A 288,358-nucleotide genomic window follows, 5' to 3' on the forward strand; every position below is an offset into this window, starting at 1 on the left:
CCTCCTGCTTTCTATCAGCAGGCTCCTTCAAGACGGCCGTCTCCTGAGACGGCAGTGCCACCTTTTTTGACAAGCGTGTGAGCGCCTTATCCACCCTAGGAGATATCTCCCAACGTGACCTATCCTCTGGCGGGAAAGGGTACGCCAGCAGTAATTTTTTTAGAAATTACCAGTTTCTTATCGGGGGAACCCCACGCTTCTTCACACACTTCATTCAACTCATCTGATGGGGGAAAAAACACAGGCTGCTTTTTCTCCCCAAACATAATACCCTTTTTAGTGGTACCTGGGTTAATGTCAGAAATGTGTAACACATTTTTCATTGCCGTAATCATGCAACGGATGCCCCTTGTGGATTGTGTATATGTCTCATCCTCGTCGACACTGGAGTCAGACTCCGTGTCGACATCTGTGTCTGCCATCTGAGGTAGCGGGCGTTTGTGAGCCCCTGATGGTCTTTGAGACGCCTGGGCAGGCACGGGCTGAGAAGCCGGCTGTCCCACGGCTGTTACGTCATCCAGCCTTTTATGTAAGTAGTTGACACTGTCGGTTAATACCTTCCACATATCCATCCACTCTGGTGTCGACCCCGCAGGGGGTGACATCACATTTATCGGCACCTGCTCCGCCTCCACATAAGCCTCCTCATCCAACATGTCGACACAGCCGTACCGACACACCGCACACACACAGGGAATGCTCTGACTGAGGACAGGACCCCACCAAGTCCTTTGGGGAGACAGAGAGAGAGTATGCCAGCACACACCACAGCGCTATATAAACAGGGATTTACACTATTACAGAAAGTGATTTTCCCTATAGCAGCTATACAATACAGTTTTGCACCTACATTTAGTGCCCCCCCTCTCTATTTTACCCTTTGAGCCTGGAAACTGCAGGGGAGAGCCTGGGGAGCTGTCTTCCAGCGGAGCTGTGAAGAGGAAATGGCGCCAGTGTGCTGAGGGAGATAGCCCCGCCCCCTTCTCGGCGGGCTTATCCCGCTCTTTTATTAATATTATGGCAGGGGATTTTTGCACATATATAGTTTATTAGACTATATTATGTGCTATTTGCCAATTTAAGGTACTCTAATTGCAGCCCAGGGCCCCCCCCCCCCCAGCGCCCTGCACCCATCAGTGACTGGAGTATGTGGTGTGCATAGGGAGCAATGGCGCACAGCTGCAGTGCTGTGCGCTACCTTAATGAAGACCGGAGTCTTCAGCCGCCGATTTCCAGGACGTTCTTCTTGCTTCTGGCTCTGCAAGGGGGACGGCGGCGCGGCTCCGGGACCGGACGACCGAGGCTGGGCCTGTGTTCGATCCCTCTGGAGCTAATGGTGTCCAGTAGCCTAGAAGCCCAAGCTAGCTGCAAGCAGGTAGGTTCGCTTCTCTCCCCTAAGTCCCTCGTAGCAGTGAGTCTGTTGCCAGCAGATCTCACTGAAAATAAAAAACCTAACAAATACTTTCTTTACTAGAAGCTCAGGAGAGCCCCTAGTGTGCAACCAGCTCGAGCCGGGCACAGATTCTAACTGAGGTCTGGAGGAGGGGCATAGAGGGAGGAGCCAGTGCACACCAGATAGTACCTAATCTTTCTTTTGGAGTGCCCAGTCTCCTGCGGAGCCCGTCTATTCCCCATGGTCCTTACGGAGTACCCAGCATCCACTAGGACGTCAGAGAAAAGTATTTTTTTCAATTAGATGGCACATGTATTGGGAGCATGCATAGCCATGTTAATTAGAAATTAGGCTTGATGGGCGTGTTATTTTTAGCTGTAAAAGTATTGTGGCTAATTGGATAATACACTGAGAATGTGGTTAGGAATTTGGTTTAATGACAATAACATCTAGCATTGCTTCTGTGAATACTGTACAGTGGAATAATGAACAGTGGAATATTGCTTGGCTCCCTAGTTACTTCTAGCCTTTATTTTTCTATGACGCTACTTGAATTTATGGGAATCTACTCAGCTCAAAATTCCCAACATATGTTTTGTTAAATCTAAACATTAACTAACTGTGCAACACTTCCTAAACACCACATTCTTTACATAATGGGGCTGCAATTACATGATAAAGGTTAAGTAAACTGAACTCTTTTACTTTACAAATATATCATATAGTAAGTAACTCTATGAAACCATTGTCTAGGATATGCTGAGAACTCTGTTAAAATCAAATAATACAGGTTTACATTTCTAATGACATTATAAGATTATAAGACATATCTTAAAATAATTATTTTAACTTAAAATAATGTTTTTAGCTTCTAATTACGCTTTGTCTTTCTACCATAGTTTACTTTAAATATATAGTTGTTATTCTTACATGTTACTGACTTTTGACGTTGTTCTAAAGTTACTACTCTTTAATTATAACTTATGGCCTGATTCAGAGAGGGATAGAATGTCAATGTTGTATTGTATGCAGTGGAGCAATCTAAGTCACACTGCGCATATACCACAATGGTCTTGCAATGACAGTTGCAGTGAGCATTTATTTGCAAAGTGAGTAACAGTCAGGGAACGTTTGTGGGAGGTAAAGGGGAAGTGTCAATGATCCAGAGGTGGGGCTACAGTGCAGTCCAAAATTCAAATAGGGGATGTTCACCAACTGCCACCCAAAACACTGTTAAGCATCGCTGTACATGACTCACTGGCAGTTGGTGTGGCTCCCCTATTTGAATTTGGACTGCGCTGAAGCCCCACTTCTGGAGCCAACCGATCACAACCGTTTCATGCGTGTACCACAGCTTGTGCCTGTGAACTCATATGCTATAATGTCAGAGGCTTAACTAGGGTTTTCGGAGCCCAGGGCAAGATAAAGAGTGGCACCCCCCCAAAAAAAAATAATCAGCTATCTGTGCGTGCCTTCCCTATCACCTCCCCCTGCACCGTCTCTCTGCACACCAGGGCCGTAACTAGGTGTGTGCGAGAGGGGCCTCGCACACAGCGCAGAGCCCTGGGGAGCGCACAGCCACGGCCCTGTTTAACACTGTACGGAGCATCAGAGCTCCGTACAGCTCCATTGCCCAGCTTCACCCCGCCCCAGCACAGCAAGCTGCCTCACAGCGCCGGTTCTATCATTAGGCAGAGTACGAGGGCGCTGCTTCTATCATCAGTGGGATCCACCGTCTATGTGTTCCTGCAAGGACCTTTGTCGCCTCCTCTCACCTGACCATGTAATCGGACATTCACCCTGCTGCATCCCGCCACTGCCAGGGACCGAGCTCCGCGTCATCTGTGACCCGGCACAAGAGTGTTACCCCGGCCCCTAACGCACCTCGTAACCAGTGACCCCATCACCAGAGCCCTCTAGCTGGCTGTTTAGCGCTGCATCACCGCGGGCTATACGACGACCGCAGCAGCACCGCAGCCCCAGTGGAGAAGGCTGAGACCATCGTCCTGTAGGAGCAGCTACAGAGCAACAGCCTCAGTAAGTGCAGTCTGCAACAGACCTCTGACAGGCCCATGCTGATACTCCTCAAACCCTGAACTTTATTTTATCATGGTTCTGATTTTCTTCCACGACTAAAAGGGGGCATATTCACTTTTAATTCCTGTTAACTATATATCTCTGCACATAGGACATATTGGGGATATGGACATATGGTCCAAAAAGGGGCTTCTAGATTGACTTTTTGCATTCCCTGTTATATGCTGACTGCTTTGAATCCAGACCACTTCCACTGTCTATGTTGTATGCTAATTGTTTTTTACTTTAATCCATACTAACACAATGACAACTGCTGATTCAGTTGGCCTTGCTCTCTCCATTATTCCGTGGCCATGCCCCTTCCCCATGAAGAAACACCCCTAGATATTCACTACGGGGCGTCAAAATATATATTCGCTTACCAAATAATTTAGGCTCAGGCCGGCCCTGCCGCCTCAGCTCGACTGTATGGACTCCGTACAGTGGAGCTGAGGCGGCTTGCGGCTGGGGCATGTTGGCGGGTCCTCCCCGCTCCCATACTCCGTACTACAGAGAATGGGAGCAGGGACGACCCACCAACATGCCCCAGCCGCAAACCTCAGCTCCACTGTATGGAGCTTCAGAGCGGGGAGGACCCGCCAACATGCCCCAGCCGCAGGCGCCGCTCAGCTCCATTGCCCAGCCACAGCCCGCCCCAGCACAGCAGCACCAGCCAGTGTCACAGAGGACAGCGGTGAGAGATGGTAAGTGTCTGTCTGTCTCTCTCTCTCTCTCTCTCTACGCTGTCTGCCGTAAAGTATAAAAAGGGGGACTGGCTGGCGTAATGTGTAAAAAGGGGGACTGGCTGTCGTAATGTGTAAAAAGGGGGACGCTGTCTGCCGTAATGTGTAAGAAGGGGGACGCTGTCTGCGTAATGTGTAAAAAGGGGGACGCCGTCTGCCGTAATGTGTAAGAAGGGGACGCTGTCTGCGGTAATGTGTAAGAAGGGGACGCTGTCTGCCGTAATGTGTAAGAAGGGGACGCTGTCTGCCGTAATGTGTAAGAAGGGGGACGCTGTCTGCCGTAAAGTGTAAGAAAGGGGACGCTGTCTGCCGTAATGTGTAAGAAAGGGGACGCTGTCTGCCGTAATGTGTAAGAAAGGGAATGCTGTCTGCCGTAATGTGTAAGAAGGGGGACGCCATCTGCCTTAATGTATAAGAAGGGGGACGCCGTCTGCCGTAATGTGTAAGAAGGGGACACTGTCTGCCGTAATGTGTAAAAAGGGGGACGCTGTCTGCCGTAATGTGTAAAAAGGGGGACACTGTCTGCCGTAATGTGTAAAAAGGGGGACGCTGTCTGCCGAAATGTGTAAAGGGGGATGCTGTCTGCCGTAATGTGTAAAAGGGTCTCTACCTGGTGTAGTGGCGCTACTATGCGGTTTAATTTGAATAATGGAGACTACTGTGCACCGTAGTATGAATTGGTATTATTTTGTGGCCACACCCTTTCCCCATGAAGCCACATCCCTAATTTTTTGCGCGCACCTAAGGCGCGCACTGCCCATATTTTACATAGAGAGGGGGGGCGCCAATGCCGTTTCTTGCACACAGCGCTAAAATGTCTAGTTACGGCACTGCTGCACACTATCACCTACTCCTTGTGTCATCTCTCAGCACACTATCACCTACCCCTTGTGTTGTCTCTCATCACACCTTAATTCAATTTTTGCACATTACGACAGTAGAGTCCCCTTTTTACACAGTACACAGGCAGAGTCCCCTTTTTACACAATACACAGGCAGAGTCACCTTTTTACACAGTACACACAGTGCTGGATACATTACCCCACAGTGCCAGGTACACATTGCCCCACAGTGCCAGATACATATTGCCCAACAGTGCCAGATACATATTGCCCTACAGTGCCAGATGCATATTGCTCTACAGTGCCAGATACACAAATGCCCCACAGTGCCAGATACACATTACTCCACAATGCCAGGTACATATTACCCCCGGTGCCAGATAAATATTGCCCCACAGTGCCAGATACATATTGCTCCACAGTGCCAGATACATATTACCCCACAGTTCCAGATACACATTGCCCCACAGTGCCAGGTACACATTTCCCCACAGTGCCAGATACATATTGCCCTACAGTGCCAGATACACAAATGCCCCACAGTGCCAGATACATATTACCCCACAGTGCCAGACACATATTGCCCCACAGTGCCAGACACGTATTGCCCCACAGTGCCAGACACGTATTGCCCCACAGTGCCAGATGCACAAATGCCCCACAGTGCCAGATACATATTAAACCATACAAAGGGAAAAGGTAGCAGGTGCACTATCTCACACTAGCTCAACCTGTAGTAACCAGAGGCACTTAGCATATTCCTGGCCAGGGCTATGAGCTTACCCACGGCATCAAGGTAGCCTCTCATTGGGTAAGTCCCTAACACTAACTATAGGGGTTCAGGTCCGGGAGGCAGGACACCCAGCCAGACAACCCCAGGGCATCGCAGGAGTGATAAAAATATAGGGTTAAAGAGGTAGGAGCAGCTGTAGCTGCATGTGTGAATAATGTGAGGAGTAAAAGAAAATTATGTGAAGGTGTTACATATATATAAAACAAACTATAAGTGCCATGGAGTGATGAAATAGTGTTAAATTGCGATGCCCCAGGGACACCCAGCCACGGCAGGCACAGGGAGCCCCGCACCCCAGAGAATTCCTACATATTAAACCACAATGCCAGATACACATTGCACCACAGTGCCAGGTACACATTGCCCCACAGTGCCAGATACACGTTGCCCCACAGTTCCAGAAACATGACCCCCTCTCCCGCTCCTGCACACCGCTCACTAGTCACCGCTGCCTCTGGCCTCTGCTATGTGAGGTGAAGAGAGCGCAGCGCAGTACCTCTCCTGTCACTCAATGCTCCATGAAGTCCGGTCTCTGGTGGCGGCTATCTTAAATGAGGTGCCGGTTTGTTAGCAAGAGCTCGCAGACCGGCAGCAAATCAGGAGCCGGTCCGCGAGCTCTGATTGGCTAACAAACCAATAAGACTCGCCCCGCCAACGCCGGAGACCAGACTGACACTGAGCACATTGGGGGGCAGGAGAGGCACTGCACACTCCTCCCCTAACATTGCAGCGGGACGGGGGATGGGGGCAGAGCAATAGCGGGGGTGGGTGGGCATGATGCCCTGGCCACCAGCGGCACCCCCCTCTGCTGGGCCTGCCAAGGCACCTAGGGAACGTACCCTGCTTGACCCCCCTTAGTTACGTCTCTATATGACGTCTTACTTCCGAAAGCCATGCAGCGCAACTATAGGGTAATTCAGAAGGTTGATTATCGACCGATGTGCGTCCACACAAGCAACATATTCTTCCAGCTGTCATCCCAATACAAATCCCAGTGTCTGTGACACGATTTTTTGCATATTTTTGTGCAATTGCTGCATACTTAATCACAGCTGCAAAGGCATTTACGTCTCTAAATCAGGACCTTGATGCTTATTGTATCAATTTGATATCGACTGTGACTTCTGTAAACCTGAAGCTATGGAGACAATAAAAATGTTTTAAAGAGTTATAATTCTCATTTATACACGCATCTGGAAAAAAAAAACATTTAAAAATAATTTGTAAAGCCACAATTTGTAATGAAAGTTCTAACAAAAAAAATATTTACATAGCTAGATTCTTCAGCAAAAACTATGCTTAAAGAGCGTTTTACTAGTGGGAAAGCAATAAAATTATCCCTAATTTAAATGAAAAACATAAAACTGCATTTGTTGTATAGAGTCATCTGTAATTTGAAATGGTAAATGTGTTCACTTGGTGTTACACGGTATTTTGCATAGCTAATATCACACTATAATTAGTCATAGTTCTTCTAATTTATTGGAAAAGATGCTCATACCCTCTAGTGTACAGCAATGATGGATGTTGGGAACACTACTTCAAAATTAGGAATCAAGAAAATTAGTAACAGTTGGAAAATTAGCATGTAAATCAATAATACCTGTCCCTTTAGCCTTTTAATTTTTGCATTCTCTATGTTTGCACGAAAGCATCATTTTCAGCTATTTTCTCATAAATCTCTGACAAATACGCTGGTTTTTAAGTTTGTTTTTATTTCATTTCTATCATTTTTGTTTGTTTGTTGTCTTGTGTTTTCATTCCCAATCCTCAATACTCGGCATTATATACATTTCGCTATCAGTTCCATCAGCTGTTTTGCATCGTTAATAATGTTATACTGTCATCATTGTTTTTACATGCACTGTTAATCATTTCAAAGCACTCTATCGTATGGAATGAAAATGATAATCTAAATACAATGGGAAAAAATATATATTTAGTGTAAATAAACATCATAATATATTTACTGTCTGGATAAAGAGTTATAAGCAAATTAATATTTTATGTTTCTAGTAGTATCTAATTAAAGGGCATGACGTCTGATGAAACATGATTCATTAAGTTAAGAAAAAAACAGTTGGTATGTTATTATCACTTTTCTGCATAAACCAACATAATTTGTCATAAACTCCCTCATTTGCTGTTTCCTCACAAAGGAGATTATGCTTATTTTTCATTTGGACAGTGGAAAATCAAGCCAGGTGTTTGGCATCACCAGAGTGTTCAGGTGTAACTGTGCCAGTGATGGTACATTACTAGCAGCGTGGATGAAGAATGAGGCATGCAGAATCTAGGGACATAGGCGCCTGGAGGCCCTTGCCTCGGAGTGGTCCTGCTGACGAGACAGGTGTTGTATGAGACTGAAACCAGCAAACTTTTTATTTCTTCCTAAGTCATCACTTTACTGAAAGCAAGGCAAATATTTTTTTTATACATCTTTAGTGCAGCTTTAAATGAATTTAAATAAAGAAAATAAGAGGATGTTAATACAGGTTTTTGGACCTCTTTAAGGGGTTTTAAGTGGCAACACCTCAAGTAACACAGACATAATTATTATTATTACCTTGTGCAATGATTGGTTATGGTAAGTTAGTTAGGAAAATAAGGAGCATAAATCATGACCACTCTTTAATTAATGGGAGAATTACTTTTTATGTGCTCTGTTTAAGACTTGTCAGGAGATTTATTAAGTGGAAACTTGTCCAGAGGATTTGAGTAAACCTGTTTTTTTTTTTGGACAAATTTCTTGACCAATCTAAACCCTTAAAAATGTTTCTTGGTTTGAAAATTAGAAACACTGAGACAATTGCAAATTCCTCAACAGTAAGCTGTATTTTATTTTACTCAGCAGAATACAAAGAGCCTTCAATAATGAGTATGTGTTGTTTATGTCATTAATAACCACTTAAATGTCACATAAACTCATTGCAGAGATATCTGGTATAACTTATTACACCCATGACTTTATACCCAAAACAACTAACACATTATATAAGGCAATGCTTAACACATTACACACACTGATCATATATTGGGCCTGATTCACATGCTAGTGATTATTTGCAACTTGTGAACGCGACGCTACATGCATTCGCACCTTGATGGAGGCTGCGATTTTGTCTGGCTCTTGGCATCTGTGAAATGGGCATTTCTTGCTGTCAAATGGGTGGCTACTTTGTAGACTTTTACAGTCCTGTGGGAGTATCATAGTAGTATTGCCAGAGTGTGTTTCCAGAGTTCCTTGCTATAAGGAGCGTGCATGGCTAGGGACACTTGTTTCCGACGGATTTCTTACACCCATCATGGGGTAGGTGTAAGTGCAGTGGACAGTGCAGCCATAGGCTTGACACAGTCTGGATTGATGGTACTAAATTTGGCTGCAGCAGCCATTCGGGTTGCGGAAGCTTCATGTGCAGAATCAGGAAATTATATCCCGCAATCATCCATATATTATACCAATGAATGACCAACTTGATTGTACGCAATTAGTGACTAGCCTATTATACCTAACAAAAATAATTATATTATGCCCAACAGGGGTCAGTATATTATGCCCAACAGTAACCATTAATTTCTTTCTCGACGCGGCTACCACTAGATGGCGCCCAATGGAGCAATTCAATTGTTGCTCCGTTCAGGCGTACTGAGCTGCAGGGAGACACATTTCAGCTCGCAGCACCCCATGATATGCGGAATGTGTATATTATGTGTATGACTACAGCTGTATCTGTATACAAAATGCTGCCTTGCAGTGGAAAATTGGCCCTGATATTGTAAAGTAGCATTTCATATACAGATACAAATATACAATAGCTGTAGTCACATACAGAATATACATATGCTGCATATCATTTTAATCAGTGTAGTCTGCTTGCACGTCTTATTTGCATAGCAATGCAAATTAGACACATTTTCTAGGAAAAAAAACTCTTGGCATTAGTAAACTTGCTCAGGACTAGGCGCGACTAGAACTGCTGTTTAACTTGACTGCAGCAACAGTGACAGCGGACACATCTGTACATTTTGGAAGTGTCTAAAGAAAGAAAGGTGACACGCAGGTTAAAAGTAATAAAATCTAAATAATTTCAATAGAAATTTATTTTGGCAAATAAAATGACAGTATACAGAATGACAAATTCAAATGGCTAATACTACAATTAAATAATACTGCAATTTTCTTTGTCTTCTTTTTTTTATTATTATTATTATTAATTCTTATAATCATCATCATCAGTATTTTTGGTCCTCTATAATAATAGTACATTGTTATATTACTTTCATAGCATTTCCACGCCTGGGCTGTGCAAAGTATACTAATAAAATTCTCCAAAATTCATAGTACAAAATATATTTACATTTGTGATTAATACTACTAGTATAGTAGGCATAGTTCAGAACACATTACTGGCTAATTGTACATAAAGTATATTTATTTCTCTTTATATTTAACGTTACCTTTCGCCAACATGTTATGGTATAAACATGGAAATAAGCTAAACATATTTAAAATGGATGAAAATAAAAAACTCTATAGCTAGGTACACACTACGCGATATTTTAAACAATATCGTTAATTTTCATCCTTTTGAGCGATATCGATTGTAATATCGCCCAGTGTGTACGCACAATCTCATTAAGGATGCGCGGTCCCACAGGTCATTAATGAGGTCCTCTGTCGCCTGTACATGCAAGTCAATTTTGACTATGTCGCTGACGATACATGTACAGCACGGAGGTAGAACGACATCACTGAACAATGGGGCAGATGTATTAAGCCTGGAGACGGCATAAGGAAATGATAAACCAGTGATATGTGCAAAGTGATAAACACACCAGCCAATCAGCTTCTTACTGTTAATTTACATATTGGACCTGATTGGCTGGTGTGTTATCGCCTTGCACTTATCACCGGTTTATCACTTCTCCAGGGTTAATACATCTGCCCCCATATTGTTTGCAATATCTTTCAGTATGTATGCCCTACCTCGTTCGGCCGAGAGTTAAATGGGAAACATTGACAATATCGCTCATTAAGTGTGTACCCAGCTTATGTCTTTGTTACGGAAACATTTTATTGGACGTTCTATAGGGATTACATCATATATGTGAAATAGAAAAGCAAACTATTATCTAGTGAAACACAATAACAATAAAGTAATTTAGAAATGATGGATAATATGCTAATTGTGTTTGTATTTATAGATAGAATTTTCACACATTAGATTCAGAAAGTTATGTATTCTGACTCAGTGGACAGTGTGTAGAAACTACATTTGACATATAGAAATATATTCTAATTTTATGGACCCAAGCAAATACTATTCTTTACATTATTATTAAAGTTGTAATGAGATCTAAGAATTTGCAATAACTATTTTATATACTGAATTTCTAAATTTGATACTAACATTTCTCATAATAGGTCCAAAATTCACGTTATGATATTACATTATCTATGTCACATTGGTTAACATTTATATGGAAAGAAACCTGATCTGTTCTACCTGTTCTTAAAATGTGTGCTAACAAAGCTTGCAACAAAGAAGACATTGCTTCAAGCACCATTTAACTTATAAAGCACTGAAGAAATTAACATAAATTTACTTATCACGTCTCATCAAAAGATGAGCATCTCCTGCTTTGGTATAATATTCCAGAAAAGTAATATATATTTAAATGACATAGAAACATGTCTATATATGCTTTCTATCCTTATCTACCATATTTTTGAATACTTGATAAGTTAACAAAATCAATAGAAGACATTCTATAAACCAGAAAGATGTGGCAGCACAGCGCTTAGTTTTTGCACAAATATATACTAGAGATGAGCGGGTTCGGTTTCTCTGAATCCGAACCCGCACGAACTTCATGTTTTTTTTCACGGGTCCGAGCGACTCGGATCTTCCCGCCTTGCTCGGTTAACCCGAGCGCGCCCGAACATCATCATGACGCTGTCGGATTCTCGCGAGACTCGGATTCTATATAAGGAGCCGCGCGTCGCCGCCATTTTCACACGTGCATTGAGATTGATAGGGAGAAGACGTGGCTGGCGTCCTCTCCATTTAGATTAGGAGAGAGAGAGAGAGATTGACCTGAGGCTGATACTGTAGAAGAGAGTGCAGAGTTTAGTGACTGACCACAGTGACCACCAGCAGTGCAGTTGTTTTATTTAATATATCCGTTCTCTGCCTGAAAAAAACGGTACACACAGTGACTCAGTCACATACCATATCTGTGTGCACTGCTCAGCCCAGTGTGCTGCATGCCTGCATCATCTATGTATATATTATATATCTGACTGTGCTCAGCTCACACAGCTTATAATTGTGGGGGAGACTGGGGAGCACTGCAGTGCCAGTTATAGGTTATAGCAGGAGCCAGGAGTACAAGACAGTCACATACCATATCTGTGTGCACTGCTCAGCCCAGTGTGCTGCATCATCTATGTATATATTATATATCTGACTGTGCTCAGCTCACACAGCTTATAATTGTGGGGGAGACTGGGGAGCACTGCAGTGCCAGTTATAGGTTATAGCAGGAGCCAGGAGTACATATTATATTAAAATTAAACAGTGCACACTTTTGCTGCAGGAGTGCCACTGCCAGTGTGACTGACCAGTGACCTGACCACACTGACCACCAGTATAGTTAGTAGTATACTATATTGTGATTGCCTGAAAAAGTTAAACACTCGTCGTGTGACTTCACTTGTGTGGTGTTTTTTTTTTTATTCTATAAAAAACTCATTCTGCTGACAGACAGTGTCCAGCAGGTCCGTCATTATATAATATATATACCTGTCCGGCTGCAGTAGTGATATATATATATTTTTTATATCATTATTTATCATCCAGTCGCAGCAGACACAGTACGGTAGTTCACGGCTGTAGCTACCTCTGTGTCGGCACTCGGCAGTCCATCCATAATTGTATACCACCTACCCGTGGTTTTTTTTTCTTTCTTCTTTATACATACATACTACTACATCTCTTTATCAACCAGTCTATATTAGCAGCAGACACAGTACAGTACGGTAGTTCACGGCTGTGGCTACCTCTGTGTCGGCACTCGGCAGTCCGTCCATAATTGTATACCACCTAACCGTGGTTTTTTTTTCTTTCTTCTTTATACATACATACTACGACATCTCTTTATCAACCAGTCTATATTAGCAGCAGACACAGTACAGTACGGTAGTTCACGGCTGTGGCTACCTCTGTGTCGGCACTCGGCAGTCCGTCCATAATTGTATACCACCTAACCGTGGTTTTTTTTTCTTTCTTCTTCATACATACATACTACGACATCTCTTTATCAACCAGTCTATATTAGCAGCAGACACAGTACAGTACGGTAGTTCACGGCTGTGGCTACCTCTGTGTCGGCACTCGGCAGTCCGTCCATAATTGTATACCACCTAACCGTGGTTTTTTTTTCTTTCTTCTTTATACATACATACTACGACATCTCTTTATCAACCAGTCTATATTAGCAGCAGACACAGTACAGTACGGTAGTTCACAGCTGTGGCTACCTCTGTGTCGGCACTCGGCAGTCCGTCCATAATTGTATACCACCTACCCGTGGTTTTTTTTTCTTTCTTCTTTATACATACATACTACTACATCTCTTTATCAACCAGTCTATATTAGCAGCAGACACAGTACAGTACGGTAGTTCACGGCTGTGGCTACCTCTGTGTCGGCACTCGGCAGTCCGTCCATAATTGTATACCACCTACCCGTGGTTTTTTTTTCTTTCTTCTTCATACATACATACTACGACATCTCTTTATCAACCAGTCTATATTAGCAGCAGACACAGTACAGTACGGTAGTTCACGGCTGTGGCTACCTCTGTGTCGGCACTCGGCAGTCCGTCCATAATTGTATACCACCTAACCGTGGTTTTTTTTTCTTTCTTCTTCATACATACTTACTACGACATCTCTTTATCAACCAGTCTATATTAGCAGCAGACACAGTACGGTAGTTCACGGCTGTAGCTACCTCTGTGTCGGCACTCGGCAGTCCGTCCATAATTGTATACTAGTATCCATCCATCTCCATTGTTTACCTGAGGTGCCTTTTAGTTGTGCCTATTAAAATATGGAGAACAAAAATGTTGAGGTTCCAAAATTAGGGAAAGATCAAGATCCACTTCCACCTCGTGCTGAAGCTGCTGCCACTAGTCATGGCCGAGACGATGAAATGCCAGCAACGTCGTCTGCCAAGGCCGATGCCCAATGTCATAGTACAGAGCATGTCAAATCCAAAACACCAAATATCAGTAAAAAAAGGACTCCAAAACCTAAAATAAAATTGTCGGAGGAGAAGCGTAAACTTGCCAATATGCCATTTACCACACGGAGTGGCAAGGAACAGCTGAGGCCCTGGCCTATGTTCATGGCTAGTGGTTCAGCTTCACATGAGGATGGAGGCACTCAGCCTCTCGCTAGAAAAATGAAAAGACTCAAGCTGGCAAAAGCAGTAGCACCGCAAAGAACTGTGCGTTCTTCGAAATCCCAAATCCACAAGGAGAGTCCAATTGTGTCGGTTGCGATGCCTGACCTTCCCAACACTGGACGTGAAGAGCATGCGCCTTCCACCATTTGCACGCCCCCTGCAAGTGCTGGAAGGAGCACCCGCAGTCCAGTTCCTGATAGTCAGATTGAAGATGTCAGTGTTGAAGTACACCAGGATGAGGAGGATATGGGTGTTGCTGGCGCTGGGGAGGAAATTGACCAGGAGGATTCTGATGGTGAGGTGGTTTGTTTAAGTCAGGCACCCGGGGAGACACCTGTTGTCCGTGGGAGGAATATGGCCGTTGACATGCCTGGTGAAAATACCAAAAAAATCAGCTCTTCGGTGTGGAACTATTTCAACAGAAATGCGGACAACAGGTGTCAAGCCGTGTGTTCCCTTTGTCAAGCTGTAATAAGTAGGGGTAAGGACGTTAACCACCTCGGAACATCCTCCCTTATACGTCACCTGCAGCGCATTCATAATAAGTCAGTGACAAGTTCAAAAACTTTGGGTGACAGCGGAAGCAGTCCACTGACCAGTAAATCCCTTCCTCTTGTAACCAAGCTCACGCAAACCACCCCACCAACTCCCTCAGTGTCAATTTCCTCCTTCCCCAGGAATGCCAATAGTCCTGCAGGCAATGTCACTGGCAATTCTGACGAGTCCTCTCCTGCCTGGGATTCCTCCGATGCATCCTTGCGTGTAACGCCTACTGCTGCTGGCGCTGCTGTTGTTGCTGCTGGGAGTCGATGGTCATCCCAGAGGGGAAGTCGTAAGCCCACTTGTACTACTTCCAGTAAGCAATTGACTGTTCAACAGTCCTTTGCGAGGAAGATGAAATATCACAGCAGTCATCCTGCTGCAAAGCGGATAACTGAGGCCTTGACAACTATGTTGGTGTTAGACGTGCGTCCGGTATCCGCCGTTAGTTCACAGGGAACTAGACAATTTATTGAGGCAGTGTGCCCCCGTTACCAAATACCATCTAGGTTCCACTTCTCTAGGCAGGCGATACCGAGAATGTACACGGACGTCAGAAAAAGACTCACCAGTGTCCTAAAAAATGCAGTTGTACCCAATGTCCACTTAACCACGGACATGTGGACAAGTGGAGCAGGGCAGGGTCAGGACTATATGACTGTGACAGCCCACTGGGTAGATGTATGGACTCCCGCCGCAAGAACAGCAGCGGCGGCACCAGTAGCAGCATCTCGCAAACGCCAACTCTTTCCTAGGCAGGCTACGCTTTGTATCACCGCTTTCCAGAATACGCACACAGCTGAAAACCTCTTACGGCAACTGAGGAAGATCATCGCGGAATGGCTTACCCCAATTGGACTCTCCTGTGGATTTGTGGCATCGGACAACGCCAGCAATATTGTGTGTGCATTAAATATGGGCAAATTCCAGCACGTCCCATGTTTTGCACATACCTTGAATTTGTTGGTGCAGAATTATTTAAAAAACGACAGGGGCGTGCAAGAGATGCTGTCGGTGGCCAGAAAAATTGCGGGACACTTTCGGCGTACAGGCACCACGTACAGAAGACTGGAGCACCACCAAAAACTACTGAACCTGCCCTGCCATCATCTGAAGCAAGAAGTGGTAACGAGGTGGAATTCAACCCTCTATATGCTTCAGAGGTTGGAGGAGCAGCAAAAGGCCATTCAAGCCTATACAATTGAGCACGATATAGGAGGTGGAATGCACCTGTCTCAAGCGCAGTGGAGAATGATTTCAACGTTGTGCAAGGTTCTGATGCCCTTTGAACTTGCCACACGTGAAGTCAGTTCAGACACTGCCAGCCTGAGTCAGGTCATTCCCCTCATCAGGCTTTTGCAGAAGAAGCTGGAGACATTGAAGGAGGAGCTAACACGGAGCGATTCCGCTAGGCATGTGGGACTTGTGGATGGAGCCCTTAATTCGCTTAACAAGGATTCACGGGTGGTCAATCTGTTGAAATCAGAGCACTACATTTTGGCCACCGTGCTCGATCCTAGATTTAAAGCCTACCTTGGATCTCTCTTTCCGGCAGACACAAGTCTGCTGGGGTTGAAAGACCTGCTGGTGAGAAAATTGTCAAGTCAAGCGGAACGCGACCTGTCAACATCTCCTCCTTCACATTCTCCCGCAACTGGGGGTGCGAGGAAAAGGCTCAGAATTCCGAGCCCACCCGCTGGCGGTGATGCAGGGCAGTCTGGAGCGACTGCTGATGCTGACATCTGGTCCGGACTGAAGGACCTGACAACGATTACGGACATGTCGTCTACTGTCACTGCATATGATTCTCTCACCATTGAAAGAATGGTGGAGGATTATATGAGTGACCGCATCCAAGTAGGCACGTCACACAGTCCATACTTATACTGGCAGGAAAAAGAGGCAATTTGGAGGCCATTGCACAAACTGGCTTTATTCTACCTAAGTTGCCCTCCCACAAGTGTGTACTCCGAAAGAGTGTTTAGTGCCGCCGCTCATCTTGTCAGCAATCGGCGTACGAGGTTACATCCAGAAAATGTGGAGAAGATGATGTTCATTAAAATGAATTATAATCAATTCCTCCGCGGAGACATTGACCAGCAGCAATTGCCTCCACAAAGTACACAGGGAGCTGAGATGGTGGATTCCAGTGGGGACGAATTGATAATCTGTGAGGAGGGGGATGTACACGGTGATATATCGGAGGGTGATGATGAGGTGGACATCTTGCCTCTGTAGAGCCAGTTTGTGCAAGGAGAGATTAATTGCTTCTTTTTTGGGGGGGGTCCAAACCAACCCGTCATATCAGTCACAGTCGTGTGGCAGACCCTCTCACTGAAATGATGGGTTGGTTAAAGTGTGCATGTCCTGTTTTGTTTATACAACATAAGGGTGGGTGGGAGGGCCCAAGGACAATTCCATCTTGCACCTCTTTTTTCTTTTATTTTTCTTTGCGTCATGTGCTGTTTGGGGAGGGTTTTTTGGAAGGGACATCCTGCGTGACACTGCAGTGCCACTCCTAAATGGGCCCGGTGTTTGTGTCGGCCACTAGGGTCGCTAATCTTACTCACACAGTCAGCTACCTCATTGCGCCTCTTTTTTTCTTTGCGTCATGTGCTGATTGGGGAGGGTTTTTTGGAAGGGACATCCTGCGTGACACTGCAGTGCCACTCCTAAATGGGCCCGGTGTTTGTGTCTGCCACTAGGGTCGCTAATCTTACTCACACAGTCAGCTACCTCATTGCGCCTCTTTTTTTCTTTGCGTCATGTGCTGATTGGGGAGGGTTTTTTGGAAGGGACATCCTGCGTGACACTGCAGTGCCACTCCTAAATGGGCCCGGTGTTTGTGTCGGCCACTAGGGTCGCTAATCTTACTCACACAGTCAGCTACCTCATTGCGCCTCTTTTTTTCTTTGCGTCATGTGCTGATTGGTGAGGGTTTTTTGGAAGGGACATCCTGCGTGACACTGCAGTGCCACTCCTAAATGGGCCCGGTGTTTGTGTCGGCCACTAGGGTCGCTAATCTTACTCACACAGTCAGCTACCTCATTGCGCCTCTTTTTTTCTTTGCGTCATGTGCTGATTGGGGAGGGTTTTTTGGAAGGGACATCCTGCGTGACACTGCAGTGCCACTCCTAAATGGGCCCGGTGTTTGTGTCGGCCACTAGGGTCGCTAATCTTACTCACACAGTCAGCTACCTCATTGCGCCTCTTTTTTTCTTTGCGTCATGTGCTGATTGTGGAGGGTTTTTTGGAAGGGACATCCTGCGTGACACTGCAGTGCCACTCCTAAATGGGCCCGGTGTTTGTGTCGGCCACTAGGGTCGCTAATCTTACTCACACAGTCAGCTACCTCATTGCGCCTCTTTTTTTCTTTGCGTCATGTGCTGATTGGGGAGGGTTTTTTGGAAGGGACATCCTGCGTGACACTGCAGTGCCACTCCTAAATGGGCCCGGTGTTTGTGTCGGCCACTAGGGTCGCTTATCTTACTCACACAGTCAGCTACCTCATTGCGCCTCTTTTTTTCTTTGCGTCATGTGCTGATTGGGGAGGGTTTTTTGGAAGGGACATCCTGCGTGACACTGCAGTGCCACTCCTAGATGGGCCAGGTGTTTGTGTCGGCCACTAGTGTCGCTTAGCTTAGTCATCCAGCGACCTTGGTGCAAATTTTAGGACTAAAAATAATATTGTGAGGTGTGAGGTATTCAGAATAGACTGAAAATGAGTGGAAATTATGGTTTTTGAGGTTAATAATAATATGGGATCAAAATGACCCCCAAATTCTATGATTTAAGCTGTTTTTTAGTGTTTTTTTAAAAAAACACCCGAATCCAAAACACACCCGAATCCGACAAAAAAAATTCGGTGAGGTTTTGCCAAAACGCGGTCGAACCCAAAACACGGCCGCGGAACCGAACCCAAAACCAAAACACAAAACCCGAAAAATTTCAGGCGCTCATCTCTAATATATACACAGCTTCTTGCGCCAATCCCAATTGCTTCTTTTAAAACGCATCTTTGTAGGTGCTCTGGGTGACAATCTGTAGGTATAGATACTATAGAGGCAAGTGTCAATAAAAGTTAAAGCATCACCTCAAAACAATTCCAAGGATCACCAACTTGAGGAATTTATTTATTATTTAGTACCCATTATTTATATAGCGTATCGTTTAACCGGAGTACCTGGTAGACATCCACGCAAACACAGGGAGAATATTCAAATTCCACACAGCTAGGGCACTGGTGGGAATTTAACCCAAAGCCTCAGTGCTGTGCGGCAGCAATGCTATCCTTTACACCAACCGTGGTACCTGTACTAACTTTTTTTTCTCCTAAAATACTGTTTGCTCTATGAACACTCATTTATGTCATATATAAGCAATGATGGTAATGGAATTAGCGCAGAGGTCCTCAAATACGGTCCTCAAGGCACCCAAACACTCCAGGTTTTAAGCATATCCATGCTTGGCTACAGCTGACTTAATTAGTACTTCAGTCAATTTGATTTAACAATCTGTGCTGAGCCATGGATATACCTAAACCCTGGACCATTGGGGTGCCTTGAGGATCGTGTTTGAGAACCTCTGAATTAGAGTCTCTAAGGATGGCTGCCTAATCACATATAAAAGTTGAGTTCGCGTTTTCAGAAGGGCTCACTGGACTTTTTCTAAACCAGAAATGCCATCTTAATGGGCATCATATTTTTTTATGGTACAGTAGGAGATTTTTAAGATAAATATTTTGTCCAGTGACTGTATGAAAGCATCTAGTGACTGGCTCACTTGTTACCCTGAGGCTACTTCTATTGCCAGTTATGTCCCACTGCTGTTTAGCATTATGATTCTATGGTGAGAGCCTTGCGATCCAGTAAAGAGTTTACTTCCTTTTTAATTATACATCTACAGCAAGAGACAACAAAACCCCACTCTTTACTGCAGGTGGTTGCAATCAAACAATCCCGAACTCTAGGGCAGGGATGGGGAACCTTCGGCCCTCCAGCTGTTGTTGAACTACACATCGCAGCATGCCCTTCAACCGTTTTTGCATGGCCAAATAGCAAAACTGTAGCAAGGCATGCTGGTATGTGTAGTTCAACAACAGCTGGAGGGCCGAAGGTTCCCCACCCCCGCTCTAGGGTATAAACAGGTTGAAAAACTTACACTAATTAGCTTGCAGTTGTTGTCAGGGGATGTAGTTATGTGACCGCTGCTCAGGAAACCACCGGTCACAATACCAACCGCTGCATTCCACCCACTCGAAATCTTGACAGTCGGCATGCTGACTAGCAGGGACTGTTCCCTCTCATGGGGCTTCGTTGCGCTCGCACCCCCGCCAGCATTCTGCTGCCGGGATCCCGCGGTCAGTATACTGACCGCCAGGATCCCCAGCGCCGGTAAGGCATACCCAACCCATTGTCAGGTATTGTACACAAGATGAAGTGAATAGGACTTGAATGACAAGATGGAAATTAATTTACTTTCATATAGAATGATCACTACTACATATGCTGCTATATTCTGCAAAGTAAGGAACAGAAGTGAAGGTTAGCAATTGCATTCAATTAAATGCAATGTATAATACCCTGGTTATCACATCCAAAAGTATCAAAATGGAATTTAATGGTATATTGAAGAAGTTCAACCATTTAGGTGCTCGGGAGGGGGGTGAGGGGGTATTGAGTTTTCTTAAATCAAGGGTCACAGGAATTTGAAAGCTGAAATAATGGAGAAAGTGGCTATTTATAATTAATTACTGTGTTGTTTTTTTAATCCATTTATTTTACAGTGAAATATATATTACTGTTCAAGTCACAAGATTTACATGATGTGATTATGTTGTAGCGCTGCTTTATCTATAAAGTTCATGGGGACATTATTATTTTGCTTTTTATATTGCTGTCAGCCTTATTTTTACTCTTTCTATAAAGAACCTCATTAGCTGCTAATTAAGGGACCAGTTGTACATAATAAAATGTGTGTCCAGTGTTCCTACACAGTGTACCAGTGAACAAGCTTTCCCATGCTCTGCAATAAGTGGAATTATTTGGATATTCTGTAGTTACTGTATATATCTTTTAAAATGCAGTGTTCTTATTTTTTTTCGTTGCAGGATACAGTGATTGATAGTATACCCCAAAGTAATAACTCCAAACCATTTTTGGATATACAAGTGTTTTATTGAACAATAACAGTAGTTGGCTATCTCTGCCACATTCACGCAGGTGCATGATTCCATCACTCCTCATCTGGAGGAATCATTTATGCTCCTCCAACACTGGGACACGATGCATGAGCAGCTCTCCTCCTCCCAATGCACAAGGAGAAAGGACTGCCTTCTTATACAGGAAGAATATTTACATGGACACATCTGCCTGTCAGTCTTTTCTACCTTGTCACTTATCTGGACTAATCTCTCTGCCCTTTCCCTTTCTGTGGCAACCACTCTCCTTTTCCTAGTCTCTGTCAGCTTCTTACTGTATTCCCTGTCTGTGCCAGCTTTTCTGCCCTTCATATCTTTACCAGTCTCTCTACCCTTCTATTGTCTATCAGTTTTTCTACCATTCCCCAGTCTGCACCAGCTTTTTTGCCCTTTCCCTGTCACTACCAGTCTCATTATCCTGTCTGTGAGAGTCTCTGTGCCAATCGCTCTGCTTATCTATACCAACTTCTCTTCCTGTCTGCTCTATCTCTCCCTTTCTATACCAAACTTCTGCCATGCTCCTCTCTGTGCCAGTCTCTATATCTGTGCCATTCTATCTCGCTTTCCACTCTCTTTGTCAGGTTCTCTTCCCCCTTCAGTCTCTATACCAGACTTTCTTACTTTGTCTGCCAGTCTCTCTCACTTTTGCCAGCTTCTCTCACTCTCCTCTTTCTGTGTCAATGTTTTATTGTCTGAATCAAGAATTTTGTAATGGATCAATGAATCTATACATCAAGCCCTACTAGTACTTAGAGAGAGTTAATTTAATTGCTATCTGAGTGCTATTATTTATTGATTGTTTGTTAGGATTTTACTATGCCAGTATAACCCTGTCTATAGGAGTCCAATCCCTGAATCCTGGTCATTTTTGAGTCCCAAAAATACCCAGAATTATAATAATTAAATCCCAGATATTTGGGGATTTAAAATACACTATTGATTGAACCGGGGGTCAGTAGGATAAGACCTTCTCATTGCGGTCACAGTAACTGGTGCTCACAGTATCTGTTGTCCCGGCTGCCTGTAGAATAGATGGAGTCCCATGATGAAACGCTCTCTTAGACACTGATAGGTTTGGAGCACACTGTATGGTGACATCACTGTGAAGTGTGCTGCCAGCTCTTATCAGTGACTGAGAGCAGCTGCATCACAGGACTCTAGCTCTTCTACAGCTCTGAACCTGGGAGAGGATTGGTCAATGAACCCACAGGTAATGGAATTACTTTTTGAGCGCCTCTATGTGAATGCAGTAAAAGGGGAGGGGGGAAAAGATGGTGGGGTGTGAGTGAGGGTGAAGGAAATTGGGGAACGGGATCTCTCATGGCACACGGGGAAGGATAAAATGGAGGAGACGAGAGGGGAGGATGGAAGGCAGAGATGGCAGGAGGGGGAGATGGATGGCAAAGAGGACAGGTGGGGAGAGATGGATGGCAGAGGGAGATTAATTGTAGAGAGGACAGGAAGGCATAGGGAGATGGATGGTAGAGATGACAGGAGGGGGGAGATGGATGGCAAAGAGGACAGGTAGGGAGAGATGGATGGCTTAGGGAGATTCATTGTAGAGAGGACAGGAAGGCATAGGGAGATGGATGGTAGAGATGACAGGAGGGGGGAGATGGATGGCAAAGAGGACAGGTAGGGAGAGATGGATGGCAGAGGGAGATTCATTGTAGAGAGGACAGGAAGGCATAGGGAGATGGATGGTAGAGATGACAGGAGGGGGGAGATGGATGGCAAATAGGACAGGTAGGGAGAGATGGATAGAGAGGACAAGACCAGGGCAGATAGATGACAGTAAGTACAAGAGAGGGAAGATGGATGATAGAGAGGACAGTGGTAGTGGAGAATAAAAAAAATATTTTTTTTACAATCCAATACCTTTATTATTCTTTTTCCTCCTTAATCCCAATTCCCAAGATTAATCACAAAATCCCAAGATTAGAGCCCAATAATCCCAAAAATCTAGTATTACAAAATGATTTTGGGATTGGTATCCTTACTTGTCTGTCACATTACTTGCTTATACTTTCTAAAACAGAAAGTGGGCCATCACCTGTAATGCACAGTAATACCCACATACAGGCCTCCCCCCCACCCACATCAATAGATGGTGCGGGCGGTGCTAGTTTCACTGTAAGGTTATTGCTGCCTCCCCCTTCTCAGATACGAATGGGCTCCATGGTCTCCCCACCCTGTCCGCCACCCCTCCTGTGACTCTCACTGTGTCAGCCAGCCTGCATGCTTTCCCATTTGGCTTCTTTTACAGCATAGGGATGTGAAATCATGCAGGCACCACAGATGCAGTAAGGAGACATAAAGAAGACCAGGCACTGTGTGTGCAGAAGATAGGAAGAAGGCTAGAGAGAGCTGGGTGAACACAGGGAGTGGATCTGCTGTAGGACACAAATGCAAGGAGCTGATGTAGGGATATAGGGGCAGGGAGATGCTGCAGGGACACAGAAGCAGGGAGCTGCAGGAGGAACATAGAGTCAGGGAGCTGCAGGAGGGACACAAGGGTAGAAAGCTGCTGCAGGGACAAGGCAGGGAGCTGCAAAAGGGACATGGGTAGGGAGCTACTGCAGGGACACAGGGGCAAGGAGCTGCAGGAAGGAAACAGGCAGTGAGCTTGGGGGACACGGCACATAAGATGGCCACAGAAAGGCTGAAGCACTGAGCAAGAATATGCATGCAGATGGATAAATTGGATCAAATAAGGTTAGGTAAGGGCCCTGCTGACCTCAGCCCCCAAACAAGTAATGTCACAATGAGGAGGCAGGGCTGCTGAGACAAAATTGGCATTATATGTAAGGGGCACTGCTACTGCGGACATTATGTGTGTAGGAGGCACTACTGCTATGGGCATTATATGTATATGGGGCACTACTACTGTGGGCATTATGTGTATAGGGGCACAACAGTGGTATGTAACATGAATAGGGGACACTACTATGTGACATAACGTGTTTAAGGGACACTACTATGTGGTGTAATATGAATCAGGGGCACCTTGTGAAATGTAATGTGAATAAGATTGTGCTACTGTTTGGAAAAATTTTAATTGGGGGTACTATTGTGTGGCCATGCCCCTTCCTTGTGAAACTAAACCCCTTGTTGTAGCATGCACCTTTGGCACGCACTGTTCATTTACAAAGTATGGGACGCAGGGCACAAATTTATAGTTAGCAGGGGCATGCAGAATACCCTAGCACCAGCCCTGGAAAATTAGTTCTACCACCTCTCCAGGACCACTTTGGGCCCTGTGTATAAGTGAATTTAATTTTTTAAACAATTCCTACTATTATTTTAAAAGTCCATTGTAAAAATATTAACATAATAAAATAATATTATTAAAGTAGGAATAAAGACCAGATAAACTTCAAGATAGATGTCTCACAATACTTTATCAAATCTTAAACTTGCATAGCATGTTTTTGTATTTGTTTGGCAATGCAAGGGTTAACTACTTAGGGTAAAATACTTAATACACTACATTTTCACTTAGAATAAAAAAAAATCTTGCCATAATGAGGTCATGCACATTAACATTTTTTTGGCCGCTGTTCAAGAATTTGCAAAATGTGAGCACCTCTATTAAACAAACTCATGAAAAAGTCATGTGGGAATCCAAGATAGAAATTAATGTTTTTATTGTAGGAAAGTATTTAAACTGTGTTGATGTTTACAGTCACTTTGTTTGATTTATGACATGCTTTTAATTCAGTCTTTCTTACTAATATATATATTTTTTTAAATGATATCCTGGTTTTGAATATGAGATTGTCAACCTTCTTTAAGGTTGTATTTCTTTGCTCCCAAGCAGCAGTTTATGCATCCTCATTAAATTAGGAAAATAATTTAGACAGAGGTGTTAAATATCCGTCACATTTAAATTACGCAAATGCAATTTCAGTATCAGATATTATTACTGAACTCCCAAATGCCCAGATTAAAAGTGTTTTTTTCCTTGTTTATGAAAACTTTTACTCTCTGTGTTACTTTACTATTCAATCTGAATATATACAGATAAATATATAGAAAACTAGTTATCTCATACAGTATATACCTTTTCAGACCATCTAGGACAGTTTGCTCAAGAAATGTTTGGTGAATAGTTTCAAATTAGATGGCTGAAATGCCGGCTTTCAGGATGCCAGGGTTCAGAATACCAACCGCGGCGTCCTGATGGTTAGAATCCCGACAGGGGTCAAGTCAGTATGCTAACCTACCCCCTCTAGTCCTCCAGAACCCATGCAGCCTAACCTTTCCCGGTGGTGGCTCAACCTAAACCTGCCTTCGTGCAGCCTAAACCTAACCAGCCCCCTGCAGCCAAACCTTCCCCGTGGGTGCCTAAACCTAGCCCCCCTCCCCGCAGCCTAAACCTAGCCCCCTCCCCACAGCCTAACCCTAAACCCCCCCCCCCACAGCCTAAACCTAACACCCCCCTCACCAACACCACCCTCCCCCCACAATGCGGCTTACCTCTCTGGCTGTTGGGATGCTGATGGTGGGATTTTGATCTCATGTGGGATGCCAGCATTCCGAGCAGTGTCGGGGGATTCTGGAATCAGTATTGACCAGGATATCCGGTTTCTAGGTTGACAGTAACTAGGTCGACCACTATTGGTCGACAGCAACTAGGTCGACAGGGTCTGTATGTCATCATGTTCTAGGTCGACAGGTCAAAAGGTCGACATACGGTTTTCCTTTTTTCCCATTTTTTTTGAACTTTTTCATACTTATCGATCCACGCGGACTACGATTGGGAATAGTAACCTGTGCCAAGTGCAGCGGTAGCGGAGTTAGGCACTTGCCCGAAGTACGCTCTCGATGCGAGGGGACATGGTGCACTAATCGGGGTTCCTGGTCACTGTACTGAGAACAGGACACCCAAAAAAATAAAAAACTCATGTCGACCTTTTGACCTGTCGACCTACAGACTCTGTCGACCTAGCATCCCTGTCGACCTAGTTACTGTAGACCAATAATGGTCAACCTAGACACTGTCGACCTAGTTACTGTTGACCCTCCATACCACACCCATTGACCAGATCCCTAATGAAGACGTAAGAATAAACTGAAATGATTTGGGAAAAAATGTTCTACAGTATGTGCATGCCTGAAATACAGTATGAAACTAATTTTCAGTAGGTGCTGTTTCCTCTATTTCAGTATCATTTGCGTCTAATAAAAGCATCAAAGATTTTCAACATGCATTTCATGAATACTGTATATCCATTTTGATAAAGAGAAATATATTTACAGATGCTCTCTGATGCAAAATTGTTGAACACTCTATATACTCTCTACTTCAATAAATGTAACTCAAAGAAAAGTTGCATGATTGCATAGCAATGAAAATATACAGTACCATTACAATGTTCTTATTCAATTGCAATGTGCTTTATTCTTCAGTGTCCTTAAATTAAGCTGTATTTGTAACGATGTAAAGGTCAATCTGACATTGGTAACATTTGTTACAGCTTAAATGTAACAGGTGAAGGCCTCTTACTAATGGCTAATAATTGCTGCAATGCTATTTTGTAGTGGTGTAGTTCATACAAGTTTTTGAATTTAGTAAATTATTACTTACATTTAGAAATTGCCCATCATATAAAATGACAGATTGCTTTTTTTATTCTTTCTTTGTGACCATGAACAGCTGCATATTTTTATTGCTCTGTGAGTCTTGCTTTCATTCTCAGCTACAATTAACAGTAGATTATCAGCAGGGGCTTTTCCAATAGCCCTGCAGGTATCCTGCCATTGAATCTAGATGGGAATGTGTATTCAATGTATTTATTTTTTTGCTATAAACAATGTTTTATGTTGTTCTGTGAATCTCAAAAATTATATACATCCAGAATATATAGTTACACTACGGGATGGTCCTAGTTTGTTGTGTATGATTTATAGCAAAATGTTCACGTCTATTATTATGTGCATTTATTCTTTGTCATTAATCGCTGGATACAAGGCAACATTAAAAGCTAGTAATGGCTGGTTTGTGCAAATAGGTAGAGTCCTTGAATAGATTGTAAGGGTCATTCTGTAATATAGTTCAGTCATTTCATGTAATATTTTAATTTATTTATTATGAGTTACAGAATTTATATAGCACACATATGTTCTGCAGCGAGTTACATAGAATATTTGGCCATTCACATCAGTCCCTGCCCAGTGGCGTTTTGCAATCTACTTTCCCTATCACACATATACACACAAGGGTTTGTTTGGTTTTTTGATGGGTGCCAAATAACCTACCAGTATACATTTTTTGTTGGAGGCAATCGGAGTACACAGAGAAAACCCACGCAAGCACAGGGATAATGGCCCTCATTCCGAGTTGATCGCTCGCTGCCGATTTTCGCAGCACAGCGATCAGGTAAAAAAATGGCAAAACTGCGCATGCGTATGGGCCGCAGTGCGTACGCGCGATGTACTTTCACACAAAAGTATGTAGTTTTACACAAGGTCTAGCGACTCTTTTCCGTCGCTCTGTTGATCGTTGAGTGATTGACAGGAAGTGTGAGTTTCTGGGTGGTAACTGACCGTTTTCTGGGAGTGTGCTAAAAAACGCAGGCATGTCAGTGAAAACGCAGGCATGTCTGGGGAAACGGGGGAGTGGCTGGCCGAACGCAAAGCAGGAACTAAACAGACTGAAGTGATTGCAAGGAAGGAGTAGGTCTGCAGCCACTCAAACTGCATGAAAAAACTTCAGCACTGTTCTGCTAACCTTTCGGTCGCAATTCTGCTAAGCTTATATACACTCCCAGAGGGCGGCGGCTTAGCGTTTGCACTGCTGCTAAAAGCAGCTAGCGAGCGATAAACTCGGAATAAGGGCCAATATACAAACTCCACAGAGGTAGGGCTGTGGTGGGAATAAAACCCATAACCTCAGCGGAGAGGAGCAGGGCTGAAACTGGTTGTGTGCGAAGGGGGCACCACTGCAGGGTAGGGGGGCACTGTTGGCAACACTTTTCAATTATCTGTTTCAATTACTTTCACTTGCAGCTTCCCCACTTTTTGAAGACCAGCATCTCCTGACTGCCCCTGTCCCCTACCCTGACCCCTTCTGTTGCTAATACCTATACAACATTCATGAACTCAACTTGAGATTTCTTTGTTATTCAGTCACACTGTCCTTTATTAAATTTCAAGATGCTGACATACGCAGGATTCAAACCCATTGCCTGTGGCATTGCAGTCAGACAATCTACTCATTGAGCTATCTCCTCTGGCATAGAAAGGTAGATAATTCTAAACTAGAGAATTCTAACTATTTGAAGCTTACCTTGTACTTTGTGAAAAAAGTATCAGTATTGCGGCTGATCAGATCTATGTAGTGTGTGGCTGCAAGAGATTGGATGTGTGGCTGCACACAACATATCTCTGTTCAATTGCAATGCAGATTTTTTTTTTACAAAGTACCAGTAGCTTCATATAGCATTCATAGTTTTTGTGCAGGATCAAATAGCTCAATGAGTAAGATGTTTGACTGGAATGCAAAAGGTTATAGGTTTGAATCCAGGGTATGGCAGTATATTTAAATGTGTTATTTAATAAAGGGTGTTGTAACTAATTAACAACAAGCTCTCAAGTTAAGTGCATGATTGTGGTATAAAAAGGATATGTGTCCAAATCCATATTCTTGCAGTGGTCTATAAATGGTTGTGTTTTATTTACACACACACACACACGCACGCACGCACGCACGCACACACACACATATAATGTTGGAAGGAGCATCATAGCATGGACTTTCTCTGGGATCAATCTTCTCATGCCTCTTCCCGACGAGGCACCTTATGTCCCTAGTGAAACATTGGGGGGGGGGGAGAGCGATAATTCTCTCTCTGGCACAGGGCACCAGAATGTATAGTTACAGAAGAGGAGGGGCAAGGTAAGTCCAAATTCACTCCATGGTCTGGTGCACTGACTCTCAGGAGGAAAGCTACATGATTAGGCAATAAACAAGTCCAGATAAACAGAGCCGGGTTGGTACACAGAGACTACACAAGTTGGTGGTATGCAGAGAATCCACAAGTTAGCACAACAGAAGTCCAGAAAATGGTGCCAAATCAGTACACAGGGAATCCGCAAGATTAGCACAGCAGAAGTACAGATATCAGTGCTGGGTTTGTACAACAGGCAATGCACAAGTTAACATAGCAAACAGAAGACTAGACATTGAAAGTCAAGAATCTGTAACAGGTGTCAAAGGGGTAAACAAGGTTCACACAGTTCCAAAGCATGGAAGGTAATCACCGAGTGCCAGGTCACTTTCAAATTTATAGGGGGTGTGGCCGCAAGTCCGGACAGCTGTCAGTTCCCTGTGCATATGTACACTGTAGACTATGATTCCCAGAGCTGCCTCTCCATCTGCAGCACCAAGCGATGATGCTTAATACCCAAGACACTTAGGGGTATAGTAACTAAAGTGTGGATTTTCAGAATTGGAGATGTTGTCCAGAGCAACCAATCAGATTCAAGCTATTATCTTCTAGGAAGGTGCTAGAGAAATGATAAGTAGAATCTGATTGATTGTTATGTGCAATATCTCTACCTCTAAAAACCTGCACCTTAGTAAATACAGTATACCCCATAGCATCTGAGCAACTACATAAAATACACTTAAGGAAGCATAGAGGCACAGCTGAACATATTGCAGAATGTGACAAAATGGTTAGATAATGTCCACTGGGTTTAACAGAGCTTACTAGTTGACTTGACTGCTTTGCTATATTTAATATAATACTGAATCCAATACACTGTATAGGTAAGCTAAGGTAGCACTCTAACATACTTGGTTTCTATTTAATTGCCAAAAAAGAAGAGGAAAAGACTCTCGTTTTTTTGGGGGCACTCATTGAAAAATATTGCATAAAATCTAACTTTTATTAATTACCATTAAAAGCTGTTGCCACCAACCAGGACTGGGACAAAAACATACACACATAAATACAAAAATGACAAAACAATAGAAAACAACAAAAAAATGACAAAAAAAACCACACCTAGGTTTGCGTGTGGTATGAACACGCCATGGGGAGATATGCCTGACGCAGTCAGGGCCAATATGATAAATACTGACACTAGTTCCTGCAACAGTTAGCCTTAACAGTCCCCTAACAGAAGGAGACAAATAGTGGGCTGGTATAGTCGGCTAACACAGGAAACAGAAACACTGTAGATAGATTTACCAACAATACTTCAGTCTCTTGTAATAAATGCTACTGGCGTAGAGTAAATAAGTAACAATGATGGTTTAGTGTGTGTTCAAACTTCATAGTAAGTGCAGTCTCCCCATAGATTGCATGTCATTGGTTCCTATAAAGAGGTAGTAGCGAAATAATCATAGTATTTATTCAGGATCTAGGATATAAATATCCATAATATAAACAAAAAATAATAATAATAATCTTGTAAATGTTACAGTGCAAATACTGTTAATTTTCTCAGTGCAGTAAACCGGTAAGCCTTATATTAGTAAATAATTTCTTGGTATCGAGTATCCACTATAAAAAACACCCTGATCCGTATCTCAGGTACAGGCAGGCTATTACTAATTGAAGTTGTCTGGGCAGACGTATCTAGTATGCCTCAAAAACAAGCTGTAGCAAAAAAAAAAATAAAAAAAAAATATATATATATATATATATATATATATATATATATATATATATATCACTATTGCTCTTCATATATATCCATCATTTCAATATGCAGGAATCAATGTAACCAGGGTAAATATCCAATCTATCCTCTGACACATGTGTCATATTGGTGAATTAGAGAGGTGAAGAGCAAATGAGCTGCTGCAGATTGCAGAAAAGGGGAAGAAAAAGGCACTCCTATCATAGATGTAGTGGGGTGGTTACTGTTCACTGTGTGACATGCATTAATACAGTGAATGAGCGTGTCCCATCTGCACCTAAGGGTTAGAAACAGGTAGAATGCTTCTGCTTTTGAAAAGATCACCCACGGGCACCCATGTAACAGCGCAGAATGTCCTCTGAGTTCTCCTTGCGACAATGAGAGAGCATTGAAAAAAGGGAGATTTAAAGATACATGTTATCAGTAAGATGAAATAAAGAGCACCAATCCCCTTATGAGTGTATGCTGCTTCCTTGCATGTGTAAATACATTGATGCAAGGTGAGCGGTACCTCTTTTTTGTCTATAGTGCCTGGAAGAAAGTAGTTTGGTAACAGTGCTGGGACCCTAATGGTAGTAACGGTCCTGATGCCGCAGGGTATTGCAGGATCCGTTACCCACCATGTGGATCCGCCGGCTGTCACTCGAATGGAAAGGTACCTAACATTGCGCGTGGATATCAGGGTGTGTGGTACCGCTCACCTTGCATCAATGTATTTACACATGCAAGGAAGCAGCATACACTCATAAGGGGATTGGTGCTCTTTATTTCATCTTACTGATAACATGTATCTTTAAATCTCCCTTTTTTCAATGCTCTCTCATTGTCGCAAGGAGAACTCAGAGGACATCCTGCGCTGTTACATCAGGGTGCCCGTGGGTGATCTTTTCAAAAGCAGAAGCATTCTACCTGTTTCTAACCCTTAGGTGCAGATGGGACACGCTCATTCACTGTATTAATGCATGTCACACAGTGAACAGTAGCCACCCCACTACATCTATGATAGGAGAGCCTTTTTCTTCCCCTTTTCTGCAATCTGCAGCAGCTCATTTGCTCTTCACCTCTCTAATTCACCAATATGACACATGTGTCAGAGAATAGATTGGATATTTACCCTGGTTACATTGATTCCTTCATATTGAAATGATGGATATATATGAAGAGCAATAGTGATATATATATATATATATATTTTTTTTTTTGCTACAGCTTGTTTTTGAGGCATACTAGATACGTCTGCCCAGACAACTTCAATTAGTAATAGCCTGCCTGTACCTGAGATACGGATCAGGGTGTTTTTTATAGTGGATACTTGATACCAAGAAATTATTTACTAATATAAGGCTTACCGGTTTACTGCACTGAGAAAATTAACAGTATTTGCACTGTAACATTTACAAGATTATTATTATTATTTTTTGTTTATATTATGGATATTTATATCCTAGATCCTGAATAAATACTATGATTATTTCGCTACTACCTCTTTATAGGAACCAATGACATGCAATCTATGGGGAGACTGCACTTACTATGAAGTTTGAACACACACTAAACCATCATTGTTACTTATTTACTCTACGCCAGTAGCATTTATTACAAGAGACTGAAGTATTGTTGGTAAATCTATCTACAGTGTTTCTGTTTCCTGTGTTAGCCGACTATACCAGCCCACTATTTGTCTCCTTCTGTTAGGGGACTGTTAAGGCTAACTGTTGCAGGAACTAGTGTCAGTATTTATCATATTGGCCCTGACTGCGTCAGGCATATCTCCCCATGGCGTGTTCATACCACACGCAAACCTAGGTGTGGTTTTTTTGTCATTTTTTTTGTTGTTTTCTATTGTTTTGTCATTTTTGTATTTATGTGTGTATGTTTTTGTCCCAGTCCTGTTTGGTGGCAACAGCTTTTAATGGTAATTAATAAAAGTTAGATTTTATGCAATATTTTTCAATGAGTGCCCCCCAAAAAACGAGAGTCTTTTCCTCTTCTTTTTTGGTATACTAGTGTTCACTCTCAGGGGTGCACCTCCACATGAGTTACTGCTATAGTATCCTTCAATGAAGGATTACATTCTAAACTACTGTGGTTTTTTCCAATTCATTCAGTGTCATATCATATTTCACCACCTGTGCTCAAGTTTCCCATATCCCCTTTCTCCCTATACATTAAAATTTCTATTTAATTGCCACAGATATTTTTTGGATTCACCTGGAAGTTATACTGTTTCATTGAGAATAGGCTGCAAGCTCTTTATATACTGTATGAAAAGAAGGAGACTGAAGACTGTTGTAATTGCCGCCACAGCCACAGCGACACATAATACTCCTCCTAATGATTATAGGAGCAATTCACATCACATTTGAAATCATGCACAGGGCCGTCTTAACAGCAGTGAAGGCCCCTGGGCACAGCAATCCATTGGTCCCCCTACCCATCCTCCAGCAGTAGGGGTGGGGGGTGCTGTCAGCGGCAGCTTTGATGTCCCGCGGGCGGTAGGGGGTGTTCTATCTCCGCTCAGCATGTAGGACCTAGAGCAGTAATTTCTGCTAATTACTCCTTTACTGCACAGATGGGGCTAAACTGTAGAAGGGGCATTGGGCTGAATGAATGGGCTCTAGTACATGACTTCCAGGGTGGTAGGGGGTGTTTAATACGTAGGGGAGTGGTGGATACCGGAGTGGGCTTAATATTTATAATTTTCGAGTGGGAGGGCAGCTTGCTTGACTGCAGATATCTCAAGTTCCTGAAAATATATTTCTTAGCTTTGCATGGGATAAAAATCCTAGAGAGTACTTTAGAGGACTTCAGGATCAGAGTTCAGGAGCCAGAGCAATCCACCTATGAAAATATTAAACTGCATATTAGGCGTGTGGAGCTGGAGCAGGGACCAGCTGCTAGAAGGCTGATATCTCTGGATCTCGGCATAGTAGAGACAAGTACTTGTACTCTATCCTTTAAGTTGCCACTTGACTAGAGTCGGGTGCTGCCATCTGCTGTAGAGGAGCTATTGTGTATAATGAAACTATTGTCAATGTGGAATGTGCCTTAAAAGCAACATTGGATTGGGCACATTTATACCCCTTTCACATCGCAAAAATAACCGGGTTATTGCCAGGTTGTTGCTGAATCGACCTGGGTCGAGGTGCAGTGTGAAAGCGTATAAGTGAATTATACCCCTTTCACACCGCCAATGCCGGATCCCACCCGGGACTTGGAAACCGGTCCTTCCCAGGTTAGATCCGGCATTGGACGCTGCTGCTGGCTTCCCCAACCTGGCAATATGATGGGCAGGTTGCCATAGCGGCAGGGGGTGGAGCCGGCAGCGAGGTCGGGGTGGAGGCGGCACTGGGAGATGAGCTCATCTCCGCACCGCCTGTCCCTGTTGGAGTGAACGGGTCCCGGGTCGCATCGACCCAGGAGCCCGTTTAAGCTGCCATTGACTCGGTATTCAACCCGGGAATAACACTGCTTTATTCCTGGGTTGAATTGCCGGGTCAGGCGACCCGGGATTTCAGCTATGGCGCTTTCACACCGCATGCTGACCCGTGTTGACCCGGCAATATGCTGGGTCGATACCGGATTATTTGTGCTGTGTGAAAGGGGTATAACTCGGGTCGAGCAACCCTGCATTTCAAACAGGGTTAAAGGAATGGTAAAACACAGGTCGGACCCCTGGTCGTTGTGCAGTGTGAAAGCCTCTGACCTGGGATATTCAACCCGGGTCTCAGAAAAAGGTGCTGATTGGCTATTTATGTGTCTACTCAGAGCACTCCCCAGCCCCTCCTTTTATTTCCTTTGAAACCTCATAAATGTGAGCTAGAAAAGTCAATTTTAAATCACATCACAGTGTTTAACATGGATGACCCGGGTTCAGTGTGACAGGCACCAACCCGGGAATAACCCTGGAATAACCCGGGTCAAAACTGCAATGTGAAAGGGTCTGAGCCTGCTCGGACCTGGGTCGGACCTGGGTTCAAAAGCTGGCTTCGACCCGGGTTTGCGATCTGAAAGCTGTTTAAGTAAAATTAATTGGATTAATTTTACTTAGTAGCTCCATCTCTTTCTTTGTGCAATTGAATGTAAAGTTTGAAAAGAATGTGTCTTCACCCAAACTTTCATTTGTTAGGAAGCCTACAAAGGGGAGAGATTTGATTTTGAGTGCAGTTCTTATGTAAAGAGAGAGCAAGCACTCTATCTTAGAAATATAGAAAGATTTGGAAAAGCGTATAGCGTAGGTTAAATATGAGTAGATTAAAATCATGTTTGATACAGGAAGGTCGCAAGGCAGTATCGAACACATTATCAGTTTGTATTAGAAAAAAAGCCTAAACTAAATTTCCTTTTTTACCTTTTCATTACTGTTAAGCAGTACATTAGTTTCCTTGCTGATAAGGAGTTACTATTTTACACTGGTGGCAGTAATATTATCTACTACTAATAAATCATCTGCAGTGTTTGAGGAGAAACTATTTAAAAAAAATTGTTAATATGTTTTATTGATGTTTATGTGCAACCTTAAATACTATGGAGCAGTTTCCTGTTGGTATAGATAAAAGTATACCAAATAGTCTTTATTATTGCTTTATTTTTTATATTAGACATCTAGTGTGACTACAATTCTTATCATTATAGTTAGTCAACTTCCTTTTTTGAGTACACTATCATAATAAAATTAAATCAGCAATACTTATGATTCACAATATATAATTTCAGAGTAGAATATAAAAGTACATTAAAGGCACGCTTACAGAATACATGAAAAGTTAAAATCTGGAACTTTAATTTGTGTGTGTGTGTGTGTGTGTGTGTGTGTTATTATTTTGGTTATTTAATGATCTGAATCTCCAGGTTGATTATGGAAGATTGCAGGGCACAGTGTATGATAATACTTTGACTTACTGTCTGTGGTGCTTTGGTGATCAGGTTAAAATGCATCTCCCTTTCTCTCAAAGCAACTTGTGCTTGCTGGTACTTAGATTCTTCCATGTCTTAGGGACACGAAAGAGGTGATTACCAAACCTAGGAAACTGCAAGAATAAAACAGGGTCCAAAGGAAGAGACACAGAAGACAACTTCATTACAGAAACAGGCAGATGAAGCACTGAAACATTATTGAGGAGATTAAATTCAGGAGGAGACTAAAGTCGTGGAGGTTTAAATTCAAAGACAAGGACAGGGCAAGATCATGAGTCAGGTAAAGGAAAGTACCAAAGAATATTCATAAGTAACAGTGTGCCCAGGAATCTAATAGAACCTACAGTATCTTCATCATCTCACAGTGTGTGCGCTGAACACCCAATTAGGTGCATACTATCACAAGTGCACCAAGTTAGTATCATGACTTCATAAGCACTAATGCATGACAAAAACTTGCAATGAGTTGAGTGGCCACAGTGAGCTGGAAACCTGGATTAGTGTGGCCTCACAGCTGCCCAATAATATGCATTGGTGCATCTATAACGCCCTGCACCCATAATCAGAGGTGTAGCTAGGTGCCATGGTGCCCGGAGCAAGGGTATGTTTTTGGCGCCTCCTCTTGTATACTGAATTGGGTGCATGTAACATTTGAAAAGAAATAATATTTAAAAATCCTAAATTGGTGACAGGGCCATAACACGATCCTGACTGTAGTTCTTATATTTGGTGACTTACCTCTGCCATCTGTCCTGGATACTGCATCTTTTCTGCTCACTGGGATAAACTGCTTGCCAGTACCATGAGTTTCCTGAGTGCAGAGTTCTCTGCCTGGAAGGTGAGCGTTAACGAGCTGTTGATTAACCTTCTGTGTGAATCTGAATTCAGCAGGTCTCTCTATGCTGTGCCTACACAGCAATCATTGTTGTCATTATACTATATGCCTCTCTGATTCCAGTGGTCACCAGATACATTCTCCACTGTGCTCAGCAATCTGGAGTTTAGGCCGAAAAGTCAGCATCCTCTGTTCATTTGTAGAAGTTCAGGCTTCAGTGTTTTTTTGGCCTGCTCAGCCTCACTCCACATCAGAGCCTAACCTGGAGTACTGATGTGACAGGGTCTGATCACCTGACATGGAGCTATCCAATCCTGTGCCAACCTGAGACTCTCTGAATCATCTGACTCTGTTCACCAATCACCAAGGAACAGGAAGTATAAGTAAAGAGACTTGTGTTACAGAAACTGCCAGTTCCTTGTATCTCACAGCTCTGTGAGTTTAGAAGCTGAGCTACCTAAGAGGTAACACTTTTACCTAGGTTCCGGTAAAACTCTGCTCTTTTGCTACCCAGTCTGGACTACAGTCGTGTTACCAGTTATATCCAGTATCAGTCTCCTTTTAAAGACACAGCCGTAGTATTCTTCAGTCTTGTCTTAAAGACACAGCCACGGTATTCTTCAATCCTGACTTAAGGACAAAGCCACAGTATTCTTCAGTCTCGTCTTAAAGACACAGTCACAGTATTCTTCAGTCTCATCTTAAAGACACAGCTGCAGTATTCTTCAGCTTCATCTTAAAGACACAGCCGCAGTATTCTTCAGCCTTGTCTTAAAGTCACAGCTACAGTCTTCAGTTCTTCTTCAGCCTTGTCTTAAAGTCACAGCCGAAGTCATTGTTCTATATACAGTTGCATTTCCAGTTATATCCGATACCAGCCCGGATTACAGTCATGTTTCAGTTACACCGGTACCCAGCCCGGTTCACAGTGCGGTTCTCAGTTTCATCAGTAATTAGTCCGGTTCAACATCTTCAGCTCTCCTCCCACTTCTGCGCAACTCCAGAGAACCTATTTCTTAGTAACCTTGAGTACACAAACACCTACTCCTGTGACAGTAAATCCAGTTTATTCTCACCAATACATTCACCATTCTTGCTATCAACACCAAGTCCCTGGTGATCCAGTGGTCAGGATACGGCTCCCTCTGCCGAGGCCCAGGTTTGACCTCCTGTCAGGGATTGCTCCTTACTACTTCATCTCACTGATTCTCACAGACCAGCAAAATATACATATAGTCCTCTAGTTACCTGCATGGGCTTCACATACATGCCAGGTTCACAAACACCACAGTCATGACAGGCCAGTTGTAGACCTTGTGGATCTGAGGGTGAAAGCTTCCTTTGCACAACTCCATGTTTAAAATATAGAGGTGTTGCTTCATAGGGAAGGGGCATGGCCACAGAATAGTACCAATTCAAATTACAATGCACAGTATTGTCTGTTATTCACATTACATTACACAGTAGTGTCCGTTATTCATATTGCACCACACAGTAGAGCCCCTTATACACTTTACGCCACACAGTAGAGCCCCTTATACACGTTATGCCACACAGTAGAGTCCCTTATACACGTTATGCCACACAGTAGAGCACCTTATACATGTTACACCATAGTAGAGACATTTATTCACATTATTCCACAGTAGAACCCACAGTAGAACCTTTTATACACATTATGAGGGTCATTCTGAGTTGATCGCTCGCTAGCTGTTTTTAGCAGCCATACAAACACTTTGCCGCCGCCCACTGGGGAGTGTATTTTAGCTTTGCAGGAGTGCGAACGCTCGTGCAGCCGAGCTCTGCAAAAACAGTTTGTGCAGTTTCAGAGTAGCTCATAACTTACTCAGCCCTTGCGATCACTTCAGTCTATTCGTGTCAGGATTTGAAGTCATACACCCACCCAGCGACCGCCCAGACATGCCTGTGTTTTTTCCGACAGGCCTGCATTTTTCCAAACACTCCCTGAAAACGGTCAGTTGACACCCAGAAACGCCCACTTCATTTCAATCTTCTGGCATTCTGCCGTGTGAATGGAATCGTCGCCAGATGCTGTGCAAAACCACAAAGGACTTCGTATCCGTACAATGCGCCTGCGCATTGCGGTGCATACGCATGCGCAGAAAAGACAATTTTTAGCCTGATTGCTATACAGCGAACAAATGCAGCTAGCGATCAACCCAGAATGACCCCCTATGCCACAGTAGAGAGAGGTCCTGTAGCATCCAGAGCAGAGAGGGGTGCTGCAACAGCTGGGGCAGCCATATATTTATTAAAGCATTATATTGAGTAGTTCAAATATATACTAAAAGTGAATAATGAATTTATAACAAAAAAAGAATAAGAAAGGTTTGTCACTGCATCCACTGCAGGTTTTAAGGCTACATTATTGTTGTATAACTTATTACTATGCTAATACATTATGATTAGCTGTCCATTAAAGAGAAAATAATAGAAAAAAAATGTCAGGCTTTAGCAGTCTAATAGTGTAAATGTATGTTATTTATGTATTGCCAGTAACAAAAAGGAGCCTAATCTGATAGATGCTTCTGTCCTATACAAATGTTACTCCATTTTGCACTGATACTTGTGTTTACATGGGAGAGGAAGTGACAAGAGACAAAGGGCCTAATTCAGACCTGATCGGTGCTGTGTGTTTTCGCACAGCAACCGATCAGGTCTGAACTGCACATGCGCCGGCGCCGCAGTGTGTAGGCACATACCAGACAGCTGACGGCCGTCTCAGCCCTGCGTTCGCCTCTGCCTGTCACTGGGCGGGAGGGGGCGGGCTTGAGCATTTGGCCGTCATTTTAGGGACGCAGTCTGGGCAATGCAGGCATGCCCGGACCACGCGGGGGGCGGCCTGCGGCTGCTGCGTGATGTCACATGCAGCCGCTGTGACCCTCACAGTGACGAGCAGCTCCCTGCCAGCATGCAGAAGCTGTGATGGTGAGGAGCTACTCTTCAAGTACAAAAGCATCACCACTGTGCGATGCTTTTGTACATGTGCGGTGGGGCAGGGACCGACATGTGAGCGGACCAGCCCTGTGCTGGGCGTACCCCCCCTCGCTTGTCAGAGAAGCTGATCGGAAATGTGCTAAATATAGCACATCTACGATCAGGTCTGAATTAGGCCCAATGGGCCTAATTCAGACCTGATCACTGCTGTGCATTTTCGCATAGAAGCCGATCAGGTCTGAACTGCGCATGCGCCAGCGCCGCAGTGTGCCGGCGCATGCCAGACAGCTCACAGCTGTCTTAGCCCTGAGATCGCCTCTGCCTGATTGACAGGCAGAGGTGGTCGCTGGGTGGGAGGGGCAGGCACCGTTTAGGGGGAGTGGTCTGGGCAACGCAGGTGTGACCGGACCATTGGGGGGGCAGGACCCTCACAGCTACGAGTAGCTCCCTGCCAGTGCACAGGAGATGTGCTGGTGGGGAGCTACTATTCAAGTACAAAAGCATCACTGCTGTGCGATGCTTCTGTACTTGTGCGGTGGGCCAGGGCCTGAAATGTGGGGCGGACTAGTCCTGTGCTGGGCGTCCCTCCCCCGCATGTCAGAGAAGCTGATCGTAGATGGGATAAATTTAGCACATCTACAATCACGCCTAATTCAGACCTAATTGCTGCCATGCGTTTTCGCACAGCAGCCGATCAGGTCTGAACTGCGCATGCGCCGGCGCCGCAGTGCGCCTGTGCATGCCAGACACCTGACGGCTGTCTCTGCCCTGCGATCGGCTCTGCCTGGAGGTTGCAGCCGCTGTTTAGTGGGCACGGTCTGGGCAACGCAGGTGCGTCCGGTCCCTTTGGGGGCGGGCCGCGGTGGCTGCGTGACATCACATGCAGCCACTGCGACCCTCACAGTGATGAGTAGCTACTCCTAAAGCTACTCCTAAAGCTACTCCTAAAGTACAAAAGCATCACCGGGGGGGGTCGGGCCTGACATGTGGGGCTAGGAAGCACAATATGCACTTGGGTCAAAAACTGGTTAGATAATAGGAAGCAGCGCGTTGTGGTTAATGGATCTTTTTCAACTTGGACTGAAGTGCTAAGTGGTGTGCCGCAAGGCTCAGTATTAGGACCGCTATTGTTCAATATTTTTATTAACGACCTAACAGAAGGTCTAGAGAGCATGGTGTCAATTTTTGCAGATGATACCAAATTGTGTAAGGCTATAAATACAGAGGAGGATGCCGAGTCTCTTCAGAACGACTTAGTTAAATTAGAAGTACGGGCAGCCAAATGGAGAATGCGCTTCAACACAGACAAGTGTAAGGTAATGCACTGTGGTAACAAGAACAAAAATTACACCTACCTACTAAATGGGGTAAAATTAGGGGATTCTGTACTGGAAAAGGACTTAGGTGTCCTCATAGATAGCAAGCTAAGCAGTAGTACCCAAAGTAGGACTGCAGCAAAGAAGGCTAATAAGATATTAGCATGCATAAAACGGGGTATTGATGCTAGGGACGAGAGTATTATACTCCCGTTATATAAATCACTAGTGAGGCCACACCTTGAATACTGTGTACAATTCTGGGCACCGTACTACAAAAAGGATATCCTGGAGCTTGAAAAGGTACAGAGGAGGGCGACCAAACTAATTAAGGGCATGGAGACGATGGAATACAAGGAAAGGCTTGAAAGACTAGGCATGTTTACATTGGAAAAGCGGAGACTAAGAGGGGATATGATCAACATCTACAAATATATAAGGGGACAATACACAGAGCTTGCGCGGGACCTGTTTTTGGTTAGATCAACACAGAGGACTCGTGGACACTCGCTCAGGTTAGAGGAGAGGAGATTCCGCACAATACGGCGTAAAGGCTTTTTCACCGTAAGGACAATACGTGTTTGGAATTCCCTGCCCGAGGGAGTTGTAATGGCGGAATCTGTCAACACCTTTAAGAATGGGTTAGATAAATTCCTATTGGATAAGGATATCCAGGGTTATGGTGCATAGTCATGCATTATAGTTACTATAAATAGGGATAAAATGCAATGGCTGACAGCAGCATCAGTCAGAAATTTTAGTCAAATCATCATGCATAGGACACCACAAATAGGTTGAACTCGATGGACAATTGTCTTTTTTCAACCTCAGATACTATGTTACTATGTTATTATCCCTGTGGCTGATTGTAGATGTGCTAAATATAGCATATCTAGTCTGAATTAGGCCCATAGAGCAGAGAAAGGATGGCATGGAAAAGAGTGTGCAGAGAGATAAAAATAGAGAGGATACAGAGACCCAGAAAAAAAAAAGCACAAGAGACAGAAAGGAGAAAGAATAGAGAGAGGAGAGTCAGAAGTAGAGAGACAATAGAGCAAATAGAATAGAGAATACTGAGAGAAGACTAGACATAGAGCTAGAAAGACAGGAGAGAAAGAGAGAGAGAGAGAGAGAGAGAGAGAGAGAGAGAGAGAGAGAGAGAGCAAATACACAATCCAAATCAGATAGAGAAAAAAAAGCAAACTAAGGAGAGCAAAAAGAGAGGTTATAGAGGTGGGAGAGGACAAACAGAATAGACAGAACAGAAAAGTATAACAGATATAACTGTATGATACTAACACTTATCACAGTCATTCTCAGCACACCTCTCTAGGTGGAGGGGTGCCAAGGCAACAAGTTACCCTGGCTTTCCGATTTGCCTATCCTCTGGCTCCGGTTGTGTCAGTCAGCAGGAGTGGTGCTGCTTTCCTGACCTGTGGTGCTCCTAGTGTGCTGTCTGCCATCTGTTTCTGGCATGTGGTGGGACCCTGCAGCTCTGCTCCTTATCCCCGGTCATTTTAACTTCCTGCCCACTTGTCTCTACTGGAGCGACCTCAGGTATAGTGCCACCACCGGCCGCATTCAAGGACTCTGGGGGAGATGTACTTTGCCTTGAAGATTGATAAGTGGAGAGTGATAAAAGTACCAGCCAATCAGCTCCATCTGCACTTGGTGGGGGGAGCCTTAATTTAGATTTAGACTGTCATTTACATTTTGTACTCCTGACAAAGGTTTTATAAACGAATACATTGGAACAGCGTACGGGAATTTGAGGAGTATTAATTGACATAATGATGATTCCTGTCCTTCCCTTTCAGGGGTAATGTGAAACAAAATAAGCAGTACAGAAACAGATTAAACAATTTATATTAAACATTGAATCAGGTCAAATGGGATGTTCTAGTGTGTCTAATGGTGACATCAAAAGCAGGGCTGTTTCTAGCCAATTTGGCTCCCAGTGCGAGATTTAAAAATGCGTCCCCATGACATAAAAAAATATGCCCCCCCCCCCCACACACACACCTAGATTAAAAAAAAAACTTGCGCGTGCACCCGGCAAGGGGGCGTGGCCTCATATTAATGGGTGTGGCCTCATTTCAATGGGCATGGCCTCATCTGAAAAGACTACCTCACAATCCAGTTTTTGACCCTGCTCCAACAGATCACGACCACCACGGGGAAAAAAAATTCTACCATATTAAGCCCCACACAGTAATGCCCCCTGCACCATATTATGCCACACACCGCAATGCCCTTGATACATTAAATCCCCACACTACAGCAGGCAAGAGTCCCCATTTCACACATTACGGCAGGTGTCCGCATTTTACACATTGAGAGAGAGAGAATACTTACAGAGGCGATTACCGCTCTTCGGCCCGCCTCACCAGTCGCTCCTCGCGCCGGCCTTTCCCTCTTCCTAACTTGGATCCCCCTCTGTACTCCGCTCGGGGGGGGGGGGGGGGAGTTTCGCGGAGTGACGGGGTTGCATCGTGACGTAACGACGCAAACGCGTCATTCCGTGAAACTCCGCCCCCCGAGCGGGTTACTCGGGGAGAAATAGGAGGGGGAAGCAGGGAGCCACAGTTAGTGCCGCGGCGGGCGCCCAGTGCGGTTGCACTGCTCGCCTGCCCCAAAAACGGCCCTGATCAAAAGGTATAGTAATGTGAGACTAATGCTGACATTACCAGTTGCTCAAGACAGACAGTATGTTGTCAAGTCCTGCTCTCCAGATCACAAAGCTGGGCCATAACCTTGCTCAATGAGGAGAGGAACAAATGAATACACTGACCCATAAAGGTAGGTATTCGGTGGGTGTGTCATGTTAGTCATGCTCTTTATTATTGCACTATACAATCAGTCAGAAGTAATAACAAAGGATAATTTAACAATTCTATGTATTTCTGAATTAGAGAATCTAAATCATTTTACAAATACCAGGCCAAATCAGAAAGAATGTTAATCAAATTGTCAATTCAATATCTCTTGAGAGAAGGAATTATTTTGCCTATGTTTTTGTGGAGTGTAGAAAAGTACTTACTGTACAATTTTTTGGAAAAAAAAAGGCTTTGCAAGCTGCCCTGCAGACACACTAGAACATAATTTGCAAGTGTAATAGTCATGTACTGTATATGCAGCACCAACAGTCATTGTTTCAAACAGAGAACATTGTGTGTTCAAAGGCCCAACAAAGCAATATTGTAGCATACTGTACTGGATGTAGAAATTATTTCTTTTCATTTGTTAGAATCTCAGGGATGAATTGAATGAATGATGTGTGCCAAGCATAGTTAGACCATTCACAGACATACTGTAGTTTATTTGTAATTACAATCAGTGGTCGAAGTGGACATTTTGAAGTGAGGTATGGAAAAGTCAAAGACGCAATCCAGAAAAGGGGGCGTGGTCACCCAAAAGGGTACATGTCCAGTGTAATAGAACCCCTTATACTATCTAGTACTGGTGCCCCTTTCACCTTATAGCACACGGTACGAGCTGAAATTCACATTATTGTACACGGTACAAGCCAAAAATCACATTGTAGCACACGGGGGGTCATTCCGAGTTGTTCGCTAGCAGATTTCAGTCGCAGCGCAGCGATCAGGCAAAAAAAGGCACTTCTGCGCATACATATGCGTTGCAATGCGCATGTGCGTCGTACTATTACAGCGAACGATGTCATTTCACACAAGGTCTAGCGAAGCTTTTCAGTCGCACTGCTGACCGCAGAGTGATTGACCGGAAGTGGGCATTTCTGGGTGTCAGCTGACCGTTTTCAGGGAGTGAGCGGAAAAACGCAGGCGTGCCAGATAAAAACGCAGGCGTGGCTTGGGAAACATAGGCATGGCTGGCCAAATGCAGGGCGTGTTCATGACGTCAAAACAGTAACTGAATAGTCTGAAGTGATCGCAAGCTAGGAGTAGGTCTGGAGCTACTCTGAAACTGCACAAAATTATTTTGTAGCCACTCTGCGATCCTTTCGTTCGCACTTCTGCTAACCTAAAATACACTCCAAGAGGGCGGCGGCTTAGCGTTTGCACGGCTGCTAAAAGCAGCTAGCGAGCGAACAACTCGGAATGACCACCACGGCACGAGACGAAATTCACATTATAGCACATGGTATGAGCTGAAATTCACATTATAGCACACTGAATGAGACGAAATTCACATTATAGCACACTGAATGAGCCGAAATTCTCATTATAGCACATTGAATGAACCGAAATTCACATTATAGCACACTGAATGAGCCAAAATTCACATTATAGCATACTGAATGAGCTGAAATTGTGACAGCAGGGACAGGGAGAGAGAGAGTGACGACAGGGAGAGAGAGTAACGACAGGGAGAGAGAGTAACGACAGGGAGAGAGAGTAATGACAGGGAGAGAGAGTAACGACAGGGAGAGAGAGTAACGACAGGGAGAGAGAGTAACGACAGTGACAGCAGGGAGAGAGAGTGACAACAGTGACAGCAGGGAGAGAGAGAGAGTGACAGTAGGGACAGGGACAGTAACGACAGGGAGAGAGGGTGACAGCAGGGGAACATTACCTGACTGTGGTCGGCGGAGGCACCGATGGGCAGCGGCGGTGATAAGGAGGCCTTTGGTCCGGTGAGGTCCCTCTGACCGCCATTTGTTGCGGGTGAGCTGCTGGCGCCGGGCGGCTGGTGGCTGGCGGCAGTGAGCGGCTGGCGGCGGTGAGCGGCAGGCAGTGGTGAGCGGCTGGGAGCTAGTACAGCGCTCTACACAGCCGCCGGCCGCCGAGCAGGGACGGGAGCACCATGTGCAGCAGGATGGCCACTTCCCTCACCTCCTGCTGCACTTTCATTTCCGGATCAGTGGAAGAAGTGGCGGTATACCATACCGCCGTATACCGCCCCACTTCGACCACTGATTATAATTATGTAAAGCAATGTGCTAAATTATATTGTAAGTGTACTGAGAGCCCGAGAGAATACATGGCTATTACAGAAGCTTGAGTCAGTGTTTCTAGAAACCCTATATCATTGACAACCATTTTGTTGTCAGACATACTCTCTACCTGGACTTCCCTCTTAATATATGATTGGCGTCACATGTGTTAAACTATTTATTTGATAAGAAAGGTATTTCAACACAAGTAATGGCAATAATAAATCAAGAGGGACGTCCAGGTAGAGAGCATTTTGTCCCTTCTGGAATGGGTCATGTTGGGATATACTTTAGACTAGAGAGGAGCGGCCCGAATGTCCGGTATCCAAGTCAATCCGAGTTGTGAGTCAGGTCTTCCTGCCAGACTCGGATTCCATTTTGAGGCAAAATGTCATACTCCCAGCGTCAGATCTTTGGAGGTCTTGGATTCTCAGGAGACTGAGCGCTATTACCATCTCAGTCACGCTGCTGAATGCTGCGCTGTACTCTGCTGTATTGGCTGTGCTGAGACTGCATACTCACAAGTGGCTGTGCTCTCTAAAGGTAACTGTGTATGGGGGTATGCTGCATGCTGTTGTATGCTGCACAGTACTCTGCTGTATTGCCTGTGCTGCGTCCAGAGACTCCAGACTCACAAGTGGCTGTGAACTGTATAGTCAATGTATATAGGGGCATGCTGCTGTATGCTGCTCTGTGCTCTGGTGTAAATTATACTGTTTTGTGCACTGTACCCTAGTGCACTTTGTTCATGTGCATATATAAGCCCTGTGACGCTACGCAGTTTGAACCGAGCTACAAGTTCAAAAACAATAAAATTAAAATATACTTTAGTTAAATTCTATTGTTTGTACTGTTTTGTGTGCTTTACCCTAGTGTGCTTTGTTCACTTTGGTGGAAATTCAGACCTGATCGCTAGGGTGCATTTTTTTGCATCCCTGTGATCAAGTAGTCGTCGCCTACAGGGGGTGGGGGAATTCGCAGTACAGGTGTGTGATCACATGTGCAGGAGAGCTGCACAAATAGCAGTCTCTGGATAGCCCAGGACTTAATCAGCTGCTGCGAAGATCGGGGCCGGAGCTGACGTCACAAATCCTCCCACAAAATGCAGAGTCACTCCTGTGTTTTTCTGGACACTACCTAGAAACAGTCAGTTGCTATCCACAAACACTCTCTTCCTGTCAATCTTCTTGTGATCGCCGCTGTGATTGGATTTGTTTGCACCATCCCATCACTGCCCGGTGCTCCCCTATGCTGCGGACCAACACGCCTGCGCATTGTGCTGTATATGCATGCACAGTTTAGACCTGATCACCCACTGTGTGAAAATGCACAGCAGCGATCAGGTCTGAATTACCCCCTCTGTTCAAGGACAATTCCATTTTTTCATTTCTGCCACTGCTGAGTGCCAGTGTTTCTGAAATGTGCTATAAATTGCCGTGTGTTTGTGCCTTTGCTCTGTCACTTAGTAACAATATTGTGAGCTGTGAGGTGGTCAAAAATGACTGGAAATGACTGGAAATTAATGTTATTGAGGGTAATAATATAAAAAGGCTCAAATCATGTGACTTTGTAGTTTATTTTTGTCAAATGTTGAAAAAATACAAATACAAATACAAAACCAGTCACGGCGGTTTGACAAATCCAAGTACAAAACCGGACAATGAATCAGAGCCAAATCCAAATCCAGCAAAATTAGTCTGGTGGACATCTCTAGTTTAAAACAATAGTATATATTAAAATTAAACAAATAGTTTAATAATGCCAGGGTACTGTTTATATTGTAGCTTCACCTAATTGAGAGACAACTATTTTATAAAGTTTTCTTCTAGTGGAACAAAGACAACTTAAACAACCTTAAACTACACATAGAATAATGAAATCTATAATTTAACTTGTCATATGCAATAATAGCAGCAGCCTCTGTACTACTTACACACTGGCACAGGACTCAGGAGGACTCTTTGTGCATGTGTGTGTGTGTTTGTGTGTTTGTGTGTGTCTCTCTCTCTCTCTCTAGAACCAAATGATCTCATTAAATAACAGGTTACACAAGACCCAGACACCCAGGCGGGGAGGAGGAGAAGCTGTGATCCCTGGGTCTCTTACAACTATCTCCCCCCTACCCATCTCTCCTCTGGTTGTGAATCTCCATCGGTAGCTCATGAAACCTAATACACCTGTGTCTCTACCTGCACTACATACTGCCATGCTCACATTCTGCTGCTACACAAGAGGGAGAGTCAGTGTGCTCCAACTGGGGGGGGGGGGGGGCTGACAGAGGGGGCCCTGGGTGCAGTATCCCCTTTGCCCTACCTTAGTCTGGCTATGAGGCCAATTCTTGATCAGAAGGCGTAGTCACTCAAAAGGAAGACATGTTGCTAAATCCATCATACAGCAAGCCCTTCCATGAGTACTTTCTTTCACATTTTTTAGCCCACTGTCAAGGGCACCATAAAGGGGTTCATTGTTAGTTAGTCTGCCATCTTTAATGTATCAGTTTAATAATTTATTTGTCACCACCTAGAGGATGAGTGTAGAGTTGCTTGAGCTGATACTGAATTGGAGAGACATATTTTTTTATTTCCTTAATCCTAACCTCCCCCCATGTTCCTTGTTTAATGTAGAAAAAAACTATGTTTGGGCTAAACTGCAGGCAATTTAGGGGCTTTCAAACCACCACGATTGAAAGCAATTTAGTAAATATTAAATAGAAAGTAAATACTCCAGGTTAAAAATGCTGGGAATGTGTTGCAATGTATGGCAGTTTAAACATTGACAAAATATCATTTTAGTAAATTTCCCCCCTAAGCTTCACGGACTGATGCATTTTCCTACCTCTTCTTTTTCTTTAGCAGATTCTTATCATCTTACTGTTTGCAAATAGAATCTTTCAGCTGACGGGAGTTACCGACAGACATATCAGTATTATTGCTGATATATCCCACTGTAATATTGGGTGAGTGCAAAAAGACCTAATGCTAGTAAAAAAACAACAACAGTTTTTGCCAGCAATAGAGCTTTTTCACCATTTAATAAATAGGCCCTGAACAGAACTCTTCTTTATAGCTCTCCCAAAGAGGCAGCATCAGATCACCATGGTGATCACTGGTAACCATTGATCATTTTGCGTGTGGCATATGCCAACTGAGTAAGCCTAAACTTACTCAGAATGGCCACCTCCTGCTCGTTTACATGGCCAGTACATGGTCGTGATGATCCAAACTACTGTATCAGCATCCGAGTAAGCCTAAACTTACTAAGACTTGCAGACAGAACTCCTCTGCTTGGGCTAGGAAATCTGCATTGGAAGATGCATACCCTGGCCTTAACATGCCAATAAAATGGGGGCAATGTGCTTCCATTTTGTAAAACAGACCCGTTGCGGCGGCTTGGGGACACTGCATGCGATATTGCAGGACCTGGACCAGTTGCAGGTAAACCATGGGGTTTGTGTACAACTCTGAATCAGGTCCTTAATCCATCTATTAGAGCAGGAGTACTGAAATCCATGTAGGAAATGAGAAATAGCATATCAGGCTAATGATTTCCCTTGACCCTTAATAAGATCCTGCAATCACTCAATTGATAATTATAATTCCTATTATTGGGTAATTCTGGTTTAAGACCAGTTTCCTCCCTCACAATCTCAAATTACCTTCAGCTACTTATTTTATGTATTATGTGTTTAACATACTACAGTCCTTGCCCTTCAGCAGTCGTAGTTTTCACTCCTTGGATGCCTGCCAATCTATACAACATAATTAATTCCATTTCTGCTTCATAGGTACAGGGCTAAATTGCTTATTTGTAAGAACAACCTTATTGTTAACACATCATGAAATGTTACATTTTTTCTTTGAAGTTTGTTCAAGGCAGCTAAGAGCTAGATTACACCACGCACATAATAGGGTTTCACTCCCAAGTTTTCATTAATTATTATTTGAGTTCCTCACAATTTTCTATGGTTTTACAGCTGCACCTTTGCGATTGTGGGGCATCTCTTATAGACCTCTGCTGTCACTTTATTTGAGATTTCACAAGAGATTGTGAGCAAAGAACTATAACTCAGATTCTTTAAAATTAAATTCCTTTGAGGGGCAATAACATTGGTTTCCTTCTGAGCTAAATATGTTGTAATGTTTCGTAATGGTCTCATTACACACTCCAGCAATTGTTCGGAGAGGCCAAATCAGATAATCCAGACTACGGGTTCCAGCTTTTTGGTTTTCCATCCTGCAGAAGTATCATTATACTTCAGAAAAATCTTTTACCAAACTAACATGGATGGACGGTTGGATATTAGTTGCTTATAACTGTCAGACGTAAATCTATCACATGAATGTAATTGTATGTGTTAGACGGTATTGTTTTCAGGCAAAAAAGATGTTAATCTTTTACGTTACTTACCTGCCACTAAAGGTTTTCTTTTTTTAAATCTTTCTTTTTTTTTTTGCCTGTAGAGTGTGCGTCATTCATCTTAATGTCAGCAACATCTGCACAGGAATTGTTATGTGGTTCACAGAACATAATCACCAATTAATGGAGTCTTCAAATCATGCTTTGTAAGAAACTCTTCAGGGTGATTCCTAATGCTTTCAACAAACACTTGCATATTTGATAACAGTTATTTAAAGTCATTGCAAGTCTATTTTTCCTGTAGTATATTACCAACCTAAACCATTCTTGTAAGATGAGATCTCAATGATCCCCCAGAGAAGTTATAGTTATTGGGAGTAAAGTTCTCGTGCACTGATTTTAGAATCTTTATCTGTGGGAACAGGAAAGTAATTTCTCCTCTTTACTTTCCCTCATAACACATACATGCACCTCAAGGGAAAGAAATTCAATTGCGGAAGCCAGATGTTCCTTCTTACTGTATCTTATAAAGGCTGGAACACTGTGGAGAGAATCTAGCAACTGTAAAACTTTAAGTAATTTATTTCTCTCATGAATTTTAACGCAAATGCATTTCAAATATGTTAAGATGAAACAACTAAGGTGTGTTCTTTTAACTGAAGGTGAAGATTTTCGGGTAGTGATCTGTATTTTCTGCTTTGTAAGGTGCACAGATATAATGCCTATTTTCAAGGAGTTCTGGAGCAATGCCTCTCTTAGGGGTAAATTTACTAAAGATCAATTTTAATTGTTTTCACATCAATCTACTGTAAATATGTGTTGTGTTTCAGGGGCTAAATCCCACATTTACTAATATTTAAAAAATATTTTTTTTAAATAATATTTACAAAAATTGTTTATTAATTAATGTGCATTTTAGCCCCTGAATCACAACAAATCAACCTTTAATACATTTACCCCTTACTGTTTGTCTTAAGGTGCATGTTCATAAACATGAACAGGCACATATCATTTAGAAATGTGCACTGGACCATTTTTGCTGGTTTTGGTTCTAGTTTGTCATCCAGCTTTGGTTTTGGATTTAGGCCGTGACTTGTTTTGGTTTTTTGTTTTTTCCAAAAATTGGCAAAATAACTAAAATAAAATACAGTAATTTGTGCCTTTTTTTGTTCCTAGAGTTTTATTAACATCAGTAACGTTAATTTCCACTAATTTCCACCAATTTTGACCACTTCACAGCTTACAATATTGTTTTTATCTGCTTTAGGTCAATGGCCACAGCAAGCTTGCTGGTTATTAATCAACAGAGCAGCAGCACAAACACACGGCAGTTTATGGCACAATCAATAAAATATCGCCACACAGCAGTCACAGTACTTACATGTTATGGATACACAGTGTGGGTACAGCCTGCGGAGTCACAGTACTTGTAAGTTATGAATACACAGTGGGATATGACCTACAGAGTCACTGTATTTGTATGTTAGTAAAACACAGTGGGGTACAGCACAAAAATATATATATTTTTTAATGTTTTAAAAAAACATTATTACTTTTTAACTTTTTTCTACTTTTTTACAACTGACAAGTGACAATGACAATACACACTGTAATGCTGCTTATGAACACACAGACACTTTATATGGACACAGCACAGCTAAGTTAACCAGCAGAGTACAGTGTAGCACACAGCAGCGTGCCATATACTATACACAGTACATCCACTTTAAATGGACACAGCTCAGCCAATTTAAACAGTAGAGCACAGCACAGCACACAGCAGCATGCCCCTTGTATACACTGACTACACACACAGCTCAGACAATTTACAACAGAGTACAGTGCAGCACACAGCAACATGACCCTTGTATACACTGACTTATACACACAGCTCAGACAAATTACAACAGAGGGGGTAATTAAGACTTGATCACAGCAGCAAATTTGTTAGCAGTTGGACAAAACCATATGCACTGCAGGTGGGGTAGATGTAACATGTGCAGAGAGAGTTAGATTTGGGTGGGGTGTGTTGAAACTGAAATCTAAATTGCAGTGTAAAAATAAAGCAGCCAATAATTACCCTACACTGAAACAAAATAACCCACCCAAATCTAACTCTCACCTGCAGTGCACATGGTCTTGCCCAACTGCTAACAAATTTACTGCTGCGATCAACTCTGAATTACCCCCAGAGTACAGTGCAGCACTCAGCAACATAGCCCTGTATACACTGACTATATACACAGCTCAGACAATTTACAGCAGAGTGCAGCACAGCACACAGCAGCATGCCTGAACAGAGTGAAATGATGCTGAGTTCCAGCTGTGGCACCTTTATATAGAATCCAAAACACGCGAGAATCCAGTGCCGTGAGAATTATGTTTTGCCTCAATGTGGAATATGAGCCTGGCGGTAAATCCCAAGCCACAGCTAAGATTGACTCGGCTCACAGAAGATCACCTCTACTATACCTACAGTATATACACAGTTCAACAAATACACATGGATGCACATGCAAACACATACAGAAATATTAACCGTTGATATTGAAATACCATCGGTTGGGATCCGGATGGTCATATTCCCAACAATGGAATCCCAATGTTCAGAATTCCGATGGATCTGTCAGGTCTGTGGTTATGTCTGTCCCCGGAGGGGGCACTAGTGGGTCAGTAGTGGTGTGATGGAGAAACCAAGGAGGCTGTAGGATATTCCTGCGCATGTGCGCAATTATGTTTATTAAATGCTCACGAATATATACAGGAATTGAAGTAGATGATAACTTGAGATGGATGGTACAAGAAATGCTGACAGCGATGAAATAAAAAGTCACAGATATTTAGCTGGTCTGGAAACCAGTGCAGTAATTAGGCAATGAAATACAGGCAATGACCTAGTCTGGAAACTAGTATAGCAATCAGATGGTGATCACTCCCACAGTTGGTTTGGAAACCAGCAACGATACTCCACACAGTCAGTTTGTAATGCACAGTCCACAACCAAGCAAGGTTAAGCAGGAGACAACTTAAAACACATATGAAGTGGTTGTATTAAGGGCCAGATGCCATAGCACAATGCTGAATGCAAGTTAACCATACACAGGTGAAGATAATGAATAGCACCTGAAGAAAGTCTCTTACTGCAAAAGGTGGAGGCTGACTGTAGCAGAAGTTGGAGCTGAAGTAAATGCTGGGACCTGTAGTTCCACAGGAATACTGGAACCGGGAGATCACTTGGAGATGCCAGAAATAGGAGATCGCTGGAAACAGGAGATTGAAGTCTGGAGATTGGAACTGGAAACTGGAGATTAGAAACTGGACACTGGAGATTGGAAACTGGAACCAGGAGACGCTATGCAGCAATGCGACGTGTTGTCCAAGGTGATTAGACTAGGCTGATGCTCTGGACTTATACCCCCTGGTCGGCAGTCATTGGATACTTGGATCATGTGAGCAATCACAGCGCAGGATTGGTTTCTCTCCGGTCAGCTGACTGCAAGTGTCATGGCGGCGCCCATGCTGTACAGATGGCAGGTACACAGGAGGGCACCCGCAGAATGGACTTCAGGGATTCCCCACAATAGTGGGTACTGCGCTCCGCAGACAGGATGCTCATACAGCCACAGACTGGGGCCGTGACCTCCGGAGGCCTGCACACCAGCGCGCCGGTAAGTGAGACATCGCTGAATGCTGATTCCTGACAGGATCCCTGTATTTTTACCCTAACCCACCACTCCCACAGTTTAAACCTAACAGTTCCATCCTGCAGATTAACCGTAATACTCCCCCTAGAGCACAAAAATATCTGTAGTCAAGTTAAAGAGCCAATATCATGCACTCATGCAAAAATGGGGTGTGGCCTCACTGGCATAAGGCCACACCTCCATTTTTGTGTGCCTGCCTTCAGTGTGATGTTTGAAGGAGCATGACCATGTGTCACACCCCTGTTTTTAGTCACACTGGAGGCGAGAAACATTGAAACAATATAGATCCACATAAAATATACTGAAACAAATCAGCCTCCCCATCACTCTGTGCCTGTCAGACTCCCACACTGCACACTATGCCTCTCAGCCTACAACCCCTTCCCTCTGTGCCTCCCTGCTTACACCCCCTCAACTCTGTGCCTCTTAGTCTGCTCCCCCTTCACTCTGAGCCTCTCATGCTCCCGCCCTTCACTCTGTGCCTCTCAGCATCCCACCTCTGTGCCTTTCAGCCTGCACCCTTCATTCTCCTCACCCCTTAACTCTGTGCCTCAGAGCCTCCCACCCTTCATTTTGTGTCTCTCAGCCTGCTCCCTCTTCACTCTGTGTCTCTCAGCCTGCTTCCCCTTCACTCTGTGTCTCTCAGCCTGCTCTCCCTTCACAATGTGTCTCTGTTCCTGCTCCCCCTTCACTCTGTGCCTCTCAGCCTCCCCCTTTAATCTGTGCCTCTCAGTCTCCCATCATTCACTCTGTGCCTCTCAACCTCTGCCTCAGTCTGTGCCTCTCAACCACCCCCTTCAGTCTGTGCCTCTGAGCCTCCCATCCTTCACTCTATGTCTCTCTGCCTGCTCCCCCCTCACTTTGCCTCTCAGCCTGCCCCACCCCCTTCACTCTGTGTCTTTCAGAATTCTCCCCATCTCTCTCTCCCCTCTCCTTCCTCTGGCTACTGGTAGCCACCATCACCTGTATGACAGTAAGCCAACAGACAGTGAAGCCAGACATGCCCCGCTTCATCGCGGCACTGGCAGGTGTCAGAAAGGGCAGGGAGCGTGGTCGTGATGTAATGCTGGCATCGCACTCCCACCTCCACTCCCAGCAACCCTGAAAGGTGGGAGGCAGCGGTAAAGGTGGGTCAAAGTGTGCAGACTATTAGGAGCTGTGGGAGCAGCATCGGTGTAAAGAAAGAGCTGCATGCAGCTCGAGAGCCGCTGCCCTAGTGACTAACCCTATAGCTAACCTTGGGCATTGCGAGAGTTGGGATTTCACTGTATGGATTCTGACCATCATGATTCCAACTTCCGGGATCCTGAATACATTCCATTAACAAACATACATGGACATACAAAAATGCATAAATACTAACATAAATATGCACAGTAACACGCAGGCATGAAGACATGCACATGGATTTGCAAATAGGCGAAAACAAACATTCAAACACATTTAAATGTACACACCTGTACACATACATACTAATATTAAAATTAACTGACACACAAAAATAAGGACACAGATATACACATGTACTATATGTGTATGCTCACACAATTATACATAAATACAGTATGAACAAACAGACATGGAAAAAAACTCAATAAACATGCACAGTTGCAATCATGAACATGCACACAGACATGCACACATGCACATGGATGTGCTTATACACAGAAACATATATACAGTACACTAGAGATGTGCAGTGGACACTTCGTGTTTTGTGTTTTGGTTTTGGATCTGGATGATTAATGAAAAAAACATAAAAACAGCTAAAATCACAGAATTTGGGGGTCATTTTGATTCTATGGTATTATTAACCTCAATAACATTAATTTCCACTGATTTCCAGTCTATTCTGAACACCTCCCAATATTGTTTTTAGGCCTAAAGGTTGCACCGAGGTCGCTGTATGACTAAGCTAAGCAACACAAGTGGGTGGCACAAACACCTGGCCCATCTAGGAGTGGCACTGCAGTGGCAGACAGGATGGCAGTTTTAAAAAATAGGCCCCAAAGAGCACATAATGAAAACAAAAAAGAGGTGAAAGATGGAATGATTGCTTTGTTTGGACCTCCACAAAAAAAGAAGCAATTAGTCCCCCCACTAAAAAAGAAGCAATTAATCTCTACTTGCACAAACTGGCTCTACAGAGGCAAGATGTTGTCCTCATCCTTATCCTCACCCCTTTCAGTGTGTACATCCGCATCCTCACAGAGTATTAATTGGTCCCCACTGGAATCCCCCATCACAGGTCCTTGTGTACTTTCTGGAGGCAATTGCTGGTAAAGGTCTTCCTGGAGGAATTTATAATTCATTTTGATGAAAATCATCTCCACATTTTGTGTAAGTAACCTGCTACGCGGATCGCTGACAAAGTTACTGGCTGCACTAAATACTCTTTCGGAGTACACACTGGAGGGGAGCCAACTTAGGTAAAATAAAGCCAGTTTGGGCAAGGGCCTCCAAATTGCTTCTTTTTCCTGCCAGTATATACACTGCTCAAAAAAATAAAGGGAACACTTAAACAACACAATGTAACTCCAAGTCAATCACACTTCTGTGAAATCAAACTGTCCACTTAGGAAGCAACACTGATTGACAATCAATTTCACATGCTGTTGTGCAAATGGAATAGACAACACATGGAAATTATAGGCAATTATCAAGACACCCCCAATAAAGGAGTTGTTCTGCAGGTGGTGACCACAGACCACTTCTCAGCTCCTATGCTTTCTGGCTGATGTTTTGGTCACTTTTGAAAGCTGGCGGTGCTTTCACTCTAGTGGAAGCATGAGATGGAGTCTACAACCCACACAAGTGGCTCAGGTAGTGCAGCTCATCCAGGATGGCACATCAATGCGAGCTGTGGCAAGAAGGTTTGCTGTGTCTGTCAGCGTAGTATCCAGAGCATGGAGGCGCTACCAGGAGACAGGCCAGTACATCAGGAGACGTGGAGGAGGCCGTAGGAGGGCAACAACCCAGCAGCAGGACCGCTACCTCTTTGTGCAAGGAGGAACAGGAGGAGCACTGCCAGAGCCCTGAAAAATGACCTCCAGCAAGCCACAAATGTACATGTGTCTACTCAAACGATCAAAAACAGACTCCATGAGGGTGGTATGAGGGCCCGACATCCACAGGTGGGGGTTGTGCTTACAGCCCAACACCATGCAGGACGTTTGGCATTTGCTAGAGAACACCAAGATTGGCAAATTCACCACTAGCGCCCTGTGCTCTTCACAGATGAAAGCAGGTTCTCACTGAGCACATGTGACAGACGTGACAGAGTCTGGAGATGCCAAGGAGAACGTTCTGCTGCCTGCAACATCCTCCAGCATGACCAGTTTGGCAGTGGGTCAGTAATGGTGTGGGATGGCATTTCTTTGGGGGGCCGCACAGCCCTCCATGTGCTCTCCAGATGTAGCCTGACTGCCATTAGGTACCAAGATGAGATCCTCAGACCCCTTGTGAGACTATATGCTGGTGCGGTTGGCCCTGGGTTCCTCCTAATGCAAGACAATGCTAGACCTCATGTGGCTGGAGTGTGTCAGCAGTTCCTGCAAGACGAAGGCATTGATGCTATGGACTGGCCCGCCCGTTCCCCAGACCTGAATCCAATTGAGCACATCTGGGACATCATGTCTCGCTCTATCCACCAACAACACAGACTGTCCAGGAGTTGGCGGATGCTTTAGCCCAGGTCTGGGAGGAGATCCCTCAGGAGACCATCCGCCACCTCATCAGGAGCATGCCCAGGCGTTGTAGGGAGGTCATACAGGCACGTGGAGGCCACACACACTACTGAGCCTCATTTTGACATGTTTTAAGGACATTACATCAAAGTTGGATCAGCCTGTAGTGTGTTTTTCCACTTTATTTTTGAGTGTTACTCCAAATCCAGACCTCCATGGGTTAATAAATTTGATTTCCATTGATAATTTTTGTGTGATTTTGTTGTCAGCACATTCAACTATGTAAAGAACAAAGTATTTAATAAGAATATTTCATTCAATCAGATCTAGGATGTGTTATTTTAGTGTTCCCTTTATTTTTTTGAGCAGTATATATACATATACGGTCTGGCATACCTACTTGGATGCTGTCGCACATATAATCCTCCACCATTATTTCAATGGTGACAGCATCATATGCAGTGACAGTAGACATGTCAGTAATTGTTGTCAGCTCCTTCAGTCCGGACCAGATGTCAACACTTGCTCCGGACTGTCCTGCATCACTGCCAGTGGGTGGGCTCGTAAATTTTATCCTTGTCCTCACAGCCACAGTTGAGGGAGAAAATGAAGAAGGAGCTGTTGACGGGTCACGGTCCACTTGAGCTGACGATTTTCTCACCAGCATGTCTTTGAACCTCTGCAGACTTGTGTCTGCCGGAAAGAGAGATACAACATAGGCTTTAAACCTGGGATCGAGCACGGTGGCCAAAATGTAGTGCTCTGATTTTAACAGATTGAACACCCTTAAATCCTGGCAAAGCGAATGAAGGGCTCTGTCCACAAGTCCCACATACTTAGCGAAATCGCTCCGTCTTAGCTCCTCTTTCAATTTCTCCAGCTGCTTCTGCAAAAGCCTGATGAGGGGAATGACCTGACTCAAGCTGACAGTGTCTGAACTGACTTCACGTATGGCAAGTTCAAAGGGTTGGAGAACCTTGCACAACACGGAAATTATTCTACACTGCACTTGAGTCAGGTGCATTCCCTCTCCTTTGCTTATATAATAGGTGGATGTATAGGCTTGAATGGCCTTTTGCTGCTCCTCCATCCTCTGAAGCATATAGAGTGTTAAATTCCTCCTCGTTAACACCTCTTGCTTCAGGTGATAGCAGAGCAGGCTCAGGAGTGTTTGCTGGAGCTGCAGTCTTCGGCACGCAGTCGCTGAATGTCGAAAGTGGCCAACAATTTTTTGGGCCACCAACAGCATATCCTGCATGCCCCTGTCATTTTTAAAAAAAATTCTGCACCACCAAATTAATTGTAAGTGCAAAACATGGTACGTGCTGGAATTTGGCCAGATGTAATGCACGCACAATATTGGTGGCGTTGTCAGATATCACAAATCCCCAGGAGAGTCTAAGTGGGGTAACCCATTGTGCGATGATGTCCCTTAGTTTCCGTAAGAGGTTGTCAGCTGTGTGCCTCTTACAAAAACTGGTGATATACAGCGTAGCCTGCCTAGGAACAAGTTGGCGTTTGTGAAATGCTGCTACTGGTGCCACTGCTGCTGGAGGCAATACATCAACCCAGTGAGCTGTCACAGTCATGTAGTCCTTAGTTTGCCCTGCTCCGCTTGTCCACATGTCCGTGGTTAAGTGGACACTGGGTACAACCACATTTTTCAGGACACTGAGGACATTTTTCTTAATGTCCATGTACAGTTCGGGAATAGCTTTCCTAGTGAAGTGGAATCTAGACGGGATTTGGTACAGGGGACACAGTATGTCCATCAACTGTCTAAATCCCACTGCACTAATGGTGGATACCGGACGCACGTCTATCACCAGAATAGTTATTATGGCCTCAGTAAGCTGCTTTGCAACAGGGTGACTGCTGTCATATTTCATCTTCCTCGCAAAGGACTGTTGGACAGTCAAGTGCCTAGTTGAAGTAGTACAAGTGGTCTTTTGACTTCCCCTATGGGATGACGATTGACTTCCAGCAGCAACAACAGCAGCGGCAGCAGCACCAGTATTCATACCACTCAAGGAGGAATCCCGGTTAGTAGAGGACTCGTCAGTCATGCCAGTGACATGGCATGCAGGACTACTTACGTTCCTGACTGAGGAGGAAATTGACATTGAAGGAGTTGGTAGTGTGGCTTGCAGGAGCTTGGGTCCAACAGGAAGAAGGGATTTAGGTATCAGTGGACTGCTTACGCTCTTACCCAAAGTTTCTGAACTTGACAATGACTTCTGATGAATGCACTGCAGGTGACGTATAAGGGAGGATGTTCCTAGGTTAACGTCCTTACCCCTACTTATTACGGACTGACTAAGGCAACACACGGCTTGACACCTAGAAATAATTCCACACTGAAGAGGTGGCATTTTTGGTATTTTGCCCAGGCATAACAATGGGCTTTCTCATCCCATGGACAACAACTGTCTCCACTGGTGCCTTATTCAAACAAACCACATCTCCATCAGAATCCTCATTGTCAACTTTCTCCTCAGCGCCAGCTACACCAATAACCTTCTCATCCTGGTGTACATCTACAGTGACATCCTCAATCTCAATATCAGCAACTGGACTGGCGGTACTCTTCCCAGCACTTGCAGGGGGCGTGCAAATGGTGGTAGGAGCCTCCTCTTTCCATTCAGTCTTGGGAAGGTCAGGCCTAGACATCGCAACCGCGGACACACTTGGACTCTCTTTGGGGATTTGTGATACCTCTGAACGCACAGTTGTTTTTTCCAGTGCTTTGACAAGCTTATTTTTATTTATTTTTTGAGAGGGAGGAGGGCTTCCATCCTAATGAGAAGCTGAATCACCAGTCATGAACATAGGCCAAGGATTTAGCCTTACTTCGTGTCGTCAATGGCATTTTGCCAATTTTACAATTCTCATCAGATTATTTCTTTTTTTTCTGATTATTCATTTTTGTTTATTGGATTTTACATGCCCTCTATGACACTGGACATCTTCCTTAGCAGACGACATTGATTGAATTGCATTGTCAATGTCATGACTGGTGGCAGCAGCAGTTTCAGCACAAGTACTAGGAACTGGAAGTGGTTCCTGATCTTCCACTATTTTTTCCTTCAAATTGTTTTTCTCCATTTCACAGGACAGCACTTCTTTATTATTACAGCACACAGAACAGTGTAATGTTATTTTAACAGCGGCACCCCTATATTTTTGCAGCATACAGGAGGACAGTGCCCCTGCCCCTGTACAACACAGTGACAGCCAGGACAGCAACTCCCATGTACAGCTGCAGCACCCGTAACATCACAAGAAACACCAGTGTCAGCCAGGACTGCACCCCTAGCAGCACAGGTACACCAGATTGGAAATGCACCCCTACAGAGCACACAGTAACCCCACCCGACGCCACCACCTACAGAGAGACAGAGGTCTGTCTCCCTCACTCTCCAAGTCCTGAGTGAAAATGGCGGTGACGCGCAGCTGTTTATATGGATTCAAAAACCCATGAGAATCTGAAAGTGGGATGATGACGTTTTTCCTCGTTCTGGTTTCCAAGTCTGGCGGGACTTCCCGAGCCGGACTCGGATCCAGCCTTGGAATGGGATATTCAGGGGAGTTCGGTTCTCTGATTTACATGTGCACACATAAACATTCTGTACATACATAAACATGGACACACATATGGATATGCATGCACATCACATATATAAATATGCACATGGGGCCTGACTCAGATGTAGTTGGATTAGCTATCGCAGTTACTTATATGGAAATAGCAGCGAAAACACTAATATGTTAATGCAGCAGAAGGTGTCACGCCTCCTGCTTGCATTAGTGATCCGAGCTGCGTCCATGGATGCAGAATCGGATCACCTGCGACACCATCAGCCGGGTGCGTGACCCACGCAAACCGAACACTGGAGATACAACAAAGATGCCAGGAAATCTCTTTGGGAAACAGAGGCCATCTCTGCCCCCAAACTGTCACTGACAACCTGCTCCTGTACTGTGCAGTACAGGTCCGGTGCATGTGCAAAGTACCAAACATTGGCAAAGTACAGTACTTTTTACCATGCGCCGTACTAGCGTAAGGACCTGAATCAGGCATACAAATTCGAGCAAGGGGTAGTTGGTGGTCACACAATCAGAGTGGCGAGACAGCATTCTCTACCAACCTCCCAGACTGCAGCCAGACAGTAAATGGCTGTTAGCATGCTGATTGGTGGATAACTGGAGCAATCAGAGTGCTGGCAGCCAATCACTGTATGGAAGCATTTAGAGATACTGCGTGGATCCGCAGGAGGGGCAAGTTATTATTTTTTTTAAATTGGTTCTCGGGAATGGGTGTATAGGGCCCCCAATGCATTCCTTTGCCCAGGGCCTACAATGTTGTTAAGACTGCCCTGAATAAAACGAAATAGATTTTTATAGTGTTAGATTCTCTTAGTCAACATATTTTCTGTTATCATGTTGTTGAGTAAATGATTGTTTTAACTAATAGCAATTATTTCTCCAAACAAACCACACTGTAATGATTATCATTGACCTGACTTTTATAGAGAATATTTATGACAATATTGAAAATGAGCAATACTTCTCTGTATTGATTCATTATATAGTCTATATCTTTTACTGTTTGAAGTAATCTGATTAATGATGAAGCCATGCAAATCTTTAGGCAGATACTATTATAGCAGGCTAAAACCACAGAAAAGACTATTGGCAAGTGTATTGAGACTGAGACCTTAACATGTCTACCCTTTATTGGGCGGTGTACTTTATTTCCTGTCATTATTGCATCATGTCTGATTTTATTAGAACCTAATAATTTCACAAGTGAGCTAATGCGGTAGAAACTAGTAGTAGCCGTTCCCTTTGTAGAAGTCTTTTATTGTTGTGTATGCAACTAAATTGAAATATCTTTCACTTGAAATATTGACTTTAATATCTCATTTGAAAAATTCATGAAGCCTTTGATGTTAAATCCATACTCAATTTAGCCAAATGCCATTAGAATATGCAATATGCCTGAATACGGGGGAGCATTATTGTCTGTGTTTCTGCAGAAGAATTACATTTTATGACTCTAAAGTCAAGATCTTTTAGAATTTCGTGCAGGAGGTAAAGAAAAGGAAAGGCGGCACATTAGGAGCAGAATGAAAAGTGGTATTGATTAGAGTCACATTTACCCACTCAGTTTCATGTCTTAAATACATGGAAATAGGGCTTTACCATTGCAAGCAACAATACCCTATAATGAATGGAACAATCTTTAGAAAATTAGTATAAGCTCTCACGATCGCACACAGATGTTGCTCCTGGTAACTGCCATTAACGTTTTTTTTTTCCAGCTACATTTACATAGATCTCTTTATTTCCTAATAGTGTCATAATAGAAAAATGACAAAAGGTGGTGATTTCATAAAACATGCAACTTTAAGCTTGGCGGAGAGGTGCATTGTAAAGTGAGACTTATATTATGAATACTTTAGAATTGCATTTCCTAAATGACACATGATAAAAGTCTTTCTGAAAGAGGCAGAGGGGAAAAAAAAAACAGGCTTTCAGCAAATTAATTTTTTTCTTCTTTCAGGAAAATGCAGACTGACAAATGTCGCGAAAAGCTTTGAGTGCTAATAGAATGGTATTTTGCCTTTAGTAATTTATGAGTAGTTTCCACTCAGCTATCGATCAAGTTTAAAAAAGTAAATACCATTAACATTTTAGAAAATAATGGCTCTACAAAATGTGGATTTTTATCACTGCGTTTCTGTATGTCATGAAGTTTTTTTAAGGATGCACAAGGGATTAATTTACGTTTGTTTGTGGTAATACAGTTTATCGGTACTAAGTAGGAAAATATGTTAACCGTATACAATTACAATCACCCTACACAACTTTAATTTGATTACTCCTTGACTGAGCATAGTTAAAGCACCAGCAAAGCACTAGTTATTTTGTTTGGTGCGTGGTGGAATTGCGCTAAGTGAAGCTAGTGTGGATTTACGCCAGAATCCGGGAGTTGAAAAGTCCCAGAGATATGCATACATACACGTACAAGTTCAATATGCCTAATTCTTTATCACTACACTTGTCTGATGTTCCTAAACATTCCTTTACTGAACATCTGTTTACTAAAGGGGTAAATTGTATTTCTTAATCTGGGAAAAGTGATTTGTTCCACAATTTATTGGGGGTTTATGCTAAATCATTATTTAAGATTTGTCTGGAATGAGGGACACTATTTGTCTGCCCTAATTGATTTATCTACTATTTAATGAGCTATAATGTCTGTCACTGAAGAATATTCGGGGGTAGGTGGATGCGGGTGAGTGGCATTCACATATCCCCACCCACCTGCTCACAGCAGCTCTCTCCAGGGCCGTCAAGGCCTTGGTACTGTGTGTGCAGGAGGAGGGAGGGTGGCCAAATCCAGGAAACACCTCCTTTAAAAAAACTGAACAAACTACTACTTAGCACAGGTGGAACAGCTCTAGGGGAGTGCAGGGGAAACACTTCCTCTCTGCCGACTACTGTTGGCCATAGCTATATAGCAGCACAGCCGAGTGACGCATTGGGCAGTGAGAGCAGCAGTCTCCTTTCACTCACTGCCCAAAGGGGAAGCAGTCAAAATCCCTACACCAGAATCCCGACTTCAGCCACAATCCCGACGTCAGAATGCCACCTAGGGGGGAATTCCGGCATCAAAATACAGACGCCAGGAAATACTGATCATCCTCTCAATGGGACAGGCTCGCGTGCACGGGGGGGATTAGGGTTAGGCATTAGAAGGGTGGTTAGGGTGTAGGGATGAGAAGGTTGGGTTTAGGTACCAGGGAGGGAGGGTTAGGTTTGGTCACTTAGCAGGGGAGGTTAGGGTTAGGCACCAAGCAGGCAGGGTTAGGTCTATGCAGCGGTGAAGGGAGAGTTAGGCTCCCCTGGGGATGGTTAGGGTTAGGAACCCCCAGGGAGGATTAGGGTTAGGCACCCACTAAGGTGGGTTATGGAAAGGGGGTAGGGGAGGGCTAATGTCTTAACTATGGACCTGTCAGGATTTTGATGGCTGGGATGCCGTTGTTAGTATTCTGACCAATGGCATCTCATCCATCGGGATTACTTAATGAACAAACCCAAATATTTTAGGTGTGGTATGCCGGGACATGTTATTATTAATTGACAAATTGTTCAAGAACCCATGCAATGTGATGCTGTCTTAGAATGTCGCAAAATTTCTTTCTTTGTCAGGTTAACCTGTAACCTGTACTGTTGTCCCTTCAGCTGAACCCGAAAAACAAATGCGTGAATTTTTTATGGAGGGCAACCATGTAGATGCATTGTTAGACTTAGGAAGCTTAATTACCCTTGAGAAAGCTGGATTAGTAAAAGCATCAAAGTTCCAGCAAAGAACTGTTGGTGTAACTTACGTACATGGTGACAACCTCTATTACATCACTGCTGAAGTGAATTTTGACACCCCTTGTGGTTCAGCTATTGTTAAGGACGGAATGGTCCCTGCATTAGTACATGATGCTATAATAGAGAGAGAATTTCTTCATTTTTGGAAATTATGAGAATCTCATATGGTCTGATAATGTCGATTATCTTACAGGAAAGAAAGCTATACCTTAAACACACGTTAAATACACTTTAAACCTTTAGCCGCTGTGGCCGCTATACTTAATACACACGCTACGTACTTTATACACTGTTTGCGTACGGAGACCCGTATCACTGTACGGACTTAGCATACACACGCAGCGCTGGGGGTACAAAGTACACACAGCGCGCACACACCCAGAGATACAGATACAGAGATACACTTTAAACCTTATACAGCAATGCGATGCGTTACTAATACACTCTTAAACCTTAGCAGGAAAAGGAAGACACAACACCGATTTGCAGTTAAACCACTGGGTTCCGACACCACAGCGTAATATTTGCTGAAAGGGGGTTTACAATACAAATCATGCACTACAATACAAGACAATATTACAGAATAATGGCTACAGTCAATGTACATACGTGATTGGAATCGCTTGCGCAACCCGGCCGGTCCTGATAGATAACGTTGTGAGTCTTGTGTCAGGCCAGGCTGCAGCAGGCTTTATTTATACAATTCTTCCAAAAGGAATACAATGGATACTGTAATCCCTTTGTCCATTGGACACCGGAATGCACTTTTACAGTACAGGAGAGGTCATAGGTCGATTTGAAAAGGTAGGCGATGTCTTTCCCAACTGCTCTTGTGGGTGGTCTCCTCTGGATTCCCGCCGCATACATAATATACAGTAAATACAGTTTATATCTATATTCTGCTTCTGCACATAACTATCCGCAGGAACATGCGATCTTCCGCAGACCAACACCGGAATGTTACCCTTAAAATACCCTACAGCTGGATGCCAAACACCACCTTATAACCTTAGTCTGTCCCCTCTTATCCTGTAAAGGTGAATCCCTTTGTTCTGGAATCATTTAAACTGTTGTTACTTTCTGATGTGGTGCAGGCGGACTATGTGTACAATGTGCACTATTTGGATTAAATATGTAATGTGTTTTGATAGCTCTCCATGCATTCACAAACTCTACCGTAAATACCATACCACGCGCTGATGCGCACGACCGCGGGAGCGACCATACGCAAATTGCGAATATGTGCACGCACAGCAGAACAAGTACACGCGTGGAGGCCATCTGTGTGTTGTTTGTACATGATGTGTGTACTGCAATATTTTTCGACTTTGACAGTCCACCCTTTGGCAGTCACCAATAACTGCCACTATCTAATCACTAAACATAAAAATATGAATACAATATCTACAGACGATTGGATGGTCGGAGGAGAGTTGTAGGTAGGAAAAGTATGACCTAGTGGGATAGTAAAAAGCATGTATGTATGAATCCATGTCTGAGGGGCATGTATCATCGTGCCGTATATGTTCTAAATAAGCTTTGAGGTATTGCGAAGTATACATTAAATCCTTCTCATCCTGTATTAAGGGTCTGTAAGTGGGCCAACAAACACTACCGAGCACTTTTCGGCTTCTTGTTCCAACAAATGGGGTGCACATTTAGTTGATGATACATGGAGGGGGAACATATGTGAGTGCTAGTATATGTGGATATCACCTGTCGACTATGTGTGTCATTATCTGAAGGTTGTAGAGATGAAGATAAGACACATATCTAAAATACATTCACATAACATTTTCATAAACATTCTTGGGTAGGGCTGATGTCTTTTCCGGATGGGTGTATCTGGGCAGAGGGGGAGACAAAGGAAAAATGGGTGAAAGAAAAAGGCCATGGAATTAATTTGCAATCCTTATCATAACACTGTCTCTATGGATGGGTCGTAAATTAAATCTGCTGCTATAACAATGCCCTCGCTCCTTAGACTCATCAAATTTGTGCCGTGCTTGCGCAGCGTCAGAATTCGAACACACCTAAATATCAAGCCAATAATTATGACGACTCCCAGGATACAAAGAAGAAACTTCCCTACACTCATAATAACACTTTGAGCCCACTCTCCTAATCCTGAGAACCAATTTCGTGGGTTCAACCATGAGACCCAGCCAGTCAGCTCATTACCCACAGCCGTCAGGGTAAGGTTGTGTCTCCTCCAGAACTCCCACTTCAACTGCAAGATTTCATCCATCTTTTGATCGATGATGTCCGTGGGGTCGTCAGTGCTGTTCGTGATATATGTACAGCACTTCACACCATATTGAGTTGCCAGAGTAACACAGTACCCACCCGTCACGGCTGTGATATAATTTAGGACCATCCTGTGCTGAATCAGTTCCTTCTTGTAAGCTTGTAACTCCCTTCCCGTATACCTGAAGGTGTTGTCATACATCTCAGTGATATTATCTATCAAGTTCGCTAGCACATGGATATACCTATAATTTATAATTCCTCTGGCATTACGGGTGATGTCTACTGCGAGAAGGAATTGAATCCCGGTGGATTCGTGGATCAAATCAGAGGCTACGTGCTCTGTCCTCTCTATGAGGTGTCTCTTGACGATGTGTTCATAGTGAGTATGAGTGTAAGGAGCCTGAGCACTGCGGTGAACATCTTTCATCTTATCATGGGTTATGGTCATGACCTCTGGCAACACTCTTCCAATATAACACAATCCCTCTGAGCTTGGGGCAAGCTTCTTGTACGCCTTTACTCCCACATATGAAATAGGCATCATCGGGGAGAACATAGGGGACAGAATATGACATTACCATATTACAAACTTTCCAAGTGAAAAACCCAATCCATAGTTCTCCCATCTGCTCAGTACAAGTATCGGGCTGGATGATATGAGCACAGTACCCTGGTGATACTTTTCCAACCCACATGGTCTTGCTTCCTCGAGTATACCTATACCGGAAATACCTCCCACTGTTGGCTATTTGGCGTACAAGTTCAGAGTCTATGGGTATCCTATCAGCTCTGTGCGAAGAGGTCATTGTATGGTTATTCCACGTCACTTCCCAATTTCCCGGTTTTCGGTAATTGGAAATATTGAAACATAATAATGATCTATCTACATGATACTGGTGGAGCTTCAAGCTAGGGGGCCTAGAAATATTGAATTTCTTGTCCACCGGTCTCCCACCCCGTAATTCAAGTACCTCAACTATTGCTAAAGGGTACGGTACTAATCCTGACTTGCTCTGACCTTGAGGTACTTGTGAGCACACCCAGCATTCTGTCTGGTTTAAGACCTTACCCACTAGTGAGTGGTAATCACTCAATGGATGACGGTCCATGTTGATATTAAGGCTGGACTGACATCTCTGGATGCACCCATCCTCGACTATGTTCTCACAATTCCTACAAATGCAATTTTCCTCAGACAATAACCCTTCACAGTGCCTCCGAGCTCCCTGACTACCAGAGCGCTTTCTGATTCTCGCCTTTGCTCGAGTGATGTGTTGCTCTTGAGATTCTACAAATCCATCCTCGCCATCAGAACCCATTCCAGATCCTTTCTCGACCTCTCTGGGACCCTCACCGAAACAGACTGTCCTGGTCAACAACAGGATTAACAGGAAAACCGGAACGCAGTCTCTTGGGGTAAGTCCATCTTGTTAAGGGAAGAGAAGGGAAACAAGAAGGGGGAGAAAGAGAAGGAGAGAAGGAGGGTAGTGGGAGATGGAGAAAATAAAAAAAAACTGGTGCGACAACCGCCTCTGGTCTTGTTGTTCTCCGCGCTCAGGTGCCGCCTCAACAGTCCTGCCTCTCCACCTTCCCGGAACAGACACTCCAGTGATAAGATGTTCTCTACACTCTGCTCTTTGTCACGGGTTCTCTCCGGGTCAGCGACCTTCTTACAGTGGGACGAGTGGACCCAAGTCTCTCTTTCGGCAACCTTTAATGCTGTCGTGCTGGTACGGTCCTTCCCACCTGTCAATGAGGCAACCTGAGCGTAGAAAATTTCGAATCATTACATAATCCCCAGGTTCAATGTCATGACAATTACTGTTCGGTAGGTCAGGAATCACCAGCTTTAGATTCTATTTTGATTCCTCAGCTGCTGGCTCATCCTAACCAAATATTTTACAGTCACTTCGTTATTGCATTTCAAATCATCCTGAGGGTCTATCATTACATGAGGTTGTCGGCCAAAAAGAATCTCAAAGGGTGATAGGTTAAGGGGGGACCTGGGAGTGGTTCTGATGCTGTACAATACTAGTGGCAAAGCTTCTGGCCACAACAATCCAGTCTCAGCCATCACTTTGCTCAGCTTGTTCTTAATAGTGCTGTTCATTCTCTCCAACTTCGCACTCGCCTGTGGACGGTACAGAGTATGCAGCTTGCTATTAATTCACATCAGTTTGCACATTACCTGAAAGACTTCACCTGTAAAATGGGTACCCCTATCGCTTTTAATTATTCTAGGGATACCATATCTACACACAAATTCCTGCACAATTTTCTTTGCAGTGAACGTAGCAGTGTTTGTGGCGGCAGGGAACACTTCTACTCAATTGGAAAATACATCAATACAGACTAACACATATTTTAAATTCCTACAGGGTGGTAACTGTATGATATATATTTGTATTACCTGAAAAGGGCCGTCTGTCGGAGGGATATGGGATGGCTCTGTTGGTATTGACTTTCCAATATTCTTCCTCAAGCAAGTAAGACATGTCATTGCTCTCTTACCTGCATGAGAAGAGAATCCTGGCGCACACCAGTAGGCTCTCACCAGTTTACACATACGCTCTTTACCCAGATGAGTCAGACCGTGTGCCGCCTCAGCTAAGCTTGGAAGATATGCTCTGGGGGCCACTGGCTTACCGTGTCCACCTGTCCAGAGTCCTGAGGACTCCTGGTCATATCCCTTTGACCTCCAGACCACCTTTTCCTGTGGAGAACACAAATTTTGCATTTCAATTAATTTTTGTGTGTCGATTGTGTTGAATGTCATCAGTGATGTGATGTTTGTTTGTATGGGGGTGCTGGCTGCTGATTTAGCTGCTTTGTCTGCCCGGCTGTTACCAAGTGAAATTGGGTCTTGGTTGTAAGTGTGTGCTTTGCACTTGATAACAGCCACTCTGTCTGGTTCTTGTATCGCTGTTAGAAGCCTTTTTATGTGGGACGCATGCGCTACAGGTGTGCCAGCTGCCGTCATGAAATTTCTGAGGCGCCATAGGGCCCCGAAATCATGCACCACTAGGCATACCTAGAATCTGTGTATATATTAGCTGACTTACCCTTGGCCAATTCACACGCTCTGGTTAGGGCGACCAGTTCAGCAACTTGTGCTGAGTGCGGTAGGCCCATGGGTTCAGCTTCTATGATACCTCTGTCATCTACAACTGCGTATCCAGTACACAAGTCTCCCGAGTCCGTCTGTCTGTGGCAACTACCGTCAGTGTAAAAGGTAAAGTCTACGCCTTCCAGTGGGTTGTCACTGATGTCAGGTCTCGCAGTGAAAGTCTGATTTAGGTATTCCATACAATCATGCATATCAGTATCTGCACTAAATCCTCCTTCACCATCTTTCTCATCCTCCACCCTTTGTGCCTGTCCAGGCACACTTGGCAGATAAGTTGCAGGATTTAGTGCGCTGCATCTCTTTATGGTGATGTTTACTGGGGCCATTAGTGCTAATTCCCACTTTGTAAACCGAGCCGATGAGACATGTCTGGTTTGGGCAGAGTTCAGTAAGGCTGATACAGCATGAGGTGTATGGATGGTCAGGTTGTGTCCTAACACTACGTCTTCGCTTTTACTTACTAGCAAAGCTATCGCTGCAACACTTCGCAAGCATGTGGGGAGAGACCGCGCTACGATGTCCAACTGTGCACTGTAGTAAGCTACCGGCCTGCTGGCATCACCATGTCTCTGGGTTAAAACTCCTGCTGCGCACCCTGCACTTTCTGTACCGTATAATTCAAAGGGCTTCCCATAATCTGGCATACCTAATGCAGGTGCCTGTGATAGGCACTGTTTGAGTCTCTCAAAGGCCAGTTCGGACTCATCTGTGTGCGAGATCCGATCTGGTTTGTTCGAGGAGACCATTTCTTGCAAAGGTAAAGCCAGTATGGAGAATCCTGGGATCCAGTTTCGGCAGTACCCACACATTCCAAGGAAAGTGCGGATCTGTTGCTGGGTTTGTGGCAGAGTCATGTCGCGAATCACCTGTATTCTATCAGCGGTGAGATGTCTAAGTCCTTGAGTCAAGCAGTGTCCCAAATATTTTACCCTGGTCTGGCACAGCTGTAACTTATCCTTTGAAACCTTGTGTCCCGTATGGGAAAGATGAAACAGAAGCTGTTTCGTGTCTTTCAAGGACGATTCGAGTGAATCAGAACACAGCAATAAGTCATCGACATACTGTATTAATACTAATCCGCTCTCAGGTTGAAAGGATTGTAAACAGTCATGCAAAGCATGGGAAAAAATGCTTGGGCTGTCAATGAAACCTTGGGAAAGACGAGTCCAGGTGTACTGTACTCCCCTGTATGTAAATGCAAAGAGGTATTGGCTGTCAGGGTGCAGAGGGACAGAAAAGAAGGCAGAACAGAGGTCAATGACAGTGAAAAATTTTGCAGTAGGGGGAATTTGCATGAGGATGACAGCTGGATTGGGCACTACGGGGAATTGGCTCTCAACTATCTTGTTTATCCCCCTTAGATCCTGCACTAGTCTGTAACCCCTCCCCCCACTCTTTTTCACAGGGAAGATGGGACTATTGGCAGTGCTGGACGTCCTGACTAGTATACCCTGTTGTAGCAACCGCTCTATGACGGGGTACACTCCTAATTCTACCTCTGGCTTCAGAGGATACTGAGGGATTTTTGGAGCTATCCTACCGTCTTTTACTTGCACTACTACCGGAGCTGCATTCGCCATCAATCCAGTGTCTTGTCCATCTTTGGTCCAAAGGGAACCTGGTAATTGTGAGATAATTTCCTCTACCTTTGCTGGACACTTGTCTATAACAGCAGAATGCGACATTAGCCTTTGAGGGGTGTCTAATATATCTTGTACTTCCTGAACGTGATTCTCAGGTATATCCAAGAAAACACCCTCAGGAGTACAGTATATGACACACCGCATTTTACACAATAAATCTCTTCCAAGCAGGTTAGTCAGAGCCGCTGCAGCCAGCAAAAAAGAATGCTTGGTTTGCAAGGGCCCTATCGTAATCTCTGCAGGTCTACTCAAAGGGTAGTGTTGCACTGTTCCTGTTACTCCCATTGCTGCAATTGTTTTACCTGTGGTTTTTATACCTACCGCCCCTGTGTCTACAAGAAAAGGTCATGGTATACCAGCTACATCAACCGTGACCTCAGGTTCACTACCAAGGCTAGCAATCACCTTCACTGGCTGCAGACTACAGGTGTGGCCCAACCCCTATAGTGTGGTGAGACCCTCCCGCAGCGCGCTGGCAGCTACAATATGTGAGGGGGGTAGCTGAGAATTTTCAGAGGTCTGCCAGTCCCTCCTAGGTGGGTACCTCCTTGTTTCCCCTGCGTGTGGCTCGTAGCTTCTCCTATGCGGTCCCTGATCCCAATTATGTGTATTGTAGTGTGGTTCATATCCTGGTCTAGGGGGTCGGTATACATTATGTTGATAAAGCTGATTATCTTTACAGGAATAAAAGCTATACCTTAAACACACCGTAAATACACTTTAAACCTTAGCCACTGCGGCCGCTATACTTAATTCACACTCTACGCACCTTTTACGCTATTAGCATACAGGGTACCGTACAGTGTACGGACTTTGCGTACACACACCACGCTGACGGTACAAAGTACTCACAGCGCGTACACACCCAGAGATACAATTAAAACCTTCCACAGCAATGCAGTGCAATAATAATAATAATAATAATAATAATAATAATACACTTTAAACCTTAGCAGGGCAATGAGCACACGACACCAATTGTGATTAACCACTGGGTTCCGAGACCACAGTGGATTATTTCTGAAAGGGGGTTTACAATACAAATTATACACTACAATACAAGACAATATATATAACAGAATAATGGCTACAGTCAATGTACATACGTGAGTGTATTCGCGTGCGCTTCCCGGTCCGGTCCTCCGTCATCAAATAGATAACGTTGTGAGTCTTGTGACTGGACGGGGGCTGCAGCAGGCTTTATTTATACAATTCTTCCAAAAGCAATACAATGGATACTGTAATCCCGTTGTCCATTGGACACAGGAATGCACTTTTACAGTACAGGAGAGGTCATAGGTTGACTTGAAAAGGTAGGCGATGTCTTTCTCAACTGCTCTGGTGGGTGGTCTCCTCTGGATTTCCGCCGCATACATAATATACAGTAAATACAGTTTATATCTATATTCTGTTTCTGCACATAACTATCCGCAGGAACATGCGATCTTCCGCAGACCAACTCCGGAATGTTACCCTTAAAATACCCTACAGCTGGATACCAAACACCACCTTATAACCTTAGTCTGTCCCCTCTTATCCTGTAAAGGTGAATCCCTTTGTACTGGAATCATTTAAACTGTTGTTACATTCTGATATGGTGCAGGCGGACTATGTGTACAATGTGCACTATTTGGATTAAATATGTAATGTGTTTTGATAGCTCTCCATGCGTTCACAAACTCTACCGTAAATACCCATACCACGCGCTGATGCGCACGACCGCGGGAGCGACCATACGCAAATTGCGAATATGTGCACGCACAGCAGAACAAGTACACGCGCAGAGGCCATCTGTGTGTTGTTTGTACGTGATGTGTGTACTGCAATATTTTTCGACTTTGACAGGTCACAGAGGTGAACAGTATAGAGCCAGTTGACTGTCCTGGTGGTGCACTGGCCATGGGCGTGACCTATCCTTCCAGGGTATAATTACTGTACAGTAGGTTAACATGGTAAATTTGGTTGCTATGGGCAACATCCCATCTTAAATAGAACTCCCATATTAGTAACTTTACCCCTTACAGTGCATGGTCATGCCTCATATTTCTAATCCTGAAACCAGGTGGCAGCCTATGCTTCTACAATAATTTCCGTAAGTTAAATGGAGTGTCCAAGTTTTATGCGTACCCCATGCCTCATGTAAATGAGTTGATAGAAAGGCTAGGAACAGCCAGATGTCTCACCACACTGGATCTGACAAAAGGTTACAGGCAAATACCACTAACTGACCGTGTAAAAGGAAAAACAGCCTTCTTTATTCTAGAAGGGCTGTTTCAGTATAAAATGTTGTCTTATGGGTTACATGGGGCCCCAGCAACCTTCCAACATGCAATAAATAGAATTTTTAAGCCCCACAGACAGTATTCTGCTGCTTATGTGGATGATGTGGTAATCCATTGTCCAGACTGGGAGTTTCAGTTAGAGTAAAAGCAGTGTTGGGCTCAATTAGAAAGGCAGGACTAACAGCCAAGCCAAATAAATGCTGCATAGCAATGAAAGAGGTTAAATAATTGGGGTTTACCATAGGCTGAGGTCTGATTAAGCCCAAACTGAACAAAAATTGAGGCTATCCATGACTGGCCCCATCCGGTAAATAAAAAACAGGTGACAGCCTTTTTGGTGTTCACTAGGTATTACTGATGGTTTATTCCTAATTTTGCCACCACTGCAGTTCCTTTATCATACCTTACCAAAGGTAAGCAATCATATGTGGTGAAAAAGATCTCTAAAAGTGGCATTATGTACACAACCGGTGTTGATAACACCCAATTTTTATAAAGAATTTGTGGTTCAGACAGATGCCTCAGAGGTAGGGCTAGATGCCGTACTGTCCCAAAACAGAGATGGGGAGGAGCACCTGTCACGATCCGGCTAACTAGACGCCGGTTCCTGCCTGTTAAGTGCCTCCTGAGATTGGCTCAGCGAGCCAGGATCGGGCTATAGCTATGATTATTGCCTGCAGCGCTGGTTTTAGCGGCCTCCTCAGTTTATGCACTTACGGTGGTGCGGCGCTCTCAGCCCCGTCGCGGCCGTCACTGCCGCACCTGTGGTCTTCTGCTGGATGTGCGTCCTCTGTGTGCCCCGGCCACCGCTTCCATCCCTGTGCCCACTGTGCGCATCTGGGCGCGTGGAGTTTCTGCTGCTGCGGCCTCCGCCGCCATTGTTGTTTCACACATGGTTTCAGAGTGCTTCTTTCCCCTTCAATCTCCGTCAATGGGCGCAGCCATTTTGGACTTGGATCACATGTTATCATTCTCACCTATACACAGTGCTGCTGGAGCCAGGGCATAACTGTCAGCCAAACCCTGCTATCCAGCAGGTATAAATATCCTGTCCCAGCACCCAGAAGGTTGTCAGTGCTTCAATGGTCTTTCCAGCGTTTCCAGTATGCAGTTCACAGTTTACCTGCGAACCCCAGCTTCATTTACAGCTTACCTGCGAACCCCAGCTTCATTCACAGTTTACCTGCGAAATCCAGCTTCACTCTCAGTTTCACCCACGAACCCCAGCTTCATTTAAAGCTTCACCTGCGATCCCTAGCATCACCTTATAACTCACCTGGGTTCCCAAGTATTATACAGCACTTCTATTCATACTCCGGATTGCTGGTTGTAACCAGTTGTGTTCCTTATATTCACTTGTGACATTTATTGTCTGTTTGCACATTATTTGACTCTTATGATTTAATAAAAACCCTCAAAGACATCTTCTGTTGTAGTGGTCACGCCTTCGGGCATCTGGTACTACTGGCTAGCGCATGCCTAGGAGTCCTCTCTCACGTCCTACATTCCAGTACCCATCAGCCCCTACAACTGAGGCTTCCAGTTACCAACACCAGCCCTCAGTTGTGACAGCACCCCATTATTTATTTCAGTAGAAAACTCAATGAACATGAAAAGAGGTATGCTATTATTGAAAAAAGAAGCCTTGGCAATTAAGTGGGCATTAGACACCTTGAGGTATTACCTTTTGGGCAGATGGATTAAACTAGTGACGTATCATGCTCTGTTACAATGGATGTCTGTAAAAAAAGGACAGAATGCAAGAGTAACAAGGTGTTTCTAAGCCTTGCAAATCTTTATATTTACTGTGGAACATAGACCCAGGGATAACTGGCCAATGCAGATGAATTATCTCGCATCTTCTATTTAGGCCGGGGCTAGGAAAAAATGGAGGGAGGGAGAGGGAGAATGTGCGACAAGATTACTGGAATAGTGGTGGAAGTCGGGCTGTACTGTATATTTGCCCCAGGTTTCTTACCTATGTGTTTTTAAACCACAGGAATATTGTATTGGCTCTGATGGGAGCTTTTTATTTTGCTAAAAGCTAGAAAGGGATCCTGGGGCTGGATGTGAGAAGACATGGTGGGTTCTCCATCCATTTAGGCCCAGTTTGGATATTTGGGTTTTTGAGCCTCACAGAAAGCTAATCAGTGATTTCAGCTGCATGAGAGTGTAATAAAGCTGTCAGATTGATCACTAGGTCTCTCGGAATCCGCCATTGAAAACAAGTGAGCTATGCCTGGTGATACTGCTTATGTTTTTATAGTGAGTTAGGAATATTAGTTAGCACCAGACAGTGATGTATTTTATTTTAATGTTTAATTTTGTTTTGCTGTGCCATAACCCTGTTACTATATATATATATATATATATATATATATATATATATACACACACACACACACACACACACACACACACACACACACACACAGACAGACAGACAGGTAGATAGATAGATAGATAGAAAGATAGAAAGATAGATAGATAGACAGATAGACAGATAGATAGATAGACAGATAGATAGATACAGATACCATGGGTGCAGCACTCCAAGCACAACAAACAATACTTCTTACTGATCATACTGTACCTGCTGCAGTAAGAAGTGTTGTTAGCTTGCTTTTTTGTGGCTCACCCACAAAATCTGTGTCTGTCACTTCGTGAGGGTATCTGGCTTAGTTGATCATTGGGCAGGATGGGGATTAACCCCTGGTGTCCCCCAGCACACCAAACTATATGGGTAACATGACTTGAAAACCTACATATAATAGAAATCCAGAGGTCTTCGTTACATATATCTGCAGAAATATGGCAAAGCCACCAGGCCTCGACAAGGCTCCTCTGATGCTGGTGGTCCTAAACCTGATACTATATCTGGGCCTGGGGTGCAGAACCCCACAAACCGGCATAGGCCAGCCACCCCAGGGCAGCACACATGTGAGAAGGTAAAGTGTTAGTATGTGTTAATTAAAGGGAACACAAAATCTGTATACAAAAAGTGATACACTAGTGACGGTGTAATTAAAAGACCTAAAGGATTAATAACAGTGTTAAGGGGGGTGCTAAATAAATATAATAGTGTGCTACCCCACAGCAGCCCAGCCACTCCAATCAGGGGGAACCGCACCCCAGACCCATTTCCAGTACTAATAATAATAATAATAATAATAATAGCCCTTCTGGGTCATACTAAATATAGTGCCACATGATAATGGCACCCAACAGACATACCCAAAGTGAGAGCTAACTTACCTGGAGCCACCCCTGGGATCTCCATATGGCACTGTAGGAACCAGCATGCCCTCCAAACACTGGTCCCATCTATGCCTCTCATACTAGCAAAACAGAATGCAAGTTGCTCATATCAATTTGACAATATACTTATCATGTGGCACTATATTTAGTATGACCCAGAAGGGCTATTATTATTATTATCATTATTATTATTATTATTATTATTAGTACTGGAAATGGGTCTGGGGTGCGGTTCCCCCTGATTGGAGTGGCTGGGCTGCTGTGGGGTAGCACACTATTATATTTATTTAGCACCCCCCTTAACATTGTTATTAATCCTTTAGGTCTTTTAATTACACCGTCACTAGTTTATCACTTTTTGTATACAGATTTTGCGTTCCCTTTAATTAACACATACTAACACTTTACCTTCTCACATGTGTGCTGCCCTGGGGTGGCTGGCCTATGCCGGTTTGTGGGGTTCTGCACCCCAGGCCCAGATATAGTATTAGGTTTAGGACCACCAGCATCAGAGGAGCCTTGTCGAGGCCTGGTGGCTTTGCCATATTTCTGCAGATATATGTAACGAAGACCTCTGGATTTCTATTATATGTAGGTTTTCAAGTCATGTTACCCATATAGTTTGGTGTGCTGGGGGACACCAGGGGTTAATCCCCATCCTGTCTCTTGCTTAGAATTACCCCTCCCTTTCAAGCACCTGAAGTATATTGTCAAATTGATATGAGCAACTTGCATTCTGTTTTGTTAGTTGATCATTGCACAGCTTGAGGAGTGCCAGAGCCTTGTGGTTTTATATATATATATATATATATATATATATACCGCTGTGAAATTTCAGGGATCCGAGGCAGTCGAGCCAGGGCACGGATCTGCCCCAGCTGCCATGGATCCTGACCCGAGGCGAAACAAGATCCTGCTGTCAGATCTCGCGGTTTCAGCTTGGGCGCCTATTTTAAAAGTCCGATTAAGTCAATGGGCTGACCGCTGATTGGCTGAGAGAGCTCTCAGCCAATCAACATGTCCCCATAGACTTTAAAGGGACTAGATGGCGGTAATTACACAGCCGTCTGCAATGTCAACACCACTTTCCACACTGCTGCCGCCACCCCCGCATTGAGGATACAGCTGGCACTCCCACACTGCTGACACTGCTGGCACCCCCGCAATGAGGACATTGCTGACACTCCTGCACTGCTGACACAAGCAGCAGCCCCACTCTGCTGTCTCAGCCGGAACCCCCACACTGCCGAAACCACTGACACACCCCACAACTGAGAACACAGCTGACACTCCAGCGCTGCTGACACTGCCAGCATTCCAGCAGTACTGATACCACTGGCAATCCTGCACTGAGGACACTGCCAGCACTCCTGCAGTGAGGAAACCCCCTGCACCCCCACACTGCCGACACAGCCAACAGTACCGATTCCATCAACACCGAGGACACTGCCAGCTCCCTCACACTGAGAACACCACCATCACTGACGACACCGCCAGCACCCCAGCAGTACAGACACCACCGGCAACTCCACACTGAGGACACTGCCAACACTGTCGACACTGCCAGCATCCTTGCGGTGAGGACATCCCTGGCACCCCCACATTTCCGACACAGACAGCAACTCTGTACTGAGGACACCACCATCACTGCCGACACTGCTAGCACCCCAGCAGTACCAACACTGCCGGCAACCCCAATGAGGACTCTTCCAGCACCCCTGCACTGCCGACAGTACTGCACTGAGGACATCACATCCCCTGTCGCAGTAATTCACTATTGGTGTATCCACCCTGCACCTTATCCTGCATTGTATCTGACCTACACTGTGGGGGTCATTCCGACCCGTTCGCACGCAGAGGTTCTTTGCTGCGGTGCAAACGGGTTGGAAATGCGCATGCGCTGCGTTTCTTGGCGATGATCGTCGCTGGGCAACGACGCCACCAACAACAAATGTGATTGCAGCGGAGATCGCAAGAAGATGGACCGGCGGGAGGCGTTCCGGGGCGGATACTCACCGTTTCCAGCCGTTTTCGGGGAGTGGTAAGAGAAATGCATGCGTTTCCAGGAGAACAGAGGGCGGGGCTAGTGATGAGCGGATTCGGTTTTACTCGGTTTTACTCGGTTCTCAAAACCGAATCTTATTGGCTCACTGATGTCACGTGTTTTGGATAGCCAATAAGATTCGGTTTTGAGAACCGAGTAAAACCGAGTAAAACCGAATCCGCTCATCATGTCTGACGTCACAGCCGGGACCTTCATCGCTGGATCCGTCGCACTGGGTAAGTAGCTGCAGGGCTGGTCTTGTTTTGAGTGAAACTTTTTTTAGCATAGCAAGGCTGCACAAGCGAACGTAGCCCTGCTATGCTAAAATACACTCCCCCATAGGCGGAGAGTAGTTGATCGCACCAGCAGCAAAAAGTTTATTGGTGCGATCAACTCGGAATGACCCACATTATCCATACCACACTGTATCCAGCCCACACTGTATCCCGCACTGTATCCAACCTGCATTGTATCCAACCAGCAATGTGTACCTTGCACTGTTTCTGACCCACACTGTATCCCACCAGCAATGTATCCAGCACTGTATCCAACCCAAACTGTATCCCACCCACACAGTATCCAACCCACACAGTATCCAACCCTCAATGTATCTAACCTGCACTGTTTCTGACCCGCACTGTACCCAACCAGTAATATATCCCGCACTTTGGTGGTCATTCCGAGTTGATCGCTAGCTGCATTCGTTCGCTGTGCAGCGATAAGGCAAAAAAGGCACTTATGCGCACATGTATGCGGCACAATGCGCACGCGCGACGTACTATTACAACGAACGATGTAGTTTCACACAGGGTCTAGCGAAGCTTTTCAGTCGCACTGCTGGCCGCAGAGTGATTGACATGAAGTGGGCGTTTCTGGGTGTCAACTGTCCATTTTCAGGAAGTGTTCGCAAAAATGCAGGCGTGGCTGGGCGAACGCGGGGCGTGTTTGTGACGTCAAAACAGGAACTGAACAGTGATTGCAAGCGCTGAGTAGGTCTGAAGCTACTCAGAAACTGCACAAAATTATTTTGTAGCCGCTCTTGCGATCCTTTTGTTTCCACTTCTGTAAGCTAAAATACACTCCCAGTGGGTGGTGGAATGGCTGCTAAAAACTGCTAGCGAGCAACTCGGAATGACCCCCTTATACAACCCGCACTATATTCAACCAGTAATGTATCCTGCACTGTATCAAACCCTCACTGTATCCAACCTGCACTGTTCCCACCCTGCACTGTATGTCACACTGTATCCAATAAATATTATATCTCGTACTGTATCATACCCACACAGTATTCAACTAGCACTGTATCCAACCCACACTGTGTCCCACACTGTATCCAACCTCCATTGTATCCCGCACTGTATCCAACCAGCACTGTAATCAACCCACACTGTATCCCACACTGTATCCAACCTATCCTGTATCCTGCACTGTATTCAGGCTACACTGTATCTGACCTGCACTGCAGTTTAGCTAGCCAACCTGTGGCCAATATTAGTGAAAACAATACTGGGAGGTGGTCAAAATTGAGTGGAAATGACTGGGAATTAATGCTATTGAGGCTAATAATATTCTAGGGACAAAAAAAAGGACCAAATTAAGTGATTTTAGGTTTTCTAGCCAATTTAAAAAAAATTGAAATCATGACGGCAGGAGACTGTCAGTGACTGCAACGTTTCCATGGAAGCAGCAGTGATAGCAATTCAAACTGCACCTGAATGATCCCTAGCGGTGTTACCCACGAGGGGTGACTGCAAAATGCTGGCTCCTGCTCAGTGACAAGAGCCGGGTGCTGCACTTTAATATTACGTGTAGCTCCTGTCACCTTGTAGGAGCCGGCACTGTAGCCATAGCACTCCGCAAGGGGAAGATCGTATCTCCTGAACCTCTGGAATGCCTAATATGGTGGTTTGTGCCACGCTCATCCTGCTTAGTCATGCCCCTCATGCACAGCCACACTCCTGATTTGCGTCCACCAGCACCGGGTGCCATCAGGTGAAATGTGGTACCCTGCAGGGTCCCTGAACAGCCTAGAAGTAGAGAATGCACGCTGTAGATAAAAGTACAGGACTTCCTGGGGATAATGTGTCCCGGTGACTTTAAGGATTAGAGGAGGGGCGGGACCTAACCTGAGGTTTGATTGACAGACTGGTGAGAGGAGACTGGATTGTCTGGTGGAAGAGAAGGATTTTGAGTGTGAGGAGTGCAGCAGCATGGAAGAAGGCAGGAAAGTGAGCTGGTGAGGTGACAAGGCTGACAGGATTAGCGGCCACCACTGACTGCACTAGTGATCGGCTGCTAGCTGGGAGAGTGCTGCGGGCGGAGGTTCCAGGGGCATAGTCAGCCATACAATGCTGTGTGTGGGTGACACCCCAGTGGGAGAAACGGAGTGGAGTTCGGGAGGCCGGTGACAGCACATCCCTTGGAGCACCTCGCAGACAAGGAGCAGCCGCGTGTGAAGCGGTGAAGACTGCACATACCGGTGAGACACCACAGTTTGGAAAGAGTCAGGGAAAGACACTGATAGTCACCATGCCACATGTGTCTGAGACACCCTCTCAACCCCTATTGCCAGTAACTGTGAATTAGGACCACCCAGCTCATTTACTCTGTTCCTAAAGTACTCTGTAGGGTTAAAAAGGGGTCCACAGAGCCCTTGCTCCACTGTCCTACCTAACGGAATAGACTGACCAAACCAGACTAAGCACCCCTCCCTAGACCGGGACTGTATACTAATTAATATTGAGGTTAGAGAATTATTGTATTGAAATTGTGTTATTGCATGCAAAGTGAGTGTTTATTGGCGAATAGTGTTGCCATCCAGTATTAGTGGTATTGCTGCGGTTTGTCCTAGTGAATTGTTATTTACAGAACCTAATGGGCTGGTTGGTCCTGGGTGAAGCAGCGTATCACCCATACATGGAAAAGCTGTGGACGGCCTAAGTGTTTCATAAGTGTTGATGCAATTCTATGTCGTTTTGGTGATTACTATGTTGTACACGTTCTATTGCTAGAGTAATAATTGGCTACCCAAAACTTAATTATCTGCAATTGACATTCAGACACACATACAGTTGTGCTCATAAGTTTACATACCTTAGCAGAATTTGTGATTTTCTGGCCATTTGTCAGAGAATATGAATGATAACTCACAAACTTTTCTTTCACTTATGGTTAGTGGTTGGGTGAAGCCATTTATTGTCAAACAACTGTGTTTACTCTTTTTAAATCATAATGACAACAGAAACTACCCAAATGACCCTGATCAAAAGTTTACATACCCCAGTTCTTAATACCGTGTATTTCCCCATTTAACATCAATGACAGCTTGAAGTCTTTTGTGGTAGTTGTGGATGAGGCTCTTTATTTTCTCAGATGGTAAAGCTGCCCATTCTTCTTGGCAAAAAGCCTCCAGTTCCTGTAAATTCTTGGGCTGTCTTGCATGAACTGCACGTTTGAGATCTCCCCAGAGTGGCTCAATGATATTGAGGTCAGGAGACTGAGATGGCCACTCCAGAACCTTCACTTTATTCTGCTGTAGCCAATGACAGGCCGACTTGGACTTGTGTTTTGGATCATTGTAATGTTGGATCGTCCAATTACGTCCCATGCTCAGCTTCCGGGCTGATGAGTGCAAATTTTTCTCCAGTATTTTCTGATAACATGCTGCATTCATCTTGCCATCAATTTTGGCCAAGTTTCCAGTGCCTTTGTAGCTCACACATCCCCAAAACATCAGCGATCCACCTCCGTGTTTCACAGTAGTAATGGTGTACCTTTCATCATAGGCCTTGTTGACTCCTCTCCAAATGTAACGTTTATGGTTGTGGCCAAAAAGTTTAATTTTGGTCTCATCACACCAAATGACTTTGTTCCAGAAGTTTTGAGGCTTGCCTCTGTGCTGTTTGGAGTATTGTAAGTGGGATGCTTTGTGGCATTTGCATTGTAATGGCTTTCTTCTGGCGACTCGACCATGCAGCCCATTTTTCTTCAAATGCCTCCTTATTGTGCATCTTGAAACAACCACACCACTTTTTTTCAGAGAGTCCTGTATTTCAGCTGAAGTTATATGTGGATTTTTCTCTGCATCCCGAACAATATTCCTGGCAGTTGTGGCTGAAATTTTTGTTGGTCTACCTGACCGTGATTTGGTTTCCTCAGAATCCCTAAGTTTTCACTTCTTAATTAGAGTTTGAACACTGCTGATTGGCATTATCAATTGCTTGGATATCTTTTTATATCCCTTTCCTGTTTTATACAGTTTAATTAAATTTTCCCGCAGATCCTTTGACAATTCTTTTGCTTTCCCCATGACTCAGAATCCAGACACGTCAGTGCAGCACTGGATGAAAGATGCAAGGGTCTTTCAGGAGTCCATAAACTCACTGTCCTTTTATACACACACACTGATTACAAGCAAACAGATCACAGGTGAGGATGGTTACCTTTATTAGCCATTCAAACCCATTTGTGTCAACTTGTGTGCATGTTATCAGGCCAAAATCTCCATGGTATGTAAACTTTTGATCAGGGTCATTTGGGTAGTTTCTGTTGTCATTATGATTTAAAAAGAGTAAACACAGTTGTTTGACAATAAATGGCTTCACCCAACCACTAACCATGAGTGAAAGAAAAGTTTGTGAGTTATCATTCATATTCTCTGACAAATGGCCAGAAAATCACAAATTCTGCAAGGGTATGTAAACTTATGAGCACAACTGTAAGTATATTAACTGCATTTGATATTTGAGATTCATCCACAATTAAATAGTTAATTAAACAGATGCAGTTGGAAAAATGTTATCCCTTTCATTGAAGTAAAGTTGCCTCCTCATTCATCGGAAATAAAGTACCAAGATTCTCCAGAGTTGCGGACAGAGGAAAGGAAAGACTCATTGATTGACCACCTGGTCACCACATAAAAATTGGTATCACCAAACAGGATCCGAGTGCAATCAGGTGAAAACTCATTAATTGAAAGATGGAACAACAACAGGCTGTAGGAGGAGGAGCACCACCAGTAGTACAGAACCAGGAACAAGAACAACAGGCAACCCCGGCAATGACACAGAACGCTCAACCTTACCCTACTACTTTGGGTTTCCATGGCTCTCAACCTATATCAGAGATGCCAACAAACCACAGTGTACCACATTTACAGAATTCAAAAATAAACACACATCTATGTTCTGGTTGTATACCTTGAATGAACAGCAGAAAGTGGAGATTCTAGTAGGTCAACTCACAGGGTTGGTCCTCAGAGAAGTCATATCCTGGCCCACTGAAAACAAGAAAGAGGTAGACCAGATCTTAAAGAGCCTGTCCACTACTTTTGAGACAAAAACCCTCCCCGAGTTAAAAATGAAGCTATATGCGTGCAAACAGCAACCGGGCGTATCCCTCTGAGACTACGCCCTGAGTTTACAAGAGATGAAACAGAGAAAAATAGGAAAGTGCCTCAAGTGGCGCAATGCAGCTATAGTACCTGATGGTTCAAAATAAATGTCACCACATTTAAAGACAAGAATAGATACAACAAAATATGAACCTTCTTAGTACACACAGCGCAAACAAAAAAGGGAAGGGAAAAAATATTTTTTATACGTTCCTGATTGAATATGCAGGTTCAGATGTCTCTGTCCAACCTTCCAGATGAGTAGAATGCGACTTGTATAATTTCGATATGAAACGGAAAAAAAAAAAATGAACAACCAATGTGTAGTATTTCACAACAATAAATGAATCAGAAAACAAGTCTTTGGCTGATCAAATATAGATATCCAGAGACACTAATAGCGATCTGAGCAGTTGACAAAGATGAAGTCCAAAATGCAGACAAAGTGCTAACGGTTCAGTTTATTGAAGGAGCCTCAAGGGAGAGTGTCAAAACCCAACTATGACTACTCAAAATACAAATGCCAGGTAAAACCTTCCTAGACTTCCAAAAAGCCACCATCACAATAACTGGCAACCAACCGGGAAGAGAAGAATAGTACCCAGAGCTGGTGGGCTTCAGAGAATCATCAGAGCTGATGGGAGCTACCGCTGCTAGTCCCAAAAAAACAAAACGAGTCAGAGATCCAGTGGTGCAGAGTTGTCAGCACCACTCCAGAGATCAGATACAAACCCTACGCAAGAAGATGAAAGAGTTATCGGTGGGGATGGCAGAGATCCAGAGAGAAATGTGACTCCTACCGAGACCACCGACACCCAATTCTGGAGAACCTAGATGGAGGTCCGAATGACAGAGGCCAGCCAGAATTCACTTTGAACCACCTCAAGAGTACGGGCGTCGGCCTTCAGACCAATTCGACAGCCAGGTCGTTCCGTTTGTAGTCGTTGCCAGGGTATAGGGTATATTCAGGGGAACTGCTACCAGATCAAACATTTAAACTCCAACACCCGAGGGCCGAACCTCGGGGAGAACATCGGGAGTAGATCAGGACCCAGAACAATGGAGGGCCCAATACATCGGACAATGCCCGATGTTACCCATGGTCATCAATGGAGTAGAGACCCTGGCAATGCTTGACACAGGGTCACAAATCACGACAATACAGCTTTCCACTCTGCGAAGATATTGGGGAGAAGAACAGTTGCTGTCGCCACCAACTACCTGGCTCCAACTAATTGCCAGTAATGGCCTAAAGAGTTTGTGTGCGGGCTATTGGGAAGCCGACATTAAGATTGGGGTAACACTGTTACCCAAGCAGGGATGTTTGGTCACAACAACCAATGCGGAGAAAGTAGCTCCCATAATTTTGGGGATGAACATCTTGCAAAGATGCCCAGATGAACTGGTCACGACACTAAGAAGTAAATTAACCCAAGCCGTGCCTTCCAGCCAGCAAGTTTTACAAAAAATTATCAAGATACTCCAAGGGCACCAGAGGTTTGTGCAGAAGACGGGAGAAATCGGCAAGATCTGGTTGATAAATGGGAAGGCTGTGAAGTTACAGCCTAATTCTGAAACCATCCTATGGGGAAAAGCCTGCTGTGGACCAGGTGGTCACAAGTATCGAGTTGGGTTTGCTCTCCGCAAGACAGGAGGTCATTGTAGCAAGTTCCCTGGTGACCATGGAGAATGGGAGGGTCCCAGTGAGAGTGCTAAACCCACACAACCATGTAGTCAAGCTATATCGGAACCAGCCACTGGCTACCTTACTATGGACCACGTTTCAAGATGTACTACATCCGATGTCACCAGCCAAGCAGTGTAATGCGAAGGTGGAAGAAGATAAGGGGGAAGATTAAGGTGCAATGTGGTGGGATGAAATACATAAAGGCAATGCAGGAACTCAAGACAAACACTAACAAGGGGTCTTGTAGGTCATGTGAGAAAATACGGATGCATTTAGTAAAAGTTGAGGATTGTAGAGAACATCCGACACCAAATTCCCACAGGCGACGCATGCCCCATCAAGGAACGACATCAACCGGTGGCCCCAGGACTATACCAACCAGTCCAACAGATGTTGGAAGACATGAGAAGCAATGGGGCTATTCGAGAGAGTCACAGCCCATGGGCGGCACCAATGGTGTTGGTGAAGAAAAAGGATAGCCAGCTATGCTTCTGCATGAATTATAGGAACCTGAACAGTGTAACCCACCAGGACGCATATCCTTTACCTCGCACATATCCTTTACCTCGCATTGAGGAATCATTGATGGCCTTTAAAGCTGATAAATTCTTCTCAACCCTAGATTTGACCAGAGGTTATTGGCAGGTACAGATGGCAGAGGCCAATAAAGAGAAGACGTCATTCATTATGCCCATGGGGTTGTACGAATTCAACTGCATGCCATTCGGGCTGTTCAGTGCTACAGTCTCATTCCAGCGAGTTATGGAGCATTGCCTGGGGCACTGGAATTTAAAAATTGTGCTGCTGTATCTGGACAATTTCATTATATTTTCCAGATCCTTTCCTCCGAATATCTCCAGCACTTACATAAGGTATTCCAACAGCTAGCGAAGTACGGGTTTAAATTTAAACCAAATTAGTGCCACCTACTGAAACCCTGAGGGTCAATAATTGGGACACATTGTTAGCGCAGAAGGAGTCTCTCCAGATCCAGACAAGATCAAAGCTGTACTAGAGTGGCGCATCCCACATACCGTCAAAGACCTCCAATGATTCCTCTGGCTCGTCGGCTATTACAGGAGGTTCATCCAAGACTTTGCTAAGGTGGCCACACCGTTGACTGAGCTACTTCGGGGAATCGCCAAAGATGGGTACAATCCAAAGATCCTGGTGGAATGAAGTGAGACCCGTCAGTCATCATTCGACTACTTGAATAAGGCGCTAATGGGAGCACCCCTCATAGCCTATCCTATCTACAGCATCTCCTTCCGGATGTACACAGACGCCAGCAAACAAGGTCTAGGGGCCGTGTTGGCACAGATACGAGGACAGGAATGGGTAATAGCCTACGCCAGCCGCAGCTTGACAAAGACCGAGAGGAACAACGCTAATTACAGTGCCTTCAAGCTCAAGTTCCTGGCCCTAGTATGGGCAGTGACAGAAAAGTTCCGGGACTATTTGACTGCCACCCCATTTGTCACTGTCACTGACTGTAACCCCATGGCCCATCAGGATACAGCTCAACTGGGAGCATTGGAACAACGTTGGGCCTCCAGGTTGGCCAACTATTGCTACAAAATTGAATATAGGAGTGGGCGCAGCAACATTAACACTGACGCATTGTCAAAGCTACCCGTGCATGATGAGGAGGAAGAGGAAATCCACCCAAGAGAACAAGTCGAGATCCCAGCATTCGGTGGCCACCTCCAACCCCCCATACAGCACCTTATGAACATGAGGGATGCTGAAGAAAAAGAAGTGGTGGTGGGTAATGAGTGGATCCAGTGGCAGCAGACATGCCAACACATACGGCAAGTGAAGACTTATCAAATGGCCAAACGAGAACCACCCTGAGCTGAAAGAGACATGGGGCCTCTTGAATTCTTGCAGCTGTGGTGGCAAAGAGATAAGCTAAAGATGCAAGTAGAGTTGTTGTACCGGCGGTACACTGACCAAAGACACACTTGGTGAGTGAACAAATCCCCATACCCCGAACTGCAATAAGCGTAGTCTTACAAGTTTAACATAACAGATCTGGAAGTAAGAAGATGGAAGCCAATCTACAAAGCCGGTTCTACTGGCACAACTTGCGACAAGATACTGAAGAGTGGTGCAAGTGTTATGTGACCTGTGTGGCCCGGAGACCGACTACCTCTGCAGAAAAAGCACTGCTGCACCCAATGGTCAGCCGAAGTCCTCTAGAGTTGGTTTCCCTTGACCATGTCAAAATGGAGCCCAGTTGTACTGGATACACCCATGTCCTCACCGGGTGTGGTTCGTTTTATCGACAGTATCTAGGTCGACAATGTTTAGGTCAACCACTATAGGTCGACAGTCACTAGGTCGACATGGATGGAAGGTCGACAGGGTTTCTAGGTCGACATGTGCTAGGTCGACAGGTCTAAAGATCGACATGAGGAATTTTTATTTTTTTTGGTGTCGTTTTCTTCGTAGAGTGACCCGGATCCCAAATTAGTGCACCACATCCCCTCGCATGGCTCGCTTCGCTCGCCATGCTTCGGGCATGGTGCCTTTGCTCCACTACCGCTTCGCTCGGCACACTTTACCGTTCCAATCGTAGTCCACGTGGATCGTTAAGTATGAAAAAATCCCCCCCAAAAAATGTGAAAAACTCATGTCGACCTTTAGACCTGTCGACCTAGCACATGTCGACCTAGAAACCCCGTCGACATTCCATCCATGTCGACCTAGTGACTGTCGACCTATAGTGGTCGACCTAAACATTGTCGACCTAGACACTGTCGATCTTCAGACCGGATCCCGTCCTCACCATTGTGGACCACTACACAAAGTTTGCAGTGGCCTTACCGGTGAGGGACCTGACAGCCAGGACCACCGCAGAAATCTTCTGGAGGGAGTTTGTTTGACCATATGGATTCCCACAGAAGATTCTTTCCGACCAAGGCCTGTCTTTTGAGTCTCAGCTTTTCAATGAAATGTGTGCCCTTTAGGGCTGTTACAAACTATGCATGACCCCATATCACCCCCAGGGAAATGGCGCATGTGAACGCATGAATCAAACACTCATTCACATGTTTCGGGCGTTTCCCCCAGCAAAAAGATCTGAGTGGCCTACATTGCTAGCAGAACTGATATTCATTTATAATCATACGTGCCACACCTCTACAGGGTATTCACCCTATTATCTGCTCTTCAGTTGACCAGGAAAACTACCGGCTGATTTGCAGCTCCACCTTCCGGATACAGAGACACAAGTACAATTACAGACCCCTTGGGTACTTGAACACTAGTGTAGATTGCATGAGGCTAGCGTACTCGTGGATCAATGCCTGAAGACGATGCATGAATGTCAAAGGAGAGACTATGACAGTAACACACAGGCGTGCCCTTTACCTGTGGGGAGCATTGTCTTCAAAAAGAACAACAGACATAGAAGTAAACTGGATTCTAAGTGGGAGCTGAATCCGTATGTGATTATAGAAGAACCTCTATCTACGATGGCTGTCTCTCAGATTACTAGACAGAACGGCATCCGGCCGCAATGGGTCCATCAAAATAAAATCAAACCCTACTCCAGTCAAAGTCAAGTGCCTGATGAAGTGCTGACCGATGATCGGGACAAAAGACTATATATTACTGACAAACCACTACCTCAACTACCAACAAACCCACTTAAACTACTGATGAATGTGAGTTGGCCGACGATGCCTTCCCCGAGCCAACCCCGTTTACCCAATATTGTCCAAGTACCCATTATCCAAGTGGAGGTGCTACCTGACTCTGAACTGAGGCATTCCGCTACATGTACCAGGGGCACTCTTCCACATCGTTACCAAGATTAATGTTGTGTACTGCATAACCATGTTGTGTAAGTTATATGTTGATGTGATACATTTTGAAAATGTGATCAAGTACACTGTTATATTGGTAATCTGCTGCAAATTATATTAGGTGTCTATGCATGAGGACAGGCACTCGAAAAAGTGGGGTTGAATGTGGTACCCTGCAGGGTCCCTGAACAGTCTAGTAGTAAGGCCTGCATGCTGTAGATAAAAATACAGGACTTCCTGGGGATAATGTGTCCCAGTGACTTTAAGGATTAAAGGAGGGGCAGGACCTACCCGTAAATTTGATTGACAGACTGGTGAGAGATTGGCTGGTGGAGGGATTGGCTGGTTGAAGAGCAGAAAGAGGTGGATTTTGAGGACTCAGTGTGAGGAGTGCAGCAGCATGGAAGGAGACAGGAGAGTGAGCTGGTGAGGTGACCAGGCTGACAGGATTAGCAGCCACCACTGACTCCACTAATGATCGGCAGCTAGCTGGGAGAGTGTTGCGGGCGGAGGTTCCAGTGGCAAAGCCAGCCATACAACGCTAGGTGTGGGTGACACCCCAGTGGGAGAAACGGAGTGGAGTTCTGGAGGCCGGTGACAGCACAACCCTTGGAGCACCTCGCAGACAAGGAGAAGCCACGTGCACAGCAGTGAGGACTGCACATACCAGAGAGACACCACATTTTGGAAAGAGTCAGGGAAAGACACTGATATGCCACATGCGTCTGGGACACCCTCGCAACCCCTATTGCCAGCAACTGTGAATTAGGACCACCCCAGCTCATTTACTCTGTTCCTAAAGTACTCTGTAGTGTTAAAAAGGGGTTCACAGAGCCTTTGCTCCACTGTCCTACCTAACGGGATAGACTGACCAAACCAGACTACGCACCTCTCCCTAGACCGGGACTGTATACTAATTGGAGGGCTACAAAATACTGACTCTCTTGTAAGAAGAGGGGAGAGTGGCTATCCAGGAGAACTATTAGCCCAAATGGGAGTTCACATATCATTACTTATACTGGTTTGTGGAGAGACAGCACCACCTAGTGACTGTAATTGGGATGAACCCAGGCTGTGTGCAGATATTTACCCAATCCAGCATCACAGCTCCTGCATAACGGATGCACCAGAGAGAGAGTTAATAACTGGGTTTATCTGAACTACCTTGCACCATTGGGTACCCAGTAGAGACATAATTTGGTGCATCAAGGTCATTAAGAAATACGTGAAGTTAATATTGAGGTTAGAGAATTATTGTATTGAAATTGTGTTATTGCATGCAAAGTGAGTGTTTATTAGAGATGAGCGGGTTCGGTTTCTCTGAATCCGAACCCGCCAGAACTTCATGTTTTTTTTTACGGGTCCGAGCGACTCGGATCTTCCCGCCTTGCTCGGTTAACCCGAGCGCGCCCGAACGTCATCATGACGCTGTCGGATTCTCGCGAGGCTCGGATTCTATCGCGAGACTCGGATTCTATATAAGGAGCCGCGCGTCGCCGCCATTTTCACACGTGCATTGAGATTGATAGGGAGAGGACGCGGCTGGCGTCCTCTCCATTTAGATTATAAGAGACTGAGAGAGATTTACTGGAGCTGACTAGGAGGAGTACTGTTACTGTAGAAGTGTAGAGACTGAGTGGAGAGAGTTTACTAGTGAGGACAGTGCAGTTTACTTTATAATCCGTTCTCTGCCTGAAAAAAGCGATACACAGCACACAGTGACTCAGTCACATACCATATCTGTGTGCACTGCTCAGGCTCAGGCCAGTGTGCTGCATCATCTATTATCTATATATAATATTATATATATCTGTCTGACTGCTCAGCTCACACAGCTTATAATTGTGGGGGAGACTGGGGAGCACTACTGCAGTGCCAGTTATAGGTTATAGCAGGAGCCAGGAGTACATAATATATTATATAGTGAGTGACCACCAGACACACAGTGCAGTTTATTTAATATATCCGTTCTCTGCCTGAAAAAAGCGATACACACAGTGACTCAGTCAGTCACATACCATATCTGTGTGCACTGCTCAGGCTCAGGCCAGTGTGCTGCATCATCTATTATCTATATATAATATTATATATATCTGTCTGACTGCTCAGCTCACACAGCTTATAATTGTGGGGGAGACTGGGGAGCACTACTGCAGTGCCAGTTATAGGTTATAGCAGGAGCCAGGAGTACATAATATATTATATAGTGAGTGACCACCAGACACACAGTGCAGTTTATTTAATATATCCGTTCTCTGCCTGAAAAAAGCGATACACACAGTGACTCAGTCAGTCACATACCATATCTGTGTGCACTGCTCAGGCTCAGGCCAGTGTGCTGCATCATCTATTATCTATATATAATATTATATATATCTGTCTGACTGCTCAGCTCACACAGCTTATAATTGTGGGGGAGACTGGGGAGCACTACTGCAGTGCCAGTTATAGGTTATAGCAGGAGCCAGGAGTACATAATATATTATATAGTGAGTGACCACCAGACACACAGTGCAGTTTATTTAATATATCCGTTCTCTGCCTGAAAAAAGCGATACACACAGTGACTCAGTCAGTCACATACCATATCTGTGTGCACTGCTCAGGCTCAGGCCAGTGTGCTGCATCATCTATTATCTATATATAATATTATATATATCTGTCTGACTGCTCAGCTCACACAGCTTATAATTGTGGGGGAGACTGGGGAGCACTACTGCAGTGCCAGTTATAGGTTATAGCAGGAGCCAGGAGTACATAATATATTATATAGTGAGTGACCACCAGACACACAGTGCAGTTTATTTAATATATCCGTTCTCTGCCTGAAAAAAGCGATACACACAGTGACTCAGTCAGTCACATACCATATCTGTGTGCACTGCTCAGGCTCAGGCCAGTGTGCTGCATCATCTATTATCTATATATAATATTATATATATCTGTCTGACTGCTCAGCTCACACAGCTTATAATTGTGGGGGAGACTGGGGAGCACTACTGCAGTGCCAGTTATAGGTTATAGCAGGAGCCAGGAGTACATAATATATTATATAGTGAGTGACCACCAGACACACAGTGCAGTTTATTTAATATATCCGTTCTCTGCCTGAAAAAAGCGATACACACAGTGACTCAGTCAGTCACATACCATATCTGTGTGCACTGCTCAGGCTCAGGCCAGTGTGCTGCATCATCTATTATCTATATATAATATTATATATATCTGTCTGACTGCTCAGCTCACACAGCTTATAATTGTGGGGGAGACTGGGGAGCACTACTGCAGTGCCAGTTATAGGTTATAGCAGGAGCCAGGAGTACATAATATATTATATAGTGAGTGACCACCAGACACACAGTGCAGTTTATTTAATATATCCGTTCTCTGCCTGAAAAAAGCGATACACACAGTGACTCAGTCAGTCACATACCATATCTGTGTGCACTGCTCAGGCTCAGGCCAGTGTGCTGCATCATCTATATATATTATATATCTGTCTGACTGCTCAGCTCACACAGCTTATAATTGTGGGGGAGACTGGGGAGCACTACTGCAGTGCCAGTTATAGGTTATAGCAGGAGCCAGGAGTACATATTATATTAAAATTAAACAGTGCACACTTTTGCTGCAGGAGTGCCACTGCCAGTGTGACTGACCAGTGACCTGACCACACTGACCACCAGTATAGTTAGTAGTATACTTATATTGTGATTGCCTGAAAAAGTTAAACACTCGTCGTGTGACTTCACTTGTGTGTTTTTTTTTTTTTTAATTCTATAAAAATAAAACTCATTCTGCTGACAGACAGTGTCCAGCAGGTCCGTCATTATATAATATATAATATATACCTGTCCGGCTGCAGTAGTGATATATATATATTTTTTATATCATTTATCATCCAGTCGCAGCAGACACAGTACGGTAGTTCACGGCTGTGGCTACCTCTGTGTCTCTGCACTCGGCAGGCAGTCCGTCCATAATTGTAATACCACCTAACCGTGGATTTTTTTCATTCTTCTTTATACATACATAGTTACATAGACATCTTCTCTTTATCAACCAGTCTATATTAGCTGCAGACACAGTACAGTACGGTAGTTCACGGCTGTGGCTACCTCTGTGTCTGCACTCGGCAGGCAGTCCGTCCATAATTGTATACCACCTAACCGTGGTTTTTTTTCATTCTTCTTTATACATACATAGTTACATAGACATCTTCTCTTTATCAACCAGTCTATATTAGCTGCAGACACAGTACAGTACGGTAGTTCACGGCTGTGGCTACCTCTGTGTCTGCACTCGGCAGGCAGTCCGTCCATAATTGTATACCACCTAACCGTGGATTTTTTTCAGTCTTCTTTATACATACATAGTTACATAGACATCTTCTCTTTATCAACCAGTCTATATTAGCTGCAGACACAGTACAGTACGGTAGTTCACGGCTGTGGCTACCTCTGTGTCTGCAGTCGGCAGGCAGTCCATAATTGTATACTAGTATCCATCTCCATTGTTTACCTGAGGTGCCTTTTAGTTGTGCCTATTAAAATATGGAGAACAAAAATGTTGAGGTTCCAAAATTAGGGAAAGATCAAGATCCACTTCCACCTCGTGCTGAAGCTGCTGCCACTAGTCATGGCCGAGACGATGAAATGCCAGCAACGTCGTCTGCCAAGGCCGATGCCCAATGTCATAGTACAGAGCATGTCAAATCCAAAACACCAAATATCAGAAAAAAAAGGACTCCAAAACCAAAAATAAAATTGTCGGAGGAGAAGCGTAAACTTGCCAATATGCCATTTACCACACGGAGTGGCAAGGAACGGCTGAGGCCCTGGCCTATGTTCATGGCTAGTGGTTCAGCTTCACATGAGGATGGAAGCACTCAGCCTCTCGCTAGAAAAATGAAAAGACTCAAGCTGGCAAAAGCAGCACAGCAAAGAACTGTGCATTCTTCGAAATCCCAAATCCACAAGGAGAGTCCAATTGTGTCGGTTGCGATGCCTGACCTTCCCAACACTGGACGTGAAGAGCATGCGCCTTCCACCATTTGCACGCCCCCTGCAAGTGCTGGAAGGAGCACCCGCAGTCCAGTTCCTGATAGTCAGATTGAAGATGTCAGTGTTGAAGTACACCAGGATGAGGAGGATATGGGTGTTGCTGGCGCTGGGGAGGAAATTGACCAGGAGGATTCTGATGGTGAGGTGGTTTGTTTAAGTCAGGCACCCGGGGAGACACCTGTTGTCCGTGGGAGGAATATGGCCGTTGACATGCCAGGTGAAAATACCAAAAAAATCAGCTCTTCGGTGTGGAGGTATTTCACCAGAAATGCGGACAACAGGTGTCAAGCCGTGTGTTCCCTTTGTCAAGCTGTAATAAGTAGGGGTAAGGACGTTAACCACCTCGGAACATCCTCCCTTATACGTCACCTGCAGCGCATTCATAATAAGTCAGTGACAAGTTCAAAAACTTTGGGTGACAGCGGAAGCAGTCCACTGACCAGTAAATCCCTTCCTCTTGTAACCAAGCTCACGCAAACCACCCCACCAACTCCCTCAGTGTCAATTTCCTCCTTCCCCAGGAATGCCAATAGTCCTGCAGGCCATGTCACTGGCAATTCTGACGAGTCCTCTCCTGCCTGGGATTCCTCCGATGCATCCTTGCGTGTAACGCCTACTGCTGCTGGCGCTGCTGTTGTTGCCGCTGGGAGTCGATGGTCATCCCAGAGGGGAAGTCGTAAGCCCACTTGTACTACTTCCAGTAAGCAATTGACTGTTCAACAGTCCTTTGCGAGGAAGATGAAATATCACAGCAGTCATCCTACTGCAAAGCGGATAACTGAGGCCTTGACAACTATGTTGGTGTTAGACGTGCGTCCGGTATCCGCCGTTAGTTCACAGGGAACTAGACAATTTATTGAGGCAGTGTGCCCCCGTTACCAAATACCATCTAGGTTCCACTTCTCTAGGCAGGCGATACCGAGAATGTACACGGACGTCAGAAAAAGACTCACCAGTGTCCTAAAAAATGCAGTTGTACCCAATGTCCACTTAACCACGGACATGTGGACAAGTGGAGCAGGGCAGGGTCAGGACTATATGACTGTGACAGCCCACTGGGTAGATGTATGGACTCCCGCCGCAAGAACAGCAGCGGCGGCACCAGTAGCAGCATCTCGCAAACGCCAACTCTTTCCTAGGCAGGCTACGCTTTGTATCACCGCTTTCCAGAATACGCACACAGCTGAAAACCTCTTACGGCAACTGTGGAAGATCATCGCGGAATGGCTTACCCCAATTGGACTCTCCTGTGGATTTGTGGCATCGGACAACGCCAGCAATATTGTGTGTGCATTAAATATGGGCAAATTCCAGCACGTCCCATGTTTTGCACATACCTTGAATTTGGTGGTGCAGAATTTTTTAAAAAACGACAGGGGCAAGAGATGCTGTCGGTGGCCAGAAAAATTGCGGGACACTTTCGGCGTACAGGCACCACGTACAGAAGACTGGAGCACCACCAAAAACTACTGAACCTGCCCTGCCATCATCTGAAGCAAGAAGTGGTAACGAGGTGGAATTCAACCCTCTATATGCTTCAGAGGTTGGAGGAGCAGCAAAAGGCCATTCAAGCCTATACAATTGAGCACGATATAGGAGGTGGAATGCACCTGTCTCAAGTGCAGTGGAGAATGATTTCAACGTTGTGCAAGGTTCTGATGCCCTTTGAACTTGCCACACGTGAAGTCAGTTCAGACACTGCCAGCCTGAGTCAGGTCATTCCCCTCATCAGGCTTTTGCAGAAGAAGCTGGAGGCATTGAAGAAGGAGCTAAAAGGGAGCGATTCCGCTAGGCATGTGGGACTTGTGGATGCAGCCCTTAATTCGCTTAACAAGGATTCACGGGTGGTCAATCTGTTGAAATCAGAGCACTACATTTTGGCCACCGTGCTCGATCCTAGATTTAAAGCCTACCTTGGATCTCTCTTTCCGGCAGACACAAGTCTGCTGGGGTTGAAAGACCTGCTGGTGACAAAATTGTCAAGTCAAGCGGAACGCGACCTGTCAACATCTCCTCCTTCACATTCTCCCGCAACTGGGGGTGCGAGGAAAAGGCTCAGAATTCCGAGCCCACCCGCTGGCGGTGATGCAGGGCAGTCTGGAGCGACTGCTGATGCTGACATCTGGTCCGGACTGAAGGACCTGACAACGATTACGGACATGTCGTCTACTGTCACTGCATATGATTCTCTCAACATTGATAGAATGGTGGAGGATTATATGAGTGACCGCATCCAAGTAGGCACGTCACACAGTCCGTACTTATACTGGCAGGAAAAAGAGGCAATTTGGAGGCCCTTGCACAAACTGGCTTTATTCTACCTAAGTTGCCCTCCCACAAGTGTGTACTCCGAAAGAGTGTTTAGTGCCGCCGCTCACCTTGTCAGCAATCGGCGTATGAGGTTACATCCAGAAAATGTGGAGAAGATGATGTTCATTAAAATGAATTATAATCAATTCCTCCGCGGAGACATTGACCAGCAGCAATTGCCTCCACAAAGTACACAGGGAGCTGAGATGGTGGATTCCAGTGGGGACGAATTGATAATCTGTGAGGAGGGGGATGTACACGGTGATATATCGGAGGGTGAAGATGAGGTGGACATCTTGCCTCTGTAGAGCCAGTTTGTGCAAGGAGAGATTAATTGCTTCTTTTTTGGGGGGGGTCCAAACCAACCCGTCATATCAGTCACAGTCGTGTGGCAGACCCTGTCACTGAAATGATGGGTTGGTTAAAGTGTGCATGTCCTGTTTTGTTTATACAACATAAGGGTGGGTGGGAGGGCCCAAGGACAATTCCATCTTGCACCTCTTTTTTCTTTTCTTTTTCTTTGCATCATGTGCTGATTGGGGAGGGTTTTTTGGAAGGGACATCCTGCGTGACACTGCAGTGCCACTCCTAGATGGGCCCGGTGTTTGTGTCGGCCACTAGGGTCGCTAATCTTACTCACACAGTCAGCTACCTCATTGCGCCTCTTTTTTTCTTTGCGTCATGTGCTGTTTGGGGAGGGTTTTTTGGAAGGGACATCCTGCGTGACACTGCAGTGCCACTCCTAGATGGGCCCGGTGTTTGTGTCGGCCACTAGGGTCGCTAATCTTACTCACACAGCTACCTCATTGCGCCTCTTTTTTTCTTTGCGTCATGTGCTGTTTGGGGAGGGTTTTTTGGAAGGGACATCCTGCGTGACACTGCAGTGCCACTCCTAGATGGGCCCGGTGTTTGTGTCGGCCACTAGGGTCGCTAATCTTACTCACACAGCTACCTCATTGCGCCTCTTTTTTTCTTTGCGTCATGTGCTGTTTGGGGAGGGTTTTTTGGAAGGGCCATCCTGCGTGACACTGCAGTGCCACTCCTAGATGGGCCCGGTGTTTGTGTCGGCCACTAGGGTCGCTAATCTTACTCACACAGCTACCTCATTGCGCCTCTTTTTTTCTTTGCGTCATGTGCTGTTTGGGGAGGGTTTTTTGGAAGGGACATCCTGCGTGACACTGCAGTGCCACTCCTAGATGGGCCCGGTGTTTGTGTCGGCCACTAGGGTCGCTTATCTTACTCACACAGCGACCTCGGTGCAAATTTTAGGACTAAAAATAATATTGTGAGGTGTGAGGTATTCAGAATAGACTGAAAATGAGTGTAAATTATGGTTTTTGAGGTTAATAATACCTTGGGATCAAAATGACCCCCAAATTCTATGATTTAAGCTGTTTTTTAGTGTTTTTTGAAAAAAACACCCGAATCCAAAACACACCCGAATCCGACAAAAAAAATTCGGTGAGGTTTTGCCAAAACGCGTTCGAACCCAAAACACGGCCGCGGAACCGAACCCAAAACCAAAACACAAAACCCGAAAAATTTCAGGCGCTCATCTCTAGTGTTTATTGGCGAATAGTGTTGCTATCCAGTATTAGTGGTTTTGCTGCAGTTCGTCCTAGTGAATTGTAATTTACAGAACCTAATGGGCTGGTTGGTCCTGGGTGAAGCAGCGTATCACCCATACTTGGAAAAGCTGTGGACGGCCTAAGTGTTTCATAAGTGTTGATGCAATTCTATGTCGTTTTGGTGATTACTATGTTGTACACGTTCTATTGCTAGAGTAATAATTGGTTACCCAAAACTTCATTATCTGCAATTGACAATCAGACACACATAAGTATATTGACTGCATTTGATATTTGAGATTCATCCACAATTAAATAGTTAATGAAACAGTTGGAAAATTGTTATCCCTTTCATTGAAGTGAAGTTGTCTCCTCATTCATCGGAAATAAAGTACCAAGATTAACCAGAGTTGCATCCAGCGGACGTAGGAAAGGAAAGACTCATTGATTGACCACTCGGTCACCACATAAAAATTGGTATCACTGAACAGGATCCGAGTGCAATCAGGTGAAAACTCATTAATTGAAAGATGGAACAACAACAGGCTGCAGGAGGAGGAGCACCACCGGTAGTACAGAACCAGGAACAAGAACAACAGGCAACCGCGGCAATGACACAGAATGCTCAACCTTACCCTACTACTTTGAGGCTCTGTGGCTCCCATGACTGGGTTGCAAACTTGGAGAGGTATTCTCTTTTCGGGAGGGACAGGGCAAGCAAAAGAGGAGGAGGTGTATGTCTTTATGTTAAACCATCTCTTAAAACATACTTAAAGGAGGTTATTTATGAGAGGACTGGTGATAATGTGGAGTCACTATGGGTTGAAATCTCAAGTGGGGGTATTGATGCAAAAAAACCAGTCATAGGCACATGCTACAAACAGCCGGATATTAGCATACACGAGGAAGAACAACTCTTGCAGCAAATAGAAAGGGCTGCGGGATTGGGGGACATCCTAGTGATTGGAGATTTTAATTATCCTGATATAAATTGGAGTAACGATTCATGTGTTAAAGCGAATGGCAACAGGTTCTTAAATATGTTAAAGGATCACTACTTGTCTCAATTAGTCGAGGACCCAAAGGGGTAAAACTACTCTGGATCTAGTAATTACTAATAATGTGGACATTATATCAAACACTAAAGTTGGAGAGACTTTGTGTAACAGTGATCACTATATGATCTCATTCTACATCAGTTTCAGGAAACATAGCTATAAGGGTTCAACCAAAACATTTAACTTTAGGAAGGCTAATTTCAGTATGCTGAGATGTGCACTTAACGACATTGAGTGGGAAGTTTTGTTTCATAACAAGAACACTTTAGAAATGTGGGATGCTTTAAAAGGGTTGCTAGATAGCAATATTCAAAAATGTATTCCCATGGGCAGTAAATGCAGGAGTACTAAACTCAAACCGATGTGGTTTAACAAGTGTTAAGCATTTAAATCTAATAGAAAGGAGTCATTCACATATTACAAGGAATGCAATAAAAAAATGCAAAAAAGCAATAAGAGCAGCTAAAATGGAAAATGAAAAGCAAATCGCTATAGAGAGTAAAACCAATCCTAAAAAGTTTTTTAAATACATAAACAGTAAAAGGTTAAAAAAGGAGAACATAGGTCCAATAAAAGATGAATGTGGAGTATTGATAAATGATTACGAAATAAAAGTGGAAATACTGAACAAATTTTTTTCATTAGTGTTCACCAGAGAAGAACTGATGGTGGGAATAGTGCATAACGATAGTGACAGTAATGATTTGTGGTTAGATACTTGTTTAAGTGAAGAAGAAGTCCGGGAGAGACTAAGCAAAATTAAGATTAATAAATTACCGAGGGTTATTATGGAGCTTAGGTCACAACTAGCAATACCCCTATACTTTATTTTCAATAGATCAGGCATGGTACCAAAGGATTGGCGTATAGCTGAGGTAGTGCCATTATTTAAAAAGGGATCCAAAAATCATCCACGTAACTACAGACCGGTTAGTTTGATGTCTGTAGTGGGGAAAATATTGGAAGGAATTCTAAGGGATAGCATACAGGAGTATCTACAGACCGCTATGATCATTAGCAAGAACCAGCATGGGTTTGTGAGGGACAGATCATGTCAAACTAACTTAATTAGCTTCTACGAGGAAGTGAGCAATAATCTTGACCAGGTAAACGCAGTGGATGTGGTCTACTTAGATTTTGCAAAGCCTTCAATACAGTGCCTCACAGGAGACTGATCATCAAATTAAAGGAGCTTGGCCTAGGAAAAACTGTTTGCACATGGATAAGTAACTGGCTGGATAACAGGGTACAGCGAGTAGTGGTCAACGGGAAGTCCTCATGCTGGACCCCAGTAGTCAGCGGAATATCACAAGGGTCCGTACTTGGGCCACTACTGTTCAACATATTTATCAATTACCTAGAAATAGGCATGGAAAGCACAGTGTCAATCTTTGCAGATGATACTAAACTGTGTAAGGTAATTAATTCGGAAATAGGTGGGGAGTCTCTGCAGAATGATTTATCTAAACTTGAAATCTTGGCGTCTAAATGGAGAATGAGGTTCAATATAGAAAAATGCAAGGTTATGCATTTCAGGACTAAAAACAAACTTGCATCCTACATATTAAATGGGGAAAGTCTAGGGGTAACAGTATTGGAAAAAGATTTGGGGGTACTCATTGATAATAGGCTTAATAACTGTACACAATGTCAAAGCGCAGTAAAGAAGGCAAGTAAGATGCTAGCATGCATAAAATGGGGAATTGAGACAAGGGACGAGGATGTAATCCTGCCGTTGTACAAATCATTGGTACGTCCGCACCTGGAATATTGTGTTAAATTTTGGGAACCACTGTATAAAAAAGTTATCAGTGAACTCAAAAGGGTTCAAAGGCGAGCCACTAAATTGATTAAAGGGCTAGAGGGATTGGATTACGAGGAAAGGCTTACTAGGTTCAAAATGTATACACTGGAAAAGAGGCATCTAAGAGGAGACATTATTAATATCTTCAAATATGTAAAGGGGCATTACAAAGAGTTATCAGAGGAATTATTTATCAAAAGAACACTGTTTAGGACACGTGGGCACTCGCTGAGGCTGGAGGAAAGAAAATTCCGTACGCAACGGAGGAAAGGGTTCTTCACTGTTAGGGCAATAAGGATTTGGAATTCCCTGCCAGGGAAGGTGGTAAAGGCGGACTCTGTAAATGCATTTAAAAAAGGATTGGATACATTTCTGATTGAAAATGATATACATGGTTATAACATTTAAAATATTGACGTAGTTAATCTGGGTGTAACATGATTTATAGTTGTTAACTAGTCACAAAACATTACTTCAGCAGGTATATTATAATCAACTCAACTTAATACAGGTTGAACACGATGGGATTTTTGCCTTTATTCAACCTCAATTACTACAGTATGTTACTATGATATTGGGGAATCTAGTACGATGGGTATAGACAGGGTCCAAAGGAGCCAGTGCACTTTAAATTTCTTCAACTGGGTGTGCTGGCTTCTCCCCACTATGCCCTCTCCCACAGGCAGATACGCTACTGCTGTGGCATTGTCCGACTGTGCCTGGATTGCGTGATCCTTGAGCAGAAGAGAGGCCTAAAGATCACATTGTAGATTGCCCAAAGTTCCAGAATGTTGATCGGAAGGAGGCTTTTGCGGGCTGACCACCTGCCCTAGAACTGCTCCCCTTGGGTGACAGCTCCCCATCCTCGTAGACTTGCATCTGTAGTGAGGAGGGTCCAATCCTGAATTCTGAAACTCTGGCCCTCAAGTAGATTGGAGGACTGCAGCCACTACAGGAGGGAAATCCTGGCCTGAGGCGACAGCTGTATCATCCAGGGCATCTGAAGATGTGAACCGGACCATTTGCTCTGGAGATCCAGCTGAAAAGTTCTGGCATGGAACCTGCCATATTGGATCGCCTTGTAGGAGACGACCAACTTCCCCAACAATCTTATGCAAAGATGGAAGGACACACGAGCAGCTCGGAGTACCAAGCGGACCATCTCCTGAAGTGTCCTCATCTTGTCCTCTGGTAGGAACACCTTCTGGGCCACAATATCCATCAACATCCCCAGGAACAGAAGCCAATGAGTCGGCTCCAGGTGGGACTTCTGTAAGTTGAGGATCCACCTATGGCATGACAGAATCTGGATAGTGTGGTCGATATGGAGCAACAAAAGCTCCTTGGTTTTGTTTTGATCAGAAGGTCGTCTAGGTAAGGAACAATGTTGACTCCCTGGACCCGGAGCTGGAACATCATCTCCGGCATCACCTTTGGTGAATACCCTCGGAGCTGTGGACAGGCCAAAGGGCAGTGCAAGGAATTGGAAATGATTGTCCAGCAGTGCAAAGCGCAGGTACGCCTGATGAGGCGGCCAAATCGGAATATGGAGGTAGGCATCCTTGATATCCAAGAAGACCATGAATTCCTGTTCTTCCAGGCCCGCAATCACTACTCACAGGGATTCCATTTTGCACTTGAACACCTTCAAATAAGGATTCAAGGATTTTAGATTAAAAATGGGTCTTACCGAACCATCCGGTTTTGGCACCACAAACAGGTTTGAGTAAAACACTTTGCCGCGTTGCGATATTGGTACTGGAACAATGACGTGGAACTGGACCAACATTAGGATGGCCTGTTGCAATGTAACTTGCATTTCTTCCAAAGCTAGTAAGCTTAATTTGAAAAATTGTTGGGGAGGAGTACTGTCAAACTCCAGCTTTTAGCCCCGAGAAACGAGATCTCTGACCCAGGTATCCTGGCAGCAAGCCTCCCAGATGCGGCTGAAGTGACACGGTCGAGCTCCCACCTCAAGATCCCCTTGTGGTGGGTGGGCACCGTCATGCTGAGGCTTTAGCGGAAGCAGAACTGGTGGTCTGTTCCTGACAGCTGGTGCTTGCAGGCTTTCTGGACTTACCTCTGGTGCCTCTAGTCGCATTGGAGGCACCTCTGGCCTTATATCAAAAACTGTGAGACCAAAAGGACTGGACAGACGGCCCCGGGTAGGAGCGTCTCGCCAGCAGGGCCCCAGAGGGGAGAAACGTGGATTTCCCAGCCGTAACTTTGGAAATACAGGTTTCCAATCAACCCCAAAGAGCCATTCCCCAGAAAAGGGGGGGGGGAGTCCACTCTACGTTTAGATTCAACGTCCACAATCCACTGACGCAAGCACAAGGCACTGCGTGCCAACACTGCCATGTCAGAAGTCCTAGCATTAATGTTTCCCATCTCCTTCAACGAATCACAGAGGACACGTGTAGTGTCCTCAATGTGTTTTAGGAGGGTCACCATAATGAACAAGGGCATATCCCCCGAGAGGACCCCCTGATTTTGAGTGGCCCAGGAATGAATTGCATGGGTCCTCCAGCAACCCGCAATGACCGGCCTTTGCAATACACCTGCTGCCATGTAAATAGATTTGAGTGTAGTCTCTATTTTCCTATCCCCAGGATCCTTTATGGTAAAGGAGCCTGGGGCAGGCAGCACCGCCTTTCTGGACAGTCAAGAGACTGACACATCAACCCCTGGGTGTTCCTCCCAAAAGTTCCTATCTTCAGGAGCAAATGGGAAAGTGCGCAAAAATTTTGGACACTTGGAATTTTTTTGTCTGGACAGGCCAGCTTGAATAGGTCATCTAACTCTGCAGAATCAGGGAAAGTGACATTAGGCTTGTTTTGTACAAAGAAAAATGACTGCTGTGATGCAACATCCTCTAGAGGGAGCTTTAACACGTCTTGAATAGCCAGAATTAGGGGTTAAATACCCTGAGCAGAATCGGGATCCCCACTAACGGGGTCTAAGTCCTCCCCATCCTCCTGTACATCCTCATCTGTATCAGAGAGTAGTGCTGGTAAACCACGATTTTGTGGTCCTGCATGAAGGGAGGGGGCTGTGCCGCATCTGCCCTAGCAGCAAAATCTGCCACAGCTTGATGTATGAGCTGAGTTTTCTGTACATTAGCAGTGAGCTGGGATGACATATCTGACATCATAGTTTTAAGAGACCCTAGCCAGTGGGGCTCCGGATCCTCTCCCCCAGCCCTTCACTGATTTGTGAAGATTGGCTGCATTGTTCACATGAAACAGAATCAGATGATAATGGAGAGAATCTGGTGTTGCATACACTGCACAGCTTATGTTTACCCATGTTTCACAGTAAACACAATAACATACACATACTCCCAGACAGTTATATTGTATGTGAGAGGAGACACACAGAGAAAAGGACACCAGCACATTCTTAGCTGTACAGCCCCAGTGAGGCTATCAGCTAACTACATCACAGTAGACACTAACAAATTCTGGGGCAGACAGCGGTGCAAGTATGCCGGTATGCTTTGGTATGGAGTACCCAGGGGTTAAAGTGAGCCGGAACGGGGCGGAACTGTGTTCCGTCAGTTCCACTAGGTGACGGAACGCAGTTCCGCCTCCCCCGGCTCACCTAACCCGATGTCCCGGGCGGCTCTGCAGGGAGATGCCGGGCGCCCGCTGAGATCGCGTTACCAGCGGGCGCCCGTCTCCCTCTCCGCAGCGGCAGCCGGAGCTCAGTACTGAGCTCCGGCTTCCGGCTCTGTCAGTGCGTGCTATGGGAGAGACGTCATGACGTCCCTCCCATAGTGCCGAGGAGCGGGCGGCGAGAGAGGACTGCGGCGGGAGCGGGGCTTGGTAAGTATGGTGCTCCCCCCCCCCTCCCTCCTATATGTGTACCACTAGCGATGTTTCTACTGGGGGCTAGTTACTGGGGGGCTTTTACTACTGGGGGGCTTTACTACTGGGGCAAACTACAGAGGGGCAAAACTACTGGGGGGCTTTACTACAGGGGCAAACTACAGAGGGGCAAACTACTGGGGGGCTTTACTACTGGGGCAAACTATTGGGGGGCTTTACTACTGGGGCAAACTACAGAGGGGCAAACTACTGGGGGGCTTTAGTACTGGGGGCAAACTACTGGGGGGCTTTACTGCTGGGGCAAACTACAAGGGGCAAACTACTGGGAGCATTACTACTAGGGGGCAAGCTACAAAGGGGCAAACTACTGGCAGCATTACTACTGGGTGCTAAACTACAAGGGGGCATAATTACAGGAGCTAAACTACTGGGGGTATAACTACAAGGGGGCAAACTACTGGGGACATTACTAACTTTGGCAAACTACATGGGGGCTAAATTACAGGGGCTAAACAACTGGGGGCACAACTGCAGGGGGCATTACCACTGGGGATAAACTACATGGGGCAAACTACATGAGGGCAAAACTACTGGGGGCATTACCACTCAGAGGCTAAACTAAAGGGGGGGGGGAGTAAATTGCTGGGGTCATAACTGCAGGGGCATTACAAGTATGGGCATGACTACTGAGGCTAAACGACTAGGGGCAATACTACACAGGGGCATTACCATTAAGGGTATTACTGATGGGGTGCACAGCTAATGAGGGCATTGTAAAGGGGGCACTTCATAAGGGGCACTACTGTTGGGGGCATTGCATAAGGGGCACTACTACTGTGGGCATAGTATAAGGGGTGCTACTGCTGGGGGCATTACTGTATGGGCCGACAAAGAAGCTGCGTTCCCGGTCCGCCCTCCATCGCTCCACCCCTACCATCGCCGCCGCACTGGAAGCCCAGGTTCCAGACTCCCAGCTGCAGCGGATCTGGGACCAGGCCGGCTTTATTATCCCTGCCGCTGCATCGAGCTCCTGTGACCGCGGCGCTACTAGTTCAAATCTGTCGCTGATTGGCTGCCGGTCCGCAGCAGTTTTGAAATATTAGCGCCGTGGTCACAGGAGCTCGATGCGGCGGCAGGGATAATAAAGCCAGCCTGGTTCCAGATCCACTGCAGCCGCCCTCAGCCTCTTCTGCCGCCCCGCCCTCGGACCTCTGCGCAACCACAGCCTCCTCCTCCGCACTATCACCGAGGCCCACAGCCTCCTCCACGTCACGCCTACCACAGCCTACTCATCCACAGCACCGCAGACCACCGCCGCTGCTAAACAGGTAATCTAACCTGCTGCCTTTCTCTCTCCCTAGTCCCTACTGTATTCCCTTGCTGTCACTTTCCATGTCCCTGCTGTCACTTTCCATGTCCCTGCTGTCACTCTCCCTGTCACTCTGTCACTCTATAATGTGAATTTCGGCTCATACCGTGTGTTATAATGTGAATTTCGGCTCATACCGTGTGCTATAATGTGAATTTCGGCTCATACCGTGTGCTATAATGTGAATTTCGGCTCATACCGTGTGCTATAATGTGAATTTCGGCTCATACTGTGTGGTGTAATGTGAATTTCGGCTCATACCGTGTGCTATAATGTGAATTTCGGCTCATACTGTGTGGTGTAATGTGAATTTCGGCTCATACCGTGTGGTGTAATGTGAATTTGGCTCATACTGTGTGGTGTAATGTGAATTTGGCTCATACTGTGTGGTGTAATATGAATGTGGCTCATACTGTGTGGTATAAATGTGAATTTCGGCTCATACTGTGAGGTATAATGTGAAAGGGGTTCTACTATTGTGGTGCATAATGTGTATAAGGGGTATATGGTGTGGTAAACTACACTGAAGGGCACGCCCCCTTTTGCGTGGCCATGCCCCCTTGTCAGGAGTGCGCGCGCCTTCGGCGCGCACATAATTGCACCCTTCACTTTTCCATACCCCCACTTCAAAATTTCCACTTGGGTACTACTACTGTGGGCATTACTACTATTGTGTGACCACGCCGCTTTCTTTTTGAGGCCACACCCCCTTTTTGCTGCGCGCGCAACACCTTTATTACATGGGCACCGTGGGGAGGGGGGTGAGTTCCACCACCTCTCTAGGACCACTTTAAGCACTGGGAGTACCCTTAAGAATTTGGCAGCGGGTACGCAGTACCACCTGCCACACACTTTGCCATTGCCACAATCATAATGTGCCACTAAGCAACAAGACCATGGTGCTTGGCAGCATGACGGCTTCTCCCACTTTGTTAGGGTTACTAAGAGTGCGACAGTGGCTGTATGTTCCTGTTATAATGGAGGCATTACTATATATTGTTATTAAATTGGGGGCATTACTACATATTTCTATTATACTGGAGGTTTCACTATATATTTCTATTACACTGGAGGTATCACTATATATTTCTATTATACTGGAGGCATTACTATATATTTTAGCCTTGCCTCCAGATAAAAAAAAAATGGGGCTGTCATGTAGCCACTCCCACTAGTGGCATGTGGCCACGCCTCCTCACAGCACATGACCACACCCATTTTTCGGCACTCAGTACCACTAAGAAAAATTTCTACGTGCACAACTGGGGGCAGATGTATTAACCTGGAAAAGGCATAAGGAAGTGATAAACCAGTGATATGTGCAAGGTGATAAAGGCACCAGCCAATCAGATCCTAACTGTTAATTTACATATTGGAGCTGATTGGCTGGTGCCTTTATCACCTTACACATATCACTGGTTTATCACTTCCTTATGCCTTCTCCAGGTTAATACATCTGCCCCTCTGTCCTGTAGAGGACCCAGATAGTGTACAATAGCGGCTCTCCCCCTTTGCTACACCCTGTACCAGATATCCAGCGTGGCTGAGGAGTCAGGAAGCGCTGTGTGTGCTGTGGATGACTGCAGTAAGCAGAGGGAGGTGCCAAAATCCCTCGGGTCCAACTCTGAGGTAGCTTCACCCCCTCCAATGGCGCCAGAGCTATAGTGATATATTATACTGGCAAAGTCTCCTTTCAGCTTGAAAACATCACAACAAGTGCTAGTCTAAACGGTTTTGTGCCAGTCTACATGGGGGATCTTAGCGGGATCCTCCCGGGAGGGTCCCGTATGCTGCGCTTGTGTTCAGCTGCACAGAGAAGCGGGGGACCCCCCTAGCGGGGCCCCCGGTTCGTAATCACCACAGAAGTCACCTTCAGGCAATGTTAGGGGTTTGCGGCGTGCTGCGGCTGTGACAGCCAAGGTGCAGTGCCCCACTGAACAACAACCTCTCAGGACGGTGATCCTGCAGCGGAGGAAGCGGCTCTGCACCTCGTAAGGCCAGTGGCCGTCCCCCCCTGACTCCCACGGTTCAGGTATGCTGTTGCGCAAACAGCATACCGAAAATAACAAACATAAAAAAAAATTGAAGAAAACTCTCTGGAGCTCAGGGATGTGCATTCTTTCCTGAGGGCACTTTTTTCTAAACTGCCTGTGGGAGGGGGCATAGAGGGGAGGAGCCAGCACATCCTCTTGAAGAAATTTAAAGTGCACTGGCCCCTTTGGACCCCGTCTATACCCATCGTACTAGATTCCCCAATATCCCTTATGGATGCTAGAGAAATAAAGTACCAAGAGTTGCATCCAGCGGACGAAGGTAAGGAAAGACTCATTGGGTGGAATTCAAATGTTTGAAAAGTGGATTGGGTGTCTGTTTTAGCCTATTAGATAGGAAAAAACAGACTCCCAACTAATTTACTTTTCAAACATTTGAATCTCCCCCATTTATTAACCACCTGGTCACCACACTGTGATGCCACTGATCCTAGTGTGTATTCACTATATCGTTTGGTCATAAGTTCAAGGGAAATGGGACGACCATCGCGACATTTGCACATCATCTAAAGCTTTATGTCTGTATTTATATTCTGTATTATTCTGCCTGCATACTTTGAACTGAATTCTGAGTGTCGCATTGTACACCAGCCCGCACGGCTCTGAATAGCCTTGCATTCATTTGTGATTTGGCAAATTAACCTTTTATGCACCTGTTATTAACAGTTGATTGAGTTTGCCCCAATAAAATGGTCTGGCTTATTGTATGGCACTAAGGGGTATATGTACTAATCTTTTGAAAGTGATTAAGTGGAGAGAGAAATAAATACCAACCAATCAGCTCCTAACTCATTTTTCAAACACAGTCTGTAACATGGCAGTTAGGGGCTGATTGGATGGCACTTTATCTCTCTCCAAATCTTAATACATCTCCTCCTTAATGTTGTTAGCTAACAACTAATACGTTTCAATTATGCTCAAAAATACATTACAGGAGAATTATCATGAAATAAAAAGATCAAATACATTTTTGCAACAAAATAATAACTATTTAATTATTTAAATGTCGTCTTTGTTTAAAACATAATACATCTTTACTATGAACTAAGAGGGTAATTCAGATCTGATCGCTGGGCTGCATTTTTTGCTGTCCTGCGATCAGATAGTTGCCACCTACAGGGGGAGTGTATTTTCACCACGCAAGTGTGTGATCGCATGTGTAGCTGAGCTGCAAAAATCCACTTTGTGCAGTCTGTGCACAACCTAGGACTTACTCCTCCAGTGCGACGAGAACGGGCTGATTGGGGAGCTGATGTCAGACACCCATCTTGAAAATGCTTTGGAATGCCTGTGTTTTTCCGGACACTTCCAATAAACGCCTGTGCGTTTGGATTTTCGCACCATCCTGACGCTGACCGGCAATGCCAGTTGTTGTTTGACGCGTGTGCACATTGCGGTGCATACGTATGTGCTGTTATGACCGTATTGCCCGCTGTGCGAAAACTGCAGTGATCAGATCTGAATAACCCCCTAAGGCTAGTAGGAGCCCCAGGGCAACAAATGTCTGGGGGCCCCCACCAATAAAATTGACTCTGCACCACATCGCTGTCACTACTTTGCCCCTTAGGGGCGCAGGAGAGAGAATGAGGGGAGTGAGAGAGAGACAAAGAGGTTGTCAGGGAGAGAGAGATACAAAGAGGGGAGAGAGCGAGAGTTCATCAGGGAGAGAGAGACAAAGAGGGAGAAACAAAGAGAGGGAGAGAGAGGGGTGCATGAGAGAGAGGAAGAGAGAGAGGGAGGGAGGAAGGGAGAGGGAGAGACACTACCTGTTACAGTCTATGCTAGGCTTCAGCACAGATCTCTCATGGGGCAGGCACGTCACAGCTTTAGGCCCCGCACCCCTTTCTACCTGCGAATCGTGACTCTGCAGTGCCCTGCTGCTGGGATTCAGAGTGTGCTACCTATGTTCCAGGAGCTCATCTTCTCCTCCTGGTCCCAGTGGCTTTACCTCCTCATTTTGACATCATGACATCACATGTCCAGATTGCAGGGCCTGCACAGGGCACTCTATTGACCAACTGCGACCCTGGATAAGTGTGAGCAAGATATTTAAAATGCTGGTTAAACTATGGATTTTTCTGCTTGTTTTGATCACATACTCTGGGTTATCTTGACGAACAATCTTGACTATTTGAACGAATAACAGTGAAGTACTACTATCTGAACATATTTTTTATGATATTTGCATGTATGTCTTAAGATTACAGATGAGGGGGTATGCCGTTTCGAGCCCAGAGTAAATCCGAGTAAAACCGAACCCGTTCATCTCTACTTAAGAGATCAGTGACTTAAGAAAGTGCTTTGGTTTCACCTCATCCACCCTGCATCATCTCCATAGTATCCAGCACTCTCACATGCCTGTCATTATAGCAGTTACTGGTGTGAGACCTTGGGCCTGATTTATGTTTGTAAGTAAAGCAAAAAAGCAAGCAACTGGGCAAAACCATGTTCATACCTCCCAACTTTGTCCTGGCTGGAAGAGGGACACACACGCGCGCGTGCTCCCAAAAAGGGGTGTGGCCTATGTAAAGGGGCGTGGTTTTGTGGTGGACCCGCAATTGCAAGCCACGCCCCATTTTCGGCACTGAAGGGGCATGCACAGCGTTCTGTGAGCCGTTGGCATGCCCCCTCTCCCTATGACTCCAGTGAATAGACGCTGTGCACATGCGCACAGCGTCTATTCACCGCTGCTCTGCTAAGTAGGACAGCGAGAGACAGAGCTTCCCAACTGCCCCCTCCACACCACGGGACACTGCGGCCCGCGGGTGGGACTGCGGGACAGTCCCCAAAAAATGGGATTGTCCTGCGAAAATTAGGACAGTTGGGAGGTATGCATGCTGTACTGCAGGTGGGCAAATATAACATGAGCAGAGAGAGTTAGATTTGGGTGGGGTGTGTTCGAACTGAAATCTAAATTGCAGTGTAATAATAGCTGTCTTACATATGTGAGCTACATGCAAAAGCAGCCAGGTTTTACCCTGCATAGAAAAAAAATATAAATGTATGTGCTCCCCTTGCTTGGTGACATGGGCCAGTATTTACTAAAAATCCGAGTTTGGCCGATTTGTGTTTTTTTTTTTAAGTCCCAATCCGGGAATTCACTAAACACCAATCTCGGCAGTGTCTGGTCTATTCGTAATGGTTTGAATGACAGCGTTCCGAAATACGAATGAATAGACCATCGGTCAAACGCGGCTGTTATTTCATAGAATACTGGAATTCACTATTCATTCGTATTTGGGTGTTAGTCTCTGAGTGCTCAAATGCGGTCGTATTTTTTTGCGATTCGTTAAAAAAAGCGGCAAAAAAATAGACCTGCTTTTTTCAGTCATGTTTACATGTGTTGCAAATAAAAAATCACTCACACCTGAATTAGGATGCCTATAAAAGGATGTTAGGCCCATTTCAATACACCTACACTCAGAAATGGCAGCAGGACTGTGGGCCAGTGATCTTTTGTGTGCTGTGGGATTCCTCAGACTCAGACATCAGTCTGTAAGTACCCAGGGCCAAGAAACTGAACATGGTCAGCAAGTTGTACAGGTTCCGCGGAGACTGCGCGGTCCTCGTTTTTTTAGGGGGCGTTTAAACTTGAACGCATTGTCCGATGATAAGGTCATACAGATGTTCCGTCTAAATCGTAACAACATTTTCCGTCTGTTTGACCTTGTCAAACTGGGCCTAGACCCTGAGACAGCACGCTCTCGCCCTGTCTCAGGCCTGCACAAACTCCTGGCTGTGTTGCACTTTCTGGCTACTGGCAGCTTTCAGGCTGTGTCTGGGGATGTCATAGGAATCTCACAGCCCTCATTTTCCAGAATCTTAACACAGGTGATGTATACCTAACGACCTCTTCTGTTTTGTGTTTGTTTTAATTTCTCGGTGGCCAGTTCTGTCCTAAAATCTCATGTTTATTGTTATTTAAAATGTTCACACAGGTGTTGGCTGTTATGCAGCCTCACATCGAGGCCTCAATTTGCTTCCCTACCCAGGAGTCTCAGTGGCATGCCGTCAGGGTAGATTTCTATGAGCTGGCTGGCATGCCCAATGTGCTTGGAGCCATAGATTGCACACACATTCAGCTGAGACCACCTAGGGGCAGGCAGCACATATATACAAACCGCCATTTCGAACACTCCACAAATGTGCAGGTGGTTTGTGATGCAAATCTCAAAATAATGAGTGTTGTTGCTGGTTACCCTGGGGGCTGCCATGACTCCTTCATCCTCAGTCAGTCATCCGTCTTTGATAAGTTTGAGGACGGACAAATGCCAGATGGATGGCTGCTGGGTATGTAATTTGATATGTGTAGGCCTGCGTATACTTTGTCCAAATACAGGTGCAGATGTATTAACCTGTAGAAGGCATAAGGAAGTGAGAAACCAGTGATCTGTGCAAGGTGATAAAGGCACCAGCCAATCTCCTCCAATATGTAAATTAACATTTAGGAACAGATTGTCTGCTGCCTTTATTACCTTGAACATATCACTGCTTTTTCACTTCCTTATGCCTTCTACAGGTTAATACATCTGCCCCACAGTGTGTTACTTATGTGTTGCTGTATCTTAACATGAATCACGTTACTATATCTGTCTTTTAGGTGATGGAGGATATGGCTGTTTCTCTTGGCTTCTAACTCCATTGTCCCGACCTGATACCCCTGCTGAACACAATTACAATCATGCACATAAGTCCACGCGGAATGTGATAGAAAGATGTTTTGGTGTGCTGAAATCTAGGTTTCGGTGTCTGGATAAGTCTGGTTGCCTTTTGTTGTATAGTCCCTCCAAGGTGACTCAAATTGTGTTCTGCTGCTGCTTTCTTCATAACATGTGTTTGCAACAACATCTGCCACATGTTGAGGAGGAGGAGGAGGAGGAGGAGGAGGAAGAAAGCAGCCAGCAAGCAGAGGAATTAGAGACATCTGGTGATACTTGGAGTACTGAAGTAGGGAGGCAGGTTAGGCAACAGATCATCAATCGCTATTTCTAAGGTAAGCTTGGTTTGCTTATTTCATTTGTTGTGTAATCATAAATAGATGTTTTGCCTTTTTTACCAAAATCCATTACTCAGAATGTGTCTGTCTCCTTGACACATACAAACATACCCTCGCTATTTGAAAAACAAATGTCGCATGTGTATTGTGTGTATTTTTAATCTCAAAATAACAGATTATGAGTGGCATGCATTAAATCTGGATAAGTGATCGAAAACTTGCAGTGCTAATTTCTTACAAGCCCACATCATCCATTTAGTATTTCACTTTATCATTGTGTGTAACGTCCTAATGTACAGGTTCACAAACTCGGCCCTCATGACCACACACAGTGCATGTTTTTCTCGTAACCCAGTAGAAGCACAGGTGTATGAATTACTCACAGACATATGTTAAAAGGTTCACAGGTGGAGCTAATTATGTCACTTGTGATTCTGTGAGTAGACCTGCAAAACATGCACTATGTGGGTTCCTGAGGGCCGAGTTTGAGAACCTGTGTTCCCAAAAAACACTCCTCAAAATATAATATGTTAGCATTGAGGAATACATGTGTCCCTATGTGTGATGCACCATCATATTTAAGACTCACAAACTTACTGTAATCAGGAAAAATTTATTTCCTAATGTTTGATGCTGTAAACTTGATGATGTGTAAGTAAATACACAGTTTGCCACACATATACATTATTATACACAGTTTTTGTTTTTTGTTTAAAAAGTACATATTTGTGTTATGAGCCACGGCTGTGGCTCATTCCTGTTTTGCATTTTTGGTTATGTATTTTATGTTATACTTCTGTTTCTGTTCCACGTGGGTGTCATGGGGAGTTCGGAGCCCACCCTTAAAGAGAGGGTACTGTTATGAACCACAGGTAGTGGTTCATTTCTATTTTATGTTTATAAGTAGTCTTGCAGGCCAGGATTTCCCGTTGCTCTGGTTTAAGAAGATTCTTGTTTGCTGCCAGGGGTGAGTCTGTGTGATTGCAGCTTGTTCCCATGTGTTCAGCCTCACCTGTCTGTTGATTGCACCTCTCAGTTGTGCAGCAGGGCAGCTGCACGACATAATTAATTAAGACTCTCTGTTATATGCTGGCTCAGTGCAATTCACAGACGCTGGTGATATTTCCAGATTTCCAGGTTTCCTGGGTTCCAGAGTTCTTGAGTTCTGAGCTAGTCCCTGCCAGTTCCTGAGCTCCTGTCTAGCAGTGTCTGTCTAGCTGCTTTGAGTGTCGGTTCCAGTGTCGATTCCAGTGTCGATTCCAGTGTCTGATCCTGTGTCCTGCCGTGAAGCGTTCCTGTCCAGGAGTCCTGTGGCTTTGTCTGTGCCTGGTCGAATATCTGGCTTCTTGGTGTCCACCGGTCTGTCGTTTGGGATTCTGCCTGTCCTCCAGTTCTGAGAGTCTGTGTCGGCTACATTGGAGGTTCCTGTCTGTTTGCCAGTATTTGTACCGGTTCTGTGAGTAGCGGCTTTGCCGCGTCCGTCGGCTCAGGCCAAAGTATTCTTTGGTTATAATTTGTTTCTGGTGTTTTGCAGAGGGTTCTGCTTGTGCTGTCACCGCCGGTACACAACGGTATTGTGTCGGCGAGTGGACAGCATTTCCTTTGTTGTTCTTTTCCTTTGGCGGCGTGCCGCACATATATTTAGGTTTAGGGTTGTTAGTAGCCCCTAGCCTTCTGTTTGTTTTAGCTAGAGGTCCCCTTGTTATTATCCTGTCTCGGTTCACGCCTTGTCTCAATCTAAGACCTGGGGGCATCGGAGTTGGGCAGACCTAATCCGCCCTTTAAACGCGGCTGCCGTGGGCTCAAGAAACCATAGCCACTCAGGCGTGAACGGACCACACGGGTGAAACAACAGAGGTAGGGTGCTAGGAGCTATTTCCACACCACACCTCGTTTCAGCGTCACGTTCTGGTGCTCAGGACTCACTACGCAACATCTCCCTTGTTCTGAGCACCAGGAACCTAACATTATCACCAGCCCTATAACAAAAAAGAAATAAAACTTTTTCTTTTTTGGCCCAGTCCAGTGTCTTGTCTAGAATCCAGTCCTGTCTAGAATTCAGTGTGCAGAATCCAGTCCGGTGTTTAGAATCCAGTCCTGTCTAGAACTCAGTGTGCAGAATCCAGTCCGGTGTTTAGAATCCAGTCCTGTCTAGAATTCAGTGTGCAGAATCCAGTCCGGTGTTTAAAAATCCAGTCTTGTCTTGTCTAGTTTAAAAATCCAGTCCAGTCTTGTCTTGTCTAGTCTAGTCTTGTCTTGTCTAGTTTAAAATCCTCCTATGCCAACTATGCAAGCCCTGCAGGCGTCTCTCTCTGCCCTGAACTCTGCTTTCAGTGCTTTGAAACCTGGGCGGCTGGAAGTTTTGCAGCAATCCTTAAAGCAACTGCAAAACCTTCTGACCAAAATTTTGCTTATTTTGCCAGAAGTTCTTGAGAGTTCATTCTCTAAAGAGACTCTTGTTCACAGTATGGTGACAAGTGAATCCTCAGGTTTAATTAGAGAGAAAAAGTTTGAAAGTTTTCTGCGGCCCAGGCTCTCAGAAGAGGAGCGTCTGCGTCGCAGAAACTTAGATTTCTGCCTATATTGTGGGGGTTTAGGCCACTATCTGCAGACCTGTGAGTTGCGCAAGCCAAAGTGTGGTGACAAGTCCTGCCCTCTGGCCAAGTTGAGTCAGGATACAAGACCTACTCCTGTCTCTACTGTGGCAGAGGTACTTGTCACACAACCCACACTAAAAAGCACTCAGTCCTATAATTGGGGTCCTTGGGCTAGGGAGCCCCATTATAGATTCAGGAACCAAAGGAGAATGTTTCTCTCCTCTCTTGATTTTCCTGTGGAAGCAGAGTTGCAAAAACCCCTGGAGTGGTGCCCGATGCCCAGGGTCCTGGAGTGGTGCCCGATGCCCAGGGTCCTGGAGCGGTGCCCGATGCCCAGGGTCCTGGAGCGGTGCCCGATGCCCAGGGTCCTGGAGCGGTGCCCGATGCCCAGGGTCCTGGAGCGGTGCCCGATGCCCAGAGTCCTGGAGCGGTGCCCGATGCCCATAGTCCTGGAGCGGTACCCGATGCCCAGAGTCCTGGAGCGGTACCCGATGCTCTAGGTTATAGAGGGACATTCAGTATTATTGCTCAGGTGTCAATACCAGAAGGGGTCTCAGAAGCTGTTACCCCAGGTAGAGACTTGAAAAGCGCAACTCCAGAGAAGGTGTCTAAAACCATAGTTCTAGAAGGGAACTCGAGAAGCAAAACCCCAGAAGGGATCTTTGAAGTAATATCCCCAAGTGGGGTCTCGAGAGACGCAGCCCCAAAGAAGGGTCTAGAGGTCGCTTCCCCAGGAAAGTACTCAAGAGGCATAGCGTTAGTGGAGGTTCTGAAGGTTATAGCTTCAGCAAAGGTCCCGGAAGTCTTAGTCCCGGGAGAAGTTTCGATAATTATCGACTCAGAGAGGGAGGCCGACGGCTCGGTCCCAGAGAGGGAGGCCGACGGCTCGGTCCCAGAGAGGGAGGCCGACGGCTCGGTCCCAGAGAGGGAGGCCGACGGCTCGGTCCCAGAGAGGGAGGCCGACGGCTCGGTCCCAGTGAGGGAGGCCAACGGCCCGGTACCAGTAAAAGAATCCGAGGTGCTGGCCCCAGTGGGGTTCCCGGAGGCCACTGCCCCGGGTGGGGTTCAGAAAGTCACTGCCCCGGGTGGGGTTCAGAAAGTCACTGCCCCGGGTGGGGTTCAGAAAGTCACTGCCCCGGGTGGGGTTCAGAAAGTCACTGCCCCGGGTGGGGTTCAGAAAGTCACTACCCCAGGTGGGGTTCAGAAAGTCACTACCCCGGGTGGGGTTCAGAAAGTCACTACCCCAGGTGGGGTTCAGAAAGTCACTACCCCAGGTGGGGTTCCGAGGGCCACTGCCCCAGGTGGGGTTCCGAGGGTCACTGCCCCAGGTGGGGTTCAGAAAGTCACTGCCCCAGGTGGGGTTCAGAAAGTCTTAGCCTCGAGTAAGGTCAATAGTGACCAGGTCCTAGCAAAGCACTCTAGTCAGTCAGATGGGAAGAAAGCAGATCCTGACTCTGTTGATATCTCAACATCTATAATCTTTGATGGAGACTTAGTCCAATTTCTGGCGCTTTACAAACACTATTACACCATTTTGTTGTTTAGACTATTTCTGGGCATCACTTCAGAGAACCTTGTGCTCTATCTGATATATTCCTTTAGAGGAGAGCCTTTTGAGTGGGCAACCAGCCTAATGAAAGCTGAAGATCCCATTCTTCAGGATCCCCCGGCATTCAGTGATGCAGTTATTAAGAGATATGGTTCCAAAGAAACTGGTTCAGGTTCCTCTAGGTCACACGTCTTATCTGCTGAGAGTTCACCGTGTTCTGTAAATTCGGCACAAGAGTTTCAGCCCGTTGTTTTGACTGCAGGATGTGCTTTTCTCTCTTCTTCTAATAGTAGTACTTTGCCTGAAAGTTCAGCTCCCAAGGTTAAGAAACCAATCTCTGATTTGAACCCAGCCTTGCTGGGAGGTACCATAAGTTCAGACAATGTTTGGGGAATTACCTTGGTCAGACCTCAAGAACTTTGTAAAAATAAGAAGAAGAAGAAAAAGAAATGATTATTGACTCTTGCCTTGTTAAAAAAAAAATATATATATATTTTTTTCTTTCCATGTCTTGTGTCCAGTGGCCACCGTCAAGGGGGGGGGGGCACCGTTACAAGCTGTTGTCACAGCGTGTTTCTGTTAGACCAGTGTGTCAGGTTTTTTTTGTATCCCTTGTTTTGGAAAGTCTGAATTTTGGGGTCCTTTGACCCCTCCTCAAGGGGGGGATTCTGCCTGTCCTCCAGTTCTGAGAGTATGTGTCGGCTACATTGGGGGTTCCTGTCTGTTTGCCAGTATTTGTACCGGTTCCGTGAGTAGCGGCTTTGCCGCGTCCGTCGGCTCAGGCCAAAGTATTCTTTGGTTATAATTTGTTTCTGGTGTTTTGCAGAGGGTTCTGCTTGTGCTGTCACCGCCGGTACACAATGGTATTGTGTCGGCGAGTGGACAGCATTTCCTTTGTTGTTCTTTTCCTTTGGTGGCGTGCCGCACATATATTTAGGTTTAGGGTTGTTAGTAGCCCCTAGCCTTCTGTTTGTTTTAGCTAGAGGTCCCCTTGCTATTATCCTGTCTCGGTTCACGCCTTGTCTCAATCTAAGACCTGGGGGCATCGGAGTTGGGCAGACCTAATCCGCCCTTCAATCGCGGCTGCCATGGGCCCAAGAAACCATAGTCACTCAGGCGTGAACGGACCACACGGGTGAAACAACGGAGGTAGGGTGCTAGGGGCTATTTCCACACCACACCTCGTTTCAGCGTCACGTTCTGGTGCTCAGGACTCACTACACAACATCTCCCTTGTTCTGAGCACCAGGAACCTAACATATTTGTTTGTTTCAGCATCATGTGTAAAAACATGCTTAATAAATTTTAACACACACAAACATGTCCCAACAATACTGACATTCATTTGGACAATGTTTTTCAAACAAAACAAAGGCAACATATTACAAGCTTTTTACGCAACTCAATTGTGTTCTTCTTGTAAGGTTGGATAGATAAGATAGCTAAGATATGTATCACTAACATTGTAATTTGGATTGTCTGCAGGCAAAGAGAATGATTGGAATCTAGAAAGAGTAATGATTAGAAAAAAATCAAGTGGTCAGTTTACGTCCTGCTAAAGACATTCTGCCTCGCTGGCAATTATTGTATCTGCAGGCAAAGAGAATGATTGGAATCTAGAAAGAGTAATGATTAGAAAAAAATCAAGTGGTCAGTTTACTTTCTGCTAACATGTATGTGTTGCTCCATCAACATTTCCCTCCTCCAATACCAAAAAAAATGTTAATGAATAAATGTGCGTACTAATTTTTTTTTTTTTTGGGCCACTTATAATTAATGATGTGGAAAAAAGGGTCAAGGAGCTAAGTGTTATATTTTTTTAGCAACAAAAACACTTGCTAACTATTTTGAGTTACTTATCACAAATGTCTAACTTGTTTTTTTTTCACTTTTTTTGGGTGGCTGCTTGTCCTGCCCTTTGCCTTTAGCACTGTAATGTTGTCGTGCTCTGGTGGACCGTCTTGGTGGTGATGAGACTGGCGTGATATTTGGAGTAGTCGTACCAGAACTGCTGCTTGTTTGCTGTTGGTGCATGCATCTGAGTGTTTCATTCAGGTTAGTGAGGGTGGCATTGAGTTCACGTGTAGCAGCATTTTGATTGTCTACTATTCGGAATAAACTTTCATTAATCTTTTGATTGTTTTGAAAAATGCTCATATAACTTTGCTGTTGTCTGTGCTGTTCTTCCATTATGCGCTGTAAGTTGCCCATGACTTGTGTAATGTCTGTACGCATGAGTTCCATGGTATTGCCTATTCTGGTTGGTGGTTCATTTTGTCTACTCAGATTTCTTGATATTCTTCTGAGGTGAGATGGTAGGCTTGCAAACATTTGTGTCTGCTTACGCAGGCAATCTTCATTAGTGGCCTGCTGTCTAGCCCAAATAGTCCAAAACACCTGATCAGGGCCTTGTGTTCCTGGTGTTGTTGGGCTGTGTTGTGGTGGTGGTGTGCTTTGCTGTGGTGGTGTACTCACAGGTGCTGGGGGGCTCATTCCTTGCATTAATGGCTGCATTTCTAAGATGTTTGTCACAACCATGTCACTGTGTTGGTGTTGTTGCGGAGGGATGCTGTTCCCAGGACTCGAAGCTGAAATGTTAAACAAATCTCCTTTAGCTATCCATATGTTTGAGAAATGTAAAAAAATCACTACACATGGAACACATGTCATTCACTGTTGCTTTCAACTATTCTGGCTAGCAACATCATCACTCAACTCATAGCTTAAATACATACATATGCCTGTTTGAGCCAAATGTTTCTGGTTACTTAATTGTGAAAGCAAACACTTTAGTTTTATTGTAGCTCACACATACTTCACCATAAAAACACATTGGAATACATAATGTGTTACCTTATAGCTTTGTTCTAACAAACATAGTAATGTTTTTATATGTATTTTGCAATGTTACCTCAAGCACACATGTGATTTTTGGAAAAACAACCTTACTTTTTGCAAACAAACCAACATGCTTTTTTGTTGCAGCATCTTATACCCAATGTCATACTGTATGGCTCAAGTGTACATACATATCTTTACTGGATGTGGACAAGGCCATTTAGTTTGGATTCCATTTCAGCTTTTACATACTGCGGTAAGTATTTTAGTTTTGGATGTGTTTTGACTTAATGCGGTTATGACTGATTATGAATATGTTCTGACATTTTACACATTTTTTTTCAGTTTGATACAATCAAGATGAGTGGAGTGTGGATGATGTCTTGGAGGTGTGTCCAAAATTTGGAGTGGGGGTACAGAACATACGGACGATAATCTTCGTGGCGGGGTAGCCTGCTGTGTTTGTGCCGGGACATACGACCTTGCTTTCTTTTCGGCCACAGGTTTTTTTGTGGTGATGTCTTACAGAAGTGCCACTTCTGCTGCTCCATACTTCTTTTGATGGACCTTTTAATGAAAGTGCAATTTTGTTATGCCCATTCCTTTACAAGCATACCCTATACTACAATGGACACTTTACCTGCTTCCGCAGCGTCATCATCATCAGATGTGATAGGAGTTACTGGCCGACGAGTACTACTGCTATTTTCAGACACTGTATAAAATGAATTATATTAAAAAATCATGCTATTGTGTATACATCCACCCATTATGCTTATAAACATTTATTCTTTTAGAAATGCTTGGTTTTTATTTAAAACAAACATAAGGACCAGAAATAAAAAAATTAAAAAAACAATGACCAAAACACATATGCACTATGGCAACATCAACACAGGAAAACATGTACAGGACACTGACATAGGCCACAAGTTCAAGGAAAGGTTTAAAAAAAAACACACACAACTTCATTTTGTATTGGAAGGAAAAATATTACAGATGCAATATCTAATTGCTCTGTGATGTGGCACTCCAAAGACACATTATCACTATATGAGCAAAAACAAAATGCAGCAATTTATAAAAAAAATTACACTGCAGTGTGGTGTCACGGTACAAATACAAGCCAAAAAAAAAATATATTGTTTATTAAATTACATAATTAACATTATCTAAAGATTACATTACACATGTAAGTGGTTTCCAAACCACTTTCCAGTACTCCAGCCTCTAACATGACAACCACTTTTTTTTTTAAATTCCACATGGATCACTTAAATATAAAACATAGTCACAATTTTTTTTTTTTTTAAAAAGCCCAAAAGTAAAACATTATTGCAGGACAATTCAGAGACACACCAAGTCCAAACTACACATGCAAAATATCTGTCTGAAAAACACATGACATACAATAAAGTAAGATGTTACATTGGCTTTTATATAAAACATTAACCAAAACAATGTATTTGCTGACACACACTTGAAGATGGGAGTAATATGCAACGTCACATGACACACATTACAAAAAAAAACATAAAAAAATAATAAAATAAATGCAAATACACATGCTCACCATTCTTCCTGGGCCTATCTGAATCCCGGACATGGGTTGCAGAGGATACTTCTGGAGGTATTACACTCCACATGGGCTCCTCATACTCCAGATAACTTGCAATATAGGGCTGCCCACCACCGTTTTTCCGAGCCGACTTGGCCTCCTTGGCCATTTTGGTCTTGACACGTCGCTTCATGTCATAGTACCGTTTGCGGCACGTGTCCTCCGTCCGCTTGACCACCCCCTCACTATTGACAGCAGCAACTACTTTCGCCCACAACACCGTCTTCCTCCGTGTTGGCACCTTGGCGGACTCAGGGCCAAATAGCTGCCTCTGATACTTCATCAGCTCACGCACCAATGCCACATTTTCAGCAAAACTAAACTTTTTATTCCGCCCAGTCTTAGTAGTGGTGCGTGGCTGCGGAGTACTCTGACTGTCACTATCACTTGAGGCTGCTGCAGCAACCTCACCCACCTCCTCCACCTCACTAACCTCACTAACACTCACCTCCTCCACCTGACCAACCTCCTCCCCCTCACTCACACCCTCCACCTCTGAGTCACACATAATTGTGTGTCTAAACAGTTAACACAGGAAAAAAAAAAGACACACTCCTCCACTACCACTACACAACTCACACACACACACACGCACACACACACACACACACACACACACACACACACACACACACAGACACACAAACACTGACAAGGGAATATAAAGAAAAATAACTTGGACTAAAAATGAGACAAAACCACAAAATACAAGACAACAAGAATGACAAGACGACTTTCAAACACAATACCACACTCAGAAATCGCTACCACCACTCCTCTTCAAACCACAAATTCACCTACCTCCACAGCACAACCTCCCTCCTCCTCACCACTTACTAAACCCACGAGGTGCGGACGGTTTGGGGCGTATTTATATGGTTGCGCACAGACACTCCTACCATCTGAAACACAACCAATCACGAACGGGGATGAAAATCGAAACTGAAAGTGAAAATGCGGCCGCGGGAAAAAAAAACCCTGCCGCGTTTAACTTAGGAAAAAAAACAGCAAATACAACAAAAACACGTACGCAAACGACAATGACGGCCGTAAATGTGCCAAAAAAACCCGACTGGCATCGACATCGGAAAACACGAAAACCATAAAGTCGACTGCTTCGTAACTTTGCGTATATGGGCCCTCATTCCGAGTTGTTCGCTCGGTAAAAATCTTCGCATCGCAGCGATTTTCCGCTTAATGCGCATGCGCAATGTTCGCACTGCGACTGCGCCAAGTAAATTTGCTATGCAGTTAGGAATTTTACTCACGGCTTTTTCATCGTTCTGGAGATCGTAATGTGATTGACAGGAAATGGGTGTTACTGGGCGGAAACAGGCCGTTTTATGGGCGTGTGGGAAAAAACGCTACCGTTTCCGGAAAAAACGCAGGAGTGGCTGGAGAAACGGAGGAGTGTCTGGGCGAACGCTGGGTGTGTTTGTGACGTGAAACCAGGAACGACAAGCAGTGAACTGATCGCAGATGCCGAGTAAGTCTGGAGCTACTCAGAAACTGCTACGAGGTGTGTAATCGCAATATTGCGAATACATCGTTCGCAATTTTAAGATGCTAAGATTCACTCCCAGTAGGCGGCGGCTTAGCATGAGCAAATCTGCTAAAATCCGCTTGCGAGCGAACAACTCGGAATGAGGGCCTTGGATTCAAAAAGTTGCATGAAAATGCACCCGATACAAAACGAGTTTAAACACTACACAAACCAACTCAAACACGAATATTAGTAAATATTGCCCATGGTTTGCTCCAGACACAAAGTAACTTGCTTTTTATACTTTACTTACTAACAAGAGTCAGGCCCTTTATACATTGAATGGGGCACTTAGGAAAAAAAATTTTTTTTAGACATTGCATTTCATTTTGAGAGAAGACTGTTCACAGGTAATCTAATATATCCCTTATCTACTGGGTTAGAAATCAGATTCCAACTGAGGCTTTGTTGATGTTCATCTCCTATATAATAGCCCTGTGATTCTGTGCCTGGGTCTCTAACGCTGGGCGTGGCTAGGAGCTCTCATTGGGTTAGTGGCAGGTCTATCACACCCAGTCCACAGCTGATTGGGCGAGAAATGCCCTCCCACACAGGTTAGATCCAATGGGAGGCTCCGCCCTTTGCCTGCTGTGTTTTCACAGAGCATGATTAGCAATGGGACTGATGGAGCTGCAGCTCCAGCCCCACACCCCAAAATAGTCCCCCTGCATCTGCAGCAACACACCCTCCAACAATTTACACCTAAACATTGATACACATTCAAAAAGGGGGCGTGGCCACGGGTACAACGTCGTGGCCACGCCCCTTTTCCTATACTTTCAATGGAAGATTGGAGAGTCAAAAAACGGTGCACACCATAAAAAAAAGGTCCTGTACCTGCCAAAAAGGTGCAGCTGGAGGGTATGCCACTGCATCTGCAGCAAGTCTCTGCGCTGTAGATAGGAGGGAAAAAACAATCCTATTACTGCAGTGTCCTATGGGGGTCATTCCAAGTTGATCGCTAGCTGCATTTGTTCGCTGTGCAGCGATCAGGCAAAAACTCGGCACTTCTGCGCATGCGTATGCAGCTCATTGCGCACGTGCGGCGTACTATTACAACAAACGATGTAGTTTTACACACGGTATAGCGATGCTTTTCAGTCGCACAGGCAGCCGCAGAGTGATTGACAGGAAGAGGGCGTTTCTGGGTGTCAACTGACCGTTTTCAGGGAGTGTTCGGAAAAACGCAGGCGTGGCTGTCCGAACGCAGGGCGTGTTCATGACATCAAATCAGGAACTGAATGGTCTGAAGTGATCGCAGCGTCGAGTAGGTCTGAAGCTACTCTGAAACTGCACAAACATTTTTTGTACCCGCTCTCCGATCCCTTCGTTCGCACTTCTGCTAAGCTAAAATACACTCCCAGTGAGCGGCGGCATAGCGTTTGCATGGCTACTAAAAACTGCTAGCGAGCAATCAACTCGGAATGACCACCAATGTCTTGCTGCCAGTCCACCTGCCCCCTCCGCCAGCAGCAATCCCCACTCCCTAGCCGCCCGCAGGTGGAACAAAAGCTGCTGCGGCCACCGGCATAGATGTGTATGAAAGCGGTGCAGCGGAAGACTTTCATAGCCCTCCCTGCGCCGCATACTCTCTGAGCCCCGGAGCCTCCTCTGCGTGTGATGTCACAGAAGTGACTCCCATCCACAGCCGCGTCCAGAGGCCCTGACTCCGCAACACAGCACCTGGGCTGCCGGCCTGGAAGCCCCGAGCTGGTTAATGTAGCGGATAGAGTGGGTGATTTCGCGGAGGGTAATGTCTGGACGCTGAATCAATGTAAAAGGTGACAGTGCTGTACAGTGCAGTGGGTGTGCAGTCAGGGCCGTTGCTAGAGTGTTCGGCGCACCCCTGCAAACTATAAATTTGCACCCTCGCATACTTTACAAACACACAGCGCACATAATGACTCCTGTAGTAGGGACACTTACACATGTAATGCCCCCTGTACCAGATACACTTACACATGTAATGCCCCCTGAACCAGTGACGCTTGCACATGCAGGGCCGGAGCTAGGGTGTTCGGCGCCCCCCTGCAAACTATAAATTTGCGCCCTCCCATATTCCACAATGTAGCACAATCTTATTCATCTTATACGTAATGCCCCCCCCAGTAGTAGTAGCGTCCTTATACATAGTGCACCCCAAGTAGTAGTAGCATCCTTATGCATAATGCCCCCCAGTAGTAGTAGCATCCTTATGCATAATGCCCCCCAGTAGTAATAGCATCCTTATGCATAATGCACCCCCAGTAGTAGTAGCATCCTTATACATAATGCCCCCCCAGTAGTAGTAGCATCAGGGGCGGATCCAGAAGAAAATGATAGGGGGGGCACCATGGAAGGGGCAAGTACATTTGCGTGCGGCTTCGGTGCATGTGAGGTGGCGCTTCTTATACAAAGCCCACAGTTGTAGCGCTCATTATGCAATGTCCACTGTACTGGTAGTGCCCCTTATATAGACCCCATAGTAGTGGTGCCCCTTTTGCAATGCCCGTATTGCCGCCAGTAGTAATGCCCCCAGTCCTTATGCCCCCAGTGGTAATTCCCCTGCAGTCATGACCCCAGTAGTTTACCCCCCCCTTTAGTTTAGCCTCCCAGTGGTAATGCCCCCAGTAGTTTAGCCACCAGTAGTAATGCCCCCCTGTAGTTTGCCCCATTGTAGTTTAGTCCCTGTAGTTATGCCCCCTTGTAGCTTAGCCTTCAGTAGTAATGCCCTCAGTAGTTTGGCCCCTGTAGTTATCCCCCAGTAGTTTGGCCCCTGTAGTTAAGCCCCCAGTAGTTTGGCCCCCCTGTAGTTTAGCCCCCAAGTAGTAATGCCCCTGTAGTTAAGCCGCCAGTAGTAATGCCCCTGTAGTTACGCCGCCAGTAGTTAGCAACTTTGTAGTTGGCCCCCAGTAATAGGCCCCCAGTAGTTTGCCCCCAGTAGATGCCACCCAGTAATAATGTCCCCCAGCAGTTTGCCCCCAGTAGATGCCCCCCAGTAATAATGTCCCCCAGTAGTTTGCCCCCAGTAGATGCCCCCCAGTAATAATGTCCCCCAGCAGTTTGCCCCCAGTAGATGCCCCCCAGTAATAATGTCCCCCAGCAGTTTGCCCCCAGTAGATGCCCCCAGTAATAATGTCCTCCAGTAGTTTGCCCCCAGTAGTAATGCCCCTTAGGAGTTTGCCCCCAATAGATGACCCCCCAGTAGTAATGCCCCCAGTAGATGCCCCCCAGTAATAATGCCCCCAGTAGATGCCCCCCAGTAAAAATGTCCCCCAGTAGCTGCCCCCAATAGATGACCCCCCAGTAGATGCCCCCCAGTAATAATGCCCCAGTAGCTGCCCCCAATAGATGACCCCCCAGTAATAATGCCCCCTACAAGTTTGCCCCAATAGATGACCCCCTGTAGTAATGCCCCCAGAAGATGGCCCCCAGTAAAAATGTCCCCCAGTAGCTGCCCCCAATAGATGACCCCCCAGTAGTAATGCCCCCAGTAGATGCCCCCCAGTAATAATGCCCCAGTAGCTGCCCCCAATAGATGACCCCCCAGTAATAATGCCCCCTACGAGTTTGCCCCAATAGATGACCCCCCTGTAGTAATGCCCCCAGTAGATGGCCCCCAGTAAAAATGTCCCCCAGTAGCTGCCCCAATAGATGACCCCTCAGTAGTGATGCCCCCAGTAGATGCCCCCCAGTTATAATGCCCCCAGTAGTTTGCCCCCCCAGTAGTAATGCCCCTTGTTGATGCCCCCCAGTAGTAATGTCCTCCGTAGTTTGCCCCCAGTAGATGCCCCCGCTGCATTAAGGAAGAAAAAAACACACGTACCAAGCCCCGTTCCCGCGCCGCTGCAGTCCTCCTCCTCCCTGGGCGTCCGCTCCTCAGTCAGCACTATGAGAGAGACGTCAGTCATGACTGACGTCTCTCCCATAGCGCACGGCGCACAGTGACAGCGCCAGAAGCCGGAGCTCAGTACTGAGCTCCTGCCTCCGGCTGCCGCTGTGCAGGGAGACGAGCGCCCGCTGGTAACACAATCTCAGCGGGCGCCCGTCATCTCCCTGTGCGGCGGCGCCGGCACCAGGGGGAGGGGGAAGGGGGTAGACAGAAGGTCACAAATGACAGGGGGGGCAAGGGCCCGAGTGCTCCCCCCCTGGATCCGCCACTGAGTAGCATCCTTATACATAATGCCCCCCCAGTAGTAGTAGCGTCCTTATACGTAGTGCACCCCCAGTAGTAGAAGCGCCCTTATACGTAATTCCTCCCCAGTAGTAGTAGCGTCCTTATACGTAATGCCCCGTCCAGTTGTAGTAGCGTCCTTATACGTAATGCCCCCTCCAGTAGTAGTAGCGTCCTTATACGTAATGCACCCCCAGTAGTAGTAGCGTCCTTATACGTAATGCCCCCTCCAGTAGTAGTAGCGTCCTTATACGTAATGCCCCGTCCAGTTGTAGTAGCGTCCTTATACGTAATGCCCCCTCCAGTAGTAGTAGCGTCCTTATACGTAATGCCCCCTCCAGTAGTAGTAGCGTCCTTATACGTAATGCCCCGTCCAGTTGTAGTAGCGTCCTTATACGTAATGCCCCCTCCAGTAGTAGTAGCGTCCTTATGCGTAATGCCCCGTCCAGTTGTAGTAGCGTCCTTATACGTAATGCACCCCCAGTAGTAGTAGCATCCTTATACGTAGTGCACCCCCAGTAGTAGAAGCATCCTTATACGTAATTCCCCCTAGTAGTAGTAGCGTCCTTATACGTAATGCCCCCCCAGTTGTAGTAGCGTCCTTATACGTAATGCCCCCTCCAGTAGTAGTAGCATCCTTATATGTAATTCCCCCTAGTAGTAGTAGCGTCCTTATACGTAATGCCCCCTCCAGCTGTAGTAGCGTCCTTATAAGTAGTGCACCCCCAGTAGTAGTACCATCCTTATACATAATGCCCCCCCCAGTAGTAGTATTGTTATACATAATGCCCCCCCCAGTAATAGTAGCGTCCTATACATAATGCCCCCAAGTAGTAGTACCGTCCTTATACGTAATGCGCCCCCAGTAGTAGTATTGTTATACATAATGCCCCCCCCAGTAATAGTAGCGTCCTATACATAATGCCCCCAAGTAGTAGTATCGTCCTTATACGTAATGCGCCCCCAGTAGTAGTATTGTTATACATAATGCCCCCCCAGTAATAGTAGCGTCCTATACATAATGCCCCCAAGTAGTAGTATCGTCCTTATACGTAATGACCCCCCAGTAGTAGCGTCGTTACACGTAATGCCCCCCCTGTAGTAGTAGCGTCCTTAAAGCATACATAAACGCACACAGACATAACACACACACACACACACACACACACACTTCACTTACCTAAGCCAGTCTCCCTACACTACAGCAGCCTGGTCCGTGTAGCTCCGCCCCTTATATCCCGTTTAGTCCCGCCCCTTCCGCCCCGCTTAGCTCCACCCCCTTCTGTACCGTGCACATTGCTGTCCTGTCACACAGGTGAGGGGAGGGGAGGAAGGAGGATTTTCATGCTGCAGGTGCCGCAGCCAGTGCCTGTCATACAGTGACAGGCACAGCAGCAGCAGGGGAGAGAGGACGGCGCAGCAGGGAAGGAATGCAGAGCAGGGGGAGCGCCTATCCGTCCCAGCGCCTCCCTGCACTGCATCCCTTCGCTGAGTGGGTAGCGCCGGGCCTGTACACATGTCACGCCCCCCCTGTACCAGTGATGCTTACACAAGTAACACCCCCTGTAGCAGTGACGCTTACACATGTAATGCCGCCTGTACCAGAGACGATTACACATGTAATGCCCCCTGAACCTGTGACGCTTACACATGTCACGCCCACCCTGTACCAGTGATGCTTACACAAGTAACACCCCCTGTAGCTGTGACGCTTACACACGTAACGCCCTCTGTACCAGTGCCACTTAGACACATAACGCCCCCTGTACCAGTGACGCTTACACACGTAATGCCACCTCTACCAGTACCGCTTACACACATAACGCCCTCTGTACCAGTGCCGCTTACACACGTAACGCCCCCTGTACCAGGGACACTTACACACATTATGCAGCAGTCACACATACACACACACAACAGACACATATATATACATATATATATATATACAAATACACACACATACATACTGTACATACATTACACACATACACAGTCACACATATGTACAGTATACACAGACACTGTATATACACACACACACTCACTCTCTTTCCAGACACTTATCTAATGAAGTCTGGCTGGCCGAAGCTGTAGCAGCTCATCCTCCTGCTGCAGCATGGTCCCGTGTAGCTCCGCCCCTTACTCCCATCTAGCTCCGCCCACTTTGGCTACCTCCCGGCCACTGAATGTCACACAGGGGAGGGGGGTGAGGAGGTTTTGTGCTGACGGCGCCGAGGGGAAGAGGAGGCTTTGTGCTGCCGGCGCCGAGGGGGAGAAAAGGTTTTGTGCTTCCAGCGCCGTGCATGTGCGACAGCAGCCGGCAGCAGCAGCAGGGATAGCAGCAGAAGCTCAGCACAGGGATGCAGAGCAGGGAGAACGTCTCTCTCCTTCCTGGTGCCTCCATGCACTGCATCCCTTTGCTGAGCGGCTAGCGCCGGCCCTGTGTGCAGTGTCACTGACACTGCACAGCACTCTCACCTTTTACATTTATTCAGCCAGTCACACAGTTCTGCTAGCCAGTCACTATTGTTAGCACCAGTGTCCCAACGCACCGCATTACAGGGAAGTAGACGCACTAAATAAACTACAGCTCCCAGCAGCCCTTAGCCCCAAAGCATTATGTCCCTTAGGGCTGCTGCGAGCTGTAGTTTATTGCGTACATCTTCTTCCCTGTAATGCGGCGCATTGGGACACCGGCACAAACAGTAGTGACTGGCTGCTGTGCGAGTCTCCGGGAGAGCCACTGTCAAAGGGAGGACAGAAGCTTAGCTGCTGACAGGAGAAGCAGGAGAAGCATTACCCGCCCCTCCAGCACCCACAATAGCTCCGGACCCCCTCCCCCACCCGCAGCGACCCCGCACCCGTACCTCCCGCCACACCACCGCATCTGCCCCTCCCCCACCCGGGGCAACCCCGCAACTGCTCCTCCCCCACACGCAGCGGCTCCGGACCACCACCCGCAGCACCCCTGCACCCTCCCCCACCAGCGGCACCACCGCAACCACCCCTCCCGTGGCACCCCAGGATTCCATCCGCCTCTTCCCCGCACCCCCCTACTTCCCCAACCAAAGCACCTACTAGGTAATTCACCAGTCCCTGCGTGCGCTGTTCACGCTGTTGCAAGGGGATTCCACCCCTTAACCATTGCACGCGGTGCAATATTTAACCACTCACACAATTATGATTGGATGTAATACTCCATATAATACAAATACTGCACGCCACAAGGGTGTGCAAGGGTTAAGGGGGCGTAGCCCATTACGACGGTGTGAAGAGCGCCCGTAGGGCGCGATGAATCACCTAGTATTACAATATGTAACAACTTAAATAAACTAGTAATATAAAATGGTACACAAATCCTTGCAATAATGAGTGCAAAACAGACTTTAGGGGTTTTCATATTATTGAATCATAATATTAAATGTGGTATAATTATTCCAAGCATGTACAAGCAGACATATGTATAAGACGTGGACTAACAAATGAGGCATAGACATGGAATGTTAAACAAATACGACATACAGTACTATGGAAAATCATTTATAGCATATTACATTCTATTACCAACATTCCCTGCTTCTCTATCACACAAATGGATTCAATGACAAGTTCATTGGACTGGAACAACCAGGTAAAACAGGATGATCCGTTCAGCCCAAGTTATTAAAGAAATTGGCCCACTTTTTTATTTCATGTCGCTGTAGTTTCAGCTTTTCATTTGTTCAATAAACAGTTTTGTGGAGCCTAGGAAATAATGAATATTGATTAGCAGATCAATCACTTATTAAGAAACAGACTAAGGGAAATTATTTATCCAATCAATTCTAATTTTTGATCTGTTATTTATTTTTTTCCAATTTCATTTCCCTGTCCCTCGGGCGCATAATTCTTATAGAAAGAGGGGAGGGACAAGGAGCAGAAAAGGGAAAACTTTGCTAGTGTAGGTCCTATTTGCTTTTTAAAGGTTGCGTGATTTATTAATGCAGGGTGAATCATATAATTGCAGTTCCTCTGGCCAGTCTCTTAGGGTTGCAAGTCAATATGTTACGTTAGGTAAAGTATGTCTCCTGTTTCGCAGACAATGGACTTCTTGTTCTGGTTGCGCATCTTTCAATAACATGCATTAGAGATATTTTAAAGTAGACATGTCAACAGAAAGCAACCACAATATTGTCTTGATCCTCTTTTAAGTAAATTAAAAAAAACAAAAAAAGTATAAAATATACTGTATGCAAAATAAAGCAGACAAAATATTACAAAACAGTACTGTATGATAAGGAAACAAGATAAGTGCCAGTAAGATGCCATGACATTAGGAATTAGCTTCTGATTCTTACATATACTTGAGGCAGATGTTTTGTGACTATACGGATATACAGTAGGAGAATAAATTATGACACTACATGACTAATATTCATTACACAGATTTCAGTAAGTGAATATGCAGAACATACAACTTCTTTATTGATGTTGATTTACTATAGCACCTGGCAATGTGCCGCTGATGCAGTCAAGTCAAAAACATGTCAGCCATAGATGCTCCGGCATTGAATGCACAGCAAAATGCGTATATTTGCCCCTGTACAGAGTTTGTAACCAGTGGCAGATTTTACCTATGGCCTGCAGCCCCCCCCCCCCCCCCCAGTAAAATCTGCCCTTTGCAGTGTCAGTGAGTTCCCAAGGGAAACATTCCCTGCTAATCACAGCCAGACAGGCAGTCTTGGGTAGGTGATTTCTCCCCCTGGGATTGTCAGTTCAGACTGCCAAAGCAGAGAGAACAATCCCCTCCTATTATGGCAGCCCAATCTGACTTCTAAGGGCTGCAGCTGATGCAGTCCGTAGAAGCCATTCTGTTCTCTACCAGAGGTGTACATAAGCCCTGCCCCTGGACTTAAGCCCCTCCTCCCACTGTCACCTTACTTAAGTCCCGTCTCCTGGTGACGTCATCCATTAATCACTGGGAGGGCAGGGAGCCGGGAGGAGAAAATCCAGCCCCCTCCCCGGCCAGACAGGTAAGGAGCCAACACTGGTTGTAACCATTCAATGATTCGTTGCAGCTGTGCAATACGATACAACTCTGAATAAGGCCCATTGATGTTTCAAACAGTATTACAGCATGCATGGACAATAAAAGTGGGTGTCTCACAGCTTGTACAGTTTGGCGAATGTATGTGCATGATTTAGGAGTTTGTAGCAAAGTCACAGACAGGTGATCGCCAATTGACGCTGCTGTGTACGCTTTTGCAAGTGACCCATCATTTTTAGTTTTACTCTTATTATGACTACTGTAGTATTCTAAAAACTATTACATACAGATGCAGCCATTTTAATCTTTACCGCTATGTGGCATGCTGCATGGCACGCCAGGCTGCGACTATTTGCAGCCGGTGATCTCTCCATTAATTCCTATGGACGTGCGTGTTGGTACATATGTGTGCATCCTAGTCGTGGGCCAGTAGTCCCGCCAGCTATGCTGCCATGCGTATGCATCATGCATAGCTTAGTGTGTCTACATCTGTATAAATATGTATAAGGCCAAATTCTACTGACCTCTCTGGCAGTACTGTCCAAATATCAGGCAATGAGAATCACCAAAAATATATAAAATGTATGTGAACAGCTTAAAAACACAATCCTCTCTTAAGTAAGTAATATGTTTTACAGAACTAATTTTGCCCTGCGCACAATCTGACTGTAATGTTACAGTACAGCAGTGTTTACTGATGGCATTCTAGTTTCATTTCTATTGGATCTAATTAAAGCATTATTCACCACATATTAAATAAACTATATCACAAAGCTGTGCTATAACATAAGGTAAATGAGTTCTGCTCTGGGATTTTGCCCAAAGATTTTCAGAATATGGATGCTAACACTGTGAATATATTTTATTTTGCTGGAAGGAACTAAGAAACACACAATCTTTAATATTAACATAAAATTAAAATAGAAATCCTTCACTTTAAATCTGGTTCAATATTAATTAGGATTGGGCTATATCACCCATTATATTTGTAATTGAATTCAAAAAACATATTGAACTTGTTTTATATTCGTATATACAGGGCTCAATGTGGTCCTGGAGAGATGGGGGAACTCATTTACCCCACCACCTACCCCCCTTTCCACCGGGTTCACTACGGCTGGCCGGCGGTCGGGCTCCCGGCGACCAGCATCCCGGCGCCGGGAGCCCGACCGCCGGCTTACCGACAGCTTGGCGAGCGCAAATGAGCCCCTTGCGGGCTCGCTGCGTTCGCCACGCTACGGGCACGGTGGCGCGCTACGCGCGCCACACTATTTTATTCTCCCTCTATGGGGGTCGTGGACCCCCACGAGGGAAAATAATTGTCGGTATGCCGGCTGCCGGGCTCCCGGCGCCGGTATACTGAGCGCCGGGAGGCCGACCGCCGGCAAACAGAAGACCACCCCCTTCCACCTACTCAAGTTAAGCAGAGCCAGGACCAGTGCTAGTGTTTTCAGCAACCCCTTGCAAAAGTATCAATTAGTGCCCTACTTCCCATACAGGGCCGGTTCTTGCTCTTGTTGCACCCCGGGCAAAACTATAGGGGCGCGGCTTCACACGGGGGCGTGGTTAGTTACGCCCCCATTTGTGCCCCATGTAGTGCCGCTGGAAGAGAATAATAAAAAAAAAAAGTATACTTACTATCCCCGTTCCTGATTCCAGACCGCTGCAGACAGCCGCCGGCGCCGCTCCTCTCCTCGGATCAGCATAGACACTTGAGGTCAATTATGACCCCTAGCGTCTGTGCCACAATGCTGTGCGGTGCGCGATGACGTCACCGTGCACTGCACTGCAAAGGTCCCCTCCACGAAGGGAAATTAGACGCGTAGCGTCTGGTACCCTTCAGAGCGGGGGACCAGTGGGGGGAACAGCGGCAGGGGTCACAGCGGCGGGGGGCACAGTAGCGGATCTTGCCACGGTGCGGCACCCTCCGAATGGTGCCGGCGCCCTCCGGAAGGCGGCGCCCTGGGCAAAAGTACTGCTTGCCCGTGGCAAGATCCGCTACTGTTCCCATACTTCATAAAGGGACATTGATCTCACAAAGAAGCAGCGTGTTCACACAGTAGTACCCCCAATTCAAATTACACTGCACAGGAGTACAGTCTTATCACATTAGAGTACATGTAGTGCCCCTGATTCATATTACACCAGAAAGCAATGCCCCTTATTCAGGTTACATCACACAGTAGTGCCCTTTATTCATGTTGCGCTACACAATGGTACCCTTTATACATGTTATGCCACATAGCTCCTTATATTCAATGCCCACAGTAGTGCCCCTTATACAAAATTCCCACAGTAGTAGTGCCCCTTACACATAATGCCCACAGTTGTAATGCCCCTTACTCATCTCTGCCTCTGTCACTCCTGCAGTTCACCGATTGTGTCCCTCCAGCGGCTCCATACCCTGTATCCTTCCATCAGCTTTCCCACCTCTTTTGTCCATCCAGCCTCCTCCCATCTTGTCTTCAAGATGCACAGAGCCTACTCCTCCTAATAGCAAAGGAAGCCACTGGGACCTGAGGAGGGGATGAATGCTGTCCAACAGACACAGCATGTGTGAGTATCAGCAGGGGTGGTTGTAGATGGAGGAGTACCATGAAGTCACCAGGACCTAAGTTAGAGGGAGGTGGCTGCAGTTCATAAGTAATACTAGCGTCGCCTGCATCCAGGGGTGTATCTAGGGGTCCGAGCGCCCCTGGCAAAGTAAGGGACTGGCGCCCCCCATATTTGAAATAGAGAAGGTGCATGTGCAAAAAAGGGACATGATCTTGTGGGAAAGAGGCATGACCATACAATAGTTCCCCCAATTCAAATCATGCTACACAGTAGTAACCCTTATATACATCATGCCCACACAGTAGCAGTTCCCTTTACACATTATGCCCACACAGTAATTCTTATAACACTGAGGAGATATCAGCAGTGCCTGGCCTGGCTGAGGACGCAATGCCACCCAAGGCCAGGTAGTATAATCAAATAGTAGTGCAAAGAAGGGCATTGCAGCGCACTACCCAATGGTGCAAGTAGAAAAAGAATGTTAGTGGTAAGTGCCAAAATTGGATGTGGCCACATGCCACATGGGGCGTGGCCAATGAAATGGGAGCTTGATACACATATGCCCCAATAGTGCCAGGTACACATATGCCCCCACAGTGCCAGATACACATATGCCCTCACAGTGCCAGATACACACATGCCCCCACAGTGCCAGATATGCCCCCATGGTGCTAGATATGCCCCCACAGTGCCAGATATGCCCCCAAAGTGCCAGATATGCCCCCACATTGCAAGATACACATGCCCCCACGTTGCCAGATATGCACCCACAGTGCCAGATGTGCCCCCACAGTGCCAGATACATATATGCTCCCACAGTGCCAGATAAGCCCCCACAGTGCCAGATGTGCCCCCACAGTGCTAGATATGCCCCTACAGTGCCAGATACACATATGCCCCCACAGTGCCAGATAAACCCCAAAGTGCCAGATACACATATGCCCCCACAGTGCCAAATATGCCACCACAGTCATATAGTCATAGTTACCATCCCCCTCCCAGCACATAGCCACAGTCCCCTCCCAGTAAATAGCCATAGCCCCCACCTCCCCAAGCAATAGCCGTAGTCCCCCAGTACATAGCTGTAGTCTCCACATCTCCCAACACTGTCATACAGTAGTCCCCACCTCCCTCCCATCACATAACAATAGTTCCCTGCAAGCATAGATAGCCATAGTCCCCCTCCCTGCACATAGCCCCTTGCCTCCCCAAGCACATAGGCATAGTCCCCCTCCCCGTCCCAGCACATAGCTGTAGTTCGCCCCTTAGCACATTTTTGTAAACTCCCCCACTCCCAGCACATACATAGCCTCCCCACACAGCAAATTAGCCCTAGTCCCCACCCCACAACATCCCAGCAGATAGCCGTAGTGTCTGGCAATACCTGCTGTGCCAAGCTGCCTGGGATGGAGGGCGGAGGATCGCTCTGCAGGCAGGAGCTGGCGCCAGTATCTGGAACCGCACCAAACTACGTGAAGAAACTAAAAGAAAACTACAGCTACCAGCAGCCCTTGCCGCTGGGAGCTCCCGACAGCAAAGGTTGCTGGGAGTTGTAGTTTATTTTAAGTTTTTTACCTGTACTGCATTGCGGTGCCAGACACTGGCGCCAGCTCCTGCCTGCTGAGCGATCCTCCACCTTCCATCCCAGGCAATGCACAGGCAGCTCGGCACAGCAGATATTGCCAGACACTATGGCTTAATGGATTCCACCCACTGGCAGAGGGTGGCACTGTCGGGCGGTGCCCCCTGCTCGGCTGCTGCCCCTGGCGAGTGCCATCCTGGCCAATGGGTAGATACACCCCTGCCTGCATCATCTATTGATGTAGGTGATGGGGCGGGTTTTTCTGTTGGAATTACTGTGCAGGGCAATGGAGGAGGTGGAACTATTGTGGAATTATATATTCTGTTAAAATGTATATACTTATATTTGATATATCAGTTCAGTTGCACTGGGGTGGTACCAATTACTCAGGCTTGTTGGAGGGGCATGGCGGGGCCCATGTCCATGCACAACCCCCCCCCCCCCCACACACACCCTTTGTTACCTGCTAGCCGGACTCTCTCTCCAGCTGGGCTGTAAAGATCTAGGGAGGCTGATGCCACTGAGTGCAGCAGTCTCCTTTGCATGAATGGGGGGAGGGGGGTTAGTGATTGCACTGACCGTGCAACCCCTGAATCTGCCCCTGGGTGAGGGTCAGATGGCGCCCCCTACATAATCAGGTCAGTGTCACTCTGTGGCACCATGATAGTAGTTTTTTTTTTTTTTTTTTAAAGAGGGTGATTAGGCTGTGCACCCTACAGTGCCAGGGGCCCGGGAAAGCTCACTACAACCCTGAATATGTTTGGAGACGGTGTAAATAGAGCAGAATAGAATGCTGATTTAAATGGACAATATTTTAGTTATATCAGAATCAGAATCAGCTTTATTGGCCATATATTCTTGCGTATTCTAGGAATTTGTTTTCGGTTTACAGTGCAGCAGACACGGAGGAAACAAGTAAACAAGGGGGGGGGGGGAAACGTGCAGACTTCACATAAAAGAACCATAGGGGACAAAGTGTTCATTATATACAGAAGAATACAATAGAGCGACTGGATGGTCTACCAGGGGGTTGGTTGGTCAGGAGTTTAGAAGGTGGACTGCTTGAGGAAAGAAGCTTTTAAGGCTTCTGTTGGATCTGGCCCTGTATTGGTGGGAATGGCCCTGTATCGTCTGCCAGATGGCAGCAGGTTGAGCGTGCCATGACCAGGGTGAAGCGGGTCCTTAACTATCTCCCGTTTTTTGGCTCTAGACCGATACAGATCAGGGACAGGAGGAAGGTCCGCTCTGATGATCTTCTCTGTAGACCTGACCACTTTTTGGAGCCTGCGTTTACTGTATCTCTCTCACTGGCGGAACTATACCAGACGATTATCGAGGAGCACAGTACAGATTCTGCAATTGCAAAGTAGTAGAGGAGCAGGAGCTTCTGTGGGATGTTGAACTTCTTAAGTTGCCTTAGGAAGAACAGCCTCTGCTGATGATGGCCTCAGCATTGGGCACCCATTTGAGGTCTCGGAAGAGTGTGGTCCCCAGGAACTTTAAAGAGTCCACTAGCAATACCACGCTGTCGTCTATGATTAGTGGGGGAACTCCAATTGGCTTCTTCCTAAAGTCCACTACTATCTCGACAGTTTTAAGTGGGTTGAGCTCGAGGTTGTTGCAGCTACACCACCGGGCCAGCCAGGCCACTTCCCGTCTGTACGCCGAGTCGTCCCCATCCTTTATGAGGCCGATGACAGTGGTGTCATTGGTAAATTTTATTATCTTAACTGACTGAGACTCAGAGGAGCAGTCATTGGTATACAGAGAGATGAGCAGGTGTGAGAGGACACAGCCCTGAGGGGCCCCAGTACTGATGGACCGTGTTTGGGAGGAGAATTCCCCCACTTTGACAACCTGTTTTCTATCTGTCAGGAAGTTTACAATCCAGGAACAGGTAGCTTCCAGGTCCCCTTGGCAGAGAAGTTTTAGGTAGTGGATGTTGGGGATGATTGTATAGAAGGCCAAGCTGAAGTCGACAAACAGGACCCTCGCATAGATACCGGGCGTGTCCAGATGCTGCAGAATGTAGTGCAGGCCCAGGTTGACAGCATTCTCAATGCACTGATTCGCTCGATAGGCAAGCTGAAGGGGGTCTAGCTGGGGGCCTTCACAACTTTTAGGTGGTTCAGTACCAGGCGCTTGAACACTTTCATGACCACAGTAGTCAGTGCTGTCGGTCTGTAGTCATTCAGGCTTGTGATGGTAGGTTTCTTTGGTACCAGAACAATTGTGGAGCTTTTGAGGCAGGAGGGAACTCTGCGCAGCTCTATCGATTTGTTGAGTATCCTGGAGAATATGGGGGCAAGCTAACCAGCGCATGATCTCGGGGCAGATGGTGACACCCCATCAGGACCTGGTGCCTTCCTGGGACTGACCTTCTTGAACCTCTTGAACATCTCCTCCACTTCTTTGTTGGCAATCTGCAATACCTGGGGTTGGCAACCAGAGGTGAAGTCAGTGGCGGGTGGTTTGGTTCCCGGGTGTCTTCTTTGTTGAACCTGCGATAGAAGAGGTTCAGCTCGTCTGTTATCTTCTGGTGCATGGTGGAGTGCTTAGTAGGTTTCTTGTAGTTGCTGATGGCCTGCATTCCTTTCAATATGGATACGAGGTCATTGTTCAGAGATCGTTTGCCAGCTTGTACAAGAACTGCTTTTTGACCAGCCTGATTCCTTTCGTTAGAGAGTTCCTAGCACAGTTGAATAGTGCTCTGTCACCGCTGCTGTATGCCTTCTCTTTGGCCCGACAAAGTTGCCTGAGCTGGGCATTGTACCATGGCTTGTTATTGTTGTAGATGCGATAGGTCTTGGTAGGTACACACATGTCCTTGCAGAATCTGATGTAGGATGTTGTGGTGTCAGTCAGGTCATTCAGAATGGTTGCCGAGGCTTCGAAGACCCCCCAGTCCGTGCAGTGGAAGCAGGCTTGGAGCTTCAGCTTAGCCTTGTTGGTCCATTGCTTGACCGTTTTGACAATAGGCTTAGCCACTTTCAGCTTCTGCGTATATGTGGGGATAAGGTGGACAAGGCAGTGATCAGATAGGCCAAGAGCAGCACGAGGAACTAACCGGAAGGCAGACTTGAGGGTGGTGTAGCAGTGGTCCAGGATGCGCCCTTCCCTGGTGGGGCACGTCACTTGTTTGAACTTTGGTAGTTCCTGACTTAGGTGATAATTCCAAGTTGATCGCAGCAGGAAATTTTTTAGCAGTTAGGCAAAACCATGTGCACTGCAGGGGGGGGGGGGCAGATATAACGTGCAGAGAGAGAGAGATTTGGGTGTGGTGAGTTCAATCTGCAATCTAAATTGCAGTGTAAAAATAAAGCAGCCAGTATTTACCCTGCACAGAAACAAAATAACCCACCCAAATCTAACTCTCTCTGCACATGTTATATCTGCCCCCCCTGCAGTGCACATGGTTTTGCCCAACTGCTAAAAAATTTCCTGCTGCGATCAACTTGGAATTACCCCCTTAGGTTGGTCCTGTTGAAGTCGCCCAGCACAAGAAGCCGATAGTCTGGGTGTTTTTGCTTTATGTCTGATATGCTGGCAGCCTGCAAGGCTTCATTTTTGCAGGCTTGCGGGGGGATGTACACTCCCACAAGGACAATTGAGGCAAATTCCCGAGGGTGAGTAGTAGAGATGAGCGGGTTCGGTTCCTCGGAATCCGAACCCCCCCGAACTTCAGCCTTTTTACACGGGTCCGAGGCAGACTCGGATCTTCCCGCCTTGCTCGGCTAACCCGAGCGCGCCCGAACGTCATCATCCCGCTGTCGGATTCTCGCGAGGCTCGTATTCTATCGCGAGACTCGGATTCTATATAAGGAGCCAGTGCAGAGTTTTGCTAGTTTTTTTTAATCCGTTCTCTGCCTGAAAAAAACGCTCCATACCATATCTGTGCTCAGCCTCAGTGTACTGCATGATATATCTATGTATATCTGACTGTGCTGAGTGCTCACTGCTCACACAGCTGAATTGTGGGGGAGACTGGGGTGCAGTTATAGCAGGAGTACAGTGCACACTTTTGCTGCCAGTGTGACTGACCAGTGACCACCAGTATATTGTCTGCCTGAAAAAGTTAAACACTCCTGTGGTGTTTTTTTTTTTTATTCTATAAACGCATTCTGCTGACAGTGTCCAGCAGGTCCGTCATTCATTATATTATATAAATATTTACCTGCAGTAGTGTTATATTTTTTTTGTTCATCTCTATCATCTTTATCATCTCTATATTAGCAGACGCAGTACTGTAGTCCACGGCTGTGGCTACCTCTGTGTCGTCAGTGCTCGTCCATAATTGTATACCTACCTGTGGTGGGTTTTTTTTTCTATCTTCTTCATACTAGTAGTTTAGGAGTCTGCTGACAGTGTCCAGCAGGTCCGTCATTATATTATATATATACCTGCAGTAGTGATATATATATTTTTTTTATATCATTATCATCTCTATACTAGCAGACGCAGTACGGTAGTCCACGGCTGTAGCTACCTCTGTGTCGTCAGTGCTCGTCCATAATTGTATACCTACCTGTGGTGAGGTTTTTTTTTCTATCTTCTGCATACTAGTAGTTTAGGAGTCTGCTGACAGTGTCCAGCAGGTCCGTCATTATATTATATATACCTGCAGTAGTGATATATATATATATTTTTTATATCATTATCATCTCTATACTAGCAGACGCAGTACGGTAGTCCACGGCTGTAGCTACCTCTGTGTCATCAGTGCTCGTCCATAATTGTATACCTACCTGTGGTGGGTTTTTTTTTTCTATCTTCTTCATACTAGTAGTTTAGGAGTCTGCTGACAGTGTCCAGCAGGTCCGTCGTTATATTATATATACCTGCAGTAGTGATATATATTTTTTATATCATTATCATCTCTATACTAGCAGACGCAGTACGGTAGTCCACGGCTGTAGCTACCTCTGTGTCGTCAGTGCTCGTCCATAATTGTATACCTACCTGTGGTGGGGTTTTTTTTTCTATCTTCTTCATACTAGTAGTTTAGGAGTCTGCTGACAGTGTCCAGCAGGTCCGTCATTATATTATATATACCTGCAGTAGTGATATATATATATTTTTTATATCATTATCATCTCTATACTAGCAGACGCAGTACGGTAGTCCACGGCTGTAGCTACCTCTGTGTCGTCAGTCACTCGTCATCCATAAGTATACTAGTATCCATCCATCTCCATTGTTTACCTGAGGTGCCTTTTAGTTGTGCCTATTAAAATATGGAGAACAAAAATGTTGAGGTTCCAAAAATAGGGAAAGATCAAGATCCACTTCCACCTCGTGCTGAAGCTGCTGCCACTAGTCATGGCCGAGACGATGAAATTCCATCAACGTCGTCTGCCAAGGCCGATGCCCAATGTCATAGTACAGAGCATGTAAAATCCAAAACACTAAATATCAGTAAAAAAAGGACTCAAAAATCTAAAATAAAATCGTCGGAGGAGAAGCGTAAACTTGCCAATATGCCATTTACCACACGGAGTGGCAAGGAATGGCTGAGGCCCTGGCCTATGTTCATGGCTAGTGGTTCAGCTTCACATGAGGATGGAAGCACTCAGCCTCTCGCTAGAAAAATGAAAAGACTTAAGCTGGCAAAAGCACAGCAAAGAACTGTGCGTTCTTCGAAATCACAAATCCACAAGGAGAGTCCAATTGTGTCGGTTGCGATGCCTGACCTTCCCAACACTGGACGTGAAGAGCATGCGCCTTCCACCATTTGCACGCCCCCTGCAAGTGCTGGAAGGAGCACCCGCAGTCCAGTTCCTGATAGTCAGATTGAAGATGTCAGTGTTGAAGAACACCAGGATGAGGAGGATATGGGTGTTGCTGGCGCTGGGGAGGAAATTGACAAGGAGGATTCTGATGGTGAGGTGGTTTGTTTAAGTCAGGCACCCGGGGAGACACCTGTTGTCCGTGGGAGGAATATGGCCATTGACATGCCTGGTGAAAATACCAAAAAAATCAGCTCTTCGGTGTGGAAGTATTTCAACAGAAATGCGGACAACATTTGTCAAGCCATGTGTTGCCTTTGTCAAGCTGTAATAAGTAGGGGTAAGGACGTTAACCACCTCGGAACATCCTCCCTTATACGTCACCTGCAGCGCATTCATCATAAGTCAGTGACAAGTTCAAAAACTTTGGGTGACAGCGGAAGCAGTCCACTGACCAGTAAATCCCTTCCTCTTGTAACCAAGCTCACGCAAACCACCCCACCAACTCCCTCAGTGTCAATTTCCTCCTTCCCCAGGAATGCCAATAGTCCTGCAGGCCATGTCACTGGCAATTCTGACGAGTCCTCTCCTGCCTGGGATTCCTCCGATGCATCCTTACGTGTAACGCCTACTGCTGCTGGCGCTGCTGTTGTTGCTGCTGGGAGTCGATGGTCATCCCAGAGGGGAAGTCGTAAGACGACTTTTACTACTTCCACCAAGCAATTGACTGTCCAACAGTCCTTTGCGAGGAAGATGAAATATCACAGCAGTCATCCTGCTGCAAAGCGGATAACTGAGGCCTTGGCATCCTGGGCGGTGAGAAACGTGGTTCCGGTATCCATCATTACTGCAGAGCCAACTATAGACTTGATTGAGGTACTGTGTCCCCGGTACCAAATACCATCTAGGTTCCATTTCTCTAGGCAGGCGATACCGAAAATGTACACAGACCTCAGAAAAAGACTCACCAGTGTCCTAAAAAATGCAGTTGTACCCAATGTCCACTTAACCACGGACATGTGGACAAGTGGAGCAGGGCAGACTCAGGACTATATGACTGTGACAGCCCACTGGGTAGATGTATTGACTCCCGCCGCAAGAACAGCAGCGGCGGCACCAGTAGCAGCATCTCGCAAACGCCAACTCTTTCCTAGGCAGGCTACGCTTTGTATCACCGTTTTCCAGAATACGCACACAGCTAAAAATCTCTTACGGCAACTGAGGAAGATCATCGCAGAATGGCTTACCCCAATTGGACTCTCCTGTGGATTTGTGGCATCGGACAACGCCAGCAATATTGTGTGTGCATTAAATATGGGCAAATTCCAGCACGTCCCATGTTTTGCACATACCTTGAATTTGGTGGTGCAGAATTTTTTAAAAAACGACAGGGGCGTGCAAGAGATGCTGTCGGTGGCCAGAAGAATTGCGGGACACTTTCGGCGTACAGGCACCACGTACAAAAGACTGGAGCAACACCAAAAACGCCTGAACCTGCCCTGCCATCATCTGAAGCAAGAAGTGGTAACGAGGTGGAATTCAACCCTATATATGCTTCAGAGGTTGGAGGAGCAGCAAAAGGCCATTCAAGCCTATACAACTGAGCACGATATAGGAGGTGGAATGCACCTGTCTCAAGCGCAGTAGAGAATGATTTCAACATTGTGCAAGGTTCTGCAACCTTTTGAACTTGCCACACGTGAAGTCAGTTCAGACACTGCCAGCCTGAGTCAGGTCATTCCCCTCATCAGGCTTTTGCAGAAGAAGCTGGAGACATTGAAGGAGGAGCTAACACAGAGCGATTCCGCTAGGCATGTGGGACTTGTGGATGGAGCCCTTAATTCGCTTAACAAGGATTCAAGGGTGGTCCATCTGTTGAAATCAGAGCACTACATTTTGGCCACCGTGCTCGATCCTAGATTTAAAACCTACCTTGGATCTCTCTTTCCGGCAGACACTGCAGGGGTTCAAAGAACTGCTGGTGAGAAAATTGTCAAGTCAAGCGGAACGCGACCTGTCAACATCTCCTCCTTCACATTCTCCCGCAACTGGGGGTGCGAGGAAAAGGCTCAGAATTCCGAGCCCACCCGCTGGCGGTGATGCAGGGCAGTCTGGAGCGACTGCTGATGCTGACATCTGGTCCGGACTGAAGGACCTGCCAACGATTACGGACATGTCGTCTACTGTCACTGCATATGATTCTCTCCCCATTGAAAGAATGGTGGAGGATTATATGAGTGACCGCATCCAAGTAGGCACGTCAGACAGTCCGTACGTATACTGGCAGGAAAAAGAGGCAATTTGGAGGCCCTTGCACAAACTGGCTTTATTCTACCTAAGTTGCCCTCCCACAAGTGTGTACTCCGAAAGAGTGTTTAGTGCCGCCGCTCACCTTGTCAGCAATCGGCGTACGAGGTTACTTCCAGAAAATGTGGAGAAGATGATGTTCATTAAAATGAATTATAATCAATTCCTCCATGGAGACATTCACCAGCAGCAATTGCCTCCACAAAGTACACAGGGAGCTGTGATGGTGGATTCCAGTGGGGACGAATTGATAATCTGTGAGGAGGGGGATGTACACGGTGATGAATCGGAGGATGATGATGAGGTGGACATCTTGCCTCTGTAGAGCCAGTTTGTGCAAGGAGAGATTAATTGCTTCTTTTTTGGTGGGGGTCCAAACCAACCCGTCATTTCAGTCACAGTCGTGTGGCAGACCCTGTCACTGAAATGATGGGTTGGTTAAAGTGTGCATGTCCTGTTTATACAACATAAGGGTGGGTGGGAGGGCCCAAGGACAATTCCATCTTGCACCTCTTTTTTCTTTCATTTTTCTTTGCGTCATGTGCTGTTTGGGGAGTGTTTTTTGGAAAGGCCATCCTGCGTGACACTGCAGTGCCACTCCTAGATGGGCCAGGTGTTTGTGTCGGCTACTTGGGTCGCTGAGCTTAGTCACACAGCTACCTCATTGCGCCTCTTTTTTTCTTTGCGTCATGTGCTGTTTGGGGAGTGTTTTTTGGAAGGGCCATCCTGCGTGACACTGCAGTGCCACTCCTAGATGGGCCAGGTGTTTGTGTCGGCCACTAGGGTCGCTTAGCTTACTCACACAGCTACCTCATTGCGCCTCTTTTTTTCTTTGCGTCATGTGCTGTTTGGGGAGTGTTTTTTGGAAGGGCCATCCTGCGTGACACTGCAGTGCCACTCCTAGATGGGCCAGGTGTTTGTGTCGGCCACTTGGGTCGCTGAGCTTAGTCATCCAGCGACCTCGGTGCAAATTTTAGGACTAATAATAATATTGTGAGGTGTGAGGTGTTCAGAATAGACTGAAAATGAGTGGAAATTATGGTTATTGAGGTTAATAATACTTTGGGATCAAAATGACCCCCAAATTCTATGATTTAAGCTGTTTTTTAGGGTTTTTTGAAAAAAACACCCGAATCCGACAAAAAAAATTTGGTGAGGTTTTGCCAAAACGCGTTCGAACCCAAAACACGGCCACGGAACCGAACCCAAAACCAAAACACAAAACCCGAAAAATTTCCGGTGCACATCTCTAGTGAGTAGAAAGGGTTGCAGTCGATGCATAGCGTCTCTGCATGATTTGCCTAGGATCGTGACATTGGTGCACCACCTTTCGTTGATGTAGAAACAGATACCGCGACCCTTCAATTTCCCTGAGAGTTCCTTGGAGCGGTCGGTTCTGTAGAGACCAAAGCCCACCATGGACACCGGGAGGTTGGCAATGAGGTCATCCAGCCACATCTCTGTGACGCAAAAGACCAGTGACCCCGCAATGCCATAATACACACTGCCCAGGAGGAGGGACAGTTCATTGAGCTTGTTCGCTAGTGAAAGCAGGATCGCGGGGAGTGCTGACCGGTGTCCCTTCCGCCACCACTTCACCAGGGTGCCCGCTTGATGGCCTCTCATTTTAGCCCGTGGTCTCCTGCAAGGGCTGACATTGGGACTTCCGCCTACCATCAAGCCCTTCATCATGCTGGCCGCAGCACTGCTGCATGTACGGGCTGCATTGGAGCCACTTGGCGGGAGGTCACAGCCATGTGCCACTGGGGCACTCGCCAGGATGTTCTTGCAGGGATGGACTCCTTGCGGGCTGCGGTAGCTGCAGCATTTGGGCTCTCCCATACTGTCCCGGGTGTCGCCTCTGTCTGCGCAGCAACGGAGTGCACCTCTGAGGGTTCTTCTGCAGGGACAATAAGAGCTAGGGACATCAGGCTGAGGGTGTAGCGCTGCCATGTTAGGGGACTGCTGTCAGGTCGGTATAGGGCCAGGACTCACTGAGGCATTGCCGTGCTGGTCGTGCAGGCTAGGTGAAGCGCCATGGCGAGGAAAGCTGTGGCCAGGTCGGCAGTAGGCCAGAGCTTGTTTTGGCTGCTACATCGGGGGGCACAGCTGGCGCAAGGCCAGGACTCCCTGGGGAAATCATGCTGTCTGCATTGGCCGGGGGAAGCGCAGTGCCTAGGGCTCCCATTGATGTGCCTGCAGTTCATCCACCACAGGTCGCATGAGGAGTCGCTGGGTGCTAGATCATCTGGGGGCTAGGATGGCCAAGGAGTAGCGATGTGTGGCAGGCACTTTTCGTGTTTTGTGTTTTGATTTTGGATCTGGATACCTGCTCGTGTTTTGGATATGGATTGGTTTTTGCCAAAACCACCCTTTCCGGTTTTGGTTTTGGATCTGGATGATTTTTTAAAAAAAATACAAAAACTGCTAAAATCAGAGAATTTGGGGGTCATTTTGATCATACGGTATTATTCCTCAATGACATTAATTTCCACTCTTTTCCAGTCTATTCTGAACACCTCACTATATTGTTTTTAGGCCAAAAGGTTGCACCGAGGTAGCTGGATGACTTTGCTAAGTTCACAAGTATGCTGCACAAACACCTGGCCCATCTAGGAGTGGCACTGCCGTGGCAGACATGATGGCACTTTTAAAAACTAGGCCCCAAACAGCACATGATGCAAAGAAGAAAAAGAGGTGCACCGAGGTAGCTGGATGACTATGCTAACCGACACAAGTGTGCGGCACAAACACCTGGCCCATCTAGGAGTGGCACTGCAGTGTCAGACATGATGGCACTTTTAAAAACTAGGCCCCAAACAGCACATCATGCAAAGAAGAAAAAGAGGTGCAATGAGGTAGCTGTATGACTAACCTAAAGGACACAAGTGTACGGCACAAACACCTGGCCCATCTAGGAGTGGCACTGCAGTGTCAGACAGGATGGCACTTTTAAAAACTAGGCCCCAAACAGCACATCATGCAAAGAAGAAAAAGAGGTGCAATGAGGTAGCTGTATGACTAAGCTAAGCGACACAAGTGTGTGGCACAAACACCTGGCACATCTAGGAGTGGCACTGCAGTGTCAGACAGGATGGCACTTTTAAAAACTAGGCCCCAAACAGCACATCATGCAAAGAAGAAAAAGAGGTCCAATGAGGTAGCTGTATGACTAACCTAAAGGACACAAGTGTGCGGCACAAACACCTGGCCCATCTAGGAGTGGCACTGCAGTGTCAGACAGGATGGCACTTTTAAAAACTAGGCCCCAAACAGCACATCATGCAAAGAAGAAAAAGATGTGCAATGAGGTAGCTAGATGACTAAGCTAAGCGACACAAGTGTGCGGCACAAACACCTGCCCCTTCTAGGAGTGGCATGCAGTGGCTGAATGTCAAAAGAGGCCTGCAATTTTTCGGGCCACCGACAGCATCTCCTGCATGCCCCTGTCATTTAAAAAAAAAATCTGCACCACCAAATTAATTGTATGTGCAAAACATGGGACATGCTGGAATTTGCCCAAATGTAATACACGCACAATATTGGTGGTGTTGTCCAATATCACAGATCCCCAGGAGAGTCTAAGTAGGGTAAGCCACTGTGTGATGATGTCCCTCAGTTTCTGTAAGAGGTTGTCAGCGGTGTGCCTCTTACGGAAACCGGTGATACACAGCGTAGCCTGCATAAGAGCGAGCTGCCGTTTGTGAGATGCTGCTACTGGTGCTGCTGCTGTTGTTGCTGTGGGAGGCAATACATCTACCTAGTGGGCTGTCACAGTCATGTAGTCCTTAGTTTGCCCTTCTCCACATGTCCGTGGTTAAGTGGACACTGAGTACAACCGCATTTTTCAGAACACTGAGGACACTTTTCTTAATGTCCCTGTACAGTCCTGGAATCATTTTCCTAGTGAAGTGGAATTTAGATGGGATTTGGTACCAGGGACACACTACCTCCATCAATTGTCTAAATCCCACTGCACTAATGGCGGATACCAGATGCATGTCCAACACCAACATACAGTAGCTGTCAAGGCCTCGGTTATCCGCTTTGCAACAGGATGACTGCTGTCATATTTTATCTTCCTCGCAAAGGACTATTGGCCAGTCAATTGCTTACCGTGTTTCCCCGATAATAAGCCCTACCCCGAAAATAAGCCCTACCCTTGCTTTTGGAAACTGGTCCAAATTAAGCCTTACCCCGAAAATAAGCCCTATCAAAATTCCCATTACCCGAGTCCGTGCACTAAATTCAATACCCCCAGCTCCACCCCCGCTAACCCCCTTCACCGCCGCCCTGCTTGAGGGATGCTGTACAGTACTGTATCAGCCATTGAAGACTCCAGCTCCCAGTCCCAGGGATGCATTGCGCCCTGCGCATAATGTCACCGCGCACATCACGCGGCTTCTGTACACGGCGGGAGCGGAGTAGCAGCGGCGCTGGCGGAAAGCAAGAAGAATAACTGGAAACTGGAACTGGAAAATGCTGTAGGTGAGGAGCAGGACTGGGGGCATGGGGGCATGGTGGCTATAAGAGGGCATGGTGGCTGTAAAAGGAGGACTGGGGGCTCTAAAAGCAGGACTGGGGGCATGGTGGCTGTAAAATAAGCCCTACCCCGAAAATAAGCCCTATGATGTGTTTTGTTGAAAAAAATAAATAAGACAGTGTCTAATTATTGGGAAAACATGGTAGTTGAAGTAGTACAAGTGGTCTTCCGACTTCAGCACAGGACAGCACCACTGGACTTATATGGCAGGACCACTGGACTGGACTTATATGGCAGTACCCCTGGACTTATACTGCAGCACCACTGGACTGGACTTATATGTCAGTACCCCTGGACTTATACTGCAGTACTCCTGGACTTAAATGGCAGACCCACGGACTTATACTGCAGCACCACTGGACTTTTACGGCAGTACCACTGGACTGGACTTATAAGGCAGTACCACTGGACTTATACGGCAGTACCACTGGACTGGACATATACAGCAGTACCCCATGACTAATACGGCAGCACCACTGGACTTATACGGCAGTACCCCTGGACTGGACTTATATGGCAGCAAAACTGGACTTATACAGAAGTACCCCTGGACTGGACTTATATGGCAGTACCCCTGGACTTATACGGCAGTAATCCTGGACTTATATGGCAGCACCACTGGACTGGACTTATACTGCAGCACCACTGGACTGGTCTTATACTGCAGCACCACTGGACTTTTAAGGCAGTACCACTGGACTGGACTTAGTTGGCAGTACCACTGTACTTATACGACAGTACCCCTGGACTGGACTTATATGGCAGTACCTCTGGACTTATACGGCAGTATCCTTGGACTGGACTAATATGGCAGTACCCCTGGACTTATACGGCAGCATCACTGGACTGGACTTATACTGCAGTACCCCTGGATTTATACGGCAGCACCACTGGACTTTTACGGCAGTACCCCTGGACTGGACTTATATGGCAGTACCCCATGACTTATACGGAAATAACCTGGACTTATGTGGCAGTATTACTGGTCTGGACTTATATGGCAGTTCCCCTGGACTTATATGGCAGTACCCCTGAACTTAGACGGCAGCATCACTGGACTGAACTTATACGGCAGAACCCCTGGACTTATACGGCAGCACCACTGAACCTTTAAGGCAGTACCACTGGACTGGACTTATACAGCAGTACCACTGGACTTATACGGCAGTACCACTGGACTAGACATATTTGGAAGTACCCCATGACTTATACGGCAGCACCACTGGACTTATACGGCATTACCACTGGACTGGACTTAAACGGCAGTACCACTGGACTTATATGGCAGTACAACTGGACTGGACTTATACGGCAGCACTCCTGGACTTATACGGCAGCACCTTTGGACTTATATGGCAATTCCACTAGACTGGATATATACGGCAGTACCACTGAATTTTAACAGCATTACAACTTGACTTATACGGCAGTATCCCTGGATTTATACGGCAGTAACCCTGGACTTATATGGCAGCACCCCTGGACTGGACTTATATGGCAGTTCCCCTGGACTTATACGGCAGTACCAATGGACTGGACTTATATGGCAAAGAGATAGAGAAGAGGTCTACCCTGTAAGTAATGACACCCCCTATAGACGGTGGGATCAGAGGGAACAGAATCAATATAGAACTAATTTTTTAGACAGGGACCCACAGAGCAGGAGGATGTTCTAATTGAAGTTGAGCCCTTAAAACCTCCAAAGAATACTACTCCTAAAAATTTTAATAAAAATAAGAAGGGGTAAAAGGGGAGGAGTAAGGAAGAAACCCATTAAAAATAAGGGAAAAGTTATGAATACCACCTCCAATACAGCAAAGATATTCAATTTAAGTAAGAGAATTCTTACAATAGAGGAGGAAAAAGTATTGACTAGAGGATTGAAATTTGCTCCCACCAGTCAATTGGAGCCTTTTGACTTCTATGTTGATTTGCAAAGATTTATACGCAAATTAACATTGAAGAGATTCTTTGCCAAAAATGGGGACAGTTCGGGGGATACTGAAGTTCCCTCCGGTCCTCAATTTAAATTAAAATCCTCGTTTTATCCATCGTTTGCTAAAGGCAGTTTTATAGATTGCTTTAACAAACTTGTTTTAGATGATGTCGAACAGAAGTTACGAAAAAAAAGTAAGAAATGTAATCTTACTAGAAAAGAATGGTCAGCCTTGAAAGCCTTAAGGAATGATGATAGTATTATTATAAAACCGGCCGACAAGGGGCGCGGTCTTGTCCTGATGGACAAAGTAGATTATATAGCTGAAATAGATCGCCAACTTGGGGATGGCATTACGTATTTAAAAATAAAATCAGATCCTACTATGAAGATTAGTGATTCCCTACATGAGTGGACCACTGAAGCACTATCAAAAGGTGTTTTGACCCAGGATGAATTTGAGTTTATAAATATTGAACACCCTACAATCCCCACCATTTATTGTTTACCTAAGATCCATAAGGACCCTGTTCATCCACCGGGTAGGCCAATAGTGTCCGGGACAAATAGTATAACCTCCAACCTCTCAATGGTGATAGATCACTATCTACAACCTTTGGTTAAACAAACAAAATCTTATCTTAAAGATACGGGACAACTTTAGAGTGGAAGGATGGTTATATACTCGTAAGTTCTGATGTTTCCACCTTATATACAATTATAGAAGAAGATAAAGGCATAGAGGCGGTATCTTATTTCCTTGAATCCTCTGACTATTCTGTTGATTTGAAGGCTTTCATTTTAGATGGAATTAGGTTTATATTAAGGAATAATTATTTTATCTTTAATGGGAATTATTATTTCCAGCATGTGGGGACTGCAATGGGCACCAGGTTTGCCCCGAGCTATGCAAACCTCTTTATGGCCTACTGGGAAGATCAAGTAGTGTGGCATGGAGAGGAGCTCGGAGCAGGCCTGGTGCTATGGCGTCGCTACATTGATGATTTGTTGTTCGTGTGGAATAGGGACTCTGAAGAGTTGGATTCCTTTATTGAAATGTTGAATAACAATCAATCCAATATTAAAGTAACTACCACTGTGAGCCGGGATGAAATTATGTACCTTGATCTATGTATTTATATAAAAGATGGTACAGTTAACACCAAATTATACCGTAAACCTACAGATTCGAATAGCTTCATTGAAAGAACCAGCCAGCATCATGAGCATTGGCTAGATGGAATACCGTATAGTCAATTTTTAAGAGTGAAGCATAATTGTACTGATCCAAGCACCTGTGAAACACAAACAAGGGTATTATGCGATCAATTTATTGAAAAGGGGTACAGTATGGAGGCACTAATAAGAGCTGAGGAAAAAACTAAAACTGTTAACTGGGAAGATCTGCTACATAGCACTAATCGAAAGAAGTCCAAAGAGAATGCTTCACAGTGGTCTTTTATTTCTAATTTTAGTTCCCAATATAAAGAAATTGAGTTTATTATGAAGAAACATTGGATAGTATTGACTAAAGATCCTGTTTTAGGTCCCAGTTGCTAACTGGTTTGCTACCAGTTAGGCCAGGTTTCATATATAGGAGATCGAAATCCATTAAAGATAGCTTGGTACGGAGCTCCATTGAGGCCCCTAAGAGGAGCAGTATTAGAAGCAAAGGGTTTTACAGGTGTGGCCTTTGTGCCATGTGTAAATGTACAAAAGGCACGAGTAAAATACAAGAGTTCACAGTAGGGGGCATTACATACCCAATTAAGGATTTTATTACGTGTAACTCTAGAAATGTCATTTATGCATTGGAGTGCGACTGTGGTCTAATTTATGTCGGTAAGACAGGTAGGAACCTCAATACTAGACTATCTGAACACATTTATAATGTGAAAAAAGGTTTAGACACACATACAGTTTCCAAGCACTTTAAAATACAACATGCATGTAAACCCTGTCATTTTAAATCCTTTTGGGGTATTCAAACCATTAGTCCGACCCCACGTAATAAAGAAACTGAAGTTATTTTATCTAAAACGGAGATGAAGTGGATTTACAAATTAAAAACCTTAGCACCTTTGGGCCTCAATGGTGATTTTGAATTAAAATGGTTTTTATAATTTTTAATATGTTTTGATAATCCTGGCTATAAATTATTCCTATCTTCTCTTGAGGATTTTATAATATTTATTATGGTTCATGTCTGTCCCTTGATGGGTCTCTTTATGTGTATACATGGTTTTTATTTTATTTATGGTTTCTTGTCTTTGAGATATGGACTTTAAATTATGCCGATCTTTAAATATGCTGTGACATCAAAAACGGGGAATGGAACGCAGATCACGCAAGCCGTGACCCGCAGACGTCACTTCCAGTGACGCAGCTTCCGGGATTATGAAGTGAAACGCAAAAGTCACTTCCGGTGACGTGGATCCGCCGGCAGGAAGGACGCCGGTGATTGAATCACTAACAGATGTTCCCTGTTTTACAAATCAGTGTACTATTTAAGGCTGCTAAGTTAATTTGTTCCCCACGCTTCTGAAGAAGGATAGACGATCCGGAAGCGCTTAAGCCTGGTGACCTACATGTGTGTTTTTGACGGAGGATCCGGAGGACGTATTTAACAGTGTGGGGACACCCTAAGTGACCGGGACTTCGGGTGACTATATCTCTATGCTGTCTGCTGCGGTTTCCTGATTGTCCTGGATGCCCTTTGTTACATGCTGTTTTTTAATCTTTGTTTGTGAGTGTGTTTTTATTCAAAAAAATTTTAATCATACACACAGATGATATTGCACTATTATTATTCTCTACTAGGTGCTTCATCGCGCCCTACGGGCGCTCTTCACACCGTCGCAAGGGGCTACGCCCCCTTAACCCTTGCATGCCTTTCTCGGGTTCAATATTTGTATTATATGGAGTATTACCTGCATTCCTTTGTTAATGGTTAAATATTGCACAATGATAGGGCGTGCGTTGGTGAAGGAGGCGCAGCCCCTTGCGATGGCGTGAACAGCACCTGCAGGGCATGATGTACAGAATGTAGTGGGTGCGGGGGGGACTGCGGATGGGGGAGGGTGTCTGTAGATGCTGCGGGTGGAGGAGGGGGCGGATGCGTGGGGGGGTCTGGATGGGGAAGGGTCGGGAGGTGCTACGGATGGGGGAGGGGCAGAGGAGTGGGGGCTGCAGATGGGGGAGGGGTCCAGAGGCACTGCAGGTGGGGGAGGGGCAGGGGTGCCACGGGTCGGAGAGGGGCAGGTGCGGGGATGTTGCGGATGGGTGAAGGGTTCCAGAGGTGCTGTGGGATGGGAAGTGGCGGGGGTGGGGTAGGGGGTCTGGAGGCACCATGGGTGGGGGAGGAGCAGGTACAGGTGGTGCGGCAGATGGGGAAGGGAGTCTCGAAGCGCTGCAGGTGGTGGAGGGGCAGGTGGAGGGGTGCCGTGGGTGGGGGAGGAGTGGGGGGGGACCACGGATTGAGGAGGGTGTCTGCAGATGCTGTGGGTGGAGGGGGGGCAGGTGTGGGGGGAGACATATATGGGGGGTGGATGGTGGAGGGGGCCTGGAGGTGCTGTGGGTGGTGGAGGGGCGGGGGAGTGGGAGCCATGGGTGGTGTAGGAGGTCTGGAGGCACTGCTTATGGGGGAGGGGTGGGGTGCCGCATGTGGTGGAGGGGAAGGTGCGGAGGTGTGGTGCATTGGGGAGGGGTCTGGAGGCGCTGCGAGGACTGTACCTGCCAAAAAGGTAGTTGGAGGGTATGCAGTAACAGGGCCAGGACAGGGGTGACAGGGCCAGGACAGGGGTGACGGGGCCAGGACAGGGGTGACGGGGCCAGGACATGGGTGACGGGGCCAGTACAGGGGGATGGGGCCAGGACAGGGGCAACGGGGCCAGGACAGAAATGACAGGGACAGGATAGGGGTGACATGGCCAGGGTAGGGGCGGCAGGACCAGGACAGGGGTGACAGGGCCATTATAGGCACAAAGATATATGGACTAGAAAATAGTGCTTGGTGGAATAAAGCAGCCTAGATAATTTCTAGTGATTCCCAATCACTATGCATAAAACTGTAAAGAATAAGTAATTGAAAAAATCTGTGGCGCTACCACCTTTATGTTAAATTGTATAAAAATGACCTGATTCTTAAAAATCTGGAGGAATAATAGAAAAGTCTTATGTAAATGTTCCAAATAAATTCTCTGCAAACGGCTTTGATCTTGCTTTCATCCAAATTTCTTCAAACCTTGGTATTCTTTATGGGTATATGCTCATGCAAACAAAAGAAAAAACGATATATAGTGTAGTATTTTTCTTAAAAATTTTTTTGTTCAAATTTATTTTATAAAGCATATAAAACACATATAAAAGGATTTTTTTCTCCATCCAATTAAAAAGTATGGTCCTTCACTTTACATATATATGATTGGAACCGTACCGTGTCAAGCTCCCAGCATGGAGCAGTGGAAAGAGCAAAAGATTGGAGTCTCCGGAATTCCTCCTTACTCCCTCCAGGCTAAACACCGGCAGCTGGACCAGGCAGGCTCCTTTCCAAATGTGGATGCAGGTAGATGGATCAGATAACCGCCAACGCGTTTTGAGTTCCTGAGGAAGAGTTCTCCCTGCTTTCTTCTGCCTGTGCGGGTGTGTAGGGGGGAGCGACCACCCCCTCTGGATTTACCCCTAGCTGAGGGGCCAAAATCCCATGAAAAAAAAAATATATCCGGAATTTGCATAAGGGGGCGTGACCACCCAGCCGTGATTAGGCCACGCCCCCAAACCCACAGCAGGCACAGCAATGAGATAGGGCCCCCCTGTCTCAAGTGCCCTGGGCCCCCCGGACTCATAATCCGCCCCTGGGGGCATGCCAGCAGCTCACAGAGCGCTGGGCATGCCCCCTCACTGACGAAAAAGGGGGCCCTCCGGTGAAGCCACGCCCATTTTCGTTGGCCACGCCCCCTTTTCGCCGCATGTGTGTCCCTCCTGCCTGAAGAAAGCTGGTAGGTATGTACCCCTGCCTGTGCCATGCCCATACCATCTGCTTCTGCTCCTAGTCTCCTATAGATTTGCCCAGATCTGTGACTCATTTGACTAACTCCGCCCAGTGTTGTGACTCCGCCCAGCGTTAGCAAATGAGTCACAAAGTCACAGATCTGGGCTATTATATAGGAGATTTTCAAGCTTAATATGGAAAATATGTGTTCAACATATTTATGAAGTTGAGCCAGCCAGAATGAGATTCTGATTACTACATGCAAATTTATCAGCTATGATATGTGAGTGGGACCATTGATTAATAAAATCACACTATCTTTCAAGCGGAATATACTATGTTCTGTATTTTTCTGTTATCTTTTTAGTATATTGCCATTCAGCGTGGAATTGGGATTATTCTGCTATTTTCATCTGTGTAAACCCATTCCATTATACACTTCTATATGTGTGAAGGTTGCGCCACCTGGTCTCACTACTTTTTGGTTTATAGTACCCCTGGACTTATATGGCAGCACCACTGGACTTATACAGCAATACCACTGGACTTATACTGCAGTACACCTGGACTTATATGGCAGCACCACTGGACTGGAATTATACAGCAGTACCCATGGACTTATACGGCAGTACCACTGGACTGGACTTATATGACATTACCCTTGGATCTATGCGGCAGCACCCCTGGACTTATATGGCAGCACCACTGGACTGGACTTTTACAGCAGTACCACTGTACTGGACTTATATGGCAGTACCTCTGGACTTATACTGCAGCACTACTAGACTTATACATCAGTACCACTGGACTGGATTTATACGGCAGTACCACTGGACTTATACGGCAGTACCACTGGACTTATACGGCAATTCCCCTGGACTTATACGGCAGCACTATTGGACTTATATGGCAGTACCACTGGACTGGAATTATACAGCAGTACCCCTGGACTGGACTTATATGGCAGTACCCCTGGAATTATATGACATCACCCCTGGACTTATACGGCAGCACCCAAGGACTTATATGGCAGTACCACTGGACTGGACTTATACGGCAGTACCCCTGGACTTATACAGCTGCATCACTGGACTGGACTTATACGGCAGTACCCCTGGTATTATATGGCAGTACCTGTGGACTTATACAGCAGTACCACTGGACTTATATGGCAGTACTGCTGGACTTATACGGCAGTACCCCTGGACTTATGCAGCTTCACCACTGGACTGGACTTATTCGGCAGTACCCCTAGACTTATACGGCAGCACCACTGGATTTATAGCAGCACAGGACACCTCCACTGGATTGATGCAGCACAACACAGCACCACTTCACTGGACTTATACAGCAGCACCACTGGACTTATGTCATCACAGGGCACCACCACTGTACTGATTCAGCACAACACAGCACCACTGCACTGGATGGACCTATACAGCAGCACTGGACTTATGGCAGCACAGGACACCACCACTGTGACTGGACTGATTCAGCACAACACACCACCACTACACTGGACTGGACTTACACAGCAGCACTGGACTTATGGTAGCTCAGGACACCACCACTGTGACTGAAGCAGCATAAGACAGCACTGGAATGAGACATAAGAGTAGGTCGCCACCCCATGCGCCACACCATTTTCTCACACATACACTGAGGAGACATGTTCTCTCGCTACACTTTCCAGTACTGGAATGAAAATGGCGGGGATGCACGGCTCCTTATATGTAATTTAAAACCCGCGAGAATCCGACAGCGGGATGATGACGGTTTGCCTAATTCTGGTTTCAGAGTCAAGCGGGAAGTCCCGAGCCGGGCTCGTATCCGGGCTCGGGACGTGAAGTTCAGGAGGGTTCGGTTCTCAGGGAACCGAACCCGCTTATCGCTACCAATGAGTCGTGGCTTGCGGGGGGATCACAGATCCTCCGCCTCTCTGGACTGGTCATCAGGGGTGAAGTTCCATTCTTTCACTGAAGTGTACTGCGTGGTAACCCGCATCCTCTGAAACGGGAGCCACCAATCTGCCCTCCAGTGGTCCGGTGGGCTTAGCCAGGAGGTGGGCAGCAGGGCCGGGCGCTGGGGGTATTGTGGGAGATCGCCGGGAGCATGGTCGGCTGTGGGCAAGCATGGCCTGGATGGAGCAGCCAGCGGGGGCTGCAGCTGGGCCGCCTCTCGTTCATGGCCTGGTGTGCCACCTGGTAGATCTTCCCGTCGCCGCCGACTCTTCGAGCAACTCAGCTGGGGAGCTGATCTACCTGCCCGTTGCAGCTTGAGGTTCCGGGGGCCGTGGCCGCTACTCGGCCGGCCACATCTCCTGGCTTGTCAGTGCACAGGGCAGCAATGGCAGCATAGGCTGCGATGGCTGCTGATCCGCCCGCCAGCCTCTCCAATGGGGACAGCCAGGAGGTTAGCGGCGGGGCTGAGCTCAGGAGGACATCTTTGCTGTGCTTGATTACTGCTTTCACAGGGAGGGTTGACAAGGGCTTGGTGAGACATGGGGGTCTGGAAGCAGGTAGTTTGGTGGAGCTGCACTGTTCCGAGGCAGCCTTCTGCGGTGCCATCTTGAGATTTAGATATGTAAATATGCTGGATTATTGTGTTGTGGAACATAACGTTACCACAAATTTTTCATTTTGCCATAGATGTTTCCAGCGTGGACTTTAAAAATGCTAAAATTAAATAAGCAAAGATAAATTTTATACACGCAAAAGTCATGGACAAGGCTCCTATTAAAGAAATAGCAGATCATAAACTATTATGGGTTACTACAAAATATAAAAACATGTGCTGCCCCCATATACTGTTTCCATCAGACAGGCTGCATATGTATTTATGTGGCAGATTCAGAGATGGATGCAGTAGCACAGCAGCTGTGTCTTTGTAGCGGCGGCTGTGTTAAAATACTGTATGTAAAAGCAACAGGAGGCATCTTGAGTAGAAAGACACCCACTGCTGCATTCTGGCCCAGATTACCATTGCTCTCACTGGGGAGGGCCCCAGTGGGCCAATTGGTGTGCGGGTCACCTCTCATATGTCACCCGCTGGCTGACTTACTGAACTAGCGTGGTGTGTGCCGTGGCCTCCTGCCTCTATCGGGAGCACAAGCCCTACCTGGCTGACAGGAGGAGGAGGTCCATGTACCAAATGCTACTGGTGTCACCAGCGCAGACCTCGGGGGGAGAGATGGTGCTGCAACAGTGGATGCGCGTCCTGCAGGAGAGGTGAGTATAAGTCGGCTGCAAGAGCATTCAAAAACTTGCAAAGCTAAAATACACTCCCCCATAGGTGGCGACTATCTGATTGCAGAGCTGCAAAAAGTTGCTAGCGAGCGATCAACTCGGAATGACCCCCTAAATGTGACCCCAGTTTAAATTTCTTAACTACTCCTGCTACAACAGAATACTTTCTAAATTTTTAGTGTGTTAGGTCCAGCTAATTTGACATGCTCTGCCTTTTGTTGGTGCAAATCCTCCTACATTACATTTTGAAGTAATCCCGCCTACTTTGGTATTGGCTCTGCCTACCATCGGTTAGGTGCCGACCACATGAGGTCACTTTCCCCGCGCTCCCGATCGTGCCGCCCGCCCCCCCTTCATCCGACTCCACCCCCACAATGCTCAGTCTCCTCCCTGGAAATGGAGCATTGCCCGACCCCCCACCCCGCGACCGCCTCTGCCTGATTGGCAGGCAGAGGTGATTGCATTTTCTGCGCCCCCCGCAGAAAATGCGGGTGCATGCACATGCGCCCGCATCTTTTTCTCAATAATTCCAGTTGGATCGCACACTGCGATCCAACCTGAATTAGGCCCAACATTTGAAATTTAGTTCCAAGCTCGCATTTCTTTTTTCAGAGTAAATTCTCCAGTTTTTATCCGCATGGATTCTGTACTTACAGATAATGTATGCATCTCTACTTACTACAATGCTTAGACATCTCTAATTACTTTGGGGCCCAGGCATCTCTTCTTACCTTGGGGCCTGTCATCTCTATTTACTGTTGGGCCCAAGCATCTTTTCTTACTGTGGGGCTAGGCACTTCTACTTACAGTGGGGCTCAGGCATCTCTACTTATTGTGGTATCTAAACATTTCTACTTAATGTGGGGCTTAGACATCTCTACGTACAGTGGACCTAGGCATCTCTTCTTACAGTGGGGCCTAGGCATCTCTACTTACTGCGGGGCCTAGTTTCTGTACATACAGAGGACCTAAGCAGCTCTGCTTACTGCAATGATTAGGCATCTCTAATTACTGTGTATCCTGGAATCTCTACTTACTGTTGGGCCCAGGCATCTTTTCTTACTGTGTGATCTAAACATTTCTACTTATTGTGGGGCTTAGGCATCTCTTCTTACTGTGGGGTCTAGACATCTCTACTTACTCGGATCCCCAGGCATCTTTACTTGTAGTGGACCCAGACATCTCTATTTACTGCAATACTTAGGTAACTCTACTGACTGTGGGGTCTAGACATCTCTTTTTACTGTGGGGCCCAGACATCTCAACTTACAGTAGGGTCTAGCATCTCAACTTACAGTGGACCTATCATTTCTGCTTTACTGCAATCCTTAGGCATCTCTACTTACTGTGGGGTCTTGACATCTTTACATACTGTGGGGCCCAGGCATCTCTACATACCGTGGGGTAAGTTATCTCTACTTTACTGGGGGGCCCAGGCAGGCTGTGATGCTTAGGCATCTCTACTTACTGTGTGGTCCAGACATCTCTACTTACTGTAGGGCCTAGGCATCTTTACTTACTGTGGGAGCTAGACATCTCTATGACTCTGGAGCCTAGGCGCTTACTGTGGGGCCAAGGCATCTGAACTTATTTTTGGGTTCTAGTCATCTCTGCTTAGGTAACTATGGAAAAAAGGAAGAGAAACGTTGTTGGAAGTTATTCTATGATTTATTAAATTTGCACCTTTAACTGTCTGAAGTGTTTTCTTACCAGCTGCCACCATGCTTTCCTCATATTAACTTACAGATGTGTCCACATACATCTTTGCTATATCCCACCATGTATGGCACAGTTTTGCATGCCATAGGATCAGAGATTTAGCCATGCCATTCTATTAAGGCAAATAAAAGTTTAAAAATCCATCAACTCGCTACTCGTGAAAAACAGCTTAGCCGTGTTTTGCATGTTGTGCCAAATTGAGTAAAAAAGCAAAAATGTAAGTGGACACATCTGTATATTTGGTCTACAAAACCCATTATCATTGCCTTTTCGAGCATTCTACATTTTCACTGATGTTCTTCTTGAGTGCTAATGTTTATCCTAACACTGATGGGCTTTCAGTACTGTTATTGCTGCCCTATATTTATTCTCATTGGTCTCCTGTATGTACACTTGCCATTTGTGTAGCTTCTCCTTTTGGTAATCACAGATTATTACCCGTCTGTATTACTATGTTGGCATGGGCATCTTAAGAGATGAGGGGGCCTGTGTGCAGACTCCGGGAGGGTCCCCTCCCCTCCATGGTGCAGTAGGCTCCGGTATTGTGCCGGAGTGTACTGCGTATGTGCTGGTCTCCAGAAACATGGCGCCCATTTTGGTAGTGATTTTTGCCACTGCAGCACCTGTCGTGGAACTCCGGAAAGGTAAATATTAAAACAACATGGAAGCAGTGTGTGTGGTGTGGGTCCCCCTGGACCCAGGGGCCTGTGTGCACAACACACATTGCACCCATTATAGAAACGTCAATGTACTGTATGTTGGATGGATCCTTGCACAGGGTAATAGGGGGGTATTCAATTAGGTGAGAGCTTGGTCCCATGAGGTGATTTAATGTCAAATTCACAATACGAATAACATTTGCAATTCAGTTCCAAGCTCTCATTTATTTTTCAGAGTAAATTCTCCAGTTTTTGTCCGCATCCCCCTCAGCAGGTGAAAAGGAAGTCAAAATCTTTATTTTAAGGTAAAAATGTTGGGACTTGCTTCAGAACCCCTTGCACACACCCTCTAATGACTAATTAAGCATTTGAAAGTTTTCATTTAGTACAATTGGGCACAGTAGGTTTTGGGGTGAAAAAAATAAATGGCCTCAAATTACCCCAAAATCATCTCTTTTGTCAGTTTATGCACCCCAAATGTAAAGTATTTATTTCAATGAAAAATAATTGCTTTTTAGCTTTCTTTTAGATTTAAAAAATATGTAAAAAAAAAACTTAAAATTACCTCAATCACCTTTTTTTCAACTTTTTGTTGAAAATTTGTAAACATTTTACATTATTTTATTTGTTTTTACTAAATGCAGAAATCAGTAATTTGACACCTTTTTAAAAAGGTACAGTACTTTCCTTATGCCCAATAACAGTCTACTATATGATTCTGCTAACAAAGTTGGCCCTTTTTTGTGGACTAGGCAGATTTCACCTCTTTTTCATGCTATTTTTCCAGTTCACTTTTTGGACTAAATTCGCAAGAGTACTGCAAATTATTATTTCTAATTGAATTGTGTGAATCTCGGGTGTGCGTAAAGTGTGCAAATTTAACTCCTTTTGCAAATTCACAACTAATTGAATTCCCTTTCCCCAATAGAGTACCATGATTTCCTAATTCTTCATTTTTGAGTACCTCACCATATTTAACGACCTTTTAGCATTAGACTGCTTTAAACATATTTTCAAAACATTGCATTTAAGAGTTGTGCCAATGTCTATCTTAACCCCACTCTTGTCACATTAAGTGTGATCAATCAGTTGGCTTTGAAGAGTTAAAACCACATTATCATATTATTACATTTATATATGTACATATTTATTTTTGTTCCAGAAATGTCAATTGTAATATGTTTGGAACTCTTTTTTATTTAATTTTATTCATTTAATTCTTCTGAGGGGGGGGGGAGGGGGGAAGGTTGCTGCTGATTTTACGCCACTTGTATGTTGCACAAATTTGTTACACAGATAGACCTACTGTATTCCCTATTTCTAACTTTTACTTTTGAAGAGTCTTGTGATCTATTAAACCTGCTTTATATCCAGCACACTAGAGATATACTGTAATTCAGTTGCCAATCGTCCCAGCATACACCCTGATCAGGGTAATTACCTGTATCCTTTTGCTGCCCACAACACATCTATGCCAATAGAACATTACCAAATTATGCAGTTAATAGGTTTTTATGCTCATGTTACATAATATTGCGGGGGGATTGCATTTTGCTTTTTTGTGGTTAATCACTCTCTTGCTTTTTGCATTAATCATTCCTACGAAGCAAAAAAATAAACAACTACCATTATTTTAACCAAATTATTTTGATTATATCTGCATTAGTCAGTGACTGTAAAAAATGGCTGCCATAATTTTTAATAAGTATATTCCAAATTCCCTCTAACAAGCTTCAGCCGCTAAATCATCTGCCTGTTATAAAAAGGAAATCAGAGAGGGTTATAGTAATAAGTCAAAAGTAGAAAAGAGCTCTCTAGAATCAGGCAATAAACTCTTGGTAGAGTGCATGAAAAACATGCATAAAATCAGCCCACTTGAAATATACCTAAAGTAGCTCTAATGAATGCACCAATTATATTTTTTTCAGAAACCAAATTAATACAGATTTATGACTCCTTCAATGTTCAACCTTTTTTCATAGAGAAAATGCATTCAGCTGAGACAGATCTTCTATAGTACACTATAATGTGCATAAAACAGACCATAATAATAATAAAAATAATAATAATAATAAAAATCGCCTCCAAGACAAATCTCTGAGAGATGGAATAGTAAGTGTAAGGGCACGTGAAGAACAGCCAATACTCAGCAACAGCAGCAAAACAGTTTCAATTTTCTGGATTATTAATTTAAATTCACACACACTTGGTAGTTAAAATTACAGTTCTCTTTTTTTATTTTTCTTAATTTTACAGCTCCAGTCTAAATTAAAGTTTATATTGTGCTCTACAAGTCAAGAGTTAAATAGCTTATTGTGCACACCAAGCTCCCATTTAAAAAGTAATAAAGAAAATACATAGCATATATAGGCAAGCAGGAGACAAGAAGGGTCGAAATTAATACACCTGTTTCTCTGGGACTACTTTATTAGTATTACAAAATTTTTCTTCCAATCTGGCACACGGTAGCTCGTTTAGAACAGGTACTCCATTGTTTTGACAGAAAGGGTCTAGAAAGTGAATGACGTTTGAGCTAGGTGTGAAATGTAAAGGTACGAAATTAACTGCTAAGTTAATTACTGTTCTAATTCTGCATAAACAAGCATTTTGAAAATCATTAGAAGTTCAGGGAAATAATGTTAGTGATTAAACAAGGTGGCTTGCATCAGTGAGCACAACTAAGCTCATTTAATTACATTTGAAAGCTGGGGAAAGAAGCTAATTAAAATTAGCACAAGCTTTCTGACTGACCAGGACTTGATTGGTTTCCGAAAGTTGGGTGGCGTGGTTCTGCCTACATTGCGCAGATGATGTTTTTAATATAAATATTAACAAATGGTTATTGCAGATATCCTCAGGTGACATTTGGATTATAATGATTACTTGGCAACCCCACTCACACACCAGTTCCTTCAACTAGAAATTCCCACCACATGTAAGGATGATAGTTTCTAAAAAGAGAAATCTTACTCATCACCTTACTCATTGTTAAATGGAGGTGAAGATTTGAACTATATTATTTACATGTACAACTCAGTGAGATAGGAAGGGCTAACTTTGGCACTCTGTTGGGGGAGGAGTTTACAGTGTTGGGGTTCCTTTTATCCTTAGTATCCTGCTGACCACTCCTACTAGTAGTATTCGAACTACCAGACACTACATGACTGAAAGTGTCAACTTCCCACCAGTGTGGTGCACCCAATGTAGTCACTGCTAACCTCAGGCTCCTCCATCACCTGGAACAACTTGCTTCTGCATGATGTATGCAGCTGTTGCAGCACCTCTTTGTTTGTCCTACTGACCGTATCTTACTTACCACTTACTCTGGAACATGGCTGCTGACTAGTGGGCAGAGCATTGACTCAGGACACTGAGATTAGCATAGGACAGCTGGTGGGAGGATGAGAGAGTTAGCTCTTCTGTGGAAGTTGCGGGTGCACAGCAGGTATAGGCTTCTTGCAGAAATTGGTGAAAATTTAATTTTGTGATGTTTATTACTCAAAGATAGCTTTTAATAGAGCTGCTGCACACTGCAGTACATTAAGATAGTAAACATGTTAAACTCAGCACCTAATTAAAGATATTGGCCATTTCTGCCCCTTTTTTCACAGTGTACATCCAGAGGTTGACACCAGATACCTGTAAAACTTTAACCAGGTTGATTCACTTACTTTGTACATGAATCAAACTTACAGTACTCAATGAAGGGGGAGGGGTGTTCTCCCTTCTGTCCTCATAATGCCTGGGTAATGTGAGTATCAGTCCCCTCTATGCTCTGGATGCATTGAACGTGGAAGATTTATCCTAAAGTATCTTCCAGGATCACTGTTCTTGGTATTATCAACCCCTCCAAGCTAGCTTTACAGGCATGGTAGTGAGCACATGGCAGCACTCTCCTTGCTAAAGCTCTAAAGACTCAAGCATGGTGCTTATCTGATGAATTCATTTAAAATTAAGAATACCTTCTGCCATGGCAGTTCCACAGGATCACCACAGATGAGGGATCTACTAGCACACCAGATATCCAGTAGCTATAAATACCATGTGCCCCATGTCCAACTGAAACGAACAGCTGAAATGTTGAATATCTTTTCAAAATGTTTTTTTTAATTACTGTACAGGTCAACCATCTTTTCAATATTATGTTAATGTTATGTTAATATTAGAGATGAGCGGGTTCAGTTCGTCGAGATGCGAACCCCCCCCCCCCACCCCCCCGAACTTCACCTATTTTACACGGGTCCGAGGCAGCCTCGGATCTACCCGCCTTGCTCTGTTAACCTGAACACAGCCGAACGTCATCATCCCGCTGTCGGATTCTCGCAAGATTCGTATTCTATATAAAGAGCCGTGCGTCACTGCCATTTTCACTCGTGCATTGGAGATTGAATGGAGAGGACGTGGCTACGTTCTCTGCCTGAAAAGCTCCATATCTGTGCTCAGTGTGCTGTAAATATCTGTGCTCAGTGTGCTGCAAATATCTGTGCTCAGTGTGCTGCAAATACCTACGTTCTCTGCCTGAAAAGCTCCATATCTGTGCGCAGTGTGCTGCAAATATCTGTGCTCAGTGTGCTGCATTTTGGTGACCAACAGTATATAGTTGTACAGTACAGTAGGCCATTGCTGTATCTTGCAGCTCTGTGTCACTGGAAGTATCCATTCCATATCTGTGCTGCATTTTTGTGAGCAGTATATATAGTAGTACAGTGCAGCATTTTGGTGACCAACAGTATATAGTTGTACAGTACAGTAGGCCATTGCTGTATCTTGCAGCTCTGTGTCACTGCAAGTATCCATTCCATATCTGTGCTGCATTTATGTGAGCAGTATATATAGTAGTACAGTGCAGCATTTTGGTGACCAACAGTATATAGTTGTACAGTACAGTAGGCCATTGCTGTATCTTGCAGCTCCGTGTCACTGCAAGTATCCATTCCATATCTGTGCTGCATTTTTGTGAGCAGTATATATAGTAGTACAGTGCAGCATTTTGGTGACCAACAGTATATAGTTGTACAGTACAGTAGGCCATTGCTGTATCTTGCAGCTCTGTGTCACTGCAAGTATCCATTCCATATCTGTGCTGCATGTTTGTGAGCAGTATATATAGTAGTACGGTGCAGCATTTTGGTGACCAACAGTATATAGTTGTACAGTACAGTAGGCCATTGCTGTATCTTGCAGCTCTGTGTCACTGCAAGTATCCATTCCATATCTGTGCTGCATTTTTGTGAGCAGTATATATAGTAGTACAGTGCAGCATTTTGGTGACCAACAGTATATGGCCCTCATTCCGAGTTGTTCGCTCGCTAGCTGCTTTTAGCAGCATTGCACACGCTAGGCCGCCGCCCTCTGGGAGTGTATCTTAGCATAGCAGAATTGCGAACGAAAGATTAGCAGATTTGCGAATAGAAAATTCTTAGCAGTTTCTGAATAGCTCCAGACTTACTCAGCCATTGCAAACAGTTCAGTCAGTTTTGTTCCTGGTTTGACGTCACAAACACACCCAGCGTTCGCACAGACACTCCCCCGTTTCTTCAGACACTCCCGCGTTTTTCCCAGAAACGTCAGCGTTTTTTCGCACACTCCCATAAAACAGCCAGTTTCCGCCCAGAAACACCCACTTCCTGTCAATCAAACTCCGATCACCAAAACAATGAAAAATCCTCGTTATACCGTGAGTAAAATACCTAACTTTTGAGTAAAATAACTAAGTGCATGCGCTCTGCGAACCGTGCGCATGCGCAGTAAGTGACTAATCACAATATAGCGAAACTCGGCAACGAGCGAACAACTCGGAATGAGGGCCTATAGTTGTACAGTACAGTATTGAATCAATACTGTACTATACAATTATTGATACAATAATATTACTGGCATATAATTCCAGACATTAAAAAATGGAGAACAAAAATGTGGAGGGTGAAATAGGGAAAGATCAAGATCCACTTTCACCTAGTGCTGAAGCTGCTGCCACTAGTCATGGCAGAGACGATTCAATGCCATCAACGTTGTCTGCCAAGGCCGATGCCCAATGTCATAGTAGAGAGCATGTAAAATCCAGAAAACAAAAGTTCAGTAAAATGACCCAAAAATCTAAATTAAAAGCGTCTGAGGAGAAGCGTAAATTTGCCAATATGCCATTTACGACACGGAGTGGCAAGGAACGGCTTAGGGCCTGGCCTATGTTCATGGCTAGTGGTTCAGCTTCACATGAGGATGGAAGCACTCATCCTCCCGCTAGAAAACTGAAAAGAGTTAAGATGGCAAAAGCACAGCAAAGAACTGTGCGTTCTTCTAAATCACAAATCCCCAAGGAGAGTCCAATTGTGTCGGCTGCGATGCCTGACCTTCCCAACACTGGACGGGAAGAGGTGGCTCCTTCCACCATTTGCACGCCCCTTGGAAGTGCTGGAAGGAGCACCCACAGTCCAGTTCCTGATAGTAAAATTGAAGATGTCACTGTTGAAGTACACCAGGATGAGGATATGGGTGTTGCTGGCGCTGAGGAGGAAATTGACAAAGAGGATTCTGATGGTGAGGTGGTTTGTTTAAGTCAGGCACCCGGGGAGACACCTGTTGTCCGTGGGATGAATATGGCCATTGACATGCCTGGTTAAATTACAAAAAAAAATCACCTCTTCGGTGTGGAATTATTTTAACAGAAATGCGAACAACAGGTGTCAAGCTGTAATAAGTAGGGGTAAGGATGTTAACCACCTAGGAACATCCTCCCTTATACGTCACCTGGAGCTCATTCATCAGAAGTCATTGACAAGTTCAAAAACTTTGGGTGACAGCGGAAGCAGTCCACTGACAACTAAATCCCTTCCTCTTGTACCCAAGCTCCTGCAAGCCACCCCACCAACTCCATCAGTGTCAATTTCCTCCTTAGACAGGAAAACCAATAGTCCTGCAGGCCATGTCATTGGCAAGTCTGACGAGTCCTCTCCTGACTGGGATTCCTCCGATGGATCATTGAGTGTAACGTCTACTGCTGCTGGCGCTGCTGTTGTTGCTGCTGGGAGTCGATCATCATCCCAGAGGGGAAGTCGGAAGACCACTTGTACTACTTCCAGTAAGCAATTGACTGTCCAACAGTCCTTTGCGAGGAAGATGAAATATCACAGCAGTCATCCTGTTACAAAGCGGATAACTCAGGCCTTGGCAGCTGTGTTGGTGTTAGACGTGCGTCCGGTATCCGGCGTTAGTTCACAGGGACTTAGACAATTTCTTGAGGAAGTGTGTCCCCAGTACCAAATACCATCTAGGTTCCTTTACTCTAGGCAGGCGATACTGAGAATGTAAATAGACGTCAGAAAAAGAGTCACCAGTGTCCTAAAAAATGCAGTTGTACCCAATGTTCACTTAACCATGGACATGTGGACAAGTGGACCAAAGCAGACTCAGGACTATATGACTGTGACAGCCCACTGGGTAGATGCATTGCCTCCCGCAGCAACAACAGCAGCGGCGGCACCAGTAGCAGCATCTCGCAAATGCCAACTCGTTCCTAGGCAGGCTACGCTTTGTATCACCGCTTTCCATAAGAGGCACACAGCTGACAGCCTCTTACGGAAACTGAGGAACATCATCGCAGAATGGCTTAACCCAATTGGACTCTCCTGGGGATTTGTGACATCAGACAACGCCACCAATATTGTGCATGCATTACATGTGGGCAAATTCCAGCATGTACCATGTTTTGCACATACATTGAATTTGGTGGTGCAGAATTTTTTTAAAAACTACAGGGGCGTGCAAGAGATGCTGTCGGTGGCCCAAAGAATTGCGGGCCACTTTCAGTATTTAGCCACCGCGTGCCGAAGACTGGAGCACCAGCAAACACTCCTGAACCTGCCCCGCCATCATCTGAAGCAAGAGGTGGTAACGAGGTGGAATTCAACCTTCTATATGCTTCAGAGGATGGAGGAGCAGCAAAATGCCATTCAAGCCTATGCATCTGCCTATAATATAGGCAAAAGAGGGGGAATGCACCTGACTCAAGCGCAGTGGAGAATGATTTCAACGTTGTGCAAGGTTCTGCAATCCTTTGAACATGCCACACGTGAAGTCAGTTCGGACACTGCCAGCCTGAGTCAGGTCATTCCCCTCATCGGACTTTTGCAGAAGCAGCTGGAGAGATTGAAGGAGGAGCTAAAACAGAGCGATTCCGCTAGGCATGTGGGACTTGTGGATGGAGCTTTTAATTCGCTTGACCAGGATTCACGGGTGGTCAATCTGTTGAAATCAGAGCACTACATTTTGGCCACCGTGCTCGATCCTAGGTTTAAAGTCTATGTTGTATCTCTCTTTCCAGCAGACACAAGTCTTCAGAGGTTCAAAGACCTGCTGGTGAGATAATTGTCAAGTCAAGCGGAATGTGACCTGTCAACAGCTCCTCCTTCACATTCTCCTGCAACTGGGGCTGCGAGGAAAAGGCTAAGAATTCCGAGCCCACCCGCTGGCGGTGATGCAGGGCAGTCTGGAGCGAGTTCTGACATCTGGTCCGGACTGAAGGACCTGCCAACGATTATTTGGAGGCCCTTGCACAAACTGGCTTTATTTTACCTAAGTTGCCCCCCCTACAGTGTGTACTCCGAAAGAGTGTTTAGTCAGTGATCAGTGTCAGTGATCGGCGTACGAAGTTACTTCCACAAAATGTGGAGAAGATGATGTTCATCAAAATTAATTAAAATCAATTCCTCCGTGGAGACATTCACCAGCAATTGCCTCCACAAAGTACACAGGGACCTGAGATGGTGGATTCCAGTGGGGACGAATTAATAATCTGTGAGGAGGGGGATGTACACAGTGAAAGGGGTGAGGAAACGGAGGATGATGATGAGGTGGACATCTTGCCTCTGTAGAGCCAGTTTGAGCAAGAGAGATTGATTGCTTCTTTTTTTGGTGGGGGCCCAAACCAACCAGTCATTTCAGCCACAGTCGTGTGGCAGACCCTGTGGCTGAAATTATGGGTTTGTTAAAGTGTGCATGTCCTGTTTATACAACATAAGGGTGGGTGGGAGGGCCCAAGGACAATTCCATCTTGCACCTCTTTTTTTAAATTTATCTTTGCATCATGTGATGTTTGGGGCCAATTTTTATAATTGCCATCCTTTCTGCCACTGCAGTGCCACTCCTAGATGTGCCAGGTGTTAGTGCCGGCCACTTGGGTTGCTTAGCTTAGTCATCCAGCGACCGCTGTGAAAATTTTAGGACTAAAAACAATATTGTGAGGTGTTTAGAATAGACTGGAAATGAGTGAAAATTATGGTTATTGAGCTTAATAATACTATGGGATCAAAATGACCCCCAAATTCTATGATTTAAGCTGTTTTTGAGGGTTTTTTGTAAAAAAAAAAACACCCGAATCCGACAAAAAAATTTCAGGGAGGTTTTGCCAAAACGCGTCCGAACCCAAAACACGGCCGCGGAACCGAATCCAAAACCAAAACACAAAGCCCGAAAAATGTCTGGTGCACATCACTAGTTAATATTATGTTAACACTTTTGTGACCAAGTTGCCGTTATTGACATGGATGTTTAATGGGTTTGTTATTAAAGTTTGCTGTGCTCGAAATCATGCATACATCAGTGCTTTACTATTGTGGCAATCTGATGGTGGTTCCTAGTTCCTAAATTCGGAGAGAGTGAGTTGCCAACTATAACTCGGAGAGGTGGTAGGCATGCACCAGCCCAGAATAAGAAATGTTCATTCCGAGTTGTTCGCTCGGTAAAAATCTTCGCATCGCAGCGATTTTCCGCTTAATGCGCATGCGCAATGTCCGCACTGCGACTGCGCCAAGTAAATTTGCTATGCACTTAGGAATTTTACTCACGGCTTTTTCATCGTTCTGGCGATCGTAATGTGATTGACAGGAAATGGGTGTTACTGGGCGGAAACAGGCCGTTTTATGGGCGTGTGGGGAAAAACGCTACCGTTTCCGGAAAAAACGCAGGAGTGGCCGGAGAAACGGAGGAGTGTCTGGGCGAACGCTGGGTGTGTTTGTGACGTCAAACCAGGAACGACAAGCAGTGAAATGATCGCAGATGCCGAGTAAGTCTGGAGCTACTCAGAAACTGCTACGAGGTGTGTAATCGCAATATTGCGAATACATCGTTCGCAATTTTAAGATGCTAAGATTCACTCCCAGTAGGCGGCGGCTTAGCATGAGCAAATCTGCTAAAATCCGCTTGCGAGCGAACAACTCGGAATGACCCCCAATGTATTAAAGAGCTCCGTTGTCTAAGAAATTGGGTATTGTAAAGAAAATGTTTATTGTATTAGAGCATATAATTAAAAAGATTACAGTATTTCAGTGCGGTGCAAATACAGTACATTGCTGAGTTACCGTACCTTTATAGAACACATACACAAAGAATACAGCTAAGCAATACAAGAAAAGACATCTTCTGCAGTGCAATCGTGGGCAACCTTGACTAACAGATACAACATAAAAAGAGTATATTATGTACAGATGGAGCCATGCTAGTCATGGCTCCGTCTGTGCCTAGGCGCCTGTGACGCGCCCCATTCACTACAATGGGAGAGCGTCTAGGTCCGGGCGCGCGTGTGCCCAGGTGGAGACGCTGTCCTATTCTATGAATGGGAGAGCATCTCTGTGCACTCCCAGTGTGACTAGTCGGATGGATTGCCTAGTCACGATGGAAGTGCACGTCTGATACGGAGCTGCCTCAGATGAGTGCGGCTCCATCTGTACTTAAAAATATCTGAATAATGCTAGATGTGCAGTTTGGTTTCCTTAGAAAACGAAACCACCCGAACTTCCAGTTTCCGAGTACATTTAATCCCGAGCATGGTATTTTCTGTTAGGCTCAGATCCGAAAACGAGGCAAAAAGTCATCCTCCCAACGTGATATCACGCATGTTTTGGTTTCTATAAAAGTCCCATTCTCGTGGATCGGGTGTCATTTCACCTGCAGGAGGGAGAGTGTGTGGGGTGGGCTGCAGTGTGATTAATGGCTACTGTGGGTTACTGTGACTTAATTAAGAGCTACTGCCACTGTGATTATGGGGTTTATTTACTAAGCCTTGTATGGAGATAAAGTGGACGGAGATAAAGTACCAGCCAATCAGCTCCTAACTGCCATGTCACAGGCTGGGTTTGAAAAATGACACATAGGAGCTGATTGGCTGGTACTTTATCGCCGTCCAAGGCTTAGTAAATAGACCCCTAAGGGTAGTAGGATACTGTGTCGCCCTCAGACTGAGGCCCAAATGTATTAAGCCTTACAAAGTGATAAAGTGGAGAGTGATAACGTACCAACCAACCACTCCTGTCATTTTTCAAACACAGTGTGTAACATGACAGTTAGGAGCTGCTTTGCTGGTACTTTATCACTCTCCACTTTATCACTTTTTAAGGCTTAATACATTTGGGACTCAGTGTCATCAGTGAATAGCTGTGGGCTACAGTGTGATTAAGGGCTACTGTGACGGGTTCAGTATGAAAATATCGATGTTTGGGATGCTGGCGGTCACACGACCGACAGCAGCATCCCGACACCAATCAGTGGTAAGTATTTTACCCCTATCCTTCCCCCTACCTGTACCCTAACTCTTGGAGGGTGGCGGTTAGGGCTAATCAGTGAGAGTGGTGGTGGCTAGGACTAACCCTTGGGGTTATAGGATACGGCTAACCACCCCCTAGTGCCTAACCTTAACTTCCTTCCCCAAGTGCCTAATCCTAACCCCGATATTCACCTTCAGCATTCCGGAGGTCAATTTTCAAGCGCCGGTCTCCCAAGTGGTGTGGGGATTCTGGCGACAGTCACATGACCACTGGCATCCAGACTGCCGGGATGCCGAATGCATCCCACTGTGATAGTTAATAACAATTAAGAAGAGCTACTGTGATTGTGATTATGGCCATTGGGATATTAGTGTGTTACCCTCAGACTCCGTATCATCAGTGAAGGGTTGTGGGCTGCAGTGTGAGTAATAGCTACTGTGACTGTTACTAATAATTCAGAGAGCTACTGTGACTGTTACTAATAATTCAGAGAGCTACTGTGACTGTTACTAATAATTCAGAGAGCTACTGTGACTGTTACTAATAATTCAGAGAGCTACTGTGACTGTTACTAATAATTCAGAGAGCTACTGTGACTGTTACTAATAATTCAGAGAGCTACTGTGACTATGATTAAGAGCAGTGGGATATTATTGTTTCATCCTCAAACTTAGGGATAGATGTATGAACACTCGTTATGGGGAAGAAGTGCTATCAGCACACATTGGGGGTCATTCCGAGTTGTTCGCTCGCTAGCAGTTTTTAGCAGCCGTGCCAACGCTATGCCGCCGCCCTCTGGGAGTGTATGTTAGCTTAGCAGAAGTGCGAACGAAAGGATCGCAGAGCGGCTACAAAATAATTTTCTGCAGTTTCTGAGTAGCTTCAGACCTACTCAGCGCTTGCGATCACTTCAGACAGTTCAGTTCCTGTTTTGACGTCACAAACACGCCCTACGTTCGCCCAACCACGCCTGCGTTTTTGCTGGCACGCCTGCGTTTTTCCGAACACTCCCTGAAAACGGTCAGTTGACACCCAGAAGCGCCCACTTCATGTCAATCACTCTGCAGCCAGCAGTGAGACTGAAAAGCTTTGCTAGCCCTTGTGTGAAACTACATCGTTCGTTGCAATAGTACGACACGCGTGTGCATTGCGCCACATACGCATGGGCAGAAGTGCCGGGTTTTTGTGCCTGATCGCTGCGCAGCGAACGAATGCAGCTAGTGATCAACTCGATTATGTGCACTAATACCGCTTCCTGCTCATGTATGACTGAAGTAAATACCGGCAAATGACAGGAGCTTCCCTGTCACACTGGCATATCACATTAGCATATCTATAATGGGTGCAAGGTGTGCGGTGCACATGGCCCCCTCAGTTCAGGGAAGCTCACAAACCGCACACCCTGCACCCAGTTATTTATACTTGTTGCTCCATTGGCCCGATGCTGTCTGCAGAGCTGCAGAAATCACTATGAAAATGACTACTATGGCCTTTTTCCAGTGATTCGTGCATGTGCAATAGAGATGTCCCCGGGAACGCGGCACAGGCGCCATATCCCTGGAGACCTGCACGTGCGCAGTAGACTCTGCCAGAATCTACTGTACCGCTGGGGAGGAGGGGCACAATCAAAGCCTGCACATGGGCCCCATCTCTCTTAAAGCGCCTTTGTTTTGCAGAAATTTTTGGCTATTAATATTGTACTCTTGTTTTAAGATCCTTTGTCTTTTTAGTGGCTGCAAAAGAGATTCTTGTGTTGTTGTTTTTTTTGTTTTTTTCAAAAGTAATCAAATTAATCAATAAATGAATCAGATCTTTCAACAATTGTCAGTAATCCTTGCTATTTGCAGTATTCTCTTATGGCCTTTTGTCAGTGGCTGCATAACAGATTGTGATTTATTTTTTATTCTAAATTAATTTAATTAAATGAATCCAATAAATTAATCATTTCTTTCAACCCTTGTCAGGAATCCTTTGCCAGTGCCTTAACTAGACATTTTGGTGCCTGTGCAGGAAAAAGAATTGGTGCAATATATGTAAAATATAAAGTGCTCGTGAAGGTGCGCAGCAAAAGTATAGTTTAGGAATTTACACATTGTAAGAAAATAAAACAAGAAAATGCAACATACAGTATGTTTGAAACATTGTGCCTTTATTACAGATGTGTCCTAATACTTCCTTGCAGCATTTTACATAGAATTTGACGGCAGATAAGAACCACTTGGCCCATCTAGTCTGCCCCTTTTTTATTTTATCCTTTAGGCAATCTCAACCCTTTTTTAACCTTAATTCTTTGTAAGGATATTCATATGCCTGTCCCAAGCATGTTTAAATTGCCCTACAGTCTTAGCCTCTACCACCTCTGATTAGAGGCTATTCCACTTATCCACTACCCTTTCTGTGAAGTAATTTTTCCTTAAATTTCCCCTGAACCTCCCCCCCTCCAGTCTCAATGTATGCCCTTGAGTTCTAATACTTCTTTTCCTTTGAAGAATGTTTCCCTCCTGAACTTTGTTAAGACCCTTGATATATTTGAAAGTTTCTATCATGTCCCCCCTTTCCCTTCTCTCCTCCAAACTATACATGTTAAGATCTTTTAGCCTTTCCGGGTAAGTTTTGTGATGTAGGCCATGCACCATTTTAGTTGCCCTTCTTTGTACACTCTCTAATGTATTTATATACCATTTATTTTCTCCCATGATGTGCTACAGTATGCCGAAGGAGGCTGCGATCCATTTGAAGATGCAGCTTTCCCATGGAAGCGAATGCATTGCGAGTATGTGTGTATGCTTGCATCTGTGAGTCGGCAGTTGCACAGCATACGCTATGCAGCAAGGTTGTAACAGGACACGTCTGTATATATGAATTACATATGAAAATGACTAATTTCACACATTTCCACAGTAAATTTATATAGTATCAACTAGAGATGAGCGGGTTCGGTTTCTCTGAATCCGAACCCGCACGAACTTCATGTTTTTTTCACGGGTCCGAGCAGACTCGGATCCTCCCGCCTTGCTCGGTTAACCCGAGCGCGCCCGAACGTCATCATGACACTGTCGGATTCTCGCGAGACTCGGATTCTATATAAGGAGCCGCGCGTCGCCGCCATTTTCACACGTGCATTGAGATTGATAGGGAGAGGACGTGGCTGGCGTCCTCTCCATTTAGATTAGGGTTGAGAGAGAGAGAGAGAGATTGACCTGAGGCTGTGATACTGTAGAAGAGAGTGCAGAGTTTAGTGACTGACGACCACAGTGACCACCAGACAGTGCAGTTGTTTGTTTTATTTAATATATCCGTTCTCTGCCTGAAAAAAACGATACACACAGTGACTCAGTCACATACCATATCTGTGTGCACTGCTCAGCCCAGTGTGCTGCATCAATGTATATATATATCTGACTGTGCTCAGCTCACACAGCTTATAATTGTGGGGGAGACTGGGGAGCACTGCAGTGCCAGTTATAGGTTATAGCAGGAGCCAGGAGTACATAATATTATATTAAAATTAAACAGTGCACACTTTTGCTGCAGGAGTGCCACTGCCAGTGTGACTAGTGACCAGTGACCTGACCACCAGTATATATAATATTAGTAGTATACTATCTCTTTATCAACCAGTCTATATTAGCAGCAGACACAGTACAGTGCGGTAGTTCACGGCTGTGGCTACCTCTGTGTCGGCACTCGGCAGCCCGTCCATAATTGTATATACCACCTAACCGTGGTTTTTTTTTCTTTCTTTATAGTCATACTAGTTACGAGTATACTATCTCTTTATCAACCAGTCTATATTAGCAGCAGACACAGTACAGTGCGGTAGTTCACGGCTGTGGCTACCTCTGTGTCGGCACTCGGCAGCCCGTCCATAATTGTATATACCACCTAACCGTGGTTTTTTTTTCTTTCTTTATACATACATACTAGTTACGAGTATACTATCTTTTTATCAACCAGTCTATATTAGCAGCAGACACAGTACAGTGCGGTAGTTCACGGCTGTGGCTACCTCTGTGTCGGCACTCGGCAGCCCGTCCATAATTGTATATACCACCTAACCGTGGTTTTTTTTTCTTTCTTTATACATACATACTAGTTACGAGTATACTATCTCTTTATCAACCAGTCTATATTAGCAGCAGACACAGTACAGTGCGGTAGTTCACGGCTGTGGCTACCTCTGTGTCGGCACTCGGCAGCCCGTCCATAATTGTATATACCACCTAACCGTGGTTTTTCTTTCTTTCTTTATACATACATACTAGTTACGAGTATACTATCTCTTTATCAACCAGTCTATATATTAGCAGCAGACACAGTACAGTGCGGTAGTTCACGGCTGTGGCTACCTCTGTGTCGGCACTCGGCAGCCCGTCCATAATTGTATATACCACCAAACCGTGGTTTTTTTTTCTTTCTTTATACATACATACTAGTTACGAGTATACTATCTCTTTATCAACCAGTCTATATATTAGCAGCAGACACAGTACAGTGCGGTAGTTCACGGCTGTGGCTACCTCTGTGTCGGCACTCGGCAGCCCGTCCATAATTGTATATACCACCTAACCGTGGCTTTTTTTTCTTTCTTTATACATACATACTAGTTACGAGTATACTATCTCTTTATCAACCAGTCTATATATTAGCAGCAGACACAGTACAGTGCGGTAGTTCACGGCTGTGGCTACCTCTGTGTCGGCACTCGGCAGCCCGTCCATAATTGTATATACCACCTAACCGTGGTTTTTCTTTCTTTCTTTATACATACATACTAGTTACGAGTATACTATCTCTTTATCAACCAGTCTATATATTAGCAGCAGACACAGTACAGTGCGGTAGTTCACGGCTGTGGCTACCTCTGTGTCGGCACTTGGCAGCCCGTCCATAATTGTATATACCACCTAACCGTGGTTTTTTTTTCTTTCTTTATACATACATACTAGTTACGAGTATACTATCTCTTTATCAACCAGTCTATATATTAGCAGCAGACACAGTACAGTGCGGTAGTTCACGGCTGTGGCTACCTCTGGGTCGGCACTCGGCAGCCCGTCCATAATTGTATATACCACCTAACCGTGGTTTTTTTTTCTTTCTTTATACATACATACTAGTTACGAGTATACTATCTCTTTATCAACCAGTCTATATATTAGCAGCAGACACAGTACAGTGCGGTAGTTCACGGCTGTGGCTACCTCTGTGTCGGCACTCGGCAGCCCGTCCATAATTGTATATACCACCTAACCGTGGTTTTTCTTTCTTTCTTTATACATACATACTAGTTACGAGTATACTATCTCTTTATCAACCAGTCTATATTAGCAGCAGACACAGTACAGTACGGTAGTTCACGGCTGTGGCTACCTCTGTGTCTGCACTCGGCAGGCAGTCCATAATTGTATACTAGTATCCATCTCCATTGTTTACCTGAGGTGCCTTTTAGTTGTGCCTATTAAAATATGGAGAACAAAAATGTTGAGGTTCCAAAATTAGGGAAAGATCAAGATCCACTTCCACCTCGTGCTGAAGCTGCTGCCACTAGTCATGGCCGAGACGATGAAATGCCAGCAACGTCGTCTGCCAAGGCCGATGCCCAATGTCATAGTACAGAGCATGTCAAATCCAAAACACCAAATATCAGAAAAAAAAGGACTCCAAAACCTAAAATAAAATTGTCGGAGGAGAAGCGTAAACTTGCCATTATGCCATTTACGACACGGAGTGGCAAGGAACGGCTGAGGCCCTGGCCTATGTTCATGGCTAGTGGTTCAGCTTCACATGAGGATGGAAGCACTCAGCCTCTCACTAGAAAAATGAAAAGACTCAAGCTGGCAAAAGCAGCACAGCAAAGAACTGTGCATTCTTCGAAATCCCAAATCCACAAGGAGAGTCCAATTGTGTCGGTTGCGATGCCTGACCTTCCCAACACTGGACGTGAAGAGCATGCGCCTTCCACCATTTGCACGCCCCCTGCAAGTGCTGGAAGGAGCACCCGCAGTCCAGTTCCTGATAGTCAGATTGAAGATGTCAGTGTTGAAGTACACCAGGATGAGGAGGATATGGGTGTTGCTGGCGCTGGGGAGGAAATTGACCAGGAGGATTCTGATGGTGAGGTGGTTTGTTTAAGTCAGGCACCCGGGGAGACACCTGTTGTCCGTGGGAGGAATATGGCCGTTGACATGCCAGGTGAAAATACCAAAAAAATCAGCTCTTCGGTGTGGAGGTATTTCACCAGAAACGCGGACAACAGGTGTCAAGCCGTGTGTTCCCTTTGTCAAGCTGTAATAAGTAGGGGTAAGGACGTTAACCACCTCGGAACATCCTCCCTTATACGTCACCTGCAGCGCATTCATAATAAGTCAGTGACAAGTTCAAAAACTTTGGGTGACAGCGGAAGCAGTCCACTGACCAGTAAATCCCTTCCTCTTGTAACCAAGCTCACGCAAACCACCCCACCAACTCCCTCAGTGTCAATTTCCTCCTTCCCCAGGAATGCCAATAGTCCTGCAGGCCATGTCACTGGCAATTCTGACGAGTCCTCTCCTGCCTGGGATTCCTCCGATGCATCCTTGCGTGTAACGCCTACTGCTGCTGGCGCTGCTGTTGTTGCCGCTGGGAGTCGATGGTCATCCCAGAGGGGAAGTCGTAAGCCCACTTGTACTACTTCCAGTAAGCAATTGACTGTTCAACAGTCCTTTGCGAGGAAGATGAAATATCACAGCAGTCATCCTACTGCAAAGCGGATAACTGAGGCCTTGACAACTATGTTGGTGTTAGACGTGCGTCCGGTATCCGCCGTTAGTTCACAGGGAACTAGACAATTTATTGAGGCAGTGTGCCCCCGTTACCAAATACCATCTAGGTTCCACTTCTCTAGGCAGGCGATACCGAGAATGTACACGGACGTCAGAAAAAGACTCACCAGTGTCCTAAAAAATGCAGTTGTACCCAATGTCCACTTAACCACGGACATGTGGACAAGTGGAGCAGGGCAGGGTCAGGACTATATGACTGTGACAGCCCACTGGGTAGATGTATGGACTCCCGCCGCAAGAACAGCAGCGGCGGCACCAGTAGCAGCATCTCGCAAACGCCAACTCTTTCCTAGGCAGGCTACGCTTTGTATCACCGCTTTCCAGAATACGCACACAGCTGAAAACCTCTTACGGCAACTGAGGAAGATCATCGCGGAATGGCTTACCCCAATTGGACTCTCCTGTGGATTTGTGGCATCGGACAACGCCAGCAATATTGTGTGTGCATTAAATATGGGCAAATTCCAGCACGTCCCATGTTTTGCACATACCTTGAATTTGGTGGTGCAGAATTTTTTAAAAAACGACAGGGGCGTGCAAGAGATGCTGTCGGTGGCCAGAAGAATTGCGGGACACTTTCGGCGTACAGGCACCACGTACAGAAGACTGGAGCACCACCAAAAACTACTGAACCTGCCCTGCCATCATCTGAAGCAAGAAGTGGTAACGAGGTGGAATTCAACCCTCTATATGCTTCAGAGGTTGGAGGAGCAGCAAAAGGCCATTCAAGCCTATACAATTGAGCACGATATAGTAGGTGGAATGCACCTGTCTCAAGCGCAGTGGAGAATGATTTCAACGTTGTGCAAGGTTCTGATGCCCTTTGAACTTGCCACACGTGAAGTCAGTTCAGACACTGCCAGCCTGAGTCAGGTCATTCCCCTCATCAGGCTTTTGCAGAAGAAGCTGGAGACATTGAAGGAGGAGCTAACACGGAGCGATTCCGCTAGGCATGTGGGACTTGTGGATGGAGCCCTTAATTCGCTTAACAAGGATTCACGGGTGGTCAATCTGTTGAAATCAGAGCACTACATTTTGGCCACCGTGCTCGATCCTAGATTTAAAGCCTACCTTGGATCTCTCTTTCCGGCAGACACAAGTCTGCTGGGGTTGAAAGACCTGCTGGTGACAAAATTGTCAAGTCAAGCGGAACGCGACCTGTCAACATCTCCTCCTTCACATTCTCCCGCAACTGGGGGTGCGAGGAAAAGGCTCAGAATTCCGAGCCCACCCGCTGGCGGTGATGCAGGGCAGTCTGGAGCGACTGCTGATGCTGACATCTGGTCCGGACTGAAGGACCTGACAACGATTACGGACATGTCGTCTACTGTCACTGCATATGATTCTCTCAACATTGATAGAATGGTGGAGGATTATATGAGTGACCGCATCCAAGTAGGCACGTCACACAGTCCGTACTTATACTGGCAGGAAAAAGAGGCAATTTGGAGGCCCTTGCACAAACTGGCTTTATTCTACCTAAGTTGCCCTCCCACAAGTGTGTACTCCGAAAGAGTGTTTAGTGCCGCCGCTCACCTTGTCAGCAATCGGCGTACGAGGTTACATCCAGAAAATGTGGAGAAGATGATGTTCATTAAAATGAATTATAATCAATTCCTCCGCGGAGACATTGACCAGCAGCAATTGCCTCCACAAAGTACACAGGGAGCTGAGATGGTGGATTCCAGTGGGGACGAATTGATAATCTGTGAGGAGGGGGATGTACACGGTGATATATCGGAGGGTGATGATGAGGTGGACATCTTGCCTCTGTAGAGCCAGTTTGTGCAAGGAGAGATTAATTGCTTCTTTTTTGGGGGGGTCCAAACCAACCCGTCATATCAGTCACAGTCGTGTGGCAGACCCTGTCACTGAAATGATGGGTTGGTTAAAGTGTGCATGTCCTGTTTTGTTTATACAACATAAGGGTGGGTGGGAGGGCCCAAGGACAATTCCATCTTGCACCTCTTTTTTCTTTTCTTTTTCTTTGCATCATGTGCTGATTGGGGAGGGTTTTTTGGAAGGGACATCCTGCGTGACACTGCAGTGCCACTCCTAAATGGGCCCGGTGTTTGTGTCGGCCACTAGGGTCGCTAATCTTACTCACACAGTCAGCTACCTCATTGCGCCTCTTTTTTTCTTTGCGTCATGTGCTGTTTGGGGAGGGTTTTTTGGAAGGGACATCCTGCGTGACACTGCAGTGCCACTCCTAGATGGGCCCGGTGTTTGTGTCGGCCACTAGGGTCGCTAATCTTACTCACACAGCTACCTCATTGCGCCTCTTTTTTTCTTTGCGTCATGTGTTGTTTGGGGAGGGTTTTTTGGAAGGGACATCCTGCGTGACACTGCAGTGCCACTCCTAGATGGGCCCGGTGTTTGTGTCGGCCACTAGGGTCGCTAATCTTACTCACACAGCTACCTCATTGCGCCTCTTTTTTTCTTTGCGTCATGTGCTGTTTGGGGAGGGTTTTTTGGAAGGGCCATCCTGCGTGACACTGCAGTGCCACTCCTAGATGGGCCCGGTGTTTGTGTCGGCCACTAGGGTCGCTAATCTTACTCACACAGCTACCTCATTGCGCCTCTTTTTTTCTTTGCGTCATGTGCTGTTTGGGGAGGGTTTTTTGGAAGGGACATCCTGCGTGACACTGCAGTGCCACTCCTAGATGGGCCCGGTGTTTGTGTCTGCCACTAGGGTCGCTTATCTTACTCACACAGCGACCTCGGTGCAAATTTTAGGACTAAAAATAATATTGTGAGGTGTGAGGTATTCAGAATAGACTGAAAATGAGTGTAAATTATGGTTTTTGAGGTTAATAATACTTTGGGATCAAAATGACCCCCAAATTCTATGATTTAAGCTGTTTTTTAGTGTTTTTTGAAAAAAACACCCGAATCCAAAACACACCCGAATCCGACAAAAAAAATTCGGTGAGGTTTTGCCAAAACGCGTTCGAACCCAAAACACGGCCGCGGAACCGAACCCAAAACCAAAACACAAAACCCGAAAAATTTCAGGCGCTCATCTCTAGTATCAACCAGGGCCATGCTAGAATGTTTGGTGCCCCCCTGCAAACTCCCTTTATAAAGGGACAGCTTGCCTTCAGCATGCATTGAAGAAAAAAGGTGTGGACTCACAAGGAAGGTACCCCCATGTCACATTACACCACACAGTAGCACGATCTTATTTACATTACAGTGCATGTAGTAGTGCCACTTATACAAATAGGGGGTCATTCCGACCCGATCGCTCGGTGCAGTTTATCGCAGTGATCGGGTCAGAACTGCGCATGCGCTGGTGCCGCAGTGCGCTGGCGCATGCCGGATGGCCGAAGGCCATCATTCCCTAGCGATTGCCTCTGCCTGATCGACAGGCAGAGGCAGATGCTGTGCGGGAGGGGGCGGCACGGCGGCGTTTGGTTGCTGTTTTAGGGGCGCAGTCCGGCCAACGTATGTGTGGCCGGACCATGCGGGAGGCGGGCCGCAGTGGCTGCGTGACCAGGGGCAGCGACAAGCAACTCTCGGCCAGCCGCAGGAGCTGCGCTGGCTGGCAGTTACTTAACAAGTACAAAAGCATCGCCACTGTGCAATGCTTTTGTACTTGTGCGGGGGGGGGGGGGCCGGACAGACATGCGGGCCGGGCGGGCCGGGCTAGCCCTGTGCTGGGCATCCCCTCCCCCGCATGTCTGGGAACATGATCGCATGATCGTAGCTGTGCTAAATTTATACAAATAATTCCCACTGTGGTAGTACCCCTTATACATAATGCCACAGTAGTGCCACTTGTACACATATTGCCTGCAGTAGTAGTGCTGCTTACACATAAAGCCCACTGTAGTGTCATTCGCACACTTAATGCCTACAATAGTAGTACAACTTACACATAATGCCCACAGTAGTAGTGCTGCTTATACACATAATGCCCACAGTAGTAGTGCTACTTATACACATAATTCCTATAGTAGTGCCCCTTATACATAATGCCAAAAGTAGTGCCACTTATACACATAATACTCACAGTAGTAGTGCCCTTATACACATAATGCCCACAGTAGTGGTGCCCTTTATTCATAATGCCCACGGTAGCACCACTTATACGCATAATGCCCACAGTAGTAGTGCTGCTTACACATAATCTCCACTGTAGTGTCATTTACACACATAATGCCCCCAGTAATAGCAACAAATACTATATACACATAATGCCCCCCGTAGCAGTGTCACTTATGCACATAATGCCCATAATAGTAGTGCCACTCATACACATAATGGCCCCAGTAGTAGTGTTGCTTATACAGCTAATGCCCACAGTAGTAGTGTCATTTATACACATAATGCCCACAGTAGTAGTGTCTCCTATACATATAATGCCCACAGTAGTAGTGCCTCTTATATACATAATGACCACAATAGTGCCTGATGCACACATAATGCCCACAGTAGTAGTGCCCCTTTTACATGATGCCCACAGTAGTAGAGCCCCTTATACATAATGCCCACAGTAGTAGTGCCACTTACATACATAATGCCCACAGTAGTAGTGCCACTTAAACACATAATGCCCACAGTAGTGCTGGTTACACACAAAATGCCCACAGTAGTAGAGCCCCTTATACATAATGCCCACAATAGTAGCATCACTCACACACATAATGCCCACAGTAGTAGTGTCACTTGTACACATAATGACCACATTAGTAGTGCCCCTTATACACATAGGTGGTCATTCCGAGTTGTTCGCTCGCAAGCTGCTTTTAGCAGCTTTGCACACGCTAAGCCGCCGCCTACTGGGAGTGAATCTTAGCATAGTAAAATTGCGAACGAAAGATTAGCAGAATTGCGAATAGACACTTCTTAGCATTTTCTGAGTAGCTCCAGACTTACTCAGCAACTGCGATCAGTTCAGTCAGTTTCGTTCCTGGTTTGACGTCACAAACACATCCAGCGTTCGCCCAGACACTCCCCCGTTTCTTCAGACACACCCGCGTTTTTCCCAGAAATGGCAGCGTTTTTTCACACACACCCATAAAACGTCCAGTTTCCGCCCAGAAACACCCACTTCCTGTCAATCACATTACGATCACCAGAACGAAGAAAAAACCTCGTAATGCCGTGAGTAAAATACCTAACTGCATAGCAAATTTACTTGGCGCAGTCGCAGTGCGAACATTGCGCATGCGCAATTAGCGGAAAATCGCTACGATGCGAAGAAAAATACAGAGCGAACAACTCAGAATGACCACCATAATTCCCACAGTAGAAGCGCCACTTATACACATAATGCCCATAATAGTAGTGCTCCTTATACATAATACCCACAGCAGTAGTGCCACTTATATACATAATGCCCACACACACACACACACACACACACACACACACACACACACACACACACACACACACACACACTTTTCTCTCTCTCTCTCATTTTCTTTTACCCCACTTAGCAAACAAAGTCTGGCTGGCCAGATCTCATGCAGCAGCCCTGGTCCCATTTGGCTCCACTCTCTAAGGCCCATGTATTTCCACCCCCTCATTCCCTTGTAGCTCAACCCACTTTTAAGACCCTGTACACTAAAGCTCTCACAGAGGGGTGGGAGGACTCTACAACCTGCTGGCACTGCTGCCTGTCATTAAGTGTGACAGGCACAGCAGAAGCCAGCAGCAACTGGGGACATGTGCACATTTGTGCAAAGTCTGTGAGTTTCAATAAACAAACTCACCAACCCAATATGCCCCTGAAGTGTTTCTGGATTGCTATTACTACTGTAATAGATTTGATGATTAGCAGCCTAGCCTTTAAATCACAGAAGTAATAGTGATTTCTATCACTGTTTTCGGAAATCGGCCTTTGATAGATCGCTCTATATGTTTGCAAAGTACATAATTCAGCTATAATATGAAAGAAAGTCATAAAAACTGCATTGTTATTATAATGTAAATCTACAATGTATACCTTGAGCGAAATACACAAGAAATTATTGATAACCACTATTTTTATATTTTACTTTGAAAATGAACTACTTTAGTTAATGGTTTAGAAAATGACAAAAAATTACGATCTTTGTAAAAATATAATTTGCATATGCATGAGTAACCACAGAAAGTACTAATTGTACAATTATAAAAAATAAACAGCATATGGCATTTTATTTGCAATGGCAGTTCAAAATAACATTAACATTTCTAGCCAACAAGGAAAGCTTAAGTTGTACAAATAAATCTGATTTTGTCTTGTTTTTTTCCCATTGCTATATTTATCAGTGCATAACATTACCTATTTCCATCCTATCACCATATAAATAAATATATAAATGGCAGCAAATTATTTAGTTAAAAACAATACTCATGAATGCATATATTAAATATATAATAATAAATTCACTTTAATTTAACTTTTTTATACTCTCCAAACTTCTCTTATCTCTTACAGTAATTTATAGCAGGTATAGGGGGAAATTCCACAGACTCTTAAATAAAAAGTTCAGAGGGTTGGCACACTAGGCCACATCCATTCATAGGGGTATATTTTAGGCCCCAATTATGGCAGAGCTCGCTTCTTGTCACAAGCAAGCTCTAGCTCCCTTTGATACCATAATCTCACCTTACATTTGTTCCACCTAAAAATGCACATTGATACACTGCGCATGTGACAAATCATACCCTCTAATTGCACATACTGTAGCTTGTGGCTACTTGTGAGTGGAGATGGGGATTGGGAGCACCCATGTGTAAGTACAGTACAACAAGGGACTGCAATTGCAAGTGAAACACGAGTCTGGACATGTATCCTATGTAGAGTTGGACATATCTTTAGAGATGTCTCTCTTAGAAGGAGAGAAATTTTAAAGGAAAGGAAATAAGAACATCCAGCTATCAATCAGTGACCAGCATTAGTGACTAATGATAGAGCCTGGGACTGTTTCTCAATAAAGGAGTGGTACATTAAACATGTAATCCCCATCTATATTGGTATCCTGGCTACACATACTGTACTGTTCCTAATCACTCTATAAATGGGAAATCCGCAATGTGGGCTCTGTCATGTTGTGAACCACCTCTAGCATCTTCAGTTGTGCTTCTGGGGAGGGGGCCCACAAAAAAATAAATGAACATAAATCATTCTATGGGGGCAACTAGTCCTGCTCAGCCAATAGTGGTTAGCTTGAGAAAACATTTCTCTGAGTGGCTGTTTACCATCCTGGGCAACTGAGAACAATTACCTTTTGTGATGCGCTTCAAGAGGAGTGGTTAACACAGTTACATGTTTTATATTATTTTATTTCTAATGGGAATGCTTAGTGTATAAATATTTAGATTGGACTTCTAACGGAAAAAAAAGATTTTGGTGTTTGATTAAGTGGTTTCTACGTTTCCTTACTGAATAAACTATTTTAAAACCCTCTGCAAGTGTAAGGCCCTATGTAATTGCCATCTAATCCCACAAGAGGAGTCATGGCCTGTGTTACTATCATTGTCCTCTTTTAACGTTCCCCATAGTTTCTACTCCAATGGTTCAACCACTTCATGGTCCTGTCTTTTCTTCCAACTTTTCCATGTTGGTAATTGTGGATGAGCATTTTTTCTGCTTCCTCTCTCAGAATCTTTCTCCATGTACAGTAGTTAGTTCAAAGACTTGGTGGTTACACCCTGCCCAATTGCAAGCAGAAGAGATTTTTGGCCAGAGGCTTGTTTCTGGGTATCCTTAGGGAATTGGGTGCTCTGATTAGTACAGGTGAACATAGCTCTTTAGGTGATGTTATAAAAGCAGTACCTATCAACTTACCTGGATACACTTACTGAAAGAAAATAACCACCACACTTTTACAATGTTGTATATTGACTACAGAAATATATGGGGAAGGAGTCAGGATCCCAGCTATATATGATGCAATATACAGTATCAGGTGAGAGGTTATTCCAAGCTAGTTTACTGTTTATCAGCACTTTGAGCTGCATCTTTCTTTGACCACTTTGTCATTTTACTTAATGATCCAATTTTGTTGTACAAAAATAGCTAACTTGACGGGTAGTGTTAGTTAAGAAATGATTTCATTAACATGGGACTATCTTATCCCAATTTTGTGACTGTGTAAACTGGCTTATATCCTATAGTACACAACAGTTTGGGATTTTTCCTCTACAATCATGAACAATTCCTGTCTTGACAAACCTGTGTTATATGAGCTCAGTTATCTGATAGAATTTTAATACCATATATTTTTTGGCGTTTATACAAGTAAAAACATGTACGTGTAATATACAGTACTTATTGTACACACTGGAGAGTGGACATCTAAGGTAGACCATAGATCAGGGGTCAGGGAACTTTTTTACTTTTACCCCAAAATATATTTAGATACGCCGACGTTACCCCCTTGATTTGAAAGGAAGGAAATCATATATTATTGTGCATATATACTGGTTATCCCTGTTTATATGGCATTTCTGAGATACTGTGTGTGTGTGTGTGTGTGTGTGTGTGTGTGTGTGTGTGTGTGTGTATGTATATATATATATATATATATATATATATAATTATTTATTTATTTATTTTATTATTATTTTCGCCAGTTATTTTTTGCCAATGGATGGGTTAATTAACACTTTCTCCCCAAAACACCAGAATGAATGTAAGAAAGATGAATGAGGGGGGAAGGGTGGGGGGGACACGACTTTTAGGAGACAGATGGTCACATACTCACCACAGTAATGTCAGTGGGAATTTCCCACTGTTATGTGGGCCACTGTCTGATCCTGCGGAACTCTGTCAGTGGTCAGCCACAGAATACTTCAAGTTCTGTGTGTGGGTTGTCGGGCCGCCGGCAGGAGGACAGGACAGCGTAGGACAGGCGGGCATGAGGGAGCACGGTGTGACATCAGCATGTCACACCGCGGCCAGGAACACAGCACAGGGCGGCCAGGAGCACAGCCTAAGGTGGGCAGGAGGAAGCGCGGTGTGACGTCAGCACGTCATATCACAAGCCGCCGGTGCTGGACGGGGCTGTGTCTCGGCAGCGCGACCGTCCATTACCCCCAGGAATTTCATTTTTACCCCATTTGGGGTAATTTACTCCTGTTCCCTGACCACTGCCATAGATAGTCTATTGAAAGAGCTTTGAAAAGAGACTTCTTTACCGCCCTTTATTCAAATCATTATTATTATTCTATCATTTTTATGCTATACTGTAAGTAAAATAATCTTACACCATTTGAACAATAGAGCAATTGAGTTTGAATTGCTGTAAAGACAGCAAGATATTTGGACATCTCTTTAAATATGACCAGATGTCATAATTTTTGAAAAGCAAGTACATTGCCAACTCATCATCAGTGTTATTCTCATTTAATTCAATTCTTCTTTTTTGTGTGTGGCAGAAGCAGAAACATTTGCATATAAAGCTAAGTTAGTACTTATTTCATTTACCACTTGAGTTGGCAATTTGTACAGAATGAGCTGTTTACATTTCTCTACATCTGTATCTGCTGGAAACAAAGACATTCCATGTGCATTAAGCCTTGTTTTAAGGATGATATTCAAAAAATAGTGATAAATTTCAATATACTACGATACCTTTTGGTTGTGAATACAAACTTTATTCACAGGAACAAGACACTACAGTATCGCCTGTTTTTATATAGTTCTTGAGATTTTCTAGTTGTTTTTTTCAATATCTTAATGAGTGGTATGACATGATCACCTTTTTATTTGTTCTATAGATTTAAGTAGATTATATAAAACCAAATTATTTTTCATTGTGCTTAATCAGGGGAATATGCACTCCCTTTCTGTAGCCTGTGACTTGCCGCAAAGCTTTTGATGACTTCTTGCTGTTCCTGAAGCAAATAGCAGGATGGATTCCACCATGTTAATACCACTTTATTCAATAGTTGGCAAGATATGTTATACAGTATTTGTGTTATAGCTGTTGCAGATTCTGCATGTGGTTGTTGAATATCAAAAATGGGCAGAGACATTATGGATTACAAACAAAATCACCTATATGACCTCCCAGTTTTAAGAAAATTCTCAATAACCAGGTTTATTGTGTGTGTAAAAAGTGGAGCGTATTGAAACTCACAAGTGTTAAGCCTTAGCAGGGCCTTAATTAGGGCACAAGCCTTGAGTTAGCACAGCCAATTTTCAGGTCATAATTGTGCTCACTGTGCCACCATGTACAGACAGACAATGGATGATGCCCTACCCAGCTGTCAGCACTCATCTATCTTGTTCTATGGTACTTTCCTTGATGAGGCATCATGATGCCATGAATCCTCATCCCAGTGTGAAAGACTGCACTAGAAGAGGAGCTGGGGTAGAGCAGAATAAATAAATAAATAAATAAATAAATAGAAGAAAAGAATCTAGAAGTTGATATAGAAAAATAAGATGGATAGAAGTCAGAGATGGGCACTGTGGGATAATATGAGCTGGAGCACTGTGGCAAAAAGTGAGCTGAGGCCCTATGGCATATTGTGCACTGGAGCACTTTTTGAGTATTGTATACCTGGGCATTGTGGCATATTGTATAATGGGTGCGTTGTGGCATAACATGAACTGAGGGCACAGTGGCATATTGGGATGTGGGTGCATTGTGGCATATTGTGTACTTGGGGCACTGTGACATAATGTGAACTTAGGGTATTTTGGCATATTGTGAACTAGGACACTGTGTCGTAATGTATACTGGGGCACATAGTGTTTCAGCATTTCAGTACAATGTAGTATACTGGAAGTTTTACAGATGGCATATTTGTCAATTGAATTAAGGTATACCCTTATCTTGCCTCAAGTCCCTTTTCACAAAACGGAAAATCTTCATTAAAACTATAGCAACCAATCAGCAAGTGGCTACTGTTCAATGTACATCAGACAACAAAAGCAAATGTCTTTCTAGTTGTCATTGTTTTAGGACAGGTTTGCACTTTAATATATAAAACACATGCACATACTATACTGAAAACTCTCCTTTCTGATCAAGGGAAATAGGTATACTAAGTACATGTAAATGCCATTATTTTTGGGCCTGGATGGGAAAAGGAGGACTACAGTATTTATTAAATCTAAAACACTATTTATTAAATTTAGATCTGGTTGGAGAGAATAAGGTAAAAGTAGGCGCTAGTGATTTCCTGTCAGGAAAAGGGAGCCCTCAATGCTCTGTTTTCTAGGAGGTATACAACTCTCTTTTCTTTACAGGGCTTAGCTGCGCTGAAGACACCAGTGGCAACAACAGGCAGTCAAAGCAGCAAGAACAGATAGTCTGGCACTTATAGAGGCTTTCACCATATCTCCCAACTGTCCGGATTTTGGTGGGACAGTCCCATTTTTCAGGTACTATCCACTGTCTCACCCACGGTCCACAGTGTCCCGGGGTAGGGTGAGTGTGTGTGTGTGTGTGTGTGTGTGTGTGGGCGGGGGAGGGGGGCATTTGGGAAACCCTCTCTCACTTCCTGAGCTTCTTAGCAGAGCATCACTGAATAGATGCTGTGTGCATGTGCACAGTGTCTATTCCATGGGAGAGAGGGACAGGGGCCATGGCCAGCAGCACACAGAGTACTGGGCATGCCCGCACAGTCATTAAATGGGGGCGTGGTTCATGATTGCAACACGTCCTATGAGGCCACATTCATACATTCTGTCCCTCCTCAGGACCACGCAAAGTTGGGAGGTACAGTATGCTTTCACAGTAGTTGTCCACACCTCCTCTAGCGATATAAAGGTGAGGCCTCAGTGTTCTGTTTCACTAAACTGTATAGTTATGCCTTGGAACTATGGACAACGTTAGTTCTGATATCAGAAATGAAGAATGTAAAGTAGAGTCCTGGGGTGTGAGCAATTTTGCTATGAAATTTGTGAGTTCTTCTAACAGATTGTTGCCAGTATGCGTCTTTGTGAAACCAGCATATACAGTATAAAGTAACTAGCCTGTGAATTAGCTGTAGGGTAAGTGGGATAAGATGAGCCAATGGGTAAATTGACCCACCCCCTGTATCTAGGCAACTGTACACTTTTGTTGTCATGTGACCATAAATTCAGGAAGCACCCATCATTTCTATCTGGCTGTGATAGAGAGAAGCACATGGCAAAGTGAAATATTTTTTGTTCACAAGAAAGAGGTTTTTGCTTGTCAAAGTCACTTTTATACATGTCAGCTATAATGACGGGTAGCAGTTGATTTACCGACGGACAAAATACAGACGGCCATAATCATACTGAATCCATAATTCCTGTTACATCAAAGCAAATTTATCCAGGTCTAGAAATATATATCATACGTGTTGGTGATTTGCCAATGTATACAGCAAAACCATACGAATCATTTAGCTATAGATTAGCCTGAATTACTAACATAGGCAGTTTTTCCCCAAAATGGTGGCTGCGAAGCAGAGCCGGCCATAGGCATAGGCAAACTAGGCAAATGCCTAGGGCATTTTGGTATGCCTAGGGGCACAATCAGCTTCTGCTGATTAAAATGATATGCGGCATGCCTATATTCTGGGTGCGATTGCAGCAGTATCTGCATACGAAATGCTATGTTACAGTGTATTCCTGGAAATCACTGTAACATAGCATTTCATATGCAGATACAGTCACAATCGCACACAGAATATAGGCATGCTGCATATCATTGTAATCAGCAGAAGCTGCTTGGGCATTCTAGCCACATAGTAATGCAAATAAGACACATTTTTATAAAAAAAAGGAGCCCAACGTTATCAGAGCTGCCAGCTGACTCACGCCAGGCATCTCCTGCTGCATGGCATATTGAGGCAAGATGTATGAGGACACATCTGTATCTAAGCAGAGGCAGAGGTCACAGTTTTAGCGGCCATGTGAGTGATGTGTGTGAGTGGGTTGGTTGTACAGTAGTGTTCTGCATATGTGTAAGGGGCATTATGTGTGTAAATATAGTTGCAGTACTGTGTGTCATAATTTGAATTGGGGGTACTATTGTGTGACCATGCCCCTTCCCAGCAAGAACACATCCCTTTTTGGACTGTGTGCCAAATGCGCAATGTTCCTAATTAAAATATAGGGGGTAGGAACACCAAAATGAGGACTGCTACGGGTGAGGGGTGATGGTGCTGGGAAAGGGGTGCAGGGTCAGAGGCGTAACTAGCGGCGGAGCTAGGGGGCACCAGCCAAAATCTTGCCTAGGGCATCATATTGGTTAGGGCCGGCTCTGCTGCGGGGTAAACAAATCCAGGGGAGCTCTGGCAAAGAGAAATGTAACTTTGCATGCAGAGAAAATGATGTGCCATTTTTTGCACAAAGAGAACATTTATCATAAGTGTGAGAGCGATAGCATGGAGAGAAATAACATACAAGCTAACTAGCTCCTGTCATTTTAAACACAACCTGTAATATGACAAGTACTGTAGAAACTGATTGGTTAGTATTTTTTCCTCTCTCAACGTTATCTCTGTCCAGGTTTTGATAAATCTTCCCCAAGCTTTTTGCTGAAGAAACTACAGTATCTCAAAATCAAAAGGTTGAAAGAATGGCAAAGAGGGATCAACAATTCATATTTCCCTGCAACCTTGATGAGTGAAATGTTGACTAGTTGTAGAAATGCTGAACAGATAATGCATGAAAATTGTTTCATTGTTGAATGATAAACTTTATTTGGTTGATTTTATATTGTTTAAAATTAATTAAATAAGTCTATTTGTAAAAGAAAAAGACATTAGCAAATATATTTTTTAATTACACTCATGTTTAAACTTGAAAAAGTCAATTGGTCAATTTTCTTCCACGTGGCTCAGTTTACCCATTGGCTCGAATCATCTTACCACTAACGTGAGGCAAGTTGGGTCACTTTCTTTTTTTTTTTTTTTTTTGAGAAATCATACTTTCACAGCAATTTGTCATAGATGCATTCTTATAATTTCATTTGACAGGAGACATCCTGAAATAAAGGTAGGTGCTTTCACAGGGCCGGCTCCAGGCCTATTAGCACCCTGAGCGAGAAAATGTAAAAGTGCCCCCCCCCATGCGCGCGCCGAAGGCGCGCGCGTTCCCGGAAAAGTGGGTGTGGCCTCTGGAAAAGTGGGCGTGGCCTCGTAACTTCATATCATCAAACTATAAATATATTTTCACACAATTAGCAGCCTTACACATAGCCACAGTTGTGTTCCTTACACACAATGTCTCCAGTATAGTGCCAGATACACATAATGTGCAGTGCCAGATAGACATGACATGCCCCCCAGCAGTGCCAGCTACACATGACATGCCCCGCAGCAGTGCCAGCTACACATGACATGCCCTGCAGCAGTGCCAGCTACACATGACATGCCCCGCAGCAGTGCCAGCTACACATGACATGCTCCCCAGCAGTGCCAGCTACACATGATAGTGTTCACTTTTTAGGGCATGGTGCTGATCACAGGGAGGGCACATTTTTAAGTTAGGAGGGCAAAATGATGTACATACTGCTTGTTGTTCCCATACCTATATGTGAAAGCATGGACAGTGCGCGCCGAAGGCGCGCAGCAAAAATTAAGGGGAGTTACTTCGTGGGGAAGGTACGTGGCCACATAATAGTGGAAATTTGCATTACACCACACAGTAGTGCAGCTAATACACACTGCACCAGGTAGAACCTCCTATACACTTTGCGCCAGGCACAGCACTGAGACACATTGCCTAGCCTCAGATGCCTAGCGGGAACACTACATGACATGCCCCCCAGCAGTGCCAGCTACACGTGACATGCCCCCCAGCAGTGCCAGCTACACGTGACATGCCCCCCAGCAGTGCCAGCTACACGTGACATGCTCCCCAGCAGTGCCAGCTACACGTGACATGCCCCCCAGCAGTGCCAGCTACACGTGACATGCCCCCCCAGCAGTGCCAGCTACACGTGACATGCCCCCCAGCAGTGCCAGCTACATAAATGGCCACACAGTGCCAGATATGCACCCACAGTTCAGATACATAAATGCCCCCAAAGTGCCAGATACATAAATGCCCCCACAGTGCAGATATGCCCCCCACAGTGCCAGATACATAAATGCCCCCACAGTGCCAGATACATAGGTGCCCACACAGTGCCAGATACATAAGTGCCCCCACAGTGCCAGATATAAAAATGCCCACACAGTGCCAGATATGTCCCCACAGTGCCAGATATAAAAATGCCCACACAGTGCCAGAAATGCCCCCACAGTGCCAGATACATTAATGCACAGATAATCACAGTGCACAGATAAATGTCCCCCCCCGCAGTGCCAGATAAATGAATGCCCCCCACAGTGCCAGATAAATGAATGCCCCCCACAGTGCCAGATAAATGCCCCCCACAGAGCCACATATGCCTCAAGTACCTGCTGTGCCGAGGGAGGGGGAGTGCTGCTGGGAGTGCTGCTGTGAGCGCCTCTGCGGCCGCTGTCTGTGCTGTCTGCCGCTGTCTGTGCGCGCTGTGCGGCGCCGGTGTCTGACATCAGACGCCGGCGCCGCATAGCGCACACTGCGGCGGCGCACACAGCGGGAGCCGGGAGGACAGCAGGGGAGATCAGGGCCGGCTCCAGGCTCCGACATGGCGGCGCCAGCGCGCGGCACCCTTTAAGGGTGGCGCCCTGCGCGGCCGCTCGAGTCGAACATGCCTCGAGCCGGCCCTGTAGCTTTCATTTTACTTCTGTCTCATGTTTCCTTGCATAGGGAACAACAAATTTGGCTCATCTTACCCCACTCTACCCTTTGCTAGAACTAGACTGAGAGGATGATGAAGACAATGTTTGAAACACTTCTGCTGTTGTGGAAGCTCATGATCCTGTCCAGTAGGCTGTCAGGGTATTGTAATAATAGCAGGATTGAGATAGAAATTTGTAACATGGACATATGATCTGAAAGCCTGCAGAAATGAAATGTGACTTGCCATCCAATAGAATACTGGCTGATATACTTTATACCTCTGCAAACTATTTCACATTCCACTGTTGTTTATAAGTTCCAACATGTAAACAACTTAGGGGTTGATGTATCAAGCAATAAAAAGAGTGGAGAAGTGGACCAGTGGAGTAGTTGTCCATTGCAACCAATCATCAATGAGGTAACATGTATCAAGCACATTCTATAAGAAGATAGATGCTGATTGATTGCAATGGGCAACTTCTCCACTGGACCCATTCTCTATTCTTTTTGCTGCTTGATACGTCAACCAGAATGAGATTCAGATACAGCATCCCTAGCCCCATGGATTTTTCTTAGGAGGACATGGTAATATTCAAGACTTTTGAAATTACAACTTTGCTGGACTTGATAATGATCAGATTAGGATGGTGTTAACTGTTACTATACAGAATTATTTTGCTATGAAAAGTGATGGAATAAACTAGTGATGAGCGGGTTCGGTTTCTCGGAATCCGAACTCCCCCGAACTTCACCCATTTTACACGGTTCCGAGGCAGACTCGGATCCTCCCGCCTTGCTCGGTTAACCCGAGCGTGCCCGAACGTCATCATCCCGCTGTCGGATTCTCGCGAGATTCATATTCTATATAAGGAGCCGCGCGTCGCCGCCATTTTCACTCGTGCATTGGAGATGATAGGGAGAGGATATGCAGTGTTCTCTCAGTTTCTGTGTTCAGTGTGCTGCAAATATCTGTGCTCAGTGTGCTGCAAATATCTGTGCTCAGTATGCTGAAAATATCTACGTTCTCTGCCTGAAAAACGCTCCATATCTGTGCTGCATTGTAGTATAAGAGGACAGCGCAGAATTTTGCTGACCAGTGACCACCAGTATTATATAGCAATACGGTATAGTAGTCCACTGCTCTACCTAACTCTGTGTCATCAAGTTTACTATCTATCCATACCTGTGGTGCATTTTAGTTGTGCGCAGTATATATAGTAGGAGGACAGTGCAGAATTTTGCTGACCACCAGTATATAATATATAGCAGTATGGTACAGTAGTCCACTGCTCTACCTACCTCTGTGTCATCAAGTATAATATCCATCCATACCTGTGGTGCATTTTAGTTGTGTGCAGTATTAAATAGTAGGAGGACAGAGCAGAATTTTGATGACCACAAGTATATAATATATAGCAGAACGGTACAGAAGTCCATTGCTCTACCTCTGTGTCGTCAAGTATAATATCCATCCATACCTATGGTGCATTTTAGTTGTGCGCAGTATTATATAGTAGGAGGTCAGTGCAGAATTTTGCTGACCACCAGTATATAATATATAGCAGTACGGTACAGTAGACCACTGCTCTACCTACTTCTGTGTCATCAAGTATACTATCCATCCATACCTGTGGTGCATTTTAGTTGTGCGCAGTATTATATAGTAGGAGGACAGTGCAGAATTTCGCTGACCACCAGTATATATAGCAGTACGGTACAGTAGTCCACTGCTCTACCTACCTCTGTGTCATCAAGTATACTATCCATCCATACATGTGGTGCATTTTAGTTGTGCGCAGTATTATATAGTAGGAGGACAGTGCAGAATTTTACTGACCACCAGTATATAATATATAGCAGTACGGTACAGTAGTCCACTGCTCTACCTACCTCTGTGTCGTCAAGTATACTATTCATCCATACCTGTGGTGCATTTTAGTCGTGCGCAGTATATATAGTAGGAGGACAGTGCAGAATTTTGCTGACCACCAGTATATAATATATAGCAGTATGGTACAGTAGGCCACTGCTCTACCTACCTCTGTGTCGTCAAGTATACTATCCATCCATACCTGTGGTGCATTTTAGTTGTGCGCAGTATTATATAGAAGGAGGACAGTGTAGAAATTTGCTGACCACCAGTATATGATATATAGCAGTACGGTACAGTAGGCCACTGCTCTACCTACCTCTGTGTCGTCAAGTATACTATCCATCCCTACCTGTGGTGCATTTTAGTTGTGCGCAGTATTATATAGTAGGAGGACAGTGCAGAATTTTGCTGAGCACCAGTATATAAAATATAGCAGTACGGTACAGTAGTCCACTGCTCTACCTACCTCTGTGTCGTCAAGTATACTATTCATCCATACCTGTGGTGCATTTTAGTCATGCGCAGTATATATAGTAGGAGGACAGTGCAGAATTTTGCTGACCACCAGTATATAATATATAGCAGTACGGTACAGTAGGCCACTGCTCTACCTACCTCTGTGTCGTCAAGTATACTATCCATCCATACCTGTGGTGCAGTTTAGTTGTTCGCAGTATTATATAGTAGGAGGACAGTGCAGAATTTTGCTGACCACCAGTATATATATAGCAGTACGGTACAGTAGTCCATTGCTCTACCTCTGTGTCATCAAGTATACTACAAAAGTTCAGTAAAATGACCCAAAAATCCAAATTAAAAGCATCTGATGAGAAGCGTAAACTTGCCAATATGCCATTTACGACACGGAGTGGCAAGGAACGGCTGAGGCCCTGGCCTATGTTCATGGCTAGTGGTTCAGATTCACATGAGGATGGAAGCACTCATCCTCTCGCTAGAAAACTGCAGTGCCACTCCCAGGAGGGCCAGGTGTTTGTGACGGCCACTTGGGTCGCTTAGCTTAGCCATCCAGCGACCTTGGTGCACCTCTTTTTTTCTTTGCATCATGTGCTGTTTGGGGACTATTTTTTAAATCGGCCAGCCTGTCTGACACTGCAGTGCCACTCCAAGATGGGCCAGGTGTTTGTGTTGGCCACTTGGGTCACTTAGCTTAGCCATCCAGCGACCTTGGTGCAAATTTTAGGACTAAAAATATTATTGTGAGGTGTTCAGAATAGACTGGAAATGAGTGGAAATTATGGTTATTGAGTTTAATAATACTATGGGATCAAAATGTCCCCCAAATTCTATGATTTAAGCTGTTTTTGAGGGTTTTTTGTGAAAAAAAACCGAATCCAAAACACATCCGAATCCAACAAAAAAATTTCAGGGAGGTTTTGCCAAAACGCGTCCGAATCCAAAACACGGCCGCGGAACCGAATCCAAAACCAAAACCCGAAAAATTTCCGGTGCACATCACTAGAATAAACCCTGTTGAACACAGTGTAACTTAGGGAAGGTGTCTAAAACATGTTTTCGGATTTCTCTGTATTTTGGACTCACAAATGCTGCAGATGCTTCATGTATATTTTTCTTTTTGGTCGTGCATGACAATGCATTTATAGATTCTAGGGCATATATATTGGTACTGGTTACTGCTTTGTTATTATGGCATAGTCAAGCTCAGCAGATGCATCCTCATTCTCATTTATATCATCTCCTTCATTATGCTGTCAAAGCTGTAGTATAGTAAATACTGCCAAACAGCAAGTCATTAAGCAAATGTACTATATGTTTCCTAATGGTTGACAAATGATGGCATAGGGTGTTGCCCTACTGTACAGTGCCAGACTCCTTAAAGTACAACTCCTTCCCAAGTGTAGACTTTACTCAATTTTATATGAGGGCCCATTGGTTCTTCAATCTCAGTGTTCTTCTTTTGGTTCTTTGTTGTGTTGATGTTTTGGATCAAACGCGTTGAGTTAATGAGCAGACTGATCTGAAGCTGCTATCCATACTCAGTAGCTGATCTAGCCACCACCGAAATTGGGTTCACCCTCCTCCTCCAGGAAAAACACGTCGGGAGCACTCTGTCACACTGTGCTGTGGCGGCTGGACATCTCTGCACGTGTGGAGACGATTCTCCACGGGAGCCCACTGAACAGCTAAGCGCTAACAGCATACCTCTGCTGTTGGAGACTGAACTTTGCAATGCCTGTGATACAACCAAGTGACGCTTTACACTCTGCTTCCGTGGGTGAGATTATATCCCGAATCAGTGGTAGTAGCATAGCTTACCCAATTGGTGGTTGTAAACTAACTGTGATTTTAATCTAAACATGGATTTTGTCAGGGATCATATATGAGATGTATTGTCCTTAAACAAAGTATATCTAAAGGTGGGTACACACTGGAAGATATATCTGCCGATCAATTGATCGGCAGATATATCTATGGACGGATCGGGCAGTGTGTTGAGCAAACACATTGGCCGATCGGTCGGGGACTGACGTCATGAACTGGGTGGGCGTGTACACATGCCCGCCCAGTTCAGCTGTCAATCACCGCCGGCCGCCGCAGCATCGTACACACCCAGCGACGCGCCAATATATCGGTAGATATATTGGCCGTCGGCTGTGCTGCGGGGCCAAAGCGATACGTCTGTGAACGACGGAGTTCACAGACGTATCGGCATTACACACTGGGCGGCGGACCCGCGATATATCAGCCGTTCAAGAGAACGGCCGATATATCGGCCAGTGTGTACCCACCTTAACTGACAATTGAACAGCTTTAAAAATCTATTTACATCTGATATGATGATAGCATGAGACTTGTCACTGTTATTAATTACGTTTGATGTTGTTGTTACATAAACTTTGCTAACAGAATTTTATCATGTGATTGAATCTCAATTTATTTAAATATATTATCAGCACTCCTTTCTGCTACTTTCTAACAACAAGCTTGTTATTTTATGTTTTGGAGATGACTAACCTATATTTAAAGCTGAAAAGTTAAGCATCAGAAGTTTTAGAATATGCTTGGTCTTGGTGGTTATCGGGGTATACGAGCAGTGGCGGTTCTTGCCACGGGCAAGCAGGACTTTTGCCCGGGGCGCCGCCTTCCGGAGGGCGCTGGCGCCATCCGGAGGGCGCCACACCGTGGCCAGATCCGCCACTGCTGCCCGCTGTGTCCCCCGTCCGCCTCCGCTGCCCGTTGCCGTCCCCGTCCTCGGCGCCTCCTGTGAAGGGAACTAGACGCTATGCGTCTAGTTTCCCTTCGTGGAGAGTAACTGCTGAGCGGTGCGCGATGACGTCATCGCGCACCGCACAGCAAAGGTCCTCTCCACGAAGGGAACTAGACGCATAGCGTCTAGTTTCTCTTCGTGGAGAGGACCTTTTGCTGTGCGGTGCGCGATGACGTCATCGCGCACCGCTCAGCATTCAAGCGGCGCTTTCAATGTACAGGGGGCGTGACTCACCACGCCCCCTGTATTAGGCCACGCCCCTTTCCCGCCCAGGGCGCTCTGCGCCCTTGAACCGGCCCTGTATACGAGCTCCCATTTTTTGTACCAAACCTCATCCAAAATCATGAAAATCAAGATAGTTCTAGCCGGCAAAACCAGAGATAAGTATGAAGGGGGACAGGGGGTGTTGGAAGGGCAAGCCAGCTGCTTCACTTAAAGCAGTCGTTCCCAATCTTTTTTGTATCACGGCTCCCTAGACTATCAGAATTTTTTTCATGGCACCCTAGACTAAAAGTTTCTTGAGAAATTTAGAAAACAATAATACATTAAGTAAATTGTGTTTATAAGTCATCCTTAGGTTCAATTATGTGGTGAGTGACAAGATTCGCTTCTGTTTGTCCACATATTTTATGACTGGCAGCCACCAGCACTGATTTTGCCTATCAAATTGACCTTAAATAATTTGAATTGGTCCTGGACCACAAACCCAGGGCACCCCTGCAAGTACCCCGAGGAACACCAGCGTGCCACGACACATAGTTTGGGAACAATTGACTTATAGCATAGTCATCAACTTCCTAAATGATATAATTAGTTATACTGGCAAGCAATTGTGTGAGGATCATTCTGATATTATTCTTTAATGTATTTGTCACAAGTGGGTATGGGTCATTAGGTCGACCACTATTGGTCGACATGCACTAGGTCGACATGGTCATTAGGTCGACATGAAAAATGTCGACATGGGAAAAGGTTGACATGCGGTTTTCTATCTTTTTTGGGTGTTGTTTTCTTCGTACAGTGACGGGGAACCCCAATTAGTGCACCGTGTCCCCTCACATGGATCACTTTGCTCGCCATGCTTTGGGCAAGGTGCCTCGCTGCACTCAGCACAGGTTACTATTCACAATCGTAGTCCACGTGGATCGTATGAAAAAGTTTAAAAAATTATTTTTTTTTAGAAAAACGCATGTTGACCTTTTTCCACGTCGACCTAGTACATGTCGACCTAGTAAATGTCGACCTAGTGACCATGTCGAACAATAGTGGTCGACCTAATGATTGTCGACCTTAGTGTTGTCTACCTAATGACCATATCCCGTCACAAGCTTCTGTTATTTGTTAACTAGAAATGCTCAATGCTTATTGCTTTATGTAACAGGCAATGATTCAAATTTAACTTTTTCTTCATTTTTTTTTTGCACACTAATTGTTTCACTTGTGTATATGCTTCTTTAAAAAATGTTTAAACTATGTTAAATAAAGTAACAATTTTATGAACAGTTTTGAAGAAAAAAATCATCAGTAAAGTGGTTAATGATTAATATTTAATTTAAAATAATATGTAATGAACTGCAATATTCTCCTTTTAGTACAATATTTACAATGTGAGATAATTGGTTGCTTTTATTCCCTAATTAGCGCTGTCGCTGTCATACAATTGTCATTTTGAAGGCACCAGTTTCTATCAATTTCTCAGTATACTTTAGATATTAAATTTATAGTTTGCTGTACTAGGGGGTATCCTATTAGCAACGAAAATTAGGCAATTTATCTCAGGTCAACTTTTTGCACCTATCGCACAAAAGTTGGTGCAAAAAAAGGTTTATCAGGGTATGTGCACTCCTGTTTTTTGCACCTATACTATTCCAAAATTGCGAAAAATAAGAATTTACTTACCGATAATTCTATTTCTCGTAGTCCGTAGTGGATGCTGGGGACTCCGTCAGGACCATGGGGTTTAGCGGCTCCGCAGGAGACAGGGCACAATAATAAAAGCTTTAGGATCAGGTGGTGTGCACTGGCTCCTCCCCCTATGACCCTCCTCCAAGCCTCAGTTAGGATACTGTGCCCGGACGAGCGTGCATAATAAGGAAGGATATTGAATCCCGGGTAAGACTCATACCAGCCACACCAATCACACCGTACAACCTGTGATCTGAACCCAGTTAACAGTATGATAACAACGAAGGAGCCTCTGAAAAGATGGCTCACAACAAGAATAACCCGATTTTTGTAACAATAACTATGTACAAGTATTGCAGACAATCCGCACTTGGGATGGGCGCCCAGCATCCACTACGGACTACGAGAAATAGAATTATCGGTAAGTAAATTCTTATTTTCTCTAACGTCCTAAGTGGATGCTGGGGACTCCGTCAGGACCATGGGGATTATACCAAAGCTCCCAAACGGGCGGGAGAGTGCGGATGACTCTGCAGCACCGAATGAGAGAACTACAGGTCCTCCTCAGTCAGGGTGTGCCCCTGACCAAGTAGCAGCTCGGCAAGTTGTAAAGCCGAGACCCCTCGGGCAGCCGCCCAAGATGAGCCCACTTCCTTGTGGAATGGGCTTTTACTGATTTTGGCTGTGGCAAGCCTGCCACAGAATGTGCAAGCTGAATTGTACTACAAATCCAGCGAGCAATCGTCTGCTTAGAAGCAGGAACACCCATCTTGTTGGGTGCATACAGGCTAAACAGCGAGTCAGATTTTCTGACTCCAGTCGTCCTGGAAACATATATTTTCAGGGCCCTGACAACGTCAAGTAACTTGGAGTCCTCCAAGTCCCTAGTAGCCGCAGGTACCACAATAGGTTGGTTCATGTGAAAAACAGAAAACACCTTAAGGAGAAATTGAGGACGAGTCCTCAATTCTGCCCTGTCAGAATGAAAAATTAAGTAAGGGCTTTTATATGATAAAGCCGCCCATTCTGACACACGCCTGGCTGAAGCCAGGGCTAATAGAATCTTCACCTTCCATGTGAAATATTTTAATTCCACAGTGCTGAGTGGATCAAACCAATGTGACTTTAGGAAACTCAAAACAACATTGAGATCCCAAGGTGCCACTGGGGGCACAAAAGGAGGCTGTATATGCAGTACCCCTTTTACAAACGTCTGAACTTCAGGCACTGAAGCCAGTTCTTTCTGGAAGAAATTTGACAGGGTCGAAATTTGAACCTTAATGGACCCTAATTTTAGGCCCATAGACAGTCCTGTTTTCAGGAAATGTAGGAAACGACCCAGTTGGAATTCCTCTGTAGGGACCTTCTTGGCCTCACACCACGCAACATATTTTCGCCAAATGCGGTGAAAATGTTTTGCGGTTACATCCTTCCTGGCTTCGACCAGGGTAGGGATGACTTCATCTGGAATGCTCTTTCAGGATCCGGCGTTCAACTGCCATGCCGTCAAACGCAGCCGCGGTAAGTCTTGGAACAGACAAGGCCCCTGCTGGAGCAGGTCCTTTCTTAAAGGTAGAGGCCACGGTTCTTCCGTGAGCATCTCTTGAAGTTCCGGGTACCAAGTCCTTCTTGACCCATCCGGAACCACGAGTATCGTTCTTACTCATCTCCTTCTTATGATTCTCAGTACTTTTGGTATGAGATGCATAGGAGGGAACACATACCCTGACTGGTACACCCACAGTGTTACCAGAGCGTCCACCGCTATTGCCTGAGGGTCCCTTGACCTGGCGCAATATTTGTCTAGTTTTTTGTTCAGGCGGGACGCCATCATGTCCACCTTTGGTTTTTCCCAACGGTTTACAATCATGTGGAAGACTTCCCGCTGAAGTCCCCACTCTCCCGGGTGGAGGTTATGCCTGCTGAGGAAGTTTGCTTCCCAGTTTTCCACTCCCGGAATTAACACTGCTGAGAGTGTTATCACATGATTTTTCGCCCAGCGAAGAATCCTTGCAGTTTCTGCCATTTCCCTCCTGCTTCATGTGCCGCCCTGTCTGTTTACGTGGGCGACTGCCGTGATGTTGTCCCACTGGATCAATACCGGCTGACCTTGAAGCAGAGGTCTTGCTAAGCTTAGAGCCTTGTAAATTGCCCTTACAGATGTAGCCACCTTTATCTTGAGTGGCCGCGGCGGTTGTCCCGTTCGACCATACGCAGCGTACTGTGGCGTAGCGAGGCGCGCCTAGCCACAGAGAGGCTATCTAATCGCACGGAGACAGACATTTGACGTTTGGCGTTACCTTTACGTGTAATACCTGCGATCAGCCACCAGATGTCGCTTTTTACAATCACCACTGCGCATGCGTGTGGTCTCCCGTAAAATACAATACTGACATACATAATAAGGACTACTTTACTAAGGCGTCTCATTACGCTGCATACAGCAAATACTGTACTCATTACGCTGCATTATTTAATACAGTACTGTATATACAGTACGACACCGACGCAAATACAGTAGTACAGCATACAGTATATGATCCATCTACAATACTTTATGAATACTGTATGTGAGCGTCCAAGTCCCGCAGACAAAACACAGTACTGTAAAACCAGTAGTGTACACTGTCGCAAATGGATGTGTGTTACAAGTTCACTATTGCCTCTCAAGATTAGGAATTTTCTACAGTATGTTATCGTCCTAATCCCGTAGCCATTACAGCATAATCAAAACCAACGGATTTATACATTTGTCTGCGGCGAAGTGGTGAAGTGTTTCGCTTCCTATACTCAGAGTCCAGGGTTCGATTCCTTAAGTACGAATGCATGTTACTGTAGTTTTTTTCAGACACTTTATTATTTTTTTTATTCACATACTGTAAACCAGGGCATACAGTAGCTGCATGAGCGGTTCTATGCGATCGAGTCCGGTGTACCATAATGTGCAGGTTCTATGCAGGTTAAGGTACTATGCTCCGTACACAGTACACATACAATTCTGTAGCTGGGCAGACTGAATAGAAATGGCTACCACCTATGACTCCTTGCCCCACAGAGGCCCTAGGCTACGGAGCAAGTAATAGTCCAGATTGTACAGACTATGGGGCAATGCTGAAGGAGCGTCACAATCCCCTAGCTAAAATACACAGTATGCATATTATGGTACACCGGACTCGATGACATACTGTAGCACACTGGCAAAATGGCCGCCGCCCCTGAACCCTTGTGCAGGTTATGGGGCAATGCTGAAGGAGCGTCACAATCCCCTAGCCAAAATACACAGGGGAGGGATAAGCTACTGTAGGATTGCATACAGTATTACGGTACACCGGACTCAATCGCATAGCACACTGTCAAAACGACCACTACCCCTGAACCCCCACCTCGTGGCAGGCAGCAGTTGGGTATGGAATGAGAAATGGCATAAGCTGTGCAGGCTACGGGGCGATGCTGAAGGAGCGTCACAATCCCCTAGCCAAAATACACAGGGGAGAGATAAGCTACTGTAGGATTGCATACAGTATTACGGTACACCGGACTCAATCGCATAGCACACTGTCAAAACGACCACTACCCATGAACCCCCACTTCCTGAACCCCCACCTCGTGGCAGGCAGCAGTTGGGTATGGAATGAGAAATGGCATAAGCTGTGCAGGCTACGGGGCGATGCTGAAGGAGCGTCACAATCCCCTAGCCAAAATACACAGAGATACTGTAAGCGAGGTCTATGCACATTACAGTACTGTACGTTACACCGGGCTCGGTCGCATAGCAAACTGACAAAACACAAGTTTTACAGTACATACAGTAAAGCAGGCCAAAGCTGCAGGAGAGTTTCTACTGTAAAGGTTCTATGCACCGTACGGTAATGTACACATACCTGTACAATTCTATAGCAGGGCAGACTCAATTGAAATGGCTACCGCCTGTGACTCCTACAGTAGCTCCTAGGAGGCACTCAGCTATGGAGCAAATAACAGCACAGATTTTGCAGGCTACGGGGCAATGCTGAAGGAGCGTCACAATCCCCTAGCTACAATACACAGGGGTGATAGAGATAATCGAGTGGCTGGAGGGGGGTCCCCTTGATTTAAGGGGCCCCCACTCCTCCAGGGTACTCCGGCCAGGTGTGACTAGTTGGGTATTTAATTCCATGGCCGCAGGGACCGGTATAAAAGTCTCCCCCGGCTGTGCATTATCTGTCCAGCTAGTGGAGCCCAGTGCTGATTCAAAAAATATGGGGAACCCCTACGCTTTTTTTGTCCCCCTTATTTTTTGCACCAGGACCAGGCGCAGAGCCCGGTGCTGGTTCTAAAAAGATGGGGGATCCCGTGTCCATTTTTTCCGTATTCCTTCCGGAATTCGACTGCAATTGCATATACAGTACTGTACCCCTTAATGTCACTGCTTACAGTATACAGTATTTAGACATGAGCTTGTGTACAGTATCTGTCATGAGGTGCTTTTTTCACTGACACTATAACTTTTTTCTATTGTGATATACTGTACAGAGGCGGCAAACTAGCCAAACGGGAATAATCAGCTTCTGCAGAATAAAATGAGATGCTACAGTACATGCCTATATTCTGTGAGTGACTGCGGCTCTATGAAATTAAATCAGAAAATGTAAATATGAAATGCATTACTAATGTGTGGCATTACTGTACTGTATGTGTATAAGGTGTACTACAATATTTTCTGGTGTAACATAAGGAAAGGGCACTACTGCATGGTCTAATGCAGTGGTTCTCAAACTTGGTCCTCAGGACCCCACACAGTGCATGTTTTGCAGGTAAACCAGCAAGTGCACAGATGTATTCATTACTAACTGACACATTTTAGAAGGTCCATACAGTAGGTGGAGCTAATTTTTTCACTTGTGATTCTGTGAGACCTGCAAAACCTGCACTGTGTGGGGTCCTGAGGACTGAGTTTGAGAACCTGTGGTCTAATGTAAATAAAGATGAATGTGGTGGGGTGTAATGTGAATAAGGGGCATTACTGTTAGGAGTAATGTGGTACTATGATATGATGTCATGAGAATAAGAGACACCACTGCATGATATAATGTGAATAAAGTTGCAGTACTGTGTTGTGTCATTTCATCTTCGGGTATTATTGTGTTACCATGCCCCTTCCCAGCAAGAACATACTGTACACTGTTTTGGGCTGGCACTAAATGTGCACATTGTTCTTATTTAGATTATAGGGGGTAGGAGCGCCAAAATGGGTGATGGTGCTGGGAAAGGGGTGCAGGGTTAGAGGCGGAACTACGTAGCATCTGTGCAAGAGGGCATCAGCCAAAATCTAGCCTAGGGCATCATGTTGGTCAGGTTTGGCTCTGATAATACTGTATACTGTACTCTTACTGTACTTTGCATTCAATACAGATACTGTTTGCACACAGGTTTTACATGAATCATTGGCAATGCTGCAGGAGTGTCTCATTAGGCAATCTAAAATATACCACGACTATGGGTGGGGATACAGTAGGGAAGTTCTGTCACCATAAGCTGTCTGCTGTGTATAGCATATTTCCATCTGAGATGCATTTGTGTGTTTGTAATAAGAAAAAAACATTTTACTGTACATTTAGTGGATACAGTATTTCTCCCCCATAATGACGTATCATACTGTACAGGTACCCTCATGTACTGTACCGTACCATACTGTAAAATTGAATATTTATTGGAAAAACATCAATATTAATGTAAAAATAAAGTATTACAACATCCGATTCCATGTACTGCACTGATCAAAATGTACAGTACTCTTATTCAGGACTTATAAAACTGAAAATAACTGTTCATACAGTACACATCAATAACATTACTACTGTATAATATTCTACATTAGTTTATGCAATAATCAGACAAAGGCAATTTTATCATTTTTTTTAATAATGCACCAATTTAAAATTTTAAACAGAAAATACAGAACTACATATTTGTGGCTTGACCATTTCTTTCAACTACAACAGGTAATACTTTATACAGGTGATTTATATAATTATTACAATGTTCAGGTGTGAGTACTTCTAGCCAAAATTTCTTTATCCCATCCACCAGTTGCTGTTTTGTTGTTGGCTTTGCAACACTCCTAACGTACCTCTTCAATTGAGCCCACACTAATTCGATTGGGTTCATGTCTGGTGATCTATATAAAAATAAAAAAAAAGCGTATAGAAAAAATTAATTACATTACAGTAAATAGAGAAAATTAAACATACAATATTGTACTGTTTATTAAACAAAAATTTTTTTTACAGTACTAGAGTGCTATCCAAAATTTTACTTGTACACTGTTGAAAGAATACTCACTCTGGTGGTGTGCGTTCCCAATTCATACCTTTCTCTTCCATAAATTTGGCTGAGGCGGAGTGTTTAGGATCATTGTCTTGGAATATCCTATGGTGAGTTGGGTAATATTTATTCACAAATGGCACCATACATTTCTCTACTATTGTTTCTTGGAAATATTTCTTATCCATGATTCCTACAGAAATCAAAAAATGTTGTTCATTAATAAGCAACTCCTTTTATTGTGCAGTTACACGTACTCTACAGTACAACATGTATTTTTACAGAACACAGGCACAGAATAAAGTATAGTACTGTACCTTCGAAAAATAATAGGGGACCAGCTCCTAATCGTGATATGCCTCCCCATACATGGATTTTCAATGGATGCTTTGGGCGTGGTTTTAAAGAGATATGGTTACGTTTCCTGAATGACATTCTGGAGAACCGCTCAAGGGCAACAGACGATTCATCTGTGAAAATGACATCATCAAATGTTTCACCACTCTCAATCCATCGCCGTGCCTGTTCCACTCTCTTTTCTTTATTCACATCTCTTATCATTGGAGATATCCTGTGAAGAGCCAAAAATAATGAAATCAGATACAGTTATGAAATTACAGATTTACAGATTACTGTATATACAGTAGACTGTATGTGCAGTATACTGTATTATATACCTACTGTATACATTAAACTGTACATACAGTACATTAAGTTACATACAGAGTAATATATATATATACATACTGTACATACACACAAACACACACACACACACACACACACAGTATACAGTATGTAATCATCACAATAAGCCGGCAATGCTTCATTGCTGTCTCTGAGTGCCTATACAGTAGGTATCTCTTTTGGGATAGAATATATACAGTATATACACACACACATACTGTATATAGTATAAAGTACACACTCTGTATAATGATTTATGGCATTATTATATCACGTATCAAGGGATTATTAACAGTGCATTTACTGTATGGTTTATACTGCTTTCAGTATTTTACCTTGTTGCGCCAAAGGTCCATCCCATTTTCCGTCGCATCCTTCTGATGCTGGTGGCCGATATGTCCAGGTCATACTTGGAATGGAGAATTCGTTTTATTTGCAGAGCAGTACGCTCATCATCCTCACGAGTTAGTTCCTCCACAATTTGTTGCACTCTCCTACAGTACAATACAGTATGAAAAATATGAATTCATGAACAGCACAATCACAGTTACAATTGATGAAGTTTTTATTTTATTTCAAAAAAATTGTTTATGGTATAAAGCAAGTCATTTAAACATTACAGTAGTGTACAGTACGTACCATGTGCATTTTGTAGGAAATACAAATCTGGGCGTTGTTCTCTCGAATGCATGATAGCGCACCGTTTCTAAAGTGACTATAATGCCACTTTCCTTGAGCCATGCATGGATCTCTTTGATGGTTTTATTTTCTTTTTTCATGTTGGCGATTATCTTGCTCATCGTTTTGTTGATAGTTACTGGCATGTTGTCCAACTATAATTCCTGTATGGAGAGAAAACATTTGTGAATACTGTAGTCTAAAATTTACACATCTGAAAATGCATAAGAGTTTTATGATAGAAGTTAATACTGTACATGTTTACTATCCAGTACCTGATGTTCAAATTTAAGTATTGTATACTGTACAGTACTGAAAATACAACTTCAGTGTTATGGACTGTATGAAACAGATACAGTACAGTAAATAACCCTCCTTGGAAGTGCATGGGCCCTGTGAGACTTACAGTAGTGTACAGCATAAGGGTCGACTGACATGATGTACAAGCATTACATACAGTACATGTCAGTACTGTATGTAAATTCTTCAATTATTGCCTAACAACAATGCTGCTTACTGTATATTAAATACTGTAGGCCTAGAAATGTGCATCTCAATATAGTAGTTAAAAACACAGGGGCCTATGTGGATAAGCGAGTTCTATGCACACTAAAAATGGCCACCGACCGTGAACCCCCAGCACGTGGCAGCGCTCGGATATGTAGTGAGATACAGTATGGCATACATTTCACAGTTCAGGGGGCAATGCTGAAGGAGCGTCACAATCCCCTAGCTCAATTACACTGGGATAAGCGAGGTCTACTGTATGCACATTACGGTATACCGAGCTGGATCGCTTAGCAACCTGACAAAATGGCCGCCGACCGTGAACTCCCAGCACGTGGCAGCGCTCGGATATGGAGTGAGATACAGTATGGTACAGTCCAGGGGCAATGCTGAAGGAGCGTCACAATCCCCTAGCTCAATTACATTGGGATAAGCGAGGTCTATGCACATTACGGTATACCGAGCTGGATCGCTTAGCAACCTGACAAAATGGCCGCCGACCGTGAACTCCCAGCACGTGGCAGCGCTCGGATATGTAGTGAGATACAATATGGCATACATTTCACAGTTCAGGGGGCAATGCTGAAGGAGCGTCACAATCCCCTAGCTCAATTACATTGGGATAAGCGAGGTCTATGCACATTACGGTATACCGAGCTGGATCGCTTAGCAACCTGACAACATGGCCGCCGACCGTGAACTCCCAGCACGTGGCAGCGCTCGGATATGGAGTGAGAGATGGTATACATTTTAAAATACACCGGGATAAGTTGTATAGGCCATGGAGCAATGCACAGGGACATTCATCATTTACGTACAGTATATAAATAATTGTAAACCGTAAATGAAAGAATTACCGGTCAAATAATGTATGACGAAACTGTGTCAATGAGCTGGAACAGTATGGCCTGTGAAGAAGTTTTCGAAGGCAGAAACGGAGAGCAAATTATCAGGAGATTTCTGAAAGGTCGGAGAAGATCCACACAGCAAGTCTGCTTACGAGGAAACAGCTTTGCAAAGTGGGTAGCGGGGCGGTGACTGAGACGCTCTTTTATTCACATTCACACAAAAGGAATTCTTACCGCTGTGATTGGTGCCAATATAGGCGCATTCATCCTTACACCAATCACAGAGCATACTGTACTTTTGAATGTGAATAAAAGAGCGTCTCAGTCACCGCCCGCTACCCACTTTGCACATCTGTTTCCTCGTAGGCAGACTTGCTGTGTGGATCTTCTCCGACCTTTCAGAAATCTCCTGATAATTTGCTCTCCGTTTCTGCCTTCGAAAACTTCTTCACAGGCCATACTGTTCCAGCTCATTGACACAGTTTCGTCATACAGTATTTGACCGGTAATTCTTTCATTTACGGTTTACAATTATTTATATACTGTACGTAAATGATGAATGTCCCTGTGCATTGCTCCATGGCCTGTACAACTTATCCCGGTGTATTTTAAAATGTATGCCATACTGTATCTCACTACATATCCGAGCGCTGCCACGTGCTGGGAGTTCACGGTCGGTGGCCATTTTGTCAGGTTGCTAAGCGATCCAGCTCGGTATACCGTAATGTGCATAGACCTCGCTTATCCCAATGTAATTGAGCTAGGGGATTGTGACGCTCCTTCAGCATTGCCCCCTGAACTGTGAAATGTATGCCATATTGTATCTCACTACATATCCGAGCGCTGCCACGTGCTGGGAGTTCACGGTCGGCGGCCATTTTGTCAGGTTGCTAAGCGATCCAGCTCGGTATACCGTAATGTGCATACAGTAGACCTCGCTTATCCCAGTGTAATTGAGCTAGGGGATTGTGACGCTCCTTCAGCATTGCCCCCTGAACTGTGAAATGTATGCCATATTGTATCTCACTCCATATCCGAGCGCTGCCACGTGCTGGGAGTTCACGGTCGGCGGCCATTTTGTCAGGTTGCTAAGCGATCCAGCTCGGTATACCGTAATGTGCATAGACCTCGCTTATCCCAATGTAATTGAGCTAGGGGATTGTGACGCTCCTTCAGCATTGCCCCCTGAACTGTGAAATGTATGCCATATTGTATCTCACTACATATCCGAGCGCTGCCACGTGCTGGGAGTTCACGGTCGGCGGCCATTTTGTCAGGTTGCTAAGCGATCCAGCTCGGTATACCGTAGTGTGCATAGACCTCGCTTATCCCAATGTAATTGAGCTAGGGGATTGTGACGCTCCTTCAGCATTGCCCCCTGAACTGTGAAATGTATGCCATACTGTATCTCACTACATATCCGAGCGCTGCCACGTGCTGGGGGTTCACGGTCGGTGGCCATTTTTAGTGTGCATAGAACTCGCTTATCCACATAGGCCCCTGTGTTTTTAACTACTATATTGAGATGCACATTTCTAGGCCTACAGTATTTAATATACAGTAAGCAGCATTGTTGTTAGGCAATAATTGAAGAATTTACATACAGTACTGACATGTACTGTATGTAATGCTTGTACATCATGTCAGTCGACCCTTATGCTGTACACTACTGTAAGTCTCACAGGGCCCATGCACTTCCAAGGAGGGTTATTTACTGTACTGTATCTGTTTCATACAGGAAACTAATTGCAGTCCATAACACTAATATTAAGCCCACTCCATTATCCACTCCTCCCCTGTGTATTAAACACCCCCTACCACCCTGGAAGTCATGTACCAGGGCCCCTTCATTCAGCACAATGCCCCCTTCTACAGTTTAGTGTTCTCCTTCCTGCCCCATCTGTGCAGTAAAGGAATAATTAGCAGAAATTATTTCTCCAGGTCCTACTGTACATACTGAGCGAAAGATAGAACCCCCCCTATCCCCCGCGGAGCATCAAAGCTGCCGCTGATAGCTCCCCCCACCCCTTCCGCTGGTGAGTGGGTAGGGGCCCCAGTGCATTGCTGTGTCCAGGGGCCCACACTGCTGTTAAGATGGCTCTAGTAATTGAGCTAGGGGATTGTGACGCTCCTTCAGCATTGCCCCTGGACTGTACCATACTGTATCTCACTCCATATCCAAGCGCTGCCACGTGCTGGGAGTTCACGGTCGGTGGCCATTTTGTCAGGTTGCTAAGCGATCCAGCTCGGTATAACGTAATGTACATAGACCTTGCTTATCCCGGTGTACTACAGGTATGTGCAGTAGTACTGAATGATTGCTATCACTTGTGGTGAAACACCTATCTTATCAAATACAGTAACTACTGTACAGTATAGTTGTTCGCACAGGTGATGGTAATCATACTGTATATTTAAACTGAAGTCCGTAACAGAGCATTCTGTCCCTCCTGCAGAGGTTCTTGTTGGGAGGCACAGGGAAAAAAGGCAAATACTGTACAGTATTTGCACTTTACTGTTGTGCACTTTATTTGAAAATGTACAGTTGTTTGCTATTTTTAGCATGCTGTGCTTTACATGTTTTCTTATTGTGGTTTTTATATTTTTAGACAAAAGACAAAGAATGCAGACTACCAGATTTTACGGGAGTGCCAAAACCCACCCATCAGTGGCACAGAAACTTGCTGCATTAGTCCCACAAAAGAAGAAGAAAACTGCCAAGGCGGCTCAGAAAGAAAATGTGGTGAAACCACGAAAAAATGCCAAGGCAAAGAATAATACGTTGGAGATGATATGTGGTGTGGCAAATGATGTAATTGTTCCATCTCCTGCAGATCACAGTGTTCAGCCAATGAATCTGGAAATACCGGTGCTAGAGGACGTGACAAACACGCTGCATCAGGAAGCTTCTTTTTTGGACCATGTAGCCACCCCTGGACAAGAAGACATGACACATTCACCACGAAGAAGGTTGCATTTCACAGATGTGAACACCAAAGTGCAGGACTGCCAGTGTACCTGTCCTGTTTTACTAAAGGAGCTACTCAGTAAGGTGACCAATATGGAGTCAGAAGTTGGTGGACAGGTCAATCAGCTGCAGACCGATGTGGCTGGCCTTAAAGAAGGCATAAAGGAACAGATGGTAGAAGCCATGAAGAAAGTCATTGAACAAACGAGGGAAGAATGGCAAGTTGGAGTTTGCCGCACCATCATTGCAACACACCACCAAGCGGTTCAAGTCAGCGGCCTGGATGACCGAGGCCTGGAGGACCGCAGAGGAGGCCTGGAGGACCGCAGAGGAGGCCTGGAGGACCGCAGCGGACTGGACGAAGTCAGCGGCATGGACGACCACAGAGGAGGCCTGGAGGACCGCAGAGGAGGCCTGGAGGACCGCAGAGGAGGCCTGGAGGACCGCAGAGGAGGCCTGGACGACCGCAGAGGAGGCCTGGACGACCGCAGAGGAGGCCTGGACGACCGCAGAGGAGGCCTGGAGGACCGCAGAGGAGGCCTGGAGGACCGCAGCGGACTGGACGAAGTCAGCGGCATGGACGACCACAGAGGAGGCCTGGAGGACCGCAGAGGAGGCCTGGAGGACCGCAGAGGAGGCCTGGACGACCGCAGAGGAGGCCTGGACGACCGTAGAGGAGGCCTGGGGGACCGCAGCAGCGGACTGGACGAAGTCAGCGACTTGGACGACCGCAGAGGAGGCCTGGAGGACCGCAGAGGAGGCCTGGAGGACCGCAGAGGAGGCCTGGAGGACCGCAGAGGAGGCCTGGACGACCGCAGAGGAGGCCTGGACGACCGCAGAGGAGGCCTAGACGACCGTAGAGGAGGCCTGGGGGACCGCAGCAGCGGACTGGACAAAGTCAGCGACTTGGACGACCGCAGAGGAGGCCTGGAGGACCGCAGAAGAGGCCTGGAGGACCGCAGAAGAGACCTGGAGGACCGCAGAAGAGACCTGGAGGACCGCAGAGGCCTGGACCACAGCAGCGGACTGGACGAAGTCAGCGACTTGGGCGACCGCAGAGGAGGCCTGGACGACCGCAGAGGAGGCCTGGACGACCGCAGAGGAGGCCTGGACGACCGCAGAGGAGGCCTGGGGGACCGCAGCAGCGGACTGGACGAAGTCAGCGACTTGGACGACCGCAGAGGAGGCCTGGAGGACCGCAGAAGAGACCTGGAGGACCGCAGAAGAGACCTGGAGGACCGCAGAGGCCTGGACCACAGCAGCGGACTGGACGAAGTCAGCGACTTGGGCGACCGCAGAGGAGGCCTGGACGACCACAGAGGCCTGGAGGACCGCAGAGGAAACATGGAGGACCGCAGAGGAGGCCTGGAGGACCGCAGAGGAGGCCTGGAGGACCGCAGAAGAGACCTGGAGGACAGCAGAGGAGGCCTGGAGGACCGCAGAGGAGGCCTGGAGGACCGCAGAGGAGGCCTGGAGGACCGCAGAAGAGACCTGGAGGACAGCAGAGGAGGCCTGGAGGACCGCAGAGGAGGCCTGGAGGACCGCAGAGGAGACCTGGAGGACCGCAGAGGAGGCCTGGAGGACCGCAGAGGAGGCCTAGAGGACCGCAGAAGAGACCTGGAGGACCGCAGAGGAGGCCTGGAGGACCGCAGAGGAGGCCTGGAGGACCGCAGAGGAGGCCTGGAGGACCGCAGAGGCCTGGACCACAGCAGCGGACTGGACGAAGTCAGCGACTTGGACGACCGCAGAGGAGGCCTGGAGGACCGCAGAAGAGACCTGGAGGACCGCAGAAGAGACCAGGAGGACCGCAGAAGAGACCTGGAGGACCGCAGAGGAGGCCTGGAGGACCGCAGAGGGCTGGACGACTGCAGAGGCCTGGATTCAAGTGTGCTGTTGCCAGGAACACCAATGATGACCAGCACACCTGCTCACAGGCCACTTCGCAATACATTCGGAGGCTCTCTGAACAATATTGCCCTGGCTGTCATCTCAACTTCCCTGGACGACCATCTGTACAGAGCTTCAAATGGACATATTCAGAAATATGCATATTCTCTGTTCCAGCACCATGTACGGTACGACAAATACTTGACGTGGGCCAATCGTGTGAACTTTGATGGTTCCAAGGGCAAACTTCCGCTGCCCAAAAATCTGGTACATGACATCATGGCTAGGTGTGAACGCCGCGTGAGGATTGGTGATCCAGAAAAGAGGAAGATAAGGGATACCATAAACTCTGTGCTGAGAACGAAGAGGAAAATGACTTGGAAGCTCGACTATGATGAAACCAGATCATTACCTACCTCCTAGCTTCAGCACATCAGCTTCACACAGCTGAAGCTAAAAAATTGTGTCAATGTACCTGTATGACCTGTACATTTTCTGGGGCTGCATGCACTGTGCTGAATCCACTTGGAGCAGCTCGGTTACTCAAAGGGGAGTGCATGAACTTGGCTCACCACATTCCTGGTAATGTAAGGGCCTGTTACAAGTTGCCCCTTTTATTCCTGTTGATTTTTTGGGCGCTGCTGTATCTATCCAGTAGCAGCCGAGTCCATTGTGCTGTGTCCATCTGGGGCCTTGGGCTGCGTTTCCATCCAGGGGCTGCTGTTGTCAGTCCTCTATTCTGGTGTCCGTATGCGACAGTGTTAAAAAGCAAAAGACAAAAACGAAAAATAATTCAAAAAAGCAAAACCTAAAAATAAAGTACAAAAACCATTACCCCGCACCACCACCACAAAAAAATAAATTATAAAAATGTTAAAGTTGATATTGTTACTGTATTTGTGCTGTTACCTTTTGATTAAAGTACCGTACAGTATGTGTGATGTTGGCTTTATTACAATACAGTACAGTATGTGTGATGTTACATGTTCCAAATGATTTTGTCCGTAAATAAAGTGTTTCTTAAAATAAACATGACGTGGTTTCCAATGTTTGTATTCCCAACTTCCTGTACTGTATAAATTAGTACTACTGTATGATGGGAATTCAATTAAGAGTGGTATACTGTATGTAAAACAACTTGGTTAGGCATCTTGCATTTCATATTTTAATAAAAACCACAGGAAACTTCTATTTTTAAAAGTTTATTGAAGAAAAAAAAGGTGTTTTTTTTAAAATAAAGTTTGAAAGTTAATTAAAACAAAAAAGTAGTTTGTTCTTCGTTACATTCTTTTCTTGTGTATATAGATATCTGTGGGGGAAAAAAAAAAAAAAAGTATTAAAGTAAAGACACTCATGTTCATTTGTTTTCCAAGAAAATTTGTGGAACCACACAGCCCAGCAATAAGTCATGCTGGGCTGTGTGGTTCCACAAAAGGCATGCGGTACAAAGTGAAATAGTGGTGTCAGTGGTCAGCACTTTGACACGCTAACATTTGTGGAACCACACAGCAATGGCTGACACACATAAAATGGCTGACACACACAAAATGCCTGACACACACAAAATGCCTGACACACACAAAATGCCTGACACACACAAAATGCCTGACACACACAAAATGCCTGACACACACATGCTGGAGTGAAAACACATGTTTGCCAAACAGTCGACAGCACATGTCGGCCAGATGGCCGACCAAACTTGCTCCAAATCACCCCAAACTGGCCAGAAAGCACCCCAGCACACTCAGGAGGTACTGTACACCACAGCTAAATTAGGAGAGAATTTCATTACAAACAGCCAGATCTTGCAGATTATCTGCCAGATAATTGTATGGTGTACAGTATGCCTATCTTATACAGTAGAAAAAGATACTATACAATGGAGTACAAGAACAAAAATTTTTATTAAATAAAATTAAATTAATCTTAATAAAACATTAAAAAAGTGGTCCACTAAGAGGTGGACCACCACCCGCAGGAGCTGGATGGCACGCTGCAACTGTTCTGTGGGAAAAAAAGGACAGTATTACAAAACAAATACTGAATACTTTACAGTGTAGTAATGGCAATACAGTACTTTACTCTATATTAGACAATATTGTTATTTACAATGTACAGTACTGTATTGTCAGTACAGTAAATCAAACACTACTGTATGCTGTCGAGGTAATTTAAACATTGCTTTAGTTTACCTCTTGTATAAGTGGGCTGCTGCCTGCCCGCTTCTGGGCCAGCCCACCTATCTTGCCCCTGTCTGGGGCCCCCATAAATAATTGGCACTATATTGGAGAAAAAAAAACATTTAGTCACATTCAAATAGTAAACAATTATTACTGTATACTGTAGGTACAGTATTATACTGTATTGCTGGTATTCAAAATATAAAGTACTGTACAAGAGTTTAGCTTCAATAGGTCATAAACAAATTGTCAAAGGAATTAAACACCACAGTACAAATACTGTAGACATTTACTGTATGTATTAGCAGTCATGACATTTCATGACCGCTTCAGAAAAAAGAGGGTTACAGTACTGTAGGTGGTGTTGTAGGGAGTACTATCCATAATAGTGGACTGTACTCAGAGCCAGCCATAAATAATATGATTCCCTAGTCAAGTTTTTGGATGCTGCCCCCTTGCACAGATGCTATTTCCGCCTCTGAGCCTGTACCCCTTTCCCAGCACCATCACCCCTCAACCATAGCAGTCCTCATTTTGGTGCTCCTCCAACTTACTGTACTGTATGTTTAAAATAGCAACAGTGTGCACATTCGGTGTGCATCCCAAAACGGTGCATGTTCTTGCTGGGAAGGGGCAAGGCCACACAGTAATTCCCCAATCTGAAATGACGCCACACAGTACTGCAACTTTATTCACAACATATCATGCAATAGTGTCTCTTTTTCTCGTTACATCATATGATAGTACCACATTACTCCTCAAAGTATTCCCACTTATTCACATTGCATCACATCATATTGCTCTTTGTTCACATTAGACCACACAGTAGTGCCCTTGCTACAGTATATGTTACACAACAAAGTACTGTATACACATAATGCTGCACATTAGTAATGCATTTTGTATGCACAGAATATACTGTAGGCATGCTGCATATCATATTAATCAGCAGAAGCTGCTTGTGCCCCTGGGCATTTGGCAAGTATGCCTATGCCTAGGGCAGGCTCAGACTGGAGATCAGTACGTAATCCCGCTGGACGGGATCCCGGCAGTCAAAATACAGACGCCGGAATCCCGACCACACAATCCCGACAGGGGCGGCGAGCGGAAAGCAGCCCCTTGCATGCTTGCTTCGCTCGCCACGCGGTGGGCACGGTGCCTCGCTACGCTCTACACACTATTATATCAGTAGTCAGGAAACGCAGCATGCATTTGTGGAGTGAAGAGGGTGAAAAAGGAGAGAAAGTACAGTTTGTACTGTAAGGTTATGTCAGAGGGTGTGAAGATGATCAGCTCAGTGTTATACATGTTACAGTAAGTTAGAATACAGTACAGTGCATTATGTATTTCTATTTTATTACCAGGTGTCTCCTCCACTGGTTGGCGACGGACTGTAAAAAGATAATACAGTACAGTTAGTCATATCAGTTTGACTTAAAATAATGTTGGAGAAAAAAAAATACTGTAATTACAGTACCAACTATTGCTACTGTACAGTATATTTACCAAAAATGTATTCTGGCTCGTCGTCTGTGGGTAAAAGAGAAGAATATTATAAGATACAGTATACAGTAAAAAGTATAGTAATAGTACACTAGTGTCCAGGCCCAGTGTCAGGTGGGTAAAAAAAGGTATGCTTGTGACAGGCATGGTGATTCCAAGGGACCCCACCGAGACCATCAGAAAATTTGTGAGTGACCCGTATGCCGGTGATTATGACTAGAATTAGGTAGCAACTCTTTTTTCTTTTGAATTATGTATACTGTACAGTACTGTATGTGCATATTGTACAGTACACTTAAAATATTTAGCAGTTACTGTAGTGGTAATTTTTGGGATGACAGTATTAGCATACTGTAAGCATCCAACTGAGGCCCCCAAACAGATGCCGCCACTAGGTACAGTACGTGCCTCTCGTGCCTAATGGGAAATTCATCACTGACAGTATCTAGAGAGATGAATGGAGAGACAGTGACAAGGGGTGAGAGAGAGAGAGAGAGAGAAATTGAGTAAGATGGGTGTTTTTTTTAGAACAGGATGTTGTCCATACAGTAGCAACCAATCAAATATTACCTACTGTACTGTATTATCGTCTGTAAGTGTAACTAGATACTGTAAATGTTAATGTGGGATGTGATCGGTTGCTACTGTATGGGCAATATCACCAGTTCAAACAAAAACAATTTTCATCCGATTTCTACGCATTTGCCAGAAAAATCTGATGAAAAGTGCTACTCTGATGGCATCAGATCAATGTCAGTAATAATTCTTACCACTAAATGCAGCAGCATCATCATCATCATCCTCCTCCTCCTCCGTGGCCTGTTCCAGTGTAGGGCCTGTGAAAAAAAACATTAATGTGAAAAAAAAAAAGGTTCATGACCCGCCCCACTAGGTACAAAATGCTCTGGTTCTGGACTTCCCTCTTAATTTATTATTGCCATCACCTGTGAAGAAACAGCTTTCTTATCATATAACTAGTTCAACACAGGTGATGGAAATCATAAATTAAGAGGGAAGTCTAGAAACAGAGCAGTGCGGCGGGTCATGTTGGAGGGTCTGCATACAGAAACATAGAATTTGATGACAAATACTGTAAGAACCACTTTGCCCATCTAATCTGCCTCTTTTTTTTAACCTTTTTTTTACATCAAACCTTATAACAATTTTCCCCAAACATCACATGATGCAAAGATAAATAAATAAAAAAAGAGGTGCAAGATGGAATTGTGATTGGGCCCTCCCAACCACCCTTATGTTATATAAACAGGGTCTGCCACACGACTGTGGCTGAAATGACTGGTTGGTTTGGGCCCCCACCAAAAAAAGAAGCAATCAATCTCTCCTTGCTCAAACTGGCTCTACAGAGGCACGATGTACCGGACTGGACTTACTTAATGGGTGCAGTGAGGTGATGGACATAGAGATAGAGTCCTGGTCCTCCTCCTCCGCCACCGCCTGTGACAGTGTAGGGCCTGTGAAAGCAAAAAATCCATGAAATATACTTTTGTATTCTGTGTTGAATACAGTAAAGCAAAAATTCAGTCAGGAATTGGAGGAGGAGAGTAAATTTCGCACACAGAGACGAGAATGTCGAGGCCAGAATCAGGGGGTAGTGGAGGAGGGTTAGGATACCGTACCTCACCCTGTTGGGATTGCTGCAATCAGGATGCCACTGTCGGTCACCTGACCGCTAGAATCCTGACTGCTGGTCACGCAAACCCAACCCATTGGTTTAACACAATGTACAGTACAGTACAATACTGCAGTTTACTTACCAAGTTGGGGAGAGGGTTTTTCATCCTCACTGTCAATAATTACTGAGTTGAAAATAAAAAAATATTATAAACAAAATACAGTAGAGTACAGTTACTACAAAATTGCACAGTATTACAGTGCTACAGGAGGCAGAGATATATTCATAATACAGTAGGAGCAGAATGACTGTCCAGCGGTAGGGGACATACAGTACTGTATTTAAAAGACCTGCTGTCTGGATCCCGACATTCAGAATGCAGAGTGTGGATTCAGAGTATGATTGGAGGGTTAGGCTAGTGGAGGGTGGGTCGGATGCACAATTTTGGGCACCATAATACAAAATGGATATCGTGGAACTACAAAAGGTTTAGAGGCGGGCGACCAAAGTGATGAAGTGGATTGAGAAGATGGAATACAAGGAAAGGCAGGCTAGGCATGTTTACATTGGAAAAGAGGAGATTAAGAGGGGACATGATTAACCTTTACAAATATACTGTATACAGTAAGGGGACAATACACAGGAACGGTTTTTGATAAGATGGACACAGAGGACACGTGCACAGTAACTCTTGTTGAAGTAGAGGCGATTTCGCACAGAGGCGAAAAGGGGTCTTCACAGTGAGGGAAATACTGTACAGTACATGTTTGGAATTCCCTGCCTGAAAAGTAATAAAAGTGGACTTGGTCAATACTTTTAAGAATGGGCTTGAGAAAATCCTACTGTACTTACTATAATCTGGCTCCTCTTCCTCCCCCGAATCAATGGGAATGAGCTCCTCCTCTGTATCAATTACGAGGCGGTCTGTGTGTAAAAGATGACAAGTATTGTAAAATACAAAAATTACAGTAATACTGTAGGAAACTAGTGTGTCTGTAACAAAAAGTAATTATTACCACTTCCGGAGCTCTCGGATGGTGTCGGCGGTGGTGGTGGTGGTGTTGGTACTGTGGGAAAAAAAATAACAGTACTGTAAGTGAAGCTGTCAATTTGAAACATGTACTGTACAGTATCCAGGACACATGTACAGTAGTGTAACAACGATGACAGTAGCACCAGAATTCTCGTTACACAATACCTGGCAGCGCAGCAGGTGGTGGTGGTGGTGGTGGTGGTACTGTGGGAAAAAAAATAACAGTACTGTAAGTGAAGCTGTCAATTTGAAACATGTACTGTACAGTATCCAGGACACATGTACAGTAGTGTAACGATGACAGTCACACCAGAATTCTCGTTACACAATACCTGGCAGCGCAGCAGGTGGTGGTGGTGGTGGTGGTGGTGGTACTGTGGGAAAAAAAATAACAGTACTGTAAGTGAAGCTGTCAATTGGAAACATGTACTGTACAGTATCCAGGACACATGTACAGTAGTGTAACGATGACAGTCACACCAGAATTCTCGTTACACAATACCTGGCAGCGCAGCAGGTGGTGGTGGTGGTGGTGGTGTTGTTGGTACTGTGGGAAAAAAAATAACAGTACTGTAAGTGAAGCTGTCAATTTGAAACATGTACTGCACAGTATCCAAGACACATGTACAGTAGTGTAACAACGATGACAGTAGCACCAGAATTCTCGTTACACAATACCTGGCAGCGCAGCAGGTGGTGGTGGTGGTGGTGGTGGTGGTACTGTGGGAAAAAAAATAACAGTACTGTAAGTGAAGCTGTCAATTGGAAACATGTACTGTACAGTATCCAGGACACATGTACAGTAGTGTAACAACGATGACAGTAGCACCAGAATTCTCGTTACACAATACCTGGCAGCGCAGCAGGTGGTGGTGGTGGTGGTGGTGGTACTGTGGGAAAAAAAATAACAGTACTGTAAGTGAAGCTGTCAATTTGAAACATGTACTGTACAGTATCCAGGACACATGTACAGTAGTGTAACGATGACAGTCACACCAGAATTCTCGTTACACAATACCTGGCAGCGCAGCAGGTGGTGGTGGTGGTGGTGGTGTTGTTGGTACTGTGGGAAAAAAAATAACAGTACTGTAAGTGAAGCTGTCAATTTGAAACATGTACTGCACAGTATCCAAGACACATGTACAGTAGTGTAACAACGATGACAGTAGCACCAGAATTCTCGTTACACAATACCTGGCAGCGCAGCAGGTGGTGGTGGTACTGTGGGAAAAAAAATAACAGTACTGTAAGTGAAGCTGTCAATTGGAAACATGTACTGTACAGTATCCAGGACACATGTACAGTAGTGTAACAACGATGACAGTAGCACCAGAATTCTCGTTACACAATACCTGGCAGCGCAGCAGGTGGTGGTGGTGGTGGTGGTGGTGGTACTGTGGGAAAAAAAATAACAGTACTGTAAGTGAAGCTGTCAATTTGAAACATGTACTGTACAGTATCCAGGACACATGTACAGTAGTGTAACAGCGATGACAGTAGCACCAGAATTCTCGTTACACAATACCTGGCAGCGCAGCAGGTGGTGGTGGTGGTGGTACTGTGGGAAAAAAAATAACAGTACTGTAAGTGAAGCTGTCAATTTGAAACATGTACTGCACAGTATCCAGGACCAAAAAGGGGTCCGGCCAATAAACAATCTGCATCAGAGAAGCAAGATACAGTATGCTTAAAGTATACAGTACTATATACTAGATCGCCAACAAACGTAAATTAACAAACAACTATCACTGGAATTTACCATCCTCATCCCGTAGCGAAGCACGGGTATTCAGCTATCTACAATGTTATTTATACTTTGTGTTTAATATTTACATTTAGTTTTGTAAACAGACATTCTTAACATTAACGGATTGCAGCGAGTTATCTGTGATGGTCAGGACAGGGGGTTGGGACTATAGAAATCACTATGTACTGTACACTACTGTATTTGACAATACTTACCAGCTTGGCGGCGCCTGTCCCGCCTCCTGTGACGTCGTGCTACCAGCCCTGTAAAAATATATATACAGTATAATGGCAGCATACTGTACAGCCAATGAAATTCAACATTGACAGCATCTTTATGACATCACAATAAATGGAATTGTTCATTCTAGTACCCTGCACCTAATCACTCAGGAGGGCATAGTGTACTGTACTGTCTTCAAAACTTAAGGGGCACATTTCTAAATGTGACATACAGTACACTTACAGTATCGCTACAGTACAGTAGGTCCAGGGTATTAGACAGAACACTACCTTTATAGACATTGTAACACACATAAGCATTGCCCTTATAAACATTATGACACACATCAGCATGCAGCCCTCCCACCCTTAACCATCTCAGTACTGTTCATTACATTACAAATTGATTTCATGACAGATGATGCAGTACTCACCTGAATTCATCTTATTCACGTCATGTCACAGTAGTGCAGTTTATTCACGTCACAGTACTGTCCTTGATTCACGTTGTGTCACACAGTAGAGCACCGTATTCACGTCACAGTACTGTCCTTGATTCACGTTGTGTCACACAGTAGAGCACCGTATTCACGTCACAGTACTGTCCTTGATTCACGTTGTGTCACACAGTAGAGCACCGTATTCACGTCACAGTACTGTCCTTGATTCACGTTGTGTCACACAGTAGAGCACTGTATTCACGTCACAGTACTGTCCTTGATTCACGTTGTGTCACACAGTAGAGCACCTTATTCACGTTACTGTACGTCACAGTAGTGCAGTAGTATATCCACATTACGTCACAAAGTAGAGATCTGCCAGTCATGAACCTTATGCAAGAGTAATGCACGTCAGAACACATTAGGCCACTGTAACATCCCTTAGAATAATTTCTGCCAAAGTAACATCCCTTAGAACACTGTACTATCTGAAACACAAATTTCGGCACACTGCACGACACACTGCAATTAAACCACACAATGCACTGCACGACTGCGTGATATGACAAACTGCACATTTCCCTGCAAAATATGATACAATGTACACTACACAAAAAACTGCAATTACCACATGTGTATACAGTACACTGCATGACAGTGCTGGCCCTAGCCAGGTACAGATACAGCCGCAGTCACGCAAAATATAGGCATGCCGCATATCATTTTAATCAGCAGAAGCTGCTGGTGCCCCTAAGCATAGCAAATGCCCTAGGCATTTGCCTACTGTAGTTTGCCTATGCCTAAGGCCGGCTCTGCTGCACGATGTGATTCACTATGTATTACACTCACTGCACAATACCATATACTGAATGTACACTGCATGACACGCTGCAATTACGCAGCACGATACACTGTGATACATTGCATATACTGTACACTGCATGATACTGTACACTGCACAATCGTAGACCACCTGGATTGTAAAGAACTACTGTATATACACAAGTTTAAAAAAAAAACAATTGTTTTTGTAAAACGCATGTCGATCTTTTTCCATGTCAACTTAACGACCATGTCAACCTACAGTAACTGGTGTCAACCAATTTCAAAAGCCGCACCATCTAGGTCGACGCAAAAAAACAAATTGACCTTTTGACCCGGGTTAATGTTTGGTCCTTGTTTAACCATTTGTTTACCACAAATACTGTACAGTGCTGTATAGACCGGATACCTGCTGCTACAGCAGCCCCTGCTATAATGTACTGTACCTGTAACTACAGTAACTTAAAGTACAGTAATCTACAGTAATGTACTGTACTTACAATCCCTTATGGCCTGCAGGCGTCGTGGGGTCCTCCTCACGAGGTCGCTCCATCTCCTCTGGAGAGACCTCACCGTTCTCCTCCGGTTGTAGGTCCGGAGGATATCCCTGCTGGCCCTCCTATATGCCCTAACTTTCTCCTCGTTGCTGGCGAGAGTTCTGTCCCGCCAGCGAACGAGGAGACGCAGCTCACCCAGAGCATAGGGACGGTCACGTACTACAGGTACAGCAGCCATGCTTATGCTCAATGAGCGATCCAGACGTCGTGCGTCTCAGACGTCGTGCGTCTCAGACGTCGTGCGTTCCAGGCATTCAACGTACAGTACTGTAGTTACTGTACTTTGTGACAGTTTCCCTTAGTTTTACATATGCCCTTTCTTTGACCACAGTATTTTCCACTGTCTTACCCTACGCCCTTCCCTCCTGGGAGCCTTCACAGGTCTTATGCTATACACAAATACCGAAGATGCACAGTCCGTCAGAATACACTCATTTCATTCACGCTGTTTGGGTGCATTTAGCGTAAAGAATCGCTCCTGCAGATGTCCTTTGATTTATGTGAAACCTGTGTGCATCCTTCCATTGACTGTCTTACAATGTAAATAAAATAATACAGTGCATTATTACAGAAAAAAAAAAAAAAAAAGAAAGAAAGCACATCATGTCTCGAACCCTGGACCCCCAGTGAGGGAGGTGGGAGCCTTCACCCCTAGCCCATGACGCCTCATGAGAGATTTCTAATTTCATGTGTGAAAGTACTGCAAACAGCGCCCGGCCCTCGCCCCATTGCTGTTGGTTTATGCCTTAGAGGACTCGGACGCTCGCATTTGTAAAGCACGGTGTTTTCCTCCGCCTCCTGCTAGCCTGTTGCCCTTCCCCCATGGGAGCCTGCACAGATCATGCAGTAGACAGGGAGGGAATGCAGGTCATGTGCAATACACAAACGCCCACTGTAGTACTATTTTGCTCACTTACAGTACCGTACTGTAGGTTGCATTTAGCGTAAAGAATCGCTCCTGCAGATGTACTTTGATTTATGTGAAACCTGTGTGCATCCTTCCATTGGATGTACTGTATTGGAGAGAAAAAAAAAAATGTTAAAGTGAATGTCACGGGAACACATTAAAAATAAGGTTGGCACTTCCTTCCCATTGGTGTTGGTTTACAGTATGCCGTAGTGTACTCGGACGCTCATGTAATTGCATTTCAAAGGCACAGTATTTTCCATCGTCTCCCCCCTACCCCCATCGCCCTTCCCCCCTGGGGGCCTGCACAGGGAGGAAATTCAGGTCCTGTGCAATGCACAAACGCTGAAGATCTACAGTACTGTTTTGCTTAGTTGGTAGCGCCAGAATACACTCATTTCATTCACGCTGTTTGGGTGCATTTAGCGTAAAGAATCGCTCCTGCAGATGTACTTTGATTTATGTGAAACCTGTGTGCATCCTTCCATTGACTGTCTTACAATGTAAATAAAATAATACAGTGCATTATTACAGAAGAAAAAAAAAAAAAGAAAGAAAGCACATCATGTCTCGAACCCTGGACCCCCAGTGAGGGAGGTGGGAGCCTTCACCCCTAGCCCACGACGCCTCATGAGAGATTTCTAATTTCATGTGTGAAAGTACTGCAAACAGCGCCCGGCCCTCGCCCCATTGCTGTTGGTTTATGCCTTAGAGGACTCGGACGCTCGCATTTGTAAAGCACGGTGTTTTCCTCCGCCTCCTGCTAGCCTGTTGCCCTTCCCCCATGGGAGCCTGCACAGATCATGCAGTAGACAGGGAGGGAATGCAGGTCATGTGCAATACACAAACGCCCACTGTAGTACTATTTTGCTCACTTACAGTACCGTACTGTAGGTTGCATTTAGCGTAAAGAATCGCTCCTGCAGATGTACTTTGATTTATGTGAAACCTGTGTGCATCCTTCCATTGGATGTACTGTATTGGAGAGAAAAAAAAAAATGTTAAAGTGAATGTCACGGGAACACATTAAAAATAAGGTTGGCACTTCCTTCCCATTGGTGTTGGTTTACAGTATGCCGTAGTGTACTCGGACGCTCATGTAATTGCATTTCAAAGGCACAGTATTTTCCATCGTCTCCCCCCTAACCCCATCGCCCTTCCCCCCTGGGGGCCTGCACAGGGAGGAAATTCAGGTCCTGTGCAATGCACAAACGCTGAAGATCTACAGTACTGTTTTGCTTAGTTGGTAGCGCCAGAATACACTCATTTCATTCACGCTGTTTGGGTGCATTTAGCGTAAAGAATCGCTCCTGCAGATGTACTTTGATTTATGTGAAACCTGTGTGCATCCTTCCATTGACTGTCTTACAATGTAAATAAAATAATACAGTGCATTATTACAGAAAAAAAAAAAAAAGAAAGAAAGCACATCATGTCTCGAACCCTGGACCCCCAGTGAGGGAGGTGGGAGCCTTCACCCCTAGCCCACGACGCCTCATGATAGATTTCTAATTTCATGTGTGAAAGTACTGCAAACAGCGCCCGGCCCTCGCCCCATTGCTGTTGGTTTATGCCTTAGAGGACTCGGACGCTCGCATTTGTAAAGCACGGTGTTTTCCTCCGCCTCCTGCTAGCCTGTTGCCCTTCCCCCATGGGAGCCTGCACAGATCATGCAGTAGACAGGGAGGGAATGCAGGTCATGTGCAATACACAAACGCCCACTGTAGTACTATTTTGCTCACTTACAGTACCGTACTGTAGGTTGCATTTAGCGTAAAGAATCGCTCCTGCAGATGTACTTTGATTTATGTGAAACCTGTGTGCATCCTTCCATTGGATGTACTGTATTGGAGAGAAAAAAAAAATGTTAAAGTGAATGTCACGGGAACACATTAAAAATAAGGTTGGCACTTCCTTCCCATTGGTGTTGGTTTACAGTATGCCGTAGTGTACTCGGACGCTCATGTAATTGCATTTCAAAGGCACAGTATTTTCCATCGTCTCCCCCCTACCCCCATCGCCCTTCCCCCCTGGGGGCCTGCACAGGGAGGAAATTCAGGTCCTGTGCAATGCACAAACGCTGAAGATCTACAGTACTGTTTTGCTTAGTTGGTAGCGCCAGAATACACTCATTTCATTCACGCTGTTTGGGTGCATTTAGCGTAAAGAATCGCTCCTGCAGATGTACTTTGATTTATGTGAAACCTGTGTGCATCCTTCCATTGACTGTCTTACAATGTAAATAAAATAATACAGTGCATTATTACAGAAAAAAAAAAAAAAAAGAAAGAAAGCACATCATGTCTCAAACCCTGGACCCCCAGTGAGGGAGGTGGGAGCCTTCACCCCTAGCCCACGACGCCTCATGAGAGATTTCTAATTTCATGTGTGAAAGTACTGCAAACAGCGCCCGGCCCTCGCCCCATTGCTGTTGGTTTATGCCTTAGAGGACTCGGACGCTCGCATTTGTAAAGCACGGTGTTTTCCTCCGCCTCCTGCTAGCCTGTTGCCCTTCCCCCATGGGAGCCTGCACAGATCATGCAGTAGACAGGGAGGGAATGCAGGTCATGTGCAATACACAAACGCCCACTGTAGTACTATTTTGCTCACTTACAGTACCGTACTGTAGGTTGCATTTAGCGTAAAGAATCGCTCCTGCAGATGTACTTTGATTTATGTGAAACCTGTGTGCATCCTTCCATTGACTGTCTTACAATGTAAATAAAATAATACAGTGCATTATTACAGAAAAAAAAAAAAAAAAGAAAGAAAGCACATCATGTCTCGAACCCTGGACCCCCAGTGAGGGAGGTGGGAGCCTTCACCCCTAGCCCACGACGCCTCATGAGAGATTTCCAATTTCATGTGTGAAAGTACTGCAAACAGCGCCCGGCCCCCGCCCCATTGCTGTTGGTTTATGCCTTAGAGGACTCGGACGCTCGCATTTGTAAAGCACGGTGTTTTCCTCCGCCTTCTGCTAGTCCTCCATTCCCATTATGCATTAGCGAACTCAGACGCTCATATATTTTAAAAGCACGGTGTTTATACATTGTACTGTACATTCTTCCTTTTACACAATTACTGTAGTTGCGTCTCCATACACATACAGTACTGTACTCCATACTTTTTCCACCGCCTCCCGTTACGCCTACAGTATTGCCAGAGCTGTAGATCAATCCGCCGCTATACTGTACGATCGAAAGTACTGGATTAGTGGAGCATTAGCCACACAGTGGTGGAGATGTGTAATGCATGATGAGTATCTAGATCGTCTCAACGCGCCTGCCTGTGATTAAACTCAGCTATCGCCTTAGCGTGGCTAAACGCCCGTCTCGGCGGAGAAACAGTCAAGATAAAGTTGGCTACATCTGTAGCTCCAGTATATTTATGTGGAGAGAAGTCTCCAGACTTGATCACACTCCCTGGAAATTTTTTCCTTGTGTGACTGCTCCCCAGCCACTCAGGCTGGCATCCGTGGTCACCAGGACCCAGTCCTGAATGTCGAATCTGCGGCCCTTTCATAGATGAGCACTCTGCAGCCACCGCAGAAGAAAACATCCTTGTCCTTGGAGACAGGGTTATCCGCTGATGCATCTGAAGATGCGATCCGGACCATTTTCCCAGCAGATTCCACTGAAAGGTTCTTGCGTGAAATCTACCGAATGGGATCGCTTTGTAAGAAACCACCATTTTTCACAGGACCCTTGTGCAATGATGCACTGATACTTTTCCTGGTTTTAGGAGGTTCCTGACTAGCTCGGATAACTCCCTGGTCTTTTTCTCCGGGAGAAAACATCCTTTTCTGGACTGTGTCCAGAATCATTCCTAGGAACATTAGACGTGTCGTCGGAAAAAGCTGCGATTTTGGAATATTTAGAATCCACTCGTGCTGTCATAGAACTACTTGAGATAGTGCTACTCCGACTGCCAACTGTTCTCTGGACCTTGCCCTTATCAGGAAAGCGTCCATATTTCTTTTAGGAAGAATCATCATTTCGGCCATTACCATGGTAAAGACCCGGGGTGCCGTGGACAATCCAAACGGCAGCGTCTGAACTGATAGTGACAGTTCTGTACCACGAACCTGAGATACCCTTGGTGAGAAGGGCAAAATTTGGACATGTAGGTAAGCGTCCCTGATATCCAGTGACACCATATCGTCCTGGTTCGCTATCACTGCTCTGAGTGACTCCATCTTGATTTGAACCCTTGTATGTAATTGTTCAAATCTTTTAGATCTCACCGAGCCGTTTGGCTTCAGTACCACAATATAGTGTGGAATAATACCCCTTCCCTTGTTGTAGGAGGGGTACTTTGATTATCACCTGCTGGGAATACAGCCTGTGAATTTTTTTTTTTTTTTTTCCCAATACTGCCTCCCTGTCGGAAGGAGACGTTGGTAAAGCAGACTTCAGGAACTTGTGAGGGGAAGACGTCTCGAATTTCCAATGTACACCTGGGATACTACGTGTATGATCCAGGAGTCCACTTGCGAGTGAGCCCACTGCGTGCTGAAACTCTTGAGATGACCCCCCACCGCACCTGAGTCCGCTTGTATGGCCCCAGCGTCATGCTGCGGACTTGGCAGAAGCTGTGGAGGACTTCTGTTCCTGGGAATGGGCTGCCTGCTGCAGTCTTCTTCCCTTTCCTCTAACCCTGGGCAGATATGACTGGCCTTTTGCCCGCCTGCCTTTATGGGTACGAAAGGACTGAGACTGAAAAGACTGTGTCCTTTTCTGCTGAGATGTGACTTGGGGTAACAAAAGTGGATTTTCCAGCTGTTGCCATGGCCACCAGGTCCGATGGACCGCCCCTTTATACGGCAATACTTCCATGTGCCGTCTGGAATCTGCATCACCTGACCTATAAACATCGTCTGGCAGATATGGACATCACATCTACTCTTGATGCCAGAATGCAAATATCCCTCTGCGCATCTCGCATATATAGAAATGCATCCTTAAAATGCTCTATAGTCAATAAAATATTGTTCCTGTCAAGGGTATCAATATTTTCAGTCAGGAAATCCGACCAAGCCCCCCCAGCGCTGCACATCCAGGCTGAGGCGATTGCTGGTCGTAGTATAACACCAGTATGTGTGTATATACTTTTTAGGATATTTTTCAGCTTCCTATCAGCTGGCTCTTTGAGGGCGGCCGTATCTGGAGACGGTAACGCCACTTGTTTTTATAAGCGTGTGAGCGCCTTATCCACCCTAAGGTGTGTTTCCCAACTCGCCCTCACTTCTGGCGGGAAAGGGTATACCTCCAATAATTTTCTATCGGAGGAAACCCACGTATCATCACACACTTTAATTTATCTGATTCAGGAAAAACTACAAGTAGATTATTCCCACCCTACATAATACCCTTATTTGTGGTACTTGTAGTATCAGAAATATGTAACACCTCCTTCATTGCCCTTAACATGTAACGTGTGGCCCTAAAGGAAAATACGTTTGTTTCTTCACCGTCGACACTGAAGTCAGTGTCCGTGTCTGTGTCTGTGTCGACCAACTGAGGTAAATGGGCGTTTTTACAAGCCCCTGACGGTGTCTGAGACGCCTGGACAGGTACTAATTTGTTTGCCGGCCGTCTCATGTCGTCAACCGACCTTGCATCGTGTTGACATTATCACGTAATTCCTAAATAAGCCATCCATTCCGGTGTCGACTCCCTAGAGAGTGACATCACCAATACAGGCAATTTGCTCCGCCTCCTCACCAACATCGTCCTCCTACATGTCGACACACACGTACCGACACACAGCACACACACAGGGAATGCTCTGATAGAGGACAGGACCCCACTAGCCCTTTGGGGAGACAGAGGGAGAGTTTGCCAGCACACACCAAAAACGCTATAATTATACAGGGACAACCCCTTATACAAGTGTTTTCCCTTATAGCATTTTCACATATGTAATCATATCGCCAAATAAGTGCCCCCCCTCTCTGTTTTAACCCTGTTTCTGTAGTGCAGTGCAGGGGAGAGCCTGGGAGCCTTCCTCACAGCAGAGCTGAGCAAGAAAATGGCGCCGTGTGCTGAGGAGAATAGGCCCCGCCCCCTAAAACGGCGGACTCTTCTCCCGGAGTTTGTGAGATCTGGCAGGGGTTAAATACATCCATATAGCCTCAAGGGCTATATGTGATGTATTTTAGCCATAAAAAAGGTATAATACATTGCTGCCCAGGGCGCCCCCCCCCCAGCGCCCTGCACCCTCAGTGACCGCTGGTATGAAGTATGCTGACAACAATGACGCACAGCTGCAGTGCTGTGCGCTACCTTATGAAGACTGAAAGTCTTCTGCCGCCTGTTTCTGGACCTCTGGACCTCTTCAACTTCGGCATCTGCAAGGGGGGTCGGCGGCACGGCTCCGGGACGAACCCCAGGGTGAGACCTGTGTTCCGACTCCCTCTGGAGCTAATGGTGTCCAGTAGCCTAAGAAGCAAATCCATCCTGTACGCAGGTGAGTTTACTTCTCTCCCCTAAGTCCCTCGTAGCAGTGAGCCTGTTGCCAGCAGGACTCACTGAAAATAAAAAACCTAAATTAAACTTTTATTCTAAGCAGCTCAGGAGAGCCACCTAGATTGCACCCTTCTCGGCCGGGCACAAAGATCTAACTGAGGCTTGGAGGAGGGTCATAGGGGGAGGAGCCAGTGCACACCACCTGATCCTAAAGCTTTTATTATTGTGCCCTGTCTCCTGCGGAGCCGCTAAACCCCATGGTCCTGACGGAGTCCCCAGCATCCACTTAGGACGTTAGAGAAATTGGATTTTCCCAATAATTGTAGCTGGCAAAACCAGAGATAAGTATAGGAGAAAATGGTTGCCTGTACCCCCAAAAAGCCAAACTAATATAGGTAAACATTCTAAAAGTTTATTAGTGGCCATAATAAAATGTTTGTGTACTCTAAATGGGTCAAATGACTGTTATTTGCATTTTTTTTTATAAATTAGAAAAAATTATAGAAAGCTTTTTTTTATGCAAACCAATGCTCTTATTATATTAGAGGTAAATGCCAGAGACTACTGCGCTGTGCAGAGGAGGGGGCCAATCCGGAGGTGCACATGGGCCTCCTCCTCTGTTTAAACGACCCTGCATGGGGCAAAGCTCTTGGCTGTGGGATGCCACTAAGATACCGGTTGTCGGAATCCTGATGCCAGAATCCCAACACCCATCAGAATGTAGATGCTGTAATCCTCACAGAGTCAGGAGACTGACATAAGTATTCTTATGTCCGGGTTAGGCATGGATGGATGGAGGGGGGGGGGGGTTAGGATTAGGCTGCGGTTAGGGTTACGCACCACCAGGGGGAGGTTTGGTTTAGACACTAAGTGAAGGGGAGTGTTAGGTTTAGGCACCACTGTGGTGAGGTTAGGGTTAGGCACTAAGGGGGAGGGTTAGGGTTAGGCTGGGAGGGGGGAGTTAGGGTTAGGCACCACTGGGGTGAGTTTAGGCATTAAGGGGGAGGTTAGGGTTAGGTTGCCGGAATGGAGGTTTAGGGTGTAGGGGGTAGGGGAGAGGGGATAGCATACTTACCTCGCCCCTGACTGGACTTTAAAGTTCGGGGATGCCAGCGTAGGTAATGTGAGCCTTGGCTGTGTGTACTTGACCTTATTGAATAAAGTAAATAATACTGGTATTGTTAGGAAGGTGCAATTTCATTAAATTGAGTTTAAAATTGAACACTGCCTTATCTGTAAGCAATAATCTAAAATTTGTAAACATTCTTAGTGAGAAACATTTACACTAGTATAATCCATGTGATCTATAAAACCAAGGAATTCATGTATGTGCCTTGAGTTCTATCGGATAAAGAGCACTATATAAAGAACAGTATTATTATTATTATTATTATTATTATTATTATTATTATTATTATTATTTCTGTGCATTTTTATATTTCCCTGATACTGATGTATTTAAACTCCCCTACTTTTTAGACTGTTGACTTAGTAAAATAGAACATTCAGCTTTTGTCAGAGACTGTATTAAACACATGGATTACTTTGTATTATTTGTAAGCTTGTATTTAATAGTTTGGTTTAAAATATAGATTACCCAAGATGTCACAGAAAGCATTCCTGGAATGATTTATTAGGTTTGACCTAGGGCATTAGTGAACAGCATTTTAAAAAGCTGTTGTGTAATACCATTTGTTCTAATTTGTGGGACCTCTTAGTACACATTCATGTTGGTCAGCTTCCATGGCTCAATTTCAACAACTAATATTTACCAGATATGATGGATTCTTAGTGAAAATGGCCACAAACTGGAGAAGTATTCCAAACAAAATCTGTCAAAATGTGTTATCCATGCTTCTTCTCCCTCAAACTAGCTGGCAGATCTGATATCACACCCACATTAAACAGAATGTAAAACAGGAAGCGGAACAGTATTAGCTAAAAACAATAATATGTTCATTTCATGCAAAAGATGTCCAACAATATATTACAAGACATGCATTGCAAAAGAGAGATGCAGGTGGCTTACACAAATGGCTAAGCTGTTATTTACAAAGGAGCCATTATAACAATTTAATCACAAAGGAATCATCCTGCCAAAATAGCACTGGATTAAAAATATAATTTTGCTTCACAACCTTTATTATTATTATGTCTTATCACCCACTGAGGGAGATGTATCAAACCTTGGAGAGAGATAAAATGGAGAAAGAAAAGTACTAACCAATCAGCTTATAACTGTCATTTTACAGGCTGTGTTTGAAAAATGACAGAAGCTGATTGGCAGGTACTTTACCTCTCTCCACTTTCCAAGGATTGCTACATCTCCCCCACAATAACATTCAACTCCTTTATACAGGAAACCCCTCATGTTCACTATAAAACACATAGCTACTGCAAGGAGATCAGGATAGGGTGCACTCTCCTGGGATAGATGGACATCTACATACATACATACAGCAGCTAGGAAAATAGCACTTCAGTCCAGGGTTTTCTTGCAATCTATCTGTGGCTAGTTTTATTGTGCAGTACAAAAACAAGACATAAAAATAAATCCTAGCCCACTCATCATAGATTCCCTCTCACAAAATGGGGGGACCTAACACCCCTACAACAAACACAGGCATATGCACAGTACTTACAGACTGATGGTGTCAGTTTCCCCAGGTAGTGAGAACCTGACCCAATCCTTGACACAGCTTATATCAGCATCATAGAGGTGCAGGCACTCCTTTTCCTGCTCTCAGGCTGGAGGCCTAAAAACCTCAAATGGGCTTTAAGGGTGGAGCCCTCCCCCTTCTCTCTCATACCTATACCCCCAGGAGCCCTTATCCGACTTTTAGTAAAAGCCCAAACTCTAACCAAGTCTGTTTAGCAGAAACAGACATTTCCTGGGGGTTTAAAATACATGGGTCAGAAACCTGGGACAAACATATCTCCCATTTATCACTTTACCGGTGCTTTTATTACACTACTATCAACAATATCTCTTTACCACTTGAAAAGCTCATACTTACCTCAAATTTTTAATGTAACAGGTCATTATATGTGACCGTTTTCACTAGTTTTAATGGCCTTATGTAAGTATGAATGTACTTTTACATTAAATTAATACATATGTGAGACATATTTATCTGGTGGGATTTATGGGTCAAAGAGCTACATTGACCAAACAAAATTTGTAGTATCTACACCTTAGTTTGAACACCAGATTGCATAGGGTGAGCTAGAAAAAAACCTTGTTGCTCAAATAATATGAAAGTTGGGACTAAAGTCACCAAGCAGTCAAACGTGTCTACAAGACTGTAAAGCTTTAAACTATACAATAAAGTTATTAGAAGTGTCCTGGGGGGTGTCCTATTAGCCGCGGTAATTTTTCTTGCAAAAAAATATTGCGTTTTCTCACAATTTATGCCTCATTGTCATTATCCAATTATAGCTCTTTTTTTAGTGAGAAAATTACCCTTTTTCATGCAAAAACAGAATCTCGGCTTCGGGTGTAATAGGTAATAGGATAGCCCGTTGCGAGTCAATTAGCCACTGTAAATTACCGTGGCAAATTGGATACCACCCTAAAGGACCCTACACACTAGTCGAGGTGCCCCGACGGCTGGATATGGTCGACGTACAACCCGGTGGGGAGAGGGGTGACGGGGGAGTGAAGTTTCTTCACTCCCTGACATCCCCCAGCCCCATAGCCCTGCATACTAATATGTACGAGATTCCCCATATTGGCTTGCATGTATAAACAAGTCGACACCAACGATGAACGACCTCGGGGTCATGCATCGTTCATCGCTAGTGCCTACACACTGAGCGATATGAACGATATCTCGTTCATTAATGAATGAGATCGTTCATATCGCTCAGTGTAATTGGCAAGTGTGTAGGACCTATTAGTCTGACTATGCATTTATAGGGTTTACAATTAAACAACAAGAATAAAGCTTATGATATTATACTGGAGTTGTATGAGGGTCCATAAATTTTGTTCGCTGTGATTTCCCCAACATTTGTCAAAATTAACTAGCAAATTACAGCAGAATTTATTTTTTGGAAAGAGCAAGATGTGTTTCATTGGAATTATATAATGTAGCCCAATGAGCTGGTGCATCTAAATTATAAATGTCAGTGTTATCTGATGATTATTATTGTAGAATTCGATTGGCTTCCATAGCATCAAAGAGGGAAGAGGGCATCGCTGGATCACTGATGCAGTAAGGGGACCCATTGGTTTCTCAGTATATATAATTCTGTATTCTAGCAAAATTTTGTGAATGCCACTCAAAACTAAAATGTAAGTTTTGGATAAAGATATCCTTAATTTATTTGTTAATGTATATCTTACAGTAGTTATTGCATGTATAGTTCCAATATATAACTCAGCACTGGACAAATAATATTTATCCATTCACAGACGTACCTGTCCCATTGAAGCCCCACTGAAATCTCTTCCTACTAGAGTCTTCAGTGAATCCAGTAACATCCAATGAGTATGTGGAAAAACAAAATCTTTGTGTTTTAAACTCATCCAGCATGCAGATGTGTCCTCTCTCATCAGAGCAGGCACTCTGGCATTAAAGCAACCGTTATAGGCTTCTGGCAGCAGCTGTACCACCCCCAGGGCATTGACCCATCCTCGTTATTTTCCCTTAGGGTAAAATAATTCATCTGTACACATTGTAAATAGGATAAGTATAGTATAAAAGCATGATAGGTCTGTAACACACCAGAATAGAGGAACAACATGGAAGAATAACACAAGGACATGGTGGGGAATACACATGGTAACCATTCACACATGTGATTCCATTTCCTAGCAACCATTTTCCTTACCTGCAGTAGACTCTAATGGATTGCATACAGGATCCCAGCGGTTAGGATGCCAGCCGTCAAAATCCCAACAGCGACATCCCCGTGATTAAGATCCCGACAACTACTATTACAGTAAGTAAGGTAACCCTGATTCCTTAACCCCCAACCCACCTTTCCCAAAACCTGACACTACACCCCCCCCTCCCCCGCAGCCTTACCCTCCCCGTGGCGCCTAACCCTATCCCTCCCTCACCCAGCCTAACCATACCCTTTCCTGCCTGCAGCCTAACCCTAACACTCCTCTGTAGCCTACACTTAACACCCCCCTCCTGCCTAGCTTACAAGTGCGGTGTCCCAGTGTAGACATTTCAAACAATGCCAGGATGCCAGCACCGGCATTCCGAGCTATGTCTGACTACCGGGATCACGACAACCGGGATTGTGACATCTTCCTATCTCTAATGTAGGCTTGCCATAATATCTCTTCAATATGAGACACAGCCGGTTCTGTGGATGGCTAAATACAAGCCAGCATTTCATCTGGTTTTAATCAGCCACAAAACCTGTGTAAATCATAGGTGTCCCGAATTAAAAGGATATTATGGCAAGCCTAGTTATATGTAACTGCTAACACCTTGTATGCTGTGGAATAATCTCGCCTCTTGTAACTCTAATAATTTGCAATAGCAACTAGCAAAACAATTTATCACATCTTGATCTTCATCACATGCTGTAATTTCTTAGTTTGGGTTGGGAAGCTCACAGGGTTTTAGTCCTTAAATGGAATTACTGTATTAAACAATATATGAAACTGGTTTTTCAACAATTAAAAAAAAAAAAAAAAAATTAAACTATAAAGAAATGTTTTATAGCACTGCAAACGAAGGAAGATTTGCTCATCGATAGTCTAAAGTGTAATATCATTGCAGTAATAGACCAAGGACATATTGGTTATATTGAGAATTGCCAACCTGTCTTGACGTTTATTAGTAGTAGAGATTAAATAAACCTAACTCTTTCTATTATCAGACACATACCACTGTTCAAGAGCACTGTCCACTCCCTACTCCAGAATATATCTACGATGATTGGAATGATCATTAGGCACTGTATGCAGAAGCAAAATGTGTAATTTATCATCATACTACATTACTCAAGAAAAACTGCACACCATCAATTCTGTAGACACTAGTATGCCTTCATCTATTTATTTGAAACAGTTTGTCTCGATTTATCTGGAGTTCATTTGCAAGTCAATTGTTGATGTGTTGCAAAGAAATACTTAATTCTGACAGCAAGTAAAAGAACACACATATTCAGTAGCTGAACCGTGGGCTTCTCCAACCAGTTCTTCAGCTACAATTGAGGATTGTACTGGAAAACCACACAAATGCTTTAAATGTAATGAGAACGTGTGGACGTGTTGCTAGATAAAAATTAGATTTATATAAATCCCTACTTGAAATAAAAGCTTATCAACCACTTATCAGTTTCAAATCATCTAACTTTTAATTATGGACAAAATATTTATGTTATTGAGAAACTATTTTTTAGTGAATACAGAAAAATAGTATGCAGTATGCAGTATACATGTTTTCCAATTGTACGTTTTAACTCATTCACTGCTGCCGGTACAGTAGCTGTCAGCATCCTCTTGTAAGCTAAGGTCCCACTGTTAGTGAGATCTAGTCACATGGTGAACAGTTACCATAATGTCAACACCAAAATGTAGACACTAGATTGTTGACATGGCTCCATGTTGACATCCTCAGGATGTCAACATGTCAAAATGTAGAAATCTGAACTGTGTCCATGTGAGATCCCAGAATGTGGACAGTTAACGTAATGTTCTCTAGAACACACTCACATGCTAAAAGGCACCCAGTATCAGATAGGGAGACTGTAATAATGTATTTTATATGAAATGTTTTAAAAAAGTTAATATTATGTATAAATTTCATGCATATAGTTTAAAAATTTGAACAGTCAGCTTACCTGATAAAAGTCGCAATTCCCAACAGATGGAATTTCCCAAACTTCTCTTTCATCCAAAATGAACAGGAGGTCCAGCAGAAGGATCAGTACGTCAGGAGACCAATTTCCAGATGATAGAAGCTCACCCAGGGTTTGATACTCAGAGCCTATTGGTATGTGGATGTATTCTAGAGATACACTATAAAGAGGAAAAACATCCAAACATGCCATTTGGAAAAGGATACCGTTATAGTCCTTCAAACAAGTTAGGGATCGGTATGCTGATACATAGGTGTTTATTAGTATTATCTAATTGAAGTGAAAATACTACACTAACAGGCATATTCAATTATTAATTGTCATCTAATTACCGTAAAGGGCTATTCAATTAAATAGCATTTTCTCTGCACATAAAATTGGGGAACACAGCAAGGAAACTCACTGAATCCTCGTAAACTGTGGAATAAATGGAACTCCCATTGTTCCTTTTTCTTAAAGTTCCTAAAGCAGTGAGGAAAAGTACACCCTAAGGGATTCACGTGTGGGTGAATCCTCGCTAATTGAATCGTGCTGCCCCTAATTGGATATGTCTGTATGAGCATTTCTTGGTTATGTCTGGATCACTTTCCCTGATGGTTCTGCCTGGTGGTGTCTCAGAGCTCTGATTATCTTCAAGCATGTTGTAAGGGTCGCAGACAGCATGCAGTGGGCAGGTGTAGCGGTATGCCAGAAGTTTGATGTATAAAGCCAAGTGGTATTAAGCCCACTCAGATGAGAGTCTAGCGCAATTATGGACGCAACTACTGGTTCTGGGTATTAGGAGGTGGTACTGTAGGCTGCAGGCAAAGATTTGGTCCATTGGGGAAAGGGGTTTCCATGTATTAAACTAGATTCCTGGGGGGTAGGGATTAGAAAAAATAAGTGAGACCACTTGAGAGCGAAGAAAAGAGGGATGTAAAAAGTATAATGGAGGTGGAGAGGGGGGAAGGAGAAAAATAGTCAGCGATGGTAATTTAAGGAAAACTCAAAATCCTAAGGAAACGTTATTTACAACCAAACTTGCAGATCAGGGAATTACTAAAGTAAAAAGTGTATGATTGCAAATGCAAAAAGCCTAATAAAAAAAATGGGGGAATTAGAAACGATTGCACATAATGACCAATATGATATAATAGGCATTGCAGAGACATGGTGGAACAATTCTCACGACTGGGCAGCAAACATGGAGGGGTACACCCTCTTCAGGAGAGATAGGAATAATAAAAAGGGAGGGGGTGTTTGTCTTTATGTTAAGCGAGAGGTTCCCAAACTGTGTGCCGTGGCTCCCTGGGGTGCCTTGGGACACTTGCAGGGGTGCCCTGGGTTGGTGGTCCAGGACCAATTCAAATCATTCATGGTCAATGTAATAGGCAAAACCAGTGCTAGTGGCTGCCAGTCATAAAATATGTGGTCAAACAGAAGCAAATCTTGTCCCTCACCACACAACTGACCCTAAGGATGACATATAAACACGATCTACTTAATGTAATATTTCTTTCTAAATTTCTCAATAAGACATTTTTGGCCTAGGGGTGCCGTGAAAAAAAATGATATTCTAGGGCGCCGTGATTCAAAAAAGTTTGGAAACCACTGTGTTAAGCTATTCTTAAAACCGTATTTAAATGAGGTCATTTACAAGGGTACTGAAGATAACGTGGAGTCATTATGGGTTGAGATTTCAAGGGTGGGTAAAGATACAAAAAAGCTTTTATTAGGGACATGCTATAAACCGCCAGAAATTAGTGTGTCTGATGAATTACAACTCTTGCATCATGAATGAGGGGACGTCATTATCGTTGGGGACTTTAATTATCCAGACATAAAGTGGAACACCGAAACAGTAAATACAGCTAGGGGGTAACAGGTTCTTAAACATGCTAAAAAATTATTACTTGTCCCAGGTAATCGAGGAACCAACTAGGCATAGGACTATACTGGACCTAGTACTAAGTAATAATGAGAAGATAATATCAAATACTAAAGTAGGGGAGACCTTAGGAAATAGTGATCATAATATGATTACATTCGATATCAGCTTCCAAAAACAACACTTTAAGGGTCTAACTTAAGGCTGACCGCAAAGTTCCCACCATTGAAGATAATGGAGAGGCTGTGCGATGCGCTGTCTGACAGCTCAGACGCGCATAGCCAATCAGGAGAGTGCCTCGACATGGCGCTCCCTGATTGGCTGAAGGGACCCTCTGTGACAGGAGTCACGGGGGGTCTCAGCATTCGGGGAAAAGGGGTCCCATGTGTAAACATGGGACCCCTTTCAGTGCGTGGTCTGGGTAAATGCGGTTTGTTTTTTTGCCAAGTACGTGGGTTACAAAAAAAGAGCAGGACACACTGGATTTAGGTGAGTATAATTTTATTTTCAGGTACCCCGGATTCTTGGAGACGTCGACAGACTTGGAGAAGTGGACACAGTCGGCGTGTGAACATAGGTAAGTATGTGTGTGTCGGCATGTATGTAATAAAGTTTTACTTTCAAGGTGTGCGTGTCCTGTTTTTATTTGGGTATTTTTTTGCAGAAGAACTACAGGTACCAGCGACCCGTTTTATCCCCGCATGCTGGTAGTTGTGGTTCTCCAAGTACCAGCTTGCGGGGGAGGCTTGCTGGGACTTGTAGTTCTTCTGCAAACAAATATTATTTGATTTTACACAAGGCTATCAGCCCCCCATCCACAGATCATGGATGGGGGGGACAGCCTCGGGCTTCACCCCTGGCCCTTGGGTGGCTGGAGGGGGGGACCCCTTGATTTGAGGGGTCCCCACTCCAGGGTACCCCAGCCAGGGGTGACTAGTTGGGGATTTAATGCCATGGCTGCAGGGACCGGTATAAAAGTGTCCCCCGGCTGTGGCATTATCTCTCCAGCTAGTGGAGCCCGGTGCTGGTTCAAAAAATACGGGGGACCCCTACGCTTTTTGTCCCCCGTATTTTTTGCACCAGGACCGGACGCAGAGCCCGGTGCTGGTTCTAAAAATACGGGGGATCCCCTGTCCATTTCCCCAGTGCCGTTTCTTGCGGCGGGCGAGCCGTGCAATCGCACGGGGCGCCCGCCGCGGCACTTTGCAGCTCCCTTTATCCCCCTCCTCCGTCTTCTCGAGCACTCCTGCTCGAGGGGCGGAGTTTCGCGGAATGACGCGGCTGCGTCATGACGCAATCGCGTCATTCCGCAAAACCCCGCCCCCCGAGCAGGAGTACTCGGAACTTGGAAGACGGAGGAGGAGCAGACAAGCTGGAAGGAACCGAGGAGACGGCCGGCGCGAAGAGCGGGAAGATCCTGATTGCTGTTCATGGGTAAGTAATCTCGCCCCCCCTTCCTCCCCCCCCCCCCTTGACACTTGCCTGCCGTACTGAGTAAAGTGGGGACACTTGCCTGGGGTCACTTGCCTGCCATAATGGGGACACTTGCCTGCCATACTGAGTAAAATGGGGTCACTTGCCTGGGGTCACTTGCCTGCCATAATGGGGACACTTGCCTGCCATACTGAGTAAAATGGGGACACTTGCCTGCCACACTGTGTAAAATGGGGACACTTGCCTGCCCTACTGAGTAAAATGGGGACACTTGCCTGCCACACTGTGTAAAATGGGGACACTTGCCTGCCATACTGAGTAAAATGGGGACACTTGCCTGCCGCTCTGTGTAAAATGGGGTCACGTGCCTGCCACAATGTGTAAAATGGGGACACTTGCCTGCCGCAATGTGTAAAATGGGGACACTTGCCTGCCGCAATGTGTAAAATGGGGACACTTGCCTGCCGCAATGTGTAAAATGGGGACACTTGCCTGCCGCACTGTGTAAAATGGGGACTATTGCCTGCCGCACTGTGTAAAATGGGACACTTGCCTGCCATAATGGGGGACACTTGCCTGCCGAACTGAGTAAAATGGGGACACTTGCCTGCCGTACTGAGTAAAATGGGGACTGTTGCCTGCCGCACTGTGTAAAATGGGGACTATTGCCTGCCGCACTGTGTAAAATGGGGACACTTGCCTGCCGCACTGTGTAAAATGGGGCTATTGCATGCCACACTGTGTAAAATGGGGACACTTGCCTGCAGCAATGTGTAAAATGGGGATTCTTGCCTGCCGCAATGTGTAAAATGGGGATTCTTGCCTGCCGCACTGTGTAAAATGGGGATACCTGCCTGCCGCTCTGTGTAAAATGGGGTCACGTGCCTGCCGCACTGTGTAAAATGGGGATTCTTGCCTGCCACAATGTGTAAAATGGGGATTCTTGCCTGCCGCACTGTGTAAAATGGGGATTCTTGCCTGCCGCACTGTGTAAAATGGGGACACTTGCCTGCCGTACTGTGTAAAATGGGGACTTCTGATTTTATTTTATTTTTTCCCCTGCGGTGGCCGTGATGATATCAGATGAGGCCATGCCCATTTTAATGAGGTCACGCCCCCTTGCCGGGAGCGCGAGTGCCTTGGCCCCCGCATGATTTTTCTTTTAATAGCTATGGGGGAAGGGAGCGCATTTTTTTTTTTATATAAAGGGGGGGGGCGCATTTTGAAATCTCGCACTGGGAGCCAAATTGGCTAGAAACAGCCCTGCATTTCCCCCCCGTATTTTTACAACCAGGACCGTCTCAAAGAGCCCGAGGCTGGTTATGCTTAGGAGGGGGGCCCCCATGCATTTTTTTTTTGCTAAATTTTAACCCATTCCCACCCCTTCCCACTGAAAACCATGCTCTCTCAATTTTAGTCAGTAAAAAAATAATATTATTTTTAAAAATATATAAATAATAGTTATAAATCCTAATAGACAAACCAAGTACCTAATCCCTTCTAATATAAATAGATATGCTATTAGCAATAAAAAAGCACTAAAAAAAAAACATTTTTTTTATTTTTTATTAGATTCCGCCAGCAAAGTGAGGCGGAATGAAATTGGCGAAATTACTGTCGAAAAGCACTGTTGTCAAATCGACATTCTTCAATTGAATATACTTTTGTCGAAAAGCCGCATTTTTACCATTGCAGACATGTCGAATTTGACAACTGTCGAATTTGAAAAAGTCGAATTTGAAAAGTCAGGTTTTTTGGCAAAAAGTACTGTATAGCATTGTCGAATATTTTTTTGTGTGTCGAAAATGCCCCGTTTTTCGACATTTGCGGCAATTCGACCTCAATTGCATATACCCCACAGTGTTTGTGTCCTCTTGCTGCCATATGTCCATTGCTGCTGTGTTGTGCTGCTTCAGTTCAGTGTTGCTGTGTTGTACTGCATCAGACCAGTGGTAGTGTCCTGGCCATCAGTCATTCCAGTGACCAGGCAGTCACAGTGGTATACGCTGCTGCTATATTTCCACTGCTGCCTTAGTATTATAATAATAATAATAATAATAATAATAATAACAACAACAGCAACAACAAATCCCTTACAGTGTTGCTGTGTTTGTGCTTCATCATACCAGTGGTAGTGTCCTGTCTCATCAGCCATTCCAGTGACCAGGCAGTCACAGTGGTATATGCTGCTGCTATATGTCCACTGATGCCGTATAATAATAATAATAATAACAACAATAACAACAACAACAAGTCCCTTACAGTGTTGCTATGTTCTGCTGCATCAGACTAGTGGTAGTGTCCTGGCCATCACTCATTCCAGTGACCAGGCAGTCACAGTGGCATACGCTGCTGCTATATGTCCACTGCTGCCGTATAATAATAATAAGTAACAACAACAACAACAAGTCCCTTACAGTGTTGCTGTGTTGTGCTGCATCAGACCAGTGGTAGTGTCCTGGCCATCAGCCATCAGTCATTCCTGTGCTGCATATTGTGTTATATAACTCCAAAATAATAATGATGAACAAAAATTTGGAGGATAACATAGGGAAAGATCAAGAACAACTTCCTCCTACTGCTGAAGCTGCTGCCACTAGCCATGACATAGACGATGAAATGCCATCAACATCATCTGCCAAGGCCAAATGTGATAGTAGAGGGCATGTAAATTCCAAAAAGCCAAAGTTCAGTAAAAAGACCCAAAAAAAGAAATTAAAATGGTATGAGGAGAAACTTAAACTTGCCAATATGCCATTTACGACACGAAGTGGCAAGGAACGGCTGAGGCCCTGGCCTATGTTCATGACTAGTGGTTCCGCTTCACATGACGATGGAAGCCCTCATAACTGAGGCCTTGACACTTATGTTGGTGTCAGGTATCTGTCATTAGTGCAGAGGGATTTAGACAATTGATGGAGGTATTGTGTCCCCGGTACCAAATCCCATCTAGATTCCACTTCACTAGGCAGGCGATACCGAGATTTTGCCATTTAATGCCAGTAATTTGGACGTATAATTCCAGTGATTTTGCCATTTAATTCCAGTGATTTGGACGTATAATTCCAGTGATTTTGCAGTATAATTCCAGTGATTTTGCCATTTAATTCCAGTGATTTTGCCATTTAATTCCAGTGATTTGGACGTATAATTCCAGTGATTTTGCAGTATAATTCCAGTGATTTTGCCATTTAATTCCAGTGATTTGGACGTACAATTCCAGTGATTTGGATGTATAATTCCAGTTGTAATTGTTTGTGTCGCTTGGCTTAGTCATACAGCTACCTCATTGCACCTCTTCGACATCTTTGCATGAGGTGCTGTTTGGGGCCTAGCTTTTGAAAAGTGCCATCCTGTCTGTTACTGCTGTATGAGTCCAGGGGTACTGCTGTATTAGTCCAGGGGTACTGCCGTATAAGTCTACCAATTGCAGAATTTTTTAAAAATGACAGGGGAGTTCTGGAGATGCTGTCAGTGGACAGAACAATTGCGGCCCACTCTCAACATTCAGCCACTGTGTGACACTACTAGATGGGCCAGATAGTTGTGTCGCTTAGCTTAGTCATACAGCAACCTCGGTGCACCTTTTTTTCTTCTTTGCATCACGTGCTGTTTGAGGATTATTTTTTTAAAGTGCCATCCTGTCTGACACTTCCGTATATGTCCAGTGGTACTGCCATTTAATTCCAGTGATTTGGATGTATAATTTCAGTGATTTGGAGGTATAATTACAGTGATTTGGATGTATTATTACAGTGATTTGGACGTATAATTCCAGTGATTTTGCAATTTAATTCCAGTGATTTATCCATTTAATTCCAGTGATTTTGCCATTTAATTCCAGTGATTTGGACGTATAATTCCAGTGATTTGGACGTATAATTCCAGTTGTAATTGTTTGTGTCTCTTGGCTTAGTCATACAGCTACCTCATTGCACCTCTTCGACATCTTTGCATGAGGTGCTGTTTGGGGCCTAGTTTTTGAAAAGTGCCATCCTGTCTGACACATCAGTGCCACTCCTAGATGGGCCAGGTGTTTGTGCCGCACACTTGTGTCTCTTGGCTTAGTCATACAGCAGCCTCGGTGCACTTCTTTTTCTTCTTTGCATCATGTGCTGTTTGGGGACAAGTTTTTGAATAGTGCCATCTTGTCTGCAACTACAGTGCCATTCCTAGATGGAACAGGTGTTTGTGCCGCACACTTGTGTCACTTAGCTTGGTCATACAGCCACCTCAGTGCAACTTTTAGGCCTAAAAACAATATTGTGCAGTGTGAGGTGTTCAGAATAGACTGGAAATGAGTGAAAATTAATGTTATTGAGGTTAATAATACCGTAGGAGCAAAATTACCCCCACATTCTGTGATTTTAGCTGTTTTTATGTTTTTTTCAAAATCATCCAGATCCAAAATCAAAACACGAAAGGGTGGTTTTGGAAAAACCAAGCCAATACCAAAACACGAAAGTGGAATTAGAACCAAAACCAAAACACGAAAAAAGTGCCAGCCGCACATCTCTACAAAAAATGCAAAAATAAATTAGAGCCGCTAAAATAGAAAATGAAAAACAAATCGCAAAGGAGAGTAAAACAAACCCCAAAAAGTTCTTTAAGTATATAAACGGTAAAAGGATAAAAAAGGAGAATATTGGGCCATTAAACAGCGAGTTGGATGTCTTGATTAATGATGATAGGGAAAATGCAGATTTATTGAATAAATTCTCTTCATCAGTATTCACGAGAGAGGACAGGTTGACGAGAGTAGAGCACAACATAAGCTATAATAACTACCCGTTGCTAAGTACTTGGTTAAATGAGGAAGTAGTCCGGGAGAGACTAAGTAAAATTAAGATGAATAAATCTACTTGGCCGGATGGACTTCACCCCAGGGTTCTTATGGAACTTAACGGAGAGCTATCAAGACCCCTATATTTGATTTTCAGCGAGTAAATTACATCAGGAATGCTACCGAAGGACTGGCGTATAGCAGAGGTAGTCCCAATATTTAAAACGGGTATTAAAACTCATCCCAGTAACAATCGACTTGTAAGTTTGACATCTATAGTGGGGAAAATATTGGAAGGAATATTAAAGGATAGCATACTAGAGTACTTGGATACCTCCAAGGTTATTAATAGGAACAAGCCTGGTTTTGTGAAGGACAGGTCATGTCAAGCTAACTTAATAAGCTTCTACGAGAATGTGAGCGATAATATTGATTAGGGTATAGCAGTGGATGTGATCTTTTTGAACTTCGCTAAGGCCTTTGACAAAGTCCCACATAAGAGACTAATTTTCAAATTAAGAGAGCTTGGAATAGGAAACACTACTTGTACTTGGGTGAGTAATTGGCTGTACAACAGGGAACAGTGAGTGGGGATTAATGGGATGTTCTCTGAATGGGCCTCAGTGCTCAATGGAATACCGCAAGGTTCAGTACTCATTGCTGTTTAACATATTCATTGATGACCTAGGAGTGAGCCTAGAAAGCACAGTGTCAATTTTTGCAGACAATACTAAAACTATGTAGACTAATTCAGACAAGAATGTTGAGTCTCTACAGAATGATTTATCTAGTCTTGAGGTCTGGTCAGACAAATGGAGAATGAGGTTCAATATAGACAAATGTAAAGTTATGCACTTTGGGACTAAGAACAATCAGGCAGTCTAGAAACTAAATGGGAAAAATGTAGGGATAACGGTAGTTGAAAAAGATTTGGGGTGCTCATCGATAATAGACTTAGTAGTAGTGCGCAATGTCAAAATGCAGCAACAATAGCAAATAAGATGTTAGCATGCACAAAACGGGGAATGGAGACAAGGGATGATAGCGTAATCCTACCACTGTATAAATCACTGGTGGCGGCCACACCTGGAATATTGTGTACAGTTCTGGGCACCTCACTATAAAAAATATATCTTTGAACTCGAAAAGATTCAGAGGCGAGCCATCAAACTTGTAAAGGGGTTAGAGGCACTGAATTATGAGGAAGTTTACATTTGTTTACACTGGAAAAGAGGCGTTTGAGAGGGGACATTATTAATATTTATAAATACATAAAGGGACAATACAAGGATTTATCAAACGATCTGTTTATCAACAAAAAAGCAACATAGGACACGCGGACACCCCCTGAGGTTAGAAGATTTTTTTTTTTCATATACCACGTAGAAAAGGGTTATTCACAGTAAGAGTAGTAAGGATTTTGGAATTCTCTGCCAGAGAAGGTAGTAATGGTGGATTCAATCAATAAGTTTAAAAATGGATTAGATCAATTCCCAGCAGAAAGAAATATCCAAGGATATAGCATTTAATTAATATAAAATTTTATAATACAGGTTGAACTCGATGGACATTTGTGTTTTTTCAACCTCAACAACTATGTACTATTTAACTATGTAACTATATATTCGGAAACCCTCCTACGTGCGCCACTTACCTGGCACACTGATATTATTTTGATGCGATGTGTACATCTCAGCAAACAGGCATAGATTTACTTATTGCCATGGACATCAGATAAATGCCCTGACAGCCCCTTTGTCCCTGTATGCAGTGAAGACAGTTACAGTACTTTGTGGGCCTAAATAATCTTAAAATATGTGCTTTAAAGGCCTATTTATTAAACTGAATTGCTTCTGTCTATCAATGTTACTAGCTTATAAAGCATGAGCAAGGCTATGTAGTAAAGACATATACCTTTATATTCCTCCATTAGCTATTGCAATCTCAATATAAAGATAGCAGAAGCTAAGGACCGAAAAAACTTTTTAAAATTATTTTTTTCTAAGGGAATTGTTTTACAATGAGTATTACAACAATACGAAAAACTCATGTGTTCACCCAGGTATGGGTTCTGTGGCTCTCTTACTAAGGCACCGCTCATCCTTGATCCTTACACCTGCCTCCTCTGATTGTCTTGGGTTGGTTTTTTTTTGTCTATATACATGTACTTTCTGTGCATCATATGATGCACCTCAAGATGCTCTATCTATCTTTCTAAGAAGTCCTGTTTGTCATCCCTCCCACACCCCTCCCCAATGACTACAACCCCCCCTCCATTTTTTTTTTGTGTACACATCATTCTCTCATGGTTTTATTTGCATGAATTGATTTTTATTATTGTATTTTTTTTATATTTGAACATGTAGCTCCTTATGAGGCACCCCAGAACTGTGTTTGTGCCCCTTTAAGAGCCCTTTGCTGTAGCTTCGCAGCAGCAGGAGAAATGTGTTGCAGCAGGCGGTAACTAAGCCCTGGGTCTGGTCACATGGCCTGAAGAGAGGGAGTTGATTGGAAGAAGGCTGCTGGGAGAAGAGGGGAATGCTGGGAAGAATAAGTCTGGAGAGCATGGTGTGTGCTGGCTGAAGGAGGAACGCAGAGCAGAGCGGGAGCTGTATACTGGAGAGAGCCACAGGACGGTGGGTGTTGAGAGCAGTGTTGCTGGAGAAAGCAGCGGAGTGTCACTGGGGAGTGTTGCCAGAGAGCGGATGTTGAGATGCCGCAGCTGGATAACTGGACACCATCAGGCCAGGTAATAGGCGTGGAGGTGTGTGTGTGTGTGTGTGTGTGTGTGTGTGTGTGTGTGTGGCCCATCTTGGAAAGGAGAGTAAGGAGCCAATACAGTGGGAACAGCCAGCTCGAAATACTATACCATGGGTCTGAGTGAGTACTGTTTGAAACTGACAGCCATCCAGCCACAGACCAGTCTACTGTTCAGCCTCCACAACCTGTCTTACAAGTTAGCCAGTGACTGAGAAGGGTGTAGTCAGCAGTGCCATTTTGTACCAGCTAAGATCCCTAAATAAGGTGCTAAAACCAAGACTGAGTTTATGTCAAGTTAAAGGGAAGTGTTTGTAGTTCTGATGCAAGGAAAAGAGATATACTGTATCTGTGCTAAATGACTTAGTTTGTGCAACGCAGATAGATAATCACTGCTAAGGACTGAACTAATTATATAAGTGTTAAGTGTAGGAAAGGCTTTCAGAGATAATCTGCGCAAAGACAATCAGTAGTGCAGCTGTAGTCTATGTCTAATAGTGCTTCCCCTCTGCACTACAGATACAATGCAATATTAGAAAATTTAGACAATAGACCACAAGCGCTCCACAAATAAAACCAGTTCACCCTCTGTTCACCACAGATAGAGATAGAATCAAAAAAAGGAGAGTAATACCGTCCTTGTTATGAGGTATCAACTTCACAATTGATTGAAGGTATATTCAAAATATTTCTTTAAGGTGTACCATCTGTAATAAACTGTGTCCCCTTTAAGGTGTATCTTTTAAAATTGCAATTACAAGACACTTAGGGCCTAATTCAGACCTGATCGCTGCACCAAAACCCTCTCTAATGGGCAAAACCATGTGCACTGCAGGTGGGGCAGATATAACATGGGCATACAGAGTTAGATTTGGGTGGGTTATTTTATTTCTGTGCGGGGTAAATACTGGCTGCTTTATTTTTACACTGCAATTTAGATTTAAGTTTGAACACACCCCACACAAATTTAACTCTCTCTGCATATGTTACATCTGTCCCACCAGCACTGCACATGGTTTTGCCCATTAGAGAAAAAATGTGCTGCTGTGATCAGGTCTGAATTTGGCCCTTAGTTTGTTCCATACCCAAAGGCCCTTATTGTGCTATAAGTGCCGTTGGTAAGAGACATTGCTATTCCTTTGCTAGTTACATGCTCATGAGATAAAGAGCTGTGCCCAATTGACATTTTGACCCCAGGATTCCACCCAGTAACTGTGTGTCCATTATCGCCTCCTTAACATACTGTTACCAAGTTGTAACAAGAGCTCCAACGATAACTACCAGTGAAGATACTTGTTGCCTTGGCTAAGGAAGTTAGAAGTCAGTAGCTAAAATTACTGAAACGTATTGTCTTTCTTCTTTTTATGATCACATTGTAGAATGTAATATACAGTGTCTGATTTGATTTTACTGATTCCAATGATTTATGTTAATTTTTGTCATACAAATTGCTTCTTGTCTTGATTCTAATAATTCTTCTTTGTGATTCTAATAACTTGTCTTTTGCAAATTGGATGACTTTATGTGGTGTAACAGTAGAGAAATTTGCATAATCCTGTTTTCTCATATGAAAGCCCTCCTTTTGTAATTCCTCACCCAAGTATCTTTCCTAAATCCATCATTCATCCTAAATCCAAATTTCATTGCAGATTAATAAGAAGACTGCCTGTTGGAATCGCCATCTCACTCCTGATTTGTATCAATCTCTCCTACCGCTCTGATCACGGTACTACGAGACAAGGTATGGGGAACAACACTTGAAGGGGAAAGGTAAATGACATAGATACCCAACACCTGTGATACCTCTCTCAACTGCCAACCCCAGGGGTGTTACACTTGCTGATGCTCTCCCATTTGTATGTTCAGCCTGTATACTCTTGTGAGCTCTTTAAATAAAAAATTCTAAGAAACAAAACAAAAAAAGAGGATTATAGACCTTTAATTTACCACTGATGTCCCATTTTCCCACAACCTTTCCCATCTTCCTCCCCCCACATTCCCTGTCTTTCTTGCTCTCCCATTCCTTTCTTATACTGTCATGAGGGGAGCGCAGGAATGGCACTCATGCTCTGCCACTTGGCTCTCACAGAGCATGTCCTAGACATTAGTGACTCAAAAAAATATTTAAATATATTTTTTTCACATATGAGGTATATATTTTTCCACTATAAAGAGCTGTGAGAGAGAGAGAGAGAGAGAGAGTAATAGAGAGAGAGAGAGAGTGAGAGAGAAAGAGCAAGAGAGAAAGAGAGAGAGAGAGAGAGAGATGTTTCCTTATTAGATTTTATTGGAAGATATTGCGATAACTCCATATTACCCATTATAAAAGACCTTTAATTAAACAGCATGATGTTTTTAGATGTGTATATAAATATAAATGATTTACCTGGATCAGCTCACTGCACATTACCAGAAAATAATTAACACAGTAAATTGACCCAAGCTCTGTCATTTATCAACATTTGTCAACCTCTATTTTTCAGGAATCATCTAATTACCACATTATAGAATTTATTTGTAATATGAATCATATTACCTGTTTATTGTATGGAATGTAGTACAGATTGTTTAAACAGCTGTGGATAATAGCTCTGAAATTCAAGAGGGTTAGCGACTCCTTTTAACAAGAAATATATTACTCCATGTTGCTGCTAATAATTATCAATGACATACACCGCAATGGATCTAAAGCAGGCTAGAGTGGTTTAATTAAAATTATGATATTCTAGAGAACATATTCATTTTAATAAGGTTTACACTGACCAATCCCCGTTCTAGCTGTTTGAAATCATCCATGTGTTTAATGGCATCTCCAAATTAAATTGTCACATCTGTGACGTACTCTATGAGTATATACAGTAGCACATGGTCTAATCAGCTTTATATAGGGAAGGAAGAAGCTCTTAGACTGAGGGCAGTATACTAAGCATCACATTCACCACTTATCAGGTACATACAGGTGTTAACAACGCTGGTTTGTACCTACAAATGCTTACAAGACAGCTCTCCCGATAAGATCTGTCCTAGAAGGACCTGAGAGACCTTCTAAGCATGCACAGTGTGATGCAATGGGCAGCGAGGGTGCTGGGAGGGATCCGAGTGTCCCCAGTTCACATTGGCAGGCTCCTGATTATTGCTCTCCCTGACATTGACTGCATACTTCTCTTTGAGCTGTGTGCACAGGAATTGCTGCATGCCATCCACTGCAGAGCCGGATTAAGGCAATGGGGGGTTGGGGGTACTTCAGACTGTGAGGCCCCTAATAAGGAGGCAGGCAGATGAATTATATAATCACAGGCAGATATACAGAACAAACAGTGGCACTCATGAACCTCGCAAGAAGAATCAAGAAAACTGCAAGAAGCCATTCAACATTTTCCAATTAAACAACCTTCAGAGGTCCGTGAGTACCATTGTTTGCTCTGTGTGTGTATATATTGTGTGATGAGACAGGGTTTGTTTCACCAGGGAATGCAGTATTTCCCTGGTCACATCTTCCCTGTAGGGGGTTAAAGAAAAGCCGTCCAGGCTCAGAGAAACTGCTTTGTAGTAAGGTGAAAGAACCTGGTTCAGTGGTTAGCCCGGATAGGGGCTCCGAGGTGTGGTTGAGGGAGAGAAGGGTGGACTCTCAACCACACGGCTCTGGTCTAAGTTTTTGGACCTATCCATCCACAGCTGGTGATTGGTCTAATTGTACAGACAGGGATTTAAACCCTGCTCAGTCTACTGCTCAGTGCACTGGTGCTGAAAGGCGGCCTACGATTAGGGAAAGTTTCCCCTAGTGCTAGGGACTGGGACCGTCAGTGCACGGAGCCACTGAGTGACCATGCATATGGACCGTGGATTGGAAAATGTGTTTCTTTTGTTTGGTGTGAAGTTTGTTTGCTGCTTGTATGCCATTAAATACTCAGACAAACTCTGCATACTGCCTGTTGAGTCCTGACTTTAACGGTGACCTTGTTACAATAGATACACACACATATATAATATATAATGTACATTATATATAGATAGATAGATTGCAGACTGGCTGCTGTGACACAGGAGACAGGGCTCCAGATGCCGCCAGGGATACGTTCCTCCTCCTTCTTCTCTGCAGTGCAGCCTGCACGCCAAGGCCATGGCTGAGACGTAGGCTGATGCTTCACACACTATTGGACAGCTGAGCCGTCAGTCAGCTGACCTGTACTGCTGTGCGGTATCATTTGCTAGAATTTACCAGAAAAATGATAGCTAGACCAATTACCGAGGTCACATTGGCATCAGGCCACATGGTGCCATAAGAATAGGAGACATTGGCCAGTATTTACTAAAAATCCGAGTTTGCCCGATTTGTGTTTTTTTTTCTAAGTCCCAATCCGGGAATTCACTAAGCACCAATCTCGGCAGTGTTTGGACTATTCGTAATGGTTTGAATGACAACGTTCAGAAATACGAATGAATAGACCATCGGTCAAACGCGGCTGCTATTTCATAGAATACGGGCATTCACTATTCATTCGTATTTGGGTGTTAGTTTCTGAGTGCTCAAGCGCGGGTCTGTTTTTTTTCGATTCGTTAAAAAAAGCAGCAAAAAAATAGACCTGCTTTTTCCAGTCGAGTTTGGATAACCATGCACGGATCAGTGAGATCTGTGCATGTTTATCTATGGGAAAGGGTCTGTTTAGTGTAAAAACGGGAAAAAAAATTGCGTGGGGTCCCCCCTCCTAATCACAACCAGCCTCGGGCTCTTTGAGCCTATGCGCTCCATTGTAGCCAATGGTGGGAACTTTGCGGTCAGCGGTTGTCCGAAAGTAACCTCACCGCTGACCGCAAAGTTCCCACCATTGGCTACAATGGAGCGCATAGGCGCTACATTGTATCACTGCCGTGTGCTGCCTGACAGACACTACAGGAGCACACAGCCAATCAGGAGGGTGCCACGACGTGGCGCTCCCTGATTGGCTGAAGGGACCCTTTTTGACAGGAGTCATGGGGGGTCCTGGCAGTCGGGGAAAGGGGTCCCATGTGTAAACATGGGACCCCTTTCAGTGCGTGGTCGGGTTTGCGTTTTTTTTTTTGCCAAGTACGTGGATTATTCAAAGGCTGGATTCTTCACTGGATTATGTGAGTATAATTTTTTTCACAGGTACCCCTAGGATTCTACATGGAGAAGAGGACCGAGCCTCGTGGGAACATAGGTAAGTATGTGTGTATGTTGGTGTGCATGTATGTAATAAAGTTGTACTGTCACGGTGTGTGTGTCCTGTTTTTATTGGGGTATTTTTTTAGTAGTAGTACTACAGGTACCAGCGGGCCCGGTTTTCCACTGCATGCTGGTACTTGTGGTTCTCCAAGTACCAGCTTGCGGGGGTGGCTTGCTGGGACTTGTAGTACTGCTACTAAAAACAATATTCACAATTTCACACTTGGCTATCAGCCCCCCATCCACCGCCCTTGGATGGGGGGGACAGCCTCGGGCTTCACCCCTGGCCCTTGGGTGGCTGGAGGGGGGGACCCCTTGATTGAAGGGGTCCCCACTCCTCCAGGGTACCCCGGCCAGGGGTGACGAGTTGGGGTTTTAATGGCACGGCCGCAGGGACCGATATCAAAGTGTCCCCCGGCTGTGGCATTATCTCCCCAGCTAGTGGAGCCCGGTGCTGGTTTCAGAAATACGGGGGACCCCTACGATTTTTGTCCCCCATATTTTTGGAACCAGGACCAGGCGCAGAGCCTGGTGCTGGTTGATTAAATATGGGGGGACCCCTGTCATTTTTTCCCCCATATTTTTTCAACCAGGACCGGCTCAAAGAGCCCGAGGCTGGTTGTGATTAGGAGGGGGGACCCCACGCAATTTTTTTCAAAATTTTAAAGACTTTAATCAACTTTTTAAGGTACACAATGAAGCCCTGCACGGATCTCACAGATCCGGCCAGGATTCCTTGTGTTTTTTCAGGCAGTGTTTTACTCATCACTCCCGTAAAACACTGCCTGATATTACTAATCACATCGACATCTGAAAAAACGATTGTGCAAAACTCGGCAGCTTAGTGAATGATCGTTTCAGGATTCAAAAAGTTGCAGTACAATGCACCCGATACCATTTGAGTTCAAACACCCTTCAAAACGGCCAAAACACGAATATTAGTAAATATTGCCCCTTGTATCTAGAATATGTTTGGTTGCCATGGGCAACATCTCTTCTCAGTTGTATTGGGTTTGATAAATATCCTCTTCAAGAAGATAAAACTGGGTTTAAAATTAATTAGGATAGTGCAGTGGTGGTGGTTAGTAAAGTATTTTAAAAGATGCTGATTCCTGAGAGTGTGATTGACAATGGAGCAGCTGGCTGATCTGAAAGTCAGTTGGATTATGTTCACTTAGTGCCAATGATCACCAAAGACATATTATTTTGTTAATGTGAAAATTGTCTGCCATTCTATTATAACCAAAGTGACATTGTAGCATCATCATGAAGGTGTCATAAGTGGTTTAGAATGCATGACCCAGTATTGTCTTAGAATGCATAACCCAGACTTTAACTGGAGAACCAGTGAACTAATGCAATGGAGCCTAGAATGTTCCTAAAAGTGTCTGTTGGTGCTATTCCTAGTGTGGCAACCTTATGTATTCCTGAGGGACTGCCTTCCCAATACCACTCCTTTGCAGATGTATTCTCTAAGAAACAAGCTTATTCCCTACCTTTGCATCGTTCTTATGATAGTGCTGTCAATCTGATGCCCGGAGCACAGCTCCCCAAGGGTAGACTATATGCTTTGTCCTTGCCCAGGACTAAGGCAATGGAGGACTACATCCAGGAGAATATTAAGAAAGGATTCATTCATTCTTCTTCTATATATAAGGGAAATGCAGTAAGGTACATTTCTCAGGAGGCACTAGCTAGTACCAGAGCCAGGTTTACACATATATATGAGCCCAAGGGTGCATGTTTGCATTATACACAGGTGCAGCAGTATATACTGCTGGAAATTTGTTGAGTTTGGATCAGAGATGTGCGGAAAAGATAGGCATGGGGAGGCACTGCCTCACCTGTCATAAACGTTTTACTATAATTTTGACTATAAAAATTATCAGAATAATATGAAGATATTTCTAATACATTCCTTGTATTTTACATACACTTTATATAGTCAAAACTCTGGCGTATATACATATATATATTAGAGATGAGCCGGCTCGGTTCCCTGAGAACCGACCCCCCCCCCCCCCCCCCCGAATTTCACTACCCGAACTCGGATCCGAGTCAGGCTCGGGTTTTCCTGCATGACTCGGAAACCAGAACGAGGTAAAACGTCATCATCCCGCTGTCGGAGTCTCATGGGATTTGAACTCCATATCAGGAGCCGAGCGTCATCACCATTTTCACTCCGGCATTGGAGAGTGTAGTGAGAGGATATGTCTCCATCCTCAGTGTCCTTCAGTGTCCTGCATCAGTACAGTGGTAGTGTCTTGTGATGCATCAGTCCAGTCACAGTGGTGGTGTCCTCTGCTGCCATATGTCCAGGGCTGCTGTATAAGTCCAGTCCAGTGGTGCTGTGTTGTGCTGCATCAGTTCAGTGGTGGTGTATTGTGCTGCATCAGTCCAGTCACAGTGGTGGTGTCCTCTGCTGCCATATGTACAGTGCTGCTGTATAAGTACAGTCCATTGCAGTGGTGCTGTGTTGTCCTGCATCAGTCCAGTGGTGGTGTCCCTATGCTGCTGTATATGTCCAGTGGTACTGCCGTATATGTCCAGTGATACTGCCGTATATGTACAGTGGTACTGCCGTATAAATCCAGTGATACTGCCGTTTATGTCCAGTGGTACTGCAATATAATTTCAGTGATACTGCCGTATATGTCCAGTGGTAATGCTGTATATGTCAAGTGGTACTGCCGTATATGTCCAGTGGTACTGCCGTATAAGTCCAGTGGTACTGGCGTATAAATCCAGTGGTACTGGCGCATAAATCCAGTGGTACTGCCGTATAAATCCAGTCCAGTCGTACTGCCATATAATTCCAGTGTTACTGCCGTATAAGTCCAGTCTAGTGGTGCTGCCATATAAGTCCAGTGGTGCTGTCCTGTGCTGTATATTATTTACTCCAAATAAAGGGGTTATTAATATTTAATCCAAATAATTTTCACAGGGTTTGCCCTGTGTGGTGTATAGGTTTGCTCTGCTGTACCGCATATTGTTACATAACTCCAGAAAAAAATCTGGAGAACAAAAATTTGGAGGATAAAATAGGGAAATATCAAGAACCACGTCCTCCTAGTGCTGAAGCTGCTGCCACTAGTCATGACATAGATGATGAAAAGCCATCAACGTTGTATGCCAAGGCCAATGCTCAATGTGGTAGTAGAGGGCATGTAAAATCCAAAAAGCCAAGGTTCAGTAAAAAGACCCCAAAAAAAGAAATTTAAATGGTCTGAGGAGAAACGTAAACTTGCCAATATGCCATTTATGACATGGAGTGGCAAGGAACGGCTGATGCCCTGGCCTATGTTCATGACTAGTGGTTCAGCTTCACATGACGATGGAAGCCCTCATCCTCCCGCTAGAAAAATTAAAAGAGTTAAGCTGGCAAAAGCACAGAAAAGAACTGTGCGTTCTAAGTTGGTATCACAAATCCCCAAGGAGAGTTCAAGTGTGTTGGCGGTAGCGATGCCTGACATTCCCAACACTGGATGGGAAGAGGTGGCTCCTTCCACCATTTGCACACCCTCTACAAATGCTGGAAGGAGCACCCACAGTCCAGTTTCTGATATTCAGATTGAAGATATCACTGTTGAAGTACACCAGGATGAGGATATGGGTGTTGCTGGCGCTGAGGAGGGAGTTGATGATGAGGATTCTGATGGTGATGTGGTTTCTTTAAATCAGGCACCGGGGGATACACCTGTTTTCTGTGGAATGAATAAGCCCGTTGTGATGCCTGGGCAAAATACCAAAAAAGCCACCTCTTTGGTGTGGAATTATTTCTACACAAATCTGGACAACAGGTGTCAAACTACAGTATGTGTTGCCTCTGTCAATCTGTAATAAGATAGGGGTAAGGATGTTAACCACCTAGGAACATCCTCTTAAATGTCACTTGCTGCGCATTCATCAGAAGTTAGTGTCAAGTTATGAAACTTTGGGTAAGAGCGTAAGCAGTCCACTGACACCTAAATCCATTCTTCCTCTTGTACCCAAGCTCCTGCAAGAAACACCACCAACTCTCTCAACGTCAACTTCCTCCTCAGTTAGGAACTTCAGTAGTCCTGCAGGCCATGTCACTGGCAAGACTGAGGAGTCCTCTCCTAACCGGGATTCCTCCGGAGGATCCTTGAGTGGTACACCTACTGCTGCTGTTGCTGCCGCTGCTGTTGTTGCTGCTGGGAGTCGATCGTCATCCCAGAGGGGAAGTCGGAAGACCACTTGTACTACTTCAACTAAGCAATTAACTGGCCAACAGTCCTTTGTGAGGAAGATGAAATATGACGGCAGTCATACTGTTGCAAAGTGGATAACTGAGGCCTTGACAGCTATGTTGGTGTTAGATGTGCATCCGGTTCAGTGGGACTTAGAGAATTAATGGAGGTAGTGTCCCCCCGGTACCAAATCCCATCTAGGTTCCACTTCACTAGGCATGCGATACCGAGAATGTACTGAGACGTCAGAAAACGTGTCCTCAGTGTCATAGAAAATGCAGTTGTACCCAGTGTCCAGTTAACCACGGACATGTGGACAAGTGGAACAGGGCAGACTAAGAACTATATGACTGTGACAGCCCATTGGGTACATGTATTGCCTCCCGCAGCAACAACAGCAGCGGCACCAGTAGCAGCATCTCGCAAATGCCAACTCGTTCCTACGCAGGCTAAGCTGTGTATAAACTGCTTTCCGAAAGAGGCACACCGCTGACAACCTCTTACGGAAACTCAGGGACATCATCGCACAATGGCTTACCCCACTTAGACTCTCCTGGGGATTTGTGATATCGGACAACGCCACCAATATTGTGCGTGCATTACATCTGGACAAACTCCGGCATGTCCCATGTTCTGCATATGCAATTAATTTGGTGGTGCATAATTTTTTGAAAAATGAAAGCAGATGCTGTCGGTGGCCCGAAAAATTGCGGGCCACTTTCGACATTCAGCCACCGCGTGCCGTAGACTGGAGCACCATCAAACACATATACGGTTACTAAGTAAGCAGTGATAAGAGAGGAAAAGTGAGCAAGTGGAGAAGTTGCCCATGGCAACCAATCAGTACTGAAGTAACATCTATAATTTGCATACTATAAAATGATACAGAGCTGCTGATTGGTTGATGGGGCAACTTCTCCACTGGCTAACTTCTCCGCTCTTATCGCTGCTTAGTAAATTTCCCCCTTAGACAGAAATTCTGAAAGCATGAGGTGGGGGGGGGGGGGGGGGACCATATTTATAGACTATAGTGGACAGTTAAAGGTAAGAGGCATTGGGTGACGAGCGCAGAGCACTCCCTCCTTCCCCCCGCCGCCAATCCATTGGTGCATCTGTCCAAGCGGAGTGCAGGCAGCTGTACCTAACACGATGCGAAGATGCTGCTGGCTGAATAGAGGGGGAGCTCCAGTGTACAGCTCCTCAATCATAGGCTGGCAAGGTGGGTCTAATTTATGTACTTCCTCATACGTCCTAGAGGATGCTGGGGTCCACTTCAGTACCATGGGGTATAGACGGTTCCGCAGGAGCCATGGGCACTTTAAGACTTTTCAAGGGTGTGAACTGGCTCCTCCCTCTATGCCCCTCCTCCAGACCTCAGTTTTAGAAATGTGCCCAGGCAGACTGGATGCACTCCAGAGGAGCTCTACTGAGTTTCTCTGAAAAGACTTATGTTAGGTTTTTTATTTTCAGGGAGAACTGCTGGCAACAGTCTCCCTGCTTCGTGGGACTGAGGGGGTAGAAGTAGGAACCAACTTCCTAAAGCGTTTCATGGCTCTGCTTCTGGCTGACAGGACACCATTAGCTCCTGAAGGGAACTGAACGCTAGCCGTTCCTAGATGCTCACTCCCACAACACGCCGTCACCCCCCTCACAGTTAGAAGTCAGAAGACAGGTGAGTGTTAGAAGACAGATCTTCAATCAAGAAAGTGACGGCTAAAGGTACCGCGCGGCTGGCGGGAGCGCAGTGCGCCATGTTGCCCACACATACACAGGCACTGCAGGGTGCAGGACGCATAGGGGGGCGCCCTGGGCAGCATGAAACCTATGGAAACTGGCATAAATATGGGGCATAAGTTGCTGAGGCACAGTCCTACCCCCACCAGTATAAAAATTTACCTCATAAAAGCTGAGGAGAAACACACCATTGAAGAGTGGAGCTTCCTCCTCAGTCAGCAGGCAAACTGCTCAGCGCCATTTTCTCTCTCTCCTCAGGCTGCAGAGACAACGCTGGTCCTCCTCCACTACTGAACAAGTATCAGGGTGCAAAACGGGGGGGGGGGGCACAGTGAATTTGGTGCTATATAATTGTGTGATTAACATTATAGAAGCGCTGCATGTCAGCGGGCATTTTATGTACACAGACATTGTGTTACTGGCGCTGGGTTGTGAACTGGCAAATCCTATCTGTGTCCCTCTGACAGATTTTACTGTGGGTCTGTCCCCTATAAGTCCCGGAGTGTCTGTGGTGTGGTTGTGCACGTGTGTGACATGTCTGTGGCAGGGAACTCTGTGGAGACATGTTAGAGGTGTAATATGACACCAAGAGCCTGACTGGGTGAAAGGTTACATGATAGTGTGAATCATATCAGTAAGAGGTTGGACTGAATCTCATACAGAAAATGAAAATAATCTGTTAAAGATGTGATTTTTAATAGTTCTGCCTTTCATCCACAGGGAACTTTTCTGGGTCACATACAAATTTGCACAAGTAGTACAAACTGATACCGACACGGACTCTGATTCCTGTGTCAACACTAGTGATTCCAGGGGAATAGGTCCTAAGTTAGCAAAAAAGCATTCAAAACATGTTTTAGCTATAAAGGAGGTGTTAGAAGTTACGAAGCCCCCTCTTTTACCACAAGGAGATGGTTTACTTTAGCAAAGAAGTAATGTAATTTTCCCTCCACCTCAGGCAGCTTACCTTATTCCAAAAAAGGTGGGAGTCACCCAGCATTTTAGACAGGGCCCTGTCATAAAAGAGAAAAGGTGTTTCTCCCTGCGCCTGGAATGGCTTCATTTAAGGAGCCGACAGATCGCAAGTGAGTGAGGTGATCTATTGATGTGGCCAATGGGACACTACTCAGGCCTACCATTGTCTGTGAATGGGTGAGTAGTGCTATTGAAAAGTGGTCAGAAAACTTGTCATTAGACATTGACACAATAGATGGAGATGAGATATTCCTAACGTTAGGTCATATCAAAGACGCTGCTGCGTACGTACAAGAAACCATAAAATATACTGGTTTCTTGGGATCAAGAACCGCTACCATGGCAGTATCAGCTCGGAGGGCGTTGTGGATTCGCCAGAGGAATGCTGATGCAGATTCCAAAAGAAATATGGAGGCCTTGTTTGGTGATGGGCTGGATGCGTTAGTCTCGGCGGCTGCCGCAGGTAAGTCGACATTCTTGCCTTATGCTACTACACCGGCAAAAAAGACACATCACTCTCACATACAGTCCTTTCGGCCCAACAAATACAAAAAGGCCAAAGGTTCCCCCTTTTTTGCAGGTAGGGGAAGGGGAAAAGGAAAGAAATCCGCAGCGTCTCCCGGATCGCAGGAGCAGAAGTCCACCCCTGCTTCTGCCAAATCTGCAGCATGACGCTGGGGTTCCCTTGCGGGAGTCCGCTTGAGTGGGAGCATGTCTGAAACTTTTCAGCCAAATCTGGATTCAATCTGGCCTGGACCAATGGGTCTTACAAATAGTGTCCCATGGGTTCAAACTAGACTTTCAAGACATCCCCACGTGCCGATTTTTCAAATCGACCTTGCCAGCTTCTCTTCTGGGAAGAGAGGCAGTAACAATGGCAATTCAAAAATAATGTCAGGGTCAGGTCATTGTCCTGGTACCCTTGGCACAGTAAGGAGAAGGTTTTTTTATTCAAGCCTCTTCGTAGTTCCGAAGCTGGACGGCTCGGTCAGACCGATTTTAAATCTGAAAAATCTGAATCTCTACCTAAAAAGGTTCAAGTTCAAGATGGAATCCCTGAGGGTAGTGATTTCCAGTCTGGAAGAGGGGGACTTCATGGTGTCAGTAGACATAAAAGATGCTTACTTGCATGTTCCCATTTATCCTCCTCACCAAGCTTATCTGAGATTCGCAGTACAGGATTGCCATTACCAGTTTCAGACGTTGCCATTCGGACTCTCCACGGTACCGAGGGTATTCACCAAGGTGATGGTGGAGATGATGGTCCTCCTTCGTTAAAAAGGAGTAAATATAATTCCTTATCTGGATGATCTCCTGATAAAAGTGAGATCCAGGGAACAGTTGGTGCAGAACATCGCACTCTCCCTGTCAATACTCCAACAACACGGTTGGATCATGAATTTTCCAAAGTGGCAGTTGGAACCGACAACAAGATTTTCCTTTTTAGGGATGATTCTGGACACAGAAGTACGGAGAGTTTTTCTTCCAGTGGAAATGGCTCTGGAAATCCAGAAAATGGTCAAACAAATATTGAAACCAACAAGTGTGTCGATACATCAATGCATTTGGTTGTTGGGGAAAATGGTAGCGGCCTACGAGGCCATACAGTTTGGCCGATTTCATGCCAGAGTATTCCAGTGGGACCTGTTGGACAAGTGGTCCGGATCCCACCTACACATGCACCGGAAAATAATCCTGTCCCCAAAAGCCAGGATTTCGCTCCTATGGTGGATACACAGTTCTCACCTACTAGAGGGACGCAGGTTTGGGATTCACGACTGGGTCCTAATAACCACGGATGCAAGTCTCTGAGGCTGGGGAGCTGTCACACAGGGGGAAAGCTTCCAAGGAAAATGGTCAAGTCAGGAAGCCTGCCTTCACATAAACGTTCTGGAATTGAGAGCCATTTACAACGGCCTTTTACAAGCGGTGCATCTTCTTCAAGATCCCGTGCAGATCCAGTCGGACAATGTAACAGCAGTCGCGTACATAAACAGGCAAGGCGGAAAGAAAAGCAGAGCGGCAATGGCAGAGGTGACAAGGATTCTCCTCTGGGCAGAAAGACATGTTAGCGCTCTGTCAGCAATTTTCATTCTGGGAGTGGACAACTGGGAAGCAGACCTCCTCAGCAGACATGATCTCCATCCAGGAGAGTGGGGCCTCCACCAAGAAGTCTTCACAGAGGTGACAAGTCTTTGGGGAGTTCCTCAAGTAGACATGATGGCATCTCGTCTAAACAAGAAGCTTCACAGATATTGTTCCAGGTCGAGAGACCCTGAAGCAATAGTAGTAGATGCACTGGTGACCCAGTGGGTGTTTCAGTCGGTATATGTTTTCCCTCCACTTCCACTGATTCCAAAAGTTCTCAAAATAATAATAAGAACAAGAGTTTGAGCAATCGTCATTGCCCCTGACTGGCCAAGGAGGGCTTGGTATCCAGATCTTCAGGAGGTGCTCATTGAAGATCCTCGGCCTCTTCCTCCTCGAGAGGACCTACTACAGCAGAGGCCGTGTGTATATCAAGACTACGTTTGACGGCATGGCTGTTGAGCGTCGGATCCTAGCCTGAAAGGGTATTCCCAAGGAAGTCATCCCCACTCTTATTAAGGCCAGGAAAGGAGTAACGTCTAAACATTACCACCGTATTTGGAGAAAATATGTGTCTTGGTGTGAATCCAAGAAGGCTCCTACGGAAGAGTTTCACTTGGGACATTTTCTCCATTATCTGCAGGCTGGTGTGGATGCGGGCCTTAGATTGGGGTCAGTCAAGATCCAGATTTCAGCCTTATCAGTTTTCTTTCAAAAACAATTGGCCTCCTTTCCAGAAGTTCAGATGTTCGTGAAAGGGGTTCTGCACATCCAGCCTCCATTTGTGCCTCCAGTGGCACCATGGGACCTTAATGTGGTGTTGCAGTTCCTTCAATCAGATTGGTTTGAACCTCTGCAGGAGATAGAATTGAAGTTTCTCACTTGGAAAGTGGTGATGCTTTTGGCCTTGGCATCCACAAGGTGGGTGTCTGAGTTGGGGGCCTTGTCTCACAAGAGCCCTTGCCTGATCTTCCATGAAGATAGGGCAGAGTTAACAACTCGTCAACAATTTCTTCCAAAGGTGGTTTCGTCCTTCCACATAAACCAACCTATTGTGGTGCCAGTAGCTACTGACAATTTCACTGAGTCACAGTCTCTAGATGTGGTTAGAGCTTTGAAGATTTATGTCGCAAGAGCAGCTCGATTACGGAAAACAGAGGCTCCCAGCAAGATTGGGTGTCCTGCTTCCAAGCAGACTATTGCGCGCTGGATCAGAGGGACAATTTAGCAAACTCAATCTACGGCAGGCTTGCCGGTACCGAAGTCGGTGAAGGCCCATTCTACTAGGAAAGTGTGCTCATCCTGGGTGGCTGCCCGGGGCGTCTCGGCTTTACAACTTTGCCGAGCAGCTACTTGGTCAGGGTCAAACACATTTGCTAAATTTTATAAGTATGACACCTTGGCCGATGAGGACCTCAAGTTCGGTCAATCGGTACTGCAGGGTCATCCGCACTCTCCCGCCCGTACTGGAGCTTTGGTATAACCCCATGGTAGTGAAGTGGACCCCAGCATCCTCTAGGACGTATGAGAAAATAGGAATTTAATACCTACCGGTAAAACCTTTTCTCCTAGTCCGCAGAGGATGCTGGGCACCCGACCCAGTGCGTACTTTACCTGCAGTTTGTTCTTTATAGTTACACAAGTTGTGTTTCATTTGTTTTCAGCATGTTGCTGTAAATGGTTCATGCCTGTTTGGAGTGTGTCATGTTGAATGCCATGTTGTGCGGCATGGTTGAGGTGTGAGCTGGTATGAAACTCACCATTAGTATAAAAGTAAATTCTTTACTTGAAATGTCTGTCTCCCTGGGCACAGTTCCTATAACTGAGGTCTGGAGGAGGGGCATAGAGGGAGGAGCAAGTTCACACCCTTGAAAAGTCTTAAAGTGCCCATGGCTCCTGCGGATCCGTCTATACCCCATGGTACTGAAGTGGACTAGGAGAAAAGTATTCTCTACGGACTAGGAGAAAAGGATTTACCGGTAGGTATTAAAATCCTATTTTTAGTCGTTTTGCTAAAAGTAGCAAAACTACAACTGCGTACTCTAGCATGCGAGGGGGGGGAGGGGGACCTCCCAGCATAGGGCAAGGCCGCCCCGCCCCCCTGCTGATATGCGAGCGCATTGCTATACAGAGATGCAAGCGCATTTTAAAGGTAGCCTAGCTGTGAAGGCAGTCGCCAGGCCGCCATCTTTTGGGTCACAGCAGCTGCATGTGCCATCATGCAGCCACCGCAACCTGCCCCACAAATGTTCCGGAAACGTCAGCGTTGTCTGGATCACGCCCCTCAAACGGTACATTGACGCCCCATCACCACCCCCCACCAGGATTCCGTGTGGTGTGATATGGGAGGAAGTCCATGAGGGGTGACACCATGAGTTACCACACCAGGTGACACCAACACTAGTGATGCCTCTGTTGTACAGTATCACCACAATAAATCATATATACAACACAACAACTATGTTTACAGGCATACGCTAGGTACCAACAGGTTACTGAGTCTGACATGTACTAATGTTATGGAAAATGAAAGAAAACCTGACAGATATAATGTACATTATTAAAGCCATTCTATATATAACTACAGCTTTTGAATTTAAATTTACACAATATCCAGTACATACAGTAATATATTTTCACAATTTCTGTAGTTGATCTTAAGTACCAAATCTAAAAAATGGGCAAACCAAAGTGTTCTGAGTTCAGCCAAATTTTCAGTCATCAGCCAATCTTGAATTCCATTTTAAGTGCTAGCATATAGGTTTTGAATAAGCAAATAAGGGTTCTGATTTGGCTTCAGGTGAATGATTAAATATAGATTTTATTAGATATTGTGATAAAATTAGATGTTAACCACTGCCCCATTACAGACAAGGTGGCACAGATGAGCGCCTTGCGCCCAATGGTCCTAGGGGGAACGGCACCTGCCAGCCACCACCAGGGCCAGATCACCCACAAGGCAAAGTAGGCACTACACGAATGGACATAATAGCTTATCTTAGTAAGAGAACAGGCAGGTGTGATCGGGTGTACTGAGTGATTTGGAACCTGGTATCTTCACACTGTAGGACAATTTGACAGGATTAGAGGAGGCATTATGAGCTTTAATAAAATATACAAATTCATCTCTACCACCTGTCCAAATTATAAATAAATCATATATGTATTGGGCATAAAACGTAATCATGCCTGATACATAGGGATTAGAAAAAAATGATATCAAGCTTCATCTGAAACATGTATAAATTGGCGTACAATGGGGCCACATTAGACCACATTGCATAGCCAGATACCTGCAAATAAAATTTGCTGTAAAAAACAAAGTAATTTTGAGTCAAAATCATAAACAAAAGATCACATACTAGATCAACATTGGGTCCTTAGTAATCAAAAATGTAACTGCCCTGATGCCCTCTTCATTAGGCGTCACAGTGTAAAAACTGGAAATGTCGATACTGCAAACAAAACTATTAACCAGGATATCATATACCACTGCTAACATGTTCAAAAATGTAGTATCCAATAAATAATACTAATGGCTCACAATACAAGGTGCAGCAAATTATCAATATACACTAAACAATTCTGAAACAATGAACCACAGGCGGCAATAATGGGGTGACCCAGGGGAGATGTCATATTCTTATGTATTTTCTGCAATGTGTAAATTAATGATACAACTGGAGTTTTGCGAATAAAAGCATCACACAAAACCTGAGTAATAATACCATCATTAACAACCAACTTAAGCCTATCAGACAAAGCTTTTTAAATGTATCAGTCGGATTACCATCCAGTAAATGGTACACCTGTCTATCATCAAAATGTCTCAGGATCTCTTCCTTAGAAGCGATCAAATCTTGTATCACAATCACCCCCGCCCTTATCTGCATGGTAAATAATGATATCACTATACTATGGATAAATCCAGGAGAGCCTGAAAATCACCTGCTGATAAAGTAATGTGAAGAATTATATTAGATGATGAGGGTAAAACCTCCATATCGACATTATGTTCCAATATCCGGGAAAATGTTTCAATTGACATACTGTTAGCAGTGCCGGATTTCCCACTAGGCACGTGCCTAGGGGCGGCACCTGCTGGGGTCGGCATGCTAATCCCCCTCCCCATTAGTCTAGCTGATGTCCCACTGGCCACTGGGGGCTGCTGGCTGCTCCTGGCAGCGCAGCCCTTGTTAGTAACACAGCAGCCCTGGCTACCTAATAATAAATTAGTGATAATGTCCGCCTGGCTGTGAGCGGTGCCACCGGCGCGGGCGCTCGCTGCTAAGTCTCTCCACATCTGCTTTTATGTCCCCCTGAGGCTGAGGCTGTGAGCCACAGTGGCGCTCGCTGCTCTCTCCTCCTCTCTGCTGTCAATTCGCCACTGTGGTTGAATTGCAGTCTTTTTTTATACATGGTAATTTGTTTGTTCAATTTCTCCACCCAGGCTACATTGGAATCAGCTTGAAAGGGCTCCATATGTTCAACTTCAAAAACAGCTAATTTCTCTCTGGTTAGTTTAAACGCTCTACTCACCTTCTCAATTACTAGCAACATTAAATCATAACTGCACTTATTAAGAATTGCTATCCACCTTTTACAAAAATAATTGTTATAACGACCTGTGGTAGGACAATCTTGACTCTAAAGCTGTGGGGTTTCCGCTCTTCTTTATAATAGTCATTTAATGTTACGCCATGGTAAAAAAAAAAACAGTCAAGCTCCTGTTGTTTTAATTTAAGCTAATCACGATACAAGTGATCCAAGGACAGTAGTGTCAGTGTCCTCACCAAAACCACAAAATATTGTCAGCCTCAGATTCCAAAAAAGATAATGAAGTACCTTAGATAAATTAATGGTCTCACAGCAAATGTCGGTTTCACTGTTCATGCGTTTGGCAGTGGGTATCTCTGTTCACCAGAGTGCAGCTGCGGCATTAGCCCATTTTCACAGACCTGCTGCTTGTGCAATGGCAGTAGAGATGGCATTTGCGTCTACCTCTGAATCAGGCCTTGAGAGTGGAAATACTGTATGTGTAAGAAGAAGATAGAGCAAAATTATCAGTGTGCAAATGATTTATATAACCAAGGATAAGGACTAAGTAGAATTTTATGGTCTTCTAGGTAATGTTATTTACATTGCAGCCCTTTAAATAATGCAGAGAACTACATGGGCTTGTGAAGCAGAACATTCATATATAAACAGACTTTCAGCCTTATTTGTACAGAACTGATTGTTCTGGTCAGCGGGTGTGGGCCATAGGAGCAGCGTCACTAAAACAATGAGAAGACTTCTGTTCTGAAATCTAGTATTTCCTTGCAATACCTCAAATGACATCTACAAGGTACAGTACAGTATTTATAACAGCTATATAATGCTGAAGCAATTGTGTACTGTATATTAATTGAAACAATGGCCACTGTGCCTTTTCGGGGCAAACTTATGTTTAACAATTGTATAGTGATTCTCTGTCAAATCCATATAATTACTACGTTACAGAGATGATTTAATTGTTTTCCTTATGGCTACCACTAGATGTGCAAAACAGAGCAATTCAATTGTTGCTCCGTTTGGGCACCCATTAGGGTGAGATATTTCCTAATAATGCCTCCTGAGTCAGCGAGAAGAAATGTGCAATAAGTCCATGGTTTAGGCACCCAAACAAGAGATTGGGTGCACTAACCAGAACTTTAGATGGGATTAGTTGATATTCACTGCTAAACCCCATCTATTTGGGTGATTAAAAAGTCTATTTGGGTGCTTAAAAAGCAATGGGCACCTGATCACAAACAAAATTTAATCGCCCCCTAATATGTGTGAGCTCATCTTCAAAAGACAAAGACAAAAGGTAAAAAAGCTACACAATTAAATAATTTTATATATAATTTAAGTTTTAAATTAAAAGTTTTATTAAAATCAAATATTTTTGTTGGTCAGTTGTGCATTGCATTTCAATTTAAAAAGTTTTCATGCTGTACTAGATATATTGCTTATCAAACTATTATTTCAGTTCTTTATTCTTACTGTGTATTGAATTGTGCACAGGAAACACTGTTGTGAAAAATGTACTTCTATCTCTGTTATCACTTTACAAGGACACACTAGAAAAACACCACCAGGTGTCAGCATTGTTGGGAAGCAACAAGAGAGAAACTTGTCATTAACAAAGGTTCCTGGTAGTTGGAGAGCTGAGTTTTATGCTTATCCCACTGTGAACCTTATACTGTACCAAGTTGACATTTTTGTAGAGAAATAAAATGCAAATAGCAAGAATTCTTTGTTAACTTACTGGAGATGAGATTAACAGCTGTACTAAAAACCAAAGTGTAAATTTGGAAACTACAGTATTTGTATAGTTTAGAATTGTTTCAAAAATTGTTATATCATACACTAAGAAAACTAAACATATTGCTGTACATAGATTAGTTTTACTGTGCAGATATGCATTTGAAATAATTTCCAAATTTAATATGGAGCCTAAGGGGGGTATTCAATGAGCTGCGATAATTTTGGAGCTATTGAATTCACCCCCCCTGCGTATTTAATTGCAGGCCGTTTTCACCCATTTTTAAGGCATTTTCGCCAATGCTTTTACACTTCTTTTTTTAGCGAAAAGGCATTGGCGAAAAATGCCTCAAAATTGTTGAATATGGCCTGCTTTTATGCCAGCGCAGGTGCGAAAACACGAGGATTCGCTAATCCACATGTTTTTGCCCTAGACAAATTTTTCGCCTAGGCGAATAAAACGGCCCTGCTATTGAAAAGGGCAAATCCCCATTCATCCTAAAAAATAGCCAAAAGTGCCATTTTTGCCTAGGCCAGTGGTTCCCAAACATTTTTGAATCATGGCACCCTAGAGTATCAGAACTTTTTTTCCCAGCACTCCAAGGCCAAAAGTTTCTTATTGAGAAATTTAGAAAGAACTATTAAATTAAGTAAACTGTGTTTATGTGTCATCCTAAGGTGCAATTGTGTGGTGAGGGAAATTAATTGCTTCTGTTTGTCCACATATTTTATAATTGACAGCCTCCAGCACTGGTTTTGCCTATTACATTGACCATAAATAATTTAAATTGGTCCTGGTCCACCAACCCAGGGCACCACTGCAAGTGTCCTGAGGCACCACAGGGTGCCACGGCACACAGTTTGAGGACCACTGGCCTAGGCGGAAAAATGGCCCTAAATGAATACCCCCCTAATTGTTTGAGCTAAATGTAACTGATTTAATACATAATTAATATCATGATTGGGTTTGTCTGTGGAACCAGACTGGAGTACTTGGCTGTATTGGGATCTAGTGTGAGTGTCTGAAAGCTGGAAGGTCTACCATAATTCCTGTTCATGGGTATTGAATAAGAACACATGGTGTTTGGGTGCACTTGTGTGTTTTAAACTGGTGAGACTGCTGGTGACTGGTGTCACTGGTGGAACAGCCGGAGTCTTGATGGAAACAGTTCATAAATACTGAGCACACAGGACCAGGCAGATAGAATCCGATAGCTGAAGTCAGGAATGCTGTAGTTACTGGAATCCAACCGGATTACTGTAGTCTCTGGAATGGAGCCAGACTGGATGCAGAATTTGAGGATTATGACTGGTACTTGGGAATTGACTGAGACCCGGTACATGCCGTGGTCTTCACCAGAGGCTCCCGCAAGGGAGTTTGGGCTTAGCTCCACCTGACATGCAGGTCACAACTCTCTGACCGGAGTTTCCCAGTACTGGTGCCAGAATACCACAGGTGGAATGAGATAGCAGAAACCGGGATGGTACTGGATGCTGGATCATTGAGCTGAAACCAGAATGATAGGTGCACCATAATAGAATCGATGGTACAGGTTATCGGGCTGGAACCAATGGTACTGGTTATCGGGCTAGAACCAATGGTACTGGTTATCGGACTGGAATCTATGGTACTGGTTATCGAACTGGAACAGATAGAGAGACAAGAGTGCAGCAGGATGGTAATCTGCACTTGGAGTTACTAGAAACACAAGATTCTGTAGGAGCACTCTGAATTAGCACAGCTAGGCTGTGGACAACATTGCACTGGGACCTTCTGTCTCTCAAGGAAGTCTCTTTATATCCCTGGCTGATCAGGAATAGGATATGGGCATCATGTGACTGCTGACTGGTACCTCATTGGAGTTTGAGCAATCACCTGACTGGACCAACATGGCGGTGACCAACAATTAGAGATGGAGGGAAAACTCATGAGGTACACATAGGGAAACTGGGTGCAACTTAGGCAGCAGCAAGCTCTAAGAGACTGAGAGCACTGCTGCAATCAGGAATCTGCAAACACACATACTGAAGAACTCTCAGGTGCATAAAAAGCCTGGAGGGACATTCAGCAATTAGTGTCTCAGTCCCATGCCCAAACTGAATGTGTTGTAGTTTGGATGTTGAACATACTCACCAGGACAGAAACTTAGCAAAGGAGGATACCCTGACCTGCAGGATATTGATGCATGTGACATGCTTGCAGAATCAGGAACAGAGTGACAGATGAGTAACCCAGCGGTAGCAGAAACTGGGATGGTTTGTGACACGTAAAATAGAGCTGTCATGTTAGTCCTTTAAAGCAGTTCACAGCTCGCGATTAGGTGAATTACTCAGGATGGGCCCCCCGTGTCCAATATGGAAACTATTCAAAAGATTTAGAAGACCCACAATTTTCCAGTTTTTATTGAATTTGACACAGTTAATGTCTCAATGTACTCTGAAATTAAATTATAGAACAAGTAAGCAATTGGAGATAAAGAAAAAAATATGACATTTTAACAAAACAATCTAAAATTTTGACTCTTGCCGACATAACCATTGAATACACTTGTATCATTCTGTCTATACTGGAAGCCAAATATTGTTTGTAAAGTTCTTCTCAACAATGTTCTTACATATGTGTTGCAATTGTAGGTTGCTTTGCCTTCACCCTTTTGTCCTCTTCATCCTGAACCAGCACAACTGAGCTTAAGTCTGGTGCTGGTTTTTGTTTTTTTTCCTCAAAATGTTATTCTGACATGGCTTGCAGGTAGGTATGTTTTGGGTTGTTATTTTGCTGTAGGAGAAACCTTTGACAAACTAGGCATAAACCAGAGGGTATTACATGGTGTTGAAAAATGCTGTATTAGCTCCTTTGGCTCAGGATGCAGAAATTCTTCAAGTTGCAGACTCAGTGTTCTGCAAAAGAGCCCCAAGACTTTAATGCTTTTTCCACCATGTTACACTATTCACAGGTTAATAATACAATCTTGGGTCTAGTGCATATAAGGTACTTAAGTCTGGGCACATAGGGAAGATTAGCTGTATTTTATTGCACTGGGTACCAGGCCCAAGTGCTCCACTAGACACCAAGATGAGGAATTCTGACCTTAGAGTCCTTATTTTACTGGCCACACCCAACACTCATCATGTTTAGACAAACTTGAAATTATAACCAGAAATCAAAATAATTGGATTTGAGAACTGTTAACTGGTAATATGTTACAGAATGACAAATATTTATTTCCAAAAGTGGAATTATAATGATTCTTGCAAATTATTTCAACAAATACTCTCTAAAAATGGATCACTCACTGTCCCCTACATTCATGAGGCCGAGTAGATTTATGGTTCAGTGACAAGGTAGCCGTCAGATATACAGTACAGCACAATTATTTTTTATTTACACTGCAACATGGTGGAGCAGTTTTCTTGGAGTGCGTGCACATCTCGTGCATTGTGTAACAGGATTTCAGTAAACATGCTACGTGTATAGCTTGAACTGCAAGTGATTTAGTATTACTTACTTGAGCTGTTAGCATCCCTGGCTCATAGATGCACTGTAGTATTTTAATCAACCCAAAATATGCATCGTGGGGCATTTTGCTTTTATTAAAGTCAGAATGGGAAAAATCCCTGCAGATAATTTTTTTTTAGCTACAATTGATGGCCTGATGACAGCTAACTAGAGAAGCTGAAATGTGTAGGGGTGTGGGGTGGAGTTTAAATAATAATGGCTGCTACGGGATTATGATGAATAGTCTATCCAATAAAGTGTCTTATTTATTTATTTGTTTACTAACCTCCTGATTACTTTTCACCATGTTACTCATCACTACAGCAGTGTCATTTTGAATAAGTGCCTTAAAAACAAAAAGTAAAATACAGGTGTATTTTATCTGTTCTGTGTGTGTAAACTGGATACATTTCCATATATTTCCAACTGGCAAACCTACATGTTTTTTTTGTTGATAAGCAAAGCTGCAAATTAAAAAGGATTCTGTTTGATTCCTGCATCATATAAAATGTAAGCATTTAGTTTTAGTCAGTAAATTATTCTGGAGATATTTAACAATCTAGTGTGTGCAATTAATATTTTGATGAAAGTTTGGAGTATGTGCTGACAGATATTTATCATAATGGCTTGGCTGCTGTCATAATTCAAGTTTTAAAATTGTGCCTCATACACAGCTCTGATGATCTAAAATAAGCAATTGTTAATGGTATGATTTAAACACTGTGTCAGAGAGGCAGTTTTTCTTTTAATTTATGAGCAAATTGCTGCTATAATGCAGTAGAACGTGCTCTCTATATAAGTTTTATTCATATTACATACTGTACCATTGTTTCAATGCCAAACAGATGAATAATGGTCTAACATATGCACATGTAACTATGCAGCAAATGTTGGTTTGGTTACGCTTGAATATGTTTGACTTCTGTAGAGTGTTACCTACTTTTGTGCATAAGAATGTTACAAGGACTTTGTGCATGACTAAGGCCGGGACACTGTCCTGATTCGGTTGCAACTGACCAATGGTTTTAGATCTACACATGCGTAGGAGCTGCAATGTACATGTGAACATCTGGTTCTGCGTCATCAGACGCAATATGGCAGCAGTCATTGCCTGATTGACAGTCTGCTGCTGTTTGGGGGTTGGGAGGGGGGGGCATTTTTGAAATGGGGGAAATTTGACCCTATTTTTGATGCATGCTGAAGCCAGTGACTGCGTCTTTGAATGCAGAAATACTGACCTCAGCAGCTTAGTTGTGGTGAGCAATCTGAGCAACCTTAGGGCTGGGGGTTACCGCTCAGTTGCCATTGATATACGATATACCAATGATAATGAAAAAGTTTGGATCTTAGCAGCAACTGACAAGGAAATAGGAGGCCAGAAATATTTGAAAAGCAGATGAAAATCTAATTAAGAGATTGTGAGGATATTGACTGTTATGGGCCTTACACACTGATAGATCTGCCGCCGAGCTGCCCGACGGCGGATACGGCCGACTGGCGACCCAGCGGCGGGGGGAGTGAAGTTTCTTCACTCCCCCCGTCACCCGGCTCCATAGCTGTGCAGGCAAATATGGACGATCTTGTACATATTGGCCTGCATGCACAAGCGACTGGACACCAGCGATGAACGAGCGCGGGGTCACGCATCGTTCATCGTTGGTGCCTCCACACTGAAAGATATGAACTTTATCTCATTCATTAATGAACGAGATCGTTCATATCTTTCAGTATTATCTGCCAGTGTGTAGGGCCCATTACTCTTCCAGATGTGTTGGAGGGAGCCCACATGTGAGCAAGATCAATAATACTGTATGTGTTAGGTGTTGTGGAGAATATTTTATACATCCTGTATGGGACAAACTACCAGTGAAAGAATAAATTCTAGGAATTTTCTTAGATTTGACCCTCAGCGAACTGAAAGCTAGATTGCTCCAAATCTCAGACATTCCTTCTATTTAAATATTTCAGTATGGTCGGATTCCCATCAAGTTTCATGTGGAAATTGGTTGATGTTTTTGTGGAAACATATTTCAATCTATTACCTGAATTATCTAAATTATTCTTTTACACATATGCATTTCGATCCAGCTTTATCTCTTCACAAAGGTTGGGTAGGGCTGTGCGAGGGATGGTGGCACTGCTGTTTTTATTCTTTATTTAGTGAGCTCACAGAAGTAGACAGAAATAAAAAAACAACAAGGACAGAGTACATAGCAGGTGAATTAAAGGATGTACCAGCGCTGGCTGTATATGTTAATAAACAGTTAAACGACTTGTTAATAATTATATATTTTGTTCTGAAACAAAGTGTACAGGTGCGCTGGTGATTCTTAGATGGAGGTTTCCAATCCACAGGGAATAAATCTCTGGACTGTTGCACTGGTGTGACCAGCACCGCTGCAATTCTCCAGAGAAGCTCAGGACCCCTTGAGCAGAAATATCTGGGAATAACAAAATTAGGAGAATGCGCCCATAGTGCAAATAAATTTATTACATCAAACCAATAAAATCAGAACACAGCAAGGGTTTGGACAAGAGTCGTACCCTATAAGACTTACTCTTTGGGCCAGTGCACGGTGCACTGTCCTGGCTGTGTACGCGGTGCACGGTGTCGGCTCTGACTGCAGCAGCTTGATGTTTTGCCTTGTGGCTTCAAATTATGTGGTAAACTGGCCCAAAGAGTGGGTCTTATAGGGTACGAGTCTTGTCCAAACCCTTGCTGTGTTCTGATTTTATTGGTTTTATGTAATGAATGTGTCTGTTATTCCCAATTATATATTTAGTGTTCACCAATGAAGTAACCAAGATAAAAACAATAATAAAAATCACACATACTTTTGTAAAAATGTGCCAATATAGTGTTCAGCCACTTAAGGTACCCAATAATGCAAATTAGCTGGCTAGGACTTTCCTCTATAGATATTTGCACAGTCAAATGTTGTAAAGCAGATTGTAAATAGTTGCAATTGCTACTGGTATTGGCCCATTACAGAGATGCAGTCCCCATAAGAATCTGCTGGAAATACGTCCTTTAGGTGCTGAAGTGGTGACAAGGCTGCAAACATTGCAGTGACACTTTCCAGATGAAGAGTTGTTATCCAAATAGGTGCCAGAAGTAAGGATGGGTCCTATCGGCTGGGCATAGGTGGCATCAAGCTCAACGCATTTCGCTGGTATAGAGTGTCCAGCTTCCTCAGAAGCACAGAGAAATAGAAATTCCATGAAGAATATTATTAAATGTTGTGCATCAAATAGGCATTGTTTTTTTTTCAAATAAATAATGTGATTGAATTTCTGTGATGTTAGTGTTGAGTCTTATCATCTTGACAATTGATTCAATGGAATGTAGTTATGATCCCGGCAGGGGGCCGAGGGCTATTCCCTCTCTTGGGTGTCCACAACACCCATAGAGTGGGAATAAAACTTTTGGCGAGCGCAGCGAGCCACTGAGCCCACAGTGTGGTGAGCGCAGTGAGCCCGCAAGGGGCTTTGTTTTGCTCACCCCCCTGGCGGCATTCTGGCGGCCGGGATCCCAGTGTCTGTATGCTGACCTGCGGGATTCTGGCCACCGGTCAAGCATACCCAATGCATTTCAAATACTAGGGCAAATATTTAGTCATGCTGAAATATTGAAAGGGATTGAATGTACTGTATAGCCATTAGCAGAGACCATAGCATAGGAATTGCAGTAAAGTGTCAAAACGCATATAAAGAATGCCCAGAAAGCCCCTGAGCAAGATAAGCAATCCAGTCCTTTCAAAAACCTTCTTAGCAACCAGGGCTAAAATGAAGACAAGGGATTTATGCTGTGGAGCTATATGAATTACAATGATTGTGTTATCCAAGGCTTGATAGTCACTGACAAAACCATGGATGAAATAAAGTGGTCAGACATTTAAGTGAATAGCCAGAATTTTAGTAAGGTTTCAATGTTTATCAGTGGAATAGATTGATACAGTAACTTTCAAGCAAAATAGGGTCCTTACCAAGTTTATGGATGACAATCAAATGTCCTTCTAGTATGGCATGAAAAAGCATGATAAGTGCAGTCAAATGGGTTTCAATAAAAAAAAAATTCAAGTACTGCAGGAAAGCCGCTCACACATTTAGTTGCCTGTGTGGTCCCCTTATCATTATCATTATCATCCTTTATTTATATCGTGCCACAAGGGTTCTGCAGCACCCAAATACAGAGTACATAAACAAATATTCAAAACAGGAAAACAGCAACTTACAGTTGACGACAATATAGGACAAGTACAGGGTAAATAAATATAGCTACATCAGCAGATGACCCTGAAATAAGTATCAGGTGGCAGAAGACTGCTGGATTTGGTGCAGTTGAAGATTATTAAAGTAAGAAAAAGGATAAGCACATGAGGGAAGAGGACCCTGCTCGTGAGAGCTTACATTCTAAAGGGGAGGGGTAGACAGACAGTGGTGACACAGATGGGGTACATAGAGAGCGTGGAACAGAGGGTTAGGAAGAGATTTGGCTGGGTTTGGGGAAGAAGTGGGTTTTGAGAGCCCGTTTGAAGTTTTGGAGAGACGTGGAGAGTCTGAGGGGGAGAGGTAGGGAATTCCAGAGAAGTGGTGCAGCACGTGAAAAATCTTGGAGGTAGGAGTGGGAGGAAGTAATCTGTAGGCAGGAGAGTCAGCGTGCATTAGCCGAGCGAAGAGGACGGGTTATGATCCATTATTAAAATAAGATTTTGTTCTTTAATGCAGGGAAGTCAGCTGTGCTCCAATATTGTAATAATCCATTTGATCAGCTAGTGATTTAGATGGCTTAGAGAAGCAGGGAGATTATATAAGGATGCATAGAAGTATTTCATCTCATATATATTGTCATTGTACTGTAAATTATATAAAGTTTCTTAGATTTAGATTACATTTTTTAGTGAAATTCAGAGCATTATTTTCTTAATGTTTTGCCCAAGATAGAACAAGCGCTTTGAGATTTATAATAATATTGTTGTTAGAATTTTTTTAGAGGGTATTACAAGCCCTTTTAGAAAGTAATGTGTTTAATTGGCCTTTTAATTTAGTTATTCCAGTGAGTAGTGTTGGAGAAGTAGACGTCTGATGTTTGGCAATTAAGGTAATTGTGTTTGTAAATTACACTCTTCTTAAGTAGCCCTTTTCACAATGCTGGAGATGAAACTAATGAGGGTAACTTGAGTGACATCTTTATGAGCTTCCCAACAAGAAGACTTGAGGTAGCTTCAGCAGAGTTATATTAAAAAGAAAGGTTTATATGGCCATACTTATAGTATAATATAATCGTCAATGAAAACTGGGTTGAAGGATAATGGCAAGTCTAATGAATAATGAGGATGATGAGTGGTCAAACCAAAGTAAAGGAAGTTATCTTTATATTAGAATTAAGACAACAAAGATTATATGTATTAAAAAGTAGGTTTGATGAACAAAAGTGTAGTGTTTTTAGACTTTAGACAAAGAGTTTACAACATATCATGTATCACATTAGTTATGATTAATTAAAGTTTTCTTGGAATCGTTACTTGGCAGGTAGAGGGTGGAGGAGGGATATGGCTAGATCTATTCAATTTGGGATCAATAAAGTACAGTTGCTGTTTAGGATTTTATGACATTTTGTTACCTGCCCAGTGTGCCTAAATAGGTTATTTTAAAAAAGAGGACTGGGTCTGGATAAGTGTATATAGGCAAACTAGTGTAAACAGTAAAATCTAAAGTACAGTATTTATGATGATGAGACATCTGCTTTCTGTAATCCGTTGCTTATTGTTGATTGTTGATTACCTTTTAGAATAAATGGAGGCCAGAAAAGAACATTTTGTTGCAGAAAGTGTCTGCTGACTTCACAGAACAATCAGCATGATTGTGTGTATTCTTGGGGAATTAAGTCAAGCCATAACCTTATTTTACATGCTTACATTTCTTGAAAAAAAACATCCTTTTCCTGAATTAAAAAACAAGATAAATAGTGCACATCAAGTGGAGCCTGGGAGATGGATGAGACAGATGTCCTAATAGTCAAAAGATGTTAAGGTGTAGAGATTCTAAAAGACTTAACACATTATGGAGCCAGCCTTCTTAATTTCACATTTAGGCTGATCCTCATGGACTGAGTGTTTTCTAGAAAGTTGAAGCAAGCAACTGTGGCTTTTGAAGGCCACAACAGTATATTTGCCTCTCTGCTGAGAGCAAAAGGGTGTTTTTTGTTTTGGGTGCTTTACTTGCACCATTCAGTGGGATCCTTTATTGGATATCACTAAATACCACCTAATATTCAGTTGAGGTTGAAGAATGAGTTTATGCTTTCATTTATGTTTGGCCTTTAAGGGGTATGTTCCTGGCTGGAGTAATAAGGATGCTGGATAGTGCTTCCTTTTGTATGTGCTTGCGTGGCCAGCTTGATATTACCTCCTGACTCCAGATAACCCAATAACTTGTACTTACTTACTCAGTTGCTGGAAGCGGTGGTTGACATTTGTTGCTTGGTTTACAAGGTTACACTTTTTAACTTAGGATTTTCCATGGCATTTCATGCTGCTTTTAGGGCTGGCAAGCAGGTTTCTACTGCTAGATCTGCTGTAGCATATATGCTAGTTTCCATTGTTTTAGGCTTATAAACAATATATTCAATTTATAATGTAGCTACTTGTTCACCAGGCATCTTAATTTTGGGCTTCATTCGCTCATCACTATAAATTGGTAAGGAAACTTTAAAGGATTTTGCTGTTTTCTCTAAATAGGACCTTGATTTGACCTTTGCATCCTGGCAGGCTTTCACTTCAGATAAAGCTATACGCCTTTGACCCCCACCCCCCCATTCCATCCTATAGAGGAGCTGTTTTGAATTGGCATGGAAGAAGGCTAACAGTTCTTTTACATGTTGTTGGCCTCCTTTTTTCAGATTCAGGACTCCCTCCTCTATAGGCTTAGTGGGGATGTCTTTAGGTAGGCCTGTCTTGTTTACTTGCAAGTTTGTTTTGGTCTTGTTTACTTGCAAGTTTGTTTTGAGGGTTTAAGGGACCAGTGGAAGGTTTGTATGGTTGCAGGCTTCATTTGTTTACTGGTGACCTGGTTGGTTTGGAAATTACAGAAGTCAGTGGTCACTCCCTCCAGTACAAGGGTTAGGCTTAATTTAGCCTGCTAGATTCAGTGCACAGGGTTGGTATTGGGAGACCAACATTTGTGATCCCAGAGGTCAACATAAGGATCCCGGTCTCCAGAATGCCGGTGGGGGTGGCGAATGCAATGAGGGCCTTTGCAGGCTCGGTGGCTCACTGCACTCACCACAGGTTCTATTCCCACTCTATGGGTGTCGAGGTCCCTTTTAGTTAGCATGACGACTGTTGGGCTGTCTAGTGCTCGGGATTCCAGCATCGATATAGTGACCGTCGGTCACACAACTACATCCCTTGGCTGAACTGCTTAGGTGTTTGTTCACTGCCATTTAAGTTTTTTATTGATGATTCATCAAGAAGAGCTGATGTTTTTCCTACAGCATATGTCTCTATGTGTTTATTTAGTAGTTTAAGTATATGATTAATTGGTTTGAACTGGTTTGAGGTCACCGACTGGCATTGGTTTGAGTTATGGGATTCATAGAAGACTACAGATGAGTGTTATGCCAGAAATGGGATACATTATTGGGCTTTTTTCATTTTTTCCCCATTTTCTTTTTTTTCTCCTTGGTTTCTATGTGCCTGTCTCGCAGTCCATCTTTCTGCCTCCTCTGCCATTCTGTTACCCACCTTTCTATTTATCTGTGTCACTACTCCCTTGTTCCCCATGTATCCTTCTCCTCAACTCACTATCCTACTCATTCACACTGTCTTTTTCTCTGCCATACATCACATGTTCCCAAAGACCTGTGCACATATGGTTGACTGATGCAGGGCCATTATGCTTATCTTAAAACTTGGTCCTCTATAAGCAGGCACAAACATTTAACACAGTGGTTCCCATACTTTCTTGAATCACGGCACCCTAAAGTCTCAACATTTTTTTTTCATGGCACCACAAGCCCAACATTTTTTTATTGAGATAATCAGTAAAAATTATTATGTTATGTAAATTGTGCGTATCTGTCTGCTTAGGTTATGTTATGTTATGTTATGTGGTCATGGACATGATTATGCTTCTGTTGTTCACATATTTTATGTTTGCTAGCCACCAACAATGGTATTGCATCACATTGACCATAAATTATTTCATTTGTGACTGGACCACCAACCCGTGGCAACCCTGCAAGTGTACTTCAGTTCCCCAGAGTGCCATGGCATCTAGTTAGGAAAGCACTAGTTTAACATACAGGTTGAGTATCCCATATCCAAATATTCGAAATACGGAATATTCCGAAATACGGAATTTTTTGAGTGAGATAGTGAAACCTTTGTTTTCTGATAGCTCAATGTACACAAACTTTGTTTAATACCCAAAATTATTAAAGATATTGTATTTAATGACCTTCAGGCTGTGTGTATAAGGTGTATATGAAACATAAATGAATTGTGTCAATGTACACAAACTTTATTTAATGCACAAAGTTATTAAAAATATTGGCTAAAATGACCTTCAGGCTGTGTGTATAAGGTGTATATGAAACATAAATGTCTTCTGTGCTTAGACTTAGGTCCCATTGCCATGATATCTCATTATGGTATGCAATTATTACAAAATACGGAAACATCCGATATCCAAAATACCTCTGGTCCCAAGCATTTTGGATAAGGGATACTCAACCTGTATAACATTTTATTTTTCATTTGTAGCATGCATTTTATTTATTTTTAATGCACATAACTTAGAGGAAACATAAAACAAGTTGGAAACAAGCATTTAATAAGCTACAAGTTCAAAACTCCTGATGTTGCAAAGTAGTATCTTAATTTTACTTTAGAATTAAACATTAAAATTATTTTTTCCTCTTTATTGATTTAATAAATTAGTATGTGTTAAACTTAATTACTTGTATCTAATATAAACATAATGCAGTCAATCAGGATCTTATAATATTCTGAAATCTTCAAGGAACCTCTTTTTGCCAGAGGCTTTTTTTGCTGTTTTTAAGCTCTTAATAGCATCTCCAACATCTTCCCTAGTGTGATTAGTTCAATACCTATTTGCCTGGAGAATTTTGAGATCTTTTATCTCTTTGAAGAATTCTTCACCAATGTCAGATGAATGGATACTTATTAGCAATAGAAATCCACGACATTTCGAATTACCAAGGGGGCATTCCATCAATCTTTGCTGAAAGGATACAGCATATTTTTCCTTTTAATGTTGACAAATATTGGAAACAAAGATAAAGTTCTTAGGTTGAGATGCTTATATTTTAATCAAACTTCTATCATATAGAATCATTCAAATGCATCAAATACATTTTTCTGAAAATCTATACAGTATGTTTAATTTTCACAGATTGTTAAACATTCCTTTAAATGCCTACACAAAACCTAGTACAGTTTTAATTATCATGTTCAACTTGGTTAATTACAGTTCTAGAACATAATAATACTGGGAGTTAAATTCATATTATAAATGCTCATTGTTTGAGACTGAATATAACAAAATTGAATACTGTACAGGTAGAATTCTTTCGTTTTAAGAAATAGAGGATAAAAAGGGGTGAATTGATTTCTGTTTTCTGGCACCCCTGTACATAACATATGGGGGAGATGCACTAAGCCTTGGAGAGAGATAAACTACCAATATTCTTATCCACACAACTTTTTATCTTGCACAAATATCAAAGAAAGGGGAATTGAAAAAAGAAAACAATTTATAATGGAATATAATGAAAATACTTTTTTGGGGGGGGCATGGAAACTAATATTTGGAAACTAATATCATGGAAACTAATAATTCAATATTCCAGCAGTTCTCTGCAGGTATTTCTATTCTCAAGTTTCTGTAAGAGAATCGCATGAAGCACCAAAGAGAGGCTATCAGCGTGTTAAGGCCAGGATTTAACATTTTTGTCGGTCTCAGTCATAGGGCGGTATCCTATTAGGTGAGGTGATTTACCACACTGTACTAACGGGCTTTTTAGCCCAATAACGCTATCAAGCTATCCAATTCCAACCCGTTTTTACCATGCTGTAAATCACCTGTTATCGGCCGATAACACATGGGATCCGGGATAACATCACGGACTCTCCTGTTACCGTCTGACAAACGGGTCTCCTGGGGCTGGTTATCAGGGATTATGGTTCATGTGCCTCAGGTACGCGAAGCATAATCCCCGGTAACTGCTGGCTTATGGGGCTAATAGTATAGCCCCGGGAGAATCCTTTAGCTGCAGTAACTCACCGCAGCTAAAAGGATACCGCCATTAGGCTACTTTTGCTGAAACACCTCTTTTCTAATCCAAACCATGGCTTCCACCTCCACTATGTAACACCTGTAGAAATTAACTAGATTCTGCCAGTAATTATAAATGTTGGGTGTGGTATGTTAGGTAGATTAGATTTAGGTCGACAGTGTCTAGGTCGACCACTATTGGTTGACAGTAAGTAGGTCGACATGGTTTCTAGGTCGACAAGGAATCTAGGTTGACTTGTACTAGGTTGACATGAGAAAAGGTTGACGCGTTTTTTTACTTTTTTTGGTCTCGTTTTCTCAGTACAGTGACCGGGAACCCCAATTAGTGCACCATGTCCACTCGCCATGCTTTGGGCAAGGTTACCATTACCAACTGTAGTCCACGTGGATTGTAAATTATGAAAAAGTTTAAAAAAAGAAAAAAAAAATGAAAAATGCATGTCGACCTTTTGTCATTTCAACCTAGAACATGTCGACCTAGAGTTCCTGTCGACCTAGAAACCATATTGACCTATTTACTGTCGGCCAATAATTGTCGACCTAGACAGTGTCGACCTACCTACCATCGACCTAAAGACCAGATCCTATAAATTTGCAGAGTATAAACAACACAGCGCTCAACCCCTGATAAGAACTAATGCAGTTTCGATGTTCACTTTATCTATGTGTTCTTATTCATGAAAATAATAATAATGAATCACAAGTGTAAATCATACTCTGTATTGATGTTGAAAAATTGCTAATATCAGTTTGATGTAACAATTAAACTTTTATTTCCGGAGTCACAGTGCTCCTTGTAGATACTTGGTAAATATAAGGTTAACTTTGTAACTAATTGGGGTTATTTCAGTCCATGCAATTGCGTGAAATCTCTCCTGTAAAATAATTATCAGGAGTACTTGACCTCTTTCAAAGGTCCAAATTAATGTGTCCAGATTACTAGCCGAAAAAACCATGAAAACAACATAAAATTAAAAATAATGAAAAAATAAAAACAAAACATAGAAATAAAAAGGGTTCAATTGCTGATCGCAAAAGTTCTAACGTTTAA

The sequence above is a fragment of the Pseudophryne corroboree genome, chromosome 9, assembly GCF_028390025.1.
Source record: "Pseudophryne corroboree isolate aPseCor3 chromosome 9, aPseCor3.hap2, whole genome shotgun sequence".
In the NCBI taxonomy this organism is placed as follows: Eukaryota; Metazoa; Chordata; class Amphibia; order Anura; family Myobatrachidae; genus Pseudophryne; species Pseudophryne corroboree.